This window comes from Pelmatolapia mariae, linkage group LG10_11, assembly GCF_036321145.2.
Source record: "Pelmatolapia mariae isolate MD_Pm_ZW linkage group LG10_11, Pm_UMD_F_2, whole genome shotgun sequence".
NCBI lineage: Eukaryota > Metazoa > Chordata > Actinopteri > Cichliformes > Cichlidae > Pelmatolapia > Pelmatolapia mariae.
This window is the reverse complement of record NC_086236.1, coordinates 33,311,405-33,599,762: the sequence shown is the minus strand read 5'-3', so window position 1 is coordinate 33,599,762 and position 288,358 is coordinate 33,311,405. Positions and strand designations below refer to the sequence as shown.

General features: G+C 40.3%; 8 protein-coding genes across 17 annotated transcripts in view; 1 reads left to right on the top strand and 7 right to left on the bottom strand.

The window, feature by feature from the left end:
* The window catches only part of capns1a (calpain, small subunit 1 a), an 8,382-nt gene extending 2,426 nt beyond the window's left edge, over window positions 1–5,956 (bottom strand). The window contains exons 1-9 of the mRNA XM_063487598.1: window positions 5,851–5,956; window positions 4,830–4,886; window positions 4,695–4,731; window positions 4,503–4,595; window positions 3,202–3,259; window positions 2,958–3,022; window positions 1,831–1,899; window positions 1,000–1,078; window positions 1–5 (exon numbers count right to left, since the gene is read on the bottom strand). The exon at window positions 1–5 is cut by the window's left edge and continues 112 nt beyond it. Coding sequence (XP_063343668.1) covers window positions 1–5; window positions 1,000–1,078; window positions 1,831–1,899; window positions 2,958–3,022; window positions 3,202–3,259; window positions 4,503–4,595; window positions 4,695–4,731; window positions 4,830–4,876 — 453 coding nt within the window. The 5' untranslated portion in view covers window positions 4,877–4,886; window positions 5,851–5,956. The remainder of the gene's footprint in view (window positions 6–999; window positions 1,079–1,830; window positions 1,900–2,957; window positions 3,023–3,201; window positions 3,260–4,502; window positions 4,596–4,694; window positions 4,732–4,829; window positions 4,887–5,850) is intronic.
* Window positions 5,957–24,930: 18,974 nt separating this feature from the next.
* On the bottom strand, window positions 24,931–46,052 carry nova1 (NOVA alternative splicing regulator 1). Of its 2 annotated transcripts, none has more exons than XM_063487163.1 (4): window positions 45,485–46,052; window positions 38,478–38,621; window positions 26,962–27,128; window positions 24,931–26,589 (listed from the first exon to the last, which is right to left on the bottom strand). In XM_063487163.1, exons 1-4 carry the CDS (start codon window positions 45,663–45,665, stop codon window positions 25,570–25,572), a joined length of 1,512 nt encoding a protein of 503 aa, XP_063343233.1. In that variant the 5' UTR covers window positions 45,666–46,052; the 3' UTR covers window positions 24,931–25,569. The 2 variants fall into 2 exon arrangements, with proteins under 2 accessions (XP_063343233.1, XP_063343234.1); XM_063487164.1 differs by lacking the exon at window positions 45,485–46,052 and adding an exon at window positions 41,036–41,162.
* A 7,794-nt stretch (window positions 46,053–53,846) lies between these two features.
* kptn (kaptin (actin binding protein)) lies at window positions 53,847–64,714 on the bottom strand. Of its 3 annotated transcripts, none has more exons than XM_063488235.1 (12): window positions 64,222–64,714; window positions 61,761–61,843; window positions 61,600–61,684; window positions 61,470–61,524; window positions 59,992–60,070; window positions 58,966–59,039; window positions 57,153–57,259; window positions 55,978–56,061; window positions 55,817–55,880; window positions 55,589–55,724; window positions 54,727–54,876; window positions 53,849–54,339 (listed from the first exon to the last, which is right to left on the bottom strand). In XM_063488235.1, the coding sequence occupies exons 1-12, from the start codon at window positions 64,421–64,423 to the stop codon at window positions 54,175–54,177; spliced, it is 1,284 nt and encodes a 427-aa protein (XP_063344305.1). In that variant the 5' UTR covers window positions 64,424–64,714; the 3' UTR covers window positions 53,849–54,174. The 3 variants fall into 3 exon arrangements, with proteins under 3 accessions (XP_063344306.1, XP_063344305.1, XP_063344304.1); XM_063488234.1 differs by having other exon boundaries at window positions 53,851–54,339; window positions 54,727–54,900; XM_063488236.1 differs by lacking the exon at window positions 54,727–54,876 and having other exon boundaries at window positions 53,847–54,339.
* A 10,303-nt stretch (window positions 64,715–75,017) lies between these two features.
* On the top strand, window positions 75,018–78,587 carry crx (cone-rod homeobox). Its single transcript, XM_063484937.1, has 3 exons — window positions 75,018–75,498; window positions 76,391–76,542; window positions 76,744–78,587. The coding sequence occupies exons 1-3, from the start codon at window positions 75,402–75,404 to the stop codon at window positions 77,380–77,382; spliced, it is 888 nt and encodes a 295-aa protein (XP_063341007.1). The 5' UTR covers window positions 75,018–75,401; the 3' UTR covers window positions 77,383–78,587.
* A 4,879-nt stretch (window positions 78,588–83,466) lies between these two features.
* On the bottom strand, window positions 83,467–86,839 carry h3f3c (H3 histone, family 3C). The gene is made up of 4 exons (XM_063485612.1): window positions 86,711–86,839; window positions 85,615–85,758; window positions 85,267–85,420; window positions 83,467–84,829 (listed from the first exon to the last, which is right to left on the bottom strand). Exons 2-4 carry the CDS (start codon window positions 85,740–85,742, stop codon window positions 84,701–84,703), a joined length of 411 nt encoding a protein of 136 aa, XP_063341682.1. The 5' UTR covers window positions 85,743–85,758; window positions 86,711–86,839; the 3' UTR covers window positions 83,467–84,700.
* Window positions 86,840–88,570: 1,731 nt separating this feature from the next.
* On the bottom strand, window positions 88,571–212,712 carry arhgap32b (Rho GTPase activating protein 32b). 7 transcript variants are annotated; one of them, XM_063487396.1, is made up of 25 exons: window positions 212,219–212,712; window positions 174,910–175,216; window positions 158,628–158,733; window positions 152,932–153,026; window positions 152,617–152,701; window positions 130,600–130,686; window positions 128,090–128,227; window positions 127,348–127,440; window positions 126,928–127,050; window positions 124,601–124,678; window positions 119,257–119,338; window positions 115,948–115,998; window positions 113,281–113,355; window positions 99,999–100,148; window positions 97,777–97,879; window positions 97,249–97,393; window positions 96,674–96,756; window positions 96,254–96,361; window positions 95,761–95,906; window positions 95,476–95,677; window positions 95,181–95,326; window positions 94,994–95,068; window positions 94,065–94,895; window positions 93,136–93,794; window positions 88,571–92,764 (listed from the first exon to the last, which is right to left on the bottom strand). In XM_063487396.1, the coding sequence occupies exons 2-25, from the start codon at window positions 175,002–175,004 to the stop codon at window positions 90,596–90,598; spliced, it is 5,925 nt and encodes a 1,974-aa protein (XP_063343466.1). In that variant the 5' UTR covers window positions 175,005–175,216; window positions 212,219–212,712; the 3' UTR covers window positions 88,571–90,595. The 7 variants fall into 7 exon arrangements, with proteins under 7 accessions (XP_063343466.1, XP_063343468.1, XP_063343467.1 ...); XM_063487398.1 differs by having other exon boundaries at window positions 174,910–175,030; XM_063487397.1 differs by having other exon boundaries at window positions 212,523–212,712.
* A 5,119-nt stretch (window positions 212,713–217,831) lies between these two features.
* vps26bl (vacuolar protein sorting 26 homolog B, like) lies at window positions 217,832–225,781 on the bottom strand. Its single transcript, XM_063487536.1, has 6 exons — window positions 225,428–225,781; window positions 222,782–222,938; window positions 221,392–221,556; window positions 221,130–221,305; window positions 220,891–221,033; window positions 217,832–220,318 (listed from the first exon to the last, which is right to left on the bottom strand). The coding sequence occupies exons 1-6, from the start codon at window positions 225,648–225,650 to the stop codon at window positions 220,181–220,183; spliced, it is 1,002 nt and encodes a 333-aa protein (XP_063343606.1). The 5' UTR covers window positions 225,651–225,781; the 3' UTR covers window positions 217,832–220,180.
* Window positions 225,782–231,243: 5,462 nt separating this feature from the next.
* On the bottom strand, window positions 231,244–270,607 carry jam3b (junctional adhesion molecule 3b). Its single transcript, XM_063484761.2, has 9 exons — window positions 270,490–270,607; window positions 238,992–239,060; window positions 238,782–238,895; window positions 238,545–238,697; window positions 237,801–238,003; window positions 236,354–236,453; window positions 236,107–236,236; window positions 235,967–236,021; window positions 231,244–235,059 (listed from the first exon to the last, which is right to left on the bottom strand). The coding sequence occupies exons 1-9, from the start codon at window positions 270,536–270,538 to the stop codon at window positions 235,024–235,026; spliced, it is 909 nt and encodes a 302-aa protein (XP_063340831.2). The 5' UTR covers window positions 270,539–270,607; the 3' UTR covers window positions 231,244–235,023.
* Window positions 270,608–288,358: the final 17,751 nt, after the last annotated feature.

Sequence of the window (288,358 nt, the reverse complement as noted above, 5' to 3'; positions counted from 1 at the left end):
GAAGCCTAACGAAGAGATGCACAACTGTGTGTTACAATTAAACAGTACAACAACGGGTACATGTGCATTATGTCTGGATAAGGCTGTGCTGCTTATATCTCGACACAAGTGGCCTGATACTCATTACTCACAGTGCAACCCCAATTCCAAAAAAGTTGTTCAATGTAAATAAAACTGAATCTAATGACTTGCAGAGCTCTGAAACCCCTTTATTATTCACAACAGAACATAGAAGATATATCAAATGTTTCAACTCAAATGTATCATTTTCAGAAAAATATACCTGTGTGCATGGGTACAAATCAATACTGGATGTCCATGATTTAAATAAAAAACCAGCCATGATGGCAAACGCTCAGGAACACCTCCAGAAATCACTGCCTGTGAACTGCACCATCTACAAATGCAGCTTGGCTCCTCTCTGAGCCAAAGCTTTAAGATGCTTAAAGGAACTCCCCACATCCTCTGGGCTAAAGAGCAGAGACCACCTGGATTATTATCAGCGATTGGTTCAAAAATCTGCCTCTCTGATAGTATGCATTAGTGCCTATGGAACTGGCAGCTTGCACATTTGGAGAGGCACCATCGGTGCTGAAGGTAAATACAGGTTTTATTTACTCCCATCCAGTCGTCTTCATCTTTAGGGCAGGCCTTGCAAGTGAAACAATGTGAGTCTACATACTGTATCCATTCCATTGACATTTTCAATCTTCTATTGTGAACATGCTGCTTTCTGTTTTTCATTACATTTTATACAGTGTCCTAAATTTTTCAGACCTGGCGTTGTAAATGACTAATTATTAAACCAAGCCTCAAAATGTTTCTGGCTTATTAAACTAAACACAAACCTTAACAGCATATACATACAACAGTTATTGTATGCATAGGTATTGTTTTTCCAGTGCCTCTTCTTAGAGGATTAAGTAAATCTTTTCCCTTCATTCTTGTGAAGTGCTGTGGAACCATTTGAACAATGCAGAAGAACAGAAAAATCCTCACCAGCAGCTCTGAAAGCATTAGGCAGCTCATCTGCCCCAATGAGACCGGAGTGATCTGAGTCATAGGCCTTGTACACTCCCTAAATAGGAACAATAGAAGCATTTAAAACATTTGTGGCAACACAGTTTCCTGGTAAGTTCACTGACAACCTAGAAAGGGTAAAAGAAAAAAATGAAAACAGCTGCTTTCACAACTCCCAAGCCATAAAGGTTTAAATTCAATCACTACCATATACAAGTTACAACTTGTATCTCCTTCAACTAAACTAAAAAAATAAAATAAAATAAAAATAAAAATCATACAGATCACATTTCTATGTTGTAAAAACATGGCGGCTAACCAAATTAGGGAGAGGTTTGGCACACTGTGTATTCAAATCAGACCGCCTAAGCAGCTGATGCTGTATAATCTTTAACCTCCTAGGACCTGGCGTCCACATATGTGGACATCACATTTTGGGTTATTTAGACCAAAATACTGAATTTTGCTCTACAAGGGCCTGATATCCACTTACGAGGACATTATACTGCTACTGTTCTATCAAAATGTTAAATGAATATCCTCATATTTGGCTCAAAACAAAAATAAGGTAAAAAAAATAAATAAAATCTGGTAATTCTTTGTTTTTACATTCATCGGGCCCCAATGTGACCAAATATCAAAGAGAAATTAAAAATGCATGCCGTGGAAGAGTTTGGGTCTTAGGAGGTTAAGCCACTAATTCTTCTGTGACCCCCCCGCTGTAAATGGTTAAGCCTGGCCACAGTAATGCCTTAAACTGTGCAACAGAGAAACAGATGTGCAGGATAAATAAAATGAAACTGTACTTGCCTGCCATCTTTTTATATTGTCCCAGAGGTGTTTGAATTCATGAAAGCCAAGTTTTCCGGTGCTGTCAGACTGAAAAAGCGTTAAGGCCAAAAGACAACAGCTTCTCCAGTTAAGCAAATAGTTGCGAAGTTACTTGCACAGTATTTGCACAATGGGTTTTCAACATGCCTTTTCAGTAGGGAATCCACCACATATTACAAAGATCTCATTTAACTGTTCTTTTCATAAACATGCAAATAAGAATGTCAGCTGAAACTTTGTGGTCCTCTCAGTGTTCAACTTCCCAAACATTTTAATGTGATTAATCCTCCCCATCCACTGCTACAACATTATGTTGGCTCAGGAGAAAAAAAGTCTTTAAGTTTGAGTCCGTCAGATGTTTTTTAAATCCACAACTTAGCAATACATGAAGGAATAGCTAAAGCTTTTTGTTATTGTTCAATTAGGACAACGAACAGAATTATATAATATATACCCCTGTCAAACAGCCAACTGCGGACAGCAGAGATGAGCAGTCATTCCTGTCATACTACAACAACCCAGTGAACTATAACGTGCCTATACGTGTGTCACCTATAGTGCCATGTGCGGTGCTATATTACCAGACCACCTTGAACTGTTAAAAATGAACTAAAATGAACAGTTTCGTTGCCTTTCAATAGGCCATTCAGATTTTAACTAACACACTTCTGTATATATAATTTAACAGTGCTCAAGTCGTTTTCAAAAGACATATTTAGACATGTTCAAAGCAACATTTCTGCATTTTGTAAAGTTGCCGTTTTAAATTGTATAATTGCTTAGTGTCATTTTTTTACTTTTACCCAGATATGAACTGTGTGATGGGAGAGGCCTAGAACAGAGAGGGTAAAAGAAAATGTGTATGAAGGCTTCAATTTTTGGGGTTTTCTCTGGATTTCAGTCCACTGCAGCTTTAAGGTTTTATTTGGTCCATAGTCTTAGTAAGCCATAGGTATGAATGGACCTGTTGAGCCAACATATTCCCACTTTAGTTGTCTGTTTCTATTTGTTCTGCATCATTTTTTAAAATTTTGCTGTCAGTGACAGTTCAATACTGTCACCCAGATTATATAAAACACACAGAGTACTAATGAAGGAAAAGATACATCCATGACTGCCACCATGCTCCTGCAAGACTCAATGCTGAAACCATCTGTCTTCAGATCATGATCTAAAACATAACAAAAAAATCTATTAGTAAAAAAAAAAAAAAAAAAAAAGAAAGAAAGAAAGAAAGAAAGAAAGAAAGAAAAAAAGAAAAGAAAAAAGACCCTAAAATGTATATGTATTCTGAAGAATTGAATCATAAGCATAATGAAAATAAGTATGACAAATGCAGACACATCTTACGCTTTGCAATGATTCTGTTCAGGATGTTCATCAGCTCGTTTGGGCTCACTTCCATATCCTACATGACAAATATGGAATATCATTAAAAAACATAAAGAAACCTGCAGAGACACAGCTGTATGGTTTAGCTAAATGACCAAAACAATATCCATATTACTGCTGGGCCATACACCTGATGTATAGGTTTGATTTTTTTTTTTTTTTTTTTTTTAATGAGATGAGTTTTTCAAAAGTTGCATAACATGGCACACTCTTTTATCCACTGGGAAGGGCTCTGGGGCTAAATTCAGCAACAGTATAACAGATGTTCCAAAACAACCCATGACCGAGGGAGGAGCTTGTCAACTGTTTAACAGTTAACAGGTTAACAGGCATTGTGGGTGGAGCTCAAGCAGCTCCTCCACAATGACAGACGGGTTTACTGTGAACACAGTCAGGCTTTTTTTTTTTTTGCCTTAGCTGGCCCAGCAAAACCTAAAACTCCAGCTGGGGATTGAATTTAATTAAATTTAAAGTCGTTTCCTCACATACAAAGTCGTGGATAATCTCGCCCCATCATATCTTAAAGAGGTTGTAGTACCATACTGTCCCAACAGAGCACTTCACTCTCAGACTACTTGTGGTTCCTAGAGTTTAAAAGTAGAATGGGAGGGAGAGCCTTCAGCTTTAAGGCCTGCAGTGCCAGCTGCCCATTAGAGCGCTGCAACTTAAAATGTTTAAATGTATCCAATTTAATTAGCCTATTGGATAGTGACCTAAAGAGTTATCTTTATTAGCTTTATTATGTCAGTAGATCAAAGTGAAATTATTTTTTCTAACTAAACAAGTATTCTTGGTGTGTGCTCTTAGCAGCAGATTAGAGTCACATATAAAAACATTTATATATTTTGAACACTTTTGGGACACAGAAAACTCTTTAAGCTCAACTCAGTTTGCGAAGCCATAAACTTAGCTTCATAGTACACCCGTCAGAAGAGGAAAAGGTAATTATTCAGTCAATAAAAAAGAAATAAAACAGGTGTGAAAAATGCAATAGTCTAAGTTCAAACTGAGTTTTTTTAAGCTGCAACTGACAGTTCTGCTGGACACATTAACATTAATGTCAACAAAAAGCAAACAGGGAATCCCAGAAGTTAGAAAAACCAAACCAAAACACCATAATACAATCTTCTGGTCATACTTCTTAGCACTAAATTACAATTGTATGTTTTCACATTAAAAATGAAACAGATTACTGCAAAAAAAAAAAAAAAAAAAAAGCAACAGATTTAAAGAGAAGCATAACTAGGCATTGCACTTACATCTCCAGCAATCTGCTGGAAAACTCTGCGGAACTGCTTTTCTTCTTCACTCTCATTGTGTGCTGCATGCGTAACTGGCATGCGTGGTGGAGGCTGTGGGACAGATGCCCGAGAAAATATTAGAAATGCTATCACCAATCACCAATCTAAAAATTAGAAGTGATGGGCAGTGATGAAACGATGTAAACTCACGGGTTGAGAAGGCACAAATTGGTTTGGGTCGATGTTGCTACAAAGGCAGGAGCAGAGATCAAAAGCAGATGTTAGACCAACAGACCGACCAAATTTTTGCCTACTTGGTACTTGGTACTTTGTTCAGAATCTCACCCAGCAGCATCAATGATGCCTCCAATAATCGCTTTGACAAAATTCATCTTCTGTCAACTGTGAATGCAAAATGCAAATATTTATTTGGTTTTTCTTGAATAAATATATAAACACACGGTACAATGAATGACACCCTTCACAAACACTGAATCACACGTATCACACTCTTGATCAGTGGTTGTTGATCAATGGTCATGAGAATTTGCATAATTATGATGAAGGAACTGACCTCCCAGCCCATTGTTCCTTCAGTGGGCTGGTTTCAGTCATTATGCAAATGTACTGTTTATAAGATTGGGGAAACCTGCAGTCAGCTGAGGCTGAAAAAGTCATTTGGATGAGTGACGAAACGTTTCTCCCACTGAAAACGCTACGTCCAGATGAACAGAATCAACTTTTGGAGATTGAATTACCTGAATGATTGAGCATGCATCAAGACGCACAAACACTGTAGTTTTTAACACACTGTTTGTTTTCTTCATATACTCATTAATTAACGACACACCCAAAAGACCCTGTTAAAATGTTTCCTGATATGGAAGAAAATCCATGACGCACCCAGACTAAAACGGGATGAGATTTGAAAAGTTATCTTTGTTCTTCGCAAATCGATAATGACATCTCTGAACATATATGAGGGGTCTAGTCAGTAAAACGTCCCCCTCTAAACAGCACTGCTAGATTGTGTGGTTAGGTAACGACGCAAACTGAATATATATCCGCATGCTATGTAGCGTTATGCTTCAAAACTAGCACTGTTTCAGGTCAGCTTGTTATTCGCCCTGCAGCTGCTCAGTGGCGTTAAAATACCGTGTAAAAACTAAAAACTCGTAACTTCGCAGCACGCACTTAAACTAACGATATACTGGAAAGCAGCTGATTTACTCTTGCTATCTTAGCTCTGAGCTAATTCAGCTACACGAGTAAACATAGCCGTCATATTCAGTAAAACTTGACACTTAACTAAACCCGAACTGTTTTCATTTGTTGTATTAAATCACTACGTTTAATGTATATTTACCTGTAAGGCAGCAAGCTTTGTAAAGTTGACCGCAGGATACTTGGGCAGGCTTGCGTGACTTCCACTAACTCAGCTGGTAGGAGGTGCTCTTCAACACGCCCCAACTGACGACCACACATCGGAGGAAGGAGGAGGGCTGGTGGTTTATTTCCGCCTGTGTTCCGGGTTCCTATCGTACACGCTTTACCAAATTCAGTATGATGGAATACAAATGATTTCTGTCTTTATACTACTTGGTGATACTAACAGCGTTTTATGACGTACCTTCAAATCGTTATCTTGTGTTTGTTATCAGACACGCATAATGTCATAACTAAGCATGAAAATACCACTTCCCTTGTATTAGCTACTTAACGAATTGTATTTACATAGAAACACATTTTTCCATAAATTAGCTCTGTTTGTATACTGTTTTTGATGGACTGTGGATCTCAGTCAAAAATAATTCAAGACACTGAGCATCAACGCTAAGACAGATAAACTATGATACATTGATGCCAGGATTTTTTTTTCCCTGCAAAGCCCTAACTGTAAAATCACATGATCAACATTGCCGCTTCTCATTTGTGAAGTGGGTGGGGCAGGAATCGAAAAAGAAGGTTTACCTTGAAAAGGCGGAGGAAGTTTTTTTTTGTTTTTTTTATAAGGTCTAAAGACTTCCAACAGATTGTTGTAATTATTGTTGTATGTGGTTCCCAGACTGCAGTTTGGAGGACTGGTATTTGCCAGTGACCTTCTAAACCCATACACCTAGAGCTCCTGCTCGTGAAACTGGAACACTTACTTGGTTGTAGTGGTTGCTAATGTAGTAATCTACTTCCCATTCTGAGTCATGATATGGCACATATAGCACACCTAAAAAAGGTGTGTATTGTGAAAACAGTGATAGAAGCAGCCATGCCATGCTCACCTACTTTAACAGGTAAGGGAACTGGTGAGGCAGTGAGGAAAGGCAGCTTTTGAGGTCTGGGCCCTGGTAATTGTATTGGTTCTTTTAAAAACAAAACAGTAAAACCTGGCACAAATAATTATCTGACAATCTGGATGGCATTTACTTTGAAAAGACTACAGGATTTCTACAAGGTTATGGCTGGACCTACAGTGCCCCTCACTGGATTGTGTTTGGGGGGGGGGAGGTATGTTGACCCATGACTCAGAATCAGGGGCGATTTTAGCCCATTTTTGGGGGTGCTTCAGCTCGTCCCCGTGTAGTAAAATCAGCGACATTTGACCGTCCTGTTGTTCCCATTGAAATTTATATAGCCTATTTAAAATCTAAAACTTAAAATTGTCCATAGCCTAGTGTTGTTACCGCTGTCCTGTTTGAAATGGAATGAGAGAAGCTGGTTATTTTGTCATATGTGCATGTGCCGATATTAAACCCCGGAGCAACATTCAGGTAAAAGTGTAAGAACAAATGATCCGTCAATAAAGGATAACGTTGGATCAGTGTTTCAATATTTATATCTTTTATTAGATGTACATGTGGTTTGGTTATTTGCCTTTTGTTTGAAAGTACACTGAGAGAGGACTTTTTTTTATTAGTGATCTTAATAGTATTTTTTTTTCATATTAATGTATTTTTTTCATCCAATTGAATACAGTCTATTTGTGTATGATTGTCAGTCCAAAGAGGGAGAGAGGAAAGAGGGGAACGTGAGGAGAAAGTACAAGGTCAGGAAGAACCAGGTAAGGAAACAGAGAGGGAATAGTGACAGGCAAAACAGAAACTGTTAAACTGCTTGAGAGGGTTGACCACCAAAAGTGATTTGCCAATCTCAAGGTGAGGCGACATAGGTGAAAATAAAAGAAAAAAATCTGAAGAGCCATAGTAGTATCTGCAGTAAAGATCTTTTCATACATTGTATACATTGTACCATAGGCAAAGTTGCCTCCATTTTTATAATTATTTTTATCAATATTTTGTACATTTCAAGGACTCTATTTTTGGAGTGTATTTTTATGTATCTATTGTATTATACATACATATTAAAAGTGAATCTCTGTCCAAAAAATGCACTCAGTTTACTTCTTACTCACTATGATCATCATTCATCATTTTCCCCCAGTAATTAAGGTTACGATATGTATTTTTTTTTTTTATTCCAATCCATTCTTCTTTTGCAGCATTTAAATAACTTTTATCAGATTTGATGGTTTTGTTACAGACTTTAAAAAAAAGTGTTTTGCTTTTCTTTCACAAATGTGGGGATTGTGTTAAAATGTACAAAACAATGATGTCATGTTTTGTGACGAGGACCCAGGCAGAGAGAGACTTGATGAATTTAAGAATCTTATGATTTAATAAAGAAATTTGCAGACTTGCACAGAGATGGTAAAATTATGATGACTGATAACAGAGATGAAGACGACGAGGACAGGGAGGAACAGGGGTTTAAATGCACCAAGAAGACAGTCAGAGGGAAATTGGAGGGTTTTGCTTCCTGATCTAAGCATTACTGCCTGAATGAACCAGATTGAATGAAATGAAAGCATTTTTTGAAATGGACTGTTCCTAGTGTTAATGGAGCACTTCGCTCTCAGACTGTGGGCTTACCTGTGGTTCCTAGGATATTTAAAAGTAGAATGGGAGGCAGAGCCTTCAGCTTCCAGAGCTTGGACTCGGGTGACAGAGACAGACACCCTTTCTACTTTTAAGATTATGCTTAAGACTTTCCTTTTTGACAAAAATTACAGTTAGGGCTGGTCACGTGACCCTGAATCCACCCTTATTAAGCTGCAATAGACTTGGGCTACTTCCAATGCACTCAGCATTTCTCCTTCTCTCACCCCTTTTCACTCACTATGTGTTTATAAACCACTCTGTATTTAATTATTAATCTCTGGTTCTCTTCCACAACATGTCTTTTGTATGTCTTCCTCCCTGAGCCTGCTGGAAGTTTGTTCCTGTTAAAAGGGAGCTTTTCCTTCTCACTGTTGCCAAAGTGCTTGCTCATAGGTGGTTGTCTGATTATTGGAGTTTCTGTGTATTATTGTAGTGTCTTCACCTTACAATATCAAGCACCTTGAGGCAACTGATATTGTGATTTTGGGCTATATAAAAAAAATGTGGAGGAGTAGCAGCTCTAGTCTAAGTCCCTCCCGGATGGGTGAGCTCCTCACCCCATCTCTATGGGAGACGTCAGCCACCCTTAAGAGGAAGCTCATTTCCACTGCTTATATCCGTGATCTCATTTTTCAAATCTTGTTTGAGTTTGAGAAATCGACCAAAGAAGAACGAGCTGAGATTGTCAGGACATATGTGTGAGATTTGTTGAAAATAACAACCAACGACAGGCTGATATCCAGCAAAAGGGATACACAGTTGACTTTTAGCATAAAGGGGATCATAATTTTGAACCTTGTAATTTTTGGTTTTTAAAATATGTACTTTAAAAATTTCAGTTGTCATAGGTGGCTGATATTTCTGTTCATTGTAAATGAGCAGGTCAAAAAGGAGCAGGCATGATGTGGGTGTGTTTTGGGACACTGGAAACATCTTTTCTTTAAAGACACTTTCAGAAAAGTTATAATATTGAATTAGATGGGTGTCAGTATTAGATATTGTACTATTCAGATTCAGATCAATGTAACATAAATCAGATGATCTGAGTTTTATTCATAGCTGTATTTTGAACAACATTTGAATCTTGATGTGCCTGACCCAAAAGCTTTTTGCACCATGCTCACCTGCACCAGTCCCTCTCTCATTCATAATAAGTGAGCACTCCTAGTGGCAATTATAGCAACTACACTGGATAAAATCAGAAATTACCTTCACAGAATTACATTCAGCACAATATCAGTAAGCATGTTTGCCTTCTCATTTGCCCTAATGTGCTCAAATATTTACAAATGCTAACCGGGTTGTTGTGACAGATGTCACATATTGCTTTGACAACTGCCATTCAAGAACTGTGCCTAACAATATAGAAAAAGTGTAGCAATTATTTTAAAATTGAGATAAAATGCATACTGATGAGCTGCTTGAACCATGTTCAAGGACAAACACAAACTATTGTCTAATTATAGTAACAAGACTGTATAGCCTACATATAGCCATTTCTTCATGTTCAAGATTAAAATACCGCAAGATTTTTAGTTTCACAAGATGTAGCCTCTCCCATTATATTATTATCTATTATCATTTAATTCTGTCTATATTATTATCCATTATAATATTATATAATAATTAACTAAATGTAGTATTTCTTGGGCAAACTAATTGTTAGTCAATTAATTGTGGATGTCAATTGCTATAGTGACTTATACCACCAGATAACAACAAACTGATATTCTTTAGTATATGTATGGCAAGTCTAGGTAATGCTATTTGTCAGAACTGAAGGTATTAAGCCAATCAAAGGCTCCTGTTGTTATCTATTATTTCCTGTTATTCATGGTGTGCTATTTCTCTCCTGTGCCTTTTGTTTTGTGGCGAATCAACATGTACATCTGTCCATTAACATTGACTAGCCTTCATGGTCATGTACAGTTAACTGTTGGGCTTAAAAACTACTCAGATTGTTATTGCTTAGGTTACATTATCCTATTCCGTATTCATAAGATTCATGTTGATGCATCTTTAAGCATTCACATTTAGTCATTTAATAGACAAAGAATGAATAAGCAATGTTTAATGATTAAGCTCTGCAGTGCACTTAATGGTGTATAGATGGATAGATAGAAGGACAGACAGATAGATATTCCTTGCCATAAATCCTTTCACTTCACTTTGTTATATGTATAAATAAATGATTTTATAGAAATTTATGACAGTTTCAAAGAGGAACTGGAGCACTGTTTAAAGCTCTTAACAATTCCTCTGAAGATTTGCCAATGGACTTCAGGCGTGTTTGAAAATGGCAGCACACCACATTGAATCATTAAACAGAGCTTAATGATAGTGGAGAGAAAATTGTGTCTTCGTTTATTTTAACAAAATCCTATTCTCTGATAATTGGATTGTATAAGCAATGATTACTCTTTACTCATAATAAATTGTACCATTTTTTTTTGTTCTCTGGTAACAACTATGTATAACTTCTGCAAGCAATCATAGCTACAGCTGCCAAGTTAGAAGCTACTATTCCTCCACTGGCCTGGAGATGCTGACCATGAAGCAAAATACACCTGGTATAATAACCTGATATATAAATTACTTATGGAAAGGTTAAACATAAATAATTTGAATAAGGGTACAAAGATCAAAGATCATCACTGGCTTTAATTAGGCGTTTCCTGTCACGGCTGTGCACAGGCCAAGCTGGAGGACAACAGAACAGCATCCTCCTTAGGTTCAGTTAGCTCCACATGGGATACCAGTTTATGTTTATCTGCCACCTGCAAAGTAGCAACCCGTCACATTATGACTGTGGAGCCTTTTGGTGTGAGGACTAAAATGACAGTGTGTGTGTGTGTGTGTGTGCCTGTAAATGCAGAATAAAACCACTAAGTGGAGTCAAAGAGCATTTGAATGAGGTGAATGACAGCAAACACACAACTGTATTTTTGCATCCAGGTACAAGCCATTTACCCAAATGTAGTTCAGTCATTAATCATCTAAATATGGACACTTTTTCATGGCTGAGATCACAGTTTTCTTTCACTATTGTTTATCTCTCAGTTTGCATTGCTACTTATCAACTAGGCTGGTAAAGCTTTGTATAAAGTATAGAGCTTTGGGGCATAATTGCCTTTTTATATCTACAAGGTTTGTGATGGATTTCTTGAAATGAAATAAGAAAAAACAACCAGCTTTCCTGGTACAATGCTAACGGTACTTCTTGACTTAATACTTCTTTGTAATCGTCACATTTTATGTTTCCTTCATTGTTAAATGAAAGAACTATGGACACAGAAAACATTTTAATGTATTTTTCATGCATTTATCCTAGATAAGTGGTATAGCTCCATGACATGTTGACACTTGCACCTCCTGTGTCTTTACTTCAAGAAACCGAGTTTGTCTCTGAGCTGCTGTGTTTTTATCATGGCTACATCTCCTCTTAATCCCTCATGCCCAGCGCTATCATGGTTGCCTTGACAGTGCAGACAGTTCACTCACGTTCTCTGCAGCTACTTTGTCTCAGCTCTACTATCCTCTATTCCCACAGCACAAAGAAACAGCAACGTGTCCATGAAAAAGTGTTTCAGAAGTGTTAACAACTGCTGCTACCAGCAGTAACGTACAATATCCCTCCTGTTTGTGTTCCTCACAAACTCATGTAGTACAAAAATGATTTGTTAGTATCGATGATGTCATTATTATTATTTTTTTCTTCCTGAAATCAACTCTGTATTTTTTTCTCTTGCTGGAATATCATCTGTAAAACCACAAGCTTGACTATGACACCTGCTGTTTACTATAGTTCAATAAAATAACTAGAGCGCGGTCACATATTGCATCAGTAACACCTGCCTGCATTCTGTGAATGTACTTTTAATGCCGCAAACAACACATCCCATATGTCAGTAGTTTTCTATGGAGTGTATGCATGCAGTACAAAGCGTATACATTTCCAGGACTTTCTGAGTGCGTGACCTTCAGCATATATGCTCTTTAACTTTATATTTAAGATGTGATAATATCTGATATTTAGTGCAGGAACAGTGTTATGTATCCTTCAGATCCCACTCCAGCTAAAATTACTCCATCCATGAAATAGAGGTATCCATGGTTACTTCAGGAGCCATGTTATAGGGTGCTGAGTGTATCTCTGCTCTCTGCACAGTTTCCACCTTTTTCTCTCATTCATCATTTGAAAGAAATCATTGTGCCACCTCAAGGTTTCTGACAGTTACAACTCGGTTTTGCAAATGGGATTTGCAGTAACTAATCTCAATAATATTGATGAAGATAAACTGACTATTAAATGTCTCTGAATTATGAATGCGAGGCATATTACATCTGCAGTTAACCTGCTTGACTCTAAGGGAGGGAAACGCATAGCTTGTGTAGTTCAGTGCTACACAGGCTGCAGGATGAAATATTGTATGGGAGCATCCCCAGTACGACATATTTGCAGTCTTCAGAACAACCTGTTACCTTGACAACGCAATTTTATCATTCAAGCCCATTGCTACCTTCTCTTACAGCAGGAATCAAATGTGCCTTAAACGTATAGTGCTGCAGGGTTTTACACCTCACTTCAAGGTAGAAATGAAAAATTAAATGGGTTAAGATGTGCAGAAAATTTGGAATTATGATTTCACTCCATCATTGCACTGGGTGCAATATCAGATTGCCATTTCTTAAATTTACAGGATTTGAAAGATGGTTTATTTTATAGGGCTTAACAGAAAGCAGGTAAGACAGACAGCAGAAGATGAGGTTATAAGGACTTGAAATGATTTCGTTCTTCAAGAAATACCACATGAAATATTTTAACCTTTTGGGGTATGTGCTATACATGGCACTGTGATAACTACAGGGGGATTGGACAGATGAGTTCATCAGTTCAAAGTGGCAACATGTAATTTCTCAAAATACTAGTGACCTCATGATGTTTAACATTTCACCTGACTTATTCATGCAGTTATATGTGTAACTGTCAGGCCATATTCGCAAGTCAGTAATTCTGATAATTCTTATGTAAGCTCCACGAGAGCTTTTCACGAGGTGAGCCCATCTGCTGTCGTCTGTTTTTCACAGAATTCCACAAGCATTCAGGAAGATTTCCCAAAGGCATCTAAATCAAATTAGCAATAAACATTTATCATTTTTATCATATGAGAAAAGAGAGGAAATGCACATTTTTAGCATGACTACTGGTTGATATGACAGATATATAATCTTACCGCAGAATCCCTTTCCAGTTTTAGAAAAATGAATCACTTACGAGTGCATTTTTTAACCTATCGCTGCACAAACTGATGTGAGGTGAATGACTTTCAAGAGCTGATGAAAAGGCATGCTTGAAGATTGCTTATTATTTATTTATGGCGTTTGAAATTCTTGAAAATAACTGAAGAACATATAATGCAAGTAGCTGCAGTGCTGTGCAAAAGTATGGAGCCATCCCTCGTTTCTTTATATTTTGCTTCCAGACTTAAAATAGTTCTCTGGGCTTTTTAAACGTCTTTCAAACTTTCAAAGTTTCCTTTGGACACTGGCTGCTCTTTCACTCATTTTGAGATGAGTTTTTATACCAGACCATTTTCAGAGGAATGTTTTTTGGTTGTTTGTTTGTTAAAAAAAACAAAAAAAACTTAACACTGGCCTATGAATTATTCAAGCATGAAGCTAACTCATATAACTGAGATAACTAGCTGAAAACTTTGTCCAATGTGTTTTTAAATAACTTAAGGAAACTGGGAGGGTAGAGGAAAAAAGAAGAAGTGGCAAGCCTAAAAAAAAACTATCTATAGCAGATGGACAGTATCTGACAGTCATGTCCTTAAGCTGGTCTTTCAGTTTATTGAAGCCTCACCACTAGAGTGGAAGGGTGGCTACCAAGAAGGCATTTTTAATAAAGACGAAAGAACTAGTAAATCAGTGGCAACAGTTAAAATGGAGTGATGAATCAAAATCTGAACTTCCTGGTTCAAATTCTCAATATGTATGGAGGAGTTCAGGAGGAGAGAGGCGCAACAGTGACTGGCTATCTGTAAAACACAGTGGAGCTTATCGTGGTTTGGGGCTGCATTTAAACCAGTGCTGTTGGGAAGCTTGTCAAAGTTGGTGTGATTATAATGCAACATCATCTGGAAAGCACTTGATTGGCAACAGTTTAAGTTTTCAGTGTGACAATTCCAAACACACTGACAATATAGTAAAAGTATACGTAGGCAGGTGAACACAGAATGGAACACAAATATGGCCTCCACAGAGCCTGGACCTCCATGCTTTTAAAGTACTTGTAATTGTATAAACTCTGTTAGCACCTTATATACTGTATTTCCATGTACAGTATTTTTGCACCTATTTTCCATTTTCCTAATAAAATATAAAGAAGCAAGGGCTATATCAGGACTTTTACACAGTACCCTACATGATCGTTTGACTAATAATAGATTACTTTAGTTAAAAAATAGTAAGGCATAAACATAAACATTATACAGTGCTAAAAAAAATAAAAGGAACACTTGTTAATCAGAGTATAGCACCAAGTCAATTCAACGTCTGGGATTATGATCTGGCTAGTTAAGTAGCAGTAATCAGTTTCAGCTGCTTTGGTGTTAATTAAATTAGCAACAGGTGCACAAGAGGGGAAACAATGAGACAACCCTAAAAATAATCATGGTTTTACAAGTGGAGGCCACTGACAATGTTTTCCTTCCTCATCTTTTTTGACTGCTTTGTCACTAGTTTGATAAGGCCAGTCCACTATTGAGCCAGTCTTGGTATAACTTTGTGCTTTTACTAGCATGAGGCAATACCTGGATTCTACAGAGGTTGCACAGGTTGTCCAACTCCTCCATGATGGCATATCATTGCCAGGATTACTGTGCCCCTTGCATGGAAGATATTCCAGGAAACAGCCAGTTACTGTCAAGAGCTGGACAAGGCCGTAGAAGGTCCTTAACCTTTAGCAGGAATGGTATTTGCTCCTTTGTGCAATGAGGACTTGACTTCCTCTTCCTAGAGGATGAAGTAGTTGATAACACTGGCCCCCAAAATCACCTGACCCAAATCCAATAGAACACCTCTGGGACATTATGTTTTTGTCCATCCAACACCACCAGGTTGCACCTTAGAATGTCCATGAGCTGAGTGATGCCTTTTCTCTAGGTCTAGGATGAGATCCCCCGCGAAACTATGTCGTCTCATTATGAGCATGCCCAGACGTTTTCAGGCATGCCTAAAAGCACTTGGGGGCCATACAAACTACTGATACCATTTTGAGTTACTACAATAACATTTCAGTAAAATGGACTAGTCTGCCACATCATTTTTGTTCACTTTGATTTTCTGAGTATTTTGGAATTCAGTGCTCTAACAGATTACCCAGTCCATGTCAGTATATAGATACCCCGCATGATTTTCTTTCCCATTGAGATCTGATATGTTTTTAAAGTGTTCATTTAATTTTGTTGAGCAGTGTAGCAGTGAAAATGATGTCATTTATTAGTTTAAGACTGCATTTTTAAGCCTTAGCATTTTATTTTGGCATTCATGCTAGTTCATCAAGCCCAAGTCACTGTTAAATTTTAATAAGAGGTTGATATGCTGAGTAATCAGCCAACAGTAGCAAACATTTTTTGAAAGCTGTACATGTTCATCAGATAAACAAACATACTAAACAGTCCTAGGTTACATGCTAATAAAATACTAGCATTGTACTCACCAAAACAGAATCACAACCTTCTTGGAAAGGCTGCATCAACAGCAAGCTAGCTTTTGCCACATGGTACCTCTAAAAAAGGCAGCAACACCATAAACAAGGTGGAGAGCTCCAGTTCAGTGAAAATTCACAAGGTGAGACCAAGCCTGTTAAGTTGTTGTTTAATTTGTTAATGTCCAATAAGAAATTATAAAGTGTAGAAGCTAAACTTTTTCCAGCTACAGCATGACGTGAACAAGCTAAAAATAAAAAATAAAAACATCTGAGAACCATTGTTAGCCCAGGTACTCTGTTCTACTTTGTAAACCACACACCATTAGCTATCTAGCCAGACAGTTAGTAGCTGCTAATGATTTTTTATTTGGCAAATGATAATATAAAAACCACAGACATTATAAAACACTGGTGTAAATTCTGATTCTGAGAAATGGAGCCATTACAGAATCCATTGTTTTATCTGAAGGCCACCAGATGGTAAAAACTGTGATTACAAAAAGATTTCTGGTCCTAAAGAAGTCTATGGGAAAATGACTTTCTGACCTGATCTTAATAAACATGTTCCTGATGGGTTTATTGCCCCAGGGTGCATTTTGTGTCACACTAAATAAAAGCTTAAGTCTGTTTTGTAAATATTGGTCATGCTGCATTTTAAAAAAGTGGGGTTATCTGTGGCACGTTCACTGTCTAACGGTTTGTGATCGACAAATCATTTGCCAAGTCAGAGTCACTTACATTCATGGATAGAGCCTGGTCAGAGCGTAATTACTGACTCACAAATACACAAAACAGTGGCAGTAGATTAAAATGCTTACAGTTTTACTACAGTTTATATTTAGTGCCATTATCTTGGATTGTTAGCTTGCGGTTGCAGGAGCTGCTCCAATTTTCCAAGTGAAAAATCCAAGTTGAGGGGACATTCCATATTCAAATTACAACTTATTCAGGAAAGCACCATCGGGATTGCGGACTTTAACAGTGCACCCGCCCTCCCTCACTAGTGATTACTGAGCACATTTTGATTAAAATTAGTATAACTAGTGCAGGATGTCTATCTTCACACTGTGTCACGCTTACATTCACTTACCAAGGTGTTTTCACTGCAGTTATTTTTGTACAGTGTGTCATCCTGACAGGCAGTGTTGGGGAGTAACAGAATACATGTACCGCCGTTACGTATTTAAAATACAAAATATGAGTTACTGTATTCCGTTACAGTTACCGTTTAAAAAGGTGGTATTCAGAATACAGTTACTTTGTTGAAATAAAGGGATTACACGGCGGTCTTTTCCTGTTTGATATGTTAGGCTATGCCCTCTCTATTTTTGGTAATTCCACGCGCTGTCACCGAGCAGAAACGGGAGCTGGAAGCATGTAAATATAATAATAACCACTGCAGCCAAAAAGAGTGCCTGACGAGCCCCGTTGTAAGTAAGCTATTAAGACTCAACTGTACACTGTGTTCGTGTTTTCCTCCGAAACAATAAGTTCCATTGGAGCAGCCTTTCAACGCCTCTCTCTGTCTCTCGCTAGCAAAGTTGACCCAGACAACAAAGTAAAGCTAGTTTTCAGCTACGAGCCCGACACGAACTCGACGTATTAGCCAGAGGTCCCTTTACTACGGTTCGGAGCCGCGGACCTGTTTTATATACGCGCGGAACAGTTTTCTATACAAGATCGCTGCAAAAAGTGCAGCCTTACCTAATGTCCACCCTACTGTTACTCATTTTATATTAAGATTTAAAAATCTAGTTGGTATTGGTATGGCGAATAACCTTCAGTAATAGTAATAAATCAAACAGCAATAGTACAATCATGTAGTTGTAAAAAAGCATGATAATATATTAAGTAATCCAAAGTATTTGAAATACGTTACTCTCATTGAGTAACGTAATGGAATACGTTACAAAATACATTTTGGGGCATATATTCTGTAATCTGTAGTGGAATACATTTTAAAAGTAACCTTCCCAGCACTGCTGACAGGTCAGTGAGTATAGTTATTGATCAGGTCATCGTAGCATAAATTCACCCATTTTAATCAACCCAGTAGGGTAAAAGAAAAATACCTGGGTAAAAACTGTGGACTGGCCTCCACCTATAAAATCCCCCGTTTTGACTGTGATCACAGAAAAGTCAAACATTTCAATGTTTCCCTTGAATGCTTAACTAAATGAAACAAAATGTTTATTTTATAAAATAAAATTTTTTTTTTTGTATGTGAGGTCTGATCAAAGTCACTCAATGCAAGGCAACACAACACGCCGAGCAACATAATGATGTAAATATAGTATCGACTGTCTAAAACTCTGTCTTCAGTAAATAAACCCAGCTATTAGATAAATCCATGGTGTAAAATTGATGCTGCTTTCCCTCACATAACTAGTCCAATTCCTCGTGTGAGCACTGCGTCTATGTAAACAAACTCGCTGTTCACGTTTAGTGCGTGCTCAGATTCGGCTCTTCAGAAATCGATCTATTCATAGAACGTGTTGGTTGCAATTATGTAAACACTCAACCTTTCACTCAAGTGAGACAGAGCAGAGGGACGGGGTGGAGAATAAAAGCAACGGAAGACAAGTGATGTTAAAATGAACATTTATAATGACTCTTTGTTGCCGTCGCAAAAATAATCTTTAAAAAACAATTCAATTATTAACACTGAAATGCTGACTTCACTGGTAGTCCACGAGTCATAAAACACAACTCACTGAATTTTCTTTTACAAACACAGTACTACAGTTACATTAAATAGTCATTACCGTTAAATCTATTAATGAATAATGTTCAAATTAACTAAATAATAAAATCAATGACACTTTTAAAATCCTCTCATTCCCTCACCATAGTAGCTGTTTTCTTTTTATTAACGGTGTATCATTTAGAAAATATACTGCTTCTGAGATGTTCCTTTAACAAAAGCAGAAAACAGACTGGCAGCATAACAATAATGGTACATGAGCTCAAACATTGTACAATTAGGGTGATGTTTTTCAAGGGGAGTGGAAATGGGACGGAACCATTCCAGTGATCTCACATTTAGAATGTAGGCTGGCTGCCTTTTGGCTCAGTATGGAATTATTTGGCACTCTTGCTGACAAACATTTGCCATAAAAAGCTTTTGCACTTTTTCTAAAATGGCACAAGAAGGCATTTTCCTTTCTGAATATATTCAGAGGACTTTAAATGCTGTCCTAGAAAGCCCTTTAAGTAGGTAACACTGTGGACTTTCACAGATTCTCCGCGCTCGTCACAGATGAAAGACAGAACTGTCATCACTAATATCAAAGAGAACCCAATCAACAAAACATCACTTTGCTTAGGTTTGAATATTTGATCTTATGCTGTCAGTCCATTTTTTTTCTTCTGAGATGTAAAGAACAGAGGTTAAACAACATTAAAACCGAACCCCAGAAAGAAAATTTACAATGGCATGAAAATGTTTGCAAGGTACGGCATGCTTTACACTTAAGCAAGCAGTCAACCCCGCAGAGTAGTCCAAATAACTGGAAAATGAAAGAACAGTCTGGCAGAGTTTGACAGTTAAAGTGGCGTAAAATATCCAACACATATATGAGTTCTCGAGGATGGAAAAGGTCAACAAAGTTCATGGGAGGTTCAGAGGGTCAAACACAATAATGGCCTCATGTGTGGTTGGCAAAGAATCCTGTATTTTCCTCAGACGAAAGGGCTCAGAAATACCTAAAAACCATTTAAAGGGTGGACACGGTAGCAGGTGCTCCGTGTAATGAAACAAATTGTGATATTGTGTTGGCTGAGAGTGTGAGACTCAGGTAGAAGAGGTTTAAAGAGAGGAGCGACCAGCCTTAGCCAGTTTGTAACATTTAAAACCAGTCCTAGCCTTCTTTGTGAAAGGGCTCCGTGGGGCTGGATGGGTGTCCCGAATACATTTGGACTGAAAATCAAAAACAAACATCACAGCTTTTGGAATGATACCGCAGCTCGGATAGCACTCGGATGGGAAGCAGTCAATGCAACAACAGGGGATTTGCAACACAGAATGTGACAGAAACATCACTCGCGTAACTAGACCTTAACCGTTCGAACGTTTCCTCTGATTTTCATTACGTTGAGGTCGCAGAGGCAATCTTCGTGTTTGCTGGTGCCGATTAAGTCTCTCAGACCCGGCCTTTGTGTCAGCCGGACCTCGAGCTTGCATCCTTCAGTCCAGTGTTTTGATGCCAGTGTGCTGGATACGTTAAAACCGCTTTCAAAATTTGGAATTTCAAAGCAAAAGAGGGATAAAAAGGCATACAGATCCTTTGTGGTTTCACATTCTAGTGCCAAACAATGCACACAGTGATTGACACAGACCTCTGCTGAAGGGAATGTGAAGGAGAAGCCTTCGCGTGAGGAAACAGATGCTACTTTTCGATTTCGTCTGAGACTCCAGCCCTTTCCATCATTCATGAGACCCGACAGGATCAGGGAATAAATAAAGTCACATCATAGCAACAGCAAAGAATGGCAACCAAATCAAATCGACTAAACTGGTTTGCTTCATTTTACACCCAGTATGACCCACTGATCAGTAAAGTGCATTTATGCAACACCAAACAAACAAGATAATGTTGACAGCGAATCGGAAGTTGTGTTAAAACATATCTGATTCATGACTATGGCCATGTTAGGCCTACCTGACTGTAGCTGAAATCTGTTATTGACATAGATATTCTCTACATGTATTTGACATTCCTGCCCTGAATTTACATTAAAGACCATTTGACAGAACGTAAAATAAAAGAAACAGGAAATGGTTACATTCATAGATTAGATCTGGGCTTTCAAGCTGTGACATAAAGAGATTATGGGACGTGAGGTTCAACCTGTTTGTAAAAGAAACGAATGCCTGATATCCTATAAACACAAGGAGCCAATGCACTGAGTAACATTTTCACGTTTGCTTGTTTCACATTTGTAATACTCCTCACTGTACCTAAAAATCTAACGATGCGTTCAAAGACGACTGACGAGGAATTTTGATCTCAGATGTGTATTTGTGTGTGTGGTTTTTTTTGTTTTGTTTTTTCGGGCCAACATGACAATAATGAGCTCCCTCCCAACTCACAACATAAAATAAAAAAAACAACTTTCTTTTTTTTTGTTTTCTAAACATGAGGCGAGTAAAACTGAAGTGCTTTACATTTGACTGCATGCAGCGTTATGTCTTTGAACGTTTGCGAGACACCTCGCAAACTTTTGTACGTTTTTTTTCCTCCATAATTTACTTTGATACCATGCAATAGAAGACGTGCAAAAAGATAACACCTAACTCCACAAACACATTTTTGATTGTTAATGGCTATGTTATGAATGCTTATAACATGTTATGCTTAGTCCATGCTGGCCTATAGAGACATTTGTGAGAAAACAGCAGTACTTAAGCCACAGGTCAAACAAACACACAAGGGATGCATGGAGTGTAAAACAACATGGATCCATAAAAATCACAATCTTTAACTCTTACTCTATGTACCTATGGGATAAAACAACGCACAAAAAGTTCTTTGTCCTTTGTTTTCTTAAGTCATGTATTTGATTATCTTTTCTTAACTTAAAAGACAGTGTTTGATTGGCACTTGATCAGCACTTCTAAACAAGTTATTGATATCTAACATTTGATCGCACATCTACAATTTCAGAAGCTGCAGAGGTCTAGTTTGGCACAGGTTGTACTATGGAGTCTATTATTACTTTTGCTATCTTACCAATACTGTATAGTATTCTATACACCTCGTTTTATGCTCCAGCCTTTTAGAGCATGTTTCTAATCAACAGACCAGACATCTTTTCAACTAAAATATTTTGTATAGTTTACTTATCAAATAGCAGCATTTTCATAACTTACAAAAAGTACATGTAAACCTATTCATTCAAAATCTTAGTAATTTCAAAGGTTCATACAACAGACATAAAACACAAAACAGGACAACATGCTACTATATTGCTTCCAATATTCTTTACATTTTCTTACTGTCAAACTAAATCATCAATGACAGAAATATGGACACCACCGGTCGATGATGAGTCATCGTAATGCACAAACAAATCGCGAAGCTAATCTTAATCAGGCTTAGTTGGCACTCTCATCATCCACACAAATATAACATAGTTTCACATTGTATCGACAACGCTGGACTGCATTTGGACTACAAACTAGAATAGCTACAATAAAGTACATATAGATCATATGACATGACATATTGTATTCCACAGAAATGAATTCTAGTCATTTTCAGATAAGAGGATATGCATAAAGGATGTCATTGTTTCGGCTTGAGGTCACAAACGAGTTCCCACCTTATTCTCGCTAACCTATGCGCTCTGTCCGTACTATGCTTTCTTTTGGAGGCTGTAACTTGAGCTCAGCCAGTGTATGAATATTTATTCGACCTTGACTCGCTTTCTTTTGGGAAAAAAACAACGCTTCCTCTTCCCTTGAAAGGCCATAGTTCACTATCTAAACCTGTCTGCTTGTTCTTCTTAGAGAGGAAATCTGATACTTTGAGCTGACGCTGCTGGTTGGTCTTGGTGGGTGTCACAGTTTTTGGAGGCAGGTGTTTTCTATGCATGTTAGCCTTGTGAACTTCGCGGCCTGCAGAAATATTTTCATACCCTTATGACCTACAGTGCATAACTTGCCCACCAGCAGCACATCTAACACACCACCCATGAGAAGACAAGACAGGAGGAAGGAGAAAGAGGGGGAGAGCACAGTGTAGGAAGAAGCACGGACAGGGAGTAGGACACAGGAGGAATCTCAGAACAGTGAGAAACGACAGCATGCAGGGGAATAAAATGTTGAGAGAAAGAGGAAAGTTAATGAAGGGCAGAGAGAAATAGCGTTTGGCACGATGTATTGATCAGAGAGCCGTCGAAGGACAGCTCTCTGCAGTCAAGCAGTCCAGTTGCATTGATAGAACATATCCTTGTTTTGTGCTTGTATCTTATTACATGCTAAAATTTTGGGCAGTAAAAGGTTAGCCTATGCTGTGAATTCACTGGTGGCCAGATTGGATTAATGGATGACTGTGAAGCCCTCCAGACACATAGTGAAAGGAAAGATTTAAGAAGGCTCACAGCTGTTGCAGTTGTCACGCACAATGTTCAGACACAAAGAGTTATTTCGAATGCTTTCATAGCCATTTGACTTTCAAACATGATTTGTGAAAATGAAAAGGCTCTTCATTAAATTTTTCCAAAACATGGGTGTGGTTCTGGTTTTCTTGGACATAACTCAGCACCAACCCTCACAGCTGTGTATTCAGAAAGCTGATCATAGAGCTTGGGTTGATGGGGACAACAATTGAAAGATGCCTTTAGAGCTGGGTGGTGGGGGGTGTGGACATAACAGGACTGTGCAAGAAAATGCGATGGGAATAATTTGTCGTTGGGAAAAAATGTCTGCTAATTTAAGTGCAGTGCATTGGTAAACAGAAACGTCACAAGATGCTTGAGTATAAATGCTCTTGTGGCAATATCCCTTCTGTCAGTATGGGTAGTTTTTGTGTATGTGACATACATGTGCACATTAAAATATACTTATGTCCCAAGCAGGGATAGACACACCTTACATTGTGTTCTTAATGTCTCACAGTGCAGTCTTCAGAGACCCAGTGTACTCAGGATGAACACTATGGATAGCAGCACAGAAGGAAGCCAAGGTAATCTTCGAGTGCTTGGAAATACTCAAGACAATTAGCCTGCCTGCCTCAGACAAACAATTGCCCATAAAAGACAACAATGCCAAAACATTTTATGTTGTAATATGTGCTTCACTTGAGGTTAGTGAGCATTAACATGTTTTGGGAACAATAAAAGGCTGCCTGGATGAACTGCAGAATCATCCTTTTTTCCCTTTTTTGTCTTAATGCAAATTGGCAAGGACGGCTCACAGAAAAAGTGAATCCAAGCCTCTTTTTTTTTTTATTTCAAGTGTCGTTTTACTTCCCTTTCATTAGTGTATGTCTCTTGACTATTTGGTACCCTTAATGTAAAGGCAATAGTTTCTTTGTTCACAGACATTGGTTCATACAGCTTTACTTATCAAAATGCTTTTGTAGTGCTTTGTTCCTTTTGCGAACTGAACTGGTTAGACACACTGCTTGAAGGTAGTCTGAGCTTTCAGTTAAATCTAGGGAGTTACAAATGTCTAAGGTAGAACAAAAGATTTGCATTGAATGGATTTAATTATTAAGACTGGATTGCTTTCTTCATCTTTGATCCTGAAATCGATCGTTTGTCATTACGTGAGAGGCTGCGTCAGATCCAATGGGCTACTAATGGATGGACGAGACAGCAGCTCTTTTTAAAATAAGTCGCGAGGTTAGTCGCCACAGAGAGATTCTGATTCCATGGTAAAGGAGATATCAACCTAATTCTATAGCACCAAAAATGGGTTAAACGACATATTTCTGCATGTTTTGTGACTGAATATGCAACTATGTTTCAGTGTTTGTGCGTTTGTGGGAGCATCGTCTATGTGTGTTCGTGTAAAATATATTTATACATTCCTGTGTGTCTCCTCTATCCTCTCACATTGATTATTTAACCCCTGAACTATACTTGCAAACAGCAACAGTGAAGTTCAGACTGGGTTTGAGTTATACATTTCTTTCACTGCAACACAATATTTGATCCCTGTAAATAAAAAATAGCAATAGTCTAATAATGTTTTTACATTCAGATCAACCTGCAGTCACAGGTTTAAATAATCTATTTGTGTTTGAATGAGACCATGTCAATAAATAAAGGATGAAAATATAAAATACCCAGATTTAGAAACTTCAATTATGATATGAGCCAGAATTGAACATATGTCAACAAAGATGTTTTTTTTGTTTTTTTTTTAGAAATTATTCTCAGATTGCTTCCCCATAAACTGAGATGACCTCAGGTGCGTGTCATAAAACCACACCCCTGTTCACAATGCCTTCTGCATTGTATACAACAAGCAAGGTTTGTAAAACAGCTCTATTAGCTGGCTGGAACTTCATCTGACACACTCAACTCACCGGGAGCTGAGGTTTGCAATGAAATTAAAACCAACAAAACCAAACACAAGAAATAAAATAAAAGCTATGAGGTTTTGGAGGAGGGTGAAACCCTTTGGCCTCACCCTTGAATCTGCAGCTTGGCAGTGGACCAGTTCAGCTTACTCTGATCACCATCATCAAAAGGACTCGACACAAACTTTTAAAAAACATCAGGACGTCAGTCCTAAAAACACATTCACATATCACACACACTTATCTTGGTTGTCTCCCCCACCTCCTCCTTTGTGATTCTCTCATTTGATACTGAAATATTGAACAGATATTTGGACATTTCTTTTCTTCCTTATCCATTATGACTCTCTCTCAATTCCCTTCCATCTCTGTCTTCATCCTTTCCTTCTTTCCTCTTCTTTTTCCTTTTAGCCCACTTTTTGTGGGTTGGTAGCCCGCACGCCCTGCTCGTAGGTGATCCGCTGGCTGATCAGATACTGTGCTGCTTGCGTAGCGGCTGGCGACCCTGTTATGGTAACTTTACGGTTCCGAGTACCAGGAATGAACTCTCCTTTTTTGGAGATCTGGATGCGGGCTCCTGTTAGCTCCTGGTACTCTACCAGCGTTTTCCCTCCTTTCCCTAAGATGGCACCCACCAGATTCTCGGGCACAGCAATCTCAACCACGTCCTTGGCACCATCTGCCAGCTTCTCTGTTGCCAATAGGGAGGAGGCCATCAGTGGGGATGAAGCATTTAGGTAACCGTTGGAAGCCCCAGTAGCAGCTGCTAGAGACCCCAAGGAAAACCCACCGAGACCTGTAGCAGGGTGGCCCGCACTGCTAGAGGCATCGCTAGCATAGGAGGCCAGAAGGTTAGCTGCAGCAGCAGCAGCCGGGTTAGCACTAGCTGCTACTGCAGCAAGGACCCCTGAAGCAGCTGCTGGGTTGAGGCCCAGGCCGAGGGTGTTAGTGTTGTAGCCGTAGCTGGCCAGTGTGTTGAGAGCTGAGGTGATGGCCAGCAGATCATTACCGGATAAGCTGGACATGGCGGCAGGGAAGGCGCCCATTCCTGTCAATCCGGCCTGACCCAGAAGGCTAGAGGCAGTGGCAGCCGCTGCAGCTGCATTGGGCAGCACCTCGCCTGTATTAGCATAGGGGGAGCCAGTGGGGTTGGAATTGGCAACTGGGCCTGAAACATTGGAGTAACTTATGTTGAGGCAGCTGCTGCTCTGAGGGTCCTCCTGAATTTTCTGCACTATGATTTCCACGGCCTTTCGGTTCTGTTCGGGCTCCCCGCTGATGGTTACTACTCGCTCCTGCAGGTTGATGCCTTCTGGTTTCTGTGAGAGCTGCACCCAAGCCCCTGACTGCTCCATCACTGCTTTCACTGTGGCTCCACCCTTGCCAATGATCAGCCCAGCTGTGCTATTGGGCACAATCAATTTAGCCTGTAGAGAAACAGAAACACTTTGGTAGCAATAAAAGATAACATGAGGAATATACCATGCCTCAAATGGCTGACAGAAAGAGGGATGTCTCTCAGTGAGTCAGAGTACTATACCAGCCCCCGCTTTACTCAGCGATTTGTTAATCCCAGGGGTTTAAGCTGCAGCTGCCACACGGCTCTGTCTAGCTATGAAAGACTGGAGGTAAAAATAACCATATACCCTCACATTTTCCTGACCCTACCAGACTGTGGGTCATGGCCCAGAGCACAACTATTACTCACAACTAATAAACAAGGTGTTCTGGAAATGAACTGTTACTATCACACAGTGAATGCACACCCTAATGACCCCACTAACTGCCTAGGATCTCACCTGTTTGACTCGGTCAGGGTTGACTGTGGTCTGTGGCTGCAGTATGCTGACTGGTTCTGGTTTCTGGGCGCTCTGGGGCATCTCGCGAACTTTCTCCGCAATGAAGTTGTGGACACCATTGAGGGCTTCGACCGTACCCTGTATCAGACAGACTCGTTCTGTTGTTCCTGTTACGAGAGAGCAGGATAGGACAAACACAGCAGAATGGTTACTCTAACGTGCTCTGAGCGGGTACTTGGCAAGCAGATTTAAGGGATTTGGATTGGACTAAAATCTACATTTATGTTAAGATGTCTTGGCAATGAAGACTGCTCTTTGACATATCACAAAGACACCCAATTACTAAGCTGTTGCTCGCTTCCTCCATTTATCCAATCAATAGAGAAACAGCTGAAAGACTGAGCCATGCTTGGTTAGCAAGCCATGGGGGGGAGACGGATTCCTCTTGAATGATGTAATACTTTCAGTGCTGTAACACTCAGCTTGTCCTTGCCTTGCAGCTCTAATAGACTAAACACACAGTTGTTCTTCCTCTGGACTTTTTTCTACACCCACATTGATGACCCAACCGGCATTCTGTTGCCATGGTAAAGGGGCTGAGCCATGGAAACAGGTGATGCAACAGTGAGTCCTTTATACTCGCTTGCACGATTTTTAAAACACTCTTCCTTTTGTATCAAGCTTCCTGCTCTGCTTTTCTGTTTTCTGGCTGAAATTGAAATGTCTCTCAATTTCCTTTGCCAACCTGACATACGGATTACATTTGAGTAAACAATGAAAGCAACATGACCCACTCCCAAATGATAAGAACAGCTGAAGAGCCTTATTCCTCCTCATTGTTGGCATTTCCATCTTTAATTAAATTTCAATATTTCAATATTTTATACATATATCTGCATCTGTCTTCCAGCAATTTAGGAAATACTTAGTGAAAATTTGTCACATGTTATCAGCTTCATGCCACAGACATGTCAAATAATGTATTTAGACAGTCAATAGGTCAGTCCAAGCATATCAAGAAAATCTAATTGGATAAAAGTTCACCTGTACTGCACTAGACTTTATTTCCTTTGTTTTTTTTGGGTTCCTCATAACAGACATTCAGTATTGCGTCATGTAAGCAGAACAATAAATTAAACGGCTGGAGACTGGTCCTTTTACATTTTATTAGGTGTGTATACATCGATCAACCACCTATATCAGCCCACGTCACATCAGAGTTAATTTACGTCTCAGAATCGACTGGATTGTTGATATCCTCTCATCCAACTAAATTCTTATTGGTCAGACAATTGACAGTGTTATTCTCATCAGGAGAAAAGCAATCACTTAACCCAGGGGTCTCGAACCCGAGTCCTCGAGGGCCACTGTCCTGAAGCTTTTCCATGTGTCCCTGTTGCAGCACGCCTGAATACAATTAGTAGGTCATTAGCAAGACTCTATAGAACTTGACTGCATGCTGAGGTGGTGATTCAGCCATTGGATTCATGTTACAGCAGCTCATGAGTGAATGAACATGGTGCAATAAAAGTACTTTTAGAAGTATATTTTTCCAAACACTTACATTAACTTAAATTTACTTGAGTAGGGTTAGGGGTTGCCACTTCAGCATGCAGTCAAGTTCTATACTCTTGCTAATTTTACTAATTTTACTCAGGCGTGTTGCAAGAGGGACACATGGAAAAGCTTCAGGACAGCGGCCCTCGAGGACTGGAGTTCGAGAACCCTGACTTAACCCATCCAGAGATTGACTGAAATTTTACTCTTGAGTCAGCTCCAAACTAACTGACACCATGTCAATGAAATCACAGGTGTGTCTGGATTTTGACAGAGGTCCAAAAGGCAGATAAACTGTGCAGCAGTTTCCATATCACACCTCATCAACCAACAAGTCATATCTAAAAACATTTAGTTACCATCTCTGTCAAATGAGGCGACTGTTGCTCAGAAGGTAGAGCAGGTCGTCTGCTAAACAGAAGATTGGTGATTTGATCCTTGGATCCTCCAGTCTGCACGTCAAAGTACACTTGGGCAACATGTTGAACTCCGAGTTTCCCCCGACACGTCTATCAGATCATGAATGTGTGTTTGACAGTTAGGCAAAGCACTTAAGCATAGAATAAAAGTACTGTGTTACTGGAGGGAAAAGTGGTAAAGTAAAATTTGAGGGCTCAATTGGAGTAGAAAAGCACTATGCAAGTACCACTCCATTTATCATATCCCACCAAATGTAATCTTCCAAGCTTTAAGCTTCCATTCTGAACATATCAAAACTGGTATATTTAAACATTTTGGGTTGAATAAGTTTTATAACAAGCAGATGCTTTTTACAACTTCACTGGCATCAGCATCTGTCAGCAGCAGCAGCTAAACCTAAAACAAGCCCGCTCACTCATCTAAGTGGAGAAAAATCAGAATCTGTTACACTTTCTGTTTAAAACAGTAAAATTCCATGAATTTAATCTGCTTCTAATCTTTTCTTATCTCTATTTAGAATTAAGCTCAAAATGCTAATAAGTACAGTGTTAACCTAGCGGTAACGCACACACTCATCAAATAAATTGCACCCTGCAGCCCTACTTATGTCTAATGAAGATTTTTGTTGTTTTTGTTCTCCACACACAAAAACAGGAATAAGCTAAATTTCACAATCATTGTACTCTTACTCTTTTAACTCTCACCAAACCTTTTCACACAGTTATAGTATATTAGCACCAGTGGCAACAAAAGCTCATTTGGCATCTCTTAGTGTTTTGCTGCACCTGCCTGTCTTTCATGAAATAACAAAGTGACAGACTGCAGCTTGTGCGTGCAAGTGCTTCGCTGGCTGCAGACTCTCATGTCAGCACATGTATCACAGAACACTATTAGCAATATTTCATAATGATAATGGATATCATTCATCATATAAAACACACAATACTTTCTAGATATATACTGCATTGGGGAAATCTAAAAAGCCCAGCCATTAGAAAATGAATCTGTGACTGAACAGTGGGTGTTATTCCCTATTAAGCCTAATTGCTTCCATTTCTCTGTCACATTTATTAATAGCAAGTGTGCTGGAGGAAATGGTAAAAAGATTAATTCTTGTGTATGAATTGAACTTTCATATGCAGTCAGGATACGAACAACAAGGACAAAATCCCAGGAACCAGTATGTGTGCAAAATTGAATCACACCCACACAGAACTGCGACTTCAATAAATTCACCTTAGCCTGACTTATTATAATTTTTTAGACTGAGCAACCTCATTCCTTGAAAAAACCCCATAAACTAGGCCATCTTAAGTGATGTAACGCATCCTTAGAAGATACGTTGCCCCGAGTCTTTGTTGTTTCTGCATTAAATGCTGAAGAGGTCCTTCTGCTTTGCTTGCTACAGTAGTTATCAGTTAAACGTCTCTGCTTCTGCAAAGGTTTTCACAGACTGACAATTCTGCTCCCGTATCAGTACGATTGTTTTTGCTAAGAGCACATCTCATGATGTGTTACTATAACTTTTGTCACTAATGAGTCACTATACAGAGGATGTGAAACTATCTGAATTTTTTCCTCCACCCTTTTCACATCCTCGATTGTGTGCATCAGATGACAGTGTTGTAAGAAAAGCTCTACTCTTGAGTCACAGAGTAAGACCGGCAGCAACAGAGAGAAATGTGTCAGTGCCCCTGAGATCAAACATCTCAGTCTTCAGCTTTCCCCACGAGACCAGTGACTTAGGTCTTCTATCTCGATCCTAAAGTAAGAAAGTTTCAAAGTTTCTCTCTAGTTGACAGAAAATACACATCTGCATTAGCCGGTCCAAATCGTTTGCCTGATTTATTTAGACTCTTAGCCTGCCACACATAAAATATCACCCATAATTACTGTCATCACATCAGCAGATTTTCCAAGTAATTATTCACACTACAAATTGAGCCGAAAATTCTTTGTTGGAAAGCTCCATTCTGAATATATTCATGCCATGTTGTTGCAACATGGCATGCCTCTCCAAAATGTAAACACTGATTTTAAATGCGGGGATCTTTTTGTAATCCGCCATTGATATGCACAAATATTCCATTTTAGCCTGACCAAAAGTTTCAGCCAATCCCACTGTCAATCTTTTAAAAAACACAGTAAACACATCCAGCACAATGAAATAAGCCACTAAATTACACACCAATTAGTTTTATGCACCGGGTTCTAGGACACTATGAGACAAGTAGTCCTTCTTTCTCACTGTGGGCACTAATGGGATTTCTGTAAGAAAAAGATTCTGTCTGATTTCATGAAGAGCAGCTGTTCCAAATATGGTCATATCAGCACTAGCTGTGAGAACAGGAACCCCACACACCTGCTGCCCCACCCTTTTGTTTGCAATGTAAAGCTAATCAGGAGAAAGCTGGCTTAAAGCAGTGGCATTTTTTTTAAACACCTAACACTGAAAATGTCTTCTCAGTTATTTAAAAAGGATCCAAGTTGTCTTTTACTTAAATTGAGGTTAGTAGATAACAACAGAAAACTCTTGTTCCCTAAACAGATCACATTCATTTGCCTTAGTTTTACTGCATATCTCTAGCAGTTCCCCACCAAACCAGTGGTGCCTACACTGTTTATGAACCACTAACTTAAAGGGAGAGTTTAATGTTTTCATGTTTTTTCAAACTGTACATTATGCAAATTATTCTACTAGAATCCAAGCTGAAAATGAGAATAATAGTTTTATGCTACATGACATTTATGACTCAAAAAATAAAAGTACAAAAGTTAAGAAAGTAAGGTATTTGCAGGTAGCAGAACCTCAGATAGAGATTCAAAAAGAAATTACCTTTCAGCGTACTGTCAAATAAATAAGGCCACTAACAAGTGACTAGACCAACTGCTAATGTAGTAAGGTAGTGTGTTACAGCCAAGTCGAGGTCTAGCAATACCTGACCTTACAATATAACAAGATCCTTCAGTTGTACCAGTCTCCAATCTAAGGCCAGTTCCACATACTTCCACCAGGAAAAAAAAAAAGACTGGTGCCAAAAAACCTGGAGGGCCCAAGCTTCGAACCAGTGACTAGTGGGTATGGGAGGGGTTACAACAAAAAATAATTCTGCAATGAGTGACATAGAGAGGCAGATTGTATGCATCCATTACCTTAACTGCTGCTTGTAGTGCTACATAATTTTTAATTGTTAAACCCCTGCTGTAATGTAGGGTGTTACCCAAAAGACAGAACCTGCTTGGAACCAGCACTGCACTGACTGACATTGATTAAAAATGTCTATTTCGTTGGGTTTAATACTAAGTTATAATATTTAGTATTACTTTTGCACCGGGCATTTCGCAGCTTTCATGGTGTAACATTATATTTACTTTACTCCAAAACCAACCTTTCAGTTTGAGGCTTGCACAGAAGTCCTGTGAAGGACGACGTCATTTGTAAATCTATATGCAGACTGCAACTCTGTGCATGGAAATTTCTATTCACGGTTTATTAAGCCATGTGTGCAAATTTACACACAGCTCTTTTTCCCTCGACAAAACCCAACAGGGGGGTGGGGGTCTGTAGTAAACTGACCTCTGAGTGTAAAACTGGTGTCCTTTTAATCAACTGACCTTTGTCAATCACCAAGAACAGCAGTGATTGTGTTGTTGTTTTTTAATGCAATGATACATCCTGTATTGTACTTGCAGCTCAGGTCATCTTGCTCTCTGCATCATATTAGCACCAGAAAGTAGAACAGCACAGACACAATAGCACACAATTATGAGTCACTGGAGGCACAGCCATAAATCTGGGAAAAGTTCCAGTTTTAATCAGTTTGAAATCCTCACCTATAGTGACACTGTCCATATGGGTGCATGAGTATGTGATGCACATAGATAGTAAAACACAAAGTTTACTTTAAAGCAGTTTCTTTGTCTGCTCTTCTTTGAAGAAAAGACCTCATCTTATACTCTGTGGAATAGTGGTGGTTTCCAGCATGATGTCATGATTTTTTATGATTAGACAATGAAAAACATACTCCAGCGACGTCACGACAACCTCATCTGTTCTGTGCTGTACAAATTAAGATGCTGGCTGAAGGCCAACTGCACAAAGTAAAGGGTTGAAATTTGGCTCTAAGTTTATGTTCAAATCCCAAACTCCCACGGGTCTCTTTACAGCTGCTTGTCTGTGTGTGTGTGTGTGTGTGTGTGTGTGTGTGTGTGTGTGTGTGTGTGTGTGTGTGTGTGTGTGTGTAAGAAGGTGCAAGTAGAGATGTATATGTGCTGAATGCATAGTGTACAGCATTTATACAGGCTTCAGTAATACAATCAAGGAACATCTCAGATGAGGCTGATGCAGGTCATTAAAGAGTCAGCATTCATGTGTTAAAAAGTGAGCAAGCAAACTAAAGTTTAGCTAAAGAATTATGTCATGGTATCTGGCCTGAACTCTCCTGACTACCAGGAACCAAATCTGAACAAAACAGTGTGTGGAGAGGAGGGAAGGGGAAACTTGGCGTGTGCTGGAGAAGCTCGGGTGCAGCTGGGAGGGGTCAAGTCCACAGAGAGAGATTGAAATAGGCTATTTCTGGGCCTGCCCTGCTGTCCCCACGCTCACATACAATCATGCATCATCCACACCCTTCACTATCTCCGGTCATCCATCACCGTCGGCCACAGCAGGGCCCGGTTGTACAGATCCCCACCAAGACCACTGAATTCACGGTTTGAAGCTGTCCACTGATGGGTGGGTGATGTGGGGAGGGTGAGAACCACTACTGAGAAAACTGCAGAAGAAAATGGCTGCACTGGTTGTTGTCACTCGATTTCTTTAGGATGCAATTTTGAGCGTTGTGAGCGAGCTCAGTCTGCTGGTGGGTGAGCAACGATGGTGTGAACTGTGTGCAATGGCATTAGCATGCTACGCTAACCCAAAATGCAGCAGATTCATCACTGAAGGTCACACAGATGTGGCGCGTAAGTTTAGGAATCCAGAAGAGTTAAAATCAGCATCGTTTAGTCTCCACAGGCTACTTCGAAAAGCAGCACTCTCAACTGTTGTACAGTAGCAGTCCTAATTTGACTTGTGTGGGCCAGAACAACCACCCAATCAAATTCTTGCCAGCACCCTCTCCCTGAACTCTTCTTCTCACTCAACACGATAATGAGTAGGGGGATGGGCAGAGCAGGTGGTGGCCTATGAGCACATCCAGAGTCCAAGCGGGAAATAAGGATATACATATCACTCCTTTCATTTGTTCCAGTGCTTGAGTAGTAGCTGTAATCCATTCCCTCAAAATGGCTGGCCTCCTTTGTTGAGAATTTCAAGCCATGCCCTCCAAACACGTATACTCTCACCGTGGTTAACAGAAACACAGTGGAAAAATATTTCCCAACACTTCCTCCTTCTCCTCTCCCCCAGCGTTCAGTAATTCTTTGCCGCAGTCCAGTACGTCCAATATATCACATCCAGGTCCCAAAGGAACAGGCCACATTCAAACGATACCGCGTAGTTAAATTAAAGGAAGGATATACCTTTTGATGATCCTGCTGTCACCAAGCAAAAAACCTAATACAAAGTGTTCAGTTTTCAAAACTTCTGAAAAATCGCCCTACTGCCACGCTTTTTGTTATTTCTGTGAAATATATACGTAACGCAGTACAATTTTTTTTCCTTCTCCTTTAAAATACACGATGCTGTATCGAGATGAGCTTGACAACATGGCCACAACAAGTTATAAATAGATAAAGTTCAAATAAAATTAATTAATTAATTAATTAATTAATTAATTAATTAATTAAAGGAAGAGAAATATTTATGTCTTTTACAAATGATACTTTAAAGGTCACTGGACACTCCTTACTGTACCTGTTATAATGCAAAGTAACATCTTGTGCCAATGCTAGTTTTTTGAGGATAGCATGTAGTAGCTGCTAAAAGCAATTTGAGAACTGTCTGTAAGTCCAATGTGAACACATCTGGAGACTTTCTCACAAATCTACACACCTACATTTCCCATCAAAAGAGGTCATTTGCTCTTCAATACATCTAAACTAAAAGTACACTCCTACACAGGGATTATTTGCTTGCATCAGATATCACAGAAAACATCTGGACCTAATGAGCAGCAAGACGCTAAGCACCTGTTATTTTTCAGTAGGTTGAAGTGTCCTCTGAGGCATGAAGGACAAACAGCCAGACTCCTCTACAACTCAGCCGTTTTGTGTTTGGAGGATAAGATGGTTCAGCTTTGACCTCCGTATAATAGGGGTCAGTGAGCTGCACGGACATCCGTCTCCTGGTCTGAGTGACACCCTTCAACACAGCTAATGCTTTGGATGCATCTCATCTGCAGCACAGCATTTGCACTTACATTTCAGAGGAGGCGAACAAGATGGCAGCCCTGCATAATTTTTCCAGAAGTGTGAGACAGTTGATGTATTGCAATGATATAAATACATATAACAAATAAATGCGCAACCTGCTAGCTATGTAACCGCGTTGAATACAAGAAAGCTTGGCATCTCTTGAACCTGGTTCACCTCCCAGAAACTGGACTTTGTTCCCTGCAATAATAGAGCTGGGCGAGATATCGATATTTTAAAAAGGTTAAATGTCATGAGAATGAGTTTTTATGGTGTTATAAGATTTCTGAAGTCTAAAATCATCTAATGTCAGCATTCGTCTGGGACCCTGGCAACAAACCACCTTCCAGTGCTACAAGCCAATAAGAATCTTCTCTTTTTTTCTATAAAGAGATTAAGTAACCAATAGCAGCTGAGCTAAAATTCGTTCATAGTCCTGCCCACTCACTCTTTACTTTTTCTGGGGTCAGTGAAAGTGGAGTATCATAGCCTGCTGCTAACAGGGATTGGCTAGATATGCAACAAAGCATATTTTTATCAACAAAGATCACTATCAGTTTAACTGTAGGGTGTACTTAAAGTGTTTTGGGGGCTTATGTTTTTGTTATACCAGGACCTGAAGCCATTCTAGCTGGTTAAAGCGACCAGATGCCGCCGAAAGCAAAATTTTCCTTACGTAGCACAAACCCAAAGGCCCTACATGCAATACTGTCCGTGTTTATATGAAAAGATTTCTGATACATTTTTAAGTATAGCATGAGATAAGCCACAGAGTCTGACCATGTGTGGCATCTGGGGCTTGACCCCCAGATTTGAGGATCTGTGACAGCAAATAAAGTAATGAAAATTAAAATAGCCAATAAGTAGACACTTTCATGTTTTCCCATCAGCTGAATACCTGTCTCCACAGGAACAGGACAATGCCATTGTTGATTCATGGGTCTAATGTGGCTTGCGTGTTTAATGTATTTATTAGCTTCGACTGTATGCACACAGGTTAGCGCTCTAGGGAAAATGAAATGATGAAGGAAGACCCTGAACTGTACAAAGTTTAAGGAACAATTTACAACAAATAGTGAACTAGTGAGTGTGTGTTACTATCTGTGATGGTACTTTATTTGAGTCAGCATGGTTAAACTCTGCTGTTTGCTTCTCTCTACTCTTGATCCTTACTTATACTGAATATTAATACAACTGAACTCACAAAAAGTTAACTTTCATGGCCATATTTCTTTTCTTAACTACTATGAAATATTGAATCAAATGTGGCCCGGAACCTAACACACTCAAGACACAGACATGCTGCTCTGCACTGCTAAAATCTGGATTTTTGTAACTGTAACACTATCTGACAAACTACTTATTCACATACAAGAAAAAGACTGCGCTAAGAATTTGGCTGTATTTACATGTTAAGTTATCGTTCAGAGAGAAAGAAGCCGTGGACTGTTTTTATTCAGGATTGTATCGGCAGCCATGTCGTCTACTAACCGACTGCACTGCTCCTATTGTCTGCTCCTCTCTGTCATTCACAGACATCTTCCTGAAAGGGACAGGTGCAGCAGCTGTTCCAGTACAATTTGAGTCTTCAGAAACCGAAACAGCTATTTAAAAATAAACAAAAAAAAACGACCATCTGTGTAGTATGTTAGGCTGAAATTTGAATTTTATTCTGGGGACACCCGAGACTTTTAAAATCTGCCTGTAGAGATTTTATGTTGCATAACATAAAACATTTTCTACAGTAAAGCTCTCGTCTCACTGCACTCTTCAGTATCTCTTTGCTTTAACTTCACTGACAAAGTTCTCCTGTAGCAATCAGGGAGACACAGCGCCGCTCCGACAATAAGAAATAACTCAAAGTTTGATGCCATGGGTTAATGTGAACAAAAACAAGAAGCTAGTAGCCAGTGGACATCACTGAAGAATAAATAACTATTCTTACCTCACAGAAAACAGGGTCTGACTGTTTTTTATGCATTTGGATACAAACTAACCATTTAAAACACCGAAGTCACACAAGGTGAGACAACAGCAAACAATCAACTCCCATGTTTTATGAATCTAACCTTAACCTCTTCATGGAAAGCAGCTGACAGTAGGTAAAACTGTGAAGCTTTTCTAGATATACACTGAAACTGTTATTGATTCTATTAATAGACTAAAGCCAAAATACATATGGCAGTATCTTTAGCAAAGATTTAGCTCCTGTTCGAGTCCATGCCCCTGCCATCGACACTCTGACTGTGCACTAGAATCTGATACAGCACCACTTAAAACAGAGCTATCCCTGACTGAGTGAAAACAGTTTAGACAATTAAAATATATCCTCTAAACATCCATTAAGTCACCTGCAATCAAGCTAGGGTTATGTTTGATTTATGTTTTTGCCACATGCTAAATAAGCAAATATTCCAATATTTGCAGATGTTAACAAAGTCTTATAAAATCATTTTGGCACTGCGGGTTGTTTGTTAAAATCTTTTTCCTCTTGGGTGTTCAAATAAGCAGATTATCTATAGAAAGGAGTCAGCATTCAACAAACCCTAATCATATGAGCTGCTGGTGACCTGGTAGATTTTAAATATCAAGAAGAAATATGGAAAATGATTTTACAAAACGGTTTCTTAAAAATTGCAGCAGCTTCTGGTGGAAAAACAGAAGTATTAAAATGACTTTTACAGTTTCTTTTTTGTTGTTGTTAACAGTGCACGCATACTTGCACTTGTACCATATATCAAACGCATCTCATGTATCGCCATTCAGTCCTAAAAATATCGAGATGTATTCTTTTCCCCCGTATCGCTCAGCCCTGCGTCATAGCCCCGTCACTGCCAGCACACATTTCTTGTTTTTATTTCCAACATCGCTGTCAGCAGGAAAATGTGAAAAAGTAATTTTATAAATTCAAAGAAAGTCTGGAATTGTCTGCAACTGTCTACCGCTGTAACATCTTCATGCATGTTTAGTCTCTCAAGGACACAAGGATAATTAAGTTCAAAGAGTTCATGATTACTGCGTGATTAAAATGTAGTGCAATTATTCCTGGGAAGCCAAATGAAGAGGAAATATCAAAATCAGTCTTCCACTAAGACGTCGCTCCTTCGGCCGGGTGATGAGTCAGAAAACTCGTGTATATGAGCCTTTGTGATCATCAATCTTAATTACCGAGTGTTCATTCTTACCTGGGTAGAAGTCTTTGGATTTGGACAGCTTAATGGTGGCACCCGTCTCTTTCTGCAGTTGTACGATGGTCTGGCCACCCTTGCCAATTATAGAGCCGGCTGCATAGCTGGGGATCAGCACCTTCAGGAAGTACTCACCCTCCTCTGGGGAGAGAGACACAAAACGGGAAAGGGTCACATCTTATAAAGCAGCTCTGCAATTTTTGTATACACCAAACTGTTACCATAAAAAAAAAGACTATAGTAAGAAAAAATAGCTTTCACATAAAAATTATAACCAAGTTCCTGTATTCCTCTGGTGAAGGAAAGATCTAGAAGTAGATTTTGTCTTTTGAGTCTTTGTAGCTTTCAGTACATTCACATTCTATCAGAGATCGGTGACATGTTCTGTGTCCTGTCCCAGATTTCTTGTAGAGTAAATGATGACCTCCTTTCCAGTTTGCAGAGGTCTAAATTTATCTATTTTCAAGGAGTTTTTGCAACCTCTGACTGAATTCAAAGCCAAACCCAGTGTTACTAATCATTTCTCACACGTGAACAACAGGAAAGTAGAAGGAGCAGTTCAGTCTGAATCTGAAAATGTATCTTGTAAAAAACACAAACTCATTATCCATACAGTTCATGGATGCCAATACAGAGTGAGCCTTTGTAATTAGAAGACGCGTGGAGAACATATGGGAACCAATCCCACAGATTTGCTCAAAGGGTATACTGCCAAGATGGTCTAAATCTCCTCCATTTTGGAAGGGGCTTCTGTGGCTTACATTTGCTTGTAGCAGTCAGTGAGTGACAGAACGTCAGTTCGAAGAATTTCAAACCCGCGTTTCCCTTTTAGCTTGGGAAGTTCATTTTCCTACAGTGGCAATTAAGAATTAATCAACCCCAAAGTGGGCAAAGTGTCCGTCCAAGAAAGCCCCGATCATATTGAGTGTGTAATCTAGTAAAAAGCAAATCAGCCACATATTGAGCCCAAATGTAATAAAAGAACCTGCCAACAATGCATCAAATATGCTGTATTTATAGATGCGTGGCAGCTGGGTTTACCCACTGAATTACTGATATTATACTAATGACGTCATAGTAAACACTTGATACAGGTGCGTACTTAGTATACCAAAGCACTGATACATAATCTGCCTTGCATGCTGATTTGGATGCAATGACGTCATGTTCGATCCTTTTTCAGCTGCCTCAAGGGTGACGTCACTGGAGCGGGCAGAGATGTAAAAAGGCACTGTCCACGTTTGTCTGAAGAGATTTCTGATGCATTTTCAAGCACAGAGACAAGATCGCTTTTTGACGGCAAAGCTACGGCGTCTGTCACCACATCGCTGCGTCCCGTGTCAAGCCGAGGGTATCGAATGTGGGAGCTTGACCGGCGCAGTGGATGGACGGATTGAGGTGGACCAACCTGTTGCCTCAGTTATGCCCTCATTAGAATCAGATGTGAATGAACATGGCACTGTGACATGAAGGGATTTCACAGCCTACATGTTACTTCTTCTTATTGCATTAATATGCCCCTCATGTTTCATTCAGACACAGGCTTGTTGTGGTGCACATCACCCAAAGCCAACAGCTCTGACAAATGCACATGATTGGCATGCCATGATGGTTAATTTCACCTAATTGTCCATACTCGTGTGAGATGTCCAAATTCACAGGACTGCTACATTAATATGAAATGACACATATGAACGTGATGAACAGCTCGTGGTGCTGGTCAATATGTTGGTCTTCTCAGAACAAAAGGACGATTTGCAAAACTCACTCTAATCACCCCTGCTTCTCTCACAATGAGCAACAATAAAATGACCTTGGAGAACAAATAAGCATGATTCATGACTGACATGGTTGCTGTAAAGCTTTTCAGCCCTCCATCACCCTATCACGAATATTGGCTACCGTAGCCACACAAAGAAATTCATTTGAATGATGCTGATTGCAGGATCTAAACATCCAACGACCTGTTGTTGACAGACAAGCCCAAACCCACTGCGTAACTTTCTGCTCATCTTCAGCCAGAGTAAACCCAGCAGGGGAGGAAGCCACTAAGATTCCCTCCATCGCCCTTACAGCCACGTTTGCTGTCATTAGTCAATAATTAATTCTGTCCTAGTGTCTGAGATCACAGTAACAGGTTTTAATGGCGTCATGTGGTAGAGTAAACATGGCAATCTGTTGCTGCAATCCGCCAGGGAACGGGAGCAGTGGGGCACATTGGGAAGCTGAGCCAGTGGGGTGTTAGTTCAGACCCCTGCTTCCAGTGCTGGAAGGATGGCTTGGAGACGTGGACTTTGAGCCAAATGTGTTTAGTTAAGTCACTGGAGGGGGGTGGGTCAGAAGGAAATGCCTTGTGACCGTACTCCCTCCTTCTCACTACCCCTCCAAGTACCCATTCTGCATTTCAATGGACTAACCTGCTCCTGACAGCCAGCAAGGACGACGGAACTCAAATGAGCAATAATGAACAAATGAGCTCTCGGTGTGTAAAATTGCATGTAGTCTAGCACGATGGATCAATTCAACAAGTCAGACAAAAAGAGTTTGAGGCTTACCCATTCTGAGATCTGCTGCTTCTCAAGTCCTCTGTCAGATCGCCATCAATGCCGGGACACAATCTCTAAATGGGATCTTAACATTAGCCTAGGCATAGGTGCAATGGTAGTGTTGAGGAATGCGGCCAGTCGACCTTTTTCACCGAGGTCTAATTCATCAGTGGGTGCAGAAAAAGAGATTTCACCGCAGCATCCGAGCCATGCCTGCAGCTGGCCAGAGCCTCAATTGTCCAAGAAAATGCTAATGCAGGCTCTCGGTGTTTTCAGTGAAAGACGGCACGCATTGTTCAAGCCTGCATCAGTTTGAAGGGGGGGGTCTTCCCTGCCGCATCACCCTTTTCACTGCTCTCATCCATATTCATCGAGTGGCCTGTCTGTCTGCAGCAGCACGCAGGACTGACGCCTCGCTCGGCCAATGGGTAGCCTGCTTCCTCCGGCACGTCATATCTCCACCCCCTGATGCCGGTCCCAAAAAATTGAATTTTCTCCCCTACTCCGCCTCTTTTGACGCAGCACTATAAAGTATGGCAGTCCATTCACTCACTTTTTTTAGTGGAAAGTGACAAAGGTGAAGTGGCGGGGGGAGCGGGTTTCAGCGCTGAGCACAGAAGCATGTGGAGTGACCTTCAATAGTGGCTGAAGAGGTGTATGGAGAACATAAGCAGATGATGAAGGAGGTGGAGGAGGAGTGATCTGAGACGGCGTGCCTTACGCCACCCACCCTCCTCCTCTCCTTTTCCCCACCCCCAATCCCTTAGACGGCCATGTTTGAGAGGGCGGAGGGGCTCATCAACCATTGCAAATGGCAGTGCCGCAGAATGGTGGAGGGGGGTGATGAAGCCAATCACTACGACTATAAATCTTACACCGAGAGGTATCTCAAGCGAGCGTAAATGTGTGTAAAAACTGCAGCGTGAGCATGTCAGTGTCTGTGTGTGGACCTGAGGGTGGCAGGTTCATTTTATGGTGATTTCCAGGGAAACTGTTAAAAAAGCAGCCTTTTTCCTGGCTTTTTGATGACTTTCATCCACAAATCAAACCTGAGCATCGTGGCCCATTTGGCTTTGGAAGGAATGCCTTCCAGAAAATTCTAGCAGTCTCATTCACTGAGAGATGCTCTGGTATATAGACACAGTTCCCCTGTAGACTCCACTCCCTCCAAATGGTCTATCTCTCTCTGCTTTTCTCTGTCTTCATTTCTATCGCTCTCTCATTCTCTCTTTAACTGCCACCTGGCAAATTCACAGTCCACTCACGTCACATCGCTCTGCAAGGGCACCTGTGTCCTTCCCACCAAAAAATTAAAAAAAGAAAAACAGCTCACATTCCACTGCCAACCTTTCCATTAGCAACATTACGAGATCATACCTAATCCCTGAGCCACACAACCTTTTTGGAAGGCACATGCTTGGCAGCAACATGGGCTCAGAGTGTGGGTAATTAGAAAGAGGAACGAATAAAAGATGTTCACTTTAAGGAGAGAAGAGCAACGCTGATAAAAGAGGAGCAATTTTTTTCCTCGTTCAGTGTCCACAACTCTTAATGCACAACCAGGGGATTGCTTTGAAAGAGCACGGCTTCCTTCTCTTTGTTGTAACTGCCAGTCATGTTAATGATCGGTTCGGTAGGAATAGCATGATCAATATCAGACGTAGTCAAGGGCTTGGTGATTACAAGCATGATTGAAGATTATCAGGCTGTCTAGCCCTACTGCTAACAGAAAGGCTGGGGGTTTGCATTGTTACATGCGATGCATGCAGATCATATGAGATGAAACAGGAGGTGACATCAAAAAATGTTACATAAAGCAGAGGGGGGGATATCTATGAAACAGCTGTTTTGTATAGGTCGTTACAAACCTCTGAATGTGCATTTCAGGTAAGCAAGGATACGTGACTATGTTTCAGTAAAACTGTCAAACTCAGCCTTATTGCTTTGGATGCTTTTATTATTATAAAATGCAGTATACACGTTTGCTGGGATTTCAGTATAAAGGCAGTATATGCTGCAAGGTGGCCATATAGAGGTGCTGCTTGACTATACTCAGGTTAGCTAACTAAACTGCAAATGTTACTACACTGGTTGTAAATTGAATTAGCCTTAAGTTGCCAGGGGCTTTTTAGCATGCATAGCAGCGCATCCTTTAGATTTTAAAGGGAAACACCATTTCATAGCTGAGCACAGACCAAACATACATCTTTTCTTCAAAGCCCTACAAAACTAAATTGTTATGCTACAGTAGGCTCATAAAGTTCTTCAATCTTCACATTTATTTATGCACACTCATTATAATTTGCTATGTGAATTACCTGTCCACCTTTTTTTTTCAAAATAAGAGGAAGTTTGGGGATGAGACGCTAATGATTACAAATGGGATTTTCACTTTGTTTTCCTTGATTAAGCAATCAGGTATTCTCCACACTGATACAATCTCTTTCAGGAAGTCATCTGAATCACCCCTGAGACAACAAGACAGCCTCTTCAGAGTTAGACATTCATCAGCACACAATTAATTGTGCGGCTGCGTTTTCTGAAAATACGATGGAGGCGTGATGCAGAAACGAACACAGAGTGGGGCTGGTAAAACGCTGTCTGATGCCATCATACAAAACCCAGCACTAAAAAACCTGAGCTGTCTGTGTAGTGAATTATATATATATTTTTTAGAATCTACCCAAATGTTCAAAATTTCAATTCACACCACCAGGATGGGAACAATGCGGCAATGTCTCTGTGCCGCAGCTAAATGGTGAAAACTCTCCTAGAAGCAGGAACGCTGCGTGACTTCTCTTTTCTACAGTGGTTTTAGGGGTGCTAATGGATGACATATGGTGGTTGGATGTGTTCTAAAATACTGTCTGGTAGCTCGATGGTCCTTGCGTATCTTGCTGAAATTACATTTCTGGGGTTCAGTGAAGTGCAGCAAAGATGCACTCGTACTGTCAGAAATGGGATATAATGCTGCCATCACTGAGTGCTGGGCTGTCAGGGACACAAAGACAAAAAGAATTTCAGTGACATATGGCGAAGAAACTGCTTGTTCTCTGCAGACGTCTAATTAACAACAAGTTCTCGAATAAGTGGTCCCTGTGAGTTGCAGACCAGAACAATCACGAGCTGGAATAAGATGTACAGGAGCTGGAATCAACCATCCTCACTGCTGCACTCCAGCATCTTACTGACAAATAATAAAGCATGAGCGCTCCACACTCCTCCACAAAAACAAATCAGGATCAATTTGTTCAAATAGCACTGCAGTGTTTCTGTAGTACCCTTCTCCTGCACCTCACCATTCCCCCATTTAAAATGACGTTTGCCTTCAATTTAATGCATAGATTCTCATGCACGATTCTGGACTACAGCACCCAGCTCTGCTTCTCAAGCACTTACATGCTTTCAATTAGTGTTCTAGTGTTTTACAGTTGTTCTCTTATCATTATACAGAGGCAGGCTAGAAGGTGGCATGTCAGACATCATGAGGCTAAAACAATTCCAAACAGATGCTGAGTTCTGGCTCAGCGCACACCCTATAAATAACCTGGGTTTACTAGGAATTGGGCCTGCAAGTGCTGATGAGCGCAAACCCTACAGGGTGGTATGAGTTTCATCTGTTGGCTTTTTTGCTCATTTCACCTTAAAAGCACAAAAAAGAAAATTTAAAAAAAATCAGAAAACTCCAACTCAGCATAAATCAGGATTATGATGCTCTAATCTCACAAATCACCAACACAATAATACGCTCTGTTGTTTCTCCACTTGTTTTCAAATGCTCACAAATCAACACTAAAGTGTCCAAGATCAAAGAGCAGCTTCCTTTAGGACTGAACAGTGCACTGCTAAAAGTTTGGCTCACATACTTGTCATATTTGTACTGGTCAAAGGTAAAGGTGAGTGCTTTGCAGATCCTATGATTCAGGGCCCAGGCATCAGTACTGATTCACATTCGGGGTAACGTTTGAAGACTGTGATGACATTTCTGTCACTCCTCCTTAGATTTGTCTAGTCTCTGCCTCTGCAAAAGAAACCTGTGCCTAATGTTCCAACAGACACAAACTCTGATGAACAGAGACTTCGGAGAACTTTTATGTTAAATAAGGTGCACACAAATCATCAGCTGTCTACTGAATGACAACTTGCCAGCACACGCTCCAGATGTGGAATAGAAAGGTTGCCGAGTTCAAATTCTGAGCTGACCTAAGATGAGGAGGCCGCTCACTCAGTCGGGCTGCTCGAGCATGCAGCGTATGAAGTAACAGCCATAAACACAGTATCTCAAAGTGCCAAGTGCACAGGTGCTGCATGTTAAAGCCAACATGCCGCCCAGAACTGCTCATATGGGGCTTCGGTATCACACTGAAGGCTGTGCTTTGCCGTTGCGCACAACAAAGGCTCAGAGTTAATGTGGAGAAGAAGAGGTAGATGGGCTGCTGGTTATTGCTTTTCTCTTACCTCCAGTGTTGGTGCGTTTGGTACAGCCGGCCTCCTCAGCCGGAGTTTCCAGCGGCCGTTTGCGGGAGTCTGGGTTATCGGCGTCCATATGGGTCTGCTGCAGGCTGTGGAGATTTGGATTTGTGTATATCCCGTTGTGGTCAACGGCTGCTCCGCCACCACCACCACCGGCCATCATCATCTTTCCTCCCCGGAGCTGTAGATAAAATTGCGCTATTCCCCCGTCTTTCTCACACACTCACAGCGCCCTCATCACCACATAGCCGTGCACCGTGATATGAACGACAAGTTTTGGGGGCTCGAAGCGGTCTCAAAACGATAAACACCAGGATCAGGGTTTCCTCTTTCCTCTGCTCGTCTGGCTGGTCCCTCACGGAGCTAAATATAAGAATTCCATTGAGTGAAATGCGCTCTTTTAATGCGCTCTCCGTCGCTCCAACAGCATGCTCCTTATTGTTGACGCGCAAAACAACCCGCGCCTTAAAATAAAAAAAGCAACCCCACACTCCGAGAGAAGACAAGTGCAACAGCTTCGCAGAGGTGGAAAACGTCTTTCTTAACTTCTCTTAACGCCATACTTCTCTTTTAAGTCCAGTGCGATGAGTGCAGCTGTTGTTATTGTTGCCTTTGTAGTGCAAGAGGGGAGAAATATAGTTTGAGGGCTCCAGAGAGGACTACAGTGCCACAGACCGGCCAAAAGACACGGGACCAGATCAGCTAAGACTGATGTGAATTTGCTGCATTCCTTTTTTTTTTTTCTTTCACCATCTGTGTGAACACTGAAGTTATTTATTATAGCCCATGTTTCTTATGGTCAGTTTGCCAGTTTTGTTTTTGGTTTGTTTGTTTGTTTGGTTTTCTTTTGAGTGAAGCTTAAGCCAATTTGGAGATCTATCTTTGCAATAAGACATTCATACAAAGTGAAAAATTAAAAAAAAAAATAGGGAGAAATAAACATGGAAATGAATGTAACTTTTGAAAGAATTGTTTCCAGGATGTTTTAAATGAAAGAGTTCATGAAAAAAATGGTAAACATATCAGAATGAAATATGCTAAACCATTTTTGTTTGATTTTGTTCATTCTTTTTAAATTAAACAAGTTATAATGATTTTCATTGAGGACAGACTTCCTCAGTTCTGTAGCCAAAAGTGGCCATATTTGGGTGAGAGGGTGGATATGCTAAGTCAAGCCTAATGTAAGTTTAGTTAATAAGCTACGACCATAAAACCCAAATATTTGCATAATAAGCTGACTCATAAAATCCTACTTTTTCCTACTAATCTGACCAAAAACCTCTCTATCACATAGTATCACTCTAAAGGTAATTCCAATTCAATTCAGTGTTTTTTATACAGCCCAAATCACAACAACAGTCGCCTCAAGGCGCTTTATATATAAGGTAGACCCTACAATAATACATACAGAGAAAACCCCAACAATTATATGACCCCATATGAGCAAGCACTTTGGCGACAGTGGGAAGGAAAAACTTCCTTTTAACAGGAAGAAACCTCTCAGGTTTCAAACCAGCTCAGGGAGGGGCGGCCATCTGCCGTGAAGGGAGAAAGACGAACTAAAAGACGTGTGGAAGAAATTCCATCAGAAATACTCCAAAAGGAACCAACTATGTTTAGGACATCTGTCACTCAAAACAGTGACACCTCTGACTCCAGTGTCCAGTTCAATAAGGGGAGGTCACTTGGAAAAGGTGATCATTGTTTATTGAGATATAGGAGTTAATGTATTTGGCAATTAGACTGTGATGATCCATCACGGCAAAATGGAATCCCATCGGTGATAGGATTTAGGACAGGACCCCCGGAGTCCAGATGCTGGTGGTGGTGAAGATGAAAACTGAGGCACGGCTGGAGCTCTGACTGAGGTGTCATTGAGGTGGAGATGAGGAGGAGGTGGGTTCCACAAATGAGAGTCTGAAAGGCAGGAGAGCACAGATTTAAACCACACAATGTGGAGGCTGATCGGCTCACAGAAGACGGGTAAGAAGATGATTGGACTAAAGCAATAATGACACTATTGATATTTACAGTGCGGGAAAGTGGTAGTCATGTAAAGAACAGGAAGCAAAAACCCAGAAAAGCCGGCAGATGAATGATTACAGATATTCCTTATTGAACTTATGTATAAGCTTCATTTAGAAATAAATAATCCCCAAAATCATGTAAAGAGAAACTACCCATAAAGACCAAATTGTACTAGGCTGAATATATGGCACTTTTTCTTTTCCACTCTAGAATTGGCACTTTAACACAGGACTCTGTCATTTTGACTGACTGTTGGAGCCACTGTTAAGTGGTTATAGAGAGAAGGACAGTTTTGGGCTTAATATTTAGCCCCCAGACAAATTGATTGGCAGCTATTGTCATAAATTTAAAATCCAATTTTTACATACTGCTTTGCTCTGTTTTACATCATTGTTGGCAAAATATTGTATCCATCAATTTTGGTTTTTAGTGTCAGATAAAGATAATCAAAGCAGATGAAACAAGACTGAAAATGTTAGTTTTAGAAATACAAATTTTAATATCTTTATTTAATTAGTTCTTTGTGGCTACATTACAAATATTCAAGGTTAACTTGCTGCTGGATCAAGATTTAATTGATTTAATTGATCTCTATCCTATTTAAATATGATATATTTACTACTCTTTATAAATATGGAATTTTGCCCAACCTCTTGGTGCAGAGAACGGTAGTGAGTTTCATTTCTGAGCACTTTATTATAGATAAAGGGCACTTCCCTGTGTGTTCTGGGACAGGATGTTTAATGTGGTGAAGGAAGTACTTCAGCATCTACGCTGACAGCAGACTAAAGTGGAAGACCAACACAGACGCTATATACAAAAAGAGAGTGAGCAGGTTCTAATTCTTCAAAACACTATTCTAGTCTGCTGTGGCAAACATGTGCAGTGTTTTTTGCTGCAGGAGCAGCATCAGAGCTGGTGACACCAACAGACTAACTAAACTGATGAGGAAGACAGGCTCTGTGACAAACTGGAGACTTTTAAAGCTATGTTAGACAGAAGTCACTGAACAAACTGTTGTGGATCTTGGGTACTTCTAATCACCCTCTGTGTCACTTACTGGACAAGCAGCAGAAAACTTCCTCTAAGAGACTGATTCATCTCCACTACCACAAGGAAAGCCGCAGCAAATCTTTCCTCACTCAGTTTGTTCTTCAGTCTAGGAGACCCATAAAAATCACAGTCACAAAGCTCCACTCACTTCTAGTATTCTCTTCACAGCACAAGTGCTAAGAAGGCCCTTTAAATTGGACATTTCAAAAAAAGTTTATAGTGGATAAATGCTTGGGAAAGATGTGTTTCCCTGGAACAGAAAACATTTAAGTTCAACAAAAATCATCAAAAAACTCATATACCCCTGTTACTATACTACAGCTTTACACACAGACACGTACACACACACACACACATCAGGTGTTGCTATTCTAGTGGGGACATCTCATTGACATAATGCTTTCCCTAGCCTTTTCCCCTAACCCTAACCATAATCCAATTGTAATCCTGACACTAAAACCACATTTTGAGTGTGAAAAATGCCTTCAACCCCGTGGGCACCTGGATTTTGGTCTCCACGTGGGCTGCTGGTCCCCACCAGTATAGTAAATTTCAGATTTTGGTTCCCACCAAGATAGCAAGAACTGGAACATGCATGCACACAGACACACACACACACCAAGGTCTTCAAGGTCAACTTAATGATTTGTTGGTTGAAAATTGACCTTATAACATAGAAACTAGGATTCTTGTGTGTGGTGTGTATTGTCAACATATACACACCACATAAAGCTATTTAAAACTACTACCATTGTTTCTACTGACAATCTATTGGCATATGGTCAATAATATATGGCAGTTCTAAATATCACATTATTTTACTATTTATTATTTCATTATTTTACTTTGTTTTGTACAATACTGTATATCCATTTAAAACATATCAGCTTCAATATATGTACAGTGTTCCTGAAAAAGTATTATAGTCTTTTTTTTTCATTGTGGTTAAAGAGTGTCACAGTCTTAGAAATGGCTTTGTAACCCTTTTTACACTGAAGGACCTCAATGATGTTGTTTCTCAGCTGTTCATGAGTTTGTTTAGAACAGGGGTGTCAAACTCCAGGCCTCGAGGGCTGGTGTCCTGCAGGTTTTAGATCTCACCCTGGGTCAACACACCTGAAACAAATGATTAGTTCATTACCAGGCCTCTGGAGAGCTTCAAAACATGTTGAGGAGGTAATTTAGCGATTTAAATCAGCTGTGTTGGATCAAGGACACATCTAAAACCTGCAGGACACCGGCCCTCGAGGCCTGGAGTTCGACGCCTGTGGTTTAGGACATACATGACACATCATGTGTTGCTTTTTGGGATGTTTTGGCCTACTTCACTTTGTCAGACAAGATTTTATTTATGTGTTTTCTCATTTCAACAGGTTTCACAGTAATCAGGCTTTGGTGATGCTAGTGAACTTGGCTTGACCACTAAATGTGGTTAATCACAGTTAATTCATTATTACATCATTTCCACGTACATCCATGTTTGGATAGCTTTTTTCCTGTAATAAATTTAACAATTTAAAAACTGCATTTTATATTTACTTAGGTTAATTTTTGTCTAACATTAAAATTTATCTGATGATCTGAAACAAGTAAGTGTGACAAATATACAAGAAAGGAAGGGGGAAATAAATCCAATGAACAGTGCAGAAGTGGGTTTCAAAGATGAGGGCTACTCAAGAGATTAGAGAATTGTCAGTATATAGAGACAGAATTATTGCAAGAATATGGTTAAAAGCCCAGTGTCAGCCCTTGTGCCTTGTATTTAGTTTTACTTCCCCTGTCTCATTAGTTTTATTCAGTTCACCTGCTCCTTGTTTTCCCCAGCTCTGTTGTCTCTCCCTAACCGCCTCTTATGTATATTTAAGCCCTCAGTTTGCCTCAGGTCTTTGTTGTGTCATACTGTTGTTTCCCATCCTGCATGTTGCTTATATGGTTCCTGCTTGGATTTATAGCTTTTGTTTTTATAGGACTGAAATTGTTCAGATGATTGTTAGTGAGGTGAGAGTAAAAAAAAAAAAAGGTACATTTGTAACTGGACAATAACTATGTTGGTTTGCAATGGGTTTCTTAAGAACTGGAATTATCCCAGCTGTTTTGAGATGTAGATTAGGGAAGACGATATAATGACAACTATTAAAGTAGGACAGGACAAATGGAATTTAACCACATGAACTGAAGTGGGTAAAAATGAGAGGTAGGTTTAATTTTCTTAACAAATCCAGATATTTCCTCTAAAGTCAGGAGTTCGGTGCTAGAAAGAAAAGAGGGGCTCAAGTGGTTAAAGAGTGGTGTTTTTACACTAGCAGAAAGAGCCCTAGTATTCAGCACACCTGATTAGTGTTACATAATATTCAGATTTAGCTGTAGACAGAGCATGCTTAAAGTGCATATTCTTAAGAACAACAAGACAGGTCTTTGTATGGAGGTGTTCCAAGTAGCAGCCTTTAACTTTAAGCTGAGGCAATTTCGGGGTGAAGCAGGGAGTGGACTAGATGGGGGGGAAAAACACAGTTTTCAAAGGAGCAGAAGACAGTGTAGTCTATTGTTAAAGGATACCAGTTCATCGGAAATAGATAAATTGGGTCTATTATGCATGCTGTCAGTTCCATTGGAAAAGGCAGTTGTATCAATGTTTTTAATGTTGCAATATGAAATAGAGTGAAAAGAGTTTGTTTTAGATAATAACATTAAAAAACAGCTCATGGACTGATATAGAGGTCAGATGTTACTCAGTTCTGAGGAATAACACCAGAACAACAGATAAGGCTAAAATATGAACTTAAGAGTGGATAGGAAAAATCAAATTGCTGCAGGCCAAAACTATCGAGATGATGTGAAATCCCCAGTAAGATTATTAGTGATAGTCCATACATACATTAAAATCACCCAGCAGAATAACATTTCAGGACATGGAACAGACTGAATTAGCAAACTCAGAAAATTCACTTAAGAAGTCTTTGTTCAACTTGGGTAGGCGATAGACTTATCAAGTATAGTGGGAGTCTATTGTAAAACAATGGACTCAAATGAGGCATAGTTTTAGATATTTTTCTACTTTCCACTCATTGTAGAGTATCAAGAGACCAGCGCCACGACCACGCACATACATACTCCCCTGCCCATGGAGAATAACAACAGGTGACTACTGTGGAGAAGATGAAACCATAGAACATGTTTTATTACATTGTCTGATTCTGACCAGATTCTTACTCTGGATGGCATTACAGTGGCCTCCAGTAACACTGAAGAATCTAGGAGTCGTTTTTGACCAGAATATGTCCTTCAATGTGCATATTAAATGAATATGCAGGACTGCTTACTTACATGTGTGCAATAGCGGAATGATTTCAGTTTATTCAACTGAAATCATTCCGCTCTCGTCTATTCCCAGTCACTTCTGGTGTTCCCCAAGGCTCAGTCTTAGGCCGTCTAGTCTTCATAATAGGAGGAGCAGGAGGAGGAGCACCTCCTTACCTTTCTGATCTGTTAAGCATTACTTCTTCTGCCCGCTCACTTCGATCTTCTTCTATCCAGCTTGCTCTGCCTTCTTTCGGCCTCACCACTATGGGAAGCAGAGCTTTCAGCTGCTCTGCTCCCAGGCTGTGGAACTCTCTACCCCCACATATAAGAAACATTGGTTCTCTCCCTCAGTTTAAATCCCAACTCAAAACCCATCTGTTCAAACCTGAATATTCACTGTAAACTAATTATTTTATCTTGTGCTTTTTATTTTTTTCTTGTTCTTCATTGTCATTGTTCTATAATGTGTTTTATTCTGTTGTTAAGTGTCCTTGGGTGTCTTGAAAGGTGCTTTTAAAGAAATAATGTGGTTCCTAGAGTATTTCAAAACAGAATGGGAGGCAGAGCCTTCAGCTTCCAGGCCCCTCTTCTGTAGAACCAGCTTCCAGTTTGGATTCAGGAGACAGACACTATCTCTACTTTTAAGATTAGGCTTCAAACTTTCCTTTTTTAAAAAGCATAAAGGTTGGATCAGGTTATCCAGAATCCTCCCTTAGTTACACTGCAATAGGTCTAGGATGCTGGGGGATTCCCATGATGCACTGTTTGTTCTTTACTCAGCTTTTTCACTCACTGTGTTTTTACACCACTCTGCATTTAATCATTACTTACTCTCAGCATGTCTTGTCCTGTTCTTCCTGTTGAAAAGGGGTTTTTCCTTCCCACTCTCCCAAAGCGCTTGCTTATAGGGGCTCATCTGATTTCTGGGGTTTTCTCTGTATTATTGAAGAGTCTCTACCTTGCATTATAAAGTACCTTGAGGCGACTGTTGTTGTGATGTTGTTGCGCTATATAAATAAAATTGAACTAAGTAGCCATATTCCATTTTCTAAGAGACTAACCTGTTTGATAGGATTTGAGTTCTTATTTTCTCTTTGAGGCCAAGTGGTGCTAGAGTTTTGTAGTTTGATTTTTTTTTACATGTGTGACTGTCAAGCAAAATCTCCCTGGTTTGCGCTATGGAGGGGACATAAATGCCTTCTTGGCAGTGTCAGCAAATGCATCCAGTGTGTTTAAAAAAAACAATAAATGAATAAAAACTGTAAAAATCCTTTGTGAATAAAAAAGTGGCTTCAAGTATCTTATAACATTCTGGTCCAGTTTCCAAACTGGCAGTAATTCATCATGGTGGTCCCAATCCCAGTAGTGTGAAATTTGGGGCATATCTGGGCCCCAAACCATGGGGTCTGGTTGGCCACTCTGCTTAATCTGGTCCTCATGCTCTACGTTTGACACTGGTATTGCCGCCCAGTCTGTTCTGGTTTGTGTGGGTTGGGTCTGCCCACCTTGTCCTCATTTGGGCCGCAAAGGAGCATGTTTGCTGGGGTATAAGTTTGCAATGTTTATATTGTTAAAGAATAATTTTGAAAGAGTGGTATCTTGTCAGAGTGAAGCCATTACTACTTATGCCTAAAAGAATACAAAGCTCAACAAATGAAAGCCAGACAAAGGTCATCTAAATTGGTAGAAAAGCATTTCTTTTGTCCAGCTTTGCACATTTTCTGCATTTTTGAATGATGTGATTTGTTGTTTTCATCTTGAGGAGCCACAGTAACCAGTGTTATGAGCAGTAAAGCTGTAGCATTATTAATAAAAATAATCACCTTCTGTAGGGGCAAACTCTTGGTAACTGTTCTGCATTGAGCTAGGCTTTAAGTGTAAGCAGCATACTTAAGATGGAAACTTGTGCCACAATGGGTTTTATTATAAATAAAATGTCAGAAATAATTTAACTTTATCACTCTACTGAATCTGCTAAGCCATAAAAACAAATAAACCAATCAGCTAACCTCCTTGACACAGGGAAAGCTCAAATCACACAAAAACAGGATATAAATATGATGTCATTTATTACCTGTAAATACCTGTACACTGTCATAATGTCAGAATTCAGTCTTTTTTACAACTATACCATGAAGCGGACCTGAGGGGTTACATATGACTTTCGAAACCAGTGTCTCTCATCAGCCTCCAGGAAGATGAACCCCTGAGAAAAATCTTCACGTTGCACCTTTAAGAGATTTCATTCTGAACCACTAGGATTTACACGTGGGGAGAAAAATGCAATACATTTGTTAATCTGAGGGTGTCTGCATTATACACTCCAGTTTCTGAGCTGGAGCCTCATTGTCTTCAGTGTGTTGTGCTCTCGCTGACTCCACCTCAGAGCTGGCCATTAGCGCTGACACCCTCTGTGTGAGCCGCTCAAGGACCAAATCAGCGGTGCTGGTGAGACTGTGCTGCAAAGACAAAGGGGAGTGAAATAATGAGTGTCTGCAGGGGTGACAACACTAATGTGTGGATTAAGATATTTATTTTTCCACAAGCAGATCATGGTGATTGTTTTCTTTGGAGCTTAATAGGGATGCTTTCTAATTCCAGCTGCTCAGTGATGAAGAATAGCACTTGAATCACAAAAGCTCATTCTGAAGGCAAAATCCCACTAAAATCATTAATGAAGTCATAAACGTGGGCTAAAAACCACATGAAATCATTTTCCTTTTAAAATTCTGCAGCTGGCAACTCGATGTCAGCTCAAATACTTCTTCTTAGCTTGAGTTCAGCAGGCAGTGACCATGAGGACGCTACACAGTACCATGACTGTCACACAGGTTTCAGCTACAAACCTGTAAGATGTGCAGTCCCTTCAGTGTGAGAACAGCCAGCTCTCTCAAACCATCTGCAGTTAAATCCAAGTATATGAGGGACAGCAAAGGACTCTTGAAGCTCCGTCTCCACTGCAACTGAAACTGTCCATTTTGTCCACTTCCCATGGGCTGGAATTTATAACACAGTAATTCCTGCATTATAGAAAAGGAGGATTTATATATAAATCTATCATTTTAAATCAAAAAACAAAACCTATAATCTTTCCCTTTCAATCATACTCACTTCCTCTGTACCTACTTTGCCACTTTATTCATGAGCAGATCTGTTGCTCTTCTATAGTCTTACAATCAGAAAATCCCATGAAGACAGAAAGCTGTTAGTGTATCCTGCTAACGATACGGTGCCTATGTTTCATTTATTCCTCTGAGCCAGCGAGGTCCATTTATATTCAAAAACTATTAAAAACAGATCAAGAAGTCACAACAATGCACCGGCTCATATCTTCCTTCTTTGCTGTGAACAAACAGTGCAGTTTGTTTTGAGTCAATCCCACACATCCACAGCATCCTGCTGGTGAAACTAATCACCAGAGTAGAAATAATTTTTCTACAGCTACAAGTAGTTCAATAAATGCACTCCTTTTTTCCCAGTTAAGACCTACAATAAGTAGCATTTCCATGAAATGACTGAGCCTTTATCTTAAGTGACAAGCAGTGAAAAAGATTTGTGTTCAATGGCAACCATCAATCATGGAGCTAAGGGCTTCAGGCCAAGGGTTTAAGTATTAAGAGATGGATAAATACATTGACTTTTATTAAAAAAGTAAAAAAAAAAAAAAAAGTAAAATACAGTCTATCCATTATTAAAGGAGGCTCTTACCTGTCCATATGTGCCCAGCAGCACCTCCTTCTGCCCATCAAAATCCAGATCGATGACCAGAGCACAAACTACCGCATCCCACTGGTCACTTTCCAAGAGGCATGTGGCCTGGGACAAACCGTGCTTCTGGACATCTCTGAAATAAAAGACATGCAACAAAAAAACCTACAATTTCTTCGTCTTCAGAGAGAAAGCAAAACTGCACAAAACCATTCATTTGTCTCTGACCTGTACACAACTGCCATCTCTATGGTACTGGTCACTAGTAGGTTATAGCTTTCCATTTCCACACCTGGAAAAGAAAAAGAAACGGACAATCTTGAGGTGCGCTGCAGATTCACAAAAGGCAAAGTGAAGCAGAGATCAGATGTAACAGAGTAGTATCGTACCGGCCTCTGTTTGGAAGCTCAGAGGGAACAGCAGCACAGTAGAGATTGGACTGTCAAACTGGACCCGCCAGCTCTGCAAAACCTCTGACATAAACACACACAGACACAATACTGAAAACACAAATATAGAAACACACTTGGAGTCATCAATGATACAGCCAAAATGATGGATGGACACACCCATAAACTTAATATTGCATGGACAGAATTAGGATTTGGCTTCTTTTAACATACTTCAGCAAACCTTTAATAGAACTAGACAACTTTTTATTGTAGAGAGTACTGTATGGTGGAATGTAACCTATGTTATGCTACTTGTGGGAAAGAATGTAATTTAACATTTTAAAGATTTATAGTCAAGAACTCTCATTCTGGTCTTGATGCCAAGTGTCATGTCTGGGGAAAACCAGACACCTCTCACCACCTTGCCAATACCATCCCTACAGTGAAGCATGGTGGTGGCTGCGTCACGCTGTGCAGCAGGAACTGGGAGACCAGTCGAGGGAAAGATGAATGTATCAATATACAGAGCCATTCCTGATGATAACCAGAGTGGTCTGGACCTCAGACTGAGAGTAGATTCATCTTCCAGCAGGACAACAACCCTAAACACATAGCCTCCATAACAAAGGAGTAGCTTTGGGTGAGTGGCCCAGCCAGAGCCCAGACTTTAATCCGATTGAAAGAGAATGGAGAGATTTGAAAATAGCAGTGAAGCGACACGCCAACCTGATGGAGCTTGAGAGATTCTGTAAGAAGAATGGGAGAAACTTCTCAAAGTGTGCTAGCTTGTAGCATCATACTGAAAAAGACTTGAGACTGCAATTGCTGCCAAAGGTGCTTCAACAAAGTACTGAACAAAGGCTGTGAATACTTACATGTACATCCATGTTGTATTTTTGTTTTTTTCACCTTGTGATTATGGAGTATTGTGTGCACAATTTTGAGGTGAAAAATGAATTTCATTTATTTTTGGAATAAGGCTGTAATGTAACAAAATGTGTAACAAGTGAAGTTGTGAATACTTTTTGGATGCACTGTATGTTCAGCATTCCTGCAGAGAAGCCGGGTTTGACTAAGTCAGTGGTGGTTAACAGCATGAAAAGGAATCATGAGACAGTCGTGTGATGGAGCGACTCTAAGAGGAACGTTCAAGTACGTTCCACTCTTCTCACCTAGCTCAGTCTGGCTGACCACAGCTAGACCAACACAGCCATTCTGACAGCCAAACACCGAGAGCCGCCGGCCTCCAGCTATGCTCAGTATATCCATCCATAACACACTGCACAGAGAGAAGGAAACAAACACATGTGGTTACAGATCATACGTGTTTTTTTTCTCGTATCGATAACTAAACAATGAAAGTATTTAGCCAACTATCATAGTTTGCTTCCAAGAAGCCAAACGTTCTTGTCATTGTTAAAGTAGACACACTTGTTCAGGCTTTCTGGAAGTCATTCAAACTTTTTCTTTGGACACTGGCTACTTTCTCCCTTTTTTCAGAGAAATGCTTTTGTTTGTTAAGCCGTTATTATTATGCTGAATAAACAACAGCTTGATTAAAAAAGGCACCTAACTCAAGGGATGAATCTTTGCTTTCTACACATAATTGCCAACTTAGTAAAAAACTCATTTTAACTTGTATCATTAGACAGTTCGTTACTAGCGGCCCATCACAAAAAAATACAAATTGCTCTCAGTTCATTAGTTTAATCTTTGGAAAATTTCCAAAGATGTGCCTGACAGTTTGACAGGCATAAAACTGTATTTTTATGCCAACGAGGTGATTCCCAAAGAGCTACAGTACTGTGAATAATGATTTGGCCTCTTCCTGATTACTTAGCTTTGCATAAATCTATCATACTTAAATGTTTCAAATCATCAAAGGAATTTTTATATTCAAAGATAACCCGAGGAAATGCAAAACTCAGTTTTTAAATTATGAATTTAATTTATTTTATGAAGAAAAAAACTATTCAAGCCTACCTGACCTGTCGGAAAAAGAAAGGAAAGCGTCTGGCACTCTTGGAGTAATTTGGGTAGGCTGGCCACCCCTAGGAAGGTTCCTGCTATTCCAAGTTTTTTCTGTTTGTTAATAATGGCTCTCACTGTGATTTGCTGAAGTCCCACATCTTTGGAAATTTCTTTTTTACACTTCTCAGACTGACAGATATCAGTGACTTTGTTTTTCATCTCTTGCTGAGTTTCTTTAGGTCCTGACATGATGTGCTGCTTTTTCTTTCAGAGCTCTTTTTCACAGTAAATCTATTCATTTCATTTTGTTGTCTGGTGTATAACAATTATCACTTTATAAGTTTTAGTATTATCTGTATTTATTTGTTTCACGTTAAATCATTATTGTATGGGAGGTGTCAGGCACCAGAAGTTCAGGTATTACACTACAAATCCAACATTTTTTGAAGGCACTAAGCAAAACACAAGACCAAAAACTGAAGACTTTCCCCATACTGAGGGTGTCAATGCTTGTCTGTCTCTCTGTGTTAGCCCTGCTGCAGGTTGGCAACCAGTCTAGCGTGTAGCCGCATCTTGCCCTATGGGAGCTGCTTCAAGCCTCGTCGTGACCCTTAATCGGATAAGTGGAAAAAGAATGGATGATAGATCTGAAACATGTGGGACTTGTCTCTGTCTCATTGTCTCATTGTTCCACTCTCAGTGTTGCTGACTTTTATTATATGCACCATCCTCTTCGTAACTTCGTATCTTAAAACATTCTTTCCACATTTCCATGCTTCCTTCGTTACTCAAACTTCAGTAAATGACACTATAATGACATTATCGTTCTTGTGTATAGTAATAGACCTGCTAACTGAGTACAAACGAACTGTACAAACAGTGATCAGAACAGTAAGCTGGATAATGTGGGAAATCATGAATCTGATTAACAGAGAAACACATAATGCTCATCCCTCATCAAACCCAATCAGCCCAGCGGCCACATGCAGAGACATGAGAGCTGAAGGGACTCACTTGCTGGGAAGCTGCTGTAGCTCGGGGAAGAGTCTCTCCACTGGCTGCTCTTCAAACTGATGCAAGGAGGCGTTCTGTTAGACACAAGAGAGTCGAGCTGAATGCAACGCTGATGTTTGCATGATCAAAGTAAACATCTTCAGATATACAAAATTACAACAGATTACAATCATATTTTATCTCCAATGCTTCCTGTAGTATTAGTTCTGTTATATATAACCACAGCATGCATCTATATGGTTTCATTTTAAATTATGGAAGACGATTAGGATTTTTTTTTTCACAGTTTTGGAACAAAAATCAGAATTCTGACTTTTTTTCATAAAATTCTTTTAAAAAGAAATTCCAAAAGACTACCGATTTTTTTTAATGATTTTTCCTGTCTGATAATGTTCAGGTTCCTACGTGAACACTAAAGCAGGGTTTACTTGCTGTGATCTTTCCTCCTGTTCATGCTAGCCATAACAAAATCCCTTTATTATGTGCTTCCAGTGGAGGTGAAGAGGAAGAACAAAGTACAGTTCTTGTTTTCTGCTAGTATGAGGCTTCAGAAGTATAACTGAGACAAATCCAATGGCTGTTTGGTCCAACACTCCCTCTGGAATTTCCAGGGTTGGTGTCCCTGCTGAGCTGCAGTGGAGCTTAGACAACACATAGAGTGGGTTTCACAGTAAACAGGCTCTCACTGTGGAAGACATTCTTTTTTTTGGCTCTTCTGAAAGGCTGAAGACAGATTTTACTTTATGTTCAACAATATTTTTAAAGAAAGATGTTTGAAGATTTTTTTTCCCCACAGCTTCCACTGGGAACACAAAGAGAAGCCATCCAACCGTGTATTTTCTGATGGTTAGACATGAGAGGTGATTCCCAACTCTAACGTCTGCAATCCCCTGCTTAGTCTGCTGCTACCGTGACTCGACATAATGGATAAAGGGACTTACTAGAGAATACACTGATACACAGATGAGAAGGAGACAAATATTTTAAGTTGTCATTAGAATGCACTGATCTGGTATTGTCTCTGACCTCCTTGTAAAGGTGGATCCTCTGGTCATGACCGCTTAGCAGAAACACCGTCTCACTCCCTCCTTCAGCACACTGCACTCTGACAGACAGAGGGAGAGAAGCTCACTCACATGATAAATGGTAAATGGACTGGTACTTATATACATTATACTGCTACCTCTATATATTTCTACTTAATTTGAGCACTAAATGCTTTCTACTTCGAGTCTCACTCACCCAGTCACACATTCATACAGCCTCTATCTATACTTAAGCATTTTAATTGTACTGGTACTTTAACACAGACAGAAGAAGCCAGGAGTCAAGCTACCGACACCCTGACTGGTAGACGACCTGCTCTACCTGAGAAATACATTACATTTACTATCCAGACACACACACACAGTCTGTACTTAAACTGCTCAGTGACTGAGCACAGCCATAAAGACACTAAAGCCCATTCATGAATATTCGTGTACCAGCTCATGAAAAATGATGGATTCCAGCTGAGAAACTGAGTCAGCCTGCAGAAACACGATGATTCAGCACAGCAATAGGATATAAAATGTGGTAACAATAGATTTATCAGTACTTGAGAAAAACATTAAATATTTAACAGCACTGAAATCTCAGTTGTCAAGTAGCTAAAGTTGTAATGCTACCAGCCTGGAGTTGTGTTTCTGTATTTTGTAATGATTAAAAATCATATAAACTACCACAGTTCTGCAGAATGATTACTGTGCATGTATTTTTTATTTACTTTTAATTGTTTTCCATGTATTCTTGTTTTAAAATGTCTACAAAATGTGTGATTTTTAGCAATTTTCTCAGCTATTTTTAAGCTAAACTGTCCAACATGAATCTAATAAACTTGGGCAGGACATCAGCTCACCTCCTGAATGTGAGCCAGGATGTATGTGTGTTATTCCTCTGCTGTCTGTTTCTATGATAACAGCAGGGGAAGCACACAGCACACAAAGAAGCTTCTGCTCCCTCAACTAAAGTGGATTTTCTTCCTTGCTGGAATCCCAAACACAGGTGCCAGCATCATATTGATCAGCGTGTCATTTCATGCTGCTTGGTTAGTAGGAATACGCTGCAGCAGCGCGTACACTCAGACACTGTCAGAGTTTTGGCCATTAGAACAGCCAACTCTGAACTCTTTCACTATGTAAGCAAAAACAGCATGAGCAAAGACGTCACGAATATCTTTTACATGAGTCATCTTTCACGTTGAACTGCCAAAAATCACATTTTGCATATCCAGCTTCAGTGTGAAGCCCTTACAGCCACCACCTATATTGTGCCTATTTGTCTCTTAGTAATTTCTGATTGACGCTCCAGCCCAAAGGAGATCGTCATAACCTGCTGCAGGAGATCAGGAAGAGCTCGGTTTTCTCTTTTAATTCTTGGTTAAAACTATGTAGCAAAATCTGCAAGGTTAGTTACCATGGTGACTATAGTCAGCAAGAACTATCTTTGTACAGCAGCAAACTTACTCTGTGTGGTAAAGCTGGAAGGGTGTGAACTGCAGCTCCAGATTCAGGCAGCTCTCTGTTCAGAGAAACACGACATGATCAGGACATATCAGAGAGAGCACAACACATACGCAGACAATGCATCGCTCACGTGCAATAGACTCCAGGTTGAACTCTGAGCCAGGTTCATAGTCACAGTAGATATTTAGGAATGGAGTGGCTTTGTCCCCAGAGTCCTGCGAGGAGATCAGCCACGAATCAGTATGCTTCTACCATGGCACAGTTCATACTCTGATTTTAAAGTTACAATACCTTAATGAAGGTGATGCCCACCACCAGACCTCTCTTGGGTGGAGACTTGATAAAAGCATCGATTGATACGATCTCTGCATCAACTAGATAAGAAAACAGAGTCAAACCTTTTCAGTCCTGAGCGACTACAAACAACAACGTGCATCATAACAGAATTAACATACGACCGTACACCGACAGCTTTATCATTTATTTCAGACTTACAGAATGATAATGCTTTATCTTGTTTGTTTTTTCTGAAATAACAGGATAAATATTCAGAGAAAATATTTCATTATAAGACAGAAAATCTGTTTTGTTGCTCTGCGCTAATGAGAGATGCTCTTCTTCATGAAGTAAGATCTATATTGTTAACCTCCACCAATATCATCTACAGTATATTGCTCAGACCCTTTATGTTTATTTGAAAACTTTTTTTTAGAATACAAAATATATTCAGCAAATACACTGTGATGTCATTTAAAACGAAAACAAAAATGTATGCCCTACGCAAACTCTACAGACTAGAAGAAGAAATATAAACCGTATATTAAAGCAGTAAATATTCAACATCACCATTAAAATAAAGAACACATTCATGTATCAGTTCTGAATAGTTCTTCACCACCCTTCACACCATTTATATGAAACGCAGCAACACTTTCTCTTCTGTTGTGAAAGTATTTCATTGCTCATATCACAATGCCTTCATTTATTACCCGATTCACTTATTAAGCTCCCTGTACCATTGTATTTAGATGTTTAATCACTATAGCCACTGATTTTTTATTTTTATTTTGCTTTTTTCTATTTTGTTTGATTTTCTGTCATTTTTATCTTTTTAGTGCTGTTACATTGTATTTATTCATACTGTATCCCAGCGGTCCCCAACCTTTTTTGCATCACGGACCGGTTTATGTCCGACAATATTTTCACGGACCGGCATTTAAGGTGTCGCGGAAAAATACAACAAAATAAAACAAAAAATATATATATTAATAACACACCAGAAAAGACCCAGGGAAACCAAGTTTACGACAAAAACGGTAAAAAATAAATAAATAAATAAAATAAATAACGATAAAAACCGATAAAAACCCTGAAAACCATAAATTTCACACCCGAGCCTCAACTCTCGCAGCCTGGTACCAAACGACCACGGACCAGACCGGTACCTGTCCGTGGCCCAGGGGTTGGGGACCGCTGCTGTATGCGGAGCTATTCTCCTTTAATTAATCTGTTTTGTTGAAGGCTGGTTTTAAAGTTTCGGCTTCTGTGACACAATAAATTCCAGTCCTCGGCATAAATCAACAATCTTATCATTTTATAATAATATAGAAGGGATGCACTGATTGGGCGAAGGAAACAAAAAATCTTCATTATAATAACTGTTTCAAGTCTTCATCCTACTATCTGTGACATTTTGTCAGCCTAAAACAAATGTCTCAACAGAAAACCACGGGTGAGCTGAAATAATAAACATGACATGTCAAAAAGACCAATATCAGACCATATTTGTCCATTCCTATAGGTCATTCTGAAATATACCAATCTGTACAATTGTTTAGTTGTTGCTTCAAGTGTTAAACTTCTGTAATTTTACTTGAGTAAAATATTCAGTGCATGCGGTTTACGTTGAAACACAGTCTTTCTATTGTGTTGTGTAGCTTCCTTACCTTAAGGATGAGCTCTGTAGCAACATCTATGTGCACATATCTGAGTATTTGAACAACAAAGGAGTAAAACAAGAGTTCTTTCCAGTCCCCACTCACTGGGGCCCCTTGAGAGAGTTCTATAACTTCATTTCAAGTCGTCTATTGGTTGTTAAGGGGGGGAGGGGATAAAGTCTGTCAGACCTCAGAGACCCCAAAAACCAGGGGCCCCAATCATTGAACCTGTCTGTTTCTATGTGGCTTTTTTGTCATGCAAATTACTTTTTAGCCACTTACTTCCATTCACTCTTACTCCACAAGGACCATCTCATCACATGCTGGAGCCCTGACTTAACTGCAGCAGACTTCTGTACTTTGAACAGGTCTGCTGTTTATTGCACAGTATTGCCTGGATTGTGTCTTACAGTTCAGAACCAATGGGTGACAGCAGTTACGCCCTATCTATCATGTACAGTCTATTTTCCAAACTCTGGGGTCAGTCCATAAGAAAAAGACTGTTAACACAGAGATGTTAATATACAGTCAGGTCTCTTCAAAGAGTCACACAAATGTAAGGAGTTTATAGACGACAGGAGAAGGTATAAGTTGTTCTGATTCAAAAATCTACTTTGACGGATGCTGTCTTCTATAATTGCTTTTAAGATTTTTTTTGTTTTAATTTTAATTTTATTTGATAGAAGATCCAGGAAACAGGAAAGGAGGTCTAGGTCTAATGTTTAATGTGTAGGAAATAGCAGAAATAAGCATGTAATTTCTTCAGTACTGAAACTTGAGTTCTTGAGCACTTGACCCGTCTTTCCCCTGCGTACCTGGGATGTAAGTGAACTGAACCTCCTTGGCCACCGGTCGGATCTTCTGCTGCAGCTCCTGGTATCTGAAACACACCACCTTCCCCTTGAGAGTGGCCGCTAACAGCTCCTGCTCCCCGGCCTGACACAGCCCGTAAATGTTGCTCTGCGACGGGAAGCGGCTGAAACTGTCCTCTACGAAGGGATACGACTCTCGAAGCATCTTGCAGGATACAAGCACAGTCACTGGTTTATATTAAGATTTGTATTAAATATTTAGACTTTTCCCCGTTCATGCTTGTTTAGTGGCTGCAGAGCCCTCAAACTCCACAACGAGTTGGATTAAAAATGTTCCCGCTCGTTCATTTCGAAATTCAGCTAACACTCTCAACAAACTGCATATCGACGCTAAAATAACTCAGTTAATATTATTTTATTCTGATATCACATATCCTCTAACGAGTATCTCTAAGATATAATAAACAACTTGAATAGCCATAGACAGTATGCATGAAGAAAAACATCCGGGTTTGACCCGAGCTGCGTTCATTTTCATTGGAAATATGGGATTTAATATCTATAAGGGACTCAGGGGAGAGAAAACCCGGGCCATTGTGGACAAAACCGCTATCGGAATAATTGAAAATATTGCTATATTTTAGAAAGTAATTTTAAGGTAGATTTGTCGTTGAAATTTCTTCATTCTGTGGTCAAAACACAGCTGCCAGCTGACATTTTACGTGCATTTAAAATGTTACACATCCTTTACAGAGTAAAGTCAGCCATTCTTTTTAAGGTACAAAAACGCTTAAATTGGTTGTAATTTAATATAAGACTTCTCCCAGTTTGGTTTAATTCCCCCACTTTACTACGCCATGAAAGGCAGCGCATGGCTTTTCTTCTTCGTGTAGTAAACGGGTGACAGATTCAGTGGATCGCTTGTATCGTGCTGCCATCTAGTGGCACTAAATGCCTCCTTTTTAAACAAGAAAGCATGTGTTTAAGTTTTTTTGTCTGGGATTTTAATTTTCTGGTTGCATTTATTTCCGTTCTAAAAGTTTCTTTTTCCACGTACACCTTTGACAATTCCTGACTCAGTATTATATGCATGTGTGTTTAATCAATGATTGCTGCAACAAAACAATTAGTTGCACGAATACAGTGATGGTCAACCACCAGAGGTCAGAGCTAACTCACTCATGGAGATGAAGAAATTCCAGAGATGTGTAGTGCGGTGATTAGCACTGACTTCTGCTCAAATCCAGGCTGTGGGTTCTGCTTCCTCCTACAGTCCAAAAACACGCGTGGGTTTAGGTTAACTTGTGATTCTGAATTGGCTCTAGGCGTGAATGGTTGTCTGTGTGTTATCCAGGCGTGCGGCTTGGGTCTGTCCCAAGGGGTACACAACGAAGGAACAACTTGCTCTGCTAAAACAGGCTTTCTGATCATTTCTGAGGCGGAGGGTGAACATTAGAGCTCTAAACATTTAAGGATATTGTCTCACAGCATAATAAATGAGATGTGGGAACCGCCTTAGTTTACCTGCAGATCAAAGTGCAAATGATTTGATTGATGGACAGAACATGTATTTTTAGTGTGTGTCCTGTGCGCTGTGAGCTGCTGTTCAAGCAGTCTAAAATATACTCAACAGCAGATTAGAATCATGTCGATATTTTCTGCATCACCGAATTAATGCATGCACATTTCCGCACTTCACCCAGTCAAGTTAGAAAGGTACAGCTATACAATTCGTGCATATAACTCGTATTCCCCATCAGAGACTCGATAATGCACCTAAAACATGCTGTAAATAACAGAATAAGTGAAAAGGGGACTTCCAGCAGACTTTAAACCCTAACTCGGAACACAGCCTGCTGCAGATCAGGTTATGTGTTCAGTAAAGGTTAGCACAATGATTTTAAAAAAAGAAGAACAATGGGGTATCTATCTATCGTCCTCCTCCCGATCTCATTTACTCCTGAGGAATGTAGAGAAGAGTCTCCTGAGTTTATGTTATTTAAAGCAAAATTGTTATTTGTTCAAATCATATAAAGTCCTCCAACCAGCATTGTGCTTTTCTAATGTTGAAATTTTAACAAACCAGCCCAGGTAGGTCAAAGCATTTCACTGAGAATTGAGTGGAAGAAGAAGGCTGTGTATATAGTAGACACACATGAGAATTATTAATCAATAATTCATTTATTAATTATTGTTTTTTAATCAGTTAGCTTAGATGAAGCTGAAGCGCAGATTAGTTTGTTCTTGCCTGACCTGTAATCACATTTGTTTGAGCGACTGAAGGATGAGAAGTCACTGATTCAACTGAAAACTATTTCTTCAATTATTTCTTGAAATATTAGATTAGAACAACCAAAACATCAGACCATCTGTTTTTAAGGCAGTGACTTCTCGGGCGATTTTTCACCTTATCCATAAGAAAGCAGACTATCCAGAGGTTATAAGCTGCATCTGTGCAGCAGCATCAATAACAAACTGCTTTGCACAAACCCACGTTATTAAAGCTTCATATTTAATTAGTTTGACTCTTTATTTTGTTTTGAATTTTAGATTTCAGTTCAGTTTGGCATTAGCTTTTTTCACAGTGAATTTGTTCATTTTGTTGTTTGGTGCTTAGCAATGATCCCTTTCATGAGTTTCAGTATTATTTTTTTTATTTGTTTCTCCTTAAATCATTATTTAAGGAGAAACGGACAGAAGTTCGGAAAAGGTATTACACTGCAAATTCAACATTTTATGAAATGCTTTGTTGCGCTCACCAACTTTACCTCACTGGCTAGAATGCAAAGGGTTACCTGGGGACGCTTTGTTGTAACATTTGAAATTCCTTTGAAAGTCTTCATATCATTACAACGATGAAAAATATTTTAGAAGAAGACAAAGAAGAAGAAACAAGCTTTATTGGTCACATACACAATCATACAGAGTACAACATGCAGTGAAATGTGTCGTTTCCAAGCTGTGGACCACTTTAAACTTCCCAAGCATTTCTAAGTCCTAAGTGCTTGTTATCCATATTAGAAAGTAATAGTTCACAAGAAGTATATCTGTGGGTAACTGACATCAATACACTGGACCGTCCCTGTTAAAGGGTCATATGGGAGAGTAGAATCACTGCATCTGTAGATGAAGGCCTTACTGACTTATATTGGTTTTATTTCAGTTCTAAGTTTGGTTGCTCGGTTTGATTTCAATCTAAATGGAGAAGCCCAGAAAAAGGAATCCTCAGTGACCTTTGTCTTTGTTGTCAGATCCTTGGACAGTGTGTGTTACAGTGTCCTGTGCATGTTGTGTTGAGGTGAAGCAGATGGAGGTGAGGTCCCTCATTCTGCTGCTCTATGTTGTGATGGTTCAGAGGTGGCAATGTGCTACACCCCCACTTCTCCTAATGCCACCTGCTAATCCACCTGCAGGATTACTGTCCACTGTAATCACTCATCCTTCACTGTGACACACCTCACCTCACAGTGCAACTCCTGAGTCATTACACACACACACACACACACACACACACACACACACACACACACACAGGGAGACGTGTACCTTGCATAAGATGTTTATTATGGCTGTAGTTTTATATGGAATGTAAAACGTGTTAATCAGGTTTACCATCACTGTGTGATTTATCACTTATTGGATTTGGTTATAATAGTGACTTTCATGCACAGTACCTGGACAAACTATTAATAAGCATCACCAATATAAATATAAATTAACAAACCATTTGTGTTAGATATACAGACAAAGCAAAAACCAGAAGAGATTAACAATAAAAACATGAAGGAACAAGAAGCACTCTGAGAGCGCAAACCTCTCCAAGGCAGCTCACTCTATGGGCAGTATGTACTTTTAAGGGGACAGTATCGTGTTTTCATTTTGTTTACTTTGATCTTTTTAAACATAATTTAAGAAGTTTTAGTGCAGTAAAAATCAGATTAGGTTAGCGTGACAGATGTTACTTTGATTCCACCAACAATATGTGGGATTCCAAGATTCTTTATTTGTCACATGCATAGTCATACAAGAACACAACACACAGTGAAATGCGTCCCGAACTGCTCCTTGACTGTGCAAAACATTAAAAACAATAAGTCAATTTAAATAAAAAATTGGAAATTTTAAATTAAAAAACTGAAAATGTACAATGATGTTAAATTGATTTGTGCCATATTAGCACAGCAATGTACTGACTGAGCTTAAACAGAATGACCAAAGTCATGTAAACAGAGTGACCAGAGCAGGTGATGGATAGTAAGTGTGGATTTGTAAACAACTGGACATGAATAACTTGAGCTTATTATATAATGTTATACTACAGTATAATATAGAATATGTGTATCCAGTATATACACATTCAAGGTTTTCTGATGATTCACAATCTTTATATATATATTTGTTTAAAACACAAGTAAATTGATAATGTGCAACAGTCAAAGAGTACACTTTCTCCAAGGAGAATGAAAACGTCAGAAAACATCAGGTAAGCAAAATATCAAAAAACTGTCTATTTTCCAAACAGCTGCAGATGCACTTGATGGAGACAGGAACAAAAGCATCAGTACAGACCAAGAAAACAAATAAACAATGAATTAATGTTCAAAAAGTCTTGTCGGAACCCGTTTTACAGGGAAAACAAAATCACACAAACATCAACTTGAACATCCCAGAATGACCAGTGAAGTTCTGGGAGTCTGTTTTAGACAATTCCAGCAGTCAGACACAATTTATCCTGTTGTCACCGTGTTTTACTGTTAGAGTGCCTAGATCTGACCTTGCAGCTGATACTGTGAAATGCCAGAGCTCTTTGAAGAAGAATGTGATGCTCTCAGTGTGTTAACAGTAGCTTGTTAATAACCGACCTTTCTGTGGAGGCTATAATCCCAAACATACGCCCGGGTCAACCCAAGGAGCAAATCAATCCAATCCAGGAACAGTTTGAGGGGTTGTTTCAGTCTCTAGATGTCAATCCCCTTAAAAGGTCTTTGGTGGGATTTGAGGAAACAAAATGTATATTCTGGGATGGAAACTTTACTAAATGATGAACGGGCTGAGACTGCAAAAGTAAATCTTATAGAATAGAGTTTGATATTTAGTGATCGCATCGTTAATTATATTACCAATCTTATCATTATGCCAAAACCTGGTTATCATGTTACCTGTCTTACCTTAAACCAAGTGTGCAGTGAATAATATGAAACATAACACATATGATAATAACTAATTAGTCCAGTAACATGATGTACAGTTAGAAACCTTTTGTCTGAGGTGTATTTTTGATTTTCTAATCCTGTTTTGCTCCTACCACAGCTTTGTCCAGTATGATATATGCCGACTTCACTGTGCTCAATTCTTCAGGCTGGGATTTTACTTCATTTGAAGTATTTGTTCATTATTTCATTGGAAATTTTAGCTGTTTAAATGACCTTGCACTGCAGTTTTCTGTTTCAGAGAGTGAGTATTCCTCAGTTTAGGTGTTGAAAAGGAGAAAGAGGCAGCAACTAAAATTTAAGCTGTTGTAACTGAATGTAAGAAGAGCGCTCTCACTGATATATGAATATGCTAGATTTCTCTCTCTTTGTCTGTTTTTATCTCTACGCCAGCAACAGTTCAGTCCTATAAGTGAATTTCTACAAATCTGACTTGAATCATAACCTCATCTCAAAGCTGAACTGATTAGATGTCAGTGTTGATAGTCAGAGGCCTCAAGTTTATTCTTGTTACTGTGAAAGATCAGGTCATGAGATAGTGACCAAATTACACATTTAATTAAAAAAAGAAATACATTTGTGCAGCTCATTTATTTATTTTCCATATCTGCAAACATGTCTGTTGTCATGGTAAAAATAAACAAAAACAACAAAAATAAACTGATAACATCTACTTAAATTCTTTCAGAGTCTTCAATAAATATATTAATCTATAGAAATGTGGATGCAAACTTCAGCTTCACAGGATGACATACAACACAATGTTCTGCAGAAGCATGGGACTGCATGTCAGCCGTGTTTTATGGGTTAAACACACTTAACTTTGATAGTGTTGCCAAATTGGACAAACTGTGACTGTGTACAAATAAAATAAAACAGCTTGGGTAGATAACTACTGACTCAAGCTTGATTCTTTCTACTTTCAATATAATCTATACACAGATACCAAATCAACAAATGAAGTCAATGTTTCAATCCTGCATATACTGTGTTGTGAAAAAAACCCTTTCTGATTTCTTTCTTTGTTTTCTTGCATATTTGTCACACTTACATGATTCAGATTATCAAATAAATTTTAATACTAGACAGAAATAATAAAACGAACTAAAATAATTATTTACAGTATTGCTTTGTCTTGATGCATGCTCAATCATCCAGGTAAGTAAATCTCAAAAGGTTGATTCTGTTCATCTGGCCGTAGTGTTTTCAGTGGGAGAAACATTTCGACTTCTTCAGTCTCAGCTGACTGCAGGTTTCCCCAATCATATAAACAGGACATTTGCATGACTGAAACTAGCTCAACTCAGTGGACCAACACCTCAAATTCACCAGGGAGGATATGAAAAGTGGCAGGTTGGCTTCCTTAGACTGTGAGATTTCCAGCAGAAATTGTAATATTTAAAAATTGATGTGCACCGTAAACCTACACATACGGATCAGTATTTAAGATTTGACTCTCATCATCCACTGGAGCATAAACTGGGTGTCATCAGGACGCTACAACACAGAGCGAACACCATCCCCACTGACACAGCGGCCAGAGAAGCAGAAGAACATCACATCAAGAAGGCCCTGAGTAAATGTGGTTATCCCAGCTGGACATTTGTCAAAGCTGGGAAGGCGCCTAAAGAAAGCTCCAGCCGATCCAGGAGAGAAGGACAACCGCTACGAAAACCCTTAGTGATCCTGTACTTGTCAGGCGTATCGGAGCAGTCGAGACGCATTTTTTTTCTAAACACCGCATCTCCGTGGCTTTTAAACCCCAAAACACAATTGGTCCACCCCAAGGATCGGGTCCCCCGACACAAACAGAGTAACATAGTGTACGCTGTTAAGTGCTGGAGGATTGCCAGGATTTCTACATCGGGGAAACCAAACAACCTCTTGTGAAGCGGATGGCACAACACAGAAGAGCTACCTCGTCCGGCCAGGACTCCGCAGTCTACTTACACCTACAGGCCAGTGGACACTCTTTCAATGATGAGGATGTACACATCCTGGACAGGGAGGAACGCTGATTTGAGCGGGGAGTCAAGGAGGCCATTTACGTGAAAAGGGAAAGACCATCTCTGAATCCAGGAGGGGGCCTAAGGGTACATCTTTCACCATCTTACAATGCTGTGATTGCAGCCATTCCCCACCTCTGTGAATGTTACTCATGGCCATTGATCAATGGACCTTCAGATCAGTGGTTGTTGATCAATGGTCATGACAATTTGCATATTAATCATCAAGGAACTGACCTCCCAGCCCATTGTTCCTTCAGTGGGCTGGTTTTAGTCATTGTGCAAATGTACTGTTTATAAGGCTGGAGAAACCTGCAGTCAGCTGAGACTGAAGAAGTCACTTGGATGAGTGATGAAACGTTTCTCCCACTGAAAACGCTACGTCCAGATGAACACAATCAACCTTTTGGGATTTACAGTACTGGTCTGATTCAGCCAAACTGGACACTTTTTGCACATGAATGGCCTGTTGGCCTGTTTTAGGTTATGCCAAAGCATCTCATCATTGTTTTAAACCCCAAAATAGCATATATTAATAAATCAGAATCATTTGGAACCAACAGTCTTTCTGCAGTTTCCATACAATCTAATATCCCACCCCTATATAAGGAATCATGTTTATATTCAGGTAACCATGTTGTAAGAGACAGGCCTGAATGTTTAAGGCAAGAAATAAGGACAAAGTGTGACTGCAGAAAATTAAATAATAGTGTCTGAGGTCATCAGAAGAAGCAATAAGAGGCACAGCTTTCCAAAGTCAGAGTGATTAAAAATAAATAGAAAAAATAAAAAACAGCAAACGCTGTGGCTCAAGTAAAAAAAAAAAATCAAAGTTGATATGAAAAAGACTAACAGATGACAAAAGAGGAAAACAGCTGGAAGTCAAGAGCCAAATGATCTGTCAGTAAGAAACTCCCTGTAAAGAACATAAATCCATTTTCTTCAACATCTATGGGATAGTGCCAAGAAATTATAATGTAAGTGACAACATCTAATAATGACAGAAGGATTTTTTTGTTGAATTATTAGCACAGTTAAGATATGATATGATGAGATAAGGGATAGTGTTTTTAATATAAATTAAAAAGGTTAAAGCTCACACCTTTACATTTAGTATTTATTTATTTAATTCAAATTTTCATTAACTGTAAGTCTTAGCAGTGAGTCATGGAGTTCCACAGGGTTCTGTGCTGGGACCAACATCTTTCTTATTGTACATGTTTCTCTTAGGCAGTTAGTAGAACGTTTTATAATTAGAACACACAGAAGACATTTCCCCTGGTATGCAGATGAGTTATACTTGTCTATGAAGCCAGATGGCACAAATCAGTTAAACTGTATTCATGGTAGCATATTCAAATTCACTCACTTGTAGTCATTCCCAGTACTCACTTGTGCCTCCCATTCCTCTTGGGCACAAGTAGCCTTGCCTAAAAACCCCATCTTTGTAAACTACCATCTTTGACTACTTTCTGTTGCGTCGTGTCACCACATCCTATAGGGACACATCACTTATTAATAAAATCAGGGAAAATTGACCTTAATCTCATCATTCTGCATTTTTGAGTCCACCTGTTCTTGTTGAGTTTAAAACACATCCCATGTCAGGATGATGATTTCTTACTTCCAATTTAGATAAGTGTAATTCCCTATTATCAGGATGTCTTAAAATCTCTATCATTGGGTTTCTATGTGTAATTTTCTTTTCTTGCTGCAAGGTCTCATCTTATCTTTAGATATTTACTTTCATAGTTGCACTATATAATTAAAATGAAACAGAATGAAATTAATGTGCAACCACGAAAGAACTGGGTGAGACAAATGTCTCTGACAGTACAGTGCTCCAACGGGTGTGAGTCCCAACTTGGCTGGTAGTTGGGGGCGGGGGCTGGTGGGCTGTTTAATGGCGTTCTGTGTGGAGCTGCTGGTGGCACCTGGTTTGCACAGAGGAGATTACTACAATGTGTGTGTGTGTGTGCAGGGTGAGTGATTGGTCCTGACAGCAGTCTCTGTATTGCTGGCTGGCCTGCAGATTTAGCCGACCTGTTTTAGACACTCTAATCTGGATTAACTGCAGCAGTGTGTCAGTTGGGACGAGGACCGGAGCCTCCCCCACCCCCTGCCCCTTCACCTGCTTTTCCTCTCACTTCCCCTCCATCCAGCCATCCATCTGTATGTGGGTCTTTTCTCCCCGCCTTCCATCCACCTGGTTACCTGGTCTCTGTCTTCTTTACCATCTTTCTGAGATTTAAGGCCTCGTTCAGCACACAAATCAGAAAATGTTCAGTTGCAAATATAAATGCTGGCTCACTTGACTCACTCTGAAAATGTCTCTATAAGTCCTGCTTTTGGGGGAAGGGTAGGGATTAAACCAGCTCAGTCCTCTTCCCTATTTCCCTATTTGTTATTGCAGCCGTAGGAAGAGCTGTCCCACTGATGAACAGAGAGCGCATTGCAATCATCAAGCGGGCAGTGTTTGTACACCACGTATGATCTTTTATTTTAAACAAACATAAGTCAGTCCGAAAAGATTAGCAGTGTTTAATAAAAAGAACATCACTATTCAACAACACCAACGCCCTAAATGAAAATAAAACAGAACGATTACATAGCTAAAAGTAAAACATTACTCTTTAATAAGTCATGATTTAACAATCTAATAAAACAACAACAAAGCTCGTCGAAGCCAGAACCCTATATAAACCTGTAAAGGTGCCTGTCAGTCACACATGTACAGTATGATACACTCACTCCTGAGGATGATTCTCTCATCACTGGCAACAACCTGCTCCACAAGAACAGTTTGGGACTAAAGCGACCCCAACTGTGTGTTTTTAATCCATTCCCATGTAAACCCGAGGTGTCTCCTTCAGGTGCAGCAGCTCTGAGTTCTCTGTTGTGCGTTCTCTCCTCTCCTTCCAGCGCATCTTCTTCTCTTACCTTTTTTGGTTCAGTTTACCTGCTGACCCATCCAATTCATACCCCTGCAGTGCTGCTGCTGTTGTTCCATCCCGCACCGCCACTGAACGGATTGCTCTGTCTTTCCTCTCTTTATCTGGAGATAAGATACTTACTTTTGAGATAAAGCATATTATGATAAATCAAATGAGCTTTATTGCTTTTGTGCATCTGGGTGTTTGTGTGTGCGTGTGTGTGTGTTAATACAGCTGCTTTGCAGATAGATATAATCTGTCAATCTATGAAGTGTTGCAGATGTGCAGCAGGTTCACTGATCAGGGAGGGCAAAATGACTGAACATGACCTGTGGGAACTAACTTCTTGTAGGCATCGTAGTTTTTATTCTAGAAATGATTTTTTATTTTGATAAACTACACAGGTTAGGGTTGTGGACTGTATGTTTAAAATATACAATCAGACCGAAATTTATATATTTAATATGTTAGATTAGAAGTTTGGGGGAGATATCTATATTATTTATACTTGGAGGACTTTCTTTGTATATATTCAGGTTAGAATAAATTGTTCAGGCAAAGTATTGCGCGTGCCTGCCTCTGTGTATATGTGTGTGTGCGTGTGTGTGTGGGAGGGGTTTGTTGGAGACACTTGCTCCCTCTAATTAGCAGTGTGCGCCGGTAAAGAAACTCAGTAGAGCGACCTCACCAAGGCGCAAAGGCATCCGAAGGCCACTTCACCTGTGTGATGACTTTGACTGTGTGAAGTTGGACAGAGAGGCGGTCCGGATGCTTGCTGCTCTGCGGTGTGCTGCCCAGCTTAGCTGACAGTCGGTTACAGCTGAAAGAGCAGTTTAATAAAAAAGGAAAGAGAAAGAAGAAAAAAGCACTTTGACGCTTGTCTTGTGAACTCCTGCGCACCCCGCTTATCCGTTCAGCGCCTGGCCTCGGACGCACCGACTTGTTGCCCCGGCTGAGCTCTGAGGGGGCCACGGCTGCTGTGTTGCGTGTCCGACCTACAAGTCAGCGACAGGACTTAAAAGGCTGCTGTAAGGATGATGTCCTACATAAAGCAACCCCATTACACCATGAACGGGTTAAACGTGCCTGCCCCTGGAATGGATGTGCTTCACACAACCGTCGCTTATCCACGTAAGTTTGAACTTTTATAGGAAAAAACAAAAAATACGCATTTCTGTCCTTACAGTTTCTAGAATCACGTTTGTCAGAATGGTGCGTAAAAACGCGCAGGTTTCGATGCTTTAGCAAACGAAAACATTCTTTTTCTGTCAGTGACTGATGCTGAATATAGTCTCCAATTATTACGCTGGACTGAATAAAATTGAATATTTCGGAAGAACTGTCGTAGTAAGAGATATTTTGACCGTCGGTCTTTAAACTTCCACATTATGCGGCTCTGTGGATAAATTTATACGTGAGATTTATTCTTTTAATTAAATGGAAAACTATTAGTTCTGAATTCAGATCAACATAGATTGTTGTTGTTAGCGTTTTGTTAACTTTTCTTAGCGGCTTCATTAACGCTCAAATTGGTATTTTATATATTAGAAGTTCTAATATATAAAGTATTTGTAATAATTCCTGTTCTTCTGCAAATACAACAAGGCAGTTGGCTCTATGAATTATGAAGGGTAGACTCACAGCACTTTTAATGGAAATCCTAGTTTATGAAATAAAAAGTCGCCGTTTCTGCTTTTCAAAGTAAAGTGAACTCCTCTAACAACCTCTGACTATGATACTTAATTTTGAGACTTATTCTATTTATTCTTTGTCTTCTTCGTGGGGAAAACATATTAACAACTGGCATGGCATAATACTGAGATATTTCTATTAATACTTTTTAGTATTTGTTGTCATCCACGCACATAGCTGGAAAACAAAACTGTCCAAAGAATTACTTGAGCGCTTGTTGTGTTCTTTTTCTACAAAGATGATTCAAATCACTCACATACAGACTCATAATTCATGCCGCCCCTCTGTTGATGTTAGCACGATAATCCCCTCTCTATGTCATTTCTTTCAGCCACTCCCAGGAAGCAGCGCAGGGAGCGCACCACCTTCACCCGCACACAGCTGGACATCCTGGAGGCGCTCTTCTCAAAGACCCGCTACCCAGACATCTTCATGAGGGAGGAGGTGGCCCTCAAGATCAACCTGCCTGAGTCACGCGTCCAGGTACTGGAGAAGTAGGCTACTGCCAAGATGGAGGCCACTGTGTTCAGGCCTTGTGGGTTCCTCATAGTGAGCTGTGTTATGAACTTCTGCATAGAAGTCTATGTCTATGCCTGTGTAACCCAGACCTCTGATTATTAATACGTTATGACGTGTGTGCATGAATGGTAACATGTTGAATCTATTTTGTTTTGTTGATCTCAGGTTTGGTTTAAAAACCGCCGTGCCAAGTGCCGCCAGCAGCAGCAGCAGAGCAGCGGCCAGTCCAAGCCCCGGCCTCCCAAAAAGAAGGCCTCGCCAGCGCAGGAGCCTAGCGCTCCTGATCCCGTTTCTAACCCATCTGGCTCATTTAGCCCCTCCTCAGCCCAGTCTGGCCCCAGCCTGGCCCCAAGCTCCAGCACCGGAAACACTGCTGTGTCCATCTGGAGCCCAGCCATCTCACCCCTGCCAGACCCCTTGGCCTCCTCCTCGGCACCCTGCATGCAGCGGCCCTCACCTTACCCTATGAGCTATGGCCAGCCGTCAGCCTACACCCAGGGCTATGCTAGCACAACCTCCTACTTCACTGGCCTGGACTGCAGCGCCTATCTGTCCCCCATGCATTCACAGTTGTCAGGCACCGGAGGTGCTCTCAGCCCCATTGCTGTGCCCTCTATGGGGGGCTCCCTAAGCCAGTCCCCAGCATCTCTGTCTTCACAGGGCTACAGCACTGCCTCTTCCCTAGGCTTCACCTCTGTCGACTGCCTGGACTACAAGGACCAGCAGGCCTGGAAGCTGGGCTTCACCACAATGGATTGCCTGGATCACAAGGACCAAAACTCCTGGAAGTTCCAGGTTCTCTAGAAAGGGTGTCAACATGCCACGTGCATCAGTGAATCCCATGTAAGATAGGGCAAAGCAGTTCTCCCAGAGGACTTAACATTGATTTCTCAGTTTTTCATTTGTAAGATTTTCTGTAGGAAATGCATTTGATTTAAAAGGTTTGGAGATGAACAAATGAATGACTGTCATCGATGCTGCCTGACTGCAAATCATGTCTGTTTTCTTCTTCATGTTATCTTAAATAAGAGAACAAACGCCTTTAAACAGTTTGAAGGAAAAGACTGGAGAAACAACACAAGCTATCTCTTTCTCTCGCACACACACACAGACACACACACACACACACACACACACACACACACACACACACACACACACACACACACACACACACATACACATACACATACACTTTTTTGTGTTCCGTTTGCATAGAGTGAAAGGAGAGCTTTTTGTCCTGGATGAGCTCCTGTAGGTCCTCCTTCAGGGTTACTTTATTTTGAGCTATTTATTATTAATATTATTATTATTTGAAGTTCCATTTGAATATCTAATTTGACTGCATTTAGATCTTTTTTAGCTTTCGTGTTAAGTATTACAGTGTTCACCTTTAGTGTCATCATCTTGATCTGTTTGATGGAGAAAAAAAATAGATTTTCTGTTTTAAATGTGACACATTAAAGTCATCTATTCTTTACATGTTTGTGCACTGATGATCATTGGGATGAGTTCCAGTTTGAAAGTGTAGCTTTAGGGGATTTGGAAGACACAGTTAGGGGTCAGTGTGAAGTGGAGTTTGGATGTAAAGTGGCCATGTTGTAGCAGTGGGCTCTGGAGCCGCCATGTTTGTCATAAGGCCTGCATGGCTCTCACTGTTCCATCTTGGTTATTTTAGCTTATCTGATTCTGGGAGTGTTCCAATCCTCTTAGAATCCCTTCAGCAATGCCCTAAGTGAATTAGTTAGGATTATTGCCCTACCTCCCTCTGTCTGTCACCTACCTCAGCCTCTTCTTCCACTTCCATTCCCCTCTTTCTCCTGTTTCCCTCCATCTTTTCTGTCTATTCTCTCCCATCAGCTTTGCAGTATTACTTTTTCCTCCACCTCTGGCTGTTTTCTCTCTTAAAGCCTTTTCAGTTTAGCTGCATCTCTGTTGTCATGCACATCTCCCAAAAACAGCTGTCTCACTGACCACAGTGCAGTTTAATAAAGTGCTTTTTGCTTACAGTTGTTTCATTAATTGTGTTAGCTCACTATCAGCTGAGCAGTTCCACTTCTTTCACCCCCATCACTCCTCCACCGCTCCTCTGACAGTCCCAACATGCCCTGATTACTGCAACACTAACTTACCCCTGACATCACATAGGTGCAGTTTGTGTGTTGCAGTAGGTTTGGTCAAATTGTTTTAAATAAATTCCATGTTTTTACCCAAAAATGGAACAGTTTGCCGTTTAAGCTGAGTATCACAAAAACTCTTCATGTCAACCACACTAGTATAAAAGGTTTGATGACACATTTCTGATGCCATTCTGATATTTACAGTAATAAGTAATACCAGTTTTGTTGCCATGCAAATGATCTGATCACAGCCCTTGACTATGAAAATGTAGCGCAGCGAGAGTAGTGAGTGGGTAGCAACGGACATTTCAAAGCATTTTTCTGCACTCGACACTGACCTAATCCCACTCTGTGCTCTGTTTAATCCCTCTGCCCTCCCTCTCTGTGGTGCAATTGGTTAATCCCTGCATCTGCATGCCCTGATTGGTTAACCTCTCTTGGACGGTGCAGTGCACTTGTAATCTCCCCCCTCAGCACAGAGTGTTTCAGACAGACATTTGCGCTGTAATCCCACAGAGGAGCAGATGTGATGGGGGATGGACGGCACTGAGCAGACCTTGAGGAAGGTGAATACGGGAAAGCTAAAACACCACAGACAGTCTGCGAAGGAAAGCTTCAGGCTCTGAAGAAGAAAGAAATCTAATCAAGAAGTTCAAGTGTTATTACAAGTAAACGTTACAGGTTAAAAACATAACAGAAACTAAATGTTAAATATCTGGAGCCTAGAGGTCAGCCGATGTACCTTAATTTCCAGTTGGTGCACGGACTAAACTAGGCTAAACTCAGTTGTTTTAATAGAGTGGAGAAAACACAATACAGCTAAAAGTTAAAAAAAAGAAAAGAAAAAAGATGATGATGATTATTAATATTATTATTATTTTATATCCAAAGTTTTTTAACTTCAAAACAGAGGTCAGATTTAGAAACATGTCCCAGGTTTTATCAGTCTGCTTGGTGTCTTTGGTCCATGAACCAAGCTGACTGTAGGCAGAGGTGGTATAAGAAACTGTACTCATAACCAACACATCAGATTTGTTTTCAGGGAAGTTTATAAAATGTTGGCATCACTCAAGAATTTAAGATAATCGATGTTGCATTTGGATAGCAGTGAGGACTCTAACGGTGTCATTTCCATAGCATTGGTGGGGAACACTATCAAAGATCTGGCTGAGTAGCAGCATGTCACTGAAAATAAAAGCGAACCGAGCCCCGAGGAACACCACAAAAAACAGACAACACCGACGCAAGTGTCATCTCTGTCTGCAGAAAAGGTAGCCATTAGCTTACCCAGGGATCTTTTAATTCAAACCCAGGTTTCGAGATGATCCAGAGAGTATATTGCTCAACGTTTGGGACAGAGTTGCTCAGTTTTAGTGCTTTTAGACGTGCTTTCTCTGTTTTCAATTCAATTCAATTCAATTCAATTTTATTTATATAGCGCCAAATCACAACAAAAGTCGCCTCAAGGCGCTTTATATTGTACAGTAGATACAGAGAAAAGCCCAACAATCATATGACCCCCTATGAGCAAGCACTTTGGTGACAGTGGGAAGGAAAAACTCCCTTTTAACAGGAAGAAACCTCCGGCAGAACCAGGCTCAGGGAGGGGCGGGGCCATCTGCGGCGACCGGTTGGGGTGAGAGAAGGAAGACAGGATAAAGACATGTTGTGGAAGAGAGACAGAGATTAATAACAGATATGATTCAATGCAGACAGGTCTGTTAACACATAGTGAGTGAGAAAGGTGACTGGAAAGGAAAAACTCAGTGCATCATGGGAATCCCCGGCAGCCTACGTCTATTGCAGCATAACTAAGGGAGGATTCAGGGTCACCTGGTCCAGCCCTAACTATATGCTTTAGCAAAAAGGAAAGTTTTAAGCCTAATCTTGAAAGTAGAGATAGTGTCTGTCTCCTGAATCCAAACTGGAAGCTGGTTCCACAGAAGAGGGGCCTGAAAACTGAAGGCTCTCCCTCCCATTCTATTTTTAAATACTCTAGGAACAGCAAGTAGGCCTGCAGTGCGAGAGCGAAGTGCTCTAATAGGGTGATATGGTACTACAAGGTCATTAAGATAAGATGGGGCCTGATTATTTAAGACCTTGTATGTGAGGAGCAGGATTTTGAATTCAATTCTGGATTTAACAGGAAGCCAATGAAGGGAAGCCAATACAGGAGAAATATGTTCTCTCTTTCTAGTCCCTGTCAGTACTCTTGCTGCAGCATTTTGGATTAACTGAAGGCTTTTCAGGGAGTTTTTAGGACATCCTGATAATAACGAATTGCAGTAGTCCAGCCTAGAAGTAATAACTGCATGAACTAGTTTTTCAGCGTCACTCTGAGACAGGATATTTCTAACTTTAGAGATGTTGCGCAAATGGAAGAAAACCTTCTTACATATTTGTTTAATATGTGCATTGAAGGACATATCCTGGTCAAAAATGACTCCAAGGTTCCTCACAGCGTTACTGGAGGCCAAGGTAATGCCATCCAGAGGAAGAATCTGGTTACATACCATATTTCTAAGATTTTCAGGGCCGAGTACAATAACCTCAGTTTGATCTGAATTAAGAAGCAGAAAGTTAGCGGCCATCCAGGTCTTTATGTCTTTAAGACATTCCTGCAGTTTAACTAATTGGTGTGTGTTATCTGACTTCATGGACAGATAGAGCTGGGTGTCATCAGCATAGCAGTGAAAATGTATGCTATGTCTTCTAATGATACTGCCTAAGGGAAGCATGTATAATGTAAACAGAATTGGTCCTAGCACCAAACCCTGTGGAACTCCATAATTAACCTCAGTGTGTGAAGAGGACTCTCATTTACATGCACAAATTGAAGTCTATTAGATAGATATGATACAAACCACTGCAGCGCAGTACCTGTAATACCTACAGCATGTTCTAATCGCTCTAATAGGATATTATGATCAACAGTATCAAACGCTGCACTAAGGTCTAGCAGGACAAGCACAGAGATGAGTCCACTGTCAGAGGCCATAAGAAGATCATTTGTAACCTTCACTAAAGCTGTTTCTGTGCTGTGATGAGCTCTGAAACCTGACTGAAACTCTTCAAATAAGCCATTCCTCTGCAGATGATCTGTTAGCTGTTTGACAACTACTCTTTCAAGGATTTTTGATATGAAAGGAAGGTTGGAGATTGGCCTATAATTAGCTAAGACTGCTGGGTCTAGAGATGCTTTTTGAGTAAAGGTTTAACTACAGTCAGCTTGAAGGCCTGTGGTACATAGCTGATTATTAGAGATAGGTTGATCATATTTAAGATTAAAGCATTAATTAATGGCAGGACTTCTTTGAGCAGTTTTGTAGGAATGGGATCTAAAAGACACGTTGATGGTTTGGAGGAAGTAATTATTGTGTTAAAGCATAATATTAATACTCATGAAATACATTAAGTAAAATGAAACTGAAATCTCTTTCTCCAGTACCTTAGATAAAGATGTTGACTTACAAATTTTTCTAGAACTTTTCAGTGCTGAGGATCTAGTTTTTCTGTATCTATAGATTAGTTTAATTTACTATCATTTACTATAATCTACTATAATAGATTAATTTACTATAATAAACAAATCATTTTTATGTTCAGTAATTTTTTTATATTATCATATTCTTAGAAGAAACTTAGTAGAATAAAAATATAATGAAATGTGAAGTAGATGAGAATATTTTATTCCAAATACACCAGATATGGGAGGGAAGGAAATAGTAAATGGTCAGGATATACAGTAGAAACGTGTGTCGGGAAGCGTGGATTGCATTCCCTCTGTATACATGTAGATTTTCTCCAGTGGAGATTCAAAGAATGAATGTTTACAGCTTTACTAGCATGCTGACAACAGGGGGACCAGGTGTCCTACTTTATGTGGAGCTGCACAGCATTGTCATGTTTTATTGTGAAGTCTGTCTTTTGTGAAATAAAGAAAGGACTCACCCTAAGTTACAAGCTTTGCAGGTTTCTGTAGAACAAACTAGCACAAACAAATAAAATGCAACAGTTAAAAATATTAACAAAGTAGGTGACACCAGTGGGAGGTAATTCTCAAAGTTTTTGTTTGTATTTTGCCTATTATTTATTTATTTATACACAGGACATATGAATCTCTTATGCTCATCTATACAAGCATTCCCACTGAAACTGAAACTGAGGAGCAGACTATAAGCAGCTTAAAGAGTTCATTTTTTAATCGAGTAAACTTCAGATTCCTTTTATGCTTGCAGTGGGAAAAAACTGGACTCCATTGAAATAGTTCACAGGCACATTCAGACCTTAACATGCTAAATGCCAAACTGTGACCTGCATAGTTTTGTATGTCCAAAAATAACATTTCTTTCACACCTCTCACCTGTATTAATTTGCCACGCATGGTGCTTTCCCCCCACTTATCTTTCCAGGATTTGTTCACCTTACTTGACTCATGAGTGAGTTCAGTGGTGAAAATACTTTTATGTAAATACATCATTTTTTACTACACAAAATTAGGGACACCCTGTCCCCATTAGAGGCTCTGTACGATGTTCTGGCAGCGTTTTTTCTACTTTTTCTTTGAACACACGTGATATGGGGGTCACGCCTTACTTATGTTTATGGACTCTTTTATTGACGAGTTTGCTGGCCGTTAAATCCTTATTTGTTTAAGGTCTCCCCCATGTGGAAGTTTGGCTTCTCTGCACTGATAAACAGCACAGCTTTCTGTTCAGCTTGAACTTCTGCATACGAAACGCAAACATGACACACAAACTCCCATCCATGTGTTTTAACATCTATTTATTACCACCATAATATGAGAAATTTGGAAAATACAAAGATCAGCTTATTTATACGTCTGAAAATCTCAAGGAATAAGAAAAATATAAAAGAAAAAAGTATGAGGTTATACTGTGCATCCCAAATTTTGATAAGGGACAGATTATATGCTCAGGTGTAGAGAAGCTGCAAGAGACACACAGACCCTAAACATGCAGAGGTTCACTATGTCAATTCATACTGGTGTGACAAGTATAATGCTAATCTGTGGTGACAGAGAGAGATGGAGGCTGAATGTGACGACTAATCTACAGTGAACAGAAGAGGAGACGGTGAGACCCCGCCCCCTCGTGGCTGCCATTAGAATTGAAGTTTCCTTGGAAAATGGAGAAGCCCTTCCTGATTTTCTATAACAAATCACTGCAAACAAAAAGACCCTAACTGATAATGTTGATACTATTAATTGCTTTTTTACTCCTATTTTGATAACTGTATAAGTGGTAAAGGAGGAGATGCTCTTCTATGAATTAGATGTGTAAAAAAAAATAGACACCATATCCACAACAATAATATTCTTAAGAAACCAAGAGATTTTTGTTTGAGCACAGCTGGTTTGGAAGATCAGTTTTCACAGGAGCACACAAACAAACAAGAGCAGGTTTCACAGGTGACGGAGGTGCACTGAAAAGCTACAGCTGCAGAGCAACAGGAGAGTCGGGGTGCAGAGGGACGCACTGAGCAGGAGGATGTTGAGAGGGGGCGGAGGCCTTGGGACTAGTTTTAATAGCACCCTGCTGTGGAAGTTGCAGCTCCCCTTAAGCAGACTAACCCCTCGGCCTTGTCCCTCTGCTTTGGCTCCGTTTGCCACAAAAACTGCACCTGCTCAACTCCAGGTGAGCTTACTGATGGGCTTCCAGATTTGAAGTAGCTCCCAAACCCAGGGATGCATGTTTGCCTATGTGTGCACATGTGCATCTGATCTGCCAACCCTTTACATGCACGAAGAAGGTACCCTAAAACATTTGGTGAAGACAAAAAAAATTACAAATTGATCAGACTTCAACATATTTCTATCTCTTTATAATCAAGATTACTCTAAAGTCTACCGAGAAGCTGGGTAGGCTGGGGAGAGAATGGAATAGGGACGGGTGGAGGTGGGTGGATGGAGTAAAATGAACGAGTAAAGGCAGGGATGGGTAAAGAAAAATAGGACAGAGATGAAACATCAGGGAGGCCATCTAAGCGCGCTCTCCACGGATGCGGCGTGCCAGCTGGATGTCTTTGGGCATAATAGTGACACGCTTGGCATGGATGGCACACAGGTTAGTGTCCTCAAACAGACCCACCAGGTACGCCTCACTAGCCTCCTGCAGGGGACAAACACAAACAACATTAGCAGTACATATTAATGTTTTAATATAAGAGAAAAATAAACTTTGATCTGCTACAGGGTTTAAGTGTAGTCCTTAAATATCGACAGCTGAAAGCACGTAATTCTCTAACAGCCCCTTAAAAGTCATAACAAAGGACTAATTAAGACAGACTTGCATATAATATGCTGATACCCTTCAGAGTTCACATTACAAGTTAAACTCATGGACCGAACATTTGGAAACCTCTCCACAGAGACACATTGATGAATCAAAAATTAGTGCCGCTAATTGGTTGATTAGGGGAAAAAAAACCCTAATTAACCAAATTTAGAAGAATAAGGCAAGTGATGTCAAAGCTTCTACTAGCAAAAAAACAAACTGTTAACAGCATGGACCGCCTTCCCACATCCAACATAGCAGTGTGGCTTCACCTGCAGAGCTCCAATGGCAGCGCTCTGGAAACGTAGGTCAGTCTTGAAGTCCTGAGCAATCTCCCTCACCAGGCGCTGGAAGGGCAGCTTACGGATCAGAAGCTCAGTGGACTTCTGGTATCGACGGATCTCTCTCAGAGCCACCGTACCAGGCCTGAAACGCATGACCTCAAGCTCAGTACAATCATTTATTTATTTTTACACCTGTCAGTAATGTTGACAGTTAAGGCTGAGTCTCCCTAATTAAAATACTTTTTGTGGCTCCATGCAGAATTTTCAGGGTAAAGATTGCTCATTAAACTTCTGATATGATAAGGAGCAATTAATGTGACTCAAAATGAATGTTACCTGTAACGATGGGGCTTTTTGACACCACCTGTGGAAGGAGCACTCTTGCGGGCAGCCTTGGTGGCCAGCTGCTTACGAGGAGCCTTTCCTCCAGTGGACTTACGAGCAGTCTGCTTGGTACGAGCCATTACGACAGAGTATCACCTGACGGAATACAAAAAAACCCAAACAATGTATCTGTTTCTATTCACTTCATCATGACATTTAATTGTTGCACACTGGACAAATGATCCTGCTAAGCTAGTGGCCTTAAACTCAGATAAATAACTAAATTAATTAAAGTTTCCAATATTCAGTGCAGCAGCTCTGAAATATTTAATAAGTAATTAAAACATACAACTTTTACCAGTTCGTTTTATTTGTTATCAAGTAATTCTGCATTTTGAGTTTTTAATATTTTTGTATCAATTATTAACGGATTTATCATTAAATACGTTATAAATACTTGGTTCTTAAGTCATTTTGGACCTCCTGATAAAACTTTTCCACCGGGTTTGTCCGCTGCACAAACACAAAGATTTTAGCCAATCTAGAGACCGTGGGATCCCAATGTAGCCAATCACAACCTTCAACAGGCCGTCACTCTGAATCCCACCAATCAGCTGTGGCTCCACTGTACACCCAAACCAATGATGTTTCAGCCAGGAGCATTTTAGGGCGGGACAAGTATTGTTAACTCCGCCTCATACCGCAAGATTATGGCCGCAGACCGAAACGAACCTACCAATACACAGGCAACGAGCGGGATGTAAACTTTGACATTTTCCCACCAAAACAGAAAATGTGTGCTCACAAGAGCATTAACAAATCGTAGGAGACAAGTGAGCGTATCGAAAAACAGTCAAAGACGGATGAAGTAGAGGTATTTTAAAGCGAAAAAGCGAGGTAGAAATCGCCGCTGAAAGTGGACGAGATATTTCGGCAGTGGAAGTACTGAGCCGTTTTTCTCTGCCTGGGGAAGCTGCTTTCTCTTTTCATAACACCATCGAAAAAACACGATATTAAAGCAAAAAAATAAGTTTATCTACTCCATTTTCTTCACCAAATGGTGACTATTGTTCTTAGTTAAGAAATAATTAAGGAATTTTTTACTTACCGGGGGTGAATTTTGTCTCTTTTCTTCGCAAGGATAGAAGTGTGTTCTGGTTGTCTGGCAGTGTCAGATATTTACTATCTCTCACACAATGGAAGCAGAGCGAGCGGGAGCAAAATGGCGCCCGTGTCAATCATCTGTCTCCCACAATGCAATGGTAACATTTGTAAACAATCTAACTTCATTTCCTCAAGTTTTTTCCTTCAAACTCCAACGATGTAGAAAACACTAGATCAAGAAAATCATAAAATAATTACGTTTTCGACTTTTTTTTAACGCTTTGCCTCAAAATCGTGTGTTAAGAAATGTTAAACGCAAAACCAATGAGAGCTCTCATTGGTTGATATGATAAATATCAGGGAATAAGGCACACTTTGACTTCGAACAGTAGGGAAAGGAGAAGGAAATGGATAACACTGAACATTTTTTAGAACAAACCAAATATTTGTTATTCGCAAAATAAATTAGTCCAGATTAATAAAAAAAATACATTCAAGTCTAAAGGAAAAATATTTCTCTTTATCATACTAAAAATATAATGTAAGTGCGCTAACCGAAATGAAAAAATATTACTTGCCTGTTTTAGTAATTATGGATCTCCGTTATAAATTCAAACGAGAAACTGAATTTAGATGATAAACATGACAGCTATGTCATCATATCAGTCCTACTCTAATTGTCTTTTTTTACATGAGGTTTCTGATCAGTATATGAAACAGGAGGGAAAACCAAGTACAAGCACAGCTCTAAACTCTGCAGTTCTCTTGCCAAACCTGAGAGGCTCTGTTCTTGTGGTGGTGGTATGATTTCAACACATTCTCCTTCATGTAGGTCACTTTTAAGCATTAGATATTATACCAAAGTTGGGGGAAGACAATTACATTCATTTTTTAAAAAGCTGATTCATTATATATGCTTTATGCTTTCATAAATGTTTCTTTGGAAAGGAATTAATATTCTTATGCATTTTAGATCCCCCTGTTGGTCAAATTGAGAAAGCCATGAGGTTTGTGGAGCTGTCATTTTAAAATACATAGGGCATTCTGGTCATCTTACATCATCACAGCTGAACCAGGGATTACGTTGCATTCTCTTGATTCTCCTGCAGCAAGCATTTCCTTTTCAAATAACAGCTTACCCCAGAGATTTGTGCTTCATCCACAGGAGGGGGAAATGGACCAAATAACTGGTCAATACCTCTGAATCTTCAGTTGTTTTCAGTCCCGTTGCACTATGTGTATAAAACGAAAGGACCTATCCATGTATTCTGGCTTTATAAACATTTGGGAACAAATGGGTCGTTCCAAAGCACTGAATGTAATTTGAGCATGGTCATGCAATAAGATGCTACTGTTCCAAAATGTTTCCTCCGATATATTCCACCATCAGTTGTAACTGGTGTTTTTGCAAACTTAAGAAACCAGAGCAACTCAGCCACAAAGTCCAGACCATGTAAAGTTACTGAGCCGAGTCTCCAACTGCAGAGGTGCATAAAGCCACCAACACTCTGCTATTCAGTAAGTCATGTGTTGTTCTGAAAAGAAGTCCATCACAGCACATTTACATCAAAGTTATTATAGTTCAGTTTAGTTTCATTGGGATTGTTTGTAGTATGTGTGTGTGTGTGTGTGTGTGTGTGTACATATATATATATATATATAGTATTTTTCCAAGACATAAACTCAGAATAAGTGTACAGATTTGACTCAAAGTCATGTAGACCTCCCACCTGTCCATCAAACCCTCATCAGGTAAGCTGTGTGTGTAAATGTAGCTGAACCAATAAAGACTAAATTACATTTAATTATAGGGAACACAATATTGTTTATTTTTGTCAAAAGTATAGTTTATTTTCATTTCAGCTAACTGCGATGTTTTGTCACACCTACTTTTTACTGTAATAACTTATTTCAATCATATAGTAAATAATTGGGTACATGGAGAAAACAGTCATGTTTCTTGCAGCAATGGTCTGTCAGCAGGAATTGGTGTTCAACATCCTGAGCAAGGCAAACTGTAGGAGAGACAGGAGTCTCTTTTAACACTAGACTTAGACTACATTAGAAGATGCTGCTGCGATGCTATAAATGCGGTGTGTCATGAACATTTTTATTTATCTTTTTCAGAGAGACAGGGGAAAGGCTGACTCACACGACTACATGTGGACTTTGAAAATACCACCTGTATTCAGCAGTATATAAGTGTGGAGACTTTAAATTTGTCGACGGTTGGTCTTTATATTCAAGCTCTTTATTTGCTCAAAGCATCAGTCATCACCCTAGTGACGTCACTAATTTAAGATACACTCGTAACAAGATGCTGGGAAACAAAACGACTTCTGATATCTGTGATTCCATCTGTTTTCAAGAAACATTCAGATCCACACAAAAGCCATGGATTCTATCTCTTCCTGAACAGTTTTATTTATTTCATATCTGACTGTAGATAACTTCTATTTTGAGACGAGTGTTTTCACATTCAAGTACATAATGCCTTACATCAACGCCCCATCTGAAAAGGTAGAGGCTTTACATAAGGCAAGAGGAGCAGAACCTGCAAGCGATATAGAAGTCAAACAGTTACAGAGTACAACCTGGATTTGGACATAGTTGAAACATATTGTAATCCATCCATTATGCTTACCCAGAAGGGCTTATAGTATAATACCAAATGAATGTACTATACATTGATTTCCAGCCTGAAAAGAAAATTGTCCCACATATCCTTAGAAAAAAAAGTAGAACCATCAAGGTGATACGAAACTAAATAACCCACAAGAATCAAAATCAAAATAATCCTTCAACCTTGACATATTGAGAATCGTCATGCATTTATGTATTATGACAGGAAAAATAAAATGTATGGATTGCAGGAACAAAATTTAAGGCTCATCAAAGTTTTTCCCCAACAAAGCAGCAACAATGTGTTCTTCCCCACATTGTTCAGAAGGACATTGTTTCCAGCTTTATTCAGTTAGCCCAGAAAGTACCATGAATCTGATTTGGGGGGGGGGGGGGGGAGAGAACAAGAAAAATAACCCCTTACAGTTCTGGTGCTACAACAGGCATTCATCCACATTCCCATCTTTATCCCATATGTGCAAGAACTGTGCCGAGTCATTTGGTCCCTCTTCTAATGAAGAACACGAGTACCAACACATTCCATTAGAAGTCATTGTAATCAGTTTATAACAAAGTTATGTAAAAATGGCACAGTCAGAGAGAATAAAGACATTGACAAGCACTACATTAACTCAAAGTACCCGGCTGCAGGTCCTCATCTAACCTCCTGCTCAGATTCTTCAAAACAAACATGGACACGCTGCTTCTGTCGTATTAGCAGGAGGCCCCTGCGTCGACCTACACGTATCCTCCTCCTGAAACGACTTGTGCTGTGACATCCAGAGAGAACGCAATGGATAGAGAAGTACACAGAACTGTTCTGTAAGAGATAGAGTGCATGCATTTCTAAAATGCAAACCTTAGTCCCAGTTGATGCTCATACCCAGCGACACACCATATAAAAAAAACAAAAACCAAACTAAAATCCCTTTTTATGAGTGTTTCTATTTGTATATATAGTATATATAATTTACATTTTTGTGGTTCCTATTAAAAGTACCTCACGTCTTTCATATCATTATACATTTATGACCGGCTACTGTCTCAATCAATCACAACAACAAGACCTCATGGACAATAATTTCAGGTATACATTCAGGACTTTCTGTAAAAAGTCTTACAATATTCTTTACAATTCTTTAAAAATACAGAGAAGCAAAAATATTGGTGATACATCAGTCCACTGTCCTGCAGAGGCTGCTCAACCATAGCTCAGAGTCTTTCTTCTACACAGCTTAAGATTATTTTACACCTCCCCCTAAATGCTTCACTCTGTATGAATCTCTGTCTCGGGCCTCTGCATGGCCAGGCTAGTCTGGATAAAGGCCCCCTGACCTAGTGCTGTGGAGTAAGCTCTGTTGTTGTGGCTCACTGGAAATCCTGGGGCTGGGTAGGAGCTGGACGCTCCATGTTTTTGAACAGGGGCATGAGGCTGAGGTACTGGGTGGTAATCGTCCAAGTTGTCATAGTGGGACTGCACTGCTTTCGTGCTGTGTTTCTGACACGAGTAGTCTCTGTCTAGGTCTGCTTTGGCCTGGCTGTAGTGCTGCTCTCGGACGCTGTGCGATCGCTCGGGTTTGGAGCGGCCGATTTGCTCCCTGGGGGCTGATGACTGATCGTCTGTGCTGTGAAAGCCGCTTGATGTTTTCACTTTACTCTGGTGGTGGTCAGAATCTGGACACTCGTAACGCGCCTGAAAGTTCCTCTTGTGTTTAGACCTGCTGCCGTCATCTCCGGGCTCATACTTGGCCTCGTGCCGTCCGCTCTCCTGCTGATGAGAAAGACTGTGGCTCAGAGCAGAGGGGAGGGAGTGAGAGGACTGGCATTTCTTGGAGCTGCTTTGCTTGGAAAGTGCATCAGGCTTGTCACCCACTCCGCTGCCCTGGACATGCTTGTCAGTCTCCATGTACATGAGGGCTTCAGGGTCCGACACCATTTGTCTGGGCAGGTAGCGGCCGTCTTTGCTCTCAGACGGTATCAGCACAGCTTTGCCTGGGTCAGATTTACTGCGCAGGTGCAGGGTTTCATAGCCTGATATATCTGCTGGTGTGAACAAGCCCACGTTGTCATATTGAGAGAGGACGGGGCCTTTAACCTTAAGCCTGGCCCTGCTCTCCCTGCGGATAGAATGCATACGCAACCTTTCGGACTCCTCTGGGTCCCAGGATAAGTAAGCAGCAACTTCTTTGCTCCCATGCCCGGGGGGCATGTCCCTGCTCACAAAACTGTGCTCCTTCCCAGGAGGAAGAATGTGGCGAGTGAGGTAGTGATACCCAGTCGCCTTTCCACCAGGACGCCCAGGAAGTGTTCCTGCATCTCGGCCGCTGTAGGAGTGAAGGTGCCTGACTCTGATAGTGCCGTATGGGTCGATGTCATAGAAAGGCGCCTCTAATGGGCCTGAACCAGAATATGGACTGTAGCGGTACTGGACTCGTCCGTTCTCAAAGTAAGGCTGCAGCTGGGTAACATGGTAGTCTGCCTGCGAGGACTGCTGCGGGGGCTGCTGGTAGGCTTTGCACTGGTACACCGGTCGGTGGTAGAAGAACATGTCATCATCTGGAGGAACTTCAGTCCTCTGGATGGGCACTGAGCGAATGCTGGAAGGAACATGGAGCGAGTGCACTCTGCGGATGGTGGGATAGCCATGAGTTCTGTCATGACTGTAGCCCTGGTGCCCGGGCCCTGGGGCTAGGTAAACACTCCTGGGGTTTCCTCTGGACTTGATGGAGTGATGGTAGGACCTGGGGCCTAAAGTGCTGTATCTGTTATCTATTCGGGCACTGTAGGGTATCTGAGGCTCAGACTTTGACACATAGGTATGTGGAGGGACACTGTCTGGTTGGTAGTGGTGTGGTATAGACTGCGGGCCCAGAGTTACAGGCCTCTGGTGGTAGTATGCAGCTCCTGGAGGATCAATTAGGACGGGTTCTCCTTTAGCGTGGTACAGGTAGGCTGGCTGGTGCGTGGAAGATTTACGAGGAGAAAGAGGATGGTGAGGGAGAGCATCCTCCATATGGCCAGGCGGAGGACCTTCACCCAGGATATGGTAGGAGGTTTCACTCTGGCTAAGTGCTGCTGTGGCCAGTTTGCTCTCTATAGTGCGAACAGGAGGGGCAGGAGGAGTGGGTCCATAGGAGTCGTGATATTTTCCAGACTCTGCACAGGGCTGCACTGGCTTTATGGCCTCCCAAGGTTTCTCCACAGGCTCAGCAGAGGTGGGTGCGACTCTTGCGCTAGCCTTTGAGAGATGAGGCTGGGGTTGGACTAATGTCTGGGAATGTGTGTGAGGCTGTGTCTGAGCTGGAGGTTGTATTTGGGCTTGGCTCTGCTGCTGAGTTTGGGTTTGGGGTGGTGGGACTGATTTTTTCAGCTTCTGAGCTGGCTGTTCTGGTGGTTTTGGAAGAACTGGGGGTGGTGCCTTCTCCTCTGGTTTGACCTGAGAAAAAGAGGCCAACACAGGATAAGTCATTATTTATATCAGGTTTAGGAAAAAACAAACAAACAAACAAACAAACAAAGAAAAATAAGAGTTGTGAATTTTTTTATATAATAGCACAAGACTTTTCCAATATGAACTGTAAGTATCTAAAGTATCAGAGTGGGGTATCTGAATGCAGAGTAGTAGTGGCATACAGTCAATTATTTAAAAAATACCTACATACATACAGGTAGAGACTTGCAGCCTACACCGAGGATAACTTCTGTCAAAAATAGGTGGTGGTACTGAAAACATTCTCAATCCCAAAACAGTGAGTTTTGGGATTCACTGCTAGGACCCCTTGGGACCAGCCAACATGATATCCTTACCTCAGGACCATGCTGTGGTAAGATTCCACTCTCCTTGCTGTTGCCACTGGGGGTTGTGGCTGCAGTGGAATTGGATGAGCTACTATGAAGTGGGACTGGTCCTGTCACAGGCTGCTGTCTTTCTGGACTTTTCCTGGTTGGAGAAGTCCGACTGGGTGATGTGGAGAGAGGGGCACAATTGTAAAGTGGAGTGTCTGGTAGGGAGTCCACTTCTGGCTGCGATGCAGTTACAGAGGACTTGGCACTGTCTGATGGCTTAGTGATCACGCTGGTTAACTCTGGTGGCTGGTGTTTGTTTGAAGGACTGGAAGCGGAGGGATGAGATGAAACTGTGATCACACTTGTAGCAGCACTGTTTGGTGGGGGGGTACTTCCTCGTCCAGCTCCGTCTTCTGAGGCAGTCTGGAATTGTAGGACAAAAGGATGTGGCGAGTCCTGGAAGCTGGAGGCCTCATGTGGCTGCAGAGGGGACAGCGGTGTTGAGGGCTCAGAAGACCGCAGTTGAGACTGAGTGGACACCTGCTGAGCAGACTCAGCCAGGGCCAGGGCCAACATGCGGGCAGCATTTTTAGGAGGTGGAGGAGGAGGGACAGAAGAGGGTGCTGTAGAGTTGAGGGAACAAGGGGTTGGGTCCTTTGAAGAGTCCAGAGTTGTGACTCCTAGTGGGAACACAAAAAACACAAGGGAACTATAGTTGAAGCATGAATAAGCAAGAGAGCTCTAGGTGATTGTGGAACAGGCGGGAAGGTTTTAAGGTGCTTTAAGCGTGGGAAAAGGCGGGGAGTAAGTAAGGTGCTCAGACATCGGAAGAAAAAGGTTTAAGATGAAATCCTTGCAAAGCTAAACCTGGCAAAAATACATACAAACACCTTACTTTTATTTTCATCTAAAGAACAGGTCGAAAGTATGTATCTCATTCGCTGCCCTACCTTGGTGCTCTTGGCTATTAGCAGCTGGTCCCTGCTGCACGCCGTCCTCTCCCTTTACCTCTCGGCTGTCCACACTGTCAAAGGCTGCCAGTTTAGAATTCAGCTCCATTTGAAAAGCTTCACTTAGCGATGGCTCAGCTACTTTCAGCAATACACTGCCCATCAATGTAGGAGAGTCCTTGCATATCGAAGGAGAAGATAAAGATTGTGGAAAGACAGCCTGTCCAGCTGTAATCTTCCCACGTGTTTCTGTGGACAAAGTGTCTGAAGTGACAAAAGGTGTCAAACTGGCAGCCTTTCCACATTTAATAGGTGACACGGCCTGTGTGGGTTTATCAGTGTACGAGTAAGACGCAGTCAGCTTCTTGTTCTCTGCCTTTTCCCCTGTAGCCACGCTGGTATCTGTGGATAGCGGGGAAGTCAAGCTGCTGATGAAGGAGGCAGAGATGAGATCAGAGCCATTGGTCTTGCCACAGATGTTGCCCTGGTTCCTCTTTAAAGTGGAGCCCTCAGCCCTGACCGGTGAATCATCCAGGGGGAAGGCATAGGAGGTGTCAGGGAGACTGCACTGGAATGACATGGGGTCAAAGTCCAAGGAGGCCATCCCGATGTCTGGAGGGCTGAGGTCCACGTCTTCACCTGCTGAGCGTGGAGGCGAGATAAGAGCAGGCACACAGATGGGTCCGTCGTCTCCGTCGCTGTCTTCTGTGCCATCCAGGTTATCGTACGAGTTGCAGTGCTGCCGGCTGTCCAGCAGCTCGCCGTTAAAAGAGGCTGACAGAGCATCGCTGCTGGAGCGCGGTCGCCGAGGACGGTACACCTTGGACTCGCCTGACGGAAGAACAGAACACAAACACAAACGATAAAGATAACGACTGATTAAGCTTTCTATTCCAAGTTAAAGTGAAGTGGAGGTCATAAATAATTACCTTCAACATTATGCAGGGAACTCAGTGACTCTTCACTTTTGGCTGACCTTAATGTTGCAGTGTCTCCTCTTCCTCCTGAAACACAACCATCAACATTCACTGCTGTCACGTTTGTTAAGCTCTTGTTGCTGCACAACGCTCATTAGCTCCAGACAGTTTTTACTGTAGATGCGGCGTGAGCACTCACCAGCGAGAGCCATAGCCTTTAGCTCATTAGGCTCACTGGGATTGCGGTGTAACTTCCGCTTGGACATAGAGGAAGACTTGCCCAGGTTAAAGAAAGAACGCCAACTACCTACAGGAGACTTCTTCGACTTGTTAGGCGGTCTCTTCCTATAATAGAAAATGATGATGGACAAGAAAGGCAGCTGGTTTCAATAACTTCCGAAAGTCTTGCAGTCTCATCAAAAAACCAGCAGAAGGAGCACCATGCAAGGTTTTTTCATTATAATAGACATTAATAAAACAGGAAAACAGCTGACCTCTCTGTGGGAAACTCAATGACGGTGTGGAACTTGCCCTGCAGAGCAGCTGGACCTTCACCCACTTCAATGTACTTGCTGTCTTCAGTGACTGGAGAGTTGATCTGAGCCTGGGTCCTGGCCTGGGCCTCCTCTAGACTTAGAAGTTTTGTTGAGGGTGATGAAACCAGCAGGGACTTTGGCCGTGACAAAGAGTTGTGACCTGACAATGTAGCAGAAAAGCGATCAGTGGCAAATTATTTGAATTTAGCTTAATGTGTGCACGCTGGCGGGATGTCTATGTACCTGCTCCCTCTCTTATTAGTGAGCTGAGTTTAGTGCTGAAAAGCACATCAACATGGTTCAAAATGAACTCCACCACTACAGACTGGATTCGAACTTCCATGAAGGCTGCTGTGCCGCTGAAGCAGGCGGATTCAATCTGTTTTGACCTGAGACAACAAGAGAAAACGGGAAAACAGAAGTGAAATTTTCTTTAACTCAGAAGAATTTCCAACATGTGATGGCTACTTAAAACCTTCAATTCAGGCAGAATGACTCATTTTAAAAACCAGACAGAGTGTACTTTGTGTGGCAATCATTAGAAATTAGCCCAGTCTAAGAACCGAGAGTGTGTGGCACCAAAAAGAACAGCAACTTTTATTTCGTATACTTGAAATTAAAAAGATCATTAGCGGTGACCTGAAGTGCCCAGCCAGTTGAGCAAATGTACAGATGAAGAGTTACAATTTATTCAACACAATGAAAGAAGATTCACCAAAGCAGGATGAGCTCTCACCTCAGCAGGTTGGGTGCCCACACGATGGCAAGGTTCTTACTGTGCATGTTGGTTATGTAGCTAAATGCTGCCAGGCGGGAAAGGTGCCTCATGAGGAACTCCAAGGTCCTAAGAATCACATATTCAGATTAAACTTGCTCCGTCAGTGATGTGCACGCTAACGAACATGATAAAATTATGTCTTCAGAGCATCAGCGTTTGGCTTGGGTCCTCTAATCCCTATTGGAATGCCAGTTGCAAATTTCACACAGTCTGGGAAATTCAATTAATCCTAACACAGACAAAGATTCCACTCAATTCCACAGCATTACAGAAAGCTCTGATTCTAACACCATCAGACAGACAACTGAATGCACAGCCAGTCTGTAACCCTGCAGCTCCTTAGCCTGCCAATGGGGGGCAATGTGCCTCTACACTAACCTGTAATGCGGTGGCGGAAGCTGCTGGATGACGTCATGGATTTTGATGAGTCGTTCTTCGTCTGTTGCTGCTGATACAGCCTCCTTCGAGTGAAAGCAAAACAAGAGATTAGGAGACAGGGAGAGACGGACAGTAATGGGATTTGGTGCTATGTCCACATTAAGCTTATTCCATTGATATCCCAAGTTCATGCTGATATATAGGGCACAGACAAAACATCGGTCTGTAACCGCGAAGCCCCCCTCCTCAGTCTAGCTGCCATAGCAACCAGCAAGTATTTACTTCATCCTGAGGGATGCCTCTGGTGTGCTTGGAGAAAGTTTTTATTCCAAGTCACACACAGTGGTTTGCTGCATTTTTAATGACAGGGTGTGTCGAATGCGGTGCTATTATTTTAGGGGTGTCTATGGCCCATGACTGGAGGAGGAATTTCAAGAATTCCTATAAGATAAACCTGTTTTATTTCTTTTCTATCGAGATCACATTAGAAAAGTCAGCAGTCAGTCACGCCCAATCTGCAACAGTTAGCAGCCCTGTAGCCCACATTAGTGTAAGAAACTAAGCGCTTTACTTACAGAGAACTTCTCATAGAGCTGGTAGGTGAGCAGTGGATTAGGCAGTTCTCTGAAGTAGAGTTTACAGAGCGAGCCAACACAGTGGATGTCCTGGATGTAAACATCTTTGGTCAAGTCAGGGATCTGCTCAGAGTCAAACTCATGCCTGATGGGAAAGAAAAGGACAAAGCAACAAACTGCAGTCAACAAACTAACATGCATCAGTGAGTGCTGACACAGGCCATGAAACTGTTCTACTTTTCAGTAGTGTTTGCAAAGATCTTTTCTCCATATAATATTATACAATGTCACATGGGCTCAGGATTGGCAGATCAGGTCATCTACTAATCTGAACGTTGGTGGTTCGATCCCCGGTTGTTCCAATCTGCATGCAAGATGCTGAACCCTGAGCTGCTCCTGATGCGTGCATTAAAGTGTGATCGTTAGAAAGCATCAACGTGTGTGTTGGGTTGAGAGAGACATGTTGTATAAAGTACTCTTAGTGCTGAGTCCCAAGGATTGGATGTCGGTCAGTGTGTGCCTCCTTACCGCAATTTCTGGATATTTGAAGCAATTCCAGACAGGCGGTAAATGCCGTCCACCACGCCGTGCTTCTCAATGAATTCCGTGCAGCTCTTGAGGACCTGGGGCACTGTCAAACAAAAACAACGGCAATTCATCATTTTCAATCTTTGCTGAGCAGCAGGACAGAAGAAGATGCCAGGATATTGAGGGTGGACCAACTTTTTTTGTGCTTTCTGATGGAAAAACACTCTCGGAGCTAGAGTGGACACATATGTATACTGAATCATGTATTTCTTTACCTGGTACTGTTAGGTTGCCTTAAACCTTTTTCTGTTTTGATGCAGGTAGTCTGTAAGGAAACTGTCAGCGTGTGAGGCAACCAATCACCGTGCCAGTGATTGTGTGGTAGACGGCTAAAATTACGAAAAAGCTTAGTGTCTCTTCATTCTCCTTCAGGAGCTATGCATAATACAGACATGTTATTTGTCTATGTGAGCGTGTCTATGGAAGATAAGGACAGTGTGTATATGTACGAGGAGGCCTCCCCACAGCTCACACATCATTTTAGATTGACAGAGTGGGACACTTGCTGAAGCAGCTGTTCAAATTCCACATGTAGCCAGAGAGAAAATAAGGCCATTCATTCAATGTGAACAAACAAGCGGATATTCTACCGCACAGGAGAGGACCGAGTGGGAAGAACTTGTTACAAGTATCTCTTTTCACAAAGATGCACAGCATGTGTTTAAATGTGGAAATCACTAGAATGTTTCCTCATCTTTTAAAAGCACTTTAAACTGTTAAACTGGCCTGTGTTCAACAAGAAGTGAAAACCCTTTATCCCTTACTCACGGATGTATCACATGAGCTGGGTTTTGAAAGATGGCATACAAAGTACAAGAAGGGCTACAATGAATCTTTATGTTGTGCTGGGAGCAAGCGCTGTTTCCTACAGACGTCTGTACAATCATACTGTATTTTAGAACCAGAGGAGTCACAACATGATGACAGAAAGAATGCAGGTTTAAGGCACTTCCAAGGCAAGATAAGAACATCAAGTAGAATTCTTGTGCCTTTTACAGATGACGACAGAATTATTAGCCCCCCTGTGAAAATGTTATATTTTTTATTGTTTTAAGTATTTCCCAAGTGCTGTTAACAAGAGCAAGGAGTTTTTAATACAGCTTTTCCTAACATTCCAGTTTTATTTTGGAACCTTCATAATATTTTTTCTTTGCACTCAGAAACAAAATGACTTCATAAAAACTAAACAGTTGCAGAATCAAAATTTATCCAGGCTGTTCTTTAAGGTATCCGTTCTGCAGAAGTAGTTGTTCTGGGGTCTACCTCACAAGTAAACACCTTAACTGTCTGACCGAGCACCATGTGACTGAGACCTCACGTCTCTCCTTACAAGGTAGGGCAGGATTTCCAGAGGTCAGTCATCAGCTCCTTCACCCACAAATGTGTGACAGAGCACCCACTGATAGGCGACTATAATATTGCATGGTTTGAACTGTGATCGCTGTAAACAAATGTGCTGGCCAAATGAGAATCCTTCACATCCACACATGCAATGTCATCCATTAACCTGAACAAATGGGCGTTTAAGCTGGTGTCAACATGAACTAAAATTAAGTTACTGATCAGTGCTCAACAACAGAGCAGTATTGTTAAGCTGGTCAGAGCTGATGTTAGGGTGTAATCAGGCCACCATTACCATTATAGCCAGATACCAGGCTGCAGATGGACTTTCAATACAGCAAACATCTATAGTGCAACCAGATGAGCTACAAGCTCATATTTGCATGCCGTATGAGGCGGACGCCATTCAAACACAGCTTTAAGATAACAGGTGAAGTGAATAATAATCTGGTTATGCTGCAGTGTTCTTCTGGGAAACCTCGAGACCTGGCTCTGGACCAACTTCAACAACGACAGCTAAGGCGATCCAGCCTCTAAACTCTCCAAGCAAACAGGAAAAGTAAGATGACAACCATGATTACCAGTGCAGTATCCTGATCTAGAAAATGAATGGTTTTACGTAGGCTGTCAGAGTAAGCTATATAACCGCTCAACAGGGCAACATGTAACCACTCTGTGCACAGACATTTGGACTGTAATTTCCAATAAAATTCCAATATTTGAAGAGCAAAAAAGCTTTTTTCAGCCACAATTATGCGATTTGACTACTGATATCATTAACGGTTTCAAACGCTGCAGTTTTGTAATGCTCTATCACTCACCATCATGTCCTGAGTTGAGGAGGTGTTCTCCCAGGTCACAGCCAAACACCCTCTCCCGGAGGATGCCTCTCTGCTTCAGCTTCTGCTTGGTGGGCCTGGACTTCATGAAGGAGCGCAAGAAGGTGATCAGCTTCCCGTGCTTTTTAGACACTGAGGAATCGGGGAGGGAGGAAAGGAAGGACACATTTTAGATCCCTCACACAGCAACAAGTGAAGGCTCACATTTCCCACACGATGCATCCATGCACTACAGCTAAACCCCCAAGATCGCTTCAGGTTGTCCCATTGTGAATTTCAGCTTCATTGTAATGGAAACTCCTCTTTTATGCATCTGTAATTTCCTTAAGCAACATCTTCATTCTAAAATACCGCCTTCCTGGCAATTACAAAGGAGTCCCTCACATCCAATATGAGCATCCATTCAAGAGAAGATCCCCGATCCCCCCCCCCATATCAATCAGATAGTCTGTCTGAGAAAATCCATAAGCTCCTTAAATGACACACCAGTTGTTTTCGCTACTTTGAAGAGACGTGGAAACGCTATCCAGTGAATAAGATAAGGTGCCTGTTTGGGAGGACAGAATTCTTGACTGCTAAGATGAGTCGTTTTACACTCTGTGGTCACTTTACTTGACACAGTTGTGTAGACTTGCTTCATGAAAGCTTCAAATGTCCTTTAAACGTGCATTTAGTCACAACAATATGGAAAAAACAAAATGCACAAAAACTCCAGCATGTTTCCATTCACTGCTCACATAAGTATAATGGTATACTGGTGCGCTGTGTCATTCATTCAAAGAGCAGAGTGGGTATTCAATAAACTTAACCTTCCTCTTATGTTAGCTTTCTGCTACCATCTCTTATGTTAATGGGTCAGCCAAAAAAAAAAAAAAAAAACCCTTAAAACGGGGTTCATCATCCAGTTTGATTGTCACCTATTGGTTACCTCGTTAAGCTACCTTATCCATAAAGTATGGTTTTATTATTTTTCTTATGGCCCCCAGGGCTTTTGTTACAGTTTACCCTCTCATTTTCATTTTTTAAAAAAAGGTTGTTATAATATCTTACTATTAATGAGGAGTATTAGAAAACCTCTCTAAAATAAATTTGTTTTTTTTGTTTTTTTTGTAAATATTAACTATAGTAACATCCGTGGTGTTGTGGGTCTGTTTAGAGTTATACATATTAACTCTAAAAAAAGGGCAAAAAAATAATTTTTTTTCAAACGTTTTGTTGTGAACAATATTGAAACAACAGTGATGGTGTCTTTAAAAACAAACTGAAGAACGTGGAGCCCTGTAAACTCCTCATCAGTTGTATCTTTGTCCTCTGGTTGATAGCCAAGCAATATGGATGAAGACAATATAGGCTATTTTGTATCCTCTGCCTCATCTTCAGCAAAGATACGAAAAAGCTTGGCTTACTAAATCTTCTCATGTTTGTATGCTACAAACTGGAGATGTGTGGTCTGCAAGTCACCAACTAAACTGAGTTGGTCTGTACATACTTTACATGTCTGTACATTTCCGTCTGGAAATCTGTCCGTCTGGACTTTTCCAGGGAAACAGTAGGGATAAAGGGCGCCGTTTGTTCAGGGAAGGAGAGAAGCCCCTAACTTCTCTCTAACAGTGTTAGTGAGCTCACAGTGTGTTTATGATTTCAGTTTTAGCACTAATTGTTGTTTTATAGTCTTATATTATAACTGGGTCGGAACCAACCCCAACGACACAAAGGTCATAATATTTGCCAGAGTGTTTTATAATTTAATATAACATTTAAAAGGCACTCTTATGCATTTAAAACCTAAAACTGAGTCTGTGTCGACCCTAACAAAGAGGATGGGTAATGCAGAAACAGCGCTGTGATTTTCTTACTGAGAACGTTTTTCATTTTCACATTATATCGTCTAGCCGCGGATCACTTTAAAACTCTTAAAGCATTATCAGTTGCCCTTCTGTGTACCTCCACCACACTGGAAAGCTTCAGAGTTAAGCCTGAGTCATCACAGAGAATGAAACTATGTCTAATCTTTTGTGTGTCTGCCCTCACACTGACGTCAGTGGTCTGCTCTCAGCTTGTATCACCACTTCAGTCAAGACATTCTTTACTTGGCTATTGTTTTGTTTTGTTTTTTAAGTTGCCTCTTTTTGATCATTATACCTTCCAACCCTTCACACTAACTACTTGTTTGACTTTTCTGTCACCCTGAAAGTTATTTTTTGTCTTTAACTTGGAGAACTGTTCATCCATGCTACCGAAATCTGACACAGACTGGGTTGATTGTCTTGCTCGAGAATAACAAACAGTAAGAAACAGTGAAAGTATGAGGAAATCATCTAATACCTATAGTATCTACTGATCACCGACTTCTTGAAGTGAAAGCAACATCTGGAACTTATATATATCTTCCAACCGACTCTTGTCTGGGTGGAAAAACTGATGTGTCGCATCAGTTTTTAAAAAAATTTGTGTTCCAGGACACATTCCTTCAACCCGTTCTAAATGCAGTCTCGATCACAGCCCTTACACTTCTCATGTGTTTCACTGACTTATTATATTTATTTTACCTTCATATCAGATTTCTGTTATCTCCAGACTGGAAGAAATGTATGAGTTGCAAATTCCATTAAATAGATGCCTAATCTTTTAAAAAATTAGGCTTCTCTTTGCTGCCTGTTGCCAGACTGCGTTCTGCTACCGCTGCACTCCAACTAAAAGTAGGCCACTGCTTACCGATCTCAATCGCCAGAAACGAAACAGCCCGAGTGAAAGAGAGCCGCGTTTGGAAGATGATGTTAAGACAGTAACAATATCTGAGCAGCCGTTTGATTAACAGAAGTGGTGAAGACTTTAGGATGCCTTGATAGAGATGAACTCAAAGGTGTCCTGTTGTATAAATCATTTAAAAAGAAGCAGCCACTGAGCGAGAGCCACTTGTCAAGAAACCATTAGGTGAAAACGAATTAGAAGCTGCCTCTTCTGCATATTAAAAACACACTATTGAGGCAAACTACGCTGACTTAATTGACGGTCCGCCGAGTACATTTAGAATGCAAACATCTAGCTGACAGTAAAAACTAACAAGCTGGTGGGAAAGGAAAGTTACTTTTGAGCTGAATGAATTTTATGGTGGACACAGGGGGACGCAAAGACAAAGTGTTTCACTGGTACCGACTCTCAGTACCATCAGTCCAACTACTCCACAACATGCTACCAAGCCTGTCAATTTGTGTTTACTGAAGCTGAATCGTTGTCAGCTAGGGGGGACGGCCTTCCCACTCCAATTAGATAAACTGTGTGCAACAAAATGTTGAATTTTGTGTCTGTAGAGAAGCATTTTAATGAAGCAGCACAATCAGCTCTGAATTAAGAACTGATCGTTCCATTTCAGGAGAAAGCAGAGCTACAGTTTACCCCTCAGGGAGAGATTCCTTCTGCTGCCATGCCCACACACAAAACCACTGAGACAGCACAGTTGACTTTCTGTTGAGGCATCAAAAAGGGCCTCAAGTATGTTTTGGTTTGTTTGTTTGTAACTGTGCAGGTTTACAATGACACGTTCCTTTTTAAACAACTCCAACGTTCTGTAAGACCTGAGAAAGAGAAGTGCAAAAACAACCATGATTCTCTAGAGGACGGACAGAGACTCCCATCTGCTCACTGTCAAAGGAGATGACAGCCCGGGGGCTGAGCGTGCTCGGCACTGGAGCTGAAATCCAGCTGGTTAAAAGGCTTTTAGTTTAACGATAGTGGGACTGATGTAGGCTTTAAAAAAAACCTCTCTCTGACATTAATTACAAGATTTGTAGCTCGTGGCACCTAAGGGGGTAGACCAGCGACTGGGTGTCCCAACGGGAACATTTTTAAAACCAAAGAAAAACTGAAGCCGCACTCACAACAAGTTTCTCACCACTCACAACGTCAACTGTGAACGTGGCAGCTTGTCTCAAATAATGCTTCAGACCATCAACATAAAAAAGGACATTAACATTTCATTACATGTTTCAGATAGCTTATACCTTATCCTTGCACCTTTGTTGCACCACAGTAACAACATCAGAGCATCTGCTTCTTGAGAAAGTGGTATGCACTTCCATTTCCTTTACTGCTTCAGGCATAGGTGGATGTCCTGGATTTCTCATTTTTTGTTATTAGTTTCCATTCTCTTCCCTGACCACGCTGCCTTGGCTTATTACACCAAGGTCTGGGGGTGGAGACTGAATTGGGTGGTGACTTATATAAATTGACAAATAAATAATAACAAGTTGGGGTGCACAAGAGCTTTTAAATATTACGTTCCAAGTTGTTATGACTCTAGCAGGAGTTATTACTATGTATGAAACAAAAAACACCAATGCTGTATCCTACATTGCCCATGATGCCACTGGACATTATTTCAATAGATCCTCCCCATGAAGTAAACACCTCCAGTTTGAACTGTGAGTTGCAACTGTAATAATTTCAAATTAAGGAAACAGCTCAACTCAAACTCAGATGACATCAATATCTGATGACAATTCTGCTACAGGTCTTGCAACGTTGCAGCCACCCCCAGCACCTCTGGGTTCTTATTTAAGTTTTAAAGCATGACCTACATTAACTTTAAATTCAAGAGAACATAAACTGCATGTAAAGCAAACAAATTAAAGGTTTTTTAAAAACCTTGCCCTCCTTGGAAGTTATATCTCTATGACCTTCTTTGCTGCGATGCCTCTCTTTGGAGCACATCTCTGTTCACTCTGATTTGACAAAACTCTGCCTGAGATCCAGCGAGCGTATGCAACGACTGACAGACACGAAGAAATCACCAGAGTCCATGCCTGAATCTTGCTTCCACAACAGATATGACAAAGCTAAACACAGAGGAGGATGGTTATAATGTCCCAGGGTGACTGACAGGTTTCAGTTACTGCCCTTAACAGACTGTAACTGTGACGAGCCCTTTCCCCAAGAGACAGGCTGTGACAGGCTGGACTAGGCAAAAAAGGAGGCCAAGCATTACAGCAGGAACAATTAGCAACATAATGGCAAACATCAAGCTTCCTTAACACTCTCAAACCCAAAACAGACCACCTCATTCCTTTCAATTAGCAGGAAGCTTTTCACAGGACACTGATTGGGGGAAGATTGCAGCTTCAGAGCAATGCTAGAGTGCTACTGCTTCCAGAGGCAGAGCAGAGCCAGGCAGCAGACTCAAGCCTGAGACATTTAATACAACAACTCTGTATTAATGTTCACTGGATACACAACCATTGACAAGTGTGGATACAGCTCATAGGGGCTTTAGGATGCTATCATCACGTTAGCTAGGATCCCAGCGAGAGTGGAATGGTGGGGAATTCAGACACTGGCCCCTCCTCTTTAGCACTCTGTGTACATCATCAGATTCAAACATCTACGTGCTCTGAGAATAAAGTTTTCAGCTGAAATTTGTTTCACAGACGTGCCAAAAATATATTGGTTTACATATTAGTGTATTCATCTTAAAGTCAAATCTTCACAGGCCACCAAAAGTATCTGTAAATGTCTGCGAATTTCCAAGTTAGCACTGTACATCAACTCATCAAAGCAGCGCCAGAAAATAGAAACACACACACTGCTTTCATTGTGTGTCTTGAAAAGTTCGTATTATACTAGGAGGAACCGACAGAAAATTACATTAACAACAAAAAAAAAAAAAAGGGAAAAAGGGACATTTGTCCACTGAAAGGCAACTACTACAGAGAAAATGTCTGCATTACTTGTAAAATTAATACAACATAACAGTAGAAGATGCTGTGCTTACAGCTATTAACAAATGTTGGTGTTTCTGTATGCCTGTTCACTGTGCACAACAAAGCAATCTGTGCCTATTACAAGGCAATGGTGAGTGATAGTGACCCTTTTGGACAGAAGGCCCAAGTGTGCGATGGTATCAGGAGCAAAATGCCTCATTGTTTCATCTCATGGGGAGGGACGAGGGAACAGAGGGGTGGATTTAGCTGGGTTCTGTTTGGCCAAGCAATTATTGTTTCAACCCGAAAATAAATAAAATAAATAAGTAAATGCAATGTATTTATTTCCTAACATTCTGTGCAGTTTGTCCTTAATAATAATGTATATAGGCAAACATCTGATATTCTTACATGAATACGTGCTGCTTTATGTTCTGACCGACAATAAAGTGTTTTTATTCTATATTTGCAGGTGGTGATGCAGCCAGAGTTTGTAATATATCTGTATGTGAGCTCAGGGCTGCCCGAGTATTGTACCCAATCCTTTCGAAGCCCACTTTTCTTCACTGTTATTTTTTTTAATTATTAAATGCTCCGATTTCTTCACACCTTTATTAAACGCTAATTTCCAAACACGTTTATTTTTCTAATCCTGCTTTAGAATTATACGCACAGTTTCCAGCATTATACAGCTCACTACACCACCACTAAACATGTCAACGATGAAAGTAATAGCACCTTTCCAACAATAGAATAATATCTGAAAGTGTCGCAGCTTTGCAAAACTGAATTCATGACAAAGCTACATTGGTGTAAACTGCACACGTGTTGCTAATAAAGTGCTCGCTCAGTGTATATTCAAATTCCAGGGATAGAGGACTGAGCTGTCTTTGGTTCTGAGTAATCATCTGCCGCTAAATGTTTAACCAGATAACACGTCTACATCCTATAAACCACATATTTCAAACGCTGACGCAAAGCTTCCCTGAAGTGCCAGTTCAGAGCTTTAAGATGACATTACACGAACATTTACTATGTAATTATACGTTACTAGAACCTAACACACTTAACACAATTAAAGAGAGAGGAACTGGAAAAATACGGAGTCATACAGCACAAAATATTTCCCCTAATTTCTTTAAAACCCAGGATTAGCCTTACGTCATCCAAATCCCTTAATCTATATAAAAACGAGAGGAAACCCCGAAAGATTCGGAATAAAGGTTAGCTCCACAATGTGAACTCGAAACAAATCAAACGCATTTCCTTACCTCTGTTCCATATCACTGGACCTGCCTAGAAGCGTTATGACAGTTTTTCCAAAGTCCAAAGTACAACTTGGCTTTTTCTTTCGCTAAAGTCGCACCTGTACAAAACGACGATGAAGACTCCTCTAAAAGCACCGAGGTCTCGTCAACCAAGACATTAAAAGTTTAAAGTTTAAGGCTGGAGAGCAATGAAACACCGCAGACTTTACTTTCTCGCTCTGTCAACCAGAGTCCGAATACAGCTGCAGCCTATCGGTTTACGACCACGCGCCTGATGCCTTCAAATGCTCCCGGACACATGGGCTTTCGTAGCTTTTACCGGTTGTTTCGGACAAAAATAACGAATGTGCGAGTATTACCGAAGTTAATAAGACAGCGTTAGTCACAACAACTTTTAGCTTATACATTAAACTCAAAGGTCTGTAGATTATCTATACTGATTACTGGGGGGGTCAATTTTAGCAAAATCAAGACTGTTAATTTTAAACTTCGATTGAAGGTCAGCGACTGTTAATTTTGTTAACTTGGAACAAAAGATTAAGCTACTTTGATGATTGATTAGACGTCAATCATCAAAGTTCACTTTAGTAGAGATGTTTGCAGCCATCTCTACTAAAGCCTTAAAGCAAGGGCGTAGATTTGGTTTTGGCGGGACTGGTGGGGACGGGTGTTTCAACCACCGAACCCCGCCCTGTTTCTTTTTTTTTTTTCCTTTTCGTCTTTGCTTCTTGATAAAAAAGGAGAAATATACTTGCCTACATAGGCTATTCTACATGCTATTAAACCATTTAAAATTACAATTCATAGTTTTATATGTGAATTATATAATGTTAAATTACTATTAAACAAATGACTGACTAAGTATTTTAGACTTTAGTTTACTTCAGCCATATTCCACATAAATCAGGTATCATACAAAAATAAAAATAGCTTCAAATAGAGTCAAGACAATAAAAGAATATAACTTTAAGGACTTAAATGTGGGATGGAGCGGTTTCGCAGGTCTTTCCTCCCCACTGCTGTCAGACTCCACAACAAAGACTTTTGCAGCTGCTCAAACACACACGTGCAATAAGACGTTGTAAGTTGTATTTTTACTCAGGTGTATATAACATTTGTATTCTATTTTTATCCTAATGTATATTTTATTCTATCTTATTCTATTCTGTACAGTTGTGTACAGTATATTATTCTTATTGTATTCTAATTTTTACTATATAACTTTGCACTGTCCACTTTCTGCTGTGACAAAACGAAAGGTAATCTTATCTTAACACGATTACTTCAGTTATAGTGCACCAACTTCTCTTATACATTAGCACTAAGGGAACACTAAATGAACTGGTGGTTTTTGTCCATAAAACTCATCTAAGATGACCACAAAATTATTATTCTGTGCTTGATGTGCCTCACCTTTGGCCCTGGCTTTTCCCCTCTGACTGCACTAGGACATATTGCCTCTTGATAAAATAACACATTGATTCATGCCATATAAAAAGTGAGACAATTCAGATTCTTTGTCAAATCTACACTAATCAATCAATTTACATCAGCAGCCTAACAATTGTAGTGCAAACTGCACTACAAGGTGGAATATTTGCAAAATCATGACTACCTCATGATATTTTGTCTCAAAAATTAACCCTATGAATATGTCAGTGCCATTAGGATGAAATTATTGTGTCACCAACATTTTAATTTTAACAGCCTCTTTAAACTAATATCCTGGCTTGCTCGAGGCTGCCGGTTTTTCTGACAGTTTCAATCAAAATTAGAAATGTTGCTCTGAGACTGGGAGAACTAATAGAGCTGCCTGTTGTGCAGTTAGTGTCCAAAAGCCGTAATTCATGGTTGCATACAATTTTAGACTGATGTGGGCCAAAGCCTAGCATAGCCTGTAACGTTATTATGACGGACACATTTCATGAGTGAACTTGGCTTTAAGTGACTTACAGGTTTCTTTAAAAAATACTTTCTTATATGCACGTTCTTCCTCTTTGCTACCGTCCTCCTCTCAGCGCAGGTTTGCCGCTGCTGAAACTAAACAGACCAATCACATTGGCCATATTTGTCACATGAGGTCGGGCTCCAGTAGAGAACGTAATTTAACTCTTTCTGCACCGCTGGGTGACTGAGACGCTGACAGATCTTTTTTTTTTTTCTTTCTATCGGTTTTTTTTTTTTTTTTTTTTTTTTTTACAAGAAGAGATCAAATTATTGGTGGGGACAATTCAATAATCGCTGGATATTGGTGGGGACATGTCCCCTCCGTCCATGCCAAATCGACGCCCTTGCCTTAAAGTCAATTTCCCTTAAATACTGCCTTTGAACTGCGCTAAATACCCAATACTTGTAACAGCATTGAAGGCAACACCGGCGTCAAAGCAGGCAAGAGGTGCTTGCACAGTGGAAAATGCTACTTCATACGACACACTCCTAACAAGCAGCACCCCTAGTTTTATTCTTCGTAATATTCAAGACCTTCAAAGGTAATTTAAAAAAAACCCAATAACTCTGTAATTAGTTTTTGTTGTTGTTTTCTTTTTACTGAGGGTGGATTGGGTGCATTTGAGAGACTATGCTGCTACATAAATTGTTGAGCTGAAGCAAATTCCAAAATGACTTCCTTCTCGTTCTTACCCCCCCTCTCCCACCAGGATCATTTCAGAGACCTCCCAGCCTGACACAATCAAACCAGACACACAAGACCGACTTGCCCTGTGCCTCTGGCCGACTGACCTCAAGAAGACACTCAAACACTTTAAGTGTGGTTAAAAAAACCTGTAAGTATTTAGCTTAGCCATGACGTTATGTCAACTCTGCCCTCTAAAGACCCCCTGAAAGCATTATCTTGTTATTTCATTAACTAGCTCAGTCCCTCAGGAAACAAACACTCGGAGTCAAAATAAAACTATTATTTAACTAACTGTTGCTGACCCAGGATCACAAGACTCCAGGCAGCCTGATTCACTGCACTTGACTGCTTTAAGCTGATGCATATTTAATGAATTACAGACACATTTCCTTGGATAATTACAGTACGTTCACTCAAGTCCTGAACTGAAGTATACACTAGTTCTTTGCAATGCATTCCCATTCATTTGTTTTTTCCCCTTATGAACACGCCTGCACACAACAGTTCAGAGGGACGTTACTCATCTGCTGAGCTTTAAAAAGATACAGTAGCTTCTAATTTCGTGTATCAGATGTTTAAGTTTTTCTGAGCAGCTCCAACAAAGTGTCCTCCCCTTTGAAGTTCCCAGTATCAGAAGCTGATAGCCCACGGTGATTTTCTGACACTAAGAGAGAGCCAACACTACCTTACAGTAGGTAGGCATTTACCACTATTTACCACTATTTTATGTTGTTTACCTACTTTAAATCATTCAAATTTAGCAGTGGCATTCTGTATACTCATCAGTGTTATCAGTTTAAAATTACTGGAGGAACTTTTTTCTGCAGAACTTTTAGTTTTGCATCCTACACATCGCTGTTGATAACTCTGCACTTTAAATAATTTCAAATGCAAGTGTTTTACTGCTTGTGTATTTCTGCATAATAAACTGGTATGGCCGTCCATCTTCCAAGTGCATGTAATGTGCCCTGTCAAAAGATGTTTCCTGTGCTATCAACCAACTCCTTGAATGACAAAGATAGAAAATTATGAAACTTAGATCAACCTCAGACGAGCTTGTTCTGTGCAGCCCAGTTTATACTGTTCATCTGTAACACTATTACAGACAAGCAATAACAAGATCTAAGGTAAAACTGCAACCTCTTACGTACAGAGCAGAGGCCTTTACCACTTTCTTTCTGAACTTCCCACGAGAAGGATCTCTAATAGAAGCCATGGGGCTGAATAAACAAGACACAGTGAGCATGGAGCTTTGACCTTTAGGACAAAACACATGACAGAACACCTACAGAGCAGTAGCCACACATGTAGTGAGATTCAGAAAATGCAGTTCATAGATTTTAAAAACGAAATTTGTAATACTTTTATTTTATGTGGTTTGAGACTGCTTCCACCTTCCTGAGTGCTATTAATACTTACACTGAAATCAATATACAAGTAAGGAAGGAAGGAAGTCTTGGTGTAGTCTTAGTAGTAACTGGATGACATGGGGGGTCTTCAGCTAATGCAGCTCACCTGAACCTTCCAGGGTAGTAAAAGCTGGCTCAAATGAGCTGTTCAGTTTGTGTCTTCCACTTCCAATGTATGTGTTTTAAAAGGCACTTTAACCACCAAACAGCTTAAAATGGGATGAGAAACTAAAAATATTTACATTACACATGAAGAACTTTCACTTAATATGTACAACTCAACTGAGACTTTAGCTTATCTGTCTCCTCATAGATCTTACAGATAGGAAGTAGTAAATTCCTGCCCTGCTATCTTGTACCATATAACAGGATGAGAACTTTGTGCTACATTAAGCATCACACAGCTGGTATTTTGCATGGACATGAATAATCCATTTGACTTCTGGAATGCCAGAAGTACAAGGATGCCAAGTTAACTGGACAGGAGAAGAACACCATGCTGTCTGAAACATAAACACGGTAGTAAATATTAATTCTTACAGTTTGGATACATGCCTCTATGTTTTTTAGTCGCACAGTTATCATGAGAAATGTATTTCTTTAATGAGGCTTGTGTGTGTCAAAATAATGTTGCAGTGCACTGAAGTGTGAAAGAAGTCTAACAAGTAAGGATATCTATTAGCAAATGTTTTCTGTGTCACTGATGCAATGACCTTCCTTACACACACAGTCAGTTTACAACATAACCTGAATTGTTAGTACGTAATCCAAGGCACCACCCATACAAAGGTGCAGTTTACAACAACAGTGTCTCATTGACGCTGCAGATAAACACATTGCACAGACCTCGGACAGTCTCACAGCACCAGGAAATGATCTGAGATCCTTTGGAACAGGAGACAAATCTAACTCTGTCTCACACATTCTCTCCTCATTTCCCTCACATAAGCAGCTGTCTTGGCTCATGTATGCTCACAGCTGCCCAAATCACTGGTCCCCAGACATGATGAAGCCTGCACTGAGGAGGGGGATGGGGGGTGCATCTGGGTCAGTAACTGGTAGGTCTTATGGGTTGTCTGGGGAGGAAAGAAGTCTAACCTTCCTTGTTTATTGAAAGTTCACAACTCTTTTTTTTTCCACCCTTTACCATGAAGCTAGTACAGTTTGATCCCAGTTTCCACTGCAACACAGGGCGAGCACACGGTATGAGGGATTAATAGCTCCTAGCTTGTATGGTCTTTATTTTAACTGGAACAGCACAGCGTGTTAACAATTTCCATCATTTTACTGGGAAGCGGCAAAGGTTAGTGGTGAACTGCGTTGATCTGGGCAGAGGAGGCATATTTTTCCAATGTTGTGTGGCTCCCTGCAGGAATGTGCTCTTTCAGTCACCATGGAGAGGGAGACAGATTCTTACTGTTGCAGGACAAAGCTTAAAGCTCAATGGATGGGTTTACAGGCCTTCACATTGTGAAAGGATTAAATAAATCAAGGCTGGCTGGGACCTAGCATCACGGTACCCCTGCCATGGCCTTACAGCTTTGACCAAACAGACGCACACAAACAGCTGGCCCTCATCCAGACAGGATATTCAGCAACAATGAGTAACCTGGCTCACCCCTAGACTGATTTACATACACCTAGAGAGGCCATGGCAGTGAAAAGAACAGGGGCTGGAGGGGGAAGACTGTTCACTTTGAGATTACCCCCCAAATCTTTTTGCGAAACTTAAATATAATAAGCAATGGTATTCTCTTTTACAGACAGATGATACAATGTGACATATTTAAACACGCCCATAAAATATCCACATAGTAATAAGGACTTTGGAGTGAAAGAAAGAAGTGTAACAAATTTAAACGGAAACATGAGAGTTATTTGCATTTGACAGATGTTTTCAAAACAAAGATTCTAATGTGACGAGTCAAGTGAAGGAAAACTATAAACAAACACTGCAAAAACCTCCACACTTCCACACTATTGTGGCTTTACTGATAATATACAATCAGATGGTCCACCATCAGAGTGTGGAGAAAAGAGTGTGTTAAAGGTCACAGAAAAGGTTTAAAAGAGCAACACCAAAAAAGTGCACAAGAAATAACAGCAAGTGTTAAGTGTACTGTCACAGGCACACAGACTAGTCCTAACAAGGCGACACAGTGCAAACACATCACTCAAGGGAGAAGAGTTAATTTCTGGTTAGAAGGTGGTGGTGCAACACACCAAGGGGGTTTTTGATTGCTTTTTTTGGTCTACCTGAACTTATGCTGTAGTGGTTTAGCGGGTCGGCCACCCATGCACTGTCCTGTATTACACTCTCCATCTCCAAGTCTGCATGCATCCCGATGGACAGATGGGCCAACAGACATTTGGATGGATGGATGGATGATGGAGAAATGAGAGAATCAGCAAAGGGAGAGAAGCACTTCAAGTTAGAGAGCAGATCAACTGTGTACTTTGGAAAACTGAGGAAATGACACTTTAAAAGAGCAGGTAACAGAACACATAATTATAGTTGTAGTATGAATTATACTGAATGAAAAAAACTACATGAATTTAAAAAAGTGAAAGAAGTTCAGTTTAACTTTGAAGTTATAATCCTTAGGATTTTTATGAACTCACATCTTCTTTTTTTTTTAATTACATACCTACACATGAGGTAATGATTATACTGGCTTGCAGATGCACACACAAACAGCTATGAACAAGATGTTGCTCCTTTAATTTCTTTTCAAATTTGCCTGAGAGAAGCATGCATACCCCTCACCACCTTATCACAGTGAAGGGGTCAGGTACAATGTGGGTTGGGTGATGGTCAAGGCCGGGGGGCTGTGGAAACTTTCCAAGTGCAGCCCACGTGAGGGGCTGGAGGGGAGTCTGTTCAGAATGGAGTTACCCTTGGTGAGCAATACGTCCTGAATGTCGTCTGCAGTTATGGACTGAACAACAGTTCAGAGTACCCAGCCTACATGGAGTTGCTGGGTGCGGTGCTGAAGGGTGCTCCACCTGATGTCATTGTCCTACTAAGAGACATCAATGCTCACCTACACAACGCCAGTGAGACCTGTAAGGGCATTAGGATGAATGGCCAGATTGAGTTGAACCCAAGTGGTGTTCAGTTATTGGACTTTTGTGCAATAACAAAGAACATGTCTGGGTGTTTCCACGACACATAAGGATGTCCCTAAGAGACCACAGGTCACAGGATGATGAGATTCCGTATTTGTATCATTAGATCTGTGGCTGTATGTTGCCAACTGATCACTACCCAGTGACGTGATGGAACAGGTAGTGGGAGAGAATGCTAATTAGGTCTGGTGCACCCAAACGTATCGTGAGGGTGTTCTGGGAGTGTCCCAGGAGTCTCCCAGGCTCTCATCTCAATTTCCACCTCCAGTAGTACTTTGACATCATCCTGATGAGCTGGCTGTAGCTCAGGAGGTAGAGCAGGTCATCAGGCTCAGCAGGCTGACTGCAAGGTTGGTGGGTCGATCCCTGGCTCCCCTGCATCCCAAATATCCTTGGGCAAGATGCTAACCCTAAATATGTGTTAGTTAGAAAGCACTTAAAAGAACAGAAGAAAGTGCTTGTGTGAATGGGTGAATGTGGCATGTTGTTTAAAGCTATATAAGAATCAATCCATTAATCAGTCAGACCATAATACATTAATGTTTCACAGCCTCATTGTTGAAGGAGGCGCTGCAAAGTGTTCGGATACTGTTGTGCTGTCCTATAAGCAGACTGTAGACAGTGGAGCCATCAACTTGAAGGCAGGCTGAGCAAAATGCGGTTTTTGCAGTAGCTGATCTAAAAACTCTTTTGTAGGAAAAGTTTGGTGAGCCCATTGAACAAGACTTTCCATCTGCCAAAACTGACTCAAGAAAGGCAAGGCAGTGCTCTACTCACACACTGTGTAGTACAGGGGCAACTCTCCTATCACTCTATAACCTCCTATAACCTCTGGGTGAGTGAGCCCCTGGAGTGTAGATTCACCCTGTTCCTTAAGACCTTGGGTGTTACAGGGCTGTGTTAGCCGACACGCCACTGCAATATCAGGTGGACATCTTGGGCAGTGCCTGTGGAAGGCTGGAGTAGTGATCGTCATCCTTAAGAAGAGGAACTGGAGTGTGTGCTCCAACTACACAAGGATAACACTCCTCAGCCTCCCTAGGAAGCTCTATGCCAGAGTACTAGAGAGGACAGTCCATCTGTTAGCCAAACCTTGGATTCGGGAGGACCAATGTGGTTTTTGTCCTGATCACGGAACTCTGGATCAGGTCTTTATCTAATCAAGGAAATTCAAGTGTGGATGGGAGTTTGGCAAGCCAGTGGAAGTGTAATTTGTAGAATTTGAGAAGAGTCTACAAATTACAACATGGCAACAACACGGGCAGACCCATTCCAGGCTCTGCCCGTCAGCCTGCAGTGAGCTCTGTTGTCAGATGGAGGCAGTGTATAAAGCATGCATTACAACCAGTCTGTGGGCCACTCTTGCTCGTGTTGTTGCTCCATCAACCAGGGGTGCCTTCAGAATGTTTTGATAGGGGTGGGCCACTAAAGGTATTGGGGTGGCACATAAAAAAAGGAATGAAATGACTGCAGGTCAGCAAAAACAACTTTTGATTAGATGAATAATGGGGTGGTTTTTATTGAACTGGTTTTAGTGATGGAAGATAAATATGACAGCAATTTCTTTTGTTTATTGCCCACAGAATTTGGGGAGCTAGTTTATGAAACATTGTTAGTGCCAATAAATCAGACAGGACTAAAATCTTAAGGATTATAACTTCACTTATGCTCATCATTTGTGATGTACAAAATAATAAAAAAAAAGTGTAAATGTGAAAATACTTCTATATGTGTGTGAACAAGAGAGGGTGGTGTGAGCAGACAGGCAGGTGGAGTGTGTATACCAACACGCACAGGGGGGAAAGAGACTCCAAGAAGCAGGCGGCAGGCCAGAGCAGGGGGAGGCTGAAGCAGAGGAGTCACAGTCAAATGCAACAAATCAAAACACATGCCAACACTGCTGTACATCCATGTGCAATGAGATAGCAACAGCATTAATGATGTACTGAGACAGTGGAGAGCAAACGATGCACATTTTGAAACATGTACAAAGACATTCTACTTTTTAATCTGTGACTTATAATAATCCAGAGCCAGGATATTCTCGTTTAGCGTCCTGTAAATACTACAGTTGGCCATCTGCACGGTTTCAGGAAACAAAGACTTTAGCTTAGGGCTGTGCGATATGATCAAAATCTCATATCCCGATATAAGACATTTATTGTCCCAACAACGATATATAATATCACAAAAATGTTAGATTTTCTATAAATTCTGTGAATCTCGGGCGACTCGACTTGCATGAAGTGTTTTCAGCTGGGCGTCGTGTACCTGGAGTCGAGTGTTTTGACCAATGCGTGAAACCATAAATTTTTAGACATAAGTTTTTTTCTTTGTATTTATTACACGGCGTGCTGCGGGGAAAAGCCTGTTCTAACATTTGAGTGTAAGGTTTATTTTGAGCACCTGACGGCTCTTTTTTGCTTCTCGTCCGTAAACTCTCTCCACACTCTTTCACGTGACTCTTGTGTAGGTGGTTGAAGAGGTTTGTCGTGTTTGAGTCTGAGGTGGGGGCCGGTTTCCTGCATAATTTGCATAGTACAGTTTTCTGGTCCGTGTCAGACTTTTTATAACCAACCCATGTCCATGCTACAGAGGTAGCCCCTCATTTAGGAATTACGGTGCGTTCACACCGAACGCGATAGACGCGACCAAAAAGCGCCAGACACCCCTAGCTGGTCGCGTGCACATTCGTACCTCAAGGCGCGTCCAAAGCGAACTGGTCGTGCTTTAAAATATGCAATTTTCACGCGTGTGAAGCGGAAATGTGGGAGGAAGTAGTGCCAGACGGTATATTTGCAAGATGGCAGCTGTCGATCTAGCGTTTGAAGAGAGAGTCTCCCTTCTCTATTCACTGTGGAGAGCAGAGCAGCGGCGTAAAGGACGCTTTACACAGTAGTCATTACAAAAATTTATTTGAAATAATATTAAGATGCTCAAACAGAAAAACATTAAACATAAATATATAAAATATAACTATTTACAGAGAGACAGGAATAAAAAGGACCCAGGTTAAAGTGGAAGAGCCTCAGGGAGAAGAAGGAGAAAAATAAGAACATTGTTTCTGCCCTGGAGAGCCCTCATCAGAAAACTACTGATTGCTAGAATGAATGGCTTTGGCTGGACCCTTTGAACTAGGTCAGAGCAACACGTCACCAGGCTCCTGATTGGTTGTCGTGGCGCGACTTGACGCTGGAGTTCAGATTTTTCCAACTCAACCGGTAGACGCCATAAGCGCGAATGCACAAAATGCACCACACAAACTGCAGCGTGTATTTTACTTCGCACTTCAAACGCGTCAGTCACGCTACTTGGTTGCGCGAATCAGGCAGAAAAGCGTTTTGGCGACGCAAATCTGCTTTTGAAGTTTCGCGCGACCCCCAGTCGCGCTTCATCGCGCTCGTCCATTGACTTTACATGTAAACCTGAAGCTCTGGTCGCGTCTATCGCGTTCAGTGTGAACGCACCGTTAGGTCCTCGATTAGTTTTGACTGGTCCTTCTGTTTGTCATCATTTCAGTTTATTTTGAAAAATCTCAACAGGATCTTCAGCTTTATTGTGAAAGCTTTATATGGAAAATAAACAAGCGGACGGAGCCACACGCTGGGTTTACCGTCATTGTTGCTAACGACAAAGCATAAAAACAGTCGCTTGTCCGTTTGTAGTGTGGTTATTTTAAATATAAGAGAAAGAGAGAACTTTAAGAAATTAATATAGCCACTACAGTGACCATCAAAACAATATAAAATATTGCCGTAAACAGTGTATGTTGCGACACCATGAAACAAACGATAGCGTAATATGAAACGATAGACGTTTTCATATCGTCATCCTATATATATCGTTATATCGAACAGCCCTACTTTAGCTCATACACTGAATAGAAACCCAATCATTGAAGAATTAATCAACAATAAGAGGAAAATCTGGTGTCTATCAAAATCACGTTCCTGACCACGTGCAGATATTCTGATATAAGAAATGGGGCTCATGCAAAAAACAACAACAAAAAAAAAAACAGCAACAAGCATTGAGACATTACTTAAAAGCAAGGGAGTGGGATAGCAGGCACAGTCTAGCCTCGGACTGAACAGAGTGCTGTGTGTGCACTGCAACAAGATGCATTTGGTATTAGTCACAATCTGGAAGGATCAACAACATTATGCTTGATACTTGAACTGCACATCAGATAACATGGGTATCCAAAAGCTCCAGAAAGCCCAAAAGCAATAACCACCCTCTCTACTTTAGCGGTACACTTTATTTTTCTTCAATTTCTTCTTTTGTCTTGTTTCCTCACTTAATAGAGACCCCAGAATGAGGCTTTGGTATGGTTTGGAAAAGCAGCTCCACTTGCCCAACCCAACACCAGCGGGCTGGCTGTGACGCTGAGTCATAGTGGTTGAATCAATGTTTAAATTTGGAGCATGTGATGTGGATTTATTCAAGACATCTTACAGCAATAAGATCTGAGCAGCTATTTCTGATGACAATGTTTAGCTCAAGCCGCTAAAAACACTGTCGAGTGCTCTCTTTGATTCTGAGAGGGTTTGTGTTATACACTTGTCTTTGACACTCTCTGGAGTGTGCTAAAGAGCTTATCTGTTTGCTCTGGACAGCAATAGATTAGCAGTTATTTGCAGAGGATTTGCATATGGCTGACTCAATAAATCATGATTAAAGGCCTCTTTCAGCTGATCATGTGTCAGAATTACAGGCTTCCTTTCACAGTAAAATCATAACCTGCTTATATATTAGACGTCTGTAACAGAGTTCTGATTGTTCCATTTCATTTTAGATTAAAAGTATCAACTACAATATAGTAGCAACAAATATTTTTTCCTCTGCTGCATTGTAAAATGATCAAATAATGTGAGAATATTCACTAAGGATCTATTGTTTTTAATACCCAAACCATTAAACTGACCCAAAGAGTCTGTTAGACCACTGCATGCACACTAATATATACTCAAAGTCAAATCACTCATCACAGATCTAACTCTTTCCTGAAACCTCAGCGATATCAGTGAGACATTAACCGCCATCAGTGATAACGCCCTTCTAACACATTTCCTGTTAATAGTTTAAGAGGAGAATAAGTACCTGGTTTTGGCACTGAGTTGGTCATGGACTGTGGCACTTTGTCATTTATGAGCTCCACACACTCACTGGGGAAGAAGCCAACCTGGAAAGAGTTACAGCACAGAGAGAGGCGGGAGGAAATACAATCACATTTTAGAAGACAATAATGGCACCAAAGGGCGTAGAGATGTTAAGGAGTGGTTGCCATATCAGTTATATGATTTATGGCTGATTTTTACCATTTTGTCATCAGGTTACATAAACACTTCCCTTCTAAACTGAAGCAAAACTCAGATAAAATCATTACATTGGGTCATTTAGGTTTGTAGCAGGTTTTACATTTGAATATGATCACATTAACTTTAATTAGCAAAAATAGACATTCAGGTTATCCAAGGATACAAAAAAAAAAAAACAGTGCAAATAATGTTAGCAGGTCAGACTACATGGCAGTCTGGAAAAAGTGGGATTCAAAAGGCTCCGTTTATGACTCAGACACACTCAGATTAAAAACAGAATGGCAAACCGCCTTGTTGTTTGATGACTGCACTGATTTTTTCTGCATTTGCTGACCAACTGGAAGCAGTTATGGGATTCAACAATGAAGGGTGTTGCATGCTCAGCCTCTGGGTGAATCCTTTCAATCACAAGGCAACTGCACACGTCACCTGGTGAGTGGCACTCTCTCCAAACGATGGCGGCCTAACTCTGACTTTATACATGCAGATAGACTGAGCAAAACTCATCTACACATGTCAGTGTTAAAAAGGAACTAGAACCAGCTGGTTTCCACCTGGATGCATTCTCACTGTATTCTTACTGAACATAAAAGCGAGGTTGCACCTATAGTATTTTGCAATTAAACCACCATCCTGGAGAAACCACGTCACCATTTCCCAAAATTTCCCAGGTGTGGGACTAATAAAGGATTATCTTATTCGCAGGAATTTCACTTTCACTTTCAAATCTATTGAGCCCATTCAATCCCAACCAGCAACCTGACAGTGCCCTCAGCCTCCTCGTACGTACACCTAAGGTATCAATTTGAAACTCCTACATAGGGATGGGTATCGTTTAGGTTTTATCCGATACTGGTGCCAAACCGGTACTTTTGAAACGGTGCCGGTGCTTAAACGGTGCTCAAACCGGTGCTTAAAGAATGGAGAACACAAAATTGGTCCAAAAACCTCTCATGTTTAGCTGTTTTTTTGTAAAAAAAGATAACAATGTTAGCCTTTTCTGCAGCTATAGGGCATATATGGTATCACTCTTGGCTGGAAGCAGTGCTTAATCAATGAAAAAAAACACAAACTTTGTCCAAAAACCTCTCATGTTTAGCTGTTTTTTTGTAAAAAAGAAAAAAAAAAAAGATAACAATGTTAGCCTTTTCTTCAGCTATAGGGCATATTTGGTATCACTCTTGGCTGGAAGGAGTGCTTAATCAATGGAAAAAACACAAACTTTGTCCAAAAACCTCTCATGTTTAACTGTTTTCCACTTTTTCTTTGGTCATTTTAGCCTTTTTGGCCAGGGTGAAGGGAGTATCTGCCATCAAACAAGAAGACAGCCGCATGTAACTACGACGGTGTTTGCTAGTTCACCTTACATGCATTAATGTAATAACGTGGTTAGCCTACCTACTCAACGTAAATTACACACGAACAACATTAAGTCACTCACGCAGAGAAGAACGGCTGCTGCTGCCATCATCATCCAATCCAATCCAATCCAATTTTATTTATAAAGCACTTTAAAATACCCAGCACAGGAACAAAGTGCTGTACAGAACATAAGTTAAAACAATAGAATAACAGAAAGCAGCAAAATAAATAAATAAAACACATAATACATAAAGAGTAGATAAAGAGTAGATCATCCTCATCATTTCTGCTACGCTGACAGGGCTAGGGGCCAGGACTCTACTCTTCGGGTTCTTGGGGGATGGTGCTAACTCCGGGTCCGATAACAGGCACCACACCCGTATGCGCAGTAGACGTGCACAGTGTGAGGTCTCACAGCAAGCTATCAAACACGGCGCATTTCTCGGCTTTAAAAAAAAAAAACGCTATGCGTCGCCAGGTGTTTCATCGGATTCGAGGTGTTACCTCCTTTGACAGTATCACAGTATCACCTTAAAGTACTTGTTGCAGGCTGCTGAGTTTGCATCTTTTGCTGCGAAGTACAGCCAGACTTTTGACCGCTTCGCCTTGGGCATTTTTAATCTGTAGCGCTGCTCTAAAAGAACGTACGTACCTGGCCCCGCCTACTATCCTCGGAAACGTAAAATGATTGGCTAGAATTGGCTCAGGAAAAAAAAAGCACCGAAATAAAGCACCGAAATGTGCGCTGCTTTTCGGTATGGTTACTACCGTTTATGTCAGAACCGGTGCCATCATGGCACCGGACACCGGTACCCATCCCTACTCCTACATCACCTCGTTCAAGTTATCGACAATATCCTCCCATCAGCCTTTTATGGATGGGGGTAAAAGAAAAACAATACAACTGCAAGTTCATTGCACATCAACACTCCATTTGTACATAGTCACTGTGTTCCCAAGTGTGACTGTAGTTTACAGAGCTACAAAGCCTGTAAAGAGGAATTAAAAGCCACCCAGTGTCAGAGCAGTGAAGTTTCGAGGACTGAATGCCATGTCGAGAGAAACTGTCATTGAGGATTTTACTGTGGGCCATCCCAGGTGGACCAGACTGTGGAAACCAGAGTTAAATGTGCGTCAGAACCCTGATAGCAGAGTTTTGGACATGTTGCAGTGGCACAGTAGCGTATTCTAAATAAGATTCCCTGACGGAAAGGAGAAGGAAGGCTTCAATTCAGTGACAGGATAAAAAAGTAAGACCAACAACCATGAGCTCTGTTTTGTTGCTCTTAAATATGAAAGAATGCGGACAGCAAGAAACAAAGCTTGCAAGCTAGTTAAAGCACACAACACCCTATACTGTGACATGCAAACTAACATGCCTCCCTCTCCTCACACTCTCCTGCCTTCCTGCATCATTACCTGGTGTTTGAAATCTTCCAAGGGAGTTTTACTGTTCACTCGACATGTACTCTTCATATCATATCATTTTTTTTTATTTTTATCTTTTGGGGGGGGGGGGTGCTCTTTACCCATTATGGATTTTAACCTAAAGTTTACATTATACAATAAAACACAGGAGTATTAGTGGTACAAACAGGCCACTTCTAGCATCATCAACTGCCCCCTACTGGTGGTGCAGCTGGTGTACACTGTACTCCATCAATTCTACCAAGACATCCTAGGTTTGAGTTTCACTTTGCTTTTACTGTTAACAAAGTTCAAATGTGACAAACTGAGTGAACCTTTCATTCATATAAAACATCTATAAGTATAGACCAGCCTACATGTGTTCAAGTGTTCAGAAACTCTGTAATCCAGAGGACGCTAGCTATTTGTAGCTAGTTAAACATAAATGATCAGTAAACATCCTGCTAGAGCTGGACTTTTCACCAACGTCACATAACCTTTAAAATATAGGTTCTCAAACTAAATGAGGAACAATTAGTTGGGGGATCTGTCAAAAATAAAGACTTGTCAGGCAGAAGGCCAAGCTTGGCGTAAGGTAACATGTTCCAGCCAGGAAATCATGTGACCTATTCAAAGACCTGGAAAAGCAACTGCTGTAAAATTAGTATTATAAACTTCCACATCGGGCTTTGGTGTCTTCTTTTAAGTGCATTAATTAATTAATTTCTAGATCATTTTCACTGTTTCACCAGTTAAACACCAGCAACGCAGCCCCCTGTTTGGCTTTAATGCTGGCCTCCTTTACACCTGAACACCCACTTAGCAAATTTTGCCCAGAGTGTTTTGTATACACTTGTCTGGGTAAAAGTTTCATACACACAAACACAGTGGACATACTGTTCTCCTATGTTATTGATGACCTTCATTTCAAAATACAACTGTCGATTTAAGTGTTTTCTTAGACTGATAGGATTCATGTTAAATAGTGATTAAGCAAGCTTTTTGACCAACTTCATCAGTATTGTGACTACTTTGACCGACAGGTATTTTAACTTGGGTAGCAGCAGCTGATTGGTACCTTACCTCTATTAACTGAACAGGACCTCCACACTGCTTTTTATAGTGTTTATGCCTCTAACAATATGGCCTGCTCCTTGGTATAGATTGTCCAACAGGTTTGTGCTTTCCGTGAGTGAAAACTAAGAAATTTTGAATGTGCCAATGCCCCCTTTATAACGCCAATTAGTTCAGTAGCCAATAAGAGCTAAGCGGATGCATGAAGCTGGAGCCAAATGCTATTAATATGGAAGCAGTTTGTTTAGTTAATGAAGTTTTAATGACATTTGTAGAATGACATAGGGCTTTAACAGTATGAACATGTGTCCAATAACAGCTATGCTAACAACACCATAGTATGCTCCATTTGATTACTTAGCAAATCAATTCTTTAAATTACTTTATGTGAATATTATCATACAAAGTAATTTGAAAATGGAATGCCTAAGTTATTCTTCACATTATATATGCTAAGAATGGCCAAGAATGGCATCACTTATATTCTTACACTGCAGCTAAGAGACAGCTAGCTAATTCTGCCACTAGCAAAATTAAGTCTTAGTGTTAATGCTAGTTGGCTAGCTTGCTAACAGCTAATGCATTATACCTACTTGTGTACTAACTTCTGTATAACATCAAACAGTCTTGATTTCAGCCATCAGTAAATCAATTGCACAAGGTAAATATACATGCTAACACTTGCTTTTTACAGTAACAGCCAACATAGCGGGGTTAGCCAACTACACAACATGTATCTAGCATTGGTTGCTTTGTCTCATCAGTCAACTTAGACTCAATATAAACACTTAGAAAACTGCAATGGACATTGTCAAACAGCTGTGGCTGCCAGGTTACACACAGCTCCTTTAACTTCAGTCATGTGCTGTTCATGGTTTTATCTTTTTTCACATAATGTGCAATATTTTTAGTACCAAGAGAAAATCATGTTCACACTGCATAATGCTCAGGGTTATGAGCCTGAGCATTATGCAGTGTGAGCATTGTCATGAAAAAAGATAAAACCATGAACAGCACATGACTGACTATATATGCACACAGCGTAGGAATATAAATTAACTCAGATGCACCATGTAATCTCCCCCAAAGCTTCACATGAAGGTGGATTTGTATCTCCCTTTGCCTTTCAGCAGACTCTTAAATATTTGAAGTTTACTTTACAAAGAAGCTCCTTGTCCTTGAAAACCTCAAATACAAGTCGTATCAAAAGTTTACAGCCAGAGGGAAAGAACGTGCGTGCTGTGTGTGAGTTTCTGTTTCAAGGTGCTTTGTGAACAGCGTACCTGAAAACCATGCTTGCCCCTCCACCATGTGGTGTCCTCTTTAGGGGGCATGTCAATCACAGACACGATGTCGCCAACCTGCAGAGAGTAACAAGCTGACATCAATGATTGTTATAACTGAAACGACAATACATCTAAGCTGACTTCCTCTTACAAGTGCATATTTAGTAAGGATTGTTTAGAGCTGAAAAGCTTGTCTTGAAAGACAAAAAAACAACCACCTACTCAGTTTTCATATTTATTTACTGGTAATATCTGGACCGAAGGTATCTTTATTGCTGTTTCAGTTCGTTTTCCTCTTGTATCACCATCTGTGTAACATTAACTGCTACAAAGCCAGTTTAAAAAATAGGTGTAAAGAATTCACTCTCATATTTTGACACAGAGTAAGTGAGAGTGTGCGCTAATACTAGTCATAGACAAAACAAGCATTCATAAGCTGTTAGCTCTATCAGGGTTTTGCCTCAGTAACACAGCGTGGGTCTACTAAGAATTTTAAGGTGTAAGTCACTGGACAGTCACTGTTTACTGTTCAGGGAATCAGCATGTAGAAATCTTTATTTCCAGAATTTAATACAGCTTTAAAAAAAAAAAAAAAGTTTGAAACTCCAGTACAGCTTTTGGAGAGGGAGCAGTCACATGCTGTTGTAATAAAAGTGATTGTGAATGACCATGGCAGACCCGATGGCATGAACAAGCTTTGCAGCATACTTTATTTCTCGCACACAGGGTTGCTGTAACACTACACTCAAAGGCTGCAGCTCTCCTGCTGCCAGCCGTACGCATCACCACCATCAACACCAAACACAGGACCCAGTACAATATTTAAGTCAGTGGGGCATGATTGCAGATGCCGTGCAGGTGCATCCGCCTTCCCTGCACGGCATCACAGAACACGCCCCGCCACAGTGATTTATCTTACATCATACAAAGTTACACCAGTTAGTCAGAGATAAATGAAAGAAAAGCAACAATAGACTACACTGAGTTACTGAAGCTAATGAAACAGAGACAACTCTCTACATATATGTATATTTGTCCTTTAAAGACAACATCCATCCATCTTCCGCTTAACTGGGGTGTTGCAGGGGCAGCAGCCTAGGCAGAGAAACCCAGACCTCCCTCTCCCCAGCCGTCACCTCCCACCAAGCAATAGAATCTCTCTAGTGTCTCCTAGGACTATCTGTGGCCTCCTCCTGGTAGGCACCTCACACAGAAAGCACCCAGGAGGCATCTTAGTCAGATGCAAGAACCACCTTAACTGCTCCTTTCAATGCACAGGAACAACAGCTCTACTCAAATGACTGCACTCGTTACATTACCTCTAAGGGAGAGGGCTGCTACCCTTCAGAGAAAGCTCATTGCCGCTGCTTATATCCACGATCTTGGTTTTTCAGTCACTCCCCAAAACACGTGACCACAAGTGAGGGTAGGGACGTAGATCCACGGTAAGACTTTGCTTTCACACTCAGCTCTCTGGACCGGTATAATGTCCACATCACTGTCAATTAGACATCACGACAACTCTCTACACAAATGTATCAACATAAATGTATATTATGCCCTTTGAAGGCTCCCATCACCGCAAAATAAAGCTGGCTGGTCAGACTAATCGTAGCTTTGAATAAGCTACGACTGTGTGGCTCACTCATTTTCTGCTGCTGGCATCTTTGCTTCTTCTCTTCTGTACACCTCACTTCATCATGGTCCCTTTCCAGAGTGATTTAAGGGTGCACCAGGCAGAGCAGCCCTGTGTGAACTCATTCCAGGAGCCAGGGTTAATGCAGCAGCATCTTTTTAGTACCTCTGTAGGAGAGCCTGCCTTGTTGTAGTGCTATAGGGCAAACAAGTATTAACCATATTAACCTGCCTAAAAATGTTTCATCTCCAACCTTTGGATCATCTCTGTATCAGGGACTTTCTGTACAGCAGCAAGCTAATGAAGCTGAGGCTTGTGTGTGATGCCTCGCCCCATCAGTAACCTAACTGTTCTCCACAGCACTTTGATGGCTCAAGCTTCCTGCCCATTGAACCATGACAGTTACATCCAGGTAGCTCACTGGAGCTCACTCTTCTGTGTGTGCTAGTGAAGGAGCTGATATTAACAGAATGATTCACAACCATCAGGTTCTGTGGAAGCCATTGCCCAGACTTTTATATGGCAACAGGTACAAGGAGTCACAAGTGAGAGCTGGGAGCAGTGGACAAAAACATCCAGAAAGTACATCATGTTCCCCCATCTCTATTCTCTATAAACGCTCATGTATGTGACATGGTTGAAGCTACAGATTTGTTTCTATTAAAAAGGAAAAAAGCGTGACCGTCACCTCAAAGGACAGCTCGTCTGAGGCCTGGGCTGTGTAGCGCTTTATGACATGAGCAGCAGCAATCGCTGGAACATTGATGGACGATTCTTCGTGAACCAGCAGATGATTCCCCTTATTGTCCACCTGATGAAAACACAAACCCAAAACGTACATGTCAGATTAACAGAAGCAGCAACTAACAAATGCTAATATAAGAGTGCACTAAATATGTTTCTGTTGGTGCTTCCAGACTGAAAATGTGTAAGGGTACAAAGACAACCTGCAGGGCTTAAGTTACAATTGATAGGAATAAATTAATACCTATGAATGTTTGAAGTTCCTGATAATATTTACTTTATCTATATCAATAAATACTAGATGGTTATGTATAACTTCAGCAGTCCTTTAGTTAAATTATTCTTTTACAGGAAGTGTATTTACCTCCATCCACGTGAGGGCAGGCCCACAATTGATCTTGTTGTCAGCAATTGCTGAGAGCCGGGAGAGGTAAGCCAACAACATCTGGGAAACTGACTAAACATGGACAAAAACACAGAGCAGTTAGTGTCATTACATTTACTTCACAATAGTGCCATTTACTAGTGCAACAATTCATTACAAACACAGTTAATTTCAAAGTCTGCTGCCAAAACAAGTCATTATAGTTAAAGATCCCTTTTAACGGTTTAAAGTCTGCTTGCTTTTGTTATGTGTTCACAAAGGCAGCACATTTTCCAGCTAATGATGAGGTCTGCATAATAGTACACAAACAACTTAAAATGACTTTAGCTTTGACCTAATGTTACAGGGGATATTTAGCTTTATAGTTTCTGGTGCCACAATTCCCCAAATTGAGACATTATAAAACAGTAAAACTTTGATCTCAAACATTCTGCTGATCAAAGTTCTGTCATGTAAAAACCATGTAAACCACGGCTTCCTACTATCGATATTAATGCCTCATGACAATGCATTCTCTGATCTAAGCTTGAGTCTGGCTCAGAATACTGATAATAGTCTGTAACAGCAAGACTACAAATCACTTTGGGATTTAAGCCATACAGGTTTCCACAAATCTACAGTTTCTGCATACATAATGTAAAAATAATAAGCCTTGAGGGTATAGATCTGTCAAAGCTCCAAAGTGCCTTATTTTGCTCACAGTCCCTGGATGCTCCAATACCTCAGACTGATCAGTCAGACTGTCCAATCGAGGCAGCTCAGGCAGCTGTGAGAAGCGTCGGTCGTAGATGCAGAGGTGCAGGTGTTTGTCCAGGACACGAAAATCCTCATAGCTGCGCTTCACAATCCAACTTCGACCCTTCAGAACAGCAATGCAAGCGTAACGGCCAAAAAGAAGGAGAGAGAACACAAACAGTTGACGAAGGGATACATATTTCTATTAAATTGGGGTAAGGTTAAATTCAAATGATAAAAAGCAGAGCTTAGCTGTCAGATACAACATAAGCTTGAGAGTAGGAAACATTTTACATGCAATTTGCAACAAATGATAAAGAGTTCTTATATATGTAGCACTTCATTGTTTGTCTTGTTAGAGTTTAAAAGGCCAAGTCTGTACACCGTTTTACAAATGTTCCTCATAAACAGACTAATAAAACATGGAAACAAATTATCCAACAAAAGTTCTGTGCCTCTAAATCAATGGAAGAGTATCTAAGATTTAAAAAAATGTTTTAAAAAATCTAAAAAGGGGCTCAAGTCGCCCACAGATTTGTCTACTTTGTATTAAAAAAGTAGTCACTGATCATCAACACCTTATCCAGCCCTCGCTTGTAGAATAAAAGATAGAATAATTTTGTTCTCAAACCACTAAATTAAATCTAACTTAATTAACAGTTGCTCCGTGTATTGGCTATTTCTGTTTTAAACAACAAGAAACCTCAAAACCCTCTCAGAGAAACTAGTGTTCAAAAAAAGTCTTCTGCTTTGATCTGGCCTAGAAAAACTGTCTTTGAGGCAAGGACTTGCACGAGTGGGACTGCAGTGCAACACTCAGCCCACTGATTCCAGTGCTGTTTTAAAGAGCTGGCTGGGAGAGATGCCACTGGGAGAGCTCTGTTGGCTTGGGGAACTCGATGCTTCCCTGTCTCACTTACAGATGGTTCTCCAAGTTAACCCTCTATCTGGGTTTGTGGAACTGAAACTGTCTCACTGCTGTGCTTGTTGTTTGTTTGGGGTTAGGGTTAGTGTAGATTTAGCAGTATTCCAATGACTTTAAGTAGTTACAATTTCCAAGTGCCCCGCCACATACTTGTGTGCCATTGCCATGGTGCTGCAAATGGAAGATAATCTGTACATTTGAATGCATGAAACTGGAATAAAAATGTGTCACAAGGCAAAGCTTATGAGCATCTGGTTTGCATGTCTGTTTTTTTGCTGTACTTCATGTATCTGGTTGAATCCAGTTGTGTAAAGATTTGTAAATTTTCAATTAATTTTAAATAAAATCAGTGCTTTTCTTAAATTTAGCCAATTAGCTTTGAAATTTAAATTTTTCAGTCAAAGTAAAAAAATAAAAATACTCCATAAAATATGCAACAACCTGTTTCTAGTTCTTTCTGAAAATGAGTCGAAGGATTTGAACTGTGAAGCCTTCCTTCCCACATTCTTCAGAATCACTCTCCCAGCTGTGGCATTCATCCACAGCTCTTTTCATTTCCTACATAACTTTGATTTCTTTCAGATAACAGCTTAGGCATTTCAGAAATGACCTGTTGAGAGGGAGAAGTCTGCTGATATCTCAACAGGTGCTATACAACATTTGAGGTGTATGTGTTCGGCTAAACAGGAGCCTATGTGGTTTGTGTATCATTATACAAATTATAAGACACACTTAAAAAGTTGAGTGACTGCAGTACAAAGAATAAATAAATAAACATGTTCAGGTTTATATGAAGCTAATATCTCCATCAAGCTAGTCCCATTGTGTGCCAGCACACAGTGCCTCAAAGCACAGGACTGACCAGACTAACAATAGTTGCTCAGCACCCACCCAACTTGACAAATATCATCTGATTCTCGAAAATTAGATTGAAAAGTTGCCATTTTGACATAGTGGAGAAGACTTGGCATACATTACTGAAGTTTATCTAAAAAAATAATTGAATGGGAACTTTAGAAGTTGATCCAAAATGACAAGGAATGCTTCATCACTGTGCAAAGTTAGAGACAACAACAGTCAAATTTAAAGCAGGTATAATTTATTGGTTTTATATCAGTGTAGTCACTACACTTTCTCATAGCATGAGACTGAAAGACAGCACAGAAACAGCAGCAGCTCAGGAACAAGCCTGTCAGTAAAATATGTGCTGAGTATGGCCTAGAAATCCCAAGGTCAAAATGAAATGTGCCCCCTAGGATGGTTGAGAATGACCAAACTAAGATCATGTGGGACTTCCAGATAGAGATGGACAAACTGGTGATGGCACTCAGGGCAGTGACCTTCAAACTGGGCAAGTGGTTCCAGCAGATCCCATCGACAACATCTGAGATCTCTGTCCAGAACACTGCAGTCCTGGGAACAGCTAAGATGCTATGCAGGACCCTCAAGCTCCCGGGCCTCTGGTAGAGGACCCAAGTTTGAACAATAAAGACTTCACACAGCCAAGTTTGTTTTTTGTTTTACATACACACACTAATGCACCACCAATGCACAGGAGTTTGCAGTCTTACCTGGCAGTAAATATGAACCAAGTACACCAGCTCCTTAGATTCATAGCCATTCCGCGTCACTTCGCTTTGTTCATCGCCAAGGGACAGCTGAAAAACAGAGAGAAGGTCTGAGGCATTCGATGAGCATAACATGGGTTACTTCAGGTAATCATGGTTCTTTAAATATGATTAAAAAGTATTGGTTTATCTTGCCTTGTTTTATCACATGCATCTCTGCCTGACATATGTGACAAACGCTGGCTCATGAAGGGTTTCAGTAGTAGTTTTGTGGGCTTGGGCCATGTCAAAGTGCCATCCACACACAAACTTGTAATAATAGACCTCGGTCCTCAGTTAATGGAAGTCAGTTCATTTCTTTTTGAGACAAAGTTCTTTTTCTAACGTTACATCTTTCTCTATAGAGAACTGCTTTGGCATAATGAACTACAGAAGCACCAGTGACCTGCTGAGCTACACTCAAGGCTCTGCCCCATATATTAGCATGGCCGACCAGCCCCTCCATACTTAATCGAGGCACATGTTTTTCGGTGCCCAAGCAAGTAGGGAAGCTTTGTTGAAATGCTTCACTCTTATCAAAAAACCAGAGATTTATTAATGCTTGGTTACCAGGGTAACCCCAGTTCTCTGAAGACCCAGCTCCACTTGCATGACCAGTCATGGAAGCTCTACTACCACTATGCCTGTTTAATACACACACCAGTCACTTCAAGAACACTCCCTCATTTCTTAAAGAACAAAGGACATTGTTTGCATTGCATGAAAACACACAGATCTATGGACATCTGTCTGAACGTGACCCACAGCTGATGGACTTTTTTGTGATTGAGCATCCACTCCCTGTACAGTGGTTTTCCTCTGGAGAGCAAATCTGCTCTGGTGTTCAACACACCAGGAACGTGAGTCGGAAGGAGGTGCTTGCTGCTCCACATAATCAGGCAGAGAGAAAGCTTGTGTAATGTCACAAAACAAGTGCATCCCTGACAGTTTATATACACCACCACTGGTGCATTCTGTCCTGACCGAGACATGACAATTTTTCAGGCGCAGCAAGAAATAGAGACCATGGTTCCCTTGGGAAACAGAGCAATGTGCAGGAAAATTTTCTTCATGCAACCTCGCGATAGAAAACCCTGAAAAGAAACGGTTCATTTCAAGGTCCAGATATTTAATATTCAAAGTGGGAGACGGCACACTCTTGATACAATTGATGATGAAAATCAAGCCAGACAGGCTGCATAATAGTGCCTGGGTGTTTTTCTCTGGTGCCTCTTCACTGGAAGTGCATACTAGAAAATCTTTCAAACATACAAACACACTGAGCCCTGCCGCCCGCCAAGGGTTCAGAGTTGCCTTAACATACTTGGAGAAAACCCCAAGGGTGAGTGCCAGTCTGAAAAAGAGGGTCTGATATTCCTAGACTATGCCCTGAAAGGCATTCAAAATTGTGAATTTGTATTTGCTGAAGTGAGAATTAAGGGAACATAAATCCATTCAGGTATCCATTCATTATCTTTTTCAGTGCATTGCTTCCTGCCCTTCAGCCTACAAGAGAAGAAACTTTGCTGTCCAAGGCCCTTTCAGCTCTCCCTGTACCCAATGAACATGCTGTGCTATTGAAACTGGATGGTTTCATTGCAAACTGTAACCTCTGGCAATGCATGTCATGCTCTATGGTCCAGGACCACTCTAATGATCTTCACAGGAAAGAAAGTGAGTACCTGGTGTGGGACCAGGGGCTATTATAAAAGGGGGAGGGGGATCCCATGTCCTTGAAGTGATTGGTCTGTTTTAGAAAGATGTGGTGGTAGTGGAGCTTCTGTTATTGGTTACGCCACAAGGTGCTTCCCATAGTGAGATACTGGGTGTGGTTGCAAAGAGAACCAGAGGTTCTTTTTCAGTGTTTCCTTATGGGAATGTAGCTCACTCCTGGATTGCGTCAGCAGTCCTAAAGCTAAACTCCAGTACTTCTCAGGATCTCAAGCTGGACCTGAGGTACAACATCCATCAGACAAATTCAAACAATTGATGCAAATTATGATCCTGGAAATAAAGGGCTATAATGATAATTAAAGTTATGAGCTCCAGGTGAACAGAGGCAACAGCCAACATGCTGATGGAATATAGTAAGTGCTCGCTAAGAGCAAAGTACTCTATTGGGGTGATATGGTACTATCAGGTAGCCAAATATCTTATAGGAGGTAAATTTGCAAGGTTGCAAAAATCACATGAAAAGTGTGTAAGAACAGCCTAACACTAGAAATGGTATTCACCAAATTTATAGCACATGTTGTCATATCATCTGGCACTAGGTCTTGTATGCAGAGACACCTCATAATTGGGGTCTTCCAGTGCACATTGCCACTATGACATAATTTGCGTAGCTATGGTGACAGGTTGCCATCCCACCAGTCTATACTGAGGCAGGGAAGACTGGTTGAACAGATTTAATTGTTCAAAACCGCACGTCTTCGTGTTCAACATACTGTTATTGTGTCTTCTTTGATACTAGCCATTTAATGAAACAACCTCATGTGGTTTCCCAATCCCTCTTTTATACCAGTGATACAAAGAAAAGTTGAACAGGTGTTTTAATCTTGCATTATATAAGAGCTGGTGCTTTTGAACCTGCTGTATTTCCCATAGGAGAAGCTATCGTGTCAGATAGTTGTGCTAATATTTGCAATCACTAGCTCCACTGCAGAGATTCAGGAAGTTCAGAACTTAAAACAGCATTTTCAGGGCAGCCCATCCATCCATCTATGAATCATTTGTCTCCACGTCAGAATAAAAATAAATACAGAACATAAAGAATGAATATCTGATATTCATTACGTTCTGTACTTGAAAAGGTGAATGAATACCAGGTCAATGCCATTATGTGTCACTTCTATTCTCCCCAAATCTATGCCTGGTCTTTGGTTGCCAGTCTACTGCAGGGAGGTTTGGTTGCTGATTTATTGATAATAATTAGTTGTACTACTGAGAAAACTGAAAAAGTTTGCAGACACTCTTATTTTGAATAAAAAAGTGATTACATTTTGTAAAATACAAATAAAAAAAACAAATTTTTAACTTTTGTATTGTTTAACTGTGAAACTGTGAAAGAGTAAGTGACCCGCTCATGAAACATTTTTATCTTCTACCCATTTGCTGCATCATTATGTTAGATCTGCATTTTGTGTTAACACAAACAAATGTTCCGCTTTCACAACAGCAGACATAAAAACTGAGATCAAGGGTATTTATGTGCTGTGTAGGTCCACTAAACAGAGACTGTCAGAACAATGTCATTGTGTCAGTGAGGGGGACGAAAACACATGGAAGTGTTCTGGATCCCATTAAAGCAAGTTTGATTTAATACAGTTGTTGAATATTGACTGGTCAGCCTCCAAAGGGGGAAACAGAAGACTGGAAACAGCCACGGTTAGCTGGTTAGCGCCACTTAACTTTCAAAATAAAAGCAAGGGAATTGTTTACAAGTAAAGCATTGAAAAGGATAAAAGCTAATAAAACAAAAACAAATTGAACAGTACTTGGAAGTTAATACCCAAAAACACAGCGATGCACTTTTGGAACAAGTCCACAGGAGAAAGAGGTCCCAAACATGGATGGGACGTGGAGAAATTTTCAACTGTTTTTAAAAAAAATCTACTAAAAGTGTTCATGTTAACATCAGCATTTAATGTTTTTCATGATAGTAAAGTAAAATGCTACCTTCGATTAACCTGTTAACATCAGGGAGTCAGAACTAAACAAAAGAAGAGTATTTCTGTCAATACTTTTGATCTTGGATTGTTAGCACTGATTAGCATGATTCAATATCATGTGAAAATACAATTCAAGTGAAAAACAACAACAACAACAACAACAACAACAAAAATCTCGAGAGGAGGTGGTGATGGGCACATGCCTGTGTGCCACAAAAAGAGAGATTGCGGGTATCCAAAGACAAAGAAGGCTGCATGGAACTGTTACAGTAAAATGTTACCAATAGATGTCAGTAGTTAATCCTAGTTACAGTGGCTGCTGTAGGACCAACAGCTCTGGCTGACAACAACGGGAATCAATGAGCTCGTTTATGCACATTTTCGTATGTTTGAGCCTGACTTCAGTTCAGGAGATCAGGCTTGAGGTGAGGAGGAGGAAGAGGATGACAATTTATCCAAAAACTGGTCACGTTCTCCCTTTAATTTGTGTTTTCACTGCTTTAGTTAAGGAAAGCCTCCTCAGATGATAAAGCATAGATATAATCATTTATATTTTGAGTCAGACAATGCAGAATTTGGCTAATCACCTCGTCTGACAGAAAGTACATCTGAGGCTGATGCAAGTTTTGGTTTTCCAGGTATTTGATTATCAGGAAATACTTAGTTTGCTAAGTAATAAATTGGCAAAGTTATCACGAACTGGGCTGATGGTGTAAAAATGAATGGCGTGTCACCGGCTGCTCACACTGCTTAAAAACACACAAACACAAAAACAACAACAAAAACAACATAAAAAACCCATCTAAAGTCCAGCTGCTCAGTGGTGACTGGACCAGGGCGAGACGTGGTATCGATCTACTGGCTTTTAAAAAGTATTTTGGTCTGGACTGCACACATGGACCAATCGATTAAACAGGCTGATTTCAACTTAGAACTAGGACACTAGTGTCACCAGCATGACTGTATCGTCTAACCTGACAAAGTTTTTAGTGTTTATAAATGATTCATCAATGTCATTATCAAAGTGTTTATTTTGAAGATTTTTTTTCATGATCTGTTGATCTCAATCTGACAAAAAATGAAAATGCAGGAAGCGTGAAAGCACTGCTGCAAATTTAAAAGCCGCCTTGTGGATAAGTTCAGTTTACTTCCATCAGGATGGAGGTTCTACTTCCTTAGAAGTGGCAGTTATACATATGATATATCATTCTTTATCCTATCCAACCCCATAACACTGCTCCATGCAGTCTTTTGTCTTAGTGACTTTTATGTGACTGTTACTGTCAGGGTTTGTTTGGTAAAGTTGTTTCTCAGCAATAAAAAGGAAAGACATGAGGTCATTCAATCCATCAGGTACTGGCTTTTTAAACAAAAGCCATTTTGTCTGGTTTCTGGCTTCTTTCAGTTTTTGCGTATTTTGCATTTACTGTTTATTTCAATTTATTGCTGTGCTTGTATGTATTTGTTATTACTGATTGCTGTATATAAGCCAAATTGCCTCTCAGGGACATTAAAGTGCTACTCTGCTCTGCTCTTAAGCAAGTGGTGTGTATGTGTGATTATAAGTTGTTCCACATGATGTTGCTAAGCGTCAATATTTTGCACCCAAAGTTATTTTGGAAATGCTTCAGGGTGCAGTCACTGTGGAACTTTTTGATTTAGCAATATCCGAGTGTGTTGTCATGCAAACTGTGGGACTCCATCCAGCACACGAAAGGCTCTGTACTGTTTCTGCAATACATTTATGCGCATGTGAACGGTTACGACTCAATTTGGGATGATGAGGAACTTTCTGGTCTCAAAACACTTAAAGGTTAAAAAAAATGTTATGAAAAGAAGATGATACTCTGAACAAAGAGAACATCATGCCTCTCAGTGGCAATCTCAGGATCACCTTGATTGTGGCAGGGATATACATACAGCAGCTAATATTACCTGAGAAACAAACAATACTGCCAGTAATGCCAGCACAGCAATAGCAGGGTTACAATAAGTCACAGAGGCTTATGTAGCTAAAATCTATTGTATAGCAAAACAAGGCCGGTAAAAAGAGGAATAAACTCCAAGCTTAGAGTCAGATCTGTTGGGTTTGAAGCCAGAATACTAGCATGCTCAGAAAATAACACAAAGTAAACACAAAGCGAAGGATTTCTCAACTTCCAGGCAGCTGACACATTAACCACAACAATAAAATCTGACTGGTGAATTGAATATATTGATGATCTGTTCTGCTGGGAAACCTTGGGTCCTGTGATTCATGTGAATGTCACTTTGATATCTCCCAAACACCTAAACAAAGCTGCAGACCAAGCACAAAGGCAGCAGCCTCCCTATAGCAGGACAATGGTTCCAAAATCCTTATATTAGCGATGGCTATTTATTTATTTTTTTTTAAATACTCAAATAGTCTTATTATTTTATGGTTTGTTAATGTTTTTTAAATATATTTTTCCCTTTTTTTTACTAGTGCATGATATGATGTAATAGGTCTTTATCATCAGAAGGTAGCAGTAATTCAGCTAGATGCTGATTTGCTGACCTCCAGTAATATATTCCTGGTTACCACAGGGGAACACCAGTAAAATATCTGTGGCACGGTGAGCGGTGAGACTACATGTCTGTTTCTCTCTACAGTTTTGTACACTAATAACGGCAAAAACACTTCAACACTAGTTTCTAGAACATTACACCTAATATGATTCACACTGTGTATGAACAAAATACAGACTTTTGTTTTATTTCCCAGAAAGACACTTTCTCAAACTATGATGATAACGGTTAGAGAGACCCTGGCTGTGATTCCCAAGTCCCCGATGATCATCTCTGCTGACAGCATGTAGAAATTACAGATAGCATCTACTGAATAAACGAGGCAGGGAGTAAGTGAACTGCAGGTTGGCTCCCAGCTGAAAAACAACAGAACTGAAGTGATCACCCCAGAGACATTTTCAGCTGTGATGAAGGTTTTCAAAACAAAGGCAGCAGTTTTGCCATTTCAGCAAGCACGTCTGCTTTTATTAAGAACTTTTGAAGAGAACCTGCAAATGCTCCCATGCACCCAAAACTGGGAAGCATGCTACACACGTTACCTACCATTCTAGGCCTGTTTTCTGCATTTCCTGCAGCTCACCACATTGCAATTCGCTTTCAATCCAACCTGTGCTGCACTAGCACACATTGTCCCTGTAACCACAAAGGCAGCTGCAATCTTGCCAGTACTTGGCAAACTATGGTTTCAAAAACCACAGCTCCAGAATAATAGCATAGGAACAGACTGCCTTTCACAGGAAAAGAGAAATACTGAAGAATTCTGGATATACTGGTTTAAGTTCAAAACATACCCACAGATAACAACAAGGCTGACATGAAGGATCTGGATCAATGTCATGAAAATCAAAAGAAAAACACACAAAAAAGTCAAAACAAACAACAACAACAAAAACCCACACTGGGTTCCTCACTGTGGTCATGCTGTGCTATATATGGTCATACTGGGGAAAAATATATATCACTGGATGGTCTGTCCCTCAGCTGTTCTTGTTTACACTGTTGTAAAATCTGGCTTGTGGAATTCCTAAAAGAAAGAGAAAAGCCCTTTCACGTTGATCATTTTCCAAAGACATTTACTCAGAGATCCGTGTTAAACTCAGCTGTCGCTCTAACAAAGGTTTCTGCATGCAGTGCCACACCGATATCTCGGCCACAAGCTTTTTTTTTCACGAGTCCTGCAGGCACACAAGGACAACGGGGAAGCACAGCTCTGTAACCGCAGCAGCAGAACATTGTTACAGAAAGAACTGAAAGAGCAGAAAAATCCCTCATACTTACAGTAGGTCAGCTCTGGTTTACGTTCCTTCCCTTCATGCAGCTCCTTAACGCTCCAACACCTGTCCAGTCTCTGTTCCTCAAGTCTAAGAATGTACATCCAAGCTTGGGTTTCTCCGCCACGGAGCACAATTCCCCTCGGCGGGACGTAAATGTCAGCTCCCCACTTTCTTTCACATACAGTGTAAGCACTCCCAGTGTGGGATCCGGAGAGAGAAAGAGAGAGGAGGGGGCAACAATATCATCAGCAGCTGGTGTTAGAGGATGAAAGCCGGTTTGGTGGATTACTCAACGGGACAGCTTTCATTTCCTCCATTTTGCCTTCTCTTCCATTCTACCATTGGGATGCCCAATTTTAAACCTTCTTTCTCTGGAGGCTGGCACCCAACACAACTTTGAAAATCTGACTAGCAGCAGCAAAACATAAATGGAAACAACCTGGTTTAAATGTCCAAAAAACAACAGAAAAAAAAAAAAAGATAGATGTGTTCTTTAGTCCTGTTCTGGCAACCTCACCGTCTGCTCTCTGTGTCCCTGCACCACATGCTATTCTCTTTTTTCCTCCTCTTCCCTGTCTGACATGCTGGATCACCCCTCCCCCTTCTCTCCTCCTCTTAACCCTCTCTGGTTGGTATGTTCCCAGGACAAAGAGCAGGGATGGAGAGAGAGAGGAGCAGAGGAGAAGGAAAGGGCAGGAGGGGAGAGGGTGTGTGTCCACTTGCCAGGGAGCTGTTTTCCCTCCTTCCACATCTGCAGTCCTCTCTGTGCTGTCCTCAAGCAAAGTGGCATCTGACTGAAAGTGATCTACTGAGGAGACATTCAGCTCTTCCAAGAACACAATTACCATGACTTCCCATTATTAAACTTCAAAACACACCCAATTAAGCTTTTCAATAAGTGATGATCTGCAAATGCAGTAAATAATGGGAAGCTATTCATATAACCTAATAACCTAAATAAGCTCCCAGCCTACCCCACTTGCAAAGTAGAAATAGAGTCACCAAAAATACCCTCTGCTAAAGGGCCTGCTCTCAGCCAGCTACCTTAAAAAAACTGAAGCGGAAGTTGAATCAGCTGTGGCGACTTCACGTGTGCCATCTACATATAAGATGGATTAAAAAGAGACTGCAAACAGCCTGGCTTATCAAAAAGGTAATAGCCATGAGGGTACAGAGCCGCATGGGGCGTGCAAGTCTCTCCCAGTTCTGCGTGAAAAATATGCAAACAAACAGTTCAAATATCCACACAGTCCAATTCAACTTATGGGTACAGACTGTGGTGGAGGTGTGGTCCCTGGCTCAGCTGCAGGGGAGGGGTGGTGCAGTGAGCTCAAGGGGCGGTGCCAGGCAGGTGAGTGGACAGGTGGTGGTGATGGCACTGACGAGCTCTCGACTGTTTTTAGTGACGCTGGAGTGGAGAGGAGGAAGGTTATTCAGGTGTGCACAACACCGAAGGAGAGCAGCAGTGGGAAGTGTGTGTGCCAAACCCTAGAAGTACACTGCTCTGTGTGTGTGTGTGTGTGTGTGTGTCTGTGTGTGTCCGGTCCTTCTACGCAGATTTCTCAAGATGGTGTGACGATCACAAATAATGTCTCTAACACCACCTGCCTCACTACCTTTTACCAAAGGAATGGGGCAATGTGACAGCAGTCACCACTGAGCCAAAACTTTCTAAGCCTTCATAAAAACACAGATTTCCACATAAGCCGTGAGCCATTCCTCTCAGCTGAGACGCCTGCTCTGACCGACTGCTGGAGAACAGCTTCACTTCATTCTCTACTATAAGTCTGCTTATGAATATCAAATGATAATCCAATGATGACCTAGTTCATTCTGTCTCTGCTCTGCTGTGCCAGTGACAGGTTGGACTGATTTATCCAAACCACATGCGCAGAGGTCAGATATTTTTGTTAAAGGAAACATCACTGTAGTCCAACTTGCAGACACAAAAAGCTAAAAGCACTGATTGAACACAACTATTTCCCACGTTCCTGTGTTGGCTATGGAGAAAATACAGCAGTGGAGAAATCTCAAGTTTTGTTTCTGACTCTAAAATTAGTTATTAGAGACACCCAAGTTAGGTTGAAAAGAACTGCAGTCAGGCACTGAGTGTGTGGGGTTTCTACTATGCACACCTCACTGACGGACAAAAGTTGTTTGCAACACGCACTTCCAATGGAGACGTGTCACCAAGAGCTACAAAGATTAACCTCATGGTGAGCCTTGAGGAAAAAGCACACTGCCTAGAAAATATTTATGCATATTACACATTGTGTGTCTAATCCATCACACAGATACTGAGATATTTCAGTCTAGACCAACGTGGCAAACAGATGGCTCGACAGAAACGCTACCCTAATGTGTGAATAAAAATAACAGTGTGATCGGTATCAAGCATTTATGATATTTTTAATTATACGTATAACACTTCAAAATAAAATACCAACATTATTTTTATGTATCTAAATAGAGCAGCAGTGCTCAACAGCCCAGATTGCTCTACTTTGTTTTCTCTGCTGCACCTGTGAGAGAGCTGATCGGTCCAAACGGCTGCAAGAACCTGACACAAAAGTGTCAGGCCAATAAATTCGCCTGCGCTACTATGCAAACAGAACGAGTTTATTAAATCATATTTCTCTACTAGTTATTAAAGTGTATTTCAGTACACTAGGTCAGAGCTTCTTATTAATGTGTTATGATTACAGGCTGAAGTTTGCAGAACATGGAAGAATTACCATTAAAATATGACTAAAAATAATGGCGGGTCTCCAGTGGCACCATTTTCACACTGTAGTATTTTTACTCGGATGTAGAGCTGAAGGGGTTTCGAGTGCACGGCTGCCTGTGGGGCTTTGCTGCAGTGTGAAGGAGCTAGATCTAAAATCATTAAAGCTAAAAAAAAAAAATGGGGGTCTAACCGTACTGAGGAGAGCAATGGAATTTAAACAGGGGGAGAGAAATCGCTGTTAGGGGATGAGATGATGGTTTGGAACAAAAAATCCCATTTTCTTACTTTAGCGTACATATATTTGCACACAGACTATAAATGTATACATTTTGGAACTTGAAAACAATTCATTGTTTACACTTACATGCAAACATATTCAAGTTATTTGATGAACATGCAAACTTCCCTGTTTTTGGGAGCTTAAATACAATTTGGAAATTCACCCAAAAGATGAAGATGCGTGCATTTCATTCAGTATTTTTTTTGTAATGAAGCCCATAAAAGATCTGGAAAAGATTCCAGATGCGGTATTTGTGCGGTATTTGAAAATGGAAGTTGCTGCAGTGAACCTACAACACGCACTCTCAATTTAAGATTATCAAACAAAAACAATCCAGACACAGGGTGGGAATTTTCAGACTGTCAATACATCATTCTGGGAAAAAAAGTGCACCAGTGAGCTCAACATCTGCACGAAACCCGAACGACCATGACAGCAGTAATCAACATCTTTGGTGAAGAAACATCTGTTCACAACAACCTTTATTGGCACTGGCTCTCTTGCACTGACTGAGTGAAGACAAAAGCACAATATCGCTAATATTCCAAGTAATACGCTAATATTTGTCGAAATGCAGAAAGTTAACTGGACGATGTTTCACAGGTCAAGGGCCCAAAAATAGACGAGCCACAAAACCGACGAACACAAAGAAGGACATCCAAGCACTTCTCTTCCTAGAGGTTACGTCAATGAAATGATTCTGTTTCACATTGGAATGCAGAAAACACCAAAGAAAAAGTATCTCCATGACAAGCCTGCAGCTTTGTTGTCTTAAGCCCAACTTCATTTTTATAGGAGCAGAAATGAGTAATGAGGCTTTGTGAATGTGCTTTCAGCGCTTCAAGCGTTCCCACATCCTAGGCATTTACCTCACTCTAGGCCCCCCAGGTCAGGACAGGACAGCGTGGTTTGTCAAGTGTGAAGGCGGAAAGGGAAATAAATCAGCCCAGTCGAGCTGCAAATGTTATAGGAAGAGAGGGTACAGGGAACAGAGTGGACCGGTAATGTTTCTTCTTTGTGGGAAAATCATAAAACATAAAACAGCACAGTGGGAACATGTGCCTGCAGATGTGATCTATTTGCCTTATGACAAAATCCTGTTTTGCACATGAATGTGATACACATTAACTGATCTTAATGGTCGCTGGTGGGGAGAGCTTTCCCTCTGGTTCACAGGAAATGTTGCGTCTGATATGTCCAGTTGAGCTCAACAAAGAAAGAAAATATAAAGACATAAAGCATCATAGCTATGTGGAATAGACCCAAGATCTCAAAAGCACTCCTGATTAATCTAAAGAGGACCTATTAAACCACTGCAGCATGAAAAAAGTGGTTATTTATGTTATGTTTCTTCAAATTTTTCAAAATGGACTGATCTGGAATATAATTTATTTGTGTATTCTCAGCACAAATTAATTTAGAACATAATTTATATTATTCTATATACAACAATGTGTTGATGGTAATGAAAATTTAAGCCATTTCCTTATGTTTTCTTTTCTTTTTATTACCCTTAGAGGAAGGGTGATGAGGGCCGCTCAATTCCATTACCCCATAGGTAATGGAATTGAGCGGCCCTCATCACCCTTCCTCTAGTCTGTCACAGGAGCAGGTGATGTATTTAGGGAACATATATAAAATGTAGGCATAAAAACATTATTATACTGTCCTTGAACAGGTACTGCCCTAGTTAAAGGGAAAGTGCTGAAGTCTAGCAGTACTTATTTATTAATGCATTTGTTACATTTTTTTGTTATTGAAACTTTTAGGACCTTTCAACCTTTGAGTTCACCTCCACCCTTCGCTTCTTGGTCAAACCAGCTTTATACTACTTTAACTTTGAGTGTGCGCACTCTTACCCAACTTGCAAGATGCCATTCATCAATGTCTACATCTGTACCAGTACATCAACTTTAGAATGTTGGCTAGTTACTTCATTATCAGACATCATTTAGAGTTCTCTGCCTTTAAGATTTACTATGGTTTTCCACTACGGTGCAAGCACTGCAACTCTAAAGACCTTTCACTGACATACAGCATTGTGGTGCTCAAATTATTTCTGTGTCTCATGGTTATTAAGTGTGTGTGTGTGTGTGTGTGTGTGTGTGTGTGTGTGTGTGTGTGAGTGAGAGTGAGAGTGCATGTGGGGGCTCTGGCTGGTCTTTTGTTTCTCCAACAAGGGTAGAATGCGTCCAAGCGTTACATCATCCTCAGCTCACAGGCAGTAGAGAGCGGTCCTCTGAATGAACATGTGACAAAGGGTCTGACATCATCTCTCTGTCGGCCAAGGCCTTCATTCTGTTTTCTCCAGGCAACCACACAGTATGACCCTAAATATCATACAGATGGAAACCCATTAGAAAACCTGCAGGTTATTGTTAAGTGTCCTGTGTTTCTAAATGACGGGTTGCCTGGCTGTATGCTTTGGAGTTGTACTGCAGCTGATGGATTGGGTCCCACTGGGGGGGAGGGAATGCATCTCTCATGGTGCTTTGTGAGCAGAGGGGGTGACTGGGCAGGAGAAGCGTATTTTGTGTCGATGCTGGGGATGGACTTGAGCAGGAGATGGCTAGAAAGCTGAATGGATGAGTAATAAAAGAGAGAAATAAAGACAGGCCCTAATCACCCTTCCTCTAGTCTGTCACAGGAGCAGCTGAGACACATCAGCTGTACAGCAACGCAGAGCAAGGCGGCCTAAAGGAGCCCTGAGAGGGACGTCAGTCTTCGTCACATACATGGCTGCACACACACCCTGTTACTGTTATTCACCCACACACAAATCACACCCTCAATAACTGCCTGAACCACCGTCAGCATGAGAGAGGGGGCGCTCTTTCACACGTGTCTGACAGCCCTGTGCGTTGGCCTGCGCCTGCTGTTTTTTGCTTGTACGTGTCGTCTTCCAGGTTGCTGGTAGGTGTGGTGAATTAATGCAACTGGGAGCACCTGGCCACTCTCCTTGGAGCATTTAAGATGTGGTTATCTCAGCTTTCGCTCTCTCTTCATTCACCCTGCACCGTGTTATTTGTTTGGTTGGCTTTGAACTGGTTACTTTAGGACTTACATTACACACCTAACATTCAATCACTCATCCAGCTGCTGACACACTAACAAATGCCAATGTAAAGTTTTATGTGGTTAATAACTTTGTAAACTTTGGTTCAAACCATGTCTCTCCCATATTTGTTAAGGCTCTTGAGCTGTTAAACTGGTTTATTTCCATGATTATCCACCTTAAAAGTCACACTCAGTGTTTCTTACTATAAGTCTGCCATAATGCACTTTATGGCATTGTACTTGGTTCAGTGTTTTAGTCCTATTAGTGGCTTCAGTGTTGTTGTGTCTGTACAAAGGCAGTGCTGGAACAAATCACACTACTACTCCCTCTAATGCATTTCTGGGAGAATACTGTCCTGCTCGTAGTAGTAGTGTACTATACTGTGCTGAAAAGTGTTGAAGCAGAAGCAAACAGACTGGCTGATGAAGACTTCATCCTACACCAAGATAATGAGCCAAAACTGAAGAAAATAAGGCCGAAGGCTTCAAATAGTGTAAGAGAAGCACAGATTGTGAGCACAGACCAAGTGTGGGTCTGATGACCTAAATTTCATCATCAGACGGTGAGTGAGGCAGTCCAAGCAGCCGTCCACGTGCTTGCCTGTTTTTTGCGACCATGTCAACTTATCTGTGGAGACTTTACATTGCAGTGTTATAACTGCACCCCAGAAAGAGATGCATAACAGAAATGACTAAATGGCCTTCACATCTCCAGCTGTGTTAAATAATCAAAGTGTTGCACATTTTTCTAACAGCCTGTTACTGTCAAATGCCCACACAGACACTACAACCTTTAGCCATTTCTGACGCCTGTGAACAACTTAAATACTGTTAATAATCATACAGATGACAGCGGTCAGCACCACTAACACTGTTTCTGGAAAGGACCTATTTGTGTGACTTTCACCCTCACACACATTTTATTAGTAAAATGTGTAACAGTGTGGTCTTCAGTGTGGACAATGTGGAAAAAGGCAGGGCAAAATGCTAGGCTAATGAGCAACAATAAGGGTGAGTGGTGCTGGCTGGCTAGTTGGCAGGCACAGTGGGACAGTGGTGATGAAGTCAATACATTTGCTTTGCTGGTCTCTGGCTCCAGACTGTGACATGCAGCCCTTGGCCTGCAAGGGGGCTAAGAGGAAGAGCGAGAAGCTGGGGGCGATTCAACCGAGACATCATGGAGGGCACAGACTATGGGGGGAGCAGTGCATGCATGGGTCAACACACTGTGACAGTGTGCCAGGTCACAGAGGAAAGGCCAGAGCCATTCTGACAAACAGCATTAATTAAAAATTAACTACTAATACAGAATACAAGGTCGAGTCTTCAGCTATCAGTCTTCTAGAGAGGAACCAGCTTCTAGTTTAGTTTCAGGAGACACACACATCTATACTTTTAACATTAGGATAAAAATATTCATTTAGCTTAGAGCTGGATCAGGTGCTCGGGCTGCTGAGGAACATCCATGATGCACTGAGCACCTCTGCACTCCCCATGCATTCATTTCTCAATATTGCAGTCATAAACTTTTGTCTTCTGTAGTTTACCGTTTGTGCTTTGCTCAATTTGTTATCCTCAACTCCGTATGCTCTGCCTCTTCCTGAGCCTTAAAGGCTTCACACTACCGTCGCCATGTGCTGACTTATAAAGAATTATCTAATTATTGGGGTAATACATCTAATATTGTGGGTCTTTACCTTATAAAGCTCCTTGACTACTGTTGTGACCTATACAATAAGAACAGAAAGAAATCAATCTGACCAGAGTATCTAAATCTGCCCTTTCATCTCACATCCAACTGTTCACCTGTCATTTAATTTATCCCATGCACTGATATCAAGATTGTTTTAGATTGTGTGTATATCATTTGGTGCAAAACCGTATCTGTCTCGAGTAGATTATATAACCAGCAGTGAATTCAGTTGGCTGAGGTCTCTTCTGCATGCTTCAGATTCCAGCCTCAAGGACTAGCTTCAGAAAGAGTGGAGGACAGTATGTACAGCAGCACAGAATGACACAAATATCAGCAGGGACTTATCCATTCTCTTAGGAATGGTTTTAGCCAATGCACAAAGGATTTAAAGTGTCAGACAAGGTTAATCAATACCAATTCATCTACCTTCTCTACATCCAACTTAATAGGTTTCTAAGTTTTGACATTTAATAGATTCTCAAGAGTGCACCAACAGTACTGTGCCAAAATCAATACAAACTTTCATGGCCACCCATAGCAAGATGACCTAAACTGCATTTTTTCAGACCACTCACTTTGATGTGAAGTCTGCACTAGATCCGCCTGAAGCTAGTTCAATTAAAAGAAAGGAAGGCTTACTCATCCTAATGAGAGCTGCAGAGAAACAAACAAGAGCCAGTCCTACTCCTGCTTCTGTTTGCTCCAAAACATCCATGTCTGCCAAATCAAACTCATACATGACTGTGCAGCCACAGGGCGCCAGGATGTAGCTAAGGTCACAGATTTAGTCCTTATTATTACTACCACCACTACTACATGTGTTAGACATAGGGTGCCAACATTCAAAAAAATCTTTTTTTTTTTCCTCTAAGTGATGAAATAAAACATTCACATTTAGCATAATCCAGATGAAAACTCTGCAACAGGCCAGTCACCTGTCCATGATGTACCCCACCTCTCACTCTATGACAGCTGGGATACGTTCCAGGATTCCTTTCTTTAAGTAAAACCTATTCTGAACCACCTGTGGCTTCACATAAGAACCACAATCAAACGTATTTTTTAGAGAAATGCCACAAATGACTTCGTTGGAAAATAAGCTCAGACAAATGTCATAGATATTTGTAGAAAAACCTAAATATACCATTCTTTGTTCATATATTGTAGCATTGAAGTGTCAGCTGTCAGTTAGTAACAACCTTCTATCTAGTACCATTGTTTTTAAATGCTTTCAGAAGTGCAAAAATTAGGCATAATAGTATTTAGTCTCGAACAGCTGTCAAGATAAAAAAAGTTATTTTTTTATATTTTCCAAAGACTGTGATTGTGCATTTGTGTCTGATGTCACAGCACTATCATCAAATCAATTATAGTCTTTTTGGAGTGACTCTATTCAGATTTGTAACAGCATAGAAAGTAAAAAAAGGAAAAGCTGCTGTCATTAGATCATTTCTGTATGGCCTGCAAATCTTTTTTGAGCAACAGTATTTTAAGGCAACAAGTTTCTCTAACATCAAAGCAAGTAAATAAGCAAAAAGTTCAACACTAGATTAATTTGGAAGTCTTGTTAAGGTACAGTCAGACAGAAGAAGGTTAGAAGAACCTTAGTTTGTCAACACCACTGCCAGGTTATGCTTTTGTTTTCATTTATTTAACATTTAAACCAGATTCCTCCTCTGAGGAATACAATGTCTGGACTAAATTTCACAGCAAGTCACAGTTGTCAATACACTGCAAAGAACCCCTCTGAGGACCAAAGCAATGCATGATATTGTTTTCATTTTTTATAGTCTGAATCTGAATTGATTAAAGTGTAAGACTGCATCGCATCATTTTGGCTTTTTAAAACCCACATCAACACAAAAATGTGTAGCTGGCTGCACTCAAGTGTGCATACACTATTTAGCACTTGTCATTAACCAAATCTCCAAAAATAATATGTCTGAAACGGCCTCTTTTACGATTACATCAGAACAGCACTTCATCAGCAGCACGACTGGCTGAAAACCCCAAACGTGACCAGTAATGGCACTTCTTTGTGTCAAAACAGAGCAAACAGTGAATCAACAAAGAGCACACAGAAACATTAAAATGTAATGAACAGACCACTCTGTGAGCAGCCACAGAGGAGATTTAAACGACTTTGAAAGTAAAGGTTACATTTTAAGCCATGTCTCCATCTTTGCCAGAACGACTGACAGTCTGTCAGTCAAACGTTACAAAACCAGCATCATAAGAAAAGGACTGCCACGTAAGTGGTGCTCTCAGGGCTTGTGTGACTGTGCCATTATTATTTTTCCACAACAAAACCTTGTGTGACTCACATTCTCCTCTGGCAAAGATTTTTATTATGGAAGTGAAATAATAATAATGGAATAATGGAATAAGTATTCCAGCAGAAGGCCCAATTCCAAAGCTGAACCTAAGTCCTACCCTGCCTCAGTCCAGCACAGAGGAAACATAAAACCTCACTGGACCTGCTCCACATACATTACTATTTATTTGTTTTTTTTAACTTCAATGGTGGAGATACACAAGGAAAAATGAAATATAGTTAATGTGAATATCTGTGCTGTTCATTGAATCTGCGAAGAAGATGTAAAAATGTGCAGTACCATGTCTATGAAAAATCCTGAATGATTTCTTGGGTATCAACATTCTCACTTATCATTTATAAAAAGCTTTACTATTTATGCCATGTCAGAATCATTAGGGAACAAGTAAATAGAATGCAGTTGTGACCAATTCATTAAATAAGCAAACATGTTTGGTTGAGGCGAGATTAGACATAATATATTGAGTGACATGGGGAACAAATAGCAAATAATTAATCCCTAAGCAAACACAGAAGACATGAGTTTCCACTGGGGTTCAGCTGGCTCAGAAGAAGAGGCAGGAGCTGCACTGAATACTAAAAGTACACAGCAGGCAACACAAAGACACAGGGCTACTTAAAGGCATCTGAAAACCAGGAAAGGATCAGCTGGCCAAACAAAAGGACAAACAATCTACTGGCTGTAGACAATTTAAATTAGCTTGAGATATATACAATGAGTGGACGGGTGGAGTTAGATCACCAAATGACCTGCAGGTAAAATATAACACAGCAAACTCTCACTCTGCCGTTGCAATAGCAGTGGGTTTGATTTAGCTGACTGGTGACCCCTACTGGCTTCTTGTAGTAATGACAAGGCTGGCTGGGTAAAAAAAGCTCTCACTACAGTTGACTGCAGCACAGTTCCTCTTGACAATGTGTTTAAGGATTCATAAGATAGACATTTTAACCCTCACAACCCCACCAGTCACCAAAGTAAGAGTCAGAGATCAGCTGTATTTACTGCACTTTGGTGCTGAACATCATCATCATCATCTTTCACATACATAAAGCACAACTTCAAAATTAAACATTTAAAAGATCAGTGAATAAATGTTTGGTAAAACTAAAATAAACTACTGTATTTTCCGCACTATAAGGCACACTTAAAATCCTTTCATTTTCTCAAAAATCGGCAGTGCGCCTTATGTTAAATTCTGGTTGTGCTTACTGACCTCGAACTGATTTTATGTGCTACATGGCGCTCAAGAATCTGTCAAAAATGTTTTAGTACGACTTCGCTAACCTACGAAGCCACACCGCTTGATGGATTATTGGAGCATTACGAGTACCGTAGTCAGGAGCCTCACGGAGTAATCTGGGTCCAAAACTCCGCCCGCTTCAGGTCCCAAAAACAAACGAACACTGCAGCATCACTGAGAGTTAAAAACTGTCTAAATTCTTTCATCTTTAATAAAATGATCAGCGTTGCTGCTTTACCAGGTGTAACAATTAAGTTTGAGGCATCCATGAAAACAGAATGTATCAAATTTAACGGAGTTAGAGGTTAGCAGGAAGTTAGCTCGCTAGCTTCCACCTAAACATGATATAGCATGTTCTGACTGAGAGATTTCTGAAAAATTCAAACCTACAGCTCTGCTATCACTTCCAACATAAATGAAGACAGAAAACTAAACAGCAGTGACGTTTGTAGGGTTACTGAAGTTGGGCTAGCTGGTATATAATGATGTGCTACGTGATCGCTAGCTACACAGCTATGTTAGCATAACATAAACACAGTGAAGCTGGAGGATGAACGCTAACTTTTTTTCCCACTTGATAAAAGTTAATGTGAGGGTTCCCGATGGTTAGGGACAAATGCAATCGCATGGCAGGATGCTGTAAACGGACCAAACTTCAGTCAGGAGAACAACTGAGATAATCCATCCACAATACCAGGTTAGTCATTAATATACTGCAACAACATGGGAATAGAGCAGCTGCGACAGAATTCAACATTAATGAATCAATAGTACGGAAGTGGAGGAAGCCAGAAGAATGAGTAAAGTTTGACTTATCTGACTGTTTTGTTTCGCTTAATGCGCCTTATAATCCGGTGCGCCTTATGGTCCAAAAATACAGTATAATAAAATAATCAAATGAAATACTAGACATACCTGTACTACAGGGGCACAGGCTTTTCACTGAGTTACTCAGGCATCCCCAATTGATTTTTTTGTTTTTAACTAGTTAAAAAAAAATCCTTTTCACACAGAAAGTGTAACAAACAATTCAAATATTTAACCAGGGTACAGGTGGGATAAAAACACTTGGTTCACAGTTCCTAGAGGTTTGGATATTTTAAAGCTGCAGGGAATGGGGGGACTTTTAAAAACATCAAAACATATTGCAAAGACAACTGCTGGCAAAGCAAGTTGTGACTCAGCTTGGGACTCAACAGCCACTAAGGTCAGTAAAGGCAAAGACATGAGGGAGCCATGTGGAGGAATCTCCAGGAGAGACGGTGGTAGAAGAAAACTTTTTAAAGATCTTATATTTATATTATATTAGCGAAATGGGGCATTTAAGGAACCAGGAAAGCACCGCAAACACCAACAATCTCCATGCATCAATGGCAAAAAAGTTCTACCTGACATCATTTGGAGAATTCCTGCTTCATTCAGTCTTTACAAATATCATCAGCCAATTTCTTCTCCGTGAGAGCGAGTATTTTTCAATAAACTGTGCAAAGGTTCATCCACAACATCGCTGACATTTGTGATGCTGTAATTTTAAACTCATAATCCCAATCAAAGTTTTTAAAAGCCATGCTACTGATGCACACATGCCGCACCAGTAGGGCTGGGCCATATTATACCGTTCACGGTAATACCGGTATAATGTTAGGCAACGATAGGAAAATGAAATATCGCGATAGAATATGGGTCAAACGCGCATGCGCAGTGCCTTTGCTTTCATACGCACATGGCCGATTGTTGAGTGAAACGGATGAACCAGAATTAGTTTGTAAAAATGGTGCCACTTCAGTGATGTGGAACTGGTTTGGTGTTTGTCCGTCAGATACACAACAAAGCACATTTTTGTTGTAGAACATGCAAGCGGCCGTCGTTATTGCCGTATTTGTCGGACTAAGGTGCTCGTAAATCTGGGAGTAATCTGGGTCCTAAACTCCCTCCGCTTCAGGTCCCAAAGTCAAACAAACACTGCAGCATCACTAAGAGTTAAAAACTGTCTAAATTCTTTCATCTTTAATAAAATGATCAGCATTGCTGCTTTACCAGGTGTAACTATGAAGTATAAGATCCAGGCATACATGAAAACAGAATTTATTACATTTAACGGAGTTAGAAGTTAGCAGGAAGCTAGCGGAAGTTAGCTCGCTAGTTTCGCTAGTTACCTAAGCATGATATAGCATGTTCTGACTGAGAGATTTCTGAAAAAATTCAAACCTACAGCTCTGCTATCACTTCCAACATAAATGAAGACAGGAAACTAAACAGCAGTGACGTTTGTAGGGTTACTGAAGTTGGGCTAGCTGGTATGTAATGATGTGCTACGTGATCGCTAGCGACACAGCTATGTTAGCATAACATAAACAGTGAAGCTGGAGGAATCAAGGCTAACACTTTTCCACTCAATAAAAGTTAACGTGAAGTTTCCTGATGGTTAGAGACAAATGCAATCGCATAGCAGGATGCTGTAAACGGACCAAACTTTAGTCAGGAGAACAACTGAGATAATCCATCCACAATAGAAGGTTAGTCATTAATATACTGCAACAACATGGGAATAGAGCAGCTGTGATAGAATACAGCATTAATGAATCAATGGTACAGAAGTGGAGGAAGCAAGAAGAATGAGTTGAATAAAGTTTGATTTATCTGACTGCTTTGTTTCGCTTAATGTGCCTTATAATCCCGTGCACCTTATGGTCCGAAAAATATGTATTTGACTTTTTTATTTGGCACACTGCAGTTTAATGTTGCAAAGCAACTCTTTTTAACTTCAGTGGATATTATACATGGTTATGCTCAGGATATGTCAGCCCATTTCTACTGGAAATGCCTTTTGGTTAAACTTTCAGCAAGGAATTTGCATTTGCACTGTTAAATTTTTATATAGCTTTAATGCACATAAAAAACAGCTTCTTGTTTAAGTGAAAATAAATGGATGGTGTTTTTTTGCGCTAGTAAAGTTGTGGAGTTGTATTTTGTCTCGCATCAATTATATCGTCAGTTATATCGTTATCGCAAATTTTCAAATATATATCGTGATAAATATTTTTGGCCATATCGCCCTGCTCTACGCACCAGCTTTAACCATTTTTCATACCAGGTGTTTTTAAAGCATTAAGAAATTCAAGAGAAGGAATCAAAAAGCTTCAAGACTGTACCTGAATTGTACCAAAGTCCACATTTTCATAGTGGAAATGAGCACACTCTGCCAGTTTTGGGAAATGGCCCTTGGTGAAGCAAAGCCTGCAAATGCAACACACACAGTTTGGTTAGCACTTCATTCTCTTCATATGGTAACAGCTTGGAGTGTGTATGATTAGCAGAAAAAGCCGAGGGCAATGCAAACAGAGGGAGCGAAAGCACGAGGCAGGCACAGAAACAGACTCCATAAACAGCCAGTTTGGAGCGATATTAGAAATGGACAGAGGAGAAATGTGAGAGCTGTGAGTTTGTGTGTCCACGTGCCCACTCACTTCTTGACATTCTTGACCTTCATGCTGGCTGTGCTGCTGCTGCATGAGCGCATGAGGGGCTCAGTCCTCAGCTCAGGGATCTCAGCACTCCTTGCCTAAAAAAACAAAACAAAGCACACAAACATGAGAGCTCACACTTCCAGTCTGATCCAAAGCATCGATTTAATGAGGGGAGCCAGCTAATTCATACAACAACTGCACATCATTCAATTAATTAGGTTGATGTGTAGCACCAGTTTGCTTAGATCAGATCAGGTGATAAACTGCAAAAGCTGTATGGCTTTCCAAAAATCCTAACAGACTTGTGTAACCAATGCTGTACAGCAATATACTGTTTGACTCCATCTAATGTGTTTGGATGAGCTGAGCCCTGCTGATCCTACTGACTGACACGTGTACAGACTGGACAACAGTATGACACGAGGATTCCTTTGAGAATTATTATTTTCTCCCAGCTCATCCTGTCCTTTGAATTGCTTCATATGTGCACTTTCCTTTTGCCGTTTTAAACTTCATATTTTTTTATTCTCGGACTCTAGCAGAGTAACTCTGCATGATATACAGGACACATTAATCCTTATTTATCTCAATTCACCCTCTAAAACAAGCTCCTCTTCCTTTAAGCCAGCTTTCTTCTGATTCGCTGCAGAAGGTTTGAACAGCAGGTGGGAGGGCTTTTCTATTCTTACAGTCAGAATGGTTTTATTAGGGATATCCCCTCACTGACATCATACAGAGCCAAGAGCAGAAAACACTAAACCAAGTGTTACAGCTGTCTGAAGTCTGAGATTACAGCTCACTGAGAATACCTGTACACATGCCAACCAGGGCCTGATGGGTGAAAATGGGCACATCTATGAGGATCATCTTATAGTTGTAGTTCTGTTCAGTGTTTACCACGCCAGCCATGAGCAGCAGCGCCTCGGCTGGTAGCGGAAACGCTAACTTAGCATGGAGGAAGTTAACAGTCAAGCAACAGCAGCGTGAAGATACTTCACGCCTCCATCACCAACAGCTTTTCTTTATATGCTTGCAATAATATTTGACTAAACTGCAGACTGTGGTCAGCTGACAGCTGAGCAGCTTCATCAACAACAAGGCTTTTTTGTTTTCTTCTCTCTCATATGCTTGCTCATTCTCATTCTTGTCATGTTTGATTCTGAAGCTTTTATTGCACTTACTATAACATAACCTGCTGCCACCTTGATAAATATTTCACTTCTCTTGTCAGCTTCACAATGTGTGTAAGGATGACTGTAAATAACAGCAGTATGACGCAAATCCTCCTCTCACACCGAGCTGAAATAAGATGACTGCAAATAAAGGAGATCAATCAAAACTGGATCTTCACTCTATTGCTATTATTATTATTGTTGTTATTATTATTATTGCTGTTATTATTTTACTAATAATTACTAGATTCATACATTAATGTTCTTGGATTATTTGTTACATTTTATTTTCAAAAGCAACACTTAAATGCAGCCTGGCAGACATCTGTAGCATATTAGTGCTGGAAAAAGCTACATTTGTGTATCCTTAATTTAAATGTATAGTAATTAATGTCATTGAATGCCTCACATACATGTGGTTGATGGACAAGCCGAGGGAGTGTTTCAAGGTCTTTGCACACTTACACATGTTATGAAACAGCCTTCAGTCCATAGTGTGTACTGTGCAGACTTAAAATATCACAGTCAGTCCTGTTTTTGTATGAAGATTATTCCAGAACCGACTGATTTTTAACTCGTGCTCAGTAGCTAGAATCAAGTCAGGTCATTTAATTTAAATTTAAAGTCAGTCATTTAATTCTTATACATAAGATGGAAGAATCTGAGCATTATGAACAATAACAACAACAGTTTGACTTGGAAACTATGTTGAACATCCAAAAGCATCAGACACAGTTGGTTGAGAAGCATTTCTGCAGTCTCTGACTAAAAGACCACTCCCCACACAGATTCACCGACAGCCACTCACTCTGGTTGTTATCGTGTTCAAAATAAAGCCATTCGCATCATTTAGCTTAAATTAGACTGAAAATCAAAAGCAGATGTGGTAAGCAAATCACAAAGAGTCTGGGGAATCTACTTTAGTGCAAGCAGATTTTAATCAGTGGATATACTCGCTGTGAAGCTGTGTAAGAAAACAGGAGCATGACTTAGGCAAGGTAACAGAACTGTGAAAGCTTCATTCATTCAGCTTGTAACCTCACCACAGCCACTGACAGGTAAGGTGCTTTGCATATGCGGTCAAACCACTGAGACTCTCTGCACCACCTCTATTCCAGGTGCTAAAAGGGCCCAGGTGATAGAGGTGAAAGATGGAGCACTTGTAGCTGTTTCTGTACAGCAGGAAGATTTGTGGTGGTTTTAAAAACCTCCAACGAATTTATGATAACCGATTGATCATTTAAGACTTTCTATTCTTTTGAGGGACCAGTACCTACATTTCTGTTACATCCTGGTTCCACTGGTGAGGCCTTAAATTTCATTTCTAGTAATAGCAGAGGTCTTCATAGTTTTGATGACTGACTCCCAATTAGTATTCAGTCTGCAGTCTGATTAAGTTTGCTCTCTCAAGTTATGCTGCCAGTGAGAAGGTGGTTATATTGGTTACTACAGTTTTTGTTTAACCATCAGTGAGTTGGCTGCAATGATTAGTCCTATTTTGGTAATAAAGCTACACACACTTACATCTACAATATTGCCCTCTTGCATCCTACTATGAATTGAACAGTGATAAAATACTTAGTACCTTTGTTTTTCAGTCATCTGCCACACAAAACGTGGTGATAATCTCGTCATTTCACAATGCTAATGCAAAACCCAGTATTGTGCCTGTCACAGTTCTCGTTTTCACAGCTCTGACGACATGTATAAACTCACTGTGTTCTCATTGGGCGATATCATTGCTATAGCGATGCCTTGCGTTTTACATACACTAATGCTCACAACAAGAAGCCCAGACACGTCTAACAGCCGTGTCTGGGCTACTAACATCGTTTTTTTGATTTCATTTTAAAGCTATATCACCCACCTCTGTGTTCTATATCCATTAGGTCCAAGTCCAACATCACTCGCTACAATTACAGTTGTAACTTTTTTACCACTACAGACAACTCTGTGTATCTGAACATAAACAAGACATTCAGTAAAGTATTTTATGTATTCTGGCTTACATTACAACACAAAAAGTCTTTCAGTGTTGGGATTGTTGGTAAGACAAAATAAAATCTTAAAAAACAAACCAAATTATCTTGTGTCGTTGCTCAAATAGGAATTGTTGCATGTCATGTAGATTGCAGGTATTCAAGTTGCTGAGGATGGAACTCATCACGTTGCACGGGTGCGTGCGTGTTTTGTTCTTCGTGCACTGCACTGAATATGATCTAGCCTACACAGTGCACCAGGGCGTTGGTGTGACAGCTTACACCAAGTTGTTCACACTTCTTTTCATCATCTCTTCCAACCACTGGAGACATAAATGATGCATGGTGCCCCAGTGGACACAGCCGTATCGCAAACTGAGCAAACAATCGCACACATGCAGTATTAAAAGCCCCGCCTCTCTGATTAATATTCAATAGGTTGCTCAGATTTCTCTTGCTGTTTCTCTTCCTCTCTGTTGCCCGATCGAAATGAGCAGTCGTGATACCGCTCCAACCACGCGCCAACCACGGGTGGCTCGACATGTTACCATGGAGACGGCCTCATTTTCACGGTGCTGCCGATGCAGAAAGCAAGACCCAAACTAAATAAGAGGAAAGGAAATAATGAATGAATGGCGTCTGGTGAATGGGACGAGCACGGAGAGATGAAATAATCAGATGACAGGTACATGACCGATCTGTGCGAAGAGCTTGGAGTGTGGTAGGTTTAGAACACCAACAGTCTGCATTAAGGTTCAGTAGGCTTTTGGAGCAAAAGAGAAACAGTTTTCAATACGAGAGACAGACATCTCATCGGCCCAGTGGCTTAAAAACAGACTGATAAGGAAGTGACAGGCAGCAAACAAGCCGACAGGGTGGGGAGGTGTTCTCACTGGATCATGGATCAGACGTGTCAGGAATGACTGACAGGAGACTGTACTGAAATGGGGTGATCACAGGACAAAACAATAAGTTCAACTTAAAGGTTTTACATAGATCACATTTGACAAACACAGCAAAATGAGCTGGCAATACAAATGCATGGCAAAAGTGAAAGGTGCACAATTTCTCCTGCAGGCTGGACTCATCTGGACCACAGATACCTGAATTTAGGTTCTCTTTTTCTTCAAAGCTTTTTTAATGTTTGCAAACACTAATGATGTATTTCGTTGATGGAGCTGAACTGATGGTAGAAACAGACAGTCCTGCATGAAATGTATACAAATATACTGATTTGTTCATTTTTTAATAAATTACACTCGTGTCCAGCTTATTGAATATTGACATACTGTCAATAACTGCAAGGGGTTGATGTATAGGGTTATTTTAAATGGTAAGGACATAAAATACAGACATCCATCCAATAGCGTATGCCATTATAAACAAGCTTAAGTACACTATAGGGACAAAAGTATTGGACCACGCCTCTTAATCTTTAAATTCAGTCACATTGGAACATTGTAGCCTTGCAGTCTACCTTCATAAACATTTGAGAGAGAATGAGTGGTTCTAAAGGAGCTCGCTGAATTTCACTGTCATACTATAACAGGATGCCACTGTTGCAACAAGCCAGTTTATGACATTTCTTCCCTCCCGAATATTCTACCATCAACAATCAGCAATCAGCAGAACATTTAATGCGATAAGCCTACTTGATATAAGAATCTTAATTCATTTTTCATTTACTGGTTAAAGGTATATTCTCCTTATCTGGAACAGTCTGAACACAGGAAATTGTGTCTTAAGTGCATTTAAAAAACAAAACAAAACCGAACAAAACAAAACAACACACACACACACACACACACACAAAAACTTAAAGTCCCATCAGAATGAAGGAATGAGGAAAACGTACATACTCCTTGGAAATAAAGATTGCATCAGATTACTTTCACAGGCCACATTTCTTTCTAGATGTAGTACTCACTGACAAGCAAGCACTAATAAACTGTCTTGATGCATTCTCAATCATCCAGGAAAGTAAATCTCCAGAAGTTGAATCTGTTCATCTGGACGTAGCGTTTTGCAGGAGAAACGTTTCGTCACTCATCCAAGTGACTTCTTCAGTCTCAGCTGACTGCAGGTTTCCCCCATCTTATAAACAGTACATTTGGGAGTACTTACCTCCCAGCCCATTGTTCCTTCAGTGGGCTGGTTTCAGTCATTATGCAAATGTACTGTTTATAAGATTGGGGAAACCTGCAGTCAGCTGAGACTGAAGAAGTCACTTGGATGAGTGACGAAACGTTTCTCCTGCAAAACGCTACGTCCAGATGAACAGATTCAACTTTTGGAGACACTAATAAACTGGTTTATAACGGCTCTTTAACACCCCGTTACCATCAACCAGTGAGGGGGAGTCACCCAGCCACAGGGTGATATTTCAAGCAGCTTACTCTGATCATAAGTGGGTAGGTCTAAAAAAAAAAAAAAAGAAAAGAAAAGAAAAAAAAAAGAAAAGAAAAAGAAAGAAAGAAAGAAAGAAAGAAAAGAGAAGAAAAAGAAAAGATGGATCATGCGTCTAATTAAGTCAAGTGTTTCTCACCATGGCACTGATGGTTTCCTCCCAGTCTGGTCTCTCTCTGGGATGGATGTGAGCCAGTTCAGGCACAAGGTCGTCGTCCTCCAGATGACGTCCAGGTCTCAGACCCCTGCAGCCAGACACACACAACCAGAAGCTGAGAACTCAAATGGCACGCACTGGACTATTACAGTATCACTCTTAGTGTATGTATATATGTTAAAGTGCTATGCCATATGCCCAGTATAACGGTCTTAACTTCATGAAATATGAATTTATTCAGTACGAGTGAATAAATAGAATCCCAAATGTTGCTTTTCAATGCATTTAAATCTAATATATATGGTTATTAATGCAAATTGTCATGACCATTGGATCAATGGCTATGAGTACCATTCACAGAGAGTTGGGGAATTGCTGCAATCACGACACTGTAAGATGGTGAAAGAAATGCCCCCCTTGACTTCCCAATCAAACCAGTGTTCCTCCCTGTCCAAGATGTGTACATCCTCATCCTGGCATGAAGAGTTAGCTCTTCTATGTTGTGCCATCCGCTTAGCCGTTGTTTGGTTTCCCAATGTATAAATCACGGTAATCCTTCTGGCACTTAACAGTGTACTCTATTTTACTCTGTCTGTGCTGGGAGTGCAGATCCTTGGGGTGGACATGTTTCTCCCACTGAAAGCGCTGCGTCCAGGTACACAGAGTCAACTTTTTGGGTACCAGTTTGTTCATTTGACTTCCCCATGTAGTACCATAGTTCCTCTCTTGATACGCATATACTTTCTCTAGATCCACAAACACACAGTGAACCTCATTCTGACACTCCCAAACCAAACATCACATCTGTGGTGCTCTTTAGGACAGGAGCTCACTAAGCTTCACTTCTATTGTTCATCTAGCTTCAACAACTCTTTCCCATAGCTTCATGATCGACTTTATCCCTCTAGTTACTACAGCTCTGTACATCACCCTTGTTCTTGAACGTTGGCACCACAGTACACTGCTTCTCCACTCATCGGACACCCTCTCACTCTCCAAGATTATTAAAAGGTCTACTGGCCTTTCCCCTAGACATATCCATATCTCTACAGGTATGTTATCTGGACCTACTTATGACTGCTCTCACTTTCTCATTACTAATCTCCTGCACTGATTTACTAACTGTATTCCAACTGTCCCCTCTCTCTCTCATTTTCTACATAAATCAGCTTCTCAACATACTTATTCCACCTTGACCACACTCTTAACTTATTACTATATTTCCATCTCTGTACTACCTAACCTGCTGCGCATCCTTTCCAGCCCAATCACTGTCTAGCCAATCAGTACAAGTCCTTTTCTTCTTCTGTAGAAGAAACTGACTTGACAAGGACATCCTCACATACAAGTGACTGTAACCATTTTCCTTTGCCACCACTCTGAACTCCTAGACTCCAAGTGCCCCTGTAAGGATATACCGAACACCGTCTTGGCATTTTCCCCTCAGTACCACAGCTGTACTTGCTCAGTCATCTGGTAACTCGCCTCTACCACTCAGAACCTCTCAGTTACTTCCTGAGGTCTGTGTAGCATTCTTCCTTCTTCAACTTCCAACATTTAATCCTTGTCTCTTCCTGATTGTCAAAGTCATGCTACAGACTACTATCCTAGCAACATCCTGCCGTACCACGACCTTAGAGTCTCCCATCAGACTGTACCTTTTGCATAAGATGTAGTTTTTTTGTTTGCTTTTTGTTTTTTTATTATTTCCTTATGTTCTGGGTTATTTGGGTGTATGAAGAAATAAGTTCATATGTAAGTATGTTTAGTTTCGTATACTTTGAGACCAGTGCCTCAGGTACTAAACAAATGTATCAGTTGAATTGTTCACAACTGTGTGGAATGCCAGAAGGCAAAATACTGTATTTAGACACTAAAATGAATCACTTATTATGCTTTAATCATTTATATCCAGTAATCAAAAGGATGTGAAGCTTGGGTTTATTTTCAATAAATGTCTGGAAGAGTCATTTTAAACCTATTAAACAGCAGAACATAAAATGCTGATCCTTAAAAGAGGATTTATCACTTGTCCATGACTATAAACTTAATATGTATGGATTTCTTTCCCTTGCTAAAAATCAATCAAATACCGTTGAACGGAGCTTTAGGAAATAGCCAAAAGAACATTTTTCACTTTTTAAAAACATCTTAAACTATGATAAAATGACCGTTAGTTGCAGGTCGAATCATGATTCAAGATCTTTCCTCTTTAAAAACATTCAATGACAAAACTGTGGAGTGCCGAGCAGCTGCAGGGTCCAGTTCAAGGCATCTCGAATGTAACAGTCAGGAAATGAAACATGACATGAACAGTGGATAATTTGATGAGGTAAAATGAGTTTGCAATACTTTGACAGAACAAGTTGAAGTTGATGATACATCTGTCTGAACTGACCTTGTTTCCATAGAGCCGTCTCTCGCACACACACACACACACACTCTCACTCATTCACACACAAACACACACAAACAGTTGCCTCAAGGATGTGTTTTAACCATTGTAGACAAGAGAGGAAATTGAAAGAGGGGGGAAAAGGCAGTTTTGGGAAGAATGGAGGGTCTGCAGCAGCTGCAAGATGACAGGCTGAACTAACTCTGAGACAAGATCTCTGCATTGAGATAATTGGACTTAAGGGCTCGAGACTCTGAGACGAGATATAGGAAGCCAACTTTAGCAATGACTACATCTCTTTACTCCCAAACCTTTTTACAGTATTTTTCGTGTAAATTACTTCATCATTCACTCGAGGTATGATGCTTTTCTTCTGCTTGACAATTTAATGTAGAGTCAGAGATTTAAAACCAGGGCTAAGACCCACTGAACAATAACACACTCTATACTGACTGACACATTCGACAGTCAACAAAAGTAGTGTGAAAGTATTTTATTCATTCCAACTGCAGCAAAATCCCAAACAAGGTCCTGAACATTCATCAATACAGATACGACCCGATTCCCTGTGGGCCCTATTAAAGCCAGTCAACCTAGAAAAGACCCTCGCTGAAAAGCCTGAGAAATAAAAAGCCCTGATTAGACATGACTGAACAAGTGGTCAGGGAGATATAGCTGTCTGTAACTGCACTCAACTCAGAGTGCTGCGCTGATTGACCTGAAGTGAGGAAACTGACTTAAACTGATTTTACTCATAATAAACCAAAGTCATCTGGTTTATGATGCTGGGCCCTGGTAAAGAAGGCCCAGCAGCGGCTGCACGTCCTCTGTGTCCTGAGGAAGAATAACCTGGAGGCCATCTCCAGATCCTCCTGTGTCAGGAAAACCAGGGTCATCACAGGTGACCCCTTGCAGCCCACCTGTTTGACTCGCTACCCTCTGGTTGGCGCCTCAGGTCAATCAGGTCCCACACCTCCAGACTCACAAACAGCTTCTTCCCCTGGGCCATTCGGACTGTTAACAAACACTACATCCCCCCACATCCCACCCGGCCCACCCACCTCACCAATCTGAGCCATGGTCTTAGTAACCCTCATCACTCAGGCCACTCACACACAGACTCTATTCAGATGAAGTCTTTTCTTTGGACTACTTCCAAGCACCATCTAATATGTGCCTCTCTCTTTATTTTGTTTATATTTTTTTGTTTTGTATCTATATCCCTGTTTCTCCTCCTGTTTGCTAATTATTCTTGCTGTCTACTATTTATATTATATTCCAGCATTGATAGTGTGGAGCACCCACAGTTTCGTTATACATGTACAATGACAATAAAGGCCTATTCTACTCTATTCTATTTCATTTCAGGCCTTTTGCATTTGAATCATTATGCATTATTCAATATACTAGGTTGATAAATTTAAGAGAGGCTAATGGAACAGAACCAGCAGAAAGTATTGTGGCTTTTATTTATTGGCAAAATGCCACGTTCTCCTTGATGGAGAGTCTAATAAAGCTACTCCATGACTCAGTGATGTCATGTCGTCCTCTAATGCAAGATTAAATATTTAGTGAGAGGTAATTCTGGAAAGTTCTAAAATAAAGGGAAATCCCTTTGAATGTTCTTCAGCTCTTTAATCTCCGTCCTCTGACCGGGCCTCCCAGTCAGCGGAGCTTCTTTCCTTCCATAGTAACCAAATCCAACTAACATTTGTTCTACTGGAGACACTAGAGCAGTGTGCCCAAACACACTGCTGCGACAGTTCTCTTCTAAAGAGTGCTGAATCTGAACCAGAGCCATCAAGATCTTTGGTTGGATTGTGTAAAAGTGTTTGATAAAGCCACGGAGGGAAGGTATAATCCATTTGTCATGGCAACGGACTTGGAGAAAAAGTTGCATGTATCATGCTAGCTCATCATACATGGGCTGTTAAAAGTGTCTTAGTCTGAAAGTATGTGAGTGCACGTAGCAGAGGCTTCAAAGGAGCAAGATGTGTCCACACATCATTCTTGGAAAGAAATATTTTATTTAAAAAAAAAATGTGATTACAAACAAATCAGTTTGCATGAAATGTTTCATACCACAAACAACCAATACTGGATGTTCTTGGGTGGTGATGAGAGTAAAACATTCTCATGTGGAGATATTGGATTAGATTAAAAAAATACATTAGATAGACAGAGAGATAAATACACAGAGAGAGAGAGTGTGTGTGTGTGTGTGTGTGTGTGTGTGTGTGTGTGTGTGTGTGTGTGTGTGACGACACTGTTTATACATTACAGCAGCATTTCCAAGTATACTGGACACATCAATCCAATACCAAAGTATCTCTGACAGGCCAGTATTATCTGGGCTCTTCCCTGACTTCAGTTATTTAACCTGAAAGTCAGCTCCCTGGCCACACGGTAAATAACTTGTGAGAAGGCCTTCAGAATTTTTTGACTACTGTCCCACAGCCTGAGCATGATGACAAGCTTTGAGCAGCACTTATCAGGGAAGGCTGAATAACTACTGACAAAGTGTGAAGCACTTTGAGACACCACAGATAAAGGCCAACCGTTTTAGTGCATTTTATTCGCCCAGTGCCACCTTTTCTGTTCAAAAGTGGAGTGAAATCACAGACTTCTCAGAATGCCTCCAAGTTTGCATGTAAAAAGAAAGAGACTGCCCTCTCCAGCTTCTCTGTCAAACATTCTTATAATACTGCAGCCAGAAAAGCTTGCTCATCTTGAACAGCGCTCGTCTCTGCTTTCCTGCCTACCTTCTTCCCAGCCACAAAAACAGATAAGAGGAGAAACTGACAGAAAACTTCCCTCTGCTAAGCTCCCGGCCTGCTGAGTCAAATCTTTCTCTCTCCAATTGTGTAAGATCAAATGCAGAGAACTCCACATACGAGACTGTGTGAAAGTTTCAGTCTTGACTAGTTTTCCAGCATTTCCATAAGCATCACAATTTTACTCCATGAAAAGCAACAGCAGCTTGTTTTTTGCTCTGAAAATGAAAGCCATGAATCTCTCCCCACATTTATCCTGAGCCTCCACTTTCTCATTTCTCCTCTATTAGGCTGCCTCAGTACTGGAGCCACTGAATGTCTGACTCAACATGTCCTCAGCCACAAACAGAAATCCTGTGGTTTTTCATGCATTTTTAGGTCCGTCTGGTGCAGGTCTCACCCTTCAAATGAAGATACTAGTTTGAAGATAAAGAGGACGCTCCAATGGAGACTATGACAGCTACCACAGGGCAGGCTACGCCCTAGACACAGAGACAGCAGTCACAACCACACGTGTGGTCATTTTAACCTAACCCAACGGTGCATGTTGTTGGACTAATGGAGTAAACCGAAGAATCCATAGAGAACCCGTGCAAACACAGGGACAACACGCAAACGCCACAGAAAGACCCCAGCCAGATGGTGGATACAAACCCAGACCTTCTCACTGTCAGGAAATGCTGTGCTGCCCTCGTTAACCAAGTCCTGTGGACAAATACCATAAACTGTATTTAAAAGATGGATGTGTCTCCTGGGCCTGAAAAGTGAAGCCAACGTGGAAGCACGGGGCAGCTCTGAGAGCTGCAAAAAGTCAATTTGCATAAAGATCTACTGTTCAGCAAACTAACTACAAGCTCAGTAAACCCTTTCCTGATGAGTCTCAATTGCTATTTTCGAGTCTTATGAATATAACGTGAGGATCATGTTGTGCATACTGGTCTCATTAGAATAACAGAGGACAAAGCAGGGTTTGCTTTAGGGAGGTGCTACCTTGAGATTAGCCTACAGTACGTCTCTGTTTCTTAGTCAGACACACCTTTCGTTTATCACGTCCAGCATCAAGACAGAAACACCAAAAACATTTACCAAAACCTGCACTTCACTAAACTGTGGCTACATCTATATTTTATAGGCGATATATGAAATTTAATTGAGCAGCTGTTTAAACATTGTGCTATAAAATGAGAGTCTAGCCCACTATCATCATGCTTTTCCTTTTCCCCCCAGAGGTTTGAAAAGGACAATAAAACAACTGTGGAAAAGAAAATGGTTACCCCACTAATAAACACTCTGAGCCATTACTGAAGCAGACTTTGCAATTAGCAGAACTAATCAGGCCAGGCTGTGCAGACACAAGCCACCAGTATGTACATTACAGGGTTGGCTGAATAGTTATTAGAGGGCTGTGGCTGTAACACCAGAGCAATAAGTGTCATCTTCAAGTTATTTGAAGAGACCAAAACATGAAGATATTTTGTTTACCATTGCATAACAAACAGAATACCCCCTAATACTCATTAATGAAAAACTAAGACTATGTAATGTTTTAGATTCTATGATTGTATAACCAATAAATATAATTGATTAATGAGCTTAATGAGTGACACGCATCAAAGAAGACAAAAGAACAAATCTGTGAAGCCAGATCTGATGTAAGGAATGACAAATAAAAAACTTAAATCCCGTCATGGTGTCAGTGAATTTTCCTCAGACAGGTTTTCAGGCACTGATTGTGGCTTTTGCCTATCATAGCATCGTCTCTCCGTGTAATCCCAGACTGACTGATTGACTATGATGGTTGGTTATGACGACGACAACTGGACTCTGTGGGGACACCATCTGTTGTTGTTCTTTTGGCTGGAGTGAATGCTTATGACTGAGTGTTTAGGCTTGTTCTCCTGCTGTGAAATGAATTTGAGATGCTTCCATTACAGTTCTGTAGTACCTTTGGGACTTGGGGTCAACTAAACTTTGAGAGTAATTTCCATATTGATCTGAGAGTCACTCACAAAGAATGAGTCCAGAACAGCATTTGAAAGCATGAATAAAAATATTCATGCATACAAGACGGAAATCACTCACTTGACAAGCAGTAATTTGCAAATGAAGGTGAGTCTAAAGGTAAACGGCACAAAGTCAGAGATGAGACATGAATAAATACAGACAAAGCACAACAACAACAACTAGTAATGCCAGTTTGGGCGGCTCTGATCACTATTTATGAGAGCAACTCTTAAGAGCATAAACATGTTTTCTGTACTGAACTGAACACACAGGAATACATGCCACTTTTAGAACTGCCAATATTACCCTCCAGAGAATATCATGGCACTGGTTTGGTGAAAGAGATATCCAGCAAATAGCAAATGGGGGCTGCAGGGAGTATACTGCCTCATGTTCGGTCTGACAAGAATTAAGTGAATTTGTTTAGTTTAAATTGATATTTCAAGTCAATAATTTATCCACAAGGAATAAACTAGTGAATCAGCACGTCCAGAACTGAAAGAAAGCAGTTTGTTGCACTGACAGTGACAGTTGTTTCTTTCGGTTCCTTCCATGACTTTGTGTTTTAAAAGTGTGCAATTTAAAAACTCAGCCAACTTCATCGCTATTACAGACCGACTTGCTAGGACACTGATTAGTCTGTGAATCAACATACTGTACTTTAACGTGAGAAGCAGCTGGGCAGGGCCCGGCTATCCAATATAACATAACCAGCTTCTAGGAGCTGCCTCTGGCTCCAGAAATTTTTAAGTGAAATTCGAGCTCGGTTTCGGGACATTCAATCACTGAAAGGGAATGAATGAAAACAACGGTGGGGAACTGAAACTGGTTCCACCTCCGTGACGCAGAGAGACTTCCTAAGCCTTTGGCTAATTACCATCAAAAAGGAAGCAAAAGGTTTTAACTCTCTGCAATTTCTATTTCTTTATGTTTTATATACAGTGGAATGTTTTCTCTGGCAAGAGGTATAAATGAGTCTATATCATCTTTGGTACTGGAACAGTATTCACATTTCAGATATTCAAATGTATAAAAGGCTTAGGAAGTCTCTCCCTCACAGAGGTGGAACCAGTTTTAGTTCCCCACTGTTGTTTTAATTCATTTCTTTTCAGTGATTGAATATCCCGAAACCGAGCTGGGATTTCACTAAAAACCACACACACACACACACACACACACACACACAGAAAAGAAACACATTTTAATCTGAGTATAGCATCACGTTAACTCAACTTGCAGGATATTGTCATGGTCAGCCGAGTAGCAGAGGGTGTTGTTGATCATTTTCACCTGCTTTGGTGTTAACGGAATTAGCAACAGGTGCTCTACAGAGGCAACAGTGATACAACCCCGGGAAACAGCAGTGGCTTTACAGGTGGAGGATACTGAAAGTTTTCCCTCCTCACATTTTCAGTTGTTTACAAGCTAGGGTCAATGTCACAACTGACAGCATGAGGCGATATCTAACCCTACAGAGGTTGCACAGGTAGTCCGATTCCTCCTGAAGAGCTCCAGAAGAGCTGGACAGGGCTGAAGAAGGTCCCTAACCGATCATCAGGACTGCTTCTTTGTGCAAGGTGGAAAAGGATGAGCACTGCCAGAGCTCTAAAAAAAATACCCTCCAGCAGGCCACTGGTGTGAAAGTCTCTGACTGAACAATCAGAAACAAACTTTTTGAGCGTGGGATAAGAGCCCAACGTCCTCTAGTTTATATTCTATATGAGCAAGCATGCATTTTTACCCTGATGCAGTCCTTTCATAAACTCAGAGGTGACATAAAATCCTACACCGAACCTTTCCAAGTACTGCTGTGGTCTTAAAATGAGCAAAATCAGCAGCCATGGTTTAAAGGCCATTACTATACTTCTAACAAACAAGTCAGAAAATCATACAAACTGGCAATTTTCATCATCACAGGAGCTGCAATTCTAATTCTGAGTTACATAATTAACAGAGTCCTAACAAGTTGTAGAATGAGAAAATCAGAGCCAGTGGCTGTTGATTTCACTAGCAATGAAACCCAACTGTCAGTGGAAAATCCACTGCCACCAATTACAGCTCTACAATTAACAACATAAAGGAACATGCCTGTGATGGATGCCCTGCATTTTGCTCTGGGGACACACATGCTTTAAAAACAAATGAAAAAACAAAGGGTTGCATCCTATTCAAGACAGATGAAGGTATCGCCTCCTGACATTTATATGAGTAACTCTGCATTCGCCAAACAGGAGAAAGGACAGGCCTTAGGTGAACAGAGCTATCAGAATCTCACAGTTCTATCATGAAGCACATCATATCATTGCTTGAATGTGATCACCATAAAGCCTCTGAAGTGAGATCTCTGGGATTCTGACAACTCCAGGGCAGAGCTGTGAAACTGAAGCACAGAACCCTTGCATCTCACGACTACCATGATTACATCATATATTACACCTTTTTCAAAACCAGTGAAGACGTTGCTGGGTTCAATGCCGAAATTCCCAACAATCAGTGTTATCATTCAGCTTTGTCATTAAAACCATGTTTGATTATCACACTTTTAATCAGTCATGGTAAACACTGCTGTAGCTCCACCAAAGCCTGACAACTATGCAGGCAACACAGTAACATTTGTTTTTTTTGTGCCTACGAAAAAATGGCAGAAGGTACTCATGGTGCTCTCTGGAGATTTTTCAGCTTCTGAGAGATCAAAAATCTGCATTTTGGTTGGATTTTGGATTTCATAAGAATGCTAAGAGGCAGCACAGTGATGTGGTGGTTAGCAGTGGCACCTCACTGTGAGCAGGGGCTTTCCTGTATGGAGTCTGCAAGTCTCCCTGTGCCTATGTGTGTTTTCTCCAGGTAACCTGGCTTCCTCCCACAGTCCAAACACATGCAGGTATGGTTAACCGGTGATCAGTTCATAATGTGGGAACTCAGAGACATTATTAATGTTCTCTCAGTAGATGTTACAATGACAGTTGTAAAAGTGTTGGGGGATAGAAAACAGATGATAGCCACGTTAACCAGCACTCTTCTACACTACTTTGATCTCTTTTTGTTTTGCTTTGTTTTTTTAAACAACAAAGCAGCTGGACATCAGCTTGGTCAGATCAAACTGAAATATAAGCAAGCATCCAAAGCAGGGTGTAACCGCATTCTGCACTGGGATGTTGATACTAGCATGGAAAAAAACCTGCAAGCACAGCTAACATCAGCCAGATCTGCAAACTAAACTGACTTTTTGTGCTTGCAATGTTATACATGGAGCAAAGCACCTCACATATCAGCAACTACTGAGGAAATGTATTATTGGTTTCACATAGCTCCAAAATGGATTTTGATTTTGAGGTGAATTTGTTTGGCCAATTCATGACTTCATCCATTTATAATTTGCTCAGTTTAAAACATTTTAAAGGTTTTCTGTCTCAGAAAGAAAAAAAAAAGTCCACTAGTTTTTTTTCCTCTTGGTTTAACAACTAATAACGTGGTTTTCAGGAGTATCAGTTTGCATTTCTTCTGCTACTGCATATAACAGGTTTCACAGGTGTCATTTTCCTCCCTTATTTTAGATTCCCATCTAACTCCAAGTTAAACAGGATTCCCAAGGTTCCAAAAGCAAAGTTAAATACATTTAAATTTGTGAGACTGTTCATTTCATGTTGCAAACAGTTTGATGCACTCTGGTTTTTCATTTTAACTCTTGCATCACCTCACATCTTGGTCACAAAGAACATCCTGATAATGTACAATAACTAAAATTCTAGATATTAAGTTAATAAGACCACACCATTTTTCTTTTTTTTTTGGATACCTATAATTTTGGGTTGGATAATCCGTGGAGTATCAACTGGAAACTAACGTGCCATGACACAAAACCTCATTTGGAAAAATGGCATGTTTTATTCAATTCAATTCAATTCAATTCAATTCAATTTTATTTATATAGCGCCAAATCACAACAAAAGTCGCCTCAACACTGTATCATTGTGTCAAAAAATAGGGAAGAGCTACAGATATGTAACATTTAAAAAGTAGCAAGTACAGGATATTCACATAGTTTAGAAATTATATGAAAAACTGAAGGCTTGAACCTGTTTGTAGAAGCTAATGGAGCTCAAATCAGCCTTTTCATGGTGCAGGTCGTTCTCATATTTTTGCCAATGCTTGCAAAAAGTTTCTAAGATATGGCATCAGCATCAACATGTGATGCCGCAGGGCATCACATGTTGATGCCCTGCGGCTTTCAGGGCATCAACATGTGAAAATTTAATAGAAAACTGGGCAAGCTTTTTTCTCTGACCGGCTATGAAATATCAATAATAATAATAATAATAATGATAATAAAATGTTTTTTTGAGCAGATAAAAAGTAAAGTCTGATGCATGTCATTTCCCATTTAAAGGGAAAAAATCTGGGAAAGCAAAGAGCAGCAATAAATGGATAGAAAGACAGCAAACAGGGTGGAATCCATCAGTAGGCAGCGCACAGGATTTCAACCTTATGCATGTTTTGGATCTCATCCACAGGCTGGAAGTCTCTCCAGTCAGCCAGCAGTTTAGCTGCCATCCCAGTGAGGCGGTTTATCTGTCCTACATATGGCATCACAGACGGGACTTCCATCCACATATTTCTACCAGTTACTAATGAACTGTTTTCATCCTATGAAGGGGAAGCTCTGATCCGGCATGTTGTTGTGCTCCAGCTGTGCTTATAAACAGCACTACAGGGTCAGCAGCTATCAATGCTCAACTGAAATATGTCTTGATGTCTCCATAAATATTTCTCTGCTATTGATTAAGTATATCTGTTGCTCAGCAAAAACAGGGTATGGAATAAATGTTCGACTGTAATAACCATTAAAGAGTAGCGTGGCTGCTGGGCAGCACAGATTATTAAAAATCTAAAATACGTATGTGGACAACCTGATTGCATAAATGCAATAATGATGCTGTTGGGTCAGATATGAACTTTGCGATAAGTGGCACACTTTGTAATTGTCATTTTATTTATGTTACATTCAGAGGTGGATATGCTGATTTCAAGGCAAAAAACTGATGGCCAAACATTCTCCTTTCAGAGAACAGAATTTATGGTTTCATCAATTATGGGATGTTGTTCAGGTCCTCAAGCGGCCCCAGACTATTACACTACCACAACCATGTTTGACTGGTGGTGTGCTGTTCGGTTTATGAAATGCTGTGTTAGTTTTATGCAAACCTTTAAAAAGTCTTGTGGATCATTAAGATGTTTTTTGGCAAAAGTGAGACGATCCTGTTAGTCCAGCAGTGGGTTTCTCCCTTGGATACCATTTTTTTTTTTCCATTCTCTTTCTTGTTGTTGAGTCATGAACACTGACTGTTGGCAAGGTAAATGAGGTCTGGGACAAGTGAGGGGGTAACTACTTTTTCCACAGAGCAGGTTGGATAGCTTATTTCCCTTAATAAATGTAATCATAATTTAAAAAATGCATTTTCCTGGGTTATTGCTGACTAGTGCTAAGGACTAAAAGATTTTAAATCTCCAAGCACCAGTGATTGGGTCCTTGTACCTTTGTGCTCATTAGTGTGAGAGAGTTGAGGGGCTTTGGGGTCATGTAGATCAGCGGTCCCCACGGACCGGTTTATGCCCGACAATATTTTCACGGACCGGCCTTTAAGGTGTCGCGGATAAATACAACAAAATAAAACTAGTACTGGTACCGAAAAAAAGAAGATTTATTCATAACACACGTGAAAAGACCCAGGAAAACCGAGTTAACGATAAAAAACGATAACAAAATAACGCTGAAAACCGATAAAAACCCTGAAAACCATACATTTCACACCTCAGCCTCAACTCTCGCGGCCTGGTACCAAACGACTCGTGGACCGGTACCGGTCCGAGGCCCGGGGGTTGGGGACCGCTGATGTAGATCCATTCACGCTTAGACATTAAATAATTATATGTTACGAAGCTGCACATCACATGTGGAACACATCTACTGTCGGCTTTCTGTTGCACTACGACACAGAATGTCTCTCTCAGCATAGGAACATTGGACAATGTACAATTGTGTTAAAACAACTTTCTTTTTCACGGCCGCACATTGTATGCCTGGATGTTGCCACGGCAACAATGTTCAATGAAAAGTCGCAATTTCCATAATGATGTATTGCAAAGCTCTTCAGAGGACACGAACCAAATCTGAATTTGAAGCCTCTCTGATTAATTCACTTGGAAGAGTTTGTTAAAGGGGACGTATTCTGCTCATTTCAAACTGCATCTTTATTTCTTTAGAATTTGCTGGAGCAGCTTTGCATGATTCCCAATTAACACATAACTCCTACGTATCTTATACTGGGCCTTGGTGCCCTTTAAGGCAGCTTTCTTCTCACTGGCTGCCCCTCGCAAACCAAGGTTTGAAAAACAAGTGGGTGGGACTTCTGCGCTATTATTTTAAGATGCTTGTTTTCGAGTCTGGACATGTATGTATGCGTATGTGGTACATATAGGAAATGGTCAAGTTATTTTTTCTTATTAAGACATTTGTCACCACATTGCCCAAGATCCAAACATCATTTTTCCTATTCAAAGATTTAACTTGTCTCATGACTAACTTCTATAGTCATGAGACAAATGAGGTAATCCTGAATCAGATGGCATTTTCTTCCCCATAGACTCATAAGCTGTGTATGCTATGTCAACTCAGCCACTCTGTTTAAAGGGCTGCAACATAATATGTCTCTGAACATTTTGCAAAATCAAAACAATCAGAAAGGAGCAAAGGCAGAGATTTCCCACAATGCAACTCAAAATGATCTTTCATTAGACCCTTGCTGTGGTAATTTCCTCAAATCTTGCACACTAATGTGTAGTCTCTAAACCTAATCGCCAAAAACACAATATCACAAACGATGACAACACTATGACATAATCAAGGATATTTCCTCAGACTTGTCAAAGCAGAAAGACTCAGTTGTTTTAATGTGTTTAGCAGTATTAACAACAAAAAGTAAATGTATATTCACAAGTAAAAACTGACATACTTGCCCTTGGGTGCTGCACTCTTAGCTCAAACCTGCACATCTTGTGAGCTCAGATAAACATCAAGTTACTCATTAACGTTTTATCAGATCCCTGAATCAACATATGAAAGCTATACCCCCAGCAGCCTGCGCCCGCCTTAAATTACCAGCAATGTGATCCATTTGGTTCGTTTGCATAGGCCTCCTCCTGCACTCCATCCTGCTCTGTGGTCCGCTTATCCCCGACTAGATTACGACATCCCAAAACAGCATGCAGCTTTACAGCATTCAGCTCTGCGTCACCTCCTGAGGGCCTCGTGTCCCCAATTGGGGTTCTCGTCACTCGCCAGTCCCGGCTACTGATCCTGTGATCAAACTTTGTCCACCAGGATTCAGCGGGCTACATTTATACTGCACTAGGTCAAGCCAAAAACCTTCCCCTACCCACACAGAAAAAAGAAATAATCTGCAGTGTCAGGTTGAGCAGACATACTCCTGTATAGATACTTTACACATCATCATCATCAATCATCTGGAAACATTTAGCAAAAAAGGAATCATCCAATTCATAGTTTCCCTTGGCTCATCTTCACCTCTTCTAATTTTTCACCAGCTTGCTCTCACTAGTAACGTGGGACCACTGTCTCATATATGCTAAGCTGCTGCTGCCATGGTAACCTCAGTACAGGATTTAGACCCAGTTCAGGACTGGAGGGGCATTGAGAAAGGGGCAGGTGGAAGGGCTGAGCGGCCTTAACTGTAATCCCCACCACCATGAGCAAAAAATAGAAAAACTAAGATAGACAGCACATCTGCAAAAACACAGACAGATGCACACGACACGCCACTAATCCAGCAGTGAGAATAGCCCACATCAACTCGTGCTGCCTTAGCAGTAACGCTGGCGAGATAGACAGAGGCCTCTGTCTACCTGCTCGGACGAACAGCATAAAGGTGTAGTTCAGAAAAGGCTGAAGAAAATCTGTCTTCGTCAGTCAAATACGAGTGGTGACTAACAGAAATAGTAAGGAAATAACAGCTAAATGAGTCACAGCCTTCATTCCCTTCATTATGCAATCTCAGATTGTATAATGTGTCAAAGGAGATCCCCGGAACGTGTCGGAGATTACTTTTACCTCAGTGGTAGAGAGAGTAACAACCGGAATGTTCCAGGAGCACCTGCTGGCTCATGATAGAGCTCGCTATGCACAGGGAGGCATACCTTGGAACAGCTACAGCAGTGTTTGTCCTAAAACATCCCTGTGAAGCATGCGTGTTTACTGGATGAAAGTTGTGAATGTGCATGCTTGAGGGGAGGGTGTGTGTGACGACAGTCCGTGTGGGTGTGGGTGCACAGCTGTAGAGATGACGTAACTAGCTGAAAGCTGATCCACTCAGCCTATCGATTGGGACAGTGGTTTTTGGAGCTGGGATCTGGGAGTCTGAATGAGGGGTTTCCAGCAGTGATGGCTACTGCACAGTTGCTATGGGGCTTTACGGTTTCTGTGTGTGTGTGTCAGTGTGTGTGTGCTGGTGTGTGTGAGGGGGGGGGGCTGTGCAAACTCAACCTATCAGCAAAGCTACAGCGCTCAGGCACGTTTACCAATGCCTCCCCCTCCTCCTCTGCATGCGCATACCCTGGTGTCATTTCTCCTTCAGGCACAGAGGAAGCCAAGTAACTCCCCCCTTGTGTCATAGCGTGAACACACACACACGCGCGCACACTCTCACAAGCACAAACCAGATTCTCCAACTATCAGCTGAAAAACTGAACTGCCTGCCAGTGCATTTGCCTCACATGAAGTGAGAGTAATGGTACAGAAGATGAGATACACGCATGCACAGAGAGCAGAGAGTGTGTGCTTGCTTACTGTAAGTAAGCAAGCACACACACACCCCTTCCCATCCTCCGACCTCACCCCCAAAACACACACACATGCTCACAAACTCTCCATACCTGTTTTCTGAGTATAAACAAACTAACATGCTATTCAAAGCCCTAAGGTGTGGTCCTTCTCTTCCACACACTCTTCACTCTGATGGAGAACGTCGGGGGCAGTGTGTTCCTGGGGGTGTGTGCCAGCCTCATGCAGCTCGCTTACCTGTCCAAGATGTCATGGCTGGATGTGGCTGTGGCTCCCAGCAAACCCAGTGCTGCACTCCCCACCGCTGCGGCAGCCCCGCTGCCTGCCTCCATGATACTGACTCACTGCAATGAGCAGCCTGCCAGAGAAGCGGAGAGGGAGGGGGAGAGAGGGAGGGGGCGGGAGGGAAGGGGGAGGATGTGAAGAGGTAGAGCAAGAGGGAGAAAGAGGAACGAGATAAAAAGAAATCACATGTAGGAACTCGACAGATGGGGGGAAAGCAGAGGGATGGAGAGGAATGTGGGGAATAAGAAAAGAGACAAGACTGAGAACATGATGTGGTGTAAAAGGTACACAGGAAAAGATGTGCGAAGACAGGGCGGGGTGGGGGGGGGTGAGATTGGGGTGGTAGAAAAAAACAAAAACAAATTAACTTTGCATTTAGTCAGCAGACCAGATAAGTCATGAGGTTTGCACGACAGGATTTTTTTTCTTTGGTCCCAACACATGGAGATCCTGGCACATGCTGTCCAATGTGAACCAGCATTTCAACCTTTCCATCATGTGCAGCGGTTTCTCATGTTAGTCTGGTAAAAAACAGTTTGTTTGCTTTACAGTCTACTGCAGAAAGTGGCAGTTACTCTTTGGTAAACAACATATCTGTTAAATGAAGGAGTGAGACAAAGTAAACACATGCAAAGAAGTTGGTGGTTCGATCCCTGGCTTCTCCAGTCTGCATGCCAAATATTTTTGGGCAAGATATTAACCCCAAGCTGCTCTCAGATGCAACGGAGTACGAATATGTATGAATGGTAGTTACTAAGCACTGAAATTATAGAAGACTGTGTTTGTGCGAATGGGTGTGAATGGGTGAATGTGGCATGTTGTATAGAGCGCTTTGAGTACTCTGACGAGTAGAAAAGCACTATATAAGAATCATGTAATTTACTATTTACCAGAAATTATTTTCTGTGTTGAAAAATTACTACTTCCTAATATCTTCAAGTGCTTATTCTATCAAGGCAACAGTTCGACAAAGATTTAATTTACAGTAATGTAACATATCACGAGAAGATGCAAACCCTCATATATCAAAAGGCGCAAACAAGGAAATGTCAGGCTTACAAACTGATACCATCAATGCATCCATCACTTATGACAACTAAACAACCTCTACGTATATCTATAGTTACTGTTCACTACTGCTCTTAAGATCCACCTGCAGCCTTTGAATGTTTTTAAACAGAGAATCTTTAAATGTGTGTGTTCACTTTGTTCTTTGTTTATTAAAATCACACCTTAAATCATCTTGCTCCATTTAGCGGATGCAGGTTATTATGTGTTCAAGTAGAAACACGTAGGAACTGAAAGTCTTTTGAAGTTATTACACATCAGACTTTCCTTATAACCTGAACCAAATCTATGTTTTTCCTTCAAATGAATGAACTGCAAAATGCTTTAAATTATTTTGTCATCATCATTGCCATACCATACCGTTCACGGTAATACCGGTTTAATGTTGGGCAACGATAAGAAAATGAAATATCGCGATATGTGATGTCCACATATGTGGACATCACATTTTGGGTTATTTAGACCAAAATACTCAATTTTGCTCTACAAGGGCCTGATATCCACTTACGAGGACATTATACTGCTACTGTTCTATTGAAATTTTAAACGAATATCCTCATATGTGGCTCTCATTTTTCTTAGAAACAAAAAATAGGTTAAAAAAAAAAATAAAAATCTGGTAAGTCTTTGTTTTTACATTCATCAGGTCCCAATCAGCCCAAATATCAAAGAGAAATTAAAAATGCATGCCGTGGAAGAGTTCGGGTCTTAGGAGATTAATGCACATAAAAAACAGCTGCTTGTTTAAGTGAAAATACATTATTAGTGCAAAAAAACCCATCAAAGTTGTGGAGTTGTAAAGTATTTTGTCTAGTGTCAATTATATCGTCAGTTATATCGTTATCGCAAATTTTCAAATGTATATCGTGATAAATATTTTTGGTTATATCGCCCTGCTCTACATGTGACTATGGAATAAACCTGAGGGGTCTCTGCATGTCATAGAAACAGCTAGCATCCCTTCTTGTGTTCAGTGCCAAGCATACATAGTGGGAGCATTGTACAGTGATTAAGGTGACTTTAGGGAATATTAATAACGCTCATCACCCACCCACTGAATCATCAGCATGACTATAATCACAGGAGAGAACATCTTCGCATCTCCGGTATTATCTCTGTAATACCACCCACCACAAAACCTCCCAGGGAAATCTTAACATGTCAGTGCAACAAAACAGATCACAGTGACACAACAGGAATGACCACGAACTTTACATCCCCTGGGAGCCAAAGAGCCAGATTTCTGTGGCAGTCAATGGCTACGCTCTGTAATCCCAAGAGGATGGCGCCAAGAGTGGGGCGCGAGAGGAGAAAGCGTAGGAGGAAGAGGATCTTCACAAGCCACACTGAAGCAGCTGGTTCTACATCCGAGGCAGACTTGCCAGGCATACGTAATCCTCCGGCCTCTCTGGTGCACACAGAGTGTAGCTCAGGCAAAAAAGGCACCATGTTTAAAAAGCACATGTCATCTATTAACATGGATAGTAATTTAATGCCAGTATTAGAGACTCCAATTATTTGTCTCGCCTTCTTTTGAGACATTTAAGTGACTTAGAGATCTTCATCCTAAAAATAACAACGCATACACTTGAATCCAGAGTGATTAAGCTTCTCCAAAACCAATCGAAGAGCAACGCGACGCACTCTTTTGACCTGTGACCGTCTTTGATATAAGCAGTCTGAATGGAAAGATGATAAACTTCAATGGTTCTGTATGCGCGCAGTGCAGGAGTTCATCTTTTTTAACCACCACATTATTGACCTGCAGCACGTGGCTGTATTGACTGCTATGCACAAGCGGACTGGCCTGGCACGACCCGGGCGAGTTGTTGACATGGACATGGGCTTCATGTTGGAAACACAGCTTGCCCTGAGCTACTGTTAACTCACACACAAACGCAGCTCATCCCATTTGACATTAACTAGATGTTTTTTGTGTGACTTCATCCGCCTGTTTATGCTGTGGGTATGGTAACATATCCCTTTAGGTACCGTGTGCAGACGGAATGAAGTGCGTGCATTTGTTAACAGAAAGTGAGTTTGTGTATACCAAGCAGGCAGCCAGGCACAGCAAAGCAGAGTGAGCTTTCCACGAACACCTGATGCAGCAGAAAAAGCCACAACATGGCTGACCTTGAGAGAGGACAGAGCCTCAGCTCATCTCACAGGAGATTAAAAATCAAGATTCAATAGTCTCTACACAATAAACATCCTCACTCTAATCAGAATGGCAAAAAACAGGAAATATTGAGCTTACTAGAGCCCAACTGGGAGTGGTTAGCAATCTCATCTCACAGCAAAAAGGCTCTAGGTTCAGACCTCCTGAGGGTGTTCTACGAAGGAAGGTCAACATAGTTTTGTTTGCCTTTGCTGGCTCACTCTCTGCTGGCTCACTCTCTGCGTTGCTGTTTATTTCCACCGTGATGACTGAACATTAAAGCTCTAACATTTTAAACTGATTGAAGAAGTATTCTTGGTTTTTGTTCTAGTAGCTGCATTTCCTGACTTGGCAGATTATAATAAAGAATACCAACATTTACACATTCGCTGCACCAAATGAATACATGCTCGTTGCTGTGAAAATGTGACCTGCTGTTTCAGTGGTTTTACTTAGGTACAGCTTAACAACTTGCACATATAAAGTGAGAATATACATTGTACCTAAAACATACTGTAAATTAAAGGCTCTGTGAAAAGTTGGCAATTCTAGCTGATTTTAAACCAAAACTCAGAATATAAGATGCTCCAGACCAGGTTAGGTGTTTAGTTCAAGTTACCACAGTGACTTAGCCACTCGGACGTGAAGCTTGGCTCGCCCAGCCATTTATTTCTGTAGCAGACCCTTCTGGTATGTGGTTGTCTCTCTCTGGTGGCCCTGTATATCCCAACTTTTACATTCTGACAGCTGGGATAAGCTAGCCCCCTGACCCTACAATGCATTAACGGAGAAACCAGCTAAATATTTCGCTGACTGACAATTTGCAATCTCTGACCAACTGCAGATCTCCAAGATCATCAGGACAACTAATTTCTTAGTCGACTAAACAAGGAAAAAGAATTAGACTAACCGACTAGTCTAAAACTAAAAAACACCCTCATATATCAAGTTAAAGTTGTGAACCGTTTAAGGTCAAAAAACTAATAAAAAAGACATTCCAAACCATTAGTCACATTCTTTAATCACGCCGATTAACTGTGCAGCAGCTCACATCATGCATTATCAACATTACATGTTATACTCCAGACGATGAAAAAGAAAGACACTTAAAATAAACCAATGGAAAGAATATGATATTAAAAAACATGATACTACAAAAGATGTTCACATATTACTCAAACATGACAAATTAACAGCAGAAAAACGGATAAACCTAAGTTTATTACCCCCAAGGTCGTATTAAACGCCTACCACATCTGGAACCTACTAGTAACAATGGTGATGATTAGTCAACTAGTCAAGCATGTTCCTTTACTTAGAATAAGTAAATGTTCTAATATTTTCCTGTCCACGTACATGTCTTCTTTCATGTTTACTCAAACAAACAAACAAAAAAATAGATATGAAGATGTAATTTTTGTTTCAATGCAAATGTAACCATCCATGCTCCCAAATGTATCAGCTAGGGGACACACCAGATCCAAAAACTGGAACATGCTCAGCAAAGATAGAAATGAAAAATTCAGACAATGTGACGGTTAAAAACTTAAGTATACTTGTAGTTTTTCTTTAAAAATAAAAATCTAATTCAATTACATTTCAGTTTAAGAAACGAGTGTGAAAATGTTAATTCCCATAAAAGTCACATTTTATCTTTTGCCTCTGTCACTTTTGGTTCAATGTCATGAAGCAGAGCGTCTCCGGCGTGTGGTAGTGAGTCATAAATATAAACAGGTCACTCAACATTAAATCAATATCAGCAAGGCGAAGTTCACTCATCTCTCTTCCAGTTTAAGCCACAGCAGCTACAATTTAAAGAGACACGCACACAGACTTGATGCTCGTCTGCAACATGAGCTCCTTTCATTTACCTTTTCTCTGTTACAGCTCAACAGTAATTCTAGCGCTTCAGATTTGTACAGTAACGACTTCAGCATTAAAAAAAAAATAAAAATCTGAGATTATGAGATTAAAACAAAGCAGAAATTGTATGTCTATAAACAGAGCTGCATTGAGTACTGGACATTAATTACTCAAATGATAGTAGCATTGAAAAAAGCGATAGCATATAATTTAGCATGCTACCCTTTTATCCTTGTATAGTAATTTCCGGCTCCAAAAAACACCAAACTTTGACACTTCAAAAAAAGAAGATAAAACAAATCAATATGACATGAGATGTCACCTCATCCTGGAGAAATGTGAATTGAATTATTCGTTTGGTCTCCATTTATCCTTTTGTGGACACCATGTAAATATTCTAGTTGTTTCATCATGTTTGTGTTTAAGGAACAATCTAAACAGACTTTTAGGAAGCACCAACATTAATAGTGAAAACCTCCACGAAACCTTGAATGGAAACCACTGAAAAAGCTCAACTGTCCTGTATAATGAGTTATAGGATGGGTAAGTTAGATTTTTAAGTAGTTCAAACTTTTGAGTTCAGGGAAACTGTTTGACAAGTGAAGGGTGCTTTTATGCTTAGTCCCTGTGGCGTGATGGATCTGATGTCACCTCGACTGGCTTTGACCTGTCGCACATCTCTTGATTTTTGTAACATGGTGCGTTGTGCCGCTGTCGCCACGGCTGGGTTGAAGACACAGGAGTCTCAGGTTGTACAGAACCTCAGAGATTCACTTTCTTCTATAAATAGAAGTGGCTGTTATAGATGTTACTGGTGCCACGTGAAGCGACCGGCAGGCATACTGGAGCTTAAAGGGGCTGATGGAGGACTGCAACAGTCATTAAAATATCTGAAGTAAAGTAATAGATTTGGGTACATACAAACATGCCACCTCCATAGAGCCATTTCACTACTGTGGCTAAAACACTCCAAAGGAGCGCCAGCATGTAGTCCCCTCCTGTTCTGACACCACTGACCTCCTCGACCTCGAACACGCACAGAATGATAAACCACTGGGGGCCCATCCAGTGGAGCCCTTTCCCTAACTTGAAAGACTTTTCAAATACATTGATGTGCAAATTAGCCAGTAAGGACAACCTGGGCACTTCTGGACCAGTTTTTGACAACCTAGCAACAGCATTCAGCTTTGAATGGAGCATTTCACTCCAGTGTCTCTGACAGGCTCACTGAATACCAGCAGTATGCAACCATTTCATGCTTTCAGATACGGACAGGCAAGCAGCAATTTGTAGAAGTTGTTTCGCAAAATCAAGAGGTCATTAAAGTTTCCCACTACAAACATCATTTAGAGAGTCTGAGCAGCAGGCCGGCTCAGTTCTGCCACATTTTTCTGTAACAGTATAAATAGAAATTTGACTTTTTCATGCCTCTTTCCCAGTACGTTCACACCGAGCAGTAGTGCTGGGCGATATGGAAAAAATATTTATCACGATATGAATTATTTTATATCACGATAACGATATATATCACGATATACGACCTGACCTGTGGTCATCTAGAAAGTACGCAGTCTGTAAACAGCGAGTGCCGAGGGTGCAGTCTTTGTTTTGAGTTACCGTAAAGTATGTCGCAAATCCGGGTGCACGTACAGCAGCACCAGCTCACAAACCACGAGATGGAGTTTCTTTGCGAAAAATATCTTTTTTTTTATACTTCATTTTTTTTTGCATAAAGTTAAGAGCATGTATAGTGAGAAGACAACACTAATATATTTGCCACAGGCTATTTAACACTTTAAGACCTACCATAGAACCAAGTCCGCCAGAGCTATCTTTATGTTTTTACATGCTGTAGTGCCACTTGTGGGAGTATTTCAAGTTTCCATATATCAATACAACCGTTATAGCCCAAATTTTAATAATATGTATGCATTAAGTCCATAGTAACTACATAAATTGCAAAAACTTGTAGTGCAATAAACTACAAAAAAATTGAAAATCGTTTTTGTTTTGTTTTTTTACATATATTTCTAGTTTAAAAAAAATTTAAGAGGTGTATCTCTCAAAACTGTAAATACAAAAGTTTCCAACCACGAGAAATTTATTTTGAGTGTCTTCATAGTTTTATTTTTGAGATACACTAACTTTTATATACTACAGGAAAAATGAAAATAAATATTATAATGCATCAAAATAAACTATTTCCAACAGTGTAATTTGAGTTCTAAGCATCCCAGAAACGATACAGAAAAGCATAAAGTCAAACATGTCTTTTAAAAACACCAACATAGGCTTATAAGGCCCTTTCGCGAAAATGACGTCACTTCCGGTTTCGGGCAGGTAATGGCGGACATGCGATAGTTCGCGCTGACGTATATGCCAATGTAGGAAGTCTTATGACCGTCGGCAAAGCCTGTTTCTGGAATATTATCTTTTTGTTGCTGTAAGTTTGGAATATTATCTTTTTGTTGCTGCAAGTGCTTCTTATGCAATTTTTGCAAAGTTATATGTGGAAGGAAACCGTGACCTTGGACAAGCTAATGGCATTAGATGTAAGTACAACTCCTCCGGTTTCACATGCAAAAAAAAATAAAAAATATTGCACTACCTTGCGTGGTTCCATATCTACAGGGATTTAAAAATAGTTAGGTAAAATGGAGTGTGCCTGCTCCAACCGGTTGTAAAGGGTTAATTATATATTTTATGTAATAATTTATAAAATTTGGGTTAGTACGATATAAACAATAGAAGACAAATGGCACGATAGACACTTTTCTATCGTCCACACGATATATATCGTCATATCGCCCAGCACTACCGAGCAGGGATTAAGAGTAGTGCTGGGTGGTGTACAAGATAGGAATTCCACATATAGCCTTACCAGTGAAGAGACAACAGCCCAGTGGTGATTTTCAAGTAGTTTAAATAAACTATGTAACTAACCACTAGGATCACTAAAGAGCACATCGGCAGGGGGCCTGTACTGTAACTGTGCACCCTTCATACTCACATCATAACACACATTCTACATGAACAGAAGACAGTCTGTGAAACAAACTTCTAATTCAAAGACCTTTCCTCTGATTTTTTTTTCCAGAGCCTTTTTGCACTAGCATCGACTCGGCTTGGCTCTACTGTTTTTGTTGTCCATTACAGTAGAGTACCACCTTAATGTGGGTGGGGTCATTAAAGCAAGGGAGGACCGGAAGAGATCACTTTGATCCCCAGTCAAGTAGGTACTAAAAAAATACTAGGTAATTCCACCTAATGGAAACCCCTAAAAACCAAGTGGTTGAGTTAAGCAGGAAAAGAACCAAATAAACTCATGCCGTTACCAGCATTCATGCGTTTGCGTGGTCTTTATTTGTTAAATAACTTGTGTTTGTATCCTGCTAACCATACAGGAAGCATAATAGTCTGTAAACAGCTGAGAGGGGCTCTGTAACCTCATTTAAGAACAATAAAGAGAGAGGGAGATTAAAAAAATGAAAGCAGAGATGCTCCAAAAATGTGTAACCAATAGAGGACCTCTGTCTGCTGTGAAATGTGGCTGTGAACTTTTGCTAACATAATTTAAAAATGGTACGTTCAAGTTTTTGATATTTGTCTTTTTTTTTTTCTTTTTTTTTACTCCCAACAGACAATTTTAAACCTATACAAAGACCAAATATCAAAAACAATAAAATAAAAATGGAGTACTATGTTGTTAACAACACTCCTACTGTAGGAGCCACATACTGCGTAAGTCACATCCACCATTTCATTCACAGGTTTATTCAACATTTTAAGGAACACATTTTTAAATCAAACTACCTTTTTAAACAGTGCCTCATCTGGGTTCTTATCTTACCCCCCCATGCCACTGCAAGACTGACATTTACAGTGACTTGTGTTTTTTGCTTAATGAGGTTCTTCCCCATTTCCAACATTCCTCCCACTGTGTTAAACTCTATTCTGCAGAGCCTCATCAGCACTGGGAGAACCATTGAACCCTTGAGCTAGTGCCAGCAGCAATGTACAACAAAACAGTGTGTGGAGAAATGCCTTCACACAATCATTCTAAAGGGTACAATGTGATACACTTGTGGCAGGAACCACTCTGATGTTTAGGAAACCTTTTTGTGTACAACTAATGAATGTGCCTGCAGTGTTATCGCTGCAATCAGCCTTTATTCTCCATTCATGCAGCAGTAATGCCAGGAGCAGAGCTGCCTGTCGATTAGAGAGAAACTGCTCTGAAAGGTCACACGACACGTCTCAAAGGTTACAGGTTGGATCCTCAAGAGAGCCATCTGTTCTGTCAAAGCGTCCTTGAGGAAGAAAGTGAAGTTTCTCTCACACCCAACACAAGTAAAAAGACACAAGAAAACACTGCACTGTCTTGCATTAAAAAAAGGTCTCCAATACCACCACACATCAGTTACAAGACACAAAGTAAACTCTGCAGCATCAAATATTCCTGTGTGACAGTAAATGAAACATGTCATGTCATATTTAAGAAAATATTTCTCAGTTATAATTAAAGCACCACCTGGAACCCATCCATCCAATTATTGTCACCAACAATAAGCGCTTGCTCAAATATGGATTTTTACAGGAAATTTTTAACTCCCCAATATTCATATTTGGATGTAAGCCTCAGATTAGACATTCTGATTCAACTGAATGGTAAGAAAGACCAATGAAATTTTCATTATTTTATCTTTAATAGTTTTTGTTTCTTTCTTTTGATTTTACTGTAATACATGTACTGATTTTTCAAAATCTCGTCTCTGATATACACCCTACATAAGATAATAATTTAAAAAACTGACTTGACTGAGGAACGTGTAACCAAAGAGAAACCATGACTCTTCTTTTTTTATTCATTCTTTTTCAGTTAATTAGGTTAACAAAAATTAAAAATTGTATATTTTACAAGTGCTTTAGTTATCATCACCAAATACTTTTTTGGGCAACTTGCAGTTCATATCCTAGATGTTCTTATCAGATTAGCATCAGACTAAAGAGAACAGCACTTTCTCTCATTCTCTGTGTATATTTGAGTAGATATTTAACGTTTGATTAAGATAATCAGGAAATGTTATAGACAAACTGAATCCAGAACATGAGTGAACTAGAGACCTTAACGCAACTCAAAAACACACATTTATAATTCATAATAGTGTTGCAGTGTGATCCACGCACACAGAGCAACATAAAGGATACAATTAAGCTTGATTAGGATGTGATAAAAATATTTTGGTCAACTGAAATTATTAAAAAATATATTTTAAAAAGATGTTTGAAAAAAACCCCCAACAACTTACAAATCTAACTCAAAATAGAAATACACGGGAAATGTCTTTATCTTTGTTACTCCGGTGAAATGTGTCGTCACAATGTGGCACTCTGACTCGGCACGTCTACATAACTGAGTCATGTGTTTACAGAGTGTTGTCCTTAATACTTACTCCGATTTTCCTTGATTGTGCCTCTGACAAATGTCCCTTATATGATGTTCATTCTAAAATAAAGGCTGAACTAAAATAAAGCTTTCAGACAAAAACTAAAACTAATTAGAAAATACAAAACTATAATAACTACAACCTTCAGTCTGTCGATTATATAAATGCTTTCTTTTGTATGAGTTTACTGGAAACAAAATTCTATTAAAATTATTAATAGAATGTTTGTATTCTTCCTTACTGATTAAACGTACTTATGTTCTTGATAATGACAGCATTATTTATATGCATGCTGCCTCCTTTGCACTTTGTGTGTCACAGTTCTTTATGTTTCATATCAAACATCTTGATATCACTGTGTACTTTATAATCTGGTTTCTTGGCCTTCATTTAGTTAAGGAGGCAGTTTTACTAGCAGCTTTATGTACAATACCATGTTGGGTAAACCCTGAATAACTTCAAACAGCTGCTATGATTTGTGCTCCTCTAGTTTGCTTCTCACATCATTTTTTAACTCAGTAGCACAACGCTGTCCAACTTTACACCTCAGTCACTGAATAACCTTCAGAGCACTTTAAAGCTGAAATCTTGTGTCTCCTTGAGAGAGTTCAGAGCTCACATAAAGACTTCTGTAACTGCTATTAATAAGCTGGACCTTATATTTGGATTATTTTGACTCTGGCTTGTTTTGTCCGTATTGATGTTGGCTTCACTTTGTGTATGATGTTAGAAAGGTAGTGCTGTCGAATTGACATTGTTGACCTAATTCACATCCTCTCAGAAGCTACAGTTTTACATTGTTACAGCAATTACCATTATCCATTAAATGTCTCGTAAGGCCAAAGCAGCTGCTCTTTCACTTGTTGCACAGTCTTCCTTTTAAAATGAGACTCCTATGAAAGAGCAGGCACTGAGGCCACTGCTGACAATAGAGGGAGAATTTTAAATACTGAGCATTTCCCTACACAGAGAGTCATTTTGATGAGTTGCCACCAAAGCGCAGTATGAACTGTATTTACAACGAGGCTGGGGCCTTGTGAAGTTATTGTGAATGACCACCCATAACCCCAAAGTAATGGTATAATGGTAAATAGCAAAACACAATGTGACAGTAGCACGTTAAGCTAAAAAAAAGAAAGAAAGAAAGAAAGAAAGAAAGAAAGAAAGAAAGAAAGACTCAAATGTTACTTAAGTTAAACCATCAGTTTTAAGAAGAAGGGTTTTTTTCTTCCTTCAGTAGCAATGTCAATCTAACCCAGGGGCCAATCAAAACTAGCCCTAAAACCAAAGGGAATCTAAAGTTTATAATACAAGGAAGGCACTGGCAAGCACTACAGCACAATGTGTGCAATTATTCATGAGTTTTGCCTGAAAAAGAGGCCTGCCCAAACCATAGCAACCGTTAATAAGCAGCCGATTTCTACAGGAAAACAGTGGATCAGGCAACGTCGATTAGCTGAGTGATGGATTCACTGACTAACCTCTGCAGCTCTATTTGACTGTTATAAAGAGACAAAAACCTGTTTGTGCTAAATGACCAAAGAGATTCATGTGATGCGTGGTCTGCAGCGAGCCTGACCTCATCTGAGTAATAGTTGGATTCCTGTTAGACACACACCCAAGTGTGAATCGCGGGAGAGGATGAGCTCATTAAAACAGAATCTGGTGTACTTTCAAAAAAATAAAAACTGTGTATGAAAACACCATTTTCACTGTTCTACTTCATTATCACTGCCGTGCAGGAGGGAGCGATAATCCAAAGAAAGAAAGCCAAGATGTGATTCACCTGGACCAGGAAATGTATCCAGACAAATAGAACTTATTGCAGCAAACAGGCTAAGAGCAGGCAAAACATGAGTGTCCTTGAAGCTGATTTAGGAGCCCTTGTGTAGGACTGGGTAAGAAAATCTGATAATTAGGAGGTAAAAATCTGATAAGGTACCCACTCGCAACACTACACCGTGGGGTGAACACGCTTAGTGAATTACCACAGGAGATAATACAATACAAAGTGAGATGTGGATCTAAATTACCAAGCTGAAAAATGAGCAGACAGCAGAAAGACCAGGAAAAACATGCATCTGTACTCTAATGATGCAAGTACCACAGTGAGGTAACAGTGCTCATTTCAACTGTCACTTAAACATCTTCATCTAGTTAAAATAAACAAAACTCAGTTATCAGAAGTAGGTTACTTGTCAGTCTTTCAAGTGACTCCCATGTATGCTCCTTGGTCTCGTTGCTTCCATTGCTTCACATTCACAGCAAAGTGAATTTAAAGTGGTGCATCTGAAAAGGGAGCAGGTTGGCAAATGGCAGCAGAAACATGAAAAATGTTGTTGGTGGCAAGAGAAAAATCTCCTTCATATCCAAACATTTCCCACAAGTGGCGAGGCTTGTGTAACACAGGCCTGTCTGCAGCTCAACGTGGCAAAGACCAAGGAATTGATTGTGGACTTTTAGAAGGACCAGGAAAACCTTGACCCCCGTTTCAATCCAGAGGGTCAATGTGGACATTGTAGAGGACTATAAATACCTCGGAGTACACATAAACAATAAACTGGACTGGGTTAAAAACACCACTGCACTCTAAAGGAAGGGCCAGAGTCGTCTCTGTTTTTCTCCTAAGGCGGCTGAGGTCCTTCAACATCTGTCGGACAATGCTTAGGATTTTCTATGAGTCTGTTGGGGCCAGTGCCATCCTCTATGCTGTTGCATGCTGGGGCAGCAGGTTGAGGGTCGCAGACGCCAACAGACTCCATAAACTGATCCACAAGGCCAGTAATGTTGTAGGGATGGAGGCGGACTCTCTTAGGGTGGTGTCTAAGAGGCGGATGTTGTGCTGGATAAGGACAATGCTGGATAATACACCTCCCTCCCACTCCATGACGTGCTGGCTAGTCACAGGAGCATCTTCAGTGATAGACTGAGATTACCAAAAAGCACCACTGAACGACACAGGAAATCACTCCTGCCCGTGGCCATCTCCCTCTACAACTCCTCCATCTAATGCACTGTAAACATTGCAATAGAGTTACACCCTTTTGCACACACTCTACATTAAAATAGCAAATTATAAAGTTCACAGGTTAGAGTCAAATCTCAATCATATATTCCACCCCTGTAATATTCTTTGTCAATATTTTGATATTTATAATCACCTCTGTAATATTCTTGATATGTATAATTGAGTGATTTGTATATATTAGTGCCATTTCTTAAACTTGACACATTGGTGTTTATCTGACCAATAAACTGAACTGGTCTCAATTCAGACGCCCTCTACAGAAAAGGGCAGAGCAGGCTGTACCTGCTGCAGAGGCTTAGGTCTTTTGGAGTGAAAGCCCACTCCTGAAGACTTTCTATGACTCTGTGGTGGCCTCAGCCATCTTTTACGGTGTGGTCTACTGGTGCAGCAGCATCTCTGCCGGGGAGAGGAAGAGAGTGCCAGCTCTGTTCTAGGATGCTCCCTGTTGGACAACACCTCCCACCCCATGCAGGAGACCCTGACAGGACTGAACAGCTCCTTCAGTGGCAGGCTGCAGCACCCACGATGTGGGACAGAGAGATTCCACAGGTCTTTCCTTCCTTCTGCTGTCAGACTCCACAACAAGCACTTCGCAGCTGACCGAACACACACATCCACACATGTGCAATAACACCAAGTACAATTCTCTCTTTCTGACAACGTTGTATTTTATGCTATTGTATACAGTATCTTATTCTCATTACCTTATCCTATTCCAGTGTTTTTCTTAATTTTTGCTACTGTAACTTTGTAATGTCCACTTTCTGCTGTGACACAACAAATTTCCCAAGTGTGGGACTAATAAAGGTTATCTTATCTTATCCTCTCTATCTTTTCTTATCTTGTAAACTCTGTAACATATTGTATTATTTAAATAATTTAGTGTGTTACTGTTACTGTCTTGGAGCAAATGTAACCCACATAATTTCCTTAGGGATTAATAAGGTATTCTGATTCTGACCACCCACAAAGACATCAAACCAAGGTGAAAGCTTACATACAGCTAACAGCTGACAGCCAGCCTCAGCCATACATACTGTAATGTGGCAGATATATCGGTCCATATGAGCTTTTTTCCCCCCAATATGTATGCATCTGCATTTATAAAGGCCAATGAATAAAGATTTAAAAAGTAAAGAGGAGACAGGAGAATTTCTTCAACCATGTTATTATTTTGATATGATGTTTATTCACCAATGGACATAGCAAGTGTTTGCCACTAACCCAGAGACTCGTGCAGTAATCGACTATTTGTTGCGACATCTAAATCTATCTGAGGTGACCAGAGAGTGACCTTTAAAGTTTTTGTTGACATGAAGAGCCAACATCACACAGCCTCTTTGATATGAAAATGCTTTGGCTTTTTTTTTTTTTTTTTCTTCTTTGTAAACCTGTCCCATTTGGTTCTTTTGCCATCAGAATTATTGTCTAAAGGCGAAGAAAGATGCCCAACGGATTTACTTTACCAAATGGACCATCCCAGCCTTGCCGTAATGGTCCATTTGATTTACCTTTTATTGTTTATTTTATTTTATTTATTTATTTATTTTTTTTACTTGCTAGATACGGGACAGGGGAAAAGAAAAGGGAGAAAGAAAGAGGGGGAAGAAAAAAAAAAAAACAGCGAAGAAGAGGGACGCGGATAAAGGGCAAAAAAAAAAAAAGAAAATGCTTTGGCTAACTCAAGTGTGACAAAGTAAAGAGCAACACTTCAGGCAAAATGTGCTTTCAGCCTGTGTTTATCAGCTGTCACAGGATGGTGTTTACTGTAAACTGCTTTCGTGTTGTGCCCTCTCACTGAAGAAAACACTATTTCACCACACACAGAAACAGAAACCCACGTGATCATCTCCTTGAAAGCCTTTAATATTTTTGTAAGATATTGCAAATATACACTATTGCTGAAACGGCTCAACTTAACAGACTGACTTCAATCCACTTTTTAATTGTTCTGGACAATCCTTGAGCATTTTTAAAAAATTATTATTTAAAAGTATTTTTCCCACAAATACATACTCAGTAAATATGTGTAAAGGTCACGCGCCCCCACATGTTTCATATATCTCCACACAGGCAGTGAGAGAGACAGGGCTTATTTTCCACAACAATGTCAGTGAAAGTGCTACATACAACTTGCACCCACTCACACACACTGATGACAGTAAGCTACCATTCAAGGTGCTGATTTGACCACTGGGACTGATTAAGGTTTCAGTGTCATACCCAAGGTCACTTCGAAATGTGCGGCGGAATCACCTGCCTTGTGAATGAGCACAGTCCACGCACCTTCCTTACCTAACAGCCTGTGAACCCAGTGAAACGGCGCTAAAGTGAAATCCAAACAGTACACAGCTCATTTAGAGTTAGAACAACATCTATTTTTAAAAAGCGTGTACGAAGTTTCATCAGGGGGAAGCTCCATGAATCAACTAAACAAACCATCTTCACAGAAACCGAGCCCACCAGGCATCTTAGAAATTGCACCTGCATGTGAACAAATCCTTTACAATGCCACTTAATGGGTTTTCCAAGTAGAGCAGTAAAAGCACCAGTTTGTTTGGAGTCTGTTTTTAATTATTCAGACAGACCCATTATCCTACAGCTTTACAGGAGACCCAACAGCAGCGGCACAGTCCAAAGACAAAGCAGAAACCACAATGAGAGCCAACTCCACTGAGTCTGGGGCTTCATATTTATTTATTTATTATTTTATTTTTCATGACTTCTGCAGTGAATCTGTTTAATGGCCTGCTTTGGAGTAATTCTGCAGCAGCGAGAAGTCTTTTACAGAGGTGTGTCGCCACCATCGTGTAGAGAGGAGAGGAGAAGGATGTGGCAGGATGGCATCCCGGCCCAAACACGACATGCTGAGTCATGGTGACAAACACTAATAAGTGATTTATCAGGAAACCTAGGACATAAATCTCCCGGAAAGCTAAGCTGAAAATACTGCCGAAACTAATCCTCCGTCCAAGCCAAGCATCTCTCCTGTCAATTATTTCTGACAGAATTCACAGCAGCGGAAGAGCATGCTAGCCATGCTCACTGACCAGATGCATGCCTGCATGTCTCGTCTTCATTACCATCTCTCCTGCACTGATTAATGAGGCCAGGACAGCTCAACTCCATTATGAAAAATATACACAAGAGCTCAATCAATCAACAACAGACAGCAATCTATGGCTTGAGGCAAGAACAAAGCAAGACTTTTTATTTTGTAGAGAAATTAACCAAATAAAATCAAAGAGAGATGGGAATTCTTTCCAGAGCTGGATGGCCATATAACCTCACAACACAAGTTGCACAGTCCCCACAAATTACACAAAAACCTCCTCCTGTTTACAAAACTAATCCTTCCCAACAGTTTGGAAAAGGCAGGCGCTGTCTTTTCTGCAACAGTGCAGTACTGTCAGGACTGGATTCTGTAGAAAATATCCTCTCCAAATAATAGTGTTTGTTTCATTCTTCAGATGAAGCAAAATGTTTTAAGGGGCGGGGCGGGGGAAGATGTGATAGCACTAAGGAACAAGCGAGCAAGGTGTGACTGATTTTAAAAGGTATGAGGAGCGTGTTAGATGGTGAAATAAATTTGGACTGTGTTGCTAACTTTGACAAATGAGCTAAGGCTAATGGTGAGAAACAATGTGAAATAAAATAAAACATCTTCACATCATCCCCTCTGTAATATCAAGTCTGTATGATGTCTGTGTAATGTCCAGTTTGACCAATTTACATCAAAGTGAGAACAGTACAGCCAATAATCCAGAAAATTCAGAGTAAGCGAGTGAATGACTTCAGACAGTATTTCAACCAAATAATGAATAGCCAACAAAAGCACCCAAACAACAATATATACATTTATGTGCATCCTAATAAACTGTGTGAGACCTACAGGCTTTCCAAATCAAAGTTTTTAAATCCACAAAGAACTCTAAGCAGACATTAGTGGACTGAGACCCACGTTTGGCTTGCAGATGAATGTGGTAATGTAAACAAATACACAGAATATAAGTTCAGAATATAAAATTAGGCAAATGCTGGTTTTTACCCAGCTAGCATGACAGTGCTCATATGTGCACTCAGTGCTCTCCATTGTCCAGCTATCAAGTAAACCATCATCAATATTTCACACAGTGTGGCCTGCAAAAAAAAAAAATCATGAATTTATTTTTCATGAAGAGAAACAAAGTAGGCTAAACAATTTAAAGCTTTGAAATAATTGCCAGAAAATTCAATTGTAAAAAACAAACAAAACTGGAGTGTTTATTGAACCGTCTGACTGGTTAACAAAAAAATGTATCTAAGTTTATAACAGTCAAAATGATACAAGTTTTGCATTTATCATTTTTGCAACATCTGGCTTTTTTGATCATGCTTTGATACATTGACCGAGGTCTTTTTACTTTTTCTTTTTCTTTTTTTTTTTACTAAAGAAGGAAATACTTTAAAAGATGCACACGTCTGCAGTGTTTCCATTTAACAGTGTTTCCTGAAAATCCTCTGCTGTCTGATCATTTCCTGATAACATTCACATTTACAATAATTGATTACACAGCAGTGGAGAGTAGACTTTATCAAAGTAGATGTCTTTCTGAAAGTGCTGTAACTAAGTTTAAGAATATAATCCACCCACTGTTATCATCTTCAATGCCCTGTACCAACATAGAGCAGAGCAGCTATCTGAACGCTACTCCAACAGAGGTCGATTATCTTGTTAATAATTTTACCTCCTCACTACGTACGACTCTGGATACTGTAGCTCCTGTGAAAACTAAGGCCTCAAATCAGAAGTACCTGACTCCGTGGTATAATTCTCAAACACGTAGCCTAAAGCAGATAACTCGTAAGCTGGAGAGGAAATGGCGTGTCACAAATTTAGAGGATCATCATTTAGCCTGGAGAAATAGTTTGCTGCTTTATAAGAAAGCCCTCCGCAAAGCCAGAACATCTTACTATTCGTCACTGATTGAAGAAAATAAGAACAACCCCAGGTTTCTCTTCAGCACTGTAGCCAGGCTGACAAAAAGTCAGAGCTCTATTGAGCCAACAATCCCTTTAACGTTAACTAGTAATGACTTCATGAACTTCTTCACAAATAAAATTTTTATCATTAGAGAAAAAATTACCAATAATCATCCCACAGATGTAATATCATCTACAGCTACTTTTAGTACCATTGATGTTAAGTTAGACTCTTTTTCTCCAATTGATCTTTCTGAGTTAACTTCAATAATTAATTCCTCCAAACCATCAACGTGTCTTTTAGACCCCATTCCTACAAAACTGCTCAAAGAAGTCCTGCCATTAATTAATTCTTCAATCTTAAATATGATCAACTTATCTCTAATAATCGGCTATGTACCACAGGCCTTCAAGCTGGCTGTAGTTAAACCTTTACTTAAAAAGCCATCTCTAGACCCAGCTGTCTTAGCTAATTATAGGCCAATCTCCAACCTTCCTTTCATATCAAAAATCCTTGAAAGAGTAGTTGTCAAACAGCTAACAGATCATCTGCAGAGGAATGGCTTATCTGAAGAGTTTCAGTCAGGTTTCAGAGCTCATCACAGCACAGAAACAGCTTTAGTGAAGGTTACAAATGATCTTCTTATGGCCTCTGACAGTGGACTCATCTCTGTGCTTGTCCTGCTAGACCTTAGTGCAGCGTTTGATACTGTTGATCATAATATCCTATTAGAGCGATTAGAACATGCTGTAGGTATTACAGGTACTGTGCTGCAGTGGTTTGTATCATATCTATCTAATAGACTCCAATTTGTTCAAGTAAATGGAGAGTCCTCTTCACACACTAAGGTCAATTATGGTGTTCCACAGGGTTCAGTGCTAGGACCAATTCTATTTACATTATACATGCTTCCCCTAGGCAGCATCATTAGAAGACATAGCATAAATTTTCACTGCTATGCAGATGACACGCAGCTCTATCTATCCATGAAGCCAGGTAACACACACCAATTAGTTAAACTGCAGGAATGTCTTAAAGACATAAAGACCTGGATGGCCGCTAACTTTCTGCTTCTTAATTCAGATAAAACTGAGGTTATTGTACTCGGCCCTGAAAATCTTAGAAATATGGTATGTAACCAGATTCTTCCTCTGGATGGCATTACCTTGGCCTCCAGTAACACTGTGAGGAACCTTGGAGTCATTTTTGACCAGGACATGTCCTTCAACGCACATATTAAACAAATATGTAAGACTGCTTTCTTCCATTTGCGCAACATCTCTAAAATTAGAAATATCCTGTCTCAGAGTGATGCTGAAAAACTAGTTCATGCATTTATTACTTCCAGGCTGGACTACTGTAATTCACTATTATCAGGATGTCCTAAAAACTCACTGAAAAGTCTTCAGCTAATCCAAAATGCTGCAGCAAGAGTACTGACAGGGACTAGAAAGAGAGAGCATATTTCTCCTGTATTGGCTTCCCTTCATTGGCTTCCTGTTAAATCCAGAATTGAATTCAAAATCCTGCTCCTCACATACAAGGTCTTAAATAATCAGGCCCCATCTTATCTTAATGACCTTGTAGTGCCATATCACCCTATTAGAGCACTTCGCTCTTGCTCTGCAGGCCTACTTGCTGTTCCTAGAGTATTTAAAAGTAGAATGGGAGGGAGAGCCTTCAGTTTTCAGGCCCCTCTTTTGTGGAACCAGCTTCCAGTTTGGATTCGGGAGACAGACACTATCTCTACTTTCAAGATTAGGCTTAAAACTTTCCTTTTTGCTAAAGCATATAGTTAGGGCTGGACCAGGTGACCCTGAATCCTCCCTTAGTTATGCTGCAATAGACATAGGCTGCCGGGGATTCCCATGATGCATTGAGTTTTTCCTTTCCAGTCACCTTTCTCACTCACTATGTGTTAATAGACCTCTCTGCATCAAATCATATCTGTTATTAATCTCTGTCTCTCTTCCACAGCATGTCTTTATCCTGTTTTCCTTCTCTCACCCCAACCGGTCGCAGCAGATGGCCGCCCCTCCCTGAGCCTGGTTCTGCCGGAGGTTTCTTCCTGTTAAAAGGGAGTTTTTCCTTCCCACTGTCGCCAAAGTGCTTGCTCATAGGGGGTCGTATGATTGTTGGGTTTTTCTCTGTATTTATTATTGTGCTATCTACTGTACAATATAAAGCGCCTTGAGGCGACTTTTGTTGTGATTTGGCGCTATATAAATAAAATTGAATTGAATTGAATTGAATTGAATTGGTAATATTTGGACTGAAAAGGTTGCCCTCTTATCTGCCAGGTCAGAGAGGTCATCCTTCTCTGAGGTCTGAACTCTTAAACCTGGCAGGTGGTTGGCGCTGCTTTCACTTGCACAGCTGTTTAGTAAAGCCTCGTCTCCGGTGAAAATGACAACCTTTCTGTTTACTGAAAGCCGTCTTGTGCTCCATCTTAGTCTGTGACGCTAGCGTGGAGAGGCTTTTCTTTGTTAGAGCAAACCCTTTTCTCGTTTCTGTACCGCACCTGTTTAATCGTTTGTCTCCTTTGAAACAAGTTCTCCACAACAGCTTTGGACAATTTCCATTCATCGCTGGTTTTGCTGATTGTGTGGGGCAGATGCATGATGCTGAAAAGCTAGGTGTGGGGGCTCTTTAGAAGTATAGTGTACCCATAATTTAGACATGAACTTTTTTTTTTTGACACTGAACAGAAAAGATTGTTTTTAAATGACTGGCTGGCTAAAAACTTGTTTCAAACTGGCAGATAAACAATAAAAACAAAGTAGATTTTTGTTTTTATTGTTTATCGAGCACGAACAGGTTTATAACAAAATGACTTAGAGAAACTGAGTAATCTGCTCTTTACATTGACTTTTTCTGTAATTGTAAGCTAACGATTAACAAGAGAAAACAGCAACTTCCTGTCACTCACAAGAGCCACCTCTTTAATTACGCAACACTTTGAGAGGAATTCTCAATTCTCTGCAGTTTTTCCCCCTAATGGACTCCATCACCCCATCCTGGACCACAATCTGAGTGAGCTGCAGGGTTACTCGGACTCAGAACCTCCAGCCAGTGGAGAGCTGGTTGATGTAGCACTCCAAAGATGAAGTGCCGTTTTACCATGTTAAGATTCTGTTATAAACTAAAACGTGAAACAGGTCTAATGGTATTCAACCATAGTAGATTTCTGATGGTGTCCTTCAAAAGGCCACATTGAGACTCTAAAACTCCTAATAATAAATGTGTTCTGAAGTCGTTTTCCCCAGTACAATTACAACATTAAGGCACATTTCTCTATAATCGTATCCGAAACATGTCCTGTTGAAGGACACGCTCTATTAAGAGTTTAACATTTCTTCTACATGAATAATTTATCAAAGTGCTGCTGAATGTGACCACCTACAGTTCAGACCTCTGAAAATGAAAAAAGTCCCTTCATAAAGACATACAGTTCTTCTTTTAGAAATTAGTATGAAAAGCCACTGATCAAAACAGTGTTTCCCCTACAGACACTCAAAAGGCCAGCACACTAAAGCATGAAGCTGCAGGAGTTGTGACTTTCCATTCAAGACGAGCAGCAATTTCAAATTAGAGCGCACTGTGAAACAGGCTGGCAAAACAAACAGGCCATGACATTAGGCTAAACAATTCAAGGAACGGTGAAATTTACCGTTCTTATGGAAACGACAGGTAGGAGCTTCAGGATGTTGAATGGTAACACGCGTGCAGTTTCATTTGTTTAACAGGTTTGATTTTTGGGGCACTGAAACTGCTGAAACCAGCTGCCTGTTACTTTTGAAAACGAGGCTCATGAAAGGATTGAGGATAGACTTGAACTTGCTGTGAGATGCAAAATCAAAACAAACTGGAAGACGCTAAAACGCAGCATATCGCTCTGTGCATTCATCTGATTTTTACACATAAATGTGGATCTTAATCAAGATTGCAACTCTTATTACTGGATGCTTTAACTTATGTAATGTAGAAAATGAATGAAGGTTTACTGAACTTAAAGTAAGATGGTAAATATCTCAAGAGAATATAAGCTTCATGCCTAAAATGGAGAGAAACCCTGCAGCGCTGTTCATTTCCTGCTGCTATTTTGCACATTTCAGTATGACATTGACCTTCAGTAGTGCATATTCATGAGGTTATTTGAAGCTTTGCAGGAATTAGGGCATGACAAGGCAGGTTTGCTCAACATCCTTGCAAGACATCACTCTCGGAAAAGGTGTAGAATTTAAAAGACAAAGGTAACATCACTGTTCACTACTAGAGGATTTCTCCGTCAACTCCTCTGCCAAAGTTGTAAAAATGGGACTTCAAATGTGGTCTTTACGATTCAGTCCCACAATGATGTCGGCATGCCCGCTAGCCGACAGTTTGCCATTCCAGAATAAACTCCAGATGAAATCTGATGTGTGATGCAGCCTCTGCAATTCCTTTTACAACTATGTGTTTTTATCTGCCCTCTTATGCTTGATATTTGATGCCTTGTTTAAAGTCTACTGTCTTCAGCCTCTGGAGACTGGATGTCAAGAGAATGACCTTGTTAATTCAATTCACCTTTAGACGATGAATACAAAGTCTGTCTGCCAAGGGACGGTGTTAAATATCACAAGCAGGCACTTTACAGAGAGCGCTTCTGCTCTACACATCTTTGATGGAGTGTGAAACATGAGCAGGTTTTTTTCCCCCCACTGCAACTTATTCAGTCATTAAAGCTCCTCAAAACATTTTAAATAAACCTGAATCACTGATTTCACGAAGAAAATGTTAAAGCTTTTAATATAACTGATCCCTACAGAGTAACAACAACTCAGTCTCTAACTCTTTGCAGCACCCAACCAGTTTCAGCCACTCTGGGTCATTAGCTCACACTGGAAACACAGAAATGTTGTGTCTACTATATTGCACAAAAACACCATGACTGTCGAAATGAGCCCAAATATTTTCCCGAGCCACTGCAATCACCTGATAATGTAACAGAATTGCCACATCATTTCAGCTGATTCATTCAACCTGACACTGTTACCTTGGCCAATGAGCAGACAGCACAGAGAGCATGTTCAGTCCACCCAGTAGTTGCTAGGAGCAGTTAACCTTTTCCAACACAATGTGCTGATATCCAAGCTGGCAACTTGTACAGCTATTCATCACATCCATACTGAAAGCCACCCCTAATCGAATGTCAAACACACAAGGATGTAACTGTTAGCTAAAGGATTATCAACAGATTCACCTGAAGGAGTGAGAATGAAGGATGTAACTGGAAACCTAGAGATCTTAGAGGAAATACACACATTAGACTGATTAAGTGCTAAAATTATATTTAAATATCCATTCACACACTTTCACTCAGTATTTAATATTGCACTTGTAGTTGCACTAAACTGTACAGTGAATCTCAAAAACAAAATGTTAGGATGGTTGCTAAATAGCCTGCTAACTTTACTGTGAGGTATAATGTTAGTAACATTATGTAAGCATCCATCCAACATTAGCCATTACAAACATTTTAGCCTGTGGACCATAACAGACTCTACAACCACAATGCCAGCTGACTGAAACAAAATGGTAACGTGCATTTCAGGATAACATGAGAATAAAACTTTGGATGTTGTTAGCATTAACTCTTTGAACAGATCTCAATAATAGTTTCGTAAATGCTTCACTTAATTTAAATAGTTTGCTCTTTTGGTCTGAAAAGCATTATGGTATTGTTATCACAACACAAAATAACACAACATGTTATGCAGCTATGTGTAGTTTTTAATTGTACGATTCCTGTGTCCACAGGGGTACTATGGTTTCCTCCCACAGTCTATGAACATCTACATCTGGTATACTGGTGATTCCAAATTAGCCATGGATGTGAGGTGGACAAAGAGCATAGAATAAAGTGTTGTATGAATGTATGGAGACATTTATCTTGTAGCTGAAGTTTCTTTGACTGATTTGTAAGACTAGCAAATTGCCAAATGCTACTCTGGGCATGATGTAGGCAAATGTATTTAATGATTCCCTGGAGTTATACCATGAATCAACTTTATTTAAACTAAAGCTACTGCTCTTTGTCCAGTCATCTACACAGAGGCTTCTGTGCAAGTCTGTGTGTATCTGAGAGCAAGAGACTATGCTTGGGCTTTTTGGCGTATGTCATTTTCCATAAAGCATTTTGAGCTGCCAAGTGGTACAAAAAGTTGTATATACATAAAGAACAGAAGTGTTAAAATGCAAAAGTCACACGAACAAGTTTTCTGTGAGGTGACGTAGAGCAGGGCGATATGACCAAAAATATTTATCAAAAAAATATTTATCACGATATATACATTTGAAAATTTGCGATAACGATATAACTGACGATATAATTGACACTAGACAAAATACTTTACAACTCCTCAACTTTATTAGTGCAAAAAAAACAAAACAAAAAACATATTTTCACTTAAACAAGCAGCTTTTTTTAAGTGCATTAAAGTTATATAAAAAATTAACAGTGCAAATGCAAATCCTTGCTGACAGTTTAACCAAAAGGCATTTCCAGTGGAAACTGACCGACATATCCTCAGCATAACCATTTATAATATCCACAAAACTTAAAAAGAGGTTATACACACACAATACGGTAATATTATGTTGAAGCACAGTACGTATCACTCCGCGAGGCGCCTGCCTATGATAGCCATCAAGCGGTGCGGCTTCGTAGCTTAGCAAAGTCGTACTGAAACATTTGACAGATTTTCGAGCGCCGTGTAGCACATAAAATCGTTTCGAGGTCATAAACACAACCAGAATTCATACATAAAGCACACGGGATTATAAGGGGCACTGTCGATTTTCAGAAAAATCAAAGGATTGATTTTAAGTGTGCCGTATTTTCCAAAAAACACGGTAATAACGACGGCCCGCTAGCATGCTCTACCAAAAATAGTGCTTTGTTGTGTATCTGACGGATGAAAGCCAAACCAGTTCCACACCACTGAAGTTGCAGCATTTTTACAAACCAGTTCTGGTTCATCCGTTTCATTCAACGATCCGCTTTCGCTCTTCTCATTCTGTGTCGCCGCCATATGCGTATGAAAACAAAGGCACTGCGCATGCGCGTTTTACCCATATTCTATCGCGATATGTCATTTTCTTATCGTTGCCCAACATTACACCGGTATTACCGTGAACGGTATGATATAGCCCAGCCCTAAGGTGAAGTTGTTTTTTGGTGCTGTGTGCTTTCCCCACTGACATCAAACATGATTAAAGAGTCACCAAGTCTTTCAAGGTGTGTTTGGCAACTTAGAATATAACAGCATCAAGCCCAACCAAACCTGTAACCAAACCTCATTTTACAGAAAACAACAAGAAAGCATTTAGTTATGAAGAGACACATAAAATAAAAATATCAAATGGATTTAAAAGACAACAACAGAACAGCTTACAATTTAAACATGTTTGTTACCTATTCCAAGTCATTCAACCATAATATAACAATGATTTGACTTTTTAAGAAAACATCCTGACTGTGTGATAGCGCGTAAGACCTTACGCATTATGAAAAAAAATATAGGGACTGTGATATTCAAAAGGAAACGTACACAGATGCAAAACTAGGGGTCTGCACACTGAGAAATGAACTCAATCTATTTATTGCACATCATCTTGAATGAGCTTAAAATAAAAAGTTCAGTGCCTGTAACACAACAGATAACAGCTGTCTCATTCAATAGGAAACACTGGGTGCAAAAAAACAAGGGGATGGAAACAATGTGCTTCACTCACCAGGCATTAAATGCCGTCTGCCTCATGATAAGTAAGTAAATAGCTCTGACTTCTACCAAATACTGCTGTCACAAAGAAAATAAGTGCTTTCAGTCCCAGCTGCACAATCTCTAAACATTACACACATACAATTTAGGATGGAGATTCTACAATAGGAACAATGTGCCACTACCTTGTCACATTACTGCTATAGCAGCACCGTGTGTTTACGTTCCTTACTGTGCACAACAATTAGACAAGCCTGGGCGTCTCTGAGAGGAAGAGAGGTGTCTGCCTGCAATGACGATTCAGTAACTAAAAACGAACATACTTCAACAATCTTCAACGAAGCACGGTACTTCGCCCCAAACACAGCAGAGTACAGCAAGGCTACGAAGGAGCAGATACTAGCAGTTGGTGATGAGCAACCGAAAGTAAACCTACGACTTCACCGAGTGTCCCTAAAGCACGCACTACATGTACTTAATATGAAAGGGGAAAAAAAAAACAATGGATGGAAATTACTCATGTGTTCACGTGGTTGAAAAGCAGGGCCGTAAGACACTGGTTCAAATCCTCAATCCAAGCCACAAAATCCCAGCTATAAATATTTTTCAATTTTATCAGGTGGCAATATTGTGCAGGCTTAAGTGAACAAAAAGCAAAGAGATCTGCCAGTGTTTATTCTGAAATCATGCAACTCTTCAAATAAAACCTCATTCTCTCTTATTTTATGACTTTTCCTGATTTATTCATCATATAGTGAATTTTGGGGTGTGTGGGCTAAAAAGCAAAAAACAGGCCAACAACCCCCAAGAGACTCCTTTTTAACCCCGTAGAAATCAATGTAGAACAACAATTGTTGCAGGCTTTGTTACTTAACACATGTTGTTTACACACATTTAATATGAAGGCTGCTACATCACGATCCAGTGCAACTGGGACTGCAGTTAGATAAAGATGAATAATTATTGCAGTGCTGAATGAGTCGCCGGTGGGACAGTGAGCCTGGGCAAAGCAGAGCAACGTGGGGCTTCTAGCTGTGAAGAAGAGCAAACCTTGTGTGGAGAGCTAAGCTAGGCAAGGATGAAATCCTGAGGAGAGAATCTGAACTGGAAAGGTTTCAGGCCTGAAGAAAAAAGGTGACAAGGTGAGGTGGAGCGGTGTGGACAGTTGATGAAGGAGAGCGGTGGACAACGTGAAAAACCTTCACCGTTCTACTTTTACAAGAATTTATTAAAATGTGTTTCTTATTCTGTTATAGCCAACTGTGAGGTGTAAATGATATGTTCAATGTGTTTCACACCGAGCGCTGCGTTTTTATTTTAGTAACTGTGTGGGTGCGGGGGAAGCTCCTCCCTCACTAAAGTGAAGCACACGCAATGTCTGACAGGAAGTTTTGGTTTTGTTATGCTTTTATTTTGAAGTCCACTAACCACACTTTCTTTTGAGGTCAGCTTCCTTCATCTGAAAGGAATTCCCTAATTATCCACCGTCAGTGGGGTTAACCATTAGATGAGAGCGGGCTGAATCTACAGTTTGATTTGATTCAGTTTGTTTGTATATTATTTAAATGGGGTTTGTTTTGTAGTCAGATGTATGTGGGGCGTGTTAAAATGAGTCCAGTATTTCACTATTTGTGTTTCTTGGTAGTGTGTCAGGGAGGATCTTTTAAATTTTATTGGTGGTATGATCGGTAGCTATTTAAGGAGGGTTTTGGGGGGGCTGGGATGTTCATGTTGAGATGTTGAACCTTGGTATCTTTAGGGGAAATATATTCAGAGACTGGAAAACAACTAAAGCCTGTTGTGGTTGTTTTTTTCCATCATCTGGTCACCTTTATGTTAACCACCGACTGCTACAGTAACTAATACTACATGTTATCATTTTTATGCATAAAGATCTTCAACTGTAACTACAAGAGTTACATTTGGCAGTTTTGCTTAACATTTGTGTAACCCTTTATTTGTTGGTAGATTATACAGTATATTTTACCTTTTTATAATGAAGTAAGAAAATAATCCAAATTCTTTGTAACACTAATAAAACACCCTAAAATCTAATCATAAGTCCTTATTTTGACAAATGTTACTAATAATTATAAAAGTTATTATGATAATTAACATGCCACCTTCACCCCCAGCCTGAGTAAGTACAATGTTAATCATTATTTCTTTTCCTCCATTCGTCTAACCACGTGATTGTTATTTCAACCATCAAGACACAAGTCTTCCATTAAAAACAAACACTGACATTTTTAATTCCAGGATCTCAGAGTGCGGTCACTGTAAGTGCTTAGCAACTTGTTGCCTACAAGGGCAACGAGGAAGGAATGTGTCTCTTTAATTTCACCTCTTCTACTCCAGCAATCATAGCAGACTAAACCTTTTTAAACAGCACAGTTGAACAGCCTGTAAGACTCATCAGTTTTTAGAGCTCTTACCTTACAGCTAATATAAAGTTATTTTTCTGCCTTTAACTTGGCCCCGGCACGTCTAATGGCACTGAAAGATCTTAGGGGATAGGCTCAACCGTCCTATAAACTTTAGGGATCTCAATTACTATATTATCACAGTTTCTTCACAATACAAAGCACCTCGAGGAAACTGTTGTCATTTGGTGCTGTGTAAATCAGACCGAATTGAACTGAGTGACAACGGTGCACACTTGACACTGTCTCATCAAAGAATCGTCGCCCTGATGAAATTCACACCCTGTCTGGTTTCACAGCACTGCACACCTGACCAGTCGCTGCATAGAGAGCGGGGTTGTTTTATTGTTTTACAAAGTTAGCGTACAGCTAAGCTCTCACTGAAATGCTTCACCTCTGACGGCACGGCAGAATTAGAATGGCAAGTAACAAACGTGCCCTCCACGCTGAATGAAATCACCAAACTACTGACAGCTAATTTTTGTTAGCTGTCAGCAGTTATAGAGCTAGGGCTTAACATGTTCTTGTAGTTATAATGTACTGTGAAAACTCAAAGGGTGGATTTGAAGTTATACAACTCCAGATATGTCAGAAACTTTCTGTGAAAGGTCTTGTTCTGCTCCCGTTAATGAGATGTCAGACAGTGACAAAGGTTTTACATTCACACCACCATGCTTTTTGCACGATCTGCCAGTAAGGTAGACAAAATAGAAAGCAGAGCCGTGCACAGCAGCTGCACACAGACAGTATGAAGACCTAAAATTACTGTGGTGACGTATGAAAGTGACCGTGAAACAAATTTTCATTTTTCCTAAAAACTTTTATATTAACATGCAAAATGATATTTTTCATTTATCCAACAATATTTTCAGTGAATTTTATTGTGGTTGAGTAAGAAGTTTTTACTCACTTGTACCACATTGGTAAATTATTATTAAACTTCTTACCGTTTATGCATCAGAAAATGTTCAATCAACAACATTTCATAGTTTTGAGAGATATTTGCAGCCTGGAATTAAAACAAACACTCTGAATATCACTAAGTCTTGCTGTTTGTTTCGATTGCATCGTTGCCTGGCTGTTTTTGTGCTTTTACCATACTGCATCATTATTATAGAGCTCATCAAATGTCAAATCTAAAAATGGACAACTGGTTTCTTTCATCCAATCAAAAGTTAGTAGTTTAAGTGTTTATGAGGGCTCCTTGTTTATACAAATGAAGACTGGAGTGCTGTGATACATGACCTTAAAAGTTTGGGGGAGGTTGATTTTAAGGGCTGAGGTTAACTCTGCTGAACTCTGGTTATTATTCACACTTCAGTATGAACAAAACAAGAAGAGCCAAGCACGTATAGACACGAGGCTATGATATGACAAAGAAACTGGAATAACTTTGTGACACGAAAAACCGCAGTTAGATTTAAAGTTCATTCCTCTAAATAAAATGTGATTAAAACACAGAAAAAAATAGTTTAATGCAGGAACAATCTTCCTCACCTTGAATATGCAAAAACACAAGCTTACAGAAAATATTCAATGGGACGTTATTCTGGGCTGCTAGTCAAGAATAACATTTATTAGTTACAATGTATCTGACACAATGGGTGGCACTCAGGGTACAGACAAGACGCATATACATACACTACGATCATTATATATACAAATTGTAAAACATTGTTCCCCGGGCTCAGTTTTTTGCTGCAATCTTTCCTTCAAGGGTAATTCATAAATAGAAGGTACAGGTTTTTATCCTGCTCACAGAACAGTGGCACACACATTTATGTGGCACTCTACTTTCACCAACACCTTTCCCCAGCAACTGACACCAACTGCTGACAGAAAAATATCCGAGTCAAATCGCTGACAGCTTCCAGTGCTTCCCAGAACGATCTGCTGAGTTTCTACACTTTTCCTAAGACAGTTGCTTCACACAACTGGTTGCCAACAAACTCCTGAATGAGAACTTTAGTTTCCAGATCCGATCTCATTATCCTCTGCTGGGCCATTGTGGAAACACCCTGGCAACTTGCTAATCAGCGCCTGTGTCAATGCCAGGATTGTTTACGGGGGAATGGAATCTCCTCTGGGAATGTCACAGCATCCTCAGAGGACTGCGAGTGTGCAGCGAGCTTGGAGCAAGATGCTTTATCCACACTAAGAACAAGAGAGCCTGCGGCCCCATGTATTTGTGGGACAGGGCCCAAGGACAGCAGTGTATGCATATTGCATCATTAATGAACATACAGAAAGGAATAATAATGGACACAGCCCCGCACAGTGCGTCAGTATCTGTGCCTGGGGTCAGAGGCCACGTCTGGCTTTGTGTTTGTGCGTGGCTGTCGAGGACCGAGACAAACAAGGAGACCTTTCAGGGTGAAGGAGGTTTCACGTACTCGGGAAGACAACAAAAGAAAGCAGCTGGTTGCATAACAGGAGAATGAGGACAGTCAGTGTCCTTTGAGTTTATTTCTTTAATTATTGTGTCTCAAACCAGACGGCACTGTATACAGGTCGACTTTGTTTAAGACTTGATCGTTTTAACATGCATTTACTGTTTGGATAAATTTCTCATTGCTTTACCATTTCCTTTCTGTATACAATACATGATGAAAACCTATCAAAATAAGATTTAGCTACGGTATTTTTCAGACCATAAGGCGCACCGGATTATAAGGCGCAATAAGCAGTCAGATACAGTGTTGCCAATTTAGCGACTTTGTCGCTATATTTAGCGAGTTTTCAGACCCCCTAGCGACTTTTTTTCTAAAAAAAAGTCACTAAAAAAAGACGTGAAAGCGAGTATCGCTTTTACTCTCAACAAGCAGCGGGTACTGTAACGCAGTCAGTTCTTCTTTTACTCTTTTACTCTTATGCTGTTTTGTGGATCACAAGGTTTAAAACTACTTATAAACACACACACACACAAAGTAACTCCACCAGAGTGCCTATTTCGGGTCACTTTTGCCGGTCCAAGCCCGGGTAAAGGAGCAGGGTTGGAATTGTGACATAAAAAAAAACAATAATTGCTAAAAGAAATTTAATTTGTAGTTCTAAATAAACTCTAAATGCATTTAGGACGTTTTTTACTCACTTTATGTCTCTTCCACGATGTTATTTCTCTCTCCAACAACATAGGTTACAATTATATTAGCATGACCAATTATGCAAATTAGGTGGTGACGTCATTTAGCGACTTCTAGCGACTTTTAGGACAACCAATAGCGATTTTCCTTACTGAGGAGTTGGCAACACTGGTCAGATAAGTCAAACTTTTACTCAACTCATTCTTCTTGCTTCCTCCACTTCTGTACCATTGATTCATTAATGCTGAATTCTCTGCAGCTGCTCTATTCCCATGTTGTTGCAGTATATTAATGATTAACCTGGTATTGTGGATGGATTATCTCAGTTGTTCTCCTGACTGAAGTTTGGTCCGTTTACAGCATCCTGCCATGCGATTGCATTTGTCTCTAACTATCGGGAAGTTAGCGTTCATCCTCCAGCTTCACTGTGTTTATGTTATGCTAACATAGCTGTGTCGCTAGCAATCACGTAGCACATCATTATATACCAGCTAGCCCAACTTCAGTAACCCTACAAACGTCACTGCTGTTTAGTTTTCTGTCTTCATTTATGTTGGAAGTGATAGCAGAGCTGTACGTTTGAATTTTTTCAGAAATCTCTTAGTCAGAACATGCTATATCATGTTTAGGTGGAAACTAGCGAGCTAACTTCCTGCTAACTTCTAACTCCGTTAAATTTACTAAATTCTGTTTTCATGGATGCCTGGATGTTAAACTTAATTGTTACACCTGGTAAAGCAGTAAAGCTGATCATTTTATTAAAGATGAAAGAATTTAGAGAGTTTTTTTCCTCTTAGTGATGCTGCAGTGTTCGTTTGTTTTTGGGACCTGAAGTGGACGGCGTTTTGGACCCAGTACTCCGAGTCCACGAGGCTCCTGACTATGGTGGGCGTAATGCTCCTACAATCCACCAAGCGGTGCGGCTTCGTAGCTTACCAAAGTTGTACTAAAACATTTTTGACAGATTCTTGAGCGCCGTGTAGCACATAAAATCGGTTCAAGGTCAGTAAGCACAACCAGAATTCAAACATAAGGCTTAAAAGGAGGATTATAAGGTGCACTGTCGATTTTTGAGAAAATTAAAGGATTTTAAGTGCGCCTTATAGTGCAGAAAATACGGTACATAAAAGACACTGAATTTATTTTTATTTACTCCTGATAGAACCTTAAAAAAATCATGATACAAGTGCTATGTCATACTGCACAGCGCTATAAGAGTGTGATTGAAGATATTTGGGATAGTCTGACAATCCACATGTAAAATGGCTGGTACAGCATCTCACCCACCATGATACCTGGTGTGACATAACAGAGTGCTTCACCAACAAACACACAGTAAATAAAAAAGCTGACGACACAGTTTCATTAAGATCTTATTTAAAACAGAAACTAACAGAAACACCACAGTTCCAAGTCATGTTTGGTTGGAGAGCAATTACTTATCTAGTATTTCATCTTGGTCATGTGAACAGTCTTGTTATAAAAAATGACACAAAGCCAAAACAGTTCTGAAGCCTGACATTTCACCATTTCACAAAGGACTAATCCAACCCCTCCTCATCCTAATACGGCCTGATAAAAAGCTTAGGAATTCATCAACAAACAACTCCCTGTGACACCAAACTGAAATGAGACAGTTTGCAGCAATAACCAAGAAAAACGCATCCCAGAGTGGAAGAGCTTTACTTGAAGAGGGTTACACAGAAATAACTGTGGTATATTCCAGAAGCCTATAGATAGCTTTGTCTGAATAAAACCTAAGAGTCATTTGATGAGTAATATATGATCTCTTCCTTTTTTGGGGGGTATGGCTGTAGATTTTCTCATCAGCTTGAATCTGGCTTTAATCCTCTCAGCTATGAACACAATCCTTATTCAAACTACAATAATAACATTGCTGTACAGGAATCCTGTTCCAAATCTCAACATCACAGCTATCATTACAAAAGTGAAGTAAAACAATTCATTGAATAGAGCAAAACCCAAATCTTTAACTCTAAATTACTCATAAATGATGACATGATTTATTATGATTATCCCACTTCTGCTGTGTCATAATGACCCTATGACATGAAAACTATGCATTCACCCATGCTTTTTGACAGCTGCACTTTATTGCAAAAGAATGACACCAGACTCATTGCATGGTGAGTTTTGCATACCTAAGTTACAAGCAAGCCTCTGTCCACTCTGTTTCCACACTGTGTGTACATTTCAGCCAATCGCTATTGGATATTAAAACTGTTGTCTTAATGCTGAATACCTGTGCAGGCTTACTAAACAGATCCAGAACTATTCTATAAAACCAGACTTAATATGTTAATTTCCAGCTCCATATTGTTATTCTTTAACTCTTCTAGAGTAGTTTTTGCACAGTCACAGCTCAATAATTATAACATTTATCTTTTAAAGGGTGCAGCAAACAAAAACAACACCGCTTCCTACTGGGTTCAGTTAACAACAGTCCTGTGATGTGATGAAAGAAGAAAGTGATGCAGTGTTGTCTTTTTTGTTGTCAGTTGTAAATAAATAAAATAGAAGTACAAAAAAAAATCTATACTAAACTTCTTTAGTTATGGTCCACTTATGCCACAAGGCAAAGGAATAGATAAGTCTTCTTTTTTTTAAAGCCACAAGAAGAGCAGTGCTGTCTCAATGAAAGGGCAGCGAGAGTCATATTTGGATTAGATGTACGACACAGCTATTCAGCCATCTCTCTACACTTTGTACTGCTGGAAAAGAGTTGGCTGAGGGAAAGGTTCATGACCAGGGAGTTCGTAACAAGTCGGTTACTTTAATCAGGCAACTTATCTTTCTGGCCTGGTGTCTTTTACAATAACGCAATTTGTGATGTCACTGTCTGTTCATTTTTTTGTCGTACAGAGAAAGGGTCTGGGACATTAAAGTTTTGCAGATGAACGGTTAAATATACACTGTTGATGATGGCAACACTTCAAATGATTTTAAAAAATGATTTTTAGTATTACTGCCGTCGTGGAAACATCCTTTTCACAGTGTTTGCAGTGAATGTCTCCCTGCTTCTTTGTTGGACTTTAAATAGCCAAAAATATCTCCACACTGACAAATTTCTCAGACCCGTCATTTCACCAATGTCCTCGTGTTTTTGAGCCTTTAACTGTGTCCAGTTCGTGTTTGGTAACAATGTTGCTTAAGTTTCCATTAACATTTCCTACTCCTAATATTCTGATGTGTACTGCTGTCAGGTGATGTGCCAAAAACTGATTTCCAGTATTTGCCAAACAAACCAAAAACAATGATTGTTTGCATTTAAACTGTTGTAAATTACTTGTTAGCCTATAATCTGTCACGCATAACTCATTTTGAGCTAGCAAGAAGATTTGCCAAGTGACTTTTATATATCCTTCAATTGTCCAGGTAAAAACTGGTCACTGAAATTCAAATGTGTTTTAGGAGGACAGGATATTTTAGGAGGCCAGAACTGGACTGATTACAATGTAGAACACAGAGCAGGTGCAATAACGCAGAGCCATAAGGATTGTTGCACAACAGGGCAATTCTTTAATGTAAAAATACAAGTCCTTCATAAATCCTGTTCACTACATCCCAAGTATCAATAACCAATGATATTCTATATTTAAAAAACAAAAACACAACTACAGCTACTCCTCCTACACTCTGCATCAACCTAACTAACATGTCTAACTCTGTTCTAACCAAATGACTGTCTAGATGCAGCACTACTCTCATCATCACGAACCTTTTCTATTCTTTCATAACATAGATGGAACTAATTCTATCTATGTCTCATATTTCTATTAAACAGAAGTTTGTTCCCAACAATTAACATTATTTTATCACAGCTACATGTCCCAACACTGTCGCCAAGTGCTTGCTTATAGAGGGTCACCTGGTTGCTGTCATTTTCTTTGTATTATTGTAGGGTCTTTACATTACTAGATTTTTTAAAAATGAATTGAACAGAACATGTATATAATAAAGAAAAAGGTTAGTCAACCTTACAATGGGTTTATTTGGTCAGTTGCTCCTGCAGTAAAAGGAAATTCTGCAGTCAATTTCCTTTTACTGCAGGAGGGTAAAGTTGCAAAAATGTAAGGAGCCACCGTGAGACAAGCGGGGTTATTTCTTGATATAAAAGATACTGAACTAGAGCAAAAGGTTGAACCAGAAAAGACATCAAGCACCAACATGCTGGGAATGCCAGCAGTCACCGAAATGTAGATAAGAACTCAGTGTTTGTTCTCATAAATACACACCGAGGGGGGAAAAAATGGAACTGCTGCAGTCATGTTTTCTCGCTGCACTGAACCGTGACCCTGACAGCAAAATACTTAACAAACCATAGCTTGTAAACTGTTCCAGCCCAATCACGGTGCAGGCTCAAACGTGATAGGTTTCACAGGCATGCTGCTCCCACTAATCATCCATGCAAACTGAGAAATGTTGCACAAGTTAGACAATTACAAAACAAAATCTTCCCCAGAAACTTAACTCCAAATGCCCTTCAGCAAGGCATTTAGCTCCTGAATGTGGCAGCGATGTACAGCTGTGATGAATGGGATGATGTTATGTGTACAGCCCTCTGTGTTTTAAGTTGGTTTGCTTGGTTAAAAAAAAAAAAAGGAGCGAAGGCTTCAATACATGTCTGATTACACTGTAATCTAATACAAGGCATGAAGCATCAGAAGACCATGGGAACTGTGGATCAAATAACATGTGAGGGAATAGGGAGCTTTCAGACACTCCCATATGGATGATATCTAATTTAAGATTCAACATTTGAAACGAAATCATTTTAAAAGAGAATAGCAAATGCAAAGAAACAGGGCCAACTCCTTTTTACTGATAGAAGCAGTGCATTTGTAAGGGCAATAAAACACCCAAAAAGAGATTGCAATGAACTGCAGTACTGTACGGTAGTAAACATGAAATATCAGATATATCTCTATATAAAAAAGAGCAGTTTAATGTTAGCATACACAAACAGAAATGAATTGTATCTCATGAGAGCACGGCACCGGCTCCAGGTGAATGCGGCATCACCTGGTTCACAAAACGCCACACAATCTGTGTTTAATCCAACTCTCATACCGGTGAAAGTGATTAACCAGACTCTTTTTAAGTTCGGAAATTGTAGAGCCGAACAGAACAAAATATCACAAATATACCCGAAATTCTCTTGTTCTTAACATCCTGAGAGTGGAGCACACAATTAAAGCAAAGCGCTGTTAAACTGCCCCCTTTTTCCAACCAGATTTTCAATATAATTTGCACAACTAGGGGGACTTAGCAACTCCACGCAAGCCTCGATTAGCTGGCGAGACATTATTCGCGCTGTGCCCGAATCCCCCCTTCAGACACCACCATCGCCACCGTCTCATCAGCACTGCGGCTCTAAATAACGTTATCTAGAGGGGTAAAAAAGCGAGTAAAGCACGCAGTGCGAGCATGTAGCGAGCAAGTACCTGCGTTTTGTGGTTGTGGTCTGCGGTCCCTGACCACCGCTGACTGGCTGGCGAGGGGAGCTTAGCTCTTGCCGTCTACGTCTGGAGCTTCACCGCTGTTAAATTCCCTCCTCATCGCAGCTTAACCGGACACACTCATACACGTCAGACACTAAGTATTTGGAGGATATCATTGAGCGAGTCCCCTGCCTCGAGGAGAGCGCGCCAGTGGTCGTGATCACAGTTAGTTGGGTTAACACTAAACAAAAAAAGACTCCCCCGGGACAGCAAGGCGCACGAGCAGCCCTTTCAGTCTGTCACTTACTGTTTCTCCTCTGGAGGGAAAAAACGATCACCGCTATCTTCCTCACAGTTTTCATTCCCACTGGAAGCCCGAGTATGGTCAATTCCCCATTCCCTCCAGTCACAGGACGGTATTTCCAGAAGAAAGTACAAAAGTACAAAAAGAAACCCTCTCCCCCGCGTGCACACCTCGGAGTGGAGTGATACTGGCTGGAGCGGAGGAGCGGCGCTTTCTCTGTGCTGCCTTCACCGGCTGTCGGAAATGTCCAACTCCAAAGCATGGGAAAATAGGACACAGGATTCGGCGTCATACTCCGTCATGGTGTGAGGATGAGACTATAGCTCAGCTGAAAAGTGTTTCGCTGGTTGAATAAACCTGCAGCACCATATTAAAAGAATCGATATTCCTCGTTCAGACTTTTGAAATGCCACATAACCAGGCAGACAACAATACATCTATTCAACATATCCAGAATGCTCCGTGTCTGTGTCTGAGTTAATTGAACAAAAGCCAGTCAGTGAGATGAATATTATCTTTGTGCTCGAATAAGCATCCTAACAAGTCAGACAGGGGTCACGGGTCGTGTTACATAAATAGTATTGTTCCCAACTGTAATAGTCAACATCTTTTGGTTCCCATGTGCCAGTCTGATTCCATATTATGGCACCTAGAAGGCTCTAAAAAGGAGTCATACCCAAGTAACAAAGGAAGGCCACATAGATGTGGAAACATGCCCATAAGAGGAGACTTTTATTAGCTACAGGAAGCCGATTCAGCATCTACATGTCTGTCTTTTATATTTGCCAGTAAAAAAAAAAGTTGTTCTCAAATACAACAATGCCTCAGTACTCTTGTCTTCTGTTACTCCAAAACCATCACAGAGAACTATATTTCACATTACTATTGAATCTTCTGTGATATATTTAATTTTCTCCAGCACACACAAACGCATAGGAGAGAGTATATAAAAGTATTTCATAAAATGCAAATTTGTACCACAAGGTGGACTGCATGCACTGAGTCAATGTAACTGCCATTTAACCAGGCAAATCCTCAAGAACGTGTTCTTAATTACAGTGGTGGCAGGGGAAAAGACAAAACCTCTCGAGGAAATATGGGTGGAGAAAATTCTACATTTTAAAGAAGAGCTGCATACATCTGAAAATGTTTCAGCTAATGAAACACTGCCTCCAGTTATGAAGCTCTTAGTTAACACTTTCAGAGGATGATCATTAGTCCTGAAAATTATTAATATGAGCCTTTCTTCCAGAGGTCCTGCTGGAGGTTTCTTCCTGTTGAAAGGGAGTTTCTCCTTCCAGCTGTTACTGAGTGCTTGCTCGTGGGGGGGGGGGGGGGGGGGGGGGGGTCCGTCTGATTGGTGGGGTTTTTCTGTGAAGCACTTTTAGGCGACTGTTGTTATGATTCGGCACTCTAGAAATAAAATTGAATGCATTAGAAAGAAAAGAGTGGCACGCTTTGTAAAATGCACAAAGTGTTAAATTTGGAGTCTTTCATGAATCTTCCTGAAACACATATTCTATTCAAGTCCAAGGATTTATAAATTACAATTAAAATAACTGATCGTTTATGTGAGCAAGTGATACATACATATTTTCTTAGGTTATTGTCCCAACCTAAAAACACAAAAGCAGCTCGTTCTCAAAGAGGACTGTGACTGTGAGGAATGTGAAATGTGAAAACAACACAACGCCAGAAAACCTCACTGCATTATATTCATAATACGTTGGGTTGCTACCGCCCTGATTTTACTTTACACAAATAAAGACTTTTCTACCATAGCCACCTGCAGAAAAGGCCCTGACTGGTGAATAAAAAAATTCAAGAGAATACAGGGAGGTGCCTGATACTGCAAATAAATGGAAATGCAGTGATCACACTTTTTGAACGGTCATTCAGCACTTTGACTGAGTACTCACATGGGTGGGCAGCTTTTAACTTTGCTCAGTATTTCTTCCACAGTTGCTCAGTGTGTGGTTTGTTCAGCCATGATGCAAAAGCAGGAAGTCCAGATGATCAGATTGAACAGTTTATTTCAAGAGAGCTCAAAGAAAGAGAAAGGTCTTGTGTAATAGATAAATGGTAAATGGCCTGTATTTGTATAGTGCTTTACTAGTCCCTAAGGACCCCAAAGCGCTTTACACATCCAGTCATCCACCCATTCATGCACACATTCACACACTAACAGTATAGATATTGTGAAAAGGAAGTGTGATCTTCTGAGAGTACTTTTCTTCCCAGCAGAAGAGAATTCAGAAACTCGAGCAGAACAGGCTACACTAAATGTTGCTTTTGACCAGTGTTTCACCAAAGCATCCAGTCACTCACACATCAAAATGCCTGTCTTGGAACACCCACTGACATAAAGCAAGTTAGTCATATTTGGTGTCAGTGGTTCGACAGATGTGTGGGTCTAGTAGGAAAGATTTACATACTTTTTATTAATATCTGTCTCTCTTCCACAGCATGTCTTTTATCCTGTCTTTCTTCTCTCACCCCAACCAGTCGCAGATGGCCCCGCCCCTCCCTGAGCCTGGTTCTGCCGGAGGTTTCTTCCTGTTAAAAGGGAGTTTTTCCTTCCCACTGTCGCCAAAGTACTTGCTAATCGGGGGTCATATGATTGTTGGGTTTTTCTCTGTATGTATTATTGTAGGGTCTACCTTACAATATAAAGCACCTTGAAGTAACTGTTGTTGTGATTTGATGCTGTATAAATAAAACGGAATTGAATTGAATTTACAGGGATGGGATATATAGTTTAAAGACTAAACTTCAGCTGTACTTGTGAAGAACAGTTAGACAGGCTGACAAATCAGGCCTATTTCCTATGGAAAGATGGAGGGTCATTATAAAAACCTTGTCACTGCAGGGAGCTGCTAAAAGAGGATCAAAGTAAGGAAGAAGGAACCTAAACCTGGACACCCAGTCTCACCTCCTTGCTCTCGACAGATGATCCCAGGCCAGTTTTAGTTCGCTTTCCACCTGGCAGGCTTCGATGACAGACTGTCTCAGCCTGAGGATAAAAGCCAAACACCTTCCTGTCAGTTCTGTCAGCCCGAAGAAACGTCCAGCAGTGAAGCAAATGACCTGAAGCCACCAGTCAAACAGCAGTCTGGACAAGGACTCCAGCGCATCCACATTCGTGACTCCAGTCTCTGTAGCACAAGGTGTACTGACTTTGCATACATTACACAGATGACTCACACATTTTGTAGAGCATTTTCAAATTATCATGCATAGAAAGCTTTTACTGACTCAGCCATTATGTGCACAACAAACCTATCCACTCTCCCGAGGAGCACAGTGACACAGTTACAATACACATGTGAAGTTTATGCACATGTACAAATTAAGCCACTCATATGTTATAATGACAGAAGTCATGCCTTTCATTTCAGCACATGACATGTGTACCGTACATCTGAGAGCAAAACTGAAGAATGACTTGCACAGCTCCAGAATTCAAGGCCAAAACTACCCACACTCAGTGGCCCTTTATATATAATAAAATGTGTTATATAAATAAAAATGCCATTACCAATGCAAAGGTATCTGAACCTGAATATAAGGGATGTAGCTGAGCTGAGTATTTGAAATGTAAAAAAAAGTTTATAGTATGATTTAAATCACTACATTGAAAAAGAACTGTGACTGAAACTACAGAACTATCTGTATTATTAGTAATAATTTTATTATTATTATCATTATAGTTATAGTTTTTACATCACCAATTTTTGCAACTATCTGGCAAAAGCTGTTTATAGACACTAGTTTGGAATGTTGATTCTTGGAGGACGTTCACTGAGCTTTTGCACTTTGTAGCGAATCACAGATATGATGCAAAACTGTTTTATTTGATAGCTGAAGATTCTGGTTTTGTGAAACATCAAAAAAAAAAAAAGTAACCTCCTCAAGTTTTTATAATGGCCTGAATTATGTGAGCCATGGATTCACTATTGAATAATTGTATTCTTCGTCAAGCTGGTTCCAGCTTTGCCAAAAGGAGCCTTGTTTTTCATTTCCAGAATTAATTTTCAGTCAGAGTGAGATCTGGACTGTTTTTCAGCCTCATCACTGAGCTGATATTCCTTTTCCAGAGAAAAACTTTGACACTCTTTTCTCACCAGCACTTTCTTCTATACTTTAAGTGCTTTCTAACTAACATCCACACACATTCATACTCTGATGGATGCATCTAAGAGCAACTTGGGGTTAGTATCTTGCCCAAGGACATTTGGCATGCAGACTAGGGGGAGCCAGGGGTTGAACCACCAACCTGCTCTACCTCCTGAGCCACAGCCTCAGGCTACTTATATCCAGAACCGGCAGTCATCTGTCTCATGAACATGGCTTCAAATTCTCATAATGTTCACACTTATTGAATACTCCATTATTCAAAAAGTGTAATAATCCTGCATGAAGCTTTCTGTGACCCAAGAACCATCAGGTCACAGGACCATTGCTCTGTATTCATTTAGTAAAATTTCTTTTTTTAGCAGCAAGGTTTTCTTTTACATAGGACTCAGTTCTTCTGCATATGAAGAAGGTGCATTCATCATATAATACCATGCCAACAGATCATTCTCCTCGGAAGCTCTTCAGCTGCTGTTAAACTTTCACTTAACATGATGAATGACTCATTTCAAAGTTTTGAGTTTTCTGAAGACTGCAGAAAATCTCAAGACATGAAAGTTTCTGCCATATTTTTAAAGGAAAAACCGCATTCCAATCTTTCTTCTACAGTCAAGTCTTCAAAGACATTACAGAGGTAATGTCTTTGAAGATAAGTATAACACTTGCTGTATTTTAGTACTCGAGGATAAGAAATTGTAATTTTAATGATACTGTTAACCAAGCTGAATATAATATCTTTTTAATATAAGATGGAATTGAACCCCCTTCCATGCCCTTGTTTAGAATCTGTGGAACTGCAAACAAAACCAGCATGAGGCCCGTGTTGTTTATTAAGAACAGAATCTTCAACTTATCGTTCGTATTTCCCACCCAAGCATGGCACAGCTATTCCTGATATCATCATCATCACCTGTGCGTACCATAAAATCAGAACCAAACCTGATTCAATCCTGCCCCCTTGTGACAACACTGTGGGATTTTTTTAACTGGACTGCAGGATACTTTTTGGTCCCAGCACACAAAACAGAAATATCACAGAGTCCAATGTTGATCATTTTTAAAGTCCCAGGAAGAGAACCGTTTAAAAACACAACTGAGTCACATTAACTAAGAGATGTGTTCACCAGGACATGTCTCAGTCAGAGCAGAGATGATCTACTCACGTAAGAAAAAAGTGCATCGAAAACATTAGGCGTGTTTCTCAGTTATTTAATCCCTTTGATTTCAAAGAAAAATTGGAATATAAAATGATTAAAATCAACATTTATAAACAAGATAAAATATGACAGGAATATAAACAGAAGGTGGGGGCTGCATTTACATTGTGCATTTATATTGTACATTTCAACGTTTATTCTGGTTTTACATTCTCGCTGTTGTCAGAGTCTACCAGTACTGATAAAAAGTAGAATCACAGGCCATTCATGAAAAGAGCGGAGCATGAACTGTGTGCCCTGCGAGGCAGAGAAATACCGCAGAGGAGCTCTTTGAGACTGATCGAGGTGAAGAGTGAGGCCAGAGAAGGGAAAGCTTGCTTTCTTTTATCTATCAGGAGACCAGGAAGTGCTGGTCTCCTGCTCGTCTCGATACATGAAGGTGCTCAATTAAGCTAAGAAAAATTCAGATATTTTTATTTATTCATTTCCTTCAGCACAAAATGTGTGTTTTTTAAAACATTAGAAACTTGCCAGCATGTTTCTGTCAATTTAAATGTCTTTGAAATCTCCCCACCTCTCAACTCTCTCCTGCACTTTAAGTTAAAGGTGACAAACCACTGTCCCTACAGTGGCATTTATCAGATATTACCAGAGCTTCATTAACTGTTTTTCCCCCCTTGCTCAACTTCTATACATGTGAATTAAAACATGTCTTGTTGGCTTAAAGCAACAATTCATTAATATTTCAGCAGTATCTAAAAAGCCCTCTGGTGACAGCAATCAAATCACCAGAGCAAAACAGCAGCATGCTACTGCCTAGGAGAGTATGAAACATACACAGTACACAGTGATGCATTTTGGAAAGCTTGTTAAGCAGAAGACAGAAGGACAAGAAGGGGCTTGCTTCGAGTGCTTCTCATTTTGTACTCATTAGTGTGCTCTCATAGTTTAGAAAAGCAAAGCAAATAATGGCACAAGAATTCCAATAAACTCTGCCTGACCTGCAGTTAAAAAGTAAAAGCAAAAGAACTCATTCTATTTAGAAAATGTTCTGGGATTGTTAATTTTCAAAATTTCATTAAGTGCTTAATATAAAAGAGAGGCCTTCAGTATACATTCACTACATCTTCTAAACCTGCCTTTGTACTAAACCCATTTATTTACTAGTAGATAAACGTGGGAGCGCAGGACATAGCAACTCACCGTGGCAACTGTTCTCTAGTATTGCAGACATTTTGGCACCAAACCCTTATAGACACAAAGAAGCAGCCTCAGGAGTCTATACTGTGTTAACAGGCATCTTTGTAAATAAGCGCAGGTGTAATACTGTCTTTATTAGATCTGAAGTGATGCCAACTTTCTCCTCTTGACTCAAGTTCGTAAACAGTGCTGAGAGCAGAAAAGAAAAGCACACAGTGCAAATGGCAGAGAGGTTTCAAACTATCAGTGACTGGCAGCTGTAACAAAAGATGGAAGGGACACTATACTCTAACCTACTGAAGCATCAAATTTGTTCAGTGCTGGCTGAAACAAACTGATTTGGGTTCAAATGAATACTCTGTAGTCACGCCTGTTTCTGGAATGTATGAAAATAAGTCTCTTCCATTATAGTTTTTTTTCAGACTGCTGTTTGGTTATCCTCGACTCATTCTAGTTATGTAAAATTAAGATGCAAAATGGAAATAAAAGCGTTTCTTTCCAGCAGAGGGCATGGCAGATAAACCTTACATGAGTTCATGTTCAATTTTCACATTCCTGTGAGCACACACACACACGTGCCGTCACATGTATTGTTTAGCCACTCATCATTAACTTGTCGAATGGCTGCTGTATCAATCTTCCCACAAAGTAAGTAGTTTAAAGGAAAGGCGGTGTCAGAAATACACCTCCAGATGGCTCTGTGCCATGTATTCTACATTCACACACACCTGCAAATGACATTTAAGTGCATCTAATGGGTGAAGTTCACCCCACTGAGGTGTACAATAAATGCCAAGGCATCAATTAAGTACTTACAAGCCAATTTTGTGCAGTTTTGAGAGACAGAGAAGTTAGCTGACACCATCAGTCTTAGTGTGGTAAATTCGAACCAGCTGGTACGTCAAGGTTGTTTGTTCAAATGAAAACGCTGAGAATTGCTAACAAATAGAGTCCGACTCTGGTTTATCCATCCCCACCCTCACATACACACACACATGCACGCACGCACACACACACACACGCCTCACTCGCTCAGCACACTACTCCAGCTGTGACAAACACTGCAGTGCATTTTGTCTCGATGCAAACGAGTGATTTTCACATTAAGAGTTCAGACTGATGTCCGTGCGCTGCCTCTGCTCGGATGCTCGCTGCAGCACATAATGGGTTTTAGCCGCTGTCTTCCTCGGCGTTATGGCCGTGGAACTTCTCTGGATTGGAGGTACCTTCAAAGCGCTGTGAGGCAATGGCGGCTTGATGAGACATACTCTTCCTCACAATGTCGCCTTTCCTCCACAGTGTGATCTCCTGGAAAAAATTAAAACAACATACATGGTGGTGTGAGGGGATGTATTGTTGGTAAACTCTCAGATCTATAAAAGTTCAAAATATTGACAATTAACTAACTGCAAAATATCCTCAGATTGCCAGAAGAATTATAGTCTTTTTTATTTGCCCCATGTGCTCTCATATTTACCAGTAATTGAATCATTCTCAGTGATAAACATTTCTTCCTCTCACATGTTTAACCCTCCTCAGTGCCTCTGTGTACACAGATTGGGGCGTGTGGCCTTGATGCCAAGACTCTGACACCCAATCAGCTTTGTTTTCCAGCTAGAGTCCCAGGACCATGATTGGACAGGAGCCCAGTCCTTGTACAGGATACACAAAACTGTACTGATTGATAACTGAGACTGTGTGTTTTCAGAAGTGCAGAACAGCGCATATACATTTTTCATTGTATTCATGGCTGTGCAAATGCTTCCTTCTTTTATTCATCTTGGTCATTATGAACTTTTATGGACAAGCCCCTATTATACTTTTTTTAGCCATGAATGGATGCAAACATTTCCTCTCGTGTGATCTCACTGTCTGTGTACCTGCTGTTTGAAATAGCGTCTTTCCTCTTCATCTATGAGGACCAGATTAAGGTAGTACCGCACAGAGAACTTCTTGTTAATGTCCCTCATTGTGGGGGTCAACTCATAGCCTGCCAGAAACAGCCTGATGGGGATGGACTCTCCTGTAGCGCAAGACAAAAGCAGGTTTAGTTTGCAACAAATGAGATCTGCTGCAACAAGCAGCAGAACCACAGACCGTAAAAGGCCTCTGACCTCACCTCTGACGGGGGCACCATCCATTATTTCATACTTTGCTATGGTGTCGTTCTCATGGTAGACGTTAGGGCCTGTGCCAGTTGTCTCCCGCTTGATTATGTCAATCTCCATATGTCTGATCTTAATCCTCACTAGGAGGAAGTAAATCTTCCCTACAATAACATCTTTTAGGTGATACCTGCAAGCAGATGATGGAATCTGTTAATATTCTCTCTTGCTTTGATCATTTCAATTTCTGATTGCAAAGAAAAAAGAAAATCATACTTGGACTTATTGTACTCAAACTCTATGTGTAGACAGTCCTCAATGCCAACTTCCATCTTGATGGAGGAGTTCAGCTCGGGGTAGGTGCTGAGTGTGTGAACCACAAGATCCAACTCTTTGCTGATGTCGTTGAGTCTCCGGCCTACTGTCGCCCTGAGAAAGTAGCTGGAAGCAAATGCAAAAACATTTGGATACAAGAGGCATGTCACTAACAGCCAGTAAGCAGCATGTGAGGTTGCACTGACCAGTACACAGATTTTCATCTCTGTGTGCACAGCATGCCCCTCCTTAGATACACAGGTATTGCTGCAACAGAGAACACCAAAGTGTACAAGAAACACAAATTTTACAAGTGAAGGCAAACTAAGGTAGCAGTTTATCTGCATTTCAGACCATATTTTAAGTAGTTCTTTGTAACTGCCGCTTAGTAAAACAAGCTGGGGTTGGACCAGAGCACCTGAAGATGCTTTTCTTTACCACCAACGTTGTTGAAGAGGTAACAGCAAGTATTGTTATGGTTTTGCATGTCATGAAGTAATCTTACAAAGAAACTTCAAAGATATCTTTGAACCAGTTTGAAAACCTCACATGCAAATTTACTGGGAAAAAGAAGCCACTTGAAGATCTTCATGAGTACATACTGTCTCTCAATTTCTTAGTCAGGTGCACCGCTTACTCATCAATGTACTTTCAAAGCAGCAAGATAGTGATGATGAAAAAGCTCAACTAAAGACTTAAAAGTGGACCTTCCCGGTGCTTGAAAGTAGGGCTGGGTATCGTCACTGATTTCTATAACTGATTCGATTCTGATTCACAAGGTCCCGATTTGATTTAATTCAATTCAATTTTAACTCAGATAGTCAGAAATATTATTATTGTAATCATTTATCAGTACTGACACTTGTCAGACTTCATCAGAGGTGTGAGCATCACAGCAGATGCCTTTGTGTCAAAGTAACTGAAGAGAGAGACAGAAAAACATGAAGGAGATTTTCCTGGCCTGGCTTTTTATAGCAGATAAGTAAACCATGAATCAACATTACCTGATGCTACTGAAGTGAAGCAAAGCAAAGTTACAGAGGTTTTTATTAGAGATACAGCTAAGCGTTTTGTAATTTGGCATAATTTCAAAAAGCTTAAATTTTCTTCAGTAGTGAACAGAAGACATTTTTGAAAAAACAAAAAAACAAAGATGAGAAAATTGATAGCATTCTCACTCCTAAATATGAAGCAGGAAATTGAAGATGTATAGCTTAGCATATACGAATGAAATACAGGGTAACACCTCAACTGCACAAAGGTTAAGGAATGTCCAGCGTTACAGCACGCCATCAAAAACATGGAATAAGCCATTAATGATTCCACTTGCAGAGGACAGAGCAGAACTTACCGTAACTTGACGTTCTGACCAGTGTATGATTCGTAGGGTTTCTCCACATGTGTGAACTCAAAGTCAAACGTCTGTGACTGTGTGAGCTCCCCTGGTCGAGCCAAGTCTTTCACCAGAGACACAAACTCGTGATGATTCCCCCTGTCATAGTACATTTCTGGAAACACAAATTAACAGTGTCACACATTGCCCATCGCTGAAGTCATTTTAAACTCTTTTATCTGAGGAACTGCAAAGACAATTGTGTACTGACAGTCCTCACAGTGACCACTTCTCCCACTGTGCTGACACACTGACTACATGGTGCAAGCTGAATTTCAGCAGTGAAACGACTGTTCAGATCTGGGACAGAAATGAATTTACATACTTTATAATTATTACTGTTTGCTTTCCACTTCCTATCTGCTCACAACTATTTCAAAATCAACTGAGATACTTTAACATGCAAATAAAATGCTAATCATTTTAACCAACTGAAAAAAAGACTGACAGCATGATGTTGAAACTAAGCAACGCTGTTATTTGAAAAAATGTATTCTAAGTCTAGCGTGACATTTGAAACTGTTAGTGCAGGGCTGTGTTTGTTGCATCACTTCCTCTTTTAACAATTGTAGAGGTTTGGGAACTAAGGAGCATGAATGCTGTAGGCCAAAATGCTTTCTTATTCTTGTTTGTTAAAGCATTGCAGCTGCTTAAAAGTGCAGGGCACTGTTAGTCATGTTCATGTTTCAGAATGTGTTTGAAGTTTCCAACAGGTGACAGGTTTGTACTGCGGGCAGGGCAGTTTAGCACCCAGATTCTTTTAATGCACAATTAGGAGTTGTGGTCTGTGGAATATGATTTGGCTCTGTTTTGCTTAAATAACGTAGACATTACCTAAAGGAACAAAAAATACAGCAGTGTATTCTGGTCCTAAACCTCTATATATACACTGCATGTTTCTAGAGTGCCACAAACAACAACCAGCTTGGATAGAGTGTAAACAAACAAACAAATATGTAACTATATATAAGAAATGTCAGGGAAATCTGTTTGAGTTTGTCTGAGAGAGAGTAAAAAAATTATCTAGTGTAAGATTGTAGTTTCAACCCTGCAGATATCCAATGTGCAGAACCATGGAATACAACACTTACTTCACCCCGCTGTGTTTTACCCGGTTATTTTATACCGGTTATAAACGGGAACCACCTGAGTAAAATAACCATTACAAAGGCTGATGTTTTAAAGAAGGAACATATAGAGCCAATTGTAATAACAGTCTGTGGCAGCATAAACCCTTCTTTAACATTAAAATGTAACTGCTGGAATTTGCTAAAGAGGCAAGGTGTCAGTTTTGTAACTGAAAGTTGTGGACAGCTGTATTTTTGCAGCTGGTCCTATGGCATATATAATTTCAGGAGGCGAATATTAACATTTGCAGCCTGTAATTTACTAAAAATGACATTAAATCTAACACTGAAGATTTATGCCTCTTCTGGTTGTGATACATTCTTAGATGAGGTTTATTTGGAATAAGAGAGAGGAAGAACAAATGCATAATTGGCATATTGGGTGAAGGGCTTAAAGCACATGCTGAATGGTTAGAGGTGAGCCCTACATCATACTCTCCTTCGCTGGGTCTGCTGGTTTTTTAGCTGCTAATTTGTGGTACTTAGCATTAATGTGATGATTGCTGAAGTGAACTGGCTGGGCTTTTGTATATAAATATAGCCTAGTTAGTAGACCATGCTGCAACTGCAGCATCACAGTAATTTGTCCCAGTTATTAAATCTGTCCCATACCCAACAAAATTAAATTACTAACTCCTTCCCTCTTCCTTGTTTCAGATTTCTGTGAGCAAAGTAAAATTCCTTCTGTCCACTACTTATCCCAGCTGATCCAAGACAAAATACAATACAAAACAATACAAAAGACTAATGCAAACTGTGTTGTACAGAACTAAATTCATGTGAGGTTATGGTATGAAGTGTAATAGACACTTAATAATAACAATTCCGTGTTGTTTTGTTTTGTTGTTTTTTTTGTCAAGACCAGTCTGACGGCCTCCGACTATGAATTATGGGATGGCACTGATCACAGCGTTTATCATGGCCGCCACAGAGATACTTCCAGATCACTTAAACGGTATCATCTGATAAACACTGTTTTAAACACACGGACACAACAATACACAGTCCGCCGCACCATCAGAAACGCCTTTAAGCAGTTTCCTTGAAACTCTCAGCTCGCAGGCTGCCATCTTTGATTAAACACGAGTAAAAGTGACAATCACCTAATACTTCAGTTCTTACTTACATGTGATAATCTAGGCAACGAAAGTTAGAGTTAACAAAAAGTGTATGTTACAGAAGATGTTTAAAAGAAGGGCCAAAGGTCACTGAGACAGCTCTCCAATGGCTGACGACTCAGCTGACGTCGCTCGCGCCCACATCTGTCACGAGACCCGACACTTCAAATAGACACTTGTTACTGCAGTACGGTCGAACTTTAAATGTGTTTTTTGTCACTTTTTACACATTAAAGCTGTAAAATACACAATGCTGATAGTCGTCAGTACATGTAGCTAGCTACCCAGTATTTCCTGTCACACTTTGGCTACTTCTGTCGGGGGGCTGAATGTGGAATTCAGGCCTAGCAGCTGCTCACCTATCTGGCCGATAAACTCGATTTTGATGCCATTATGCTCCAGCCTCTTTCCCGGGTATTTGAGTGTAACGTTGACTTTTCCGGAAACAGTTTCCCCGTCGTAGAAAAGGAAATATTTGTCTTTCCTGCCGTCTTCGCTTCTGTGCTCAGCTTTTTTTCTCGTTTCGGCGTCATTCAGAACTATATCTATATCCGCACTCTGACCAAAACCAAAAAAGCTCATTGCTGCTCGTTAGTCAAGCGAAGCTCTGTGACCGGATCCCGCTGGAAATGCGCTGTCTTCCTAATGAAAGAACACACTGTAGTTTGTTCTCGGTTTGCCGCGAGGAGTCCAGCGCGAGCTGCTTCCCAGATTATTGCATATTTTGAGTTACAACCGCCTGACTACGCATGCGTCTACAGTCACGTGAAGGAAATCTGTATTCTTTGTAGTTTGTTTCGTTTCTCTGTTCATTAATTTTTTGACAAATTGTACTCTCGGTGCTAAAATGAAAAATGATAACGAGCAATATTTCGCTGAATGCCAACTTTTCAAACAATGGTAACCCTCCCCTTCACCCCACCTCTGCACTTTTCAGGCGCAGTATCAACAGGCGGAGGAAGCCACAACTCCTGGCCTTCGTGAGTTGCTTCTGCCCCGAGTAAAGTCTTACAGGTGTTGGAATTTCCAATTTAAACACAATTTAATGGCCTTCAAATTATTGATTGACCAAGATGTTCTTTTGGAGGCTGAGGCTGTCCCAGCGACCGTAGGGCAAGAGGCAGGGTACACTCTGGACAGGTCACCAATCTACTAGCTAACATTGCCACACCTATGTGTCATTCAGATTAACCGATTAAACTAACCCCATGTCTTCGGACTGTGGGAGAAACTCACGAAGACACGAGAAGAACAAGCAAACAACTCACAGAAACGCCATGGCTGGATGATGGGGTACTTGATGATGATACTGAGGTACTTCGTGCTGTGAGGCTGTGTGCTGCCCGCTTCTTAATATACTTGGTATTATTCTGAGTAAAATTATGTTTTTGTTTATGTGGATATAGTACATTTGTACCATTCATTTACATTTTTTTTTAACAAAATTTGTTTACATTTTTAGTAAGTGTCAGAAAGTGAGAAAAGAGTTTGATCAGAAGTTTACTTTGTTTTCCAAAAAATCTTTTCTTTTTCTAATTGTACTGTCATGAACTTTAACATTAAACATTCTAAATATGAGATGCATCTTTTAAATGTGTTTTTTAATATGTTAGTCTTAAAGTTTCTCACTGCTTTTTTAATTATTTTCCACGCCTGTTTGTGTTCCTGCGAGCCTTAACTTTCTCTGCTTTTAAGATCTGATTTCATATGGAATCATTTGAGTCCATCACTTTTTGCGTTAGTGATGCAATCTGTGAATGGGATCATGACTCAAACAGCCAAGTCAAGTATTGGTAGAGATGGTGTGTTTGGTTCAGTTCTGATGGTCTGTGTTTATGACTCCATGCCACAACTACAATGCAGTAGCTGTTGTTAGCTGTGTTAGCTATAAAAGGGTTACAGCTTGGAGGGGTATTACGTCACTTCAGTCCACTGGACTGGACTGGTACTCATATAGCACCTTTCTACTCAGTTTAGCACTGAGAGAAATTTGTACTGCAAGTCTCATTCACCCATTAACACACTCTCATACAGAGGTTTATCTATGCCAAGCACTCCGTTGGGAGAATTTGGGAGACAAAATTGCATTGTGAGCAACTCGGGAGTACACAAGGATACTTTGAAAGGAAGAGTCAGGGATCTAACCACCAAAGCAGATGAAGGAGAATCTAATGTAACTGCACCACGATTCAGTAGGTCTATATTTTTTGCTTGGATTTGTTTGCTAAATTTTATTTCCAGTGTGAGGAAATGTGTCTCGCCTAATTCTTACAAATAAAAGAATGGTTTGTACTTTTATCCAAAGAGCAAGATTAATTTAACAATGAATTACGTCACTTCTCAATTTTGGTAGATTCACTGTTGCCAAGGTATCTGTCTCATATCAGAATAGGAAGAGGTTGGACTGGTACAGCCCTGGCCTGAATGAAACAGTATTGGGGCTTAGAAAAAACTTACTGGATAGAAACTACGCTTAGAAATGTACTAAATCGACTTGTGTAAGTATAATGATGATGCATTTCCATTGGTTTTTAATCCCCTCTGCTTTTGACTCATATTGACTGCATGTTGTACTAGTTTTAAGCACTAGAGGTCAGGAGTGCACAATTTTTAACATCCTTATGCAAACTAAGCTCATTGTGGTGTCTGGAATGACTGCAGTAACAATAAATCCACAAACACAAATCTTTTGCAGTCTGTTTAAATTTTGTCGTTCACTCGGTCTCTCCAATGAGTGGGGAAAAAGGGAAAACCGGGTCCAGGATTTCCCTGGACCCAGTTCTGTAATGGCACTGCTGGCCGCTAGAGGGCAAGGTTTAACCACAGCAGGACAGATAAACCTGAGAGCCCTCCTAAATTCTCAGGTTTTTGCAATTGAGCTCCTGATGTTTTGTGCCATTATTTAGCATTTAAAAAAATATTCATGTGAAAAATAAATCCTCACCCTCATTGCAGGCACTTCATGTCTTTTTCCCTCTCAGATTTGAACTCTTGATGGGAAATCCTCTAAAACCTTTAAAAGCCAGCATAGTGCTGCTGTTTTATGCAACCTGTAGTTTTGGTAACATGAACCACATGCTTCACACACATCAGTCACAGCAGTGTTTCCGATATGAAGTGAGTGGGAACAGTTATTAAATTGTGTGTGTGTGTGTGTTGCTTTATCTCGTTATGAGGCTAACTGCCTAATTAGTTCTGGTGGCTTACAAAGACAGATTAAAATGATCCTCTTTTTGTGAATAGCTTTAGACTCCAACATGAAAATAGTCAAACAGCCCCCTTAAGGCTGAGAGATAGAAATGTTCTTTTAAAACAATGACTCATTTTTGACAGCATTTTTCTTCTAAAATTGTCCTGCAACAGCATCACATGAATTGTGCAACTCCTTTTTGGACAAATGACTAAAAACTTTTAACAAGCTGAGGCCTCCTAGCTGTCATGGTGCGACTCAAACCAATTATTTCTGTGACGATGGGAGTGTGAGGTGCAGCTGTAGACCCTGCTTGGACATGGACACATCTTGCCAGTGTGTCCTTCTGTCACATCCTACTGTGATATTTTCTAAATGGCCAACTTCCCTCTGCCAAGTATCATTTTTTTCCCCTCACTGTGGTGTCTGCTCTGCATACACTGAATGCAGCCCTGTCCTCTGAAAAGTCCCTGAAAATGCAGAATGTTTGAAGATATTAGAGAGAAATGAGGTGAAGACTGGGCGGATTAACCAGTTTAGGGGCAAAGCATCTGCTGTGGGCAGAGGAACACCTGTGCTGTAGCTGACATTTATTTTAATAAAACATTATATAACAAAGGTGTTAATATTAAATTGATCTTGGCTCCTCCACAGCACTTATGGATCCACACAGCCTTTATTGGGTATCCGGTTGTGGACCACACACTATAGGGCCACAGGAAGGGATCTCTCATTATTTATTCATTTTTTCCCCCTGCATTGGAAATTGTTAGATTTTTGTGATCAGTAATTCTTTCAATCATTTGCTCATGCATTAAATTTGCATTCAAATCTATGATGAACTCTCTGACTGTCAGTGTATTCAAACTGTGGAATGGTTGCCAGAAGTCCTCTTTGCTAATAAAAGTGGTCATTGCAAACTGAATATGTGGTCAAGGTGTGAGAAAGATGTGGTGTGGAAACGGCGGTAACATATGAATGTGTATAGAACGCTAAACGGCATCACCATTGTTGCACAGGAATCCAAAGACTCCTACTGGGTCCCCGCCCTCTGGGCTTGTGCACCTGGAGGTGGTTGAGTCTTCACATCTGCTGGCAGTCATTCATCACCTCTGCTATTTAAGGCTGAAGAAATCCTCCAGTTGACACCAGATTGCACTAGCTGTGATAGTGTGGTTCAGCTCCTTGTATTGGCCCAGTGTTCAAGTTTGCCTTCTGCTGTTCTGCAACTCAACCTCTTCTCTGTGCAGAAGCCCTGTGTCGAAGAGTGGCCGAGAGACCAGTGTGGCAAGATTCCCATGAGAGAGATTCAGTGGACTTCCCTTTTGTTTGTCTCATTCTTTGAATACCTGTGACCTCGCTGTGTTCAAAAAAGCTGGTAAACTTCTATTCCGTGCCCAGCGATCGAGTCCAACTATGAGAGCGAGGCCCACCTCGAATAATATCGTAAAATATTTAAGATGCAAGTGAACAAATAATAAAAGAAAGCGAAACAGGCATAAACCTGTGTGTGTGTGTGTGTCTGTTTCTGAGCTCCTCACTTGTTTGGGTTGTAATCACACCGTGGCAAATGTTGCTGTTTTCCTTTAACACTGTAAAGGTCAGCCTGCTGGTTCTGAGAACAGATCTTCCTGCTGGTATAAATGAACCCCCGAAATGTAATCAAACTGCTGTTCCACTGACAATAAAACTGTAGGCAGCCATGTTTGTGGAACGTGCTGAGTAGAGTTTTGTGCACTGTGTCCTGCACATAGATGGCAAACAGGGGAAATCATACACTTTAGGGTTTGTTTATTTATTTTTTTTTTAAATTAGTTTTAGTGTGAAAGTGTCAGAAATGATTAGTAGTTACCTGTCTTTGTTTCACCGTGCTGACCAGAATGGCTACATTTATCTGTGAGCTGTATTTTTAATGGAAGAACCATGTGGGACACACAGTGTTTTAATATCTTAACCCATTCTCAGTTAATAGTAACACACTTACATCAGTTTGATGCTGCACACAGCAAATGCCACCCATAGCTATTTATTTTAGTCTTAACAAAGATTACTAAAACTAAAATGCTAAAATACCCTGAAAACATTAAGAACATGCTTTAGGATTCACAAGTTTTAGTGAGTTCAGGTTTATTATCTAAATATTTAAAATGTATCACACACACACACACACAACAAAACTAAAGATTTTTCCTTCATAATTAGTTCCTAGGTCTCGTGCACTTCTTCCATTGTGGGTTCATGGTACTGCTTGTCATACTTCAATTTTAATTTGCTTCAGTGGTCCCCGTTCATCATTTGACCCAAGTAAGATTTCTGCGTGTTTGCTAAGAATTTTGAAAGACTAACTTAACGCCATACTTTGCTGGATGCTGACTATTACAGTAGAGCTACCAGTACAACTAACCACAGATGTGTTTCATCCTATTAACTGATAGATGAGTAACACTGACTCACATGCTGCATGACTTTCAGAGCAGTGTTGTGTGCTTTGTTCAGTGAATGAACTGTGCTACATTTAATCATAATTTGAACACAGGGCTTGCTGCCTTCTTAAAAAGTAGGTATTTTTTCATCCTTCTGCCTGATGATAAAGCCAGCACTGACTGATTTTACTGTGAAATAAATAAAAGTGTTCAGTAGCTGTGATGCAAAGGACAATATATTATCCTTTCCGGGCTCATTGATTTTAGTGCTCTTTATCCAGGAACCTGCTGCCAGTTGGCACAGTCACCAGAAAGGAACAAGAAGGCTTTTTGCAGTGTGGAAAGTGGAAATGGCTTAACTCCCACTAATAGATTATGGCTTTAGATCAACAAAGAGCAGTCGGTGGGATATTGGATGGACCAATAGGATTTCTGTGAACAGTGGGGGGGACTGTTGAATAGGCCAGGAGGATTGGAACAAGCAGTGAAATGACAAGACTGGCAGTGCAGATCTAGAATCCTCACTACACACACACCATAAATAGAAAAGACACAAAACACCTTTGTGATATTAGAAGTGAGTTTTATTAATCACAAATAGAGTGGTTCTAAAATGAACAAAAAATAACCCAAGCAGGCCCCAAAAAGACATTCTGCTGCGTGTACGTTTGGATCAGAGGATCAGGTACGCTATATACCAGTCTTCCAGCAGAGCTGGATCACTGGAACGCAGCCATCCTTAAACTGAAGGACAGCACAGAGTAAACCTGCCACATAACCTCCACCATCACTGCCTGGAAACATCAGCCTGCAGACACACTCGCTCAGGACTCCCTGTCGAGTCAGTGCAGACCTGTGTAAAGATGCGATACAAGACTTCTTTGCTGTTTGTGAGCTTAACTGTCCATGAACTCTGGATTATAAACTTCACTTACATCTTGCAGAGTCCCAGCTCCTTTATCATTGAATGGGTCAGCTCGTAATTTCATCTTCCTTTCTTGTAGATTGGTGCCGTTCTTAACGCTACACAAGGTTGGTGTTTCCTGACACCAACTGTGCCCCCTCGTTTTTGTATAGGGTAAATGTTTAAACCCGGGATGTCGGACTCATTTTACATCAGGGGGTCACACTTTGCTCTTAAGTGGGCCAGACCAGTAAAAATTCCCTTTCTGTAAATGTAAATAAGTGTAGCTGCACATTTAATCCCTGCAATATCTCAGTATACGAAAAACAAGTGCAATTTCACCAGCACGTCTCAGTTTTACTACATGATAAAGAAATGCTGCTCTGTATAATAAAAAACACATGCTAGCATGACTCTTTGGGCTTAAATTGTAAAAAAGCAAATGTGTAAAATGACAGAAAAAGTTCTGGTTGCTCATTGACCAGACTGTCCTGGAGAGGAGCAAGTTTTTGTTAATTCACAAAAAATGTCCAGTTTTAATTATTTTACTGTGGATACAGGCTTTTGTACTTTAGATAGTGGGAAAAAAGCAGTAACTTTTCTGTCATTTCATTATTTATCTATTACTTTGATGCAGTATGAAAGACTGTGGGAGAGGTCTTCACCCCTAGGACAAGCTGCAAAATTTATGAAAATACATTTAAAAGTCCGAAATGTGTGAAAGATGTCCAGTGGGCCGGTCTTATGACCCTGAGTATGACACCCCTGGTTTAAACATAGTGTTGTGAAGACCTGAAACATTTCCCCGCCAGCACAGAGAAGAATAAATAACATACACAAAATAAAAAGAAAAAAGTCAGTACTGACTAAATTGGTCTTTCAAATTTTGTTTAGGGATTTTATTTTGAAATACCAATCAGTGTTAGAAAACCTGGATAAAGACATTATCAACCAGAGCTCACAGAAACCGCCCTGCTGTGGGTTTCAATCTTTTGTTTTTTTCTAATAGTGCTACATGTCTTTACTAAAAATAATTCCCATAATATAGAGGCACTATTATTTTTCACTTCAATGCGTCTACAGCTCCAAATCTATGTAAAAAGCTATTTACAAATTTGCAGATATGTAGGGGGAGTGGAGACTTTGTCATCATTCCTCTCAAACGCCGCGCTTGTGGTTAAAGAAAAGGAAAAATACGAAGCCGTGACTGCACGGCAGAAGCTAGAGGTGGGACCGTGCACGTGAAACCGCACTAGTCTGAAGCCTGAAGGCACTTAAGAGGAATGAACTATGCACAAATGACGAGGTGAAATGTCTGATTCTCACCACACTGTGCAACTGCAGCAGGACTCATTTGTGACCTTATTTGGGCTAATAGTACACTTCCACAGTGGAACATGTTAGATTTAGTGTTGATGTGCAAATGACCGGCAGATCGTCTCTACCACGACTGATAATTGGTTAACATTTGACCACATTTCCTCTGAAAACCGCGAGCACAGCTGAACAAGAGATTCTTCTTATCTGCATGAAGGTTACACGAATACTAACAGACATCAGCTGCCTTTAAAAGTCTGGTTAGAGAGCGAACACTGAGGGAGAGAACTGTTTGTTCTCAATGCTTTTAAAAAACTGCCTCAAGAAGCTCTTGCTCACGTGTTCTGAATGATCTGATAAAATGTTACCCTTCTTTCAGTCCTACAAATGGAAAGAGTTTCATATCGCCTCAAACTGGAGTTTTGAAAAAAAAATTTCACTTTACATGATTTTGCGAAAGAGAAAAAAACAAAACAAACAAAAAACGCCAAATAGCTATTTACAATTAGTACAAGTGTTAACCCTCCAGACCCCTGACAGCCGAATCTCACTGTAACACTGCTGTCAGCTCAGTTCTGCTCACCATCAGCTTTGCTCAGAAAACCAAAAAGCTTCAACTGAAACCTGAAAGATTTATTTTTCTCTCCAATTAAAACATCCAGTCGCTAAACCCAGGAATAAACAAGATGCAGGTCTGTCGTCGTGTCATGTGTTTCGCTCTGTTCTCCACCCGGCTTCAAATCTTGCTTAAAGGTCTGAGACGCAGAGCTTTGAGCTTGAACAGGGTCTTTTATTCTGAATACTAAATCACAATGCTGAGTGACTGATAAGCACAGAGTTCCTCCTGGGACTCTTCTAAAATGTGCTTTTGCACATCTGGTGAAATCAAACACACAGTTGTGAGTAAGCCACTGGCTCCGGTGGCTGTGTCACACAGCTGGAACACAAAGCAGCTGTGCCATGTGTAGAAGTTAACTCTGTAAAAAACGCTGTTCCAGCATGTGGTCTACCTCATGTTGTTGGGACTTTCAGTACCAGCTGAAGATTTAGTAGTTTAAATAACCCGCTAACAGCTTTGTCTTGCTTATCAGCAGAAACTATTTTAAATACCATTTACTTTGTCAACACTCCACAATCATTCTTGTCTATCTTCTTTCGGGGTCTGGAAGGTTAACATACAAACCCTGTATTAATATTACTATGATTAATATAGTGAAGTAATCTACATATGTATGACAGCTAAACTCGACAGCAACTTCAATATATACAAGATTAACAGCAAGCAGAGAAGGACACTTAAAATCAAGAAAACGCAGCACTGATCGTGTACAGTGTTTCACAGCATTTGACTGGCACTCTTCAAAGCATCTTACTAAGACTATCTACAAACATCAACATGGAAGTCTGTCATGACACAAGCTGGACAATCCCAGCCAACAAATTCAATATGTAAGACCGCCGATATGCTACTACGAGCCAATTTTCATTTGTGTTTCTTTCATCTGCAAAGGTGTAAATGCTTACAACTTTATGCAAAGGGGGGTTTGTGTTACATCATTTCTTTTAATCCCACCCCCAAAAACAAAGAAAAAAAAAACATGTTAGTCATTTACAAATACTTAAAAAAGTAAACCTTTATATATAGGCATTTTAAAATATATTCCATCAAAAATAGTCTGACAAATTTTAACAGTAGAAAAGAAATGTTATAGAAATGACAAAAGGTTTGAAACTGAATGCTGCCAGCAGACAGAGCTGTCATGATAGACTGACTGTTCTACTGGACACAACACGTGACGCCTGCTCGCCGCCTGCTTTAGTGTTTAAAACCATGCAATCACTGTAACTGAAGAACGCCAGAATTTAGCAAAAGAACTCAGTTGAAGATAATAAAGTTAAATGGATCTCAGTCCCTATGCGCATACTATTTCTTTTTTTTTTTTTTTTTTTACACATTATTGTCATATGAAATCCCACCACATTTGGCAAGCTTGTGTAATTGGATTTCAGGCATGCTGAGAGCTCGGTGCACGAACTGCGGCAGCTCCATGGTCGGACAGTGTGGAGGGCAGACCCGTGTGTCACAGCTTTCACTCAGCACAACAGCCCCCGTCGTCTTTTTCAGATCACAAACGATGACTTGTGTCGGAAATCCCCCTGCAGACAACGCGCAGGAAACAACTCATCGTTATTACATTATCACACGGCGCCAGAGCGCCATTCTTTCCACGCTTCTCCTCTCAGTATGTTCGCTTGTCTATTTGGCACAGATCTTAATGTCCAGGCTTTCTGGAAGCTCACTTAACAGTTGAGATTTTTTGGACTTTTTTAGTGCTGCATAATAGAAAAATAACATTCTGCCAGCTGAGGGGAATTTAAGTGAGACAGGTCTTGGAAAACAAACTCTTTTAGTCGACTATGACATCAGCATTGCCTGCCGTGAAATGATGGCTCTCATTGTTTCCAGCAGACTCCCGTGTTCAGTGTTGCTGAGCCGATACCTCATACAGAGTCTGAATTTAACTTTACAAAGGTTCTTCAAAAGGTAATATGATGAGGGGCAGAGAGGCCCTGTTTTCTCTGTTACGGGCAGCAACACGATGCTAAATATTTGGGTTGCTTTCAGACCTGTGCAGACCTGGAGACTAAATACAGCAGCGTAATCACCGCTGTCAGCATGCAGCACACTGTAGTTACAGTTGCTTCTTCCAACACTCATCCCCAAATGCCCACAACAGGCGAGTCCTTCAAATGAAAGCTTTGAGAAAGCATACCAAGTAGTAATACTTTGATTTCTTTTCTCCAATCTTTGAATTTAATTGAATTCTGTTTTCATAATGAATTAGTGACAGGAACAAAGTTTGTCTTTGGCTACTTTTTTACTCACTTTCAGTCCGGTCCTTGTACCTGATCACTTTTATTGATACATGAATCATTCAATCATAAATATTAGCACCTAACTGGAGCAGTACAACAGACTGCATTTTCACATTTTTTGCAATAGACTTTTAGCAACAAAATGCCTAAAAATACAAACAGCCACACAGCCAGACTATCTACTAACCTCATCCTCTGTCCTGACGTAGTCCACTCCATCTCCTTTAGCTGGAACTTTGTAACTAAAACACACAAAGCACATCCGGTTTTTGGGCGCCATGTGGAAGTGGTGCTGGTTACAGTAACATTAGTAGTCTGGAATCTTACTTGTTCCCCGTCTGCTGTTGGCTGGAGAAGTAGCCTTGTTTGTAAGCACAGCAGATGCCCACCGTTATACATAAGAGCACAACGACCACCACCAGCACTCCCAGGATGATCCCCACTATGTCAATATCATCTGTGGAGTTCAAATGCGAGTAAAAACTTAAACACTGGATTCCTTTCAACAAATCTAGTACTATCTGCATTCAATAAACACAACGTATTTATTTCCAAAGGAAACATGAATACTTACACACTTCCATCTTCTGGGGTGCACACTGAGCGTGCCCTGCATCATTCTTCGCTCGGCAATAGTACTCGCCTGCGTCTTCTTTCCTGACTGAAATGAACTTCTGTGTGAGACAAAAGACAAACCTCTGCTTAATGCAAACTCCCTAAGTGAAGCTCAGTCTTTTTTTATGCAGACATTTTCCAACATCCTGAATTATTCTAATTAGTATAATAGATAAATATAGGTGAGTGGAACTACGCACGGGCAGGATGCAGACGCTGTTATAGAGGGAAACAACTGTAGTGACCGTTACTGTGAGCAGAGGGGACAGACAGGTAGAGATTTGCATTGTGCAAATACAGAGACAGTGCCATGAGCATGTGAAGAGATGCAAGATAGGAAAATTAAGACTGCTGTCTGCTGCGCACTTTGGATTCAGCGAAGGAGGGAGTTAAAGCTACATCTTACACATATATATAAAATATTCACCCTGGTCATACAAGTGAAACTTTACATTTAAAAATGACTGGGCTTCTTTTGGATGACATTCAGACTATCATCAGTGTGTGATAACTGCACGGACATTCATGCTCCTTAAGTTATTCTAAACATTACACATTAAAATGATCAAATAAATGTAAACACACTGATATCAGTGATTTCAAAGTGAACAGTAAAGTAAAATAAAAGCATCTGTTGAGTTTGTGCCCACCTCTCACACACACTTATAATGGTAAGAGTAATTCTCAGACAAATTGTCATCTTCATACAGTTACTGTCACCCATTTTCCAAGTGTTAAAAAAGCCTGAACGTCAAAGTACAACTACAAGGGCAGGTGTTAACATTGCAGTTGGATTAGGTGTCTAAATATGTCGAGAGTGCAGGAAATGATCACAATGACATTATCCAAACATTAAAAATCAAACTTGGACTGAATTTAAATAGAACTCTTTAAGAGATTAAGGTATTTTAACCTGTAAATATTAGTAGAGAAGAGTTTCAGTTCCAGCTTTTTAAAAAGAATAAAGCTGACACTCCCCTTCTAAACTATTTCACCAGTTCCAATCTCTGCATCAGTTGGCTGCCATTCCTCTCCCATGTGGAAATAGCAAAGGAGTGATAACTGTGTTTACAGGGAGCACTCTAAAAATAACAAGATAAGAACAGTAGAAAAAAAAAAATTCCTTAAACCTCCTTAGTTTACAGCACTGTCGTCCAGTACGTTCACTTAAAGACAAACGGTGTGTGTGTCTCACATCTTCGCTGTGCTGTAAAGCAAGAGAGAATAGAGGAATGTGCAAACGAGGACAGCAGATTCCCCTCATGGCTCAAGCCCTCTCACACCATCAACTGTCTCCCCAAAATATCTGCCTCCACCCCTGGGCGTCAGGCCACCGTCCCTGCTGCCCCGCCCTTGGCGCTCATATCTGCCCTTGTCCGAGCACACGCACACACACGAGTACTAACCAGAGCTCCTGTTTCTGTACTGAGCGTGTATGAGGAGTTGAAGAACTTGACACTGGTCTTTGGGTCATCGGGGATCTCCTCCATGTTCTTGAACCACTGGTACTGAGACTTGGGGAAGCCCTCCTCCTCCACACAGCTCAGCTCAGCCGACTTCCCCAAAGGCACCGATTTCGGGACGCTGCACTTTGGCACAACTGGCTTCACTGTGGGGAAACAGAACATACGATGACTGTCGCTGTAGCGAGTGTTCGCGCAGATGGGCTTTTCTGCTCTGTAAACAACGGGGAGAAATAAACCAACACAATCGACACGATGCTGCTGGCTTTATGACTCTGAAGGTTAATGTCACCCTGACCCTGATGTTTGACTGGACTGCCAGGATTGACAGGGAGTGGACGGGAACGTGATTTTCGCTCCATGCCAGAAAACGCCACCGAAACACGCGGCGCTTGCTTTCTTTAGCACTGCAATTCCGAGCAGATGCAGTTTCAGAGGTTTCCTTTTATAACCTAGAACACGCCTTTGCAGCTGGGCAGGTCTGGTCACAACGCATCCTCACATGTATGCCAAAGGGTTGGTGCAACCTACAACACGGTTTCATCTTACAGCATCTGACGTGCGAATCGTTGAGCGAGGTCTGTCCTTTGAGGGCGCAATAATGACTTGCTTTCTGTGTTTAGAAGCATTTTCTGTCAGTTATCAGTAAGACAGAGAATAATCAGTGGTACAGGCAGGTTAAAGTACCTCTTACAACCAGGTCAATCACAATCTCATCAAAGGCCTTCTGGTCGTCTGCAGCAGTGACCTCACATCGATACTTGGCTGTGTCTGATCTCGTGGCGTTGGTTATCAGTAACGTGGCAGGTTCTCTGATCACTGCTCTGTTCTCAAGGTCACCTGCCAGAATAAAAACACAGCAAAGATGAATATTTGAAAATATGTAACATATAGAAACTATTTACAGACTACTTCATGTATTACCATAGATCTTCTTGTCAAAGTAGACATAGCTTGGCCCCCCGCTTGTTATCTTCTTCCATTCAATTCTGGGATTGATTGTGGAAATAGACTCAATCACACATGATAGCTCAACTTCTGTAAGCAGAGAAACAGGAAGTGATACGAGGACATTAATTCAAGATCGATGACTGGTTTGTATTTTTTTGAGGGTCGTCAGTCTCGAGCTCTTACTGTCAAACTCATTTGTCCACGGTGAGGCATCATTTGTCTTCAGCACGACTGCCAACACGCTCAGGTAGCCTGCAAAGCAAGATGAAAAAGGCAACATAACTCTCCAGACTCTCATGCTACAATACCAGCTGATGCTGGGCTTGTTTTTAACACTCCACTCATCTTAAATTTCACTGACACAATAAAAGGGAACTTAAATGTCAATTCCTACAAAACTGTGATGATCTGAACATAGAGGCGATATTTGCCCTCGTTCTGTTAATATCTTCCCTTTTTAGTTGTATTGGTTAAACCATTGTGTGTGTGTGGGTGTGCTGTTTCTATGCACAGTGCGGGGAGGCATGTGCCCTTTTCAGGGCAACCTCACCAAACCAGTAGGTCAACAGCTTGCCGAGCCCTACTCTCTCCCTCTATCCGTGCCTTCCCCTTCCTCTCTCTCTGAGCCCGATGCTGCCAGTGTTGGACTAATAGTGCAAACAATGGGCCATGGATGAATCATCTCGACAGCCTTTGGTCAACAAATTAATTCACACAAAGTCATTTCCATGTCAAAGTTAACTTACCAGCCTGCTCATCAACACTTGCAGGGAGATAAAATGATGGCCTGGCTCATGGATGCAGAGTCACCAATAATTTATTTTTACTAAATCGATTTTTTTATTGAACAAACACTATCAAGATGCTGCAATCATATCTAGTACTCTGGCTCACAGTAAACAGGCTACATAGAGTCCAGACATACAGTTGTGGTTATATACTCTCATAGGCATGAATATCCTGGTAATTTGGGCTTTTAATGATTTATTTGAATTGCTCTGTTTTCTTCCAGGATGGAATGATTATACAGCTTTAATGGCTTTAGAAAATAAGATTTGGCTGCACAGGTTTGAATTTATTTTGGATTTTCTCAAATATACAGAATGGCAAAAGTATACATATACAGAGGCTCAAATATAGGCCTACATCCCTACTAATATTTTGTTAAATGTCCCTCAGGATGTTGTAGCTTTTTTCTGGCCTAATTCTAGCTGGATATTTGGTCACTCTTCTTTGGCAGAATTGGTAGCACTCATTTAAATTGGTTGGTTATCTGGTACGGACCTGGCTTTTAAGTGTAGTCCAGGCATTCCGGAAACTTAATTTTATCCATTCCAAAAGCAGTTTTGGGATTACTGTACAGCTGGAAGTCCCAGCTGTCACCAAGTTTCACCGGCACAAACCAGTCCCAAGATATGATGCTACCACCAACAAGCTCTGCGGCATTGGAACCATCATCGGTTTTTTCTTCGGTAACCTTCGCTCACACTCTCGGTTGATTTTTCTCTAGTCGGCAAACTCATTTCCTCCATTATCTGGGCAGCCTGGCTGCAAAAACAAATACACATGTGCGGCTTGGCACTTGTGCTGTACGTAACAAGCCACGTGATGTGACGCTGCGGCTGTGATTGGTTCGGCTCTGCGCTACTTAATTTGGATTGGCTGTTCTTTTTTTTTTTTTTTTTTTTAAAGAGGACAAGAGAGATGAGGCCTATCGCAATAGTTTAATTTTTCTATCGAGAAAAAGTTATTTCGCAATACATATCGTTATCGTTCTATCGCCCAGCTCTAATTGATCGTTATATAAAAGTGCTTAGGTATAGCTCAAAGTACTGTAAAAATGTGTGTGATTGGCTAAGTAGTAGTAGAAAGTGCTTCGAGTGTGCAAACGTACATCGAAAGGTGCAACGTTACAACTTTATTACACCACTTTTCACAAAAAACACAAATATTTTACAAATGTGTTAAAAACTTGTGGAAAACTAAAAATGACTGCACTAACATGTTTTTCTACTCAAATTTGAGCCGTCACGCACGACTTCTCTGATAAGTCTGAAATCAAGATAACAATATTTAGACTTACTGGTTGTCTATTACAGCACGGTGAGGAAGCCAAATGCAGCTCCTATTCTTTAAAACCTTTCCCCAGTCTCTCCACCCAATCCCCTGTTTAAAGTATTTTTAAACCCACACCTAAAAGTTGCAGAAAATATTTACAGTTGGTGCAGTCTGTTACTAATTAGTGGTGGAAAGGGTGCTGGGCCTCTCAATCAAAGAAACCTGCTCAAACAGGGATAACGTGACCTCCACCAGCTGTCATCTGGATGCACAGCAGTGTGTAGGGTCACCTGCTAAAGCAGACAGGATAAGCTGATTAGCCCACAGTCTTCCCGGAGATCATAAGAAGACGACAGCTTGTTTTTAGCTGCTGACTGTTATAAAACCTTGTCAAAAAAACGGTTGCACCCATGTGTGACAATAAGCTTAATTCTAGGAGTCACGTTTTGTGCACCAGGCTCACACTGAGACTAAATATGGCTATTTTAGCATCGAGTACCATTATAGGCTACTAATTTTGCATAGCCAGGCTACGCTCATCATATGAAATTTTACACAAAAACCAGGATGATAACAGACGGTTCTTTAATTAGAAAACACTGTTTCAAATACTCCTTCACTCACATATTTGAACTGCTAAGAAGATCAACAGCAAGACTTTGAATTCAGCTTCAGGGTGCTGCTTTACAACTTACCCTGACCTCTTGGTGGCAAAGGAAAGGAAAAATAAAGCAGAAAGGATGTCAAATGCATGCAGACTCACATTCAAAGCTATTTGAAGGAAAATGTTCAGCAGTACAACGGCGCTCTGGACTGTAATAAATATTAAATAAATACAGAGACATTTGATTTTTTTGCTTGTGTTACACAGCAACACAGAAGGCAAAGTTTGGTCCCAAGTGGGACAGAGTTGTCTTCACATCACCAAATGAAAAAAAATTTCCTACAGCTCCAGAAAGTATGGCTTTCTGACTGAGAACTTCAACAAAGAGCAGCACAAGAGCAGAATTAGAGTATGCACTTTTTCACAGAAATGTGGTAATCCAGTGAAAGCATGTCGCCTCTTTAACTTGTACTCCACCACGCTGCGTGCATAAAAAGGCTGTGTGCAGAGCAGAAATGCTTTCCAGCCTCCACAGTTACTGAGAGCTCCTCGTACCCGAGCTCGGCTCTTGTTATTTCATTTGATGAAGAGTCACTGAAGGGTAATCTTTGCTTTACATGTGCAGTGCAACGATGACTGAATCCACAGCTTCTTCATTCATGCATGCACTATATTTACTGACAAAAGTTTGTACACGTGATGGAATGCCACTGCTTAATTCTGGTTTTAAATTTCAACTGCACTGCAAACTGCATAACCTAATACTGAATCCAAGCATGCGAGAATGGCAAGAGTCCAAAATCTCGACGATGGTGTAATAAAACCAGAAGTTCTTTGTGAATGATTAAAATTAAGTTATTTAGTTCTACGACTTTCCATTAAACACAGCATTCAGTTTCATCTACAGTTAGAGAGAGGCAATGAAGTCCCTTCCATTCCCTGACCTCCTCCTTATTTCAAACAGTATTAGTGCAGATTAGGTTCCTAAGTGAGCTTGACGTAGAGATAAAAAGCTTGAGAGGTCTTCTGTGGAAACAGCTGTCCAAGAATGCATATTAAACCCCCACTCAAACAGGCTGGCCTATAATATAACGTAGGTTAGAGACCCTCCAATTATACAGATACGACCCCCTATGAGCAACCAAACTGCTTCCTATCAGCAAGAACGTCACAGGTTTTGACCCCAGAATAAAATAAGCGCCGATCAGTCCAACAACTGCTTTCTACCCTTTCAGCAAAGACTGCATCTTTCCCGGCTCTGTAACAGCGAGCCACAGCTGGACTGGCTAGCAAAGTATCAGGAACTGCTGACTGGGTGTTATGAGAGCGGTGTTTCCCATCTCTGCTCCAGCCTGTCTGACACATCCTTCCCTGATCATGCCAAACTCATCCTGTCTGTGTTCTGCCATCCCTGAATAGCCTCTCAGGTCTTCTTCTGCTCTCCTGCATCAATAAAGCCAGTAATAATTAGAGGTTCAGGTCATCATCATGAAAATGGGACGCAACTCTTACTCTATGTGTTATAGCTAAGCAGTGCATGACCGGGTCCGGGCGTAAGCTGGGTGTAATGTCAATTCTTAGCTTTTAAACCATGCAGGTGCTCAGTGACCTACATATGCAATTATTTTCTTTTTTGCTTCTTGGTTGGACACAGCTGTGTGAGATCAGGGAATCTGCAAATCTGCATCAAAGTTTTTTTTCTTTTAATCTTCCTTGCTGCCTCCATGATGGGTGGAGGGTTTTCTCTATAATCTTGGTGTAAAGCCCTCATAAACCCCACCCCAGGTTTTACATCACTGAATAATACAATAGGCACAGAGGAGTTGGTTATTTCTTGATAAAAACCCCCTCCATTTTTTCAGTGGTTTCCCCTGGGACGCCGCGCTTGTTTCCTGTACCGCTGCTCTGTAAATCTGGCGAGATGAGGCCGGTATCATAAATAGAAAGGTTCAATTAGGCAACCGGTGATATTCCCCATGGAACATCTCTACCTCGTGCCCTTGGAGAATATTCCCACACCCTTTGGAAGCTCAGACATCAAAGTACGCACACCCAGTTTTGCATACTATCAACAGTTGCTGTTTGGAAAGTCTTCACCTGCTTGAGTTGCACTGATCCTCTCAGCCAACTCTGACTGTCTACAAGCAAACGGGACACCCAAGAAGCTTTTAATATTATATGTTATATGGACTCTAACAGAAAAGAAGGACCCTCCTCCTCCTTTCACAGCCTGTCACCAACCACTGACTTCTCCAAGGCTGTATGATAAGCATTACTAACATTACTATAGTGTCACACATTTTCTGTTCTGCTTTAAAGACACCAAAGACTAGCTTTACAGCCTTTCCACACAGACGCAGGATGAGCACGTGCATTCAAACACGTGTAGAAGCACAGAATGGTTAAAAGAACATACATCAAATGCCGCATAGCTAATGTTACATGAACAACATGACCTACATACCGCTAATAGGTGTTCAGCATCTTGATTCCAATTTAAACATAGGTAAACAAGCTAACCAATGAAGTAAACAACAACATCACTACTGAAGAGTACGAGTGCGCTGTGGTGGAGAAATGAAGCATGTAAGTGACACGAGAACCAAACTCCTGTTCCCACAGTGTCCCCTCACAGTGACACTGCCTTTTAATTTGCAGGCCTTTTGACGTTTTAACCAAATCTTAACACTGTTTACATCTTTGGCAAAGACATGTTTGCCTTTTTTCCCCTTTTTTGTCATGAAACTTTTTTTCTTGAATTGGATCAGCACAAATAAACCTTTTTAAAATAATTTCTAAAATTACAGAAATTACTTTATCATAATAAAGTCACGCACCAAGTGATGCTCCTTATGGCTCGATCATGCTAGATTAAAAAGATGACTGCAACCTCCTGTTGACTAAGAAAAACTGATCGTTGTCTGGTGATTGCATTGATTTTTATTCATATTTGGTGGCTGATTTCAAGTAGTTGAAGTGATTAACTCAACCACTGGGCGACCACTTTTGATTGCAGGGTGACTGCACAGGTCGCCTGGTGGGATGTATCAAGTCTCCTAACGATCGCGCTTGAAGATTGGTCAAATTTTGCAAACAACTGCAGTCTCCTAATTTTTAAAAGAAGACAGACTGCCAGTGAATTGCAATCAATCTGAGTCAGGCTATGCTGATGAGCATAAGTTGTCTGCAATGCATCTCTTTGGAGTAAAGGATTTATATTCCAATATAAAAGCAAGGCTGACATTTTGCGGTTACGTTGCCGTCCTGCAACTAGTCAATTTTCTTTCTCTCAGTCAGAGCTTCACATCTTTGAGGCCTCACATCTTTGAGGCTCTGGCTGGACACTGAACTTTAGTAGTTAACATAAATTTCTGTTTAATGTGAATTTGTGTGTGAGCATAAAGAGCAACAGATTTGTAACATGAAGCATTTTGCAGATTTCCTATTTCTAGACAGGCTGTACATGTTTGCCAACTTGTTGTGTGAATGCCTCAAGGGCATTCACACTATTGAGTTCCTGTTTCTCTTTATACTTTATTATTCTAGTTGCTCCGACCTTTGCTGGTTAACTCCTCCCTCAGTTTTCAGCCGATTTTCACCATTCAAACTTTAAACTGTTCAGCTCCTTCTGCTGAAGCGTGCTATATCTTTTGGTGCTCATAACTTTTATACTTTTTGAGATATTAAGCTTTTTATGCCGTTTTTTGGCACATTTTGCTGAATGGGAAAACATTTCAGTGTGATCACCAGTTTTGCTTGCCGGGCTGAGCCATGTTTTAGCTCAGTGAGATGAGCAGCCGTTCTCAGACCAGGAGGGCCGGGTTCAAATCCTGCTTATGGCAACGTTTTCTTCAGTTAACATTTCAACTGTTTAAACTCTTTTCCATGCAAATTTCAGCTTTTTCACCTCTTTTTTTAGCAGAATTTTCAGTTTTTCACTGTTTTTCAGCACAAATTCATGCTTCTTCAGCTGTTTTTAGCTCAAACTTCAGCTTCTTTACCTCTTTTCAGCAGAAATTCTGCTGATTCACCTGTTTTCAGCACAAAGTTCTGCTTCTTAACCTCTTTTCAGCAGAAAATTCTGCTGATTCACCTGTTTTCAGTACAATTTTTCAGCTTTTTCACCTTTTTTACCTTTTTTCAGTACAATTTTTTAGCTTTTTAGCACAATTTTCAGCCTCTTCTGCTCTTTTCAGCACAATTTCCAGCTTTTTCACCTCTTTTCAGCACAATTTTCAGGTTCCTTATCTCTTTTTTGCTGAACATTCAGCATTTTTACCTCTTTTCAGCAAATTTCAGCTTCTGCTCCACAGTGCACATTTTTTCTCTCATCATATCTTTGTTCAGGACCAGAACTGGTTTGGCTCAGTGAGCTGAGCAGCTGCCGTGAGACCCGGTGGCAAAGGTTCGAATCCTACCTGGGACAGTTGCCACACATGTTCCCTGCTTACATGTACTCTGCTTTCTTGACACTCTGCAGTGTACCCTTTCACATACAGCCCGCTTCAGCAAGCACTTCTGCTTCTACACCTCTTTTCAGCAGATAATTCTGCTTTTTCAGTTGTTTTCAGCAGATTGCAATATGAGGCATTCACACTGCATTTTCGCAGGAAATGCAACTTTTTCTAGTTTTATTTCTGTTTTATGACACATTAACGTTGCTTTAACTGACTGAGCGATGGCAGACCTCCTCCCTTGGCAACAAGTTATTGCACATGGTCTAGTTTTGCCTAATGTGACTGTAGCATTAGAGAGCCAAATAAAGACATGCCCTTCACAATTAACACTGTGCAAAGACAGTTCTGATTCTGGTTTTACTGAAGCATCACTTTAAGGAGTTTCTGTTGGAATTTCTTTGCAGAAAGCGCCCAGTAACCCAGTTTATATTCTCATACAAACTGGGTTACTGGTTTTGGCACATGACTGGCACATTTGTGGTCAGTGTGCATAAAAGTTCAACATAAGCTCCGAGCAGGATCAGGTCAAACCAGGGAAGAGTGACATTTTTAAAGTGTTGAAAGGAATAAAACTACACCAAGTGTGCCATGACATTTAGAGGACTGGGTTATACCGATGTCACCATAAGGGACAACTTACTACTAAAAGTAAAACAAACACAATACATAATATAGTCTGTAGTCACAGATTTGTGTTATTTTGCACCTTTACATTGTTATTCGTTATACAACTTCTATATAGTACCCAGTAGTTCTATGAGAGTTATAAAACTGTAAACACAGTAATATTTCTCAGTCCATAGCTCTTTAAGCTATGGACTGAGACACTGGTGCCCTGACTGGAAGTAAGCACCAAGTTGAACAGTGTATTGCTCTCTCTCATGTTGTGCATACTCTGCCCTGAGGAGATGCTAATTTCCATTTGATAAAAGTCTATGATTTCAGCTGGGACACAAAGCCTGACAAATTAATTCATAAGAGCATCGCATATTATCATAAGCTTCTTTCTCAGAGACGATTACAGCTCGATCCTAGACAAAGCATGCTCTGGTGCTCCAGTTCCCATAGCAATATTGCTGATATTTCCATAGTAACTGGATTCTGTTTCTGTCTTAGTCGCTGTCTCCCTCCTACCACTGACTGATGACCAGTGCTTGACAGGATCCCACCTGTTTTGGTAGCTGTGGGAGAAAGTGACTAAACAGATCTCAGAAACTTTCTTACAAGGGAAAGGTTTTAGGGCTGCTGGCACGAACCATGACCCCAGGTTGTATTGTCACAGCTGTGGCCATCCAACAGGGCTGGTGTGCCACATAAACCTTATCCCCAGCCACTGGTGTGGTCTATGTGTGCTGTGAGCTCTCAAAAAACATGTGGAGATTATAGAGGAATAACTCCTAAAATGTTGCATCGCTGTGTAATCTCATTGTTTGATCAGTTGGGAAAATCAGTTTCTATCGACCGGAGAGAACCTATGTCTTTCAACAATCTTTCACTGACTGATGTCTGTTCCTCTGAGCCAGACATACAACAATGCGCACACACATACACACGGCCTGTTTTTCTCCTGCCGAGCTTGTAATTTACTATATTACAATATTCACTTAATCTACTGTATCACTGTCAGAGTTGTCTATGTGTGCTATACAGTCCTGTGTAAAACTAAGTACACCAAATAGCTTGTTGAACACCTTTGGGAGCAATAATTTGAAGTAATCATTTTCATTATGATGACGTGTCTGAGGTGTACCCTGCCTCTCGCACTAACACAGCTGGGATAGGCTGCAGTCCCCCCCACGACCCTGAAAAGCATAAGGGAAAGAGAATGGATGGATGGATGGATTTTCATTATGACTTTATCAGTCTCTCAGTGGGAATTTTGGTCCACCGTTCTTCAGTTCTTTGAGGTTTGTTTATGTTTATATCTCATGGTCTCAGAATTTCAGTCAGGTTCAGGTTCGGACTGTGATTCGACCACTGCAACATGTTGATTCTTCTGATTTACAGCAATTCTGCTGTAGATTAGCTGGTTTGGTTCGGACGATTGTTCTGTTGCGTGACCTAATTTCAGCCAGGCTTTAGCTGTTGGACAGATGGCCTCATGTTTCACTCTAGAATACTTTGCTATACAGACGAGTTCATGGTGACTGGGAGGCACCCATGTCTTGAGGCTACAAGGCAAGCCTGAATCATCAGCCTCTCCCTCCTGTGTGTTGAGGATCTCGTGAGAATTAATGGATTTACGAATGCAAAAAAAGTACCATCAGATTTTGATCTATAATACCATGTGGAAGTGTCGGATTGAAAATGATCATGAACACACCACCAGTAAAATCATACATGGACACAAAAACACACAGTGGAACGTGATCAGTCATGGACTGGCCTCCCCAGAGCCCAGACCACTGTGTGGATCCACTCTGTGACAGACTGGATCACTAACTTAAGTTATGTAATGTTGTTTGGGTGATTTGATGTGCTTCTGGTAGGGTTCTGTGAAAAAAAAAACAAGGCAATTTAACAGACTACTAGCAGGTAAGCTAAGATGCGCCACAGTATAGTGGTTTACACAACCGCCCAATAACAGGAGCTCCTTAGTTTGATCCCAGAAAGAGACACAAATGTGACAGGAAGGAAAAATCTGACAAATCAAATATGTTTTCATCCCACTGTGGTGACCCATTATGATTAAGAGAGCTGCTCAAAGTAGTTTTAGTGGTGTAATTTCACATTTAAATGATAAAGCTACAGCCAGCAAACAACTAACTTAGCTCTGTTAAACAATAAAATAGAATCTGCTCAGTAAATAACACTGAATACAATATTGCATTCATATAAACTCATCATCCTTTCTTCAGTATTTGTGCTAAGCTAGAATGTATTTTCACGTTTATCATATAGACATCCGAACAGTAAGAAACTAAGTTCCTTTACAGGACAGCACATAAATAGGCTGAACTGTTCCTTTAAGGTAAAGGCCTCTTCAGATTTTCCAGTATTTTGAATCAGCCCAGTTACAGTGGCTTGTACTGTGGCCAAGTGGCACTGAGCCTGCAGAATCATAATGTTCAGAGATGAAAGTGTCCAGGCCAAGAGTGTGTACAGAATGCTAAGAGGTCTGGACACAATCAGTTTTAATAAGCACAGGAGCAAACAGAAAGCAAAGAGCAGGAAGCGGAGGTCAGGGAGATACATGCTTATCCATCTGCATTTGTGGGTATGGATAAAAAAAAAAAAGTTAACTTAAAAGGGTCGTCCTTATTTCCTAAAACGATGCATTTAAATCAAATAAAGCCAGGAATACTGACGGTTACACTAAGTCACCCTCTAGCCTGCTCATCCTGGACTAAGAGCGATGTTTCAGACAAGCTTTTTATTTCCACCAACTATTCGACCCCTGGTGAATAAACTCATTCTGTCTGACTAAAAGTTCAAATAGATTATATCTTTTCCAGGTGCACACAAACATGGTTTACTTTTCCCTACAAGGACTTGTATACTAATTTGTTCCGCATTTACATACGAGGCTGCTGCGAGCCATGGTCTACAAGTCCGACTAGGTCTCGTGTTGGTGAGCCCTCTGATCTAGGAGGGTCAAAGACTCGGCCTGAGCCAATGAGAGGACGGAGGGGGTGAGGAACGGGGAGGAACCGATGGTGTCACTGAATGCCTGGGAACCTGTCACTTTGTGTCAGTGTTAATGTCTACATCTGGCCTGCTCTCACTTTAACCTCAAGCTAAGTATGACTGGCTCACAGGACTGGGCCAGAGTGGAGGAAAAGCAACTTTTTCTCCTCCACCTTACAGTGCCTTTCACTTGCCACTATGGCAGTCACTGCAATGAATGCTCCGCATTAAGGGATTCAAGAACAGTTTAGGAAACATGGACACATTTAAGACAACTCACATTATCCTCACATTACCACCCTTTAAGTCTCTTTCAACTTTTAATAGCTTTTAGAAGACTCGGGTCTCACCTTTCAATCTCTCATAAGAGAATCCCACCTAGCAAAATTTGTATTTAGAACTTCCAAGCAATGCTTATGTTTGAGTGAAATGTGAAAAACCATCTTTTTTCCAGTCTTATAAAAACATTTAAAAAATCCTTGTAAAATCAGCATTTTAGAAATGATGAAAACAGAATGCAAGTCCCTAAGAGCAGAGGCATGCAGTGACTTTTACACAAAAGCAAGCAGAGAACCCTCCCAGACCCCTTCCTCTATTTAAGACACGTTAGATCAGATTAAAACACACTGTTTTGTGCTGCCTGTTTTTTATTCTTTTAAATATGCTGACAGTCTCCTGCACCTTGCTGAACTGTACATGGATGTCTTTCTGTTTTTGCACTTCTTCTTTGTTTAAAAACTGTAAAATATTAATACTTAGTCCTTTTTCATCACATGTTACACGGTACGTACATTTATGTGGGCCTTATGTGGGACTATACCACCAAAATATGAGATGTGCACTCCAGATTTTAGAGCTCTTTGTGAACTCAACAGTTTTCGATAGAACTTGTGAATGCTGAATATAAAACTTTCAACTTTTAAAAAAACGTCTAGGTGTAATAGGACGTCTCAGAAATGGTCTTCTTAGACAGTTATGTTCCAGCAGAACTGTGAAAGATGACAAATCAGTGCAAAATGGTTCGCTGGATTAGAAAGAAGCCTCTTTTACGTCATGTCCTCTAAACAATCTGATAACACGCCTTTTCACTTTTCAAGGCTACTGAGAAGTCTACCAAATTGTCTTCTCAGCAACTTTTTACTGGACCCATCTTGGGCTACATTGGATCAAATCTCATGGATTAAGCACGGCCCAATTTTCAGTGACTATTTTTGGACTAAATAAAGGCCACGACTGACTGACCACATTAAGCCGAGAAAACAACATCCATGGACGTCTGGTGCTTGGGGGAACTTAACTTTATCCGTTTCCTATGTAGCCCTTTTGTTCCCATTGAAAACAGGATTTTTAGCCAATGTGTCTATGATTTAACCTTCCTGATAAATTGCAGGAAAATATAAGCTGACACAAAGGTACTGACAACAGCACTGTGCTTATTTCTCTCCTTTAAAGATATAAATCAGTCATATAGAAAATGTCAAGATATATAACAGCCTCATGATTCTGTAGAATAACCTGTCTATTGACTCATAATATTGCATATACACACACACACACACACACACACACACACACACACACAATATTATATGCTTATTATATGCTTTTATCTAATAATAGGTCTTTTGCTGAAGGAGAACTAATCACATGGCTCTACTGTCTGAATACTGAAGCACATATAAATGCATATAAATGCATTGTGCACTTTGCTATTAGTCTGCAAACACTCTTTAAACATGAGCCTTGTGTGCTGCCCAAGTTTATCTGGTCAACAAGGCATTTAGAAATGATTAACCCTCACTGAATGATCTCCAGTGATAAGTTTACTCATTCATTAAGTCATGTGAAACATCTTGGTACTAAGATAATCAGATGGCTGTTGTATAAAAATAGTCCAGTTGTTTGGTGTCACACAGCCTCTTCACATGGTCCCAGCGGCCCTGCATGCCAATGGAGACCTTTGTTTTGTGCCACAGTTTGAGGCTCGAGGAGTGAATGAATGCCTAATTAATCAGAAAAATGGTCAGTGGGTGCTGTGATGCCACAGCCATCAAACGCACACAATGTGGAAGTGCAGACCTAAATTCTTTGACTGAAAATCAAGTCGTAAGATCCTGATATGCCATCGATTTGTATCTGTGATGCAGAGTAATTCCAGTGCTGCACTCTTTTCCGAAACACTCTGACCCTTCCTCTCGGTGCCTGAGCACAAAATATTAGCAATCCGACTGTGTCTATCACATTTGCAATAGGTTCGTTACAGTACTAGAATTTTAAACTTGATACTGATACGCAGGAATCTACTCGATACCTGATAACCACCACGGTGAAGACTTTGACCCCATCCTGCAACAACAGAATAGCAAAAAAGTCTTTTATCTGGAAAAAGTTAACTTGTTAATTTTCCACTAATTTTCCCAAATATAAGTTATATTTAGCTAATATAGAGGTTTCATTTGCTTTACAAAGTAATTAGATTATTTCATTACAGATCATGAAGCTAAAATATATTTTAGAGCCAACAAATAACACAGTACCTAACATCTGAATAGCTTAATTATTGTAGAAGAGCATTATGGAAACGTGTGGTACTACTTATACTAAGACGAACTGGTCACAGGCTGATTTTACATCAGCTGTGCTCTTCTGATCGGCCTGGTCTACTCTGGATTTCCCTCTTTATTTGCTCGGATCAGTTCTCCACACTCCGGGTGGCAATCCAATCAATATTTCATACCACGACGCATTCAGCCCTTCAATAATTATTCATCTTTTATCTGACTACAGCCCACTAGCCTCTATATTAATGATAACAGATGGCTAATGTCGCTATCGGGCAATTGCTAAGGGGGTAAATGTTGCTAAAATTAACAAGTGTGCTAGCCAGGTTAACATTTATGATAACTGTTTAATACTTCAATGCTGTTGAAAGGGAAGCTTTACTGATCTCTTGAAATTCCCCCAAAAGCGTTGCTCAGTTTGACACGGACCCCTTGCAGTATCCTGTCATGTCTGGCACCGTGAGGCTGGCAGGAAATCCCTGTGGCCATGGATGTGGGGATGCCACTGATCAGGCATGGTGTTGTTTGTGCCCACGGATGTTTACCTGAGGATCTGGGGAGTTCAGGCCCTTTATTTCACGGTCTTCTTGTTGGTCTGCAACAATGTTTAGACAGATATTACATGTCCTTTCTCCTTTGACTTCAGTGAGTTTTAATCGAGTTTCCAACAGAACATTACACTGTGATGACATAATCCATATTATCGACTTGAGCTGTGGTTTTCATATTTGGGCTGAATAGGTGTATTTAATGTGCATTTCTTCATAGATTCTAAACGTTAACATAGAAATCTGTTAGTTTTAAAATGTCAACTGATGTCAGAGATGTCACAGGTGTCTTGGGCAACCTACATTGGTGTGCTATTCCTCAACAGAGTAAGAACAGGTTAGCATTCAAATGCCCAGACACTATTTATAGTAGCTGTCAGCAGCAACCACCAGCAGCCTGCTAATTAGGATCCCTCCCAGGTAGGAAGTGCACACGAGAGTTGCTCTGCCTGACTTTCACGGTCACCGAGAGAAAACTTGACCATGCTTCATGACGAAATAATTGGGTGCTCATTTTTCTAGCCTAGGTCAGCCTCTTGAGGGAGACAGTGACAACGCCTTGTCAAAACAGATTGAAGCACAAGGCCAAGAGGCTGAGCGGGCCTCCCCTGGCACAGCATCTCTGTTATGCGAGCAATCTGACATGCCACACATGTTGAACGTCCAGATGAATTGGGGAGCTCCATGGCGTCAGCTTAAAGGAGATCTAACAGGAGGGGGTCAGGGCTAATTCAACTCCCTGTAACAGTTTTTTTGGCTACAGTCAGAGTCAAATCCCAGGCTTGAATGTGAGCTGCTACCACGAAATTCTGTGTTAAATCACGCCACACTCAGTGCCAGAATTAGCTCCTCACCACACTCCGCACAGATGGCATCAGCGGCGCTCGTTGCAAATGCTTCGCATTCTAGTCCGGGCTGCCCGACCCCTTCCTTAATCCTAATTAGGAACACAATTTCCGTGCAGGCTTTTTCCAACCATGATGAAAATAAACATTTGTATGGCTACAGCACAGGCTTATTGGTAAAATTATTTCACAATTCTAGGAATCCAATGATTGTTACGACATTTTAACTGATCACCAGAGCGAGCTTTTAGAAATAACTATTGCTACTGTGCTGTAACCCATATCCTTTCCTGCAAGTCAACAATGAACTAGTACACAGTGCTAAAGCCCTGGATAACGTTCTGCCGCCTGTTCCTTCAACCACACACCATAACCTCCCTCCCCCTGTATACTAACAACCCACTTACACACATTTGATCCTCAGCAGAAATATTCCTCTTTTTCCGAAGCTATCCATCAGCACACCATAAAGGATTAACCAATAATTCCCCAAAACATATAAAGATCTGGAAACACTCGCATCTGCAGCTATCAAGCTAATCTGGATGTTGGCATATTAACACAGGTCCTTTTTTGACCAGCCAGCAGTTCCTTTACCTAATAATGCCCTATTTGGCCAACACAGTGACAGAGAGGTGGGGGAGCTGATCCACTCTGCCACAGCTTGCAGAGATAAGCGCTCATTGTTGAGTGCGTGGATAGTAAGCGTAGCCGGTCACGATGAGCTAAGGCTCGACTGACAACGGAACAATAACACAACACCACGCAGCAGAGACGTGTTGACTTAGCAGGTCCAAAAGGTTTAATCTGCCTGACTTCCTGCGTGCTCCAAGGATGCCTGCTGTGGGCTAAAATGAAAGGGTGGTTTGTGATGTAGCTTTTAGGGACGTGCCAAATTTGTATAACTATGCTGACTTCAAATTCTGACTGTTTTCATGGGACGAATATTCCCCCAGCCTTGCAGCTTTCCGTTTATTCCATAAATTTTAAGGCTGCATTGAAGTGTAAGACAAAAGAAGATGAAGAAAAATGCAGTTTATGGAAAAAGCAGAGACCCAGGCAACAGGCAGGTGCCATTTTTTAATCATACCCTAAAAGTAGGCGCACTTGGCGAGTATGGAGAAAAAAATGACATGTATTCTAAAGTCAATTAAAGAATGGAAGAAGAAATTGGCATCAGGAGAGAAACTGCTTTGCTTTAATAATGTCAATATACCAAAATGTGTCTTCAAACCCTAACAGCAAACTGCAGACTGGCCAAGAGCTGCATACCCTATAACGGAAACAAATATAGCCAATGAAGAAACATTTCTAATGTAATTCTCCAAGCTGACATTCTCCTTTTCTGATACATTACAATAACTGGGTTTTCAGCCAGTAACAATCCAGTACCAGATACTGGAATGTATAATACTGAAGAGGGAACTGGAAATAAGTCTTTGATTTATATGACAAGCTCAGAATTCTCTCTGCTTTACAAAATTTGCAACAACAAAAAAATACAACTAATAAACACATTCAAAAACAAAAATGTACTGAACTGGTATTTAGTAAAATAACACTGACAAAGACACATTATAAATACAATGAAAGAGAAAAAATGAATTGGTGTTATTCACCCAATGTATTTAATTAGTCTAATTTCAGCTCAAACTGAGAGTCTACTACTGTATACTGCTGTCTGTTATTTCTATTTAGTTGTGTTACTCTCTCCTTCCACTCCACACCCACATGTGTGTGGATGTGTCATGTGTTGAGCTGACAAGAGACAAGTGAAGTGAAATAATAACGATGCTGACAATAATATGTTATGTTACCAAGCAGCTTCCAGTTAAACTTTTGCGTAAGGCAAAGCCAGAACACAGAACTAAAAGGAATAGATCAGAACATAACAGAATACTGTCTGTGAGGATGAACCAATATCAAATCTGAAGCAGATCTTTGTCAAATGCTATTTTGCAAAATCGTATGTTTTGTTGTACAGTAGCTGAATATGGATGCTAAAAGACAATACGACTGACATGGAATGTCTTGAACTATTCACCTGAATATGTGTGGCACAAAAATGTACGACGTGGTAACAGGAAGCTTTTATATTCTTCTAACAGGGCCTCCCCGCTGGGTTCAGCTTAGTCATCAAGATGCTATCAGTTCAATAAAACAGTGTTTCTAAAGTCTATGGTTACAACAATAGCTTCCTTTAAACTGGCATTTGTTTGCTTTCCTTGAACAAAAGCCACGTTGTGCAGATGAGGATAGAATGCAGGAAAAAGAAGTTAGACTGATGTAATGATGTATGTCCGATCACTGCTGGAGACAATAGCACCCTTTTCTTTCTCTACAATTTAAAAACACTCAAATATTTTATTATGGGTACAATTTATTTCACAAAACTCTGAAGGACTTTCAACAGACAACTCAGTCATGAAGTGCCCTTCTTTAGCACTAAAAGCTGATATATGCCATCTAGCTACAGCACACAGCAATACTTCTACACGGGGCTATTAATCTCAATTAACAAACTCCATGTGCTGTTAAGGGATTTGAAAAGTGTACTTAGCGTTTTCGATTGTTGTTTACATTTCAAATCTCTAGCACCAGGCAGAAGAGAGAGTCAGCTGATTGTGACAAAGAAAAAGAAAAAAAACACACAAAATCCCCCGAAAAGTCAAACAGTCAAGTAAAGAGTCACGAGGTCAAAAACATGACTGCTGCAAAGGTATACGTGCTCACAAAGATTTCCTGTACAGCAGACTGTGACAACTGCATGATGAATAATCCTGTGGGAAGCTGTTCTGACTGTTTTGTTGTTCCTTAGTAAGCGCTAACGTGGCGGACATGAGGAGGAGTGCAGAATGTGAGGTCGCCAAAAGTACGTCACTGTGTAGGGAATGACTGGTCACAGGTGAAATGAGCTTTGAAAGGCAGGCAGTATTGAGGGGACTGCCCCACATTTTTTGACTTTAAATGAAGGAAGCAGTGGGACAAGGTTATGATCCGTAGGAAAAGAACGACAATGTTCTCATTGTTTCTTTGGAACAGTCTTTGGAAAGCTCTGGCGTTTGATTAAAGTGATTACTTATTGTCTGTTCAAATGCTTGACCAATAACATTTTAAAACACTGAAACTACTACCAGTGCAAGGCTTTACAAAAAAAGTCACAACATAAATCTAAAAACTGTTTATTCCAATCTGAAATCACTTCTAATTAAAAGGGTGGAGACGCCTGCTGTCAAAAAGCACATTCTGGAAACAAAAACATTACATTCTGCAAGACACATAGCTGCAAGGAAACCCTGACTGTTACTCATTTCAAGAAACAGTTGTTTATGTCATATGCCTATGGTCAAAAGAGAGAGAGAAAGAAAAACTAAACTAAATACTTTGACATCAAAGTGTGCAACCCAAGCAAGAACTTGCCAGCGAGCAGCCCACTCAGACAACAAATGCGTGCAAAGGCATACTATACACTCAAATAGACTGCACAGGCTGGCTGTGGCTGAGCTGTGCGACAGGGAATGCTGCTTAAACAACAGCTGGGGAGAGAAAGCATCTGAGCCTCCTGCTGCTGGCCACTCCCCCACTCCCCTCCCTTTCGCTCCCACTCTGAGGGAGCACTTCCATCACCTGCTCAGGGAGGAATCCTTGATGGGTTTCCGTGGGAAATGCCAGACAAAAGCAACAGACGGTCTAGCGACCGACCGCTTCGTGACATCCATTCTATTTCCAGGCTGTTACATGAACTATGCCACTGTGTATACAGTCGCAAAGGAAAGTCCTAAGGTGTGCCGCACGTGAGTGGAGAACAACTTACTGGTCCTGGGAACAATGGACAAGCAAAGATCTAAAAGTACTTTCATGGTAAGAATAGAGGACAGCTGGCGACCTCAGTCACCTGCTGTCTTTGCCTGCGTCAAGCGTAACTACTTAGTGTTCTCCTGCATACTGAGGCCGAGTATGGAACACGTGCCTCGTTCATGATCAGTCTGCTCTTCGTGACAATCATAGCAAAGTCGATTGCCCCTAATACGAGGAGAATGAGTTAAAAAAAAGCAAACAAGCAACAATAAATTGAATCTCTTTTCCCTATAGGTAAGAAATCAGAAATGTATTCCTAAGCAGCTTATAATGCACTTTCTGGTGTTTTTACATGAAATCCAAAAACAAAAACCTGCACACATCTGCCGCTCGATGCAGTAATGAAATCCAAACCCTGTGGAATGTATCTCTGTCTCTTCTCTGAGCGATAAAAATGATAATGCTTTTGCTCACATTCAGTGCAACTATGGAATGACTCAGTTGTGGGTTAGAATTGATAACCTGTGTAATAACTGCAAGTTAGACCGTAGAATAGAACAGACTTACTGCACTGAACCAGCAGGCAAAGCCCCGATAAGCCATGATAACAACTCACTCTGCTTAAATTCATCATCTCAATAATCTAAGGGAAACAATATAATAGAACAGACAGAAGTGGTCTAGTTCCATTCATAAGGCTTGTTCTACTCAGATCTGATTGGAGCCTTTGGGTTAGATACCAGCACATCATAGCAGTCCTTCAGAGCTCATTCCTCTCTGCAGAGCAGTTCTCACTGAACATTACCATGATAGCAATCGCCCCAAAGGAAACCGCCCACAGATGTGAACACTGATGATCTTGAGTGTTGATGATAAGAGATAAAACTGTACAGTCGCTCAGTTCCACATGAGTGAGCCTGTACAAGGGAAGGGAAGGACAGGGCGGTGGTGGTAGAGGGGGAAGTTGGGGGGTGGGGGTTCATTACACTTGAGCGCTAGCTGGACGGAGGCCGTTTTGAGAGGCTTGTCAGCAAAGCAATATATATTTCCTCTGAAATTGTGCCAAAAAGCTTAAGAAACCATAAGATCATTGTTCTAGCTCATACTAGATTGGGCCAGCATGAATAGCTGCGAGGGGGCTCTGGGTTCAACTTCGGGGTGGAGTGCGCTGGCTGTACAGAGGACTGTGGCTTGCTGTTTGTTTTCCTTCTGTTTCACCTCACACAAAAGGAATATACATATACTGAGGCGCACCATCAACTTTACATGGCTTTTGTTCTCATTGCTTACTGCTGTTGTTTTTTTATTTTCTCAATAAATTATTTGTTGGCTTTTTGCTTTTGTATGTTGAATATTTTAGGAGCCACACATCTGTGCTCTCTGTATTCTTAGGTTTTAAGAGAATAGCTTTCAGAAGTGGCTTTGTTTTTCAGTATAAGCAAGGCAAGCAGGGGCCTGCCACTAATGTAAAATCTAGTGAAGCACTTGAAGAACGAGGTAAAATTTTACCTCAGCAAGATCTCTCCTGTTGGTACTGTGTGGAAAAACAGCGCAGCATTATCCTCTGGGTTTTTATATTTTGCCCTTTCTAAAAAGTGGTGATTTTTGGTCATTATATCAGGCAAGTTTGCATTCAGGAAATAGCTTCATTTTGTTTCCAAAAGAACCAAAAGGTGGACGCTAATAACACTCTTGGACCATTTGAATCTGATTTTAGAAACCACATAATACCTAAACTGCTAAAGTTATGAACAAAGATCCTGGACAGACAAAGAGAAAAGTCAACAGTGAAACAATCGTGGAGGTTTTTCAGCTCTCTCACCTCACTTGAGCATAGTTTATGGCTATTTGAAAAAACTAAACAATCAAACTATTTTGATGTTAGCTTCCTTTATGCAACGGCTCTATCACTAGAAACCAATGCAGTAGCGATAAAACACAACTGAACTAAATAAATCAGGCCTAGAGTGGCTTAATGAAACTGTACCTCAGTAACCAGTATTCAGTACTGTATATGCTTACTAGGGGTGCAACGATACTCGTATCGATATTGAACCGTTCGATACAGTGCTTTCGGTTCGGTACGCATGTGTATCGAACAATACAAAATTTTTAATTTATTTTATCAACTTTTCTTCTGACAATGCTGTCTGTGTTGAGAGCTCAGTGGATCTGCGTTCGACTACTCCGCCTAGGCTGCACTGTCGAGCGCAGATCCACTGAGCGCAGCACAAGCTAGCAAGACAGAAGCTAATCGTTGCAACATGGCAAATTGAACCTCCCCCACCCTCATTCAGATCTTGCGTTTGGAACTATCTTGGTTTTCATGTGAAGTATGAGCCTGAAGGTAAGCGCGTCATGGACAAAAGTAAAACAGTATGTCGGATGTGCCACGCAATGCTCAATTACATGGGTGGGAACTACTGCGTTAGCGCAGTTTGCTCGTTAACGTGTTGCCCCCATGCACGGGGCGATCCGCGGTAGCTCGTTAATGGAGATTTGCCGTGTTGTGGCGTTAACGTCATTTCAGATTAACGCTGACGGTACTAGTGGGAACACAACGAATATGACTGCACATTTACTCCGACATCATCCTAGTGCAAAGACAAGTGGAAGCAGACAAAAACAACAAGCACGCATGCTACAGACTTTACCCGAGTCATTTAGACAGCTGTTAGCACATGATTCTCCTTATGGGGACCTGATATGTTTAATATGCTGCTGAGAATATACCCCAGAAGAATCGTATAGTATAGCTTTTATTTTGGAAAGAGCCATTTTTCTGTAATAAACTCTCTTTTCCAAAGATGAGGGATTTCTCCATGAGATATTTATGTTTTTATTACTTTGTCATTTCAGCAACATTAAATTTAAAAACTGTACTTTTGAGTTAAAATATATATTTATAATTTTAATAAATGACAAATTAAAAAAGCATGAACATGTTTTTGTATCGAAAAAATATTGAACCGTGACACCAAAGTATCGAACCGAACCGAACCGTGAATTTTGTGTATCGTTGCACCCCTAATGCTTACACGTGCCCAAATCATTCATTGCAGGTGTAGGGATGTTCCTCGTTAGTCGACTAAAACGAGGAAATTAAATTTGACTAACTGACTAGTCTCAAATAAAGACTCAGATATCAAGTTAAAGCTGAGAACCATTTAATGCCAAAAATTCTCTAAACAAAGGCATTTGATATGTTTTATCGTCCTAATTGGTGTAACTTTGACATCGAAAATCGTTTGGAATTACTGTTGCTGCACGTGGAACCATTTGAAGTTGCCATTTTAGCTATGATAATGACAAAGGAAGTGGAACACCCTCATAAAAGGAAATGAGCAGATAACCTCATCGTCTTAAAAAAGCTGCTCTTATACAGGATATGAGGTTTAATGTAGACAAACTCTCAATTTAGTCTAATTACTATCTTTACAGGAATAAATACAGGAAATTCCTTAAAACAGAAAGGCTGTGAAATATCTACAAGCTCCTCCTCTGCTTCTAATTCTTACCCCTTTTTTCTTCTTCCGTTTCATTAAGTTCAGTTTAAGGTGGAGTAAAGTATTTAAAATTGAAATTTAATATTTACAGAACTCTTGTAAGTGCTTTTTGGGTGGATAGCCTTGTGTAATCTTCGTTTAAGTTCAGGAGCTAGAATTACAGAATAGTCTCAGCTTAATGCTTCGGTCTTATAAACCTGGCCATTTTGAACCATCTGTTCCATTCATGACGAATGCCTGACAAACTCCTGAGTCACAGTGAAATCCACACAAATTGCTTCTTCCTTTTCCCCCCCCTCCTTAGCTTTCCATGTCACGGAGACGAAGCAGAGCCACATGCAAAGCCCCCTCTATGGGAGCTCAGCCGGGCCAGCCACCATGTTACAAACTCGTCGCCTATGTCTGGCATCCTGACAAATATTTAAGGCACTCACTTACCCAAAGAATGCCCTGACACACATGTGGCAACAGCGCTGTGTATACTGAGCTTCAGCTCTAGCATAATTCAAAGCAAAGACCTAAAAAGCGAGGCTGATCCAGGCATTCATGATCCTTTGTGACATAATCAGGAAATTCCATTCATGCGCCTACATATCAACCATTTCACTTTCTTTAAATATTTATTTTACTTTCATACACCAACACTTAGACCCAGGGTAGATTTTCCCCACACTTCATTTTTTTTGTGGATGCTGAGAAAGAGCACACAGATGAAGGTCTCTATCATCATCATCATCATCTTTTCTGACCCGAAAAACCACTGGTGTACAGAAATCGATAACATTCAGATCAATGCCATTTGGACTGCTTTCTACAACAAGATACTTTGGTAAGCTCTAAAGCAGCCAAACAGTGCTATCAATTCCAGTGCAGCCTCAACATATTTATCACTAAGTAGCCCAGAAGGGATAGTGCTCACACCATATGGCCACATGGTCTGGTTACAATCTGTCCACGCTATCTGTCCAGTCAGCTGAACGCAAACTGCACTTCTGTCAGTGCTGGTGGGCTTTGTACAGCACCACAGCTATTGATCACAAATAGATACAGCTTTTGGAATTTGCATTAAAAATATTGTTTATGTTTTTTAGACTCCTATGTGATAACTTGGAAAGATCGAGTCCAGTCTTCTGTACAGCAAGCGGCACAAAGACCGAAACCAGTGAATTACTGTGGTAACAAAATCCCCCAGCATTTTAACTTCACTTAATGACATTTCATAAATTTCTGTTTTTTAACCACTTCGATTCGGTATTTTTCTGGTTGGAAAATATTTCTTGGCTCTGAGCGGTTGCCAGGCAACAAGATGAAGCTGCATCTCATTGAATCTCAGAAAATAATAAAATCTAGACACTATCACATCCTGTTGCTTGCCTGTTTGTTGTAGATTTAGGAAACAAGATGTAAGAAAGGTGCTTTTTTGTTTCATCTGAAGAGTCAAAGACCGTTTTCTGTACTTGCGGTCAACCAAAGTCCTTTCAGAAGAAAACTTCTGCCCTCAACAGGAATCTTTAATGTTGGGACAGTTATTCTTAAGCATCATCTTAATTAAACCCTCCCTTCAGTGATTACCTACGCTCTATGAAACTGATTCAAGAGGAGTACAACATTCATTAGAATTAAACATTAGAACAATATAAAGTTTGTATTTGTAATGTATTGTTATAATTTTATTACATTATTAAAGCACAAGGTTCAGTTAGCAGTTCACAAAAATAGCTGGTAGAAACGTCGTCAAAAGAGCTACTTTTACTTTCTTCCTCTGAGTACGTTTCAGAACCTGTACATTTTTTTAATTTTTACTTGAGGACAGAAGTTGAATCAGTTCTTGAACTTTGACCAGAGTATTTTTAACACAAGTATATGTACTTCTACTTAAGTGCAGAATGTCTGTACTTTTGCCACCTCTGGGGTTCTGCATTATTTTAGGATGAACTTGAGATCGTGTTAAGAATTTCTGCAGATGACTGGATGCTGAACTTTGACCTTTTTACCTGAAGTATTTATGTCCTAATGAAGTGATGTTGGTGTAAAACAAATATTCTCTCTTTCTCTGTCACACACGCACTGAAACACTTTCTTATCATTTAAAACGACGATGCTGGACGTTGTTCTAACATTGTTAAACTGCCCAGTGTGTAATGAATAACCTCATTTTTAAAGCTGAAAACGTCAAGGTCCTGGTCTTGCTCACTGACTGACCCACACTGCTGTGCCGGGCTGTTTAAAACTCACTTTGCAGTGCCTCCAAGTGGATGCCACTAACTCCCATGAAATCCTCTGATATTTAGCATCACTACTAAACTGACTAGACCAACCCCAAAGAATTAACATTCACTTGATGTTTTAAACAAACTACAGTACAGCCCAGGATCACTAATAAAGTCCAGCATTTCTATAGTGTTTAAGGCTTCTATCTACAGCCATTTATAAATAGTGGTAATGTTCTGTTTTGGGACCACATGCATATCTGGAAAGGTATGATGATGCTGGGAGTGCTTCCCTACTCATGCTTCCAAACATGGAAACCTTGAGGTAGAGAGAGCAGCAGCAATGTTCCTGTTAAAATGGAGTTTTCCCTTCCCACTGTTGCCAAGTGCTCACTTATATTGATTGTATAATTGTTGGTGTTTCTCTGTATTAATGTAGGGTTCTTCTTACCTTACAAAATAAAGTGCTTCAGGGAAACTGCTGTTGTGATTTGGTGCTATACAAATAAAATTGAATTGAATCGAATCAGCTGAGCAATTAGCTCACGTGGGCAGGCACTCAAATCAGATGGTTATTACTGACTGCTTTTGATTGTGGTCTGAGCTTTACTTTCATGGCCAGCCTAACTAATCCCATGTTAGGTGCCGCATGCTTTTATTTAGACACCACATGTCTGGCAGGTGCACTCAGATCCCCATTCAACCTCCACAGAAACATCACGCAGGCCTGATATTAGTCCGGAGGTGGTGGCTGGAGGTGTAGAAACCTCCTTGTAATTACAGACTAACAGATGTGAGAAAAGGAAATGAGCTTTAAGCCCAACTGCTCCTGTGTAGCAAAGGGAGTTCTTGCTGTAATAACACGTGCTGGTATACTAGTCTTAATTACAGCATTGTTACCTAGCACAGATGAATGCTCCATACATGCAGTCCGTCATCCTGTCACCTTATTCTCATTTTCCAAGCAATAACAGAAACTGGGGAACTTCCAAAAGCTCTGTACTCAAAACAGCCAAACATCATATTTCATCCCCGGTACAGCTTGTACCGAGAGGCACAAGGTCATGTTCAACATTTCTGGAAGCTTTAGTTAGAGAATTGGGAAACCCCAACTCAACTTCATTTAAAGACAACACAAGATAACACACATACATACTCTCACACAAAGAGGTTAGGATCTCAGCAGAGCTCCCTTAATATCTAATGTTATTTTTGTGGCATACATCATCAGATGAGCTGAAATCTTTTTTAATTCACTCAGAGAATAAAATTTACAGCAAACAGAAAAAAAACACAGATTTCTTTAAAGCTATTTGGTTTATCCTGTGACATCTGAAGTCCCTTTGCTTCATTTTCTTTCAATACAAAAACTATGCCGAGTCCAAAGACACGTAAACACTTGTCTACAGCCCCACCCCATTCAAAATGTGACGGCTTCACTTTCAGCCAAGCTATGGCTACTTTTAGGGTTGATTTTAAGATTTTAGTTATCTATCATTGTTTTATTCTATTTCAACTGTTGCTGTTATATTATATCATTTATTGAACTGAAAGCTGAGAGAACTAAAGGGACCATATTGGGACACTGTTAAGCTACTGTACATGCAAGTTTTGTGCACAGTTGATAGTAGATGTGGTTTTGAATGAACTATGATCAAACACCTGAGGTTGTTTGATGACGCTGCCTTGCAGCTATTTTTAGACAGTAATTGCCCTTTTGTTACAGCCTGGTAAACAAAAGATGAATCCGGAGCGATTATCTGGTTATGACTCTGAGCAGGAGCACAGCCTCCAGCTCTTTCCTTTCCGAGCGCAAGCGGCTCAGCCACATGTAGTTCACTGCCTCTTCCATGTCATTAATGAAACCCCTAATCACTTCACTAAGCTGACAGCATCCCAGTGTTTGATCGATATGGTCCCTTTTGAACTATTGATGTACTCCAGCAGAATCCAGTGAACACAGGAGCAGGAGAATAGCCGTGGTGTTTCCTCCCTACATAGGCCATGTGAACAAAGAGAGATAATCAAACAGGAAGCCTGTCTTCTGCCATCCTTAGCTTTGGCAGCCAGTAAGGACTCATCTTGGAGATTATCCTGCTTATCTAAAACACCCTAAACACCCGGTAATAATGTCTTGTCAAAATAAACAACCAATTAGCCTGCTATCACAACAGAGCCATAACTTCCAAAACTCAATACTCCACACGCAATTTTTTTCTCATGAATGTCTCCCTTGTCTAAACCTCCAGTTGAAAATAGGACCATGCTGACAAACAAAGCCAGAATTTTTACATTCCTTTTACCCACCGAGGCCATCAAGATTTTCATTTTGTTTTGTTGGCGAGCATGAGCTGCCTGGAGGCTGGTTCTCATGCTAGTCTTACTGACATTTGAAGCATGCACATGCTTTTTGCCATTTTTGGAACATTATGTTTACCTTTTAACCCGAGCATCTTCAATGCTCAGGTACAGTGAGAATAAATGTGAGCAGGACAACAAGCCAAATCCTTCTATCTGTCAAGTTAAAGTGGATTTGTGTCTCAGGGGATGTTTGATGAATGCCTTCAACTAACAATATTGGCCAGCTTTCTGTCCTCCCCCTTTCTGCTCTGCTGATGAGCTGGGTGAGGTCAGCCGGCTCATCAGCAGTGGTCCGTTTTATCTCCAAGGAAAACAGGTGGTTGTGATTGTCAGTCGGTGCTCATGTGATGTACGGCATTCTGTCTACATATGTTTTCTATTTGGAATGTTGCATTTGCTAACGCGCAGTCAGGTTGAGGAGGGATGCACATATTTCTGGTTATGCTGCTGTTCAAAACACCACGACCACCACCCACTCGTGCACAGTTGTTTCAGGTCATTCCACACTAAGAGTCATGTGGCACTTCCACTTTATCCCATGGAGGGACTGCACAAATATCCACTTGACTTACAGGAATGAATTGTGATTTTTTTGTCAAGATTATTACACAACTTCCAGTTAGGCAACAAGCACAAAAATGCATAATTGCTTCCTGGAACCATGATGAATGTGCTGGTATTGCACCTCTCACTCAAGGGTGTGGAGCGACAGACTCTCGACTCGTACCAGGCAAATGCTGTGTAGCAAGGGACTCCTTTTGGTTTGTTTGCCCCGTTTTACTCTGCCATTAGTAAAATGTCAGACTGTATCAGACTTGTCCACAGGGGCCACAGCCATGCCATTCAGAGAGCGCTCCAAACATTTGCTCACAAGCTTTGGGTGGGGAGAGAAGCATCTGACAGCAAGCAGCTTGTACGGGAGCTACTATCAGCATTCATCTCAGGGTGCTGCCAGAGTCAGAGTCCTGCCGTGACAACTGACAAATAAAGAGCCAAGACTTTTTTCTTTTCACAAAAATGTTTAAATAGCATAACGGGGTCCAATTACGTGTGGCTTAGCCCATGTTCAAAATTCTCAGAGTGACATAATGACTTATCAGCAGAGCACATTTAACAACAATCTAGCAGTCTGCCGACTCATAAAAATGTCAGCTGTTCAGGAAGAGACTGCAATACTTCAAGAGTGAAGGCTGGTTAAATGAGCCTCTAAAACCATCTGCACGATTTCAGTCTCTTTCCAGGTAACAACATTTACATGAATACAATGTTTGTGAGTGAATTACGAGGCTGTAGTTATGTAACTTAAAAATGCAACAATTGCGTTTGGTGTGTGTTGCTCTGCACAAGTGTTTCTTATAAAAGTGAGCCTGTGATCTCAGAGTTTATATTGATACTAATCCACTTTGAGCATCTTCCAGTTCCACACATTTCTTGGCTGTGCTGCTGGCAGGAAGGTTCTGGCAGATGTCTAGCACTTTCTTTGGAATATTTTACGTGAAATGGTTCAGGTGGAGCCAACAGTGGAAAACGTCAGTGCATTCCATTAGATCAGATTGGAAAGTCTGCTGTAAGCATGTGTACTTAAAATAACGATGCCCCTCGTCTTTCCCTCTGATGTCAGATGATTGGGCTGATATGTGCAGCCGTGTTCAGCCCGAGCTGGGTTTAGCGTTCGCTTGGCTGACTAGGGCTGTGTGGTCATTAGGATGATAGCTACCCAAAGAATGCCACGAACAGAAAATAACAAGCACATCTCACAGAGACAGATAATAACACTGAGCGTGACCAACAGCAAAAGCAGAGCTAGTGACACTCATTTCTCACTGAGTCCTGCTCAATTTCTAAAACTTCACAAAATAAATTGGGAGCAGAGCTTTTTCAACATACAAGAAGCATTCTAATTACAGTCGGTACCTATTAGGAATCAAACCCTTTCAGTACCAATTAGTAATTCATAAGATGGCTTGTGGCCAGATTGTCTAGCCAGATTCATTCCTTTTCTAAAGACAGTGGCGATGCAGGCTGGGAGCCACTGAGACCACATGGCTAAGCCCCGTCCAGGCAAGACAAAAGAAATTCTTCAATCTTTACCGGCTCACTGTCCTCCCCTGAAAATGTCAGTTGTGCTGCCTTGTCACAGACTTTTCACAGGGGATCATTCATTAAGAGTACTGACTTTGAAATATATTGTAAATAAATAAGTAATTCAGCACACAGCCGGGAGGTATGTGCTGAGAGCACGGCAACAGATTTCACTGCTGCTCCTAAATAAAGCAAAGAGAATAAGCCCAGTCACACACATGCGATATCACAGGAAAGGTTCTTATTTCTGTACCCTTTGATCAATATGTCTGTTCACATCTAAGGGGAAAAACCAGCAACCCATTTCATATCACGAGATTCTTACCAAGCTCTCAGGCATTCACGAAAACAAGGTTTCCTGAATCATTTACACATCAAATTATGTACATTTTGTTGCATTTCTTCACCAAGCTAATAAATAAAATAAAATAAAAATGAGATTAAGGAAGGAATTAATGCCTACGACAAAACAGATACATATCAGAGATGCAGTCAGTTTTCTGTAAAAATCCATCTAAATTTAAATTGTATTTTTATGTTGTTACAACAAGGGATGGTGAGAAAGAATTTTTTTTCTAAAAGTAACTGCAGCAACAAGTATTTTGTTGCATCACTGTAACACCATGAAACCAGTGGAGCAAATACATTTCCTGTTATTACTATACCGATTTTATTATTATATTAATTATAGCCTAGTCACCTAGTGACATCATTTGAAATAGCTAGCTAGCTATAACAAGGTCACAGAAACAAATTTCAACATTTTTTGGTAAAGCACCAGCTTGTAGAAAGAAAACAACAGGAGGCAAGTTGATTCAGGAAAGCATCCTGATGTCAGCCGCCACGTCGTTATCTGCTTTGCTGTCTACTTGTTCCACCTCAGAGAAGAACTTTGACTTTGAGGCCCTCAGGAGCCTGCCACTCCTTCACAAAACAGATATGGGCGGGTCAATCCAGATATCGATAAGATCGATACCAACCCTGGTATTGTCATTAGATCAACGCTTTGTCTCTATCCTCCAAGTTCAGCATGTAGCCCACTGAATTGTGTTAAATTATTTTTTAGTAAATATAATATAAACAAAGATGCACTATAAAAAATATAGTGTGTGTTTTTAGTGCGTCTATCCTACAGCACATTTAAAGAACAGAAGTTCAGCCAAAGTGATTTATAAACAGGCACATTTACACTGCAAAGAACCCCACTTTCAAAATACATGAATAGCTGAAAGTTGTGTTTTGTTGTGTGAACTAATTATTGTGGAAATTAAAAATCAGTGATTTAGTGGTCGATCATGATTCATCTTATAAATCATTACACACTGCTCTTCCCTTCGTAAGCTGCCTTTATAAGTTAAAAGCACTGGTACCAGTATTGGTACTGGCAATACTGGCCCTGTATTTATTTGGTATTACACACCACCACCGTGCAAGGATACTTTCACTGGCAGTGGGTTTAACATGTTATCTGCATCCGAGGAGCCGTTTCAGCCATCAAACTTTTTCCCACTACACATTTTTTGAACAGTAACTTTCAATCAAACTGAACCTCAGAGACTGGCCTACCATTTTCTAGCTTCATAATGACTTTGCTCATTGGTGTGTGAACCTTTTCACAGAGCAGAGTATTTATTATTGTCCTTTCAGGATGTTTAAAATGTGTTTTTCTGGCTGTGCGGAACAGACTGCTGGATCTGTTCATCTTTGTTTTGGTTTATTCTTGTCTGCTTTGTGCTTCGGGGTCTGCTCGTTGGAAGACAACTCTGTGTTTAATTAAGTTTCCAGTTGCATTAGATGAGTGGAATATTTACTGAAAATCAGACTCAGACTTGTTAAATAAAAATGTGTATGAAGTATACTAACAATTTTTAGTCTAGTACCCCCCCAACCACCACCACGCAAGCGTAAAACACCTTCCGTCTACAGCAGCACCCTGAACCTCAAGGCCCTTCCCCACGGCTCTGAGCAAATAATAAATTTTAAATTTATGTACAATCATATGAATGAATATGACTTATTTGTCTTATGACAAATATCGTCAAACCGTGTGAGGAACGTGTAAAGGAACTAGGAGCTCGCGCATGAATATTTAAACAAACCGCTCCGCTCTTACAGGTGTCTGTTTTTCTGTTCTAGGTACCGGACTGATAAAGTTATGAGGACTTTCAGGTGGATACGGTTAGCATAAAAATAATTAATTTTATTTCGGTTGTGTCGGTTCACCAGCCGTGTCGCAGTTTGAAAGCGTTGGAGTGGAGGAGAAGGATGATGAGGAGGGGGGTGGAGGACGCTTTGCTGGTCTGCCTGGCTCCTCCCGCGGTCAGCCTGCTTTTATTCCGCTGTAGGAAAAATCCGTTATCTCGCGTCAGTACTTCCAACATCACCGCAGCTTCATCACCGTGCCGTTAAATAGTTAACGGCACGAACTACGAAACCGCCTTAATTCATGTTTAATTTCCCAAAGAAAAGTTTGTCTTCATGCTGTAGAGAAACTTTTTCAGAGCCAGGACACGCGCACACAGAAAACGTGTCGGCTTAGCGACTCCAAATGTGCCGCTAAACTGAAGATCTGAACGTTCAGCTCAGACAGCCCTGCTTTCTTGATGTGTAGTTACATGTAGATATCTGTCACTCCTCTTAACGGCGGCATTATTCCAATAAAATCAATACTTGAGAGTAGTCTGAGCGATGTTTTTCAGTAACAATGGACGCTTCAAACAATCACTCCAGCCGTGCATTTGCCAGACTCGCGTTGACATTAAGTTAAAAATGGCGACTAATTTGGTCACTTCATTAACTATATTTACTTCACGTCGAAGAGACCGAACTCGCTGTCAGTCTGGTTTAAGTTTAACGTTAGTTGAGTCTACACGGTTACTTCTGAGGCACTCTCTTTTCCACTTACTGTTGGTGTAAAAGAAAAATCGACCAAACAGATGTAGTAGTGGATGGCATTTGGCGGCCACCTTCCTCGAGCGGATAAAAGACAAAGTAGTAGTCGGTTAAAATAATTTTTGCACTTACACTGAGTTGAGAGGAGAGTCAAGAGCCAAGCCAGACGTGTTTTCGCCATCTTGGAGTCGATGCAATGCTCTATTTGGCTGTCTGTACATGCGCAAAGTAGACTGAAGAGCCTTGCTGGGGATGGAGAGAGGGAGAGAGACATGGAGATAAACCGGAGAGAGAAAGAGAGCGAGAGAGCGCGCCAGGGAGGAGGAGGGAGGGGGGGGTCTATTATATTAGGTTTCCATAGCTACCGAAAGCATCACTCACGCAGACAAGAATTTATAGTTGACACAATGTGGGAGGCCCTCACTACTGGGGCCTTATGCTGTAGTTATAGTAACTTATCTGCAGTTGCAGATAAATAGGGTACCTCTGCCTTTTGTATACTGTATTGTTGTGTACAGCATTTTGACTAAGAAAATAAAAATATCAGGAGTTTACTTGACTACATTAAAAATTTGGTAATATGAGTACAAAAAACACACATTGACAGATAATAAAGGCCAGCAATAAAACATGAATCTGTAAATACTCTCAGTTTTAGAGGAATCTATCATGTGTGAAATGCTGAGCTTAACACTCTGTTACTGTGACCAATAGTATATGGCTGGCTTTAATTAAATATTAACTTTACCTGGCCAGTCCTGCTCATACCTGCTTGCAACTGCCATCCCACTGACAGCTACCGTATTACCTTGTTCACATGAAAGAGCAACCCCAGTCTTGTATGTCATGTCTGTGATGACAACTGGTGCAGCCTGAAAAATGCTATACGAACTGTTCCGGTTCGTTCAAACTGTTTCACAACAGCAAAAATAATCTCATATACTTTAAGCTGCTTTTGTCTTTGACAGGATCAACCAACATTTGCCAGTAATAGATCTCATAAAAGCCTCGTTTAAAATAAGCACAGTCCTCACTGTGTACATCATGTCATGGTCCTGGGTCGGTGACTCAGCGCTTTAAGTTTATTATTATCCTTTTTCTAGTTTATTCTGATTTTGTATTTGTTCTTAGGGTTTGAGTTGTGTCTCTCCTTTGTGTTCTGTTCGTGTCCCCAGTTGGTTGTGTAAAACAGTCTGTGAGTTTCCTGTTTTACTTTGTAGGTTTGTGTCTCGTTATGGCCATTAGTTCCAGCTGTGTCCCCTCCTGTGTGCCATTTCCTGATTACCTGATGTGTGTATTTATACTGCGTGTCTGCCTGTGCTCCTCGTCGCGTCGTCTGTGTTCCTCTGTGAATTTTCCGTGTACTTAACGTTATTCCGTGTTTCTCCGTGTCTCTCTGCTCCCCGCTCCATGTCCTCCCTTTTGTATTAGTTTTCCCAGTTTAGGTTTATGTTTAGTTCTGCCCACATCTTGGTTATTGTTCCCTGTTAATAAATCCCACTTGCACCTCCGCCATTGTCTGCTTTTGGTTCCTCCTTTCTCACCTTCATACGACTGCTGCCCCAGTCGTGACACATCATTACTGCAGCAATTATATCTAAATATAGAAGTATGTCTAATAATGCTAGAATGCATTTGAATTGTATTACATAACATCAAAATGTGTTATTCAGGCAATATTGTGGTATGAATCAGGTGTAGCTGTTTCAACCACACGCTTGTGTTGTGCTCTCTAGGTTTGTATTTGGAATCTGTAATGATATAGCATTGAAGCTCGATTATCAAAAAAGGGGCAATCAAAGCTTCTCAACGTTCCATAAGCAGTGTTTGCAGACTAAGGGAAACACCAAATAATATGTACAAATCCTCCTAACACCAATATTACAAAGTACCAATAAGATATAAATATGAATCTATAATGTGTATATAAATACTTTGATTTGATGGGCATCTTCAATAACGTTTGGGAACTTCAATCATTATGTATGAGATGAAAATCTAAAATCTTGCCTTGCCTAGATTTTAACATTAAAAAAAAGAAGAAGTAAAAATCAGAAATTATGCTCATCTTGTTGTTGACAAGATGACATAGAGCTTATCTCTTTTGTTCCAGGTTTTGTTTTTATTATTTATTTAGTTTGAAAACTCAATCTTCTCAGAGTCATCCTGCAAATATCCAATATGATATCATTTGGCTATTTGTCCCCACTTTTTCTTTTAGTCAACATAAACTTCCTTTTTCAGTTGGTCATAGAGTCTCAGGGTGCTGGACTTCAGTTGGACTTCCCGTTTGGCAACACTCAGCTAGTTTTAGCTTTCCTGTATATGTGCTATTCTGGCTTCTTGTAGCTCCACCTGCAAGCATTCCTTATCCAGTCCAAATGACTGGACAATGAGCTCACCTCCTCTCCTTAGCTCATACTGGGTGGCTGTAGCTCAGGTGGCAGAGCAGGTTAACCACTAATCAGAAGGTCAGTGGTTCGATCCCAGGCTGCCTCCTGGCTGCATGCCAAATATCTTTGGGCAAGATACTAACTCCATGTTTGCCTACTGGTGGTGGTCAGAGTGGCGCCAGTGTCCGGCAGCCTTGCCTCTGTCAGTGTGCTCCAGGGCAGCTGTGGCTACAGTCTCAGTTTGATGTTTGCCTTGTACAGGAGGTTACTGATGATCACTTCACTCCTGAATTCATATCAACTCTTGGTAGTGAACGGACTTGGGGGGTTAATGTCTATGCGGAACAGCAGCAGGGACAGTGCGTCACCTTGGTATAGCACACAATTGATGGTGATTTGTGTGTTGTCTTCCACAGTTCCAGTAAGTCCCTGATGAATGTTATTAGCACACCAGTATCCACATGTGAGGCACTGAGTTTCAAGTTTTTCTTGTAGCCAATGCCAGTGGTGCTCAGGTTGGTCTGCCTGGCCTTGGAGTCTATCAACCTGCTCTGTCAACCAAGAGCTGTTGCTTTGGCCCTCTGGTATTTTTTCCAATGTCTTTCTGAGCTGTACCCATGTATTAGGTCACATGCCCATGCACATATTCAGTTTAGTTGCTGTGATGCCTGAGAGGAGCTTCCATATTGTGGCGAGGCAGGTAATCAGCTAGTAGTTTGATGATATTGTACCCTTGCAGGGATTCTTAATGATCAAGATTGTCCTGCATTGTCAGGCAATCATGGTGTGCTGTTACTTTCTCCAGTCAGGTCCTTGTGCTGTGCAGCTCTCCACTCCGAAGACTCATTGAGATATTGACTGGCTCTTGGTCTGGGAAGTTGCTGTGGTCTACGCTTAGGGCCATCAGCCACATCGCATTTCTATCATATATTTCTCCCTCTTTCTCCTGGATGTTATTCCAATATTGCCCAGTTTCAGCTTCGGGTGGGTCTGCCTTTGTACTATTATTCCCCTCATAGCTGAGAGTACATCCTGGACATATCATTGTAGACCATGGAATTTATTCTTTTAATTTAATTTAATTTAATTTAATTTTTCTTTTTATTTTATTATTTGCTTCCGTGTTATATACCTTGAGCCTAATGACCACAGCTGTGAGACTTTGCTTGGCAATTTCTAAAGCCTCACTTATTAATATCTTGTTGTACCTCTTTTTCATTAAGCTCACCTTCTGCATCATAGTTAACCAAATAATATCCTCCCAAGCTTCCCTGGTTTTTGATTCCAGCCTTCTTCTCCATAGGGGGTTTACTTTACTCAGATCTTTGATCATACCCAAATTATTCTAGAATTAGTGTGGCAGTAGCATATGTGAGTAGTTTCACTGATACTGGTAGACGTGTTTTGGGCTCAGAGCAGTGTTCACATCTGCAAGCATCTCCTCTGGCCACAGTCTTCATCCTTAGCTCAGCATCTGTCATCGCGTGTGGCTGGGCATCATTTAGTCCAGTTGCACTTTCCAGCTTCGATATTAGCTGTCATCTATTGATGTTATTGTACAGAGCTACTTCTTCCGGGTCACTGTGGACGTTAGTTTTCTACCCATCCATAGTTCCCACATACGTTGCACACCACCCCTGTTCCCACCACACTGTTCCCTGTTTTCTGTCTAGTCTCCTAATTGTTCTACAAAAAAAGGTATAACATAATATGTCTAAGAGTTTCCACATACATTGTGCCCATTGTGCCCTGCTGTTATTACAACACTAATATTTACAAACTCATAACCTACCCACAGTATGGAGTCATTAGGATTCTAAAACACACCTGCATGTCTATTGTTATATAAAAGAGTGCTTGATAAACACAGTCTTCCTCCCACTGTCTGTGATTTCAGCAGCATCTGTCGCGGAGCACAGAGATTTATAAGTCACATTGAACGTCTTGTCATTGTTCCTTGTAAACTTTTTCAACACTTCGCCTGTAAAGCTCGCTCTGCTTTCCATGCTGCTGTATGTCTTGAAAACCTGGTGGAAAATAACTGTGTTTGAAACTGTGTGATTTTTTTTTTCTTTGTCTCATTGAGGCAAACAGAATTAGACCAAAGGGCTTGAATGTACTGTGCTCCCACAGCCCATGGGGAGATGATGTAGAGCTGAAAAAGCTAGTTTCTCTATTTGAGTTTAAAATTATTATGGAAGCTGTCAAGGCAGATCCAATGAGAATTCCTTGTTTAGCTTAAACCTATTTCACCTTCTTCCTGTTCCTGCTGATGTTTTGGTGCACTGTTGCCCTTCAGCTGATTGCTTAATGACCTTTGGTCACATATAGGTAGAAGCTAAGTACCTTTCGTCTATATATGTGACTTCAGCTGTGCTTTTGCTTGTAAATGTTAAATTAATTTTTCTTCATGACTAAATAAACCCTAGAAAGGGTAATTTATATTTCAGTCATACACTGAAACAGAAACAAAGACCCAAAAAAACAAAACATGTCTTCAATTAAATTGTCTGTTTGGATGCCCATTTGTGACTCTCACTCTGCTGTAGAATAGGGCTTTGTTCATCAAAGCTCCTGCATAGCCAATATGACTCCTAGTATACAATCATTCATGGATCAGCCAGATGGTAATATCTAATGGCATTCCAATGGACCTGAAATTCCACTCTTAGTCTTTCATTGCTGTCATGCCAGTTTAATCCTGCACTATACAAACAAGGCATGTCAGTGCTTTCAATGTACTACAGCACAGTGAAGCCTACAAAAAATACATTTGTCTTTAGAGTACTGGTGGAAAAATATTTTCATATTGCAGTGTGGTTGAATCAGATGTTTTTTCCCTTACATATAAGTTTCCTATTAACTCAAATCGAGAACCATGGCTCCATGTTTATTGTTGGAAAGATGGGTCAAGCCAAGAGACTGTGTAGCTATTCAGCCAGCCTGCTATCACTGCTGCCAGACACAGACATGACTACCATCAGGTCATGCAGGTGGAGAGCTGAGCATGGCCTTTGAAAGAAATTTTGATACAGATAACTTCTTTATACAGGTCTCAAAAATTTGATAAGCTCACATCAAATAAATTAGTCCTCACCTGCCATCCTAAATATTTAATAGAAGCTTCACTATCCAGTGCTGCAGTAAAATACCACCAAAACCTCTGCTTTTATAGATGTGGTCACACCTACTGATGATTGATTAATTGAATGGATTAGCAGCATTTGGCTACTTACCCTCTTACTATGGAAGCAGTAAGGGTGTACTCGGGGGTTAAAGTCTGCCAGTTGAGCCCTCCACTGAAAATTTGCTGTCTCTTCATTTAATGGACAGTGTATACGCTGTCATTTTCTACTGGAGTGTTTTTTTCATCAGTCTTCATTCTGTTGCTGTCACCCTGCCATCCCCATTTGGAAACTTCTGCATTTTCCATTTCCACCTTGCACCCAGTTAAACCAGTATATTAGTAGACAGCAGTGGAGCTTCTTCAGCTTCTGTTTAATTCTTTTAAGCCACCACCAGCACTGAATTTTCACCACTGGAATATTTTCTGTCATGCCCATCAGACATACATTTATTTTGTGCCTATAGAAAACTTCAACTATCACGTCATTCAACTATCACACAGGCCACAGTGTGCTAACTAACACAGTGAGGTTAACTGTTGCCACAGTTTGGTCAAATAAAATCTTCTTCAGGGTATTTAATGTACATTTATTTGAATTTGAATTTATTTATTTAAAAGGGACAGTGCAGTTTAACATAGTTCAGGTGCAAGACATGAGACTGATGTACCGCACATAGGTTTATAGCTACTGCTAATTTTCAACAATTGTCCCTTGTTGGGCTTACAATCTAAATAAATACATATTACAATAAAACATACATTTTCATAAAACCAAATTACATCATAAATACAATTACAATTAATAGACAATAATGTAAAATAAAATTAAAATCATCAGATAAAATGACTACAACTTTGGTTTCCCTTTAACCACACTTTAACCTTCAATGTAAAGGATCTAATGTCTGTAATCAGTTTGATATCGGTTGGAAGTGTGTTCCACAGGTGGCAAGCCTTTATAGAAAAAGCTGACTGACCGAATGTAGATCTGCGGTATAATATCTTACAGTTACCGTTCACCTTACTCCTAGTAACACGATTACTGTCTTGTCTCTGAATGTATCTATTGAGACACTCTGGGGCCATCCTATTTATACATTTAAAAACTAATTTAAGATAACACCAATGATTAAAACTCTTAAAACTAAGTAAGTTATATTTCTGTAAAATGTGACAATGATGCCACCGAACCGATTTTTTATCCATTATTTTTAAGGTTTGATTATATAAAGATACCACAGGCTGAATTGTAGATGGTGCTGCTTGAGTCCAAACTGTCATACAGTATGAAAAATGCGAAAATATCATAGAATGCATAAATAACTGAGCTGCTGAGGTGGGTATATAGTGCCGAATTAACTTAAAACAATTCAGATTAGCCTTGACCGTCTTAGAAATCTTCTTTACGTGCTTGTCAAATTTAAGATGTGAATCTAAGATTATTCCTAAAAACTTAAAATCTTTGACCTCCTTTATTTCTTCGTTCCCTAGGTTGATTTAAAATCATCAGATGAATTTCGTTTCCTAATCGAAAAACACATAGAAACAGTTTTTTTTTAAATTCAGTACAAGATGATTTTGTTCCAGCCATTTTTGGACACCATTTAGATGTATCGTTAAGGTGTCTGCTGCTTCACCAGGTGACTTAGCTGGTACGTGTATCACTGCATCATCTGCATAAAGTTGACAGTTGGCTTTTGGGCAGCTGGTAGGCAAATCGTTTATAAACAAACTAAATAGCAATGGGCCAAGAACAGATCCTTGGGGAATACCGATTCTGTTTTCCAACATGGATGACTTTTCTTTATCAACCCTCACACACTGTTCTCTTTTGTAGAGCTAGGACTCAAACCAGTCAACTGCTTGCTTTGAAAAGTCAAATTTTATCAACTTAGAAAGAAGTATGTCATGGTTGACAGTGTCAAAAGCCTTTTTTAGGTCAAGGAACACTGCACCCACAACACTATCATTATCCAGATTACACTTAATATTTTCAACAAAATAGCAATTTGCCATTTCTGTGGAAAATTTTGGTCTAAAACCAAACTGCATTGGATGAAGCAGTAGATTAGTCTCTAAATAATCAATTAACTGTGCTGCCACAACCTTCTCAAGCACCTTCGAAAGAACAGGGAGTATGGAAATTGGACGATAATTACATATCAAATCACGCTCGCCTCCTTTAAAGACTGGAGTAACTACAGCCCTTTTCCAGTCAGTTGGGAATGTCCTATTTCTTATTGATAAATTTATAAGATGTGTTAATGGTTTTGTCAGGAAATCTCTATATTTTTTAATAAAACAAGTGTCCAAGCCATAAATATCCTTTGCCCTAGAATCTGATAATTTCTTAATAACCTCTGTGACCTCTGCTTCGTTAACCTCTTCAATAAAAAATGAGTCTGATGAATCGATAGGTCTATTTTTAATAGTGACCACTGGAGAGCTGAAATTTTGCATTAATTCTTCTACAGATTGTATAAAATATTTGTTAAATTCATATGCCATGGAACCCTTGTCTATAATAATTGTGCCATTTATATTGACTTGCTCAATTTCCTTCCTGCTAGATGATCTGTTAATTAAATCGTTTAAATGCTTCCAAAGGGAGACATTATGACCTTTAGCTTTTTCTATAATATGAGTGTAATATAAAGCCTTAGCTTTACGCAATTCCATGACTACTTTATTTCTTAGGCCTTTATAGACCATATAATCCGTATTACCTTTAGTAGTTAAGGCTGTTTTTAACGCCAAATCTCGTCTTTTCATAAGTTTATGTATTTCACTATTTAACCATGGTAGATTTTGCTTCCTTTGCTTAAATTTGATACTTTTGGTATATTTAGATATTACTTCAGTCAAGGAGCTAGTCATGGAATTGCAACACAACTCCAAATCATCTGATTTTATAAGATGATCCCAGTTGCGATTCGCAAGCTCCTGTTCAAACTTTACAATTTCAGACTTGGGAATAAATGTCTTTACATGGTCAGGGCTGTTTTTACTATAATACTGCAATCGTTTTTTGGTCAATTTCCTAACAGTTAAAATCATATTATGATCAGACAGACCAGTTAATAAGTTATATGTTTTTGTTATCCGATCTATTTTATTAGTGAATACCATATCAATTAGAGTTCTACTATTTTTGGTGACTCTTGTGGGTCCTTTAATTATTTGCTTAAATTGAAATTTTGACATAATAATTTTTAATTTTTGGTTATTAGTTTTATCCAGCCAGTTGATGTTAAAGTCACCATAAAATATTGTTTCTCTACAACAATTCAATTCTTTTACTGCATCTTGTAACTGATCATAAAATGAGACACTATGTGATGGCGGGTTATATAGGACAACAATATTAAAACACATTTGGGGGGAAAGAATCACCTGTAAAGCTAAACATTCAAGAGGAGTATTCATTTGTATTTCACTACATTTGTACTTTTCTTTAATGAAAATCAACCCCCCCCCCCACCTCTACCATCAACCTACAGCCTATCCTTTCTAAAACAACTGTAGCCGGGAATGTCAATCATGTTTGCTGGAATATTCACATGAAGCCAAGTTTCAGTTAAACAAAGATAATCCAAGTTTGAGTCACAAAGAAGAGTATAAATCTGATCTATTTTTGGAATAACACTCCGAATATTTAAGTAGCCGCCAAGAATACCTTTGGGTTTAGATTTCAAGTCCCATAACACTTTGGCATGATTAACAGTTTGAAAGAATAGATACTGTTTTTACTGAGCTGCACCTCGCTCAGTTTTCTCTCTCCTTGTTTCTTGGAAAGCCGTGGTAGATTTTTCATTGAGCACGACGGCATGTTCCATTTCCGTCCCAGCCTTCAATTCTGTGACTGTCTCTGCATTCAAACGATGGGACTCACCATTACGATGCATTACAGAATCTGGTTGAAGTGTCTTTAGATTGTCAGTAGAAAACGCTGCTTGTTCCTGGCTCAGATCTTGCCCTTCGAACAGGTGCTCTAGTTCCTTCCCAAATGCGCCGGTCACAGCTGAGGGCTCCTGCATCTCCGTAACACACAACGGCTGTGCCTCAAAAACCGGCTTCTCCGGAACACACACCGGCTGCGTTCCAACCACCGGCGTCTGCGGAACACACACCGGCCGAGCCCCGAACACCGGCGTCGAGGCAAGGTCTCCTCTCTGTTCAAACACCGATGGGCTGGGATTTAAATGTATATCCCCAGCTAATAGTAATAATATAAACAAGGTTTGCAGCACACGCCCCTTGTGATGGTGTTTTGAGGATTGCGAGGTATTCTTTATTTTCTTATTTTTGATCCTTCTCATTGGAGTAAAGATGGAATATAACGCCAAATATCCATGACCAAACAAATGTAATTTTGTCTGGTTATCAGCGGTTGGGCCCATTGACCCTTCAAACGTCGATGTAGCCATGTCCTCTGCTGATATCCACCAGGGTCTTCTTTTTTGCAATGTGCTGGACAACTATAGGTTTAATTTTCTTTTTGACTGAGACCTGGCAGCAACCCCATGGTTTTACACAGCTTAATCAGGTGTTCCTGCTGGTTTTGTTACATCTGTCCCCTGCGCTCATGATGAGAGGTGGAAAGTATTGTCTGACACTCTGCCTTGGTACTGATTTGCTGTACAAATCAGTGGGCCTACTCCCACCTGCTGCTCTCTATTGCCTGACTTTTGAATTTTCTGAGTATGCTAATTGAGTTTGTTTTATATCCTCTAATGTTATTGTGTTGGGTGATTTATATATATATATGTGATCTAGCTTATTTTTTTTACTCTGGTGTCATTCTTCAATTTTGTACAGCATCTGACCTTTCCATATCTGACCATAAGCTGGGGTCTAAAAATGTCAGTTTAATATTATCTACATCAAACTCTTTTGACTCTATTTCATGCAGCATTAAGAAAATTGATATTATTATTATCTTCTCCAATGACAGCCTGCCTAATAGACACAATTTATATACTTCTGATGAATGGGTATCCTTCTGTAACAGCAGACTTCAGTGTCGTCCTTTGAAAACTTTGATTATTTCTTTTTGTCATTTTCTTTCATCCACTCCACTCTCTATTTCACCCCAAAATTATATCAGCCAAAGTTAAAGGCTGCTGCTTGTAACACCTTATTACTAACGCTGGTCTTGTAGTTCATAAATAAATGTGTTATGAACACAAGTGCCTTGATAAGGACACTCTATCTACAGCTAAATCTGAATATTATTTAACACTTATTACTGGTGAAGGAACAGCTAAGACTCGTTTGTCTACTGTAAACAACATCTACTGACCACTCAAGAAGGTCCTTCTAGGTCAGTCCAAACATATATACACTGTCTGATCCCATCTTCTTTTTTCTAGCTTGAATTCCTCACTGTTGAGGAAATATCTGGATTTGTTAAATCTAAACCTTCTACCTCTCATCTTTATCCACTTCCCACTCATCTTGTTTGTGCCCTCCTTCCACTTTAATAGCTGACATTATACATTCTTCCCTAGTCTCTTATTCATTTAAATTCTTAAGAAACCTGGTGCAAATCCTTTCAACCTAAATAATTATCATCCAATTGCAAATTTACCTTTTTGATAAAGTCTCTCATGATATGCCTTTGAAGAGATAAAATATGCTTGTTGACATCTCACAGACCTGGTTTAAATTGTACTTCTCATATTGCAATCAATATGTACAATTAAATAATTTCAGATCACAAGCTTGCGTAGTTGTCAGTGGTGTTCCTCAGGGCTCTGTCTTAAGTCCCTTTCATTTAGTATTTATCTCCTACCTCTGGGTCACATCTTATGGAAAATTGGCACACATTTTAATGTTTACACTGATGACATCCATCTCTATCTGTCTGCTAAACCTAAAGCCATTCTTACACCTTGTTCTCTCATCGACCGTTGTAAATCACTGACTGAAATGAAATCACACTGTCTGCTAATTTTCTCAAATTAAATAGTCACACAAGTTCTTTTAGTAGGAACTACAACTGTTTTGGATAAATGTAAATGCACCTTAAATTTTGAAACAGAAGTCAAAATAACATTTCTGTTTGGATTGTTACATCAATAAATCCATTTCATTGGATTTAACTAACTGACTTAAGAAAGATGTCATTTGAGCTGTAGAACTGATTTTAAAACCCTAGATGCTATAAAGCTGGTAAAAAAGGTAGAATTCAGTGAGTGAACTGAATCAGCATCAGCACCTTAAATATAAATTGTTGCCCACTGCACAAATGTTCTCACAAAAAGAAAATCCCCTCTGGAATCTGAACTAAACTGAATTAAAAACGGAACAAAACTGATGCCTCTGGTTGGTCTATAGTATAATTTGTCCCAGAGAGTATAGACAGATACAATGCTTCTGAATTATGCACCGACTGCATCAAACTTTCTAGTTTGACATGGTAAGAAGTAGAACCAAGCACAACACACACAGACACACACACACACACACACACACACACACACACACACACACACACACACACACACACACACACACACACACACACACACACACACACACACACGTCTATACACAGTCCACTGCCTCTTTTGTTTTCATTGTGTTCCTTGTGTCTTTTGAATAATAGAGGTGGCTGGAGACTTCTTGAAGTCTCAGATTTACTTCTAGCACTCAGAACAACACTCCTTCTTTCTCCATTCACTCAAAACTCCAGCTGCTGGCACTAAACCTACATTGTGTTCACAAATCTTTTTCCCCCCGTTCTTTCCTACTCAGCCAATCTTACTTTTACCACACTTGTTGGGAATTGGAAGGACAGGGTGAGCGAGACATGTCAGGCAGCGCATTAACCCCTGTTGAATAAAACAGCAATGAGGATATTGGCTTCTTAAAAAATGCAGAGTAATATTATGTTACCCTATTAATATTTTATACTAAGCATGTTATTTTTACTTTTGTGTTTTAGGGTTTTACAATTCTGTTATTTGATTTTCACAAAGTCAAAAAGGAATTGGCTTTAAAGTTGAGAGAAATAAAGAGAGAAAGTTTCTAAAACCAATCACATAACAGTCATGGTTATTCTTCCATCAAAATGACATCAGGGAATCACATAAGTGGTTTTAGTGTCTCTGCAATGATGACTGCACTGTAGCTAAAAGCAATATTACCTTTCAAAGTGAATCAATATCTTAACTTCTAAATAATCACTGCTGTAACCATTAGCCTCTAAGTTCAGGAAGAACACTTTTGAAGTCCACTGCAATGACATGAGGAACAGGAAACTATCCCTGTTCAATCAGGTTAATGAGCAACTAAAGACTAAAACTATTATATACGGTTTCTGAATTTCAAACAACAACCTAAAAGTAGATTAAGAGAACTCAATTAAACAAATGGAAACACCAGCTTTAATTATATATTAATTTCTTGATCATTTATTGAGCAAAATGTTACAAATCTCTGAGTAAAAAGTAGCAGTAGCAGGATCTAGCAGGTGTTTTCAATCACTCCGGTGTGAGCATACAGTCTGTGGGTGTCGGTGTTCCCAGGGATTCACAGGGATAGTTCAGGAAGTGAATCATGGCTGAAAGATTCCTGAGGTTTAGAAAATTGTTGCAAATGATGGGGCTGTAAAATGTTGTCATCTTTAAGGGGTTTGCACCCCACCTGTTCAAAGCCAGACTCACTGTATAAAGATGAAGCAAACTACTGGCCACTGAGTGGCAGGTCAACAAAGATGACTCCAGAAGAGTTAAGAATAGTCTGCAAATCTCTCAAACTGGCTAATGGTGACAGGATTAAAATATATTAAAAATAATTGCTGAAAGACTCACCGACTGTGTAATATTCATGTTTATTTTATTTTATTTTATTTTTGTGTGTTGTTTTTTTGTGATCTTCTGCCTGACTGGATCAGCCAAAGAAGAACTCTAAGCTTAGAAACCATTCTACCAAAGAGGATCTTTTAAACAACAAAGATAAAGGTTCAAAAGAAAGTCATAGTTCTAACTCTAATCCAACAGAAATGTGGAGGAAAAATAAACTATTTTGGGAAAACCCCAGTAACATTCTGAAGCATATCCTGCCATGATACATAATACTGTATAATTACTCTAATCAGTTACTAAACCAAGTGTAATGTAAGTATAACGGTTTGGTTTCATTTTCCTTTATTGGAATCACGTTATACTTTAATGACCTGTGAAAAATCTGATGTTTTTGTTGATATTTGTACAGAAATACTTTTAGCTTGGTGAAGGTTTTCCAACTTTTTCCTGCAGCTTGAAGCTTATCTGTCTTACTGAGGAATGATTGTGTTGCATCACCATATTGGCTGAGTAAGACTGCTGATTGCTGGATTCATTCATCTCACTGCTTTTGGTAGAACTCAATTTATGAGCCTTTACTTGTAAGCCATGGGAATAACTTGATTCCTGCATAAAACTTTCGTTATGTACAGTAACTACATGGTCTAATAGGAAGGTGTAAAATCCCAGAAGTGGCAACAAGCCAAATTATTTGGTGCCACAATTTATACTGAACAGGTTGCTTTTAGAACTGATGACTTGGAAGTGTGTGAAAAGTTTAAACTTCAGTGATCAAGGAACTGACCTCCCAGCCCATTGCTCATTCAGTGGGCTGGTTTCAGTCATTGTGCAAATGTAGTGTTTATGAGGTTGGGGAAACCTGCAGTCAGCTGAGACTGAAGAAGTCACCTGACGAAACGTTTCTCCCACTGAAAACGCTACATCCAGATGAACAGAATCAATCTTTTGGGATTTACTTACCTGGACGATTGAGCATGTATCAAGACATAAACTTCAGTGATGCTCATGCATATAAACGTGAGCAGTAATAGACAAATTGTTTGCTTTTGGAAAAACTTCCTGCTGTGTGTTGTGACTCCGTGTGACCTTGAGGTGCCCCAGTCGCCATAAACACTACAAACAGTGACTCTGTGGTGTCCTCATTATAGCCAAAGCCAGACACGTGTACCAGCAGACTGCACACAAGCCTTCTGCTGCTCTCTCACCCCAGGCAAGCCATTTGTTTTTCCTCTCGCACTGGCATGCATCTAACATCTCCACTTGGAAATTCCCACAGTGATCAAAGGCAATATTGCAATATTGTGACTGGATTTACTCATTGGATGTACAGCTTTTCAAATACCAGATGGATGCTTTGGCACTTTTGCAAGTAGATGAAACAAAATCCCCTCAGCTCGCTTTGCTGAAAGAGAGTCAACATTCACCAGCATTGCTGGTATTTGCAGCAAACACTTGTGTTTCACGAAGTGGAGTTCTTCTTGGGTCTTGGCAATGATAGTTTTGCATCATACTAAGCAAGAATACACACAACTGTAATGTAGTTTTTTAAAAAATAAAACATTTAAATTTAGACAGAAGGGCATCGGTGCATAGACTCATGTTAATTTGGTTCATTAATTATCTGAACTTCTAGAGGGGTTTATTTAATTTCTGTACAAACTTTGATTCCAATCTATTAAAATGTTAAAAAGGTTCAATGAATAAGAAAAATGAAAAAAGTCAGTAGTCTCATCTTCTATGGACCATAAAAGCCAGATAGGTTATGATATACAAAATTGTCACATGGCCTTTTAGGAAGCATGGAAACAGCTCTGGTATGCTGGGCTCATTAGCAGCATTGTAGCAGTGCAGTCAACTACCAAAATAGGGATGCTGCTAAATGCTAGTAGAGGTCAAAAGTGCTCCATTGTTCCATGTTAAGCTCTGTAATAAAAGAATTTGATAAATAATAATATTAAAAGTTGGTCTGCACCAAATCCTTCCTCTGCCTGCAATGATTGTAGTCAATGGTCATTCATCAAATAGCTTGACATTAAAGTTAATTTCAGTTAAGGATAAGCAGAAGAGAATGGAGGGATGAAAGGATGGATGGATACAGCACAACACACACACACACACACACACACACACACACACACACACACACACACACACACACACACACACACACACACACACACACACACCTGCTTGTGCGTCCACCTTGAAATTTAGAGGGCTCACATTTACTGCTTGTGGAAAAATAGTTATCGTTTTGGTAGGACCAATAACTAGTCCTAGGGAGTACATTCATTTAGACTGTGCCTGTAGTATCCATGTTTGTGACAGTGTACAGCCCAATAATAACTCTGAAAGCCAGCATGCCAACTGGATTCTGTGTGTGGCAAATTATGGCCATATTATGAAACATATGGTCAAAGACATGGAAAATGAGGCTTTTCAATGTATGGCAATACACCTGACTCTCATCTAAAATTTACACTGTGAACACATTTTTCTCTTAAATGCTTTATACCAATCACCCAAGCCCTCACAGCACAGTGGGCAGCACGGTGGCATGGCATGGTGGTTGTCTGTCCCTGTGTGTTAGCCCTGTGACAGACTGGCGATCTGTCCAGGGTGTACCCCGCCTCTCGCCCTATGACAGCTGGGATAGGCTCTAGCACCTCAGCTTCCTCATCTCCTGCACTATGCCAACTGGGATTGGATAAGAATATAAATGGATGGATGGCATTTCAAAGTTTAAAAACCATTTGCTCACCATCTTTTCTCAATGTTTTAGGCGAAAAAGTAGCCACAAATGAAAAACAATGCCAACACTAAAGACTGGATGTTCACATACTGAATGCTGCGTGGACAACTTTCTTAAAATGTATGAAAAAAATGGTTTATGTTATTTTTTAACTATTAGAACAAAATAATTTAAACAAATCTTTCTTATGAGAAGTCATGAACAGACCCTATTTACACAAGAAAGACTCAAACTAGTGACTGTTTGTTCTGAGGTCTATTTCTTACCCCACTGAGGTAACTGACCTCCAAAGGATTATAACAGGATTTTTGCCCAATTATAACATCAGGGGACAGAGAGACAATGCTTTTGACAGTTAAAACTATATTTTTTTATTTCTAGACTTTCTAAATATAGGCAACATTTCCTGAACACAGATTAGGGACAACCTAAGGTAGTAATAATACCTCTATCTACATACGCTTAGCTGTCATTGATCGGTTTTGGCACAAAACCATTTCAGTGCTGATAATGGAAAGGCAACAGAGTCAGCTGTTGAAGCTCTGTGGACTTTGCCGATTCAGCTCCTCACACAGTCAAAGATTCACCAACTGAGTAATTAAGTCATATCTTAAGGGCTGACATGCTTTTTCACATAATGCACTGTCACTCCATTTCAGAGTCAGTGCATTAGTGTATCATTTAGTGTAGTATTCTATGTTCATACACAGAATGTGCCAGTGAACAAGCTCAGTGGTCTGGTTCATTTTCTGTCTGCCTCACTGGTCCGACTCTGAAAGCATCACGCCATTTCTGAACCACACATTAATACATATGGACTTTTTCTGCCAGCTAGCATTTTTGTGAAAAATGAATCCTTGTCTCCATGTCTGAGGGAGTGAAGTTGTCAGTTATCCAGGTGTGTGTCTGCCAGATCTCAGTTTCACTTAATTTATGGCTACCCTTGTGGTTTCTTGCAGTTTTGTGTTGCAAAGTGTACTAAGAAATTGATAGCGTCCCTCTTTTCTAACTTGTCTCTTTCTCCTACTTGTCCCATGATATTTTGAAGTAATTTCACTCGGGACAGGCATAGACAGACATATAATGGCACAGAACCACGTGAGTGGCAGCAGAGAACAAGAGACGTGGAAACATTTACTCAGTGGATAAAAGTTTGTTTTTACTAATCCTGCCTTGTAGTCAAATAATAACATGCCAACAGAGACTGTGAAACCTTTTCTAAATGTATTGTGTCTGTGGAGTGTAACTGGACCAGCATTACAAACTTGGCCAAAAAAGCTGTTAAAAAGACTAGCAACAGACTAGTCTAGCTCTAGTCTCACTATTTAATGTGTGAATTTAAAACAGAGGAATAGCTCAGGTCATTACTTTTAATGAGGAGATGTTAAGGTCTGGTTATGGTTTGCTATTATGGGTAATAACTGATGTTTAAAATCAATTCAGGCTAATGTGATGTGAGACTGGAAAAACCTTTTTTTATTATTTGCACTATAGATATGATCATTTAATCACAACTGGATTGTGAACTTGGTGGAATTGTGTGGGTGGCTTTTACTTTAAAAATATCCACAGGAAGCACTGTAAAACCTCCACGTAGAACTTAAAACAATAAAATTAAATGTACAATATATCTTATGTTTATTTCACTCTTTACAGAAGCTCTTTCTTGTGTGTGCAGTCTTTTTCCCTGCTGGCCCCAGGTGTTTTATCTGGGTCACTGCATGCAGCTCAGCTTGTCTGTCTACATGGTGAAGACATTTTATCTGACCAGTAAAATAGACGTGGATCCAGAGACCAAACAACTGTGTGCTGCAATGTTACATGTTTCCTAAAAGGTACACTTCTCTAGGCCAGTACAATAGATCCTGCTCTGCCAATTCACTGATTTTTTTTCTAATTTTTCTTGTCTCCTCATAGA

Bases quoted from the DNA above. Each gene is read 5' to 3' on its own strand.
- nova1 (XM_063487163.1), bottom strand. From the start codon at position 45,665: ATGATGATGGCCGGTGGTGGTGGTGGCGGAGCAGCCGTTGACCACAAC. The intron at 38,622-45,484 runs GTAAGAGAAAAG...CTCTCTCCCCAG, and splicing joins CAAACGCACCAACACTGGAG to AGGAGGGTGAGTACTTCCTG. The intron at 26,590-26,961 runs GTGAGATCCTAG...GTTTCTCTACAG, and splicing joins ACCCTGACCGAGTCAAACAG to GCTAAATTGATTGTGCCCAA.
- kptn (XM_063488234.1), bottom strand. From the start codon at position 64,423: ATGCTTCGAGAGTCGTATCCCTTCGTAGAGGACAGTTTCAGCCGCTTC. The intron at 61,685-61,760 runs GTATTGTAACTT...ATCTCCTCGCAG, and splicing joins TGGGCATCACCTTCATTAAG to GACTCTGGGGACAAAGCCAC. The intron at 61,525-61,599 runs GTGAGCGATGCA...TTCTCTGAACAG, and splicing joins CAACCTGGAGTCTATTGCAC to AGAGCTGCCTGAATCTGGAG.
- crx (XM_063484937.1), top strand. From the start codon at position 75,402: ATGATGTCCTACATAAAGCAACCCCATTACACCATGAACGGGTTAAAC. The intron at 75,499-76,390 runs GTAAGTTTGAAC...CATTTCTTTCAG, and splicing joins CACAACCGTCGCTTATCCAC to CCACTCCCAGGAAGCAGCGC. The intron at 76,543-76,743 runs GTACTGGAGAAG...TGTTGATCTCAG, and splicing joins TGCCTGAGTCACGCGTCCAG to GTTTGGTTTAAAAACCGCCG.
- h3f3c (XM_063485612.1), bottom strand. From the start codon at position 85,742: ATGGCTCGTACCAAGCAGACTGCTCGTAAGTCCACTGGAGGAAAGGCT. The intron at 85,421-85,614 runs GTAACATTCATT...CATGCGTTTCAG, and splicing joins AAAAAGCCCCATCGTTACAG to GCCTGGTACGGTGGCTCTGA. The intron at 84,830-85,266 runs GTGAAGCCACAC...TGTCCCCTGCAG, and splicing joins CTGCCATTGGAGCTCTGCAG to GAGGCTAGTGAGGCGTACCT.
- arhgap32b (XM_063487396.1), bottom strand. From the start codon at position 175,004: ATGGAGGCAGGCAGCGGGGCTGCCGCAGCGGTGGGGAGTGCAGCACTG. The intron at 124,679-126,927 runs GTGACGGTCACG...TACTCTCTGCAG, and splicing joins CAGACGAGCTGTCCTTTGAG to GTTGGCGACATCGTGTCTGT. The intron at 119,339-124,600 runs GTACGCTGTTCA...AACTCTTTCCAG, and splicing joins GGGGCAAGCATGGTTTTCAG to GTTGGCTTCTTCCCCAGTGA.
- vps26bl (XM_063487536.1), bottom strand. From the start codon at position 225,650: ATGAGCTTTTTTGGTTTTGGTCAGAGTGCGGATATAGATATAGTTCTG. The intron at 221,034-221,129 runs GTGAGGTCAGAG...CTTGCGCTACAG, and splicing joins GGATGGTGCCCCCGTCAGAG to GAGAGTCCATCCCCATCAGG. The intron at 220,319-220,890 runs GTACACAGACAG...AATTTTTTCCAG, and splicing joins GACGCTATTTCAAACAGCAG to GAGATCACACTGTGGAGGAA.
- jam3b (XM_063484761.2), bottom strand. From the start codon at position 270,538: ATGGCGAAAACACGTCTGGCTTGGCTCTTGACTCTCCTCTCAACTCAG. The intron at 239,061-270,489 runs GTAAGTGCAAAA...CTTGCTTTGCAG, and splicing joins GACTCTCCTCTCAACTCAGT to GCTACCTGAGCGTGTTGGCA. The intron at 238,698-238,781 runs GTAATACATGAA...TTATTCTGGCAG, and splicing joins CTTTGACAAGAAGATCTATG to GTGACCTTGAGAACAGAGCA.